This window comes from Mustela nivalis, assembly GCF_964662115.1.
Source record: "Mustela nivalis genome assembly, chromosome: 5".
NCBI lineage: Eukaryota > Metazoa > Chordata > Mammalia > Carnivora > Mustelidae > Mustela > Mustela nivalis.
The window spans coordinates 81,439,596-81,727,953 of NC_139024.1; the positions used below are offsets into that span (position 1 = coordinate 81,439,596).

General features: G+C 39.0%; 2 protein-coding genes across 6 annotated transcripts; one reads left to right on the forward strand and one right to left on the reverse strand.

Annotated features, from left to right (window-relative positions):
• Positions 1-35,618: 35,618 nt before the first annotated feature.
• On the forward strand, positions 35,619-169,763 carry ROS1 (ROS proto-oncogene 1, receptor tyrosine kinase). Of its 3 annotated transcripts, XR_014311894.1 has the most exons (45): positions 35,620-36,309; positions 43,467-43,511; positions 44,362-44,421; positions 46,179-46,205; positions 50,804-50,864; positions 58,156-58,304; positions 58,520-58,658; positions 61,830-62,031; positions 62,686-62,762; positions 64,216-64,338; positions 64,504-64,688; positions 65,622-65,719; positions 68,450-68,946; positions 70,280-70,492; positions 71,235-71,345; positions 72,364-72,542; positions 74,364-74,555; positions 78,336-78,436; positions 88,697-88,911; positions 89,427-89,587; positions 89,979-90,123; positions 93,249-93,511; positions 96,273-96,336; positions 96,878-97,080; positions 98,621-98,826; positions 99,398-99,684; positions 102,653-102,829; positions 103,960-104,162; positions 105,840-105,984; positions 106,943-107,175; positions 107,263-107,439; positions 111,475-111,643; positions 112,335-112,452; positions 115,351-115,541; positions 117,196-117,279; positions 120,465-120,600; positions 122,339-122,501; positions 124,389-124,453; positions 125,398-125,527; positions 130,681-130,778; positions 130,986-131,189; positions 132,125-132,259; positions 139,672-139,835; positions 148,228-149,713; positions 169,699-169,763. XR_014311894.1 is itself a non-coding variant. In XM_082731016.1 (44 exons), exons 1-44 carry the CDS (start codon positions 36,187-36,189, stop codon positions 148,536-148,538), a joined length of 7,029 nt encoding a protein of 2,342 aa, XP_082587142.1. In that variant the 5' UTR covers positions 35,620-36,186; the 3' UTR covers positions 148,539-152,396. The 3 variants fall into 3 exon arrangements, 2 of the variants coding, with proteins under 2 accessions (XP_082587143.1, XP_082587142.1); XM_082731016.1 differs by lacking the exon at positions 169,699-169,763 and having other exon boundaries at positions 148,228-152,396; XM_082731017.1 differs by lacking the exons at positions 46,179-46,205; positions 169,699-169,763 and having other exon boundaries at positions 35,619-36,309; positions 148,228-152,396.
• Positions 169,764-175,761: 5,998 nt separating this feature from the next.
• On the reverse strand, positions 175,762-182,402 carry VGLL2 (vestigial like family member 2; the record flags this gene model as incomplete). Of its 3 annotated transcripts, none has more annotated exons than XM_082730013.1 (4): positions 182,253-182,402; positions 179,740-180,052; positions 177,143-177,670; positions 175,762-175,840 (listed from the first exon to the last, which is right to left on the reverse strand). In XM_082730013.1, exons 1-4 carry the CDS (start codon positions 182,331-182,333, stop codon positions 175,800-175,802), a joined length of 963 nt encoding a protein of 320 aa, XP_082586139.1. In that variant the 5' UTR covers positions 182,334-182,402. The 3 variants fall into 3 exon arrangements, with proteins under 3 accessions (XP_082586139.1, XP_082586140.1, XP_082586138.1); XM_082730014.1 differs by lacking the exon at positions 175,762-175,840 and adding an exon at positions 175,943-175,986; XM_082730012.1 differs by lacking the exon at positions 175,762-175,840 and having other exon boundaries at positions 177,039-177,670.
• Positions 182,403-288,358: the final 105,956 nt, after the last annotated feature.

The following is a 288,358-nucleotide window of genomic DNA, read 5'->3' on the forward strand; positions in this document are numbered from 1 at the left end:
TGCCAGTGATAGCAGCAGCGGAGGACGCGAAATATTGCCTGATAGGTTGATGATGGTGACAATAAAAATCCAGTTCAAGTCTCTCCATTCATTCATTCATTCAAAAGTTACTAAGGTCCGGCAATGTGCCAGCCAAGCACAGTGCTAAGCCCTTGTGACACTTGCAGACGTTAAAAATAATCAGGCAAGTGTATAATGCGTACTGCGGTTGGTGACATGAGAAGTACCGGTGGAGCAGTCTGGAAGATCTAATTAGATGGCGGGGGAGGAGACCACGGGGGAGGAATCAGCCAGGAAAGGCTTTCCTTAAAAAGTGGCTTCTAAGCCGAGACTGGGAAAGTGAGTGGGACTTGGGAAAGCTAAAGGCGAGGGACAGGAGAACAACCTCGGTGTGCGACGACACCGAGGGAGGAAGAGGCCGGGGCGTCCAGAGCGCGCAGCACAGGTGGTTACATGGCAAGAAGTGGAAGCCTGTGCTCAGAGCAGGGGCCTGAACGTGGAGGGCCTAAGACGCCGCGTTAAAGGATGCTCAACTTGATCCTTGAACCAGGGAGCAGCCACAGAAGATTGGGACGAAGGATCTGATTTCCTGGGCGTGTAGAGAAGGGCTGCGGGGAGGGCAAGCTGGAAGACTGGAGAGTTACAAGGGGGGGAAGTGGCAGTGGAAATGAACTGGACAAACTAAATACATATTTTACAGACTCTGACATCTTAAAGCCGGTTGCAGTTCTCTCGCGCTCCCTCCGCTCGGCGCTCTGCAGTTTTCGTAAGTAACACGCAGCCACAGTTACAGCAGCAGGTGCGGAGAGGAGCTCTTCGGGGCGAGGACAGCAATCCTGCAGGGGTCCAGTGCCCGGGTTCACGTGCTCTTTGGATACTCGGATAGACTCTGTTTATGCCTGCGTATTCGTTTTTAGCTCTGTCTTTATTTTTTAACTATGCGTTTGTCTTTGGTGATTTGCTTTCTCAAAAGCAGCAGAGCTTAGAGGAAAGAGCTAGGGCTTTAGAAATGAGGCTGATCCAAGGCTGAATCCCAGATCAGCCACTGACTACGACTGATTCTCTCTGGGCCTCAGTTTTGTTGGGCCATCTAATACCTAATCGTCCCGACTGTCACAGAGACAAAATAAAATACATATTTAAAATTTTGGCATGTCCGAGGTACTCAATAAATAGGTTTATCATATTTGTGTTAAAGGAAATTCACACCCGTGAAAGTGTTCAATATTCTCACACAGAAAACATGAAAGATACTTTGATACATTGAATTAGTCCCTAACTCTGGCTTTCTCTGTTTCTTCTTTCTTTTCATTCCTTCCAAAAAGGTGAGTTTGGGCAGCTGCTGCTGGCCTCCAGTAGGCATGGCTCTGGAACAAGGACCAAGGAAAGACAATGAGTGTATTGTTTACTAGTGAGGAATTCACCCAGTGAGCCAGGTGGGCTCCCAGAGGTGACCTTTTCCATGTCAGGTAATACCTTCGTGGGAATGAATATATTCTACACCAAAGTCCCGAGCCACATCAGAGGCGAGATTTAGGATCTGGTAACAATGGGAAAACAAGAAGGCAAGCTATATCCTAGTGCTTTCATTATGCTATTCCTTCCTTTAAAAAATAAAAGCAAAGCATAGTGAAAAAAATATGAGAATACAACAGATTGCTAATTACATTTTTGTATATAATGATATAAATCAACCTCATTGCCTTGCTATACTCCAACAACATAGACTTTTATGGTAAGCATGTGTATCTGTTTTACTCTTTTTAAAAATAATTTTATTTATTTATTGGAGAGAGAGGCAGAGATAGTGAGAGAGAGAGAGAGAGCAGGAGCAGGGAGAAGAGGGAGAAGCAGACTCCCCATGAGCAGGGAGCCCGACAGGGTGTTAGATCCCATGACCCTGGGATCATGACCCGAGCAGAAGGCACATGCTTAACCAATTGAGCTACTGTTTTACTCCTGAGAAGATTCCATTATGAATTTTTATTTAAAAAAAATTTTTAAAAGATTTTATTTATTTATTTGAAAGAGAGAAACACAGTGAGAGAGGGAACACAAGCAGGGGGAGTGGGAGAGGGAGAAGCAGGCTTCCTGTGGAGCAGGGAGCCTGATGCAGGGCTCGATCCCAGGACCCTAGGATCATGACTTGAGCCGAAGGCAGACACTTAAAGACTGAGTCCCCAGGCACCCCCCATTATGATTTTTAAAATGATACATTATGAGATTTCAGAACATAATGTAAAGTTTGGAGATTTTGTTAAAAATTATAATTAAATGAGGTAAGACTCATTTACAGCATCTCACATACTAAGATTAAAGAACTGCTTAGCTATCATGTGAAACCTCTCTGGAAGGGCCCCTCACAGAGCAACCTCACATTTAACCTGTCTCCCCACTTGCCATCCAGTCTTTCCTTACTTTGCCTATCTTACTGCATTTTTGTTTACATTTGCTATCTCTTCTGTAAAAGTAAAGAACAGCTGGCCAGAGCTGCCTTGTTTTATATATAAAATATGTACTCTGTATTGCTTAGGTAAGACAGAACTTAAAACAGAACCGCAAGACTGGTTTTATTCTAAAGTAGTTAGAAAGCTTTAGACTGTGGTTCAGTTTGATAACCTAATCAATTTGATCCTTAGCATGCAGTAACTTTGATCTGACTATGAAGAAGACCAAATGGGATATAAATGTGAAACCCAGGGAGGCTTCTATTCCTGAATGCTCTCCTTTTCCCAGTTCAATTCAATAAACTCAAATTAATAAATATATTTTAAACATGTCTATACTGCAAAACAATGGGATGGAGACACAATGGAAAAATACAGGTACTTCTTTCCTCCATTCATAATCTAATGATAGAAACTTTAATTATATAGGTTCATAAGTACAACGATGAAAGTCCAGGGTATTATAGAATCACAACAGAAGGGTATATAACTGGATTGCAAAAGCCTGGAGGGGTTGGGAGGGATGAAGATGGGAGTTAGAAGGAAAATAATGTTTGTAAAATGAGAAGAACTTCTGAGAAAGTTCAGAAACACAGATCACACGGTGCTCTCAGGAACTGAGCCTAATTCACCAGGGTTGGAACAGTGAGCGTGAGATAGGAGTGGGAGCCTGAAGGTGCAGTGGGAGGCAAAAGCAGGATCTGAGGGCGCCCAGGGCAATGGGAAACAAGGAAAAGTGGAGGAACTTGTTCAGATTTGATTTTTGGAAGACCACACTGGCTGTGGGGTGGGGAATGGATTAGAAAGAGGCAGAAAAACCAATTAGCATTTTGTGGCAATACTCCAAGACTAAAGATGATGGCACCTGTCTCTTGTGCTCAAAGGGGCGGGGGAATCAGTGGACCAGCAGCATCAAAACACCTGCGAACTTGCTAGAAATGGAGACTCCTGTCCCCAACCCTGCTTGGACCTCTGAACAGAATCTGCATTTTAGTAAGATTTCCAAGTCAGGATAAAGCCATTGGTAGATCTGAGAGATAGAGGTTAGAAACACAAGATATAATGGAGTCTTGGCATGTAGGCGGTGAGTGAGAAGGAGGATTCAATTCTGAGTGCAGCAGCCCAAATAGTTGGTATCACCCACATTATTTCCTGTCTAACTCCCTATTGACTTCCGGTGGCTGGTGTTCATTAGGTAGCTGTGCCATCTCAGCTCTAGCATGGATTCCTGCTGTAGCTCACTGTGGCTAGATCTCACCTTCTGGTTGTCTCTTTTGCAGCCCTAGAAACTTGACTGTTGTCAATGTGCTTGAACTTGGAAATACCGCTCTGTGCTTAACTTAATCACAGAAATATCTAAACCAGCATCAATGCCCATTTATTAATACCAAGAACTATAAAATGGTGATGGGAATTTTCTTCATCCTGAGAGCAACTTTGGAAGGTAGGGACCACCCGAGGTAGTTAGACAAGCATGAAAGAAAAACAAGGCTGATTGATCCTTTTACTGGTTCTAATGTTTGAAGGCAGCAAGTAGGAGTACTGGATCCTTCCCATCCTTCACCCCTGTTAAAGTAAAAACAAAACAAAACAAAACAAATATTCTGACACTTATTTGAACAGTAAGGAAGACTTTATTTGGGAATATTGCGACAGGGGTTAAGACTACGGCAACTGGGGAGAGAGATCGGGCTTCACTCTGAATACAGCGAAGATACCTGGGGATTTCCAGTCAACAAACAGATGGAAAATTGTTAAGAGGAGACATCAAGGATAGGGGGATTCTTGCTAAGTTCACTCCACAGGATTCCTGCTAAATACAGGTCAAGACTGGCACATCAAAGGTGGAGGATGAGAAACTTGATCACATATCAAATGGTGTTCCAGTATGGTACAGGGTTCTCTCTAAACTGACTTAGCAGGCAGTAGAGAGCCCGAGGATGAGACCTCCTTGGAAAAGGAGGACCTGACTTCGGTTGGGTCAAGGAGAGAGACTTTGTCACCTGCATGTGGGTATTTCTGCCACCAGCACCAAACAACTGGACTATGCAGGCAACACCCTCCTCCAGTGGCAGAGATTATTAGTTGATAATCTCACATAAAGTGTGATTATGGTCACACTTGCCTGCTAAATTGGCCTTGCTCTAATTTCCATTTCTTCTTTAGATATGCCAATGTTTTAATCAGACCTTCTCCACATTCCCTAATTCTGCTTCCAATTCCCTATTTCTTGATATAGTGTAAGTTTCAAGGGGCAACCTTATTTTCAAGTTCTAGTTGCCTGCAATACACATGCATAGTTTTAAAAAAGTAGTCCTTGAAGAACGTTTGCATACTTCCTCGAATCAGTTCTTAAGACAGCTTTAGGACAGCTGTTTCCTAATCGTGTCCCCAGGAAACATGTTTACTCCAGTGGCAGAGATTATTAGTTGATAATCTCACATAAAGCCCACTAAGCTGTGAAGCAAAGAAATGTATTTATTTGAGCCTTGGTTCCCAACACACTTGAAATCCCATTTTTGTTTCCTATGTTGTGTGTGGTGTAGGGCACAAGGTAGGTAACTGCATAGTTTTTATTTTGTTTTTACCAAACACATTCAGTGTAGAGAGAAGAGGTATGGTGGGTCTCCTTCATCCCCAGGCTTTAAAGAACCCATCAACCCATCATTGAGGGGAGCCTGAGTGACTAAGTCAGTTAATTGTCTGCCTTCGGCTCAGGTCAGAATCGAAGAGTCCTGAAATGGAGCCAGAATCCTGCTCTGGGCTCTCTGCCCTTCCGGAGTCTGCTTCTCCCTTTCCCTCTGCTTCCCCCCTCACACCCCCCCCCCACCCCACGCTTGTGCATGCTTGCCCTCGTGCATGCTCTGTCTCTCTAGCGTGCTCTCTCTCAAATAAATAGTATCTTAAAAAAAAAAAAAAAAAGAGAGCCCATTGCTGACCAGTTGCTCATTTCCACGCTCTCTAACTTGGTGTGCAACGGAGATGGAGGCAACAGTCAAATGCAGGCACTAGAGGAGAGTTCCCAGCTTTGCTGTCATCACAGTCCCACCTGCAGCCCAGAACCTTGGGCCATTTGCCTGAGTGAGGAGGGGAGGGAGGGAAACTTGGAGGCTCCTTTCTTCCCAGCCAGAGTCCCTGTACTCTGGGAACATCCTCCTGGAGATATGCATGTCTGTAATAGCTATCATCCAGAGCCCCCAAGGTAAGGGCGGAGGGCCCTCCACTCACTTGTAACAGACACAATTATTGACTTGAGTGTTGAAATCCGACCTGGCAGCTGAGTTTCAGGCTCAGCTAACATGCTCCAGTGCCTTCCCTCCCCCCCACCCCCGGCCCCGGATCCTCCATCTGAGCCTAGAACCCAGGGGAAAGAGCTGGAGAGATTGCTTGGAGAGCAAAGAATTAACAAGGAGAGGACAACAGGCATCAGAGGGTGCCATTATAGGTGGAGGGAGCCCAGAGTACCGGGCTGCAGGATCTCCCAATACTGAGGCTGAAACTAACCTTTAGACGTTTAGGCTTTGACCCCTGAGAGCTTCAAACCAATTGGTCAGAGCTGGGAAAGCTGAGAGGAAGAGAAAGAAGAACTGACCAGTCCTTAGCACAGCCCAACCCTGCCCTCAAGTTTTATGCCCTTGTGATATTGGGATGGGGGGGGGGAGACTCTGCCCAGAGATCAAGGAGAACTGGGTCTAGTGACCTGGTAAGTCACCCTCCACCCACCCGCCTTGGCTTTAGTTTACTCCTGTCTACAAGGAGCAGGCTAGACTAGACAGTCTGTGATATTTCCTGCTTGGACATCCAGGATGCTGTCTTAATGCTAATGTGAGCTCTTGGGGAAGTGGAGGTGATCCCTTGGGATCTCTGGAAAGTATTCTTGGAAGCTGAAAACATAAAACAACTTTTAAGGAGAATTGGCCCCATGCTTCGGCATGCCCACATGACTCTCATGTACTCAGCCCCGAGGGCTGAGGGTTACAAAGAGGCATCTGCTGTGGATGGGGGGAGAGTAGAGCATCCACGAACACCTCACAGTGAGGACGGGGAGGGAAATCAGGAAGCTTGGGACAAATGAGGGCTCTCCATTCAAGAGTCCGAGCCATTTATCTCAACTTCTGCTGAGAGATTAGGTCCTGATGTTTATCTTCTTTCCTTCCCTTGCATCCCTCCACGTGATTCGACTTTATAGTTGGAAGAAAACAAAGACCATTGCAGCCCCCAGTGCACTTCAGCACGAGATGTGTTTCTCTTAGGCAACAGGGTAAGTGTTAGAGCAGGAAGACCTTCGCCCAGGTAGCTGGCCTTCCCTAAGATCCCTTCAGCCCTGTCTTCACACAACAGTTTGTAAATTCCATGCAAACTTACCAATTTGTATCCCAATAAACATCTTGAATGCAGAAACTCAGCAAAGTTTAAAATAAAAAGTCCTGACGAGGAGTAGGAAGTGGGACTACTCCTATTAGAAACTAGTACCCACTCTTCTTTTCTAAAGCCTTTTATCCTCTAACTTCACAAACTTTGTCTCAAGAGACAGTCTTCATTTAGTTAAATAGGTGAAGGGTTGAATTTCAGCTTAAGAGACAGGCTTTGCTTGTTCAAAGAGGATGTTTTCCATTTTCCATAAAAATCTGAATGTTTATGTCATATGGCTTAAAAAAAATAAATCGTGATTCCAGACCACAGGGAGATGATCATAGGTTGGAAAAAAGAGAGATAAAAATCTTGAAATTAAGAAGTTGAGTAATCTTTTCTGAGCACAGAAATTTCTAAGTAAACAGAGAGCCTTTTATGGGTTAGATTCTGAAGTCTTTATTTAGACAACAATTCTCTTAGTTAATGGAATTTTTATTTGAACAGAGAACATAGAACGAGATTGAGAGTCAGGTTAAAAGGAATCCAAAATACTCGCCACTTTGTTAGCAAACCGCCATGGAGAGTCAGGAAGTCTGGCCCTCCTCGCCCCCTCTCTACCCTCAGCCACTCTGCTGCCTCCGCAAACTTGCCAAAGCAAATCCTGAAGGATACAAGTTTGGCAGACTTTGGTAAAAATATTAGCTAAACAGTTTCTACCCTTTCTACCCTGTCCGTATTTCTCAGTCCATAGCAGGGGAGTTCTTGAAAAATAGCAACGTCAATTCAACTTTTTCTGGCCAGTGTCTTCTCTCCCTACGTGAAGGTAAACCCAGTTGGCTTTATTCCAGAGGCATATCCTGAAGACTGGAACTTACTCAGCTCTCTTCCTCATTAACAGTAGGACTTTGAATCACAGACCATTCATTAACTGATGCAGAGGAGACACTTGACAAAATTCAGCAGTTACAGGGCGTCTGGGTGGCTCAGTGGTTTGTGTCAGATGCTTGGTTTTGGCTCAGGTCATGATCCCAGCTTCATGAGATCGAGCCCTGCCTCAGGCTTCACGCTCAGCAGGGACCCTGCTTAAGAGTCTCTCCCTCTGCCCTCCTCCATACCCCACAGCGCTCTCACTTTCTCTCTAAAAAATAAAAATAAATGATTCTTGCTCTCCCTCTGCCCTCCTCCATACCCCACAGCGCTCTCACTTTCTCTCTAAAAAATAAAAATAATTGATTCTTGCTCTCCCTCTGCCCCAGTCTCTATCAAAAAAGTGAATAACTTATTTTAATTGCAGGCGCTCCTGGTGGCTAGGTTGGTTAGGCATCTGACTCTTGATTTGGCTCATGTCATGATCCCAGGGTCAGGAGGTCAGGGCCCTAAGAGGGCTCCACATTGGGCATGGGGCCCGTTTAAGATTCTCTCTCTCCCTCTCCCCCTGCTCTTCCCAACCCCCCCACCCCGCTCACTCACTCTTTCTCTAAAAAATAAAAAATTAAAAAATATTCTATCTCTCCCTCTGATCCTCCACGCTGCTCTGTCTGGCTCACTCTCTCTCAAAATTAATTAATTAAAAAAATTAGCAGTCACTCATGAAAATTACTCTGGATAATAGAAATAGAAAGTTCCTCAATTTCATAAAGAACATTTACCAAAAAAACTTCCACTAACATCGTAGTTAATGTGAAACCCTGATGCTTTCCTACTGACGCTGGGAACAAAATAAGAATGTCTGCTCTCCCTGCTCTTCTGTTTTTATTCAACAAAATGCTTAAGACTTCAGCCAATTTCATACTGCAAAAAAAAGGAAAATAAAGGGCATACAGATCAGAAAGGAAGATAAAAAACTATTCTTGTTTACAGACGATATGACTGTCTCTGTAAGAAAGTCCCAAGGAATCTACCAAAACTTCTAGAACACGTAAGTAAGATTGCAGAATACAATATAAACATACAAAATTGATTGTTTCCATATACTTGTAGTGAATATAGGTGTTAAAATTAAAAATACAATACCATTTACAGCCACTCAAAAATGAAATACATGGGGTAAATCCCTTAAAACATGTATAAGACTTGTATGCTGAAAACTACAAAACACTGGTGAAAGAAATCAAAGAGGATCTAAATAAGGGGAGAGGCCAGTTCAGCTGAACATCCACAGGCAAAAAAAAAAAAAAAAAAAAAGCCTCAATCCAAGTTTTACAGCTTAAACAAAAATTAACTCAAAACGGATCATGGTCTTAAATGTCAAACATAAAAGCTATGAAATCTTTGGAAACAATGTAAGAGAAAACCTTTGGAATCCAGGATTAGATAGAAAGTTCTTACATGTAGCAGCAAAAGCACAATCTCTAAAAGGAAAAATTGATAAAGTTGAACTACTTTAAAATGAAAACCTTTTATTCTAGAGGTTAAAAAAAAAAAAAAACTAAGAGAATGAAGAGCCATGTTACAGAGTAAAAGCAACTCTAGTAAACCACATACCTGACACAGGACTAGTATGTAGAATGAATAAAGAACTCATAATATTTAACAGTATAAAACCCAAATACTTCAGTTAGAAAATGGGAAAGACATGAAGAAACATTCACCAAAGAGAATATTTGGATAATAAAAAAGCACATGAGAAGATATTCAATATCATTAGCTATGAGGGAAATGCATGTTTAAACTATCAACTATCAGTATATACCTATCAGAACAACAAAATAAAAATGGTGACAACACCAAATATTGGTGAAGACATGGAAGGTTGAATCACTCATACATTCCTGGTGGGATTTTGAAATGGTACAGCCAGTCTGGGAAATCATTTGCAAATTTCTTTTCTTTTCTTTTCTTTTCTTTCTTTCTTTCTTTCTTTTTTTTTTTTTTTTTTTTTTTTTTTTTAGATTTTACTTATTTATTTGTCAGAGAGAGCGAGCACAAGCAGGGGGAGTAGAAGGCAGAAGGAGAAGCAGGCTCCCCATAGAGCTGAGAGCCCAACTCGGGGCTCCATCCCAGGACACTGGGATCATGACCTGAGCCAAAGGGAGACGCTTAACCTACTGAGCCACCTGGCGCCCCTTTTTGCAAGTTTCTTAATGTATTAAATAAACCACCACTATACAACTTACTGGTCATATTTCCCTCAGAAATGAAAGACTTATGACCACATAAACACCCACACGCAAAAGTTGATACTAGCTTTATTCATAATAGTCAAAAACTAGAAACAAGCCAGATGTCTTGCAGTGAGTGAACGGTTTAACAAATAGTGCAACTTCCATACCATGAAATACTGCTTGGCGAGAAAAGGGAATAGACACAGGACAACTTGGATGAATCTCCAGATTCGTGGCAGATTAAGTGGAAAAAATGCAAGCCTAAAAGGTCACACATAGTATGATTTCATTACTATAACATTCTTGAAATGACAAAATTGGAGATGTGGAGAATACATTTACATACATACATAGAGTCAATGTCAATATCTTGCTTATTATGATAGTATACTGTAATTGTACAAGTTGTTACCATTGAAAATACTGGGGAAAGAGTATACCCGATCTCTTGGTATTATTCCTTATAACCGTGTATGAATCCACCATTCTCTCAAAATAAAAAGTTAAATAAAACAAAACAAAACAAAACAAAAAACCCCTGTTAAGGTTACACCTTTTTCTGTGTCAGAAGTCCCACAATAGTTGTCTTTCTCTGCTTGACTTATTTCCCTAAGCATGATACGCTCTAGTTCCATCCATGTTGTCACAAATGGCAAGATTTCATTTCTTTTGATGATCTCCCTGATATGAGGAAGTGGTGATGCAACATGGGGGCTTAAGTGGGTAGGAGAAGAATCAATGAAACAAGATGGGATTGGGAGGGAGACAAACCATAAGTGACTCTTAATCTCACAAAACAAACTGAGGGTTGCTGGGGGGAGGGGGTTGGGAGAAGGTGGGTGGGGTTATGGACATTGGGGAGGGTATGTGCTTTGGTGAGTGCTGTGAAGTTTGTAAACCTGGCGATTCACAGACCTGTACCCCTGGGGATAAAAATATATGTTTATTAAAAAAAAAAAAAAAGAAGTCTCACAATAAGGTAGGGCCACAGTTAAAGAACATGGGGACTCCACGTCGATCTATAGACGATCATTTTGGACCATCACCCTCAAGATTTGGGTTTAGACTTGATTTTTGTTGTTGCTGTTAAAGATTTTACTTATTTATTCGACACACACACATAGAGAGAGAGAGAGCATGAGCAGTGGGGAGGAGCCAGGGGGAAAGGGAGAAGCAGACTCCCTATGGAGCAGAAAGCCTGGTGTTGTACTCGATCCCAGAACCTTGGGATCATTGTCCTGAGCTGCAGGCAGACACTTAACTGACTGAGCCACCCACGTGCCCAAGAACTTAGGCTTGCTTTAGGAGGGGCTTAATTTGTGAGTTTTTGGACAGGTGTCAACAGCCCACTTCCTCTCTTCCCATTTGCTAACCCACTGCCCAGAGTAATTTCGTTTGTAGTCGCTGTAGGATTAGGGGAATGTTTTTGTTCAGTTTATATTCTGTCATTAATAAATCTGTCTGCCCATACCTACCTCAATACTAAAACAAAACAACTTCAACTGGAAGCAAAAAGGTGCCATTTTTATATAGATAAAATATGTTATATGAATCTTCCCAACTTGGTTGTGTGGGAAATGGTACTTGTGAGTGGTTTACCCTGAACTGTCATAAGAAGACGTATGGGCTCATTTAGATGTCAGAACAAAAGTACCGTAAAGCAAAATAATTTAGGAATTTAATTGAAAAAAAATAAAGAAGAATTTCTATTTTGCAAAGGACATACTGAACAAAATTTAGAAGTAGATTAAAAATCTAAATGAAGATAATTTGCAACTCCTCAACAGGCAAGGGACCATCATTTGGCGTACATCTGCATATACAAATCATTCAGAAAATTCCAGGGAACATACAGAAAACGGGCAAAGGACATGACATACTACTTATAGGAACCCAGGTTCCTAACACATATATAAAGAGCTGTCCACACTGCCAATAATCAGAAATGTGAATTTTATTTTATTTATTTATTTTTATAGATTTTATTTATTTATTTGACAGAGAGAGATCACAAGTAGGCAGAGAGGCAGGCAGAGAGTGAGGGAGAAGCAGGCTCCCCACTGAGCAGAGACCCTGATGCAGGGCTCGATCCCAGGACCCTGAGACCATGACCTGAGCCAAAGGCAGAGGCTTAACCCACTGAGCCACCCAGACACCCCAGAAATGTGAATTTTAAATCAATGAGATACTAGCTTACACCTCCCCCCAAAAGAAAGATAAAATAAAATTTGGTGAGGATTTTTGGTAATAGGAACCGTCTTGCATTGCTGGAGAGAATGAAGATTGGCTCAGCCACACTAGGCAGTGATTTGGCAGTATGCGATGAAATCACAGCTCAGTGATGTGGTCAGGACCATAATGGGACAAGCATGAGGTTGTGGAGGAATCAGGAGGCCCATCACTTCTGGGAATAAGGAGCGAAGTGTCACGATTGCACATCTTGGAGAAATGTGTAATATTTAGAAGTAATGAACTTATGTACGTATAATAGCACAGGCAGGCCTTAAAAACATGGTAAGTAAGAAAAGTAAGTCACAGAATGGACCATGAGTATGAGTATGTGCATATATCTAAAGTTTTAAAATATATACTCCAACAACGATACTTTTCACACGGTTGCATACAAACTCAGGAAAACATATAAACTATATTCAAGTTGTTGCCTGTGGCAGGAAAGAAAACAGGGATGGTTTTCCCAAAAGGGGCTTTTTATGGACTCTTGACACTGATGAGATTCAGCCTCAGGATGAGTAGGGTTAGTTCAGCCCTCGGCACTTGTAATGACAGAAGGAAGACAAGATGAAGCAATGGAAGGCTGGTGGTACATGAAATTGAAGCTGTAAACATCAGCTCAGTGGGATGGTAAATTAAGACACACCAGAAATGCACAACTCAGCTCTTTCCTTCTTTTCTTAGAAGGGAGCCCTTATCGCACAGGTCTGCTTAGGTTCAGGGCTTTTGAGGATCAAGTGGGAAAATCTTCCTAATACTGTAGTTTCGTCAGTAGACCTGGTTGGTCTCACACTTCCAACCAACGCCTGTTGGCAATGGTTCCATTTTTCCTTTATTACTCAAATTGTTTATAGCTGGATGGGCGAGAGGGGTCCTGTTTATTGAGATCCACTCTCGGCGACTGCAGCTGTCATAGGCACACAAATAACCTAAACTGGGTTGTTTTTATTATGTGGTGACTGATTTTTCTACCATCTCACCCACCTAGATCAAGGGACAGCCTGGACTTGACACAGAGCAGAGTACTGAGTTGAGGGGTAAAGGTAAACCACTTGAGTGGAATGAACTCCTTATCAGAGTTTCCTATCAGAGTCTTTTCAGCTCAGGCTTGAGTGTAAAATTAAGTGTACAGATTAGGCAAGCTTGCTTATCAGGTTTCACTGGTTACTTTCATTTATTACTAAGTTCCTAGGGTGTGGTGTATTAGAAAAAAAAAAATGAAAAGGGAACCTGCAGGCATGCTGGGAAAAACGGACCGCAGAGGAGCCAAACCACCCTTAAAAACCTTAGTAATTGTGAAGTGTCTCATGTAGTGTGATAACTGGTCTCTAACCCCCGGGACAAAGGTAATTTCTGCTCCATATATTCTGCTCAGCTAAGTGAGAAAATGATGCAATTTTCATAGATTGTTGTTAAAAATAAAAGACATTTGAAATGGTTAACTTCGGCTATTTGAAAAATTGCTCATGTGCCACATCTAATTTCCAGTGTTTGATAAATGAGTTATGATCTGATGTTACTATTTTAAAATAATTAGTAGATTCATAAAATCTAGTTCTTATATTCTTTAAAAACGTGCACCTTATTCCTCTCTGCAGTTATCTAAGCCATAAACTCAAGTTATTATTATGGGTTCCAAGGTCTTTTCTGAAACTAGTTAAACAGGTAAGAGCTTTAAATGAAGAAGTGTTTCCAATTCAAGCCATTATTTTGAAGGCTCTGTTGCTTTATAGAATGTTGTGAATTTGCAGTATGTGTGTTGTATAGAATGTAATTGTAGACTTCGATCAGAGACACACAGTTAAATAGTAATCTGTAGTAAATTTATTATACGGGCACTTGAGTGGCTCAGTGGGTTAAGCTTCTGCCTTTGACTCAGGTCATGGTCTCAGGGCCCTGGGATCGGAGCCCCACAAGCAGGCTCTCTGCTCAGCAGGGAGCCTGCTTCCCCTCGCCACCTCCGTCCACCTCCCACCTCTCTGCCTACTTGTAATTTCTGTCAAATAAATAAAATCTTTAAAAAATTTGTATTACATAGATAACTAGGTTTGCAGAATTGCTTTCCAACTCACGATAATAATGACCTTTAATTTCTTCAGTTCCAGTTTAAGGAAACCGTGACCTTGTGAAAACTTTGGCTGGCAATAATGTTTCCACTATGGCGATAATATACAGCTTCTAGTGTCTGTGCTCTGATCTCTGCAGTCTTATATTCATTGAGATGGTTATGTCTTTACACACAATGAATGAGAAAGGATTGATATGAATATGAGTAGACATCTTTATAATATAGACTAGAAATCTTCTGGGAATAATTTATCACATAAACTCCAGAAGCCAAATATAAACAAAATTTTAGATTATTTTTTTCTGCTTAAAATGCAAGATGCAATTATTGTGAAAAGATAAAACATTTCAGAAACATAGCACAGAATGTCTTCTGTCTTCTTAATTTCTTTTTCTCACCAGATAACCATGGTTACATTTTCATGTGTCTTTCTTCAGAACTTCCAAAACTGAGCCTTGATTTTGCCACAGGAATGTTGTTATTCAAGCATAATTATTATATCACATCTATATTGACCATCCCATAGAAAAATTTCCAAATGTAGATAAAATCAGGTTTAACATGTATAAAATTGCGATCAGGACTCTGAGAAATCACTTTATGGTGTTAGATTTGACTCATTTTAGATCCCATTCCTTTGTATAGGAAGAGCTAGTTAGGCCTGTTTTTCTCAGGTTCCCACAATCTTTTATTTGCTCAACCCAGCTTTGTGCAAAAGTTGTTATATACCTAGTTAAAACTTACTTTGGACTACCTTTACATTTTTATTTTTAAAAATTCTAGGATAAAAAATAAAAATTTTAGGATAAGTTACTTTTTGACCTGTCTAATGTGTAGGGAAAATGTCAGGACAGGCACCAGTTACTTAACCTTTGATGAAAACAATAGCTGCCATGGTCAAAATAAGAAAAGTTTTGGGGATGGTTAATTCTTTTAGTCCTGGATAGATACAAATGCTTAACAGTTTGTCATGTTATACTTTTCAGTAGATTAAACAGGTAGATAATCGATCTCTATTGATTTGTAACCAAAAATCTTGACATATCAAGTGGGGACGGGCCAGTGTAAGTAGGAGAGTAATTTTCAATTCTATACTTCTAATTATCAATGCTCAGTTGAAGTAAGAAAATACTAAATAAGTGGATAAAAGTGCTCATTAAATAAATGGATAAATGGTTCTAACAAGGTTATAATATTTTCTCTTCAACAATTGAAAGGACAAATGGTTCTAAGTTCATTCATTAATTCAGTCACTCATTTGTTGTTTGGTTAGTGCACCCAACCATCCATCCATCTAGCACTTTCCCACCCACCACCTTCTCCAAAAATACTTTTTTGAATACCTTCTCTGGAGATGACATTGTGAGAGAATAGAAAGAAAAAAAAAAAAAACAAAACAAAACCAAAAACAGACCGAAAAAGCTCCATAAAACATCAACGACATTTCCAGGAAGCTAAACATCAACATTCTGTTTAAAATTCTGAGGGGATTTTTTGGGTAATGTTGTACTTAAAAAAAAAAAGAAGAAGAAGAAGAAAGAAAAAGAAAAAGAAAGAAAGAAGGAAAAGAAAAGAAAAAGGAAAAAAAAGAAGTTAAAAAATGGATTTATATGGGCCTGATGAGAATTGTCTCAGAAATTAAAATTAGAGGTAAAAATCTACATACCCACTCTGGAGGGTCTTGATTAAGCAGGTCTGGATCTGTGAGTTATTATGAGTTCTTGATCAGATCACTCTATTTATCAGTGCTGGATTCCTCATCTGTAATAGAGATATAATGAAACCTACCTCTCAAGCTTATCAGGACTATTTAGTGAGACTACACACAACAGCCTCTGCAATTCCACAGTATAATACAGTTCCAAGGTATTAGTCAGTTTTATTTTAATTTTTTAAAAGATTTTATTTATTTATTTATTTGAGAGAGTGAGCATGAGAGTAGAGAGGTCAGCAGGAGAAGCAGATTCCCTACCGGGGCAGGGACCCGATGTGGGACTCGATCCCGGGACCCCAGGATCATGACCTGAGCCGAAGGCAGTTGCTCAACCAACTGAGCCACCCAGGTGCCCTATTAGTCACTTCTAATGTAACACAATGATGTAAAAATATTTTCAGATGTATGGAACCCTTTTCTTGGTTTTCACAAACACTGTTAAGTGCTAATGGCTTTCAGTTCCAAGGTAGTCAGTCAGTTTTCATGAGTCAAGATAAGTCTGCATCTAGCTATTGTTTCTATTTGATTCAAGTGTAGGGTGGGGGGAGGTCTGGGAGTAGGGAAGGATGGGGAGAGGAGGTGCTGGGATGTAGGGTGAGAAACCAGGAGTGGGTAGTGAGAGAGGGCAGAGTGCTACCACAGTTATCTACTCTAATCTTCCCATTTTTGGAAGAGGAAGTAGTATCTAGAGGTTAAAGTGACTTGGTCAAATTCATGTAGCCTGCTGGTGGGAGGGACATATAATAATTTGACATAAGCGGGTTTGACATGGGGCCATTTTAGAATTCTAAAAGATTAATTGCTCAACTTTTATCCTTTCTTATTTTTAAATAATCTGTACAACAGACCTGGAGCTCATCCAATGGCCAAATCACCCTGGTGTCGGGATCAGTGAGGGGCTGGTGTGGGTGGGTGTCAGGTACATGTGGCCAGAACATGTGACCAGCACTAGCACATTGACCACACTCGCTTCTCCAAGAATGGCCCTCTGTCTGTGAGAACTCTTATCTCTCCAGTAGGTTACAGCTCACGTTCTACAGTTTCACTTTTTATGGTACAATACTTATTTTTATTTACTTTCAGTTAATGAAAGATTTGTCTGTTTAACAGAGGAAGCCATTCTGACTTTCACATTCTGATGAGTGCCTTAGATGACTGTAGGTTTCCTGAGAGTGCTAGCCTGCCTGCATTGGCCATCGGTAAGATCCATGACCGCAGGAGGGATATCTGAATCACAGTCGCATCTCTTTATCTCAGTCTCAGACTGTTCAGAAAACCCACAATTCAACGTCATCCTGTATACTTAAAACTACCAAACCCTCTTCAGTGTTGGTTTTGGGCAAACTTTTTGAAGCAGATTTTTTAAAAAGTATACTTACTGTCTTAAAAATTATAAAAGCAATAGATTTATAAAAATTCAAGCAACATAGAAATGAGTAAAATAGGAAAAGCCTTAGGGCAGGGCTAGAGAAGGAGAAGAGTCAGGGATGTCCATAATAAAGAATAATGTGGATACTATAAAAACAAAAACAAAACCAAACCAGAAAATAACAAGTTTGGGTGAGCATGGAGAGAAATTGGAGACCTTGTACCCCGTTGATAGAAATATAAAATGGTGGAGCCGCTATATAAAGCAGTATGGCGTTTCTTCAGAAAATTAAAAAAAAAAAAGGCAGAATTACTATATGATCCAGCAATCCTGCTGCTGAGTCTGTATCCAAAAGAATAGAAAATGGGATTTTGAAGAGATATTTGCACACCTATGTTCATGGCAACATTATTCACAATAGCCAAAAGGTGGAAGCAACCTAAGTGTCCATGGGCAGATGACTAGATAAAATGTGCATTATAGAGGCACTAGCTAACATGACGGTGGAAATCATACCACAATGTATAAATGTATCAAATCAACATGTTGTATACCTTGTTATATGTCAATTATATCCCAATTTTTAAAGATGTGGTATAATACAATGGAATATTATTCAGCCTTTAAAAAGAAGGAAATCCTATCATGTTACAATACAGACGGACCCTGAAGACATTATGCTAAGTAAAGTAGGCCATCTACTGAAAGACAAATGCTGCATGATTCCACCATATGAGTTGTCTAAAGCAGTTAAACTCTTAGAAAACAGAAAGTAGAAGAGTGGTTGCCAGGGGTCAGAACAGAAAGGAAAGGAGGAATTGTTGTTTAATGAGTACGGAGTTTCAGTCCTGCAAGAAGAAAAGATTCTAGAGATCTGTTGTAAAACAGATCACACTACTGAACTCTTCCCTTACAAGGACTGAAGACTGAAAATTTTATGTTAGTGTTTTGTTTTTTTTTAAAACCACAATAACAAGGTAAATAAGGGAAACCCGTTACCCTACAACAACAGCCAAAACCCCACTGGTTTTATTTTCATGGAGGGTCAGTGTTCTGTCTTCGTAGTTCTAGGACTGGGGCTGCAGTCCCACTGTTTAACTAGCAGGGCAGGACCTGTGTCCCTCTGTCACTCTGCCTCTTGGGGCAGAGAAGCAAGTATTTCCCAGACGAGCCGCCTTCATCCCTTGTGCGAGGAGCCCCAGGACAGCTGTGTGTACAGGGGAGTCAGGCCTGGGATCAGTGCACGTTCTGCGCCGGGTCGGTCCCTGAGTGTCCCAGCCTCAGTTTCTTCAGCTGCACGTGTGAAGAAAATCTGCTTGGCAGTGCTGGGAGGATTAGGAGACTAGCCTCGTCAGTCAAGCATTCAGTAAGTGACTGCTGTCAGGACTGGCACCTTCGGGCCATTCTAGTTTGATACCCAGGGTCTCTCTGAACACAGCACAGACTCTAATGGTCGGAACAGCGGTTGCCAGAGACAAATCTTGATGAGCTCAGAAGGCTGGCTTTGCATTCCAGAGCCATGGGCAGCCGACAACTGATCTTAAAGGGCCTTTGAGATCTGTTATAAAGGTGAGCAGCCACCCTTGTAGGAAACTTCAAAGACTCAGCTCTCAACAGCGTCATTCGTGTCAGAAGAGTGCTTGTCCTGCCTATTCTGTCAAACAGGAAGTTATTCCATAAACCTCGGCATCTATTGAGAAACTCTGGAAGAGGAAATCCCTGGCCTCTTGTACAAGAGAGAGTAATTGGGTCAGCTAAAGAGCAGCCCATTGCTTCACCTGTGTCAGGCCATATGATGTAGACAATGTATCCTTCAATATGGACAAGACTTTATTGTTCCAGGAAAGCAGCTGTCACAGTCCCAGCTCTACGTGTTATGCCTCAAAGATCCCCCGCAACCAAGCGGACTGCGGCCCTGGAGGGCACTTGTTAGTATTAAAACAGTATTAAAAACAAACAAAAATGACTCTGTTCGATTCGATTACAATTAATTGGTGGTTGTGTTTAGAAAAGTCATAGAAGGGGGTGTTTAGAGTCTCAATACAAAAGTTCTAGAACAGGATAAGTATGTAAACATATGCCATCTTCTTCTTTCTTAGGTTAGATTCTCACTGTCTTTCCATCTGAACTTCAGCAGTGCGGGATGAATGACAGAGTCAGCGTGGGCGAACAGAAGACAGACAACTAAGATTAGGACCAAAGACTCCTAGAAAGAGACAGATTCCAGCATGAAGATCCTCTAAAGACCGGCCTGCTTTATATTCCATTGACATTGTGACCTGACATCAGAAAGGAGGAGTCTGTGAATCTCTGTCACTAGACTCATATTTCGGCTGCATTTTTCTTTTTTCCTCCTTTGCTAATTTATCTTTACTCAGCTCTCCAGTCTATACTGCCTCCTTATTAACAGAAAGTGAACACTGGCCCAGCGTGCCAGTTAGAAACTGGACTACTGTTGTAGGAAAACTGTTTTTCTCAGTAATTTTGGTGTTTTCATGAAAGAGAAAGTGTCCTTTTCTTTTTTTCTTTTTAAATATTTCACTTATTTATTTGACAGAGAGAGATCACAAGTAGGCAGAAAGGCAGGCAGAGAGAGAGAAGAGGGGGGAAGTGGGCTCCCCGCTGAGCAGAGAGCCGGATGTGGGACTCGATCCCAGGACCCCGAGATCATGACCTGAGCCGAAAGGCAGAAGCTTACCCCACTGAGCCACCCAGGCACCCGAAAGTGTCTTTTTCTTTCATGCAAAAGAAACTAGCTCACACTTCTCTTTACCCTTACCTTTAATGATGTGAGCAAACAATAGAACAGTCTCCACGTTTCAAGGCTGTTGCTATTTGTAGGAAAAAGTAGACATTTTCTTCTATATTCCTTTTTTTAAAAAAATAAGATTAACATTTTTTTGAGGGGAGAGGAAGGACAGAGGGAAAGGGAGGGAGGTTCTCAAGCAGACTCCCCGTTGAGCTCAGAGCGGGAGGCGGTGCTGGATCTCTTTACCCTGAAATCCTGACTTGAGCCAAAATCAAGAGTTGGATGCTTGACTCACTGAGCCACCCCGGTGCCCCTCTATATTCCTTTTTTTAATGTGAATGCAGAAATATATATAATTTACAAATATCAGGTCTGTAAACATCGGGTTTATGCTACTGAAGCCAAGTGAAATTAAAGGTAATTGTTTTGGGGCCCATTTCCCAGATAGGTAACTGTTGACAACATTCTGAAAGGGAGTTCAGTTTTCAGTGGAAAATTGTACTAGAATCACGTTTGCTCAGTTTAAGAATGGTAACATACGTGTGTCCACACTGGGTATAGAGCATGTTAAAGTGATCTCTTCCTTTCTTTTTCTTTTTTTTTTTTTTTTGAGTAACTTATTTCTAAAAATCAAGTATTGAAACTAGCAAATGACTACCTTAAAAATAAAGAAGATTTGATATTATCTTTATAATATTCCTGTCACTCACCTGGATTTTAAAATCCTTGCTTAAGAGAAGGAAAAGGGGTAACGTTTCATTCCATGAAATGCTATAGGCATGTCTAGTATCTGAAAATGTGACCTATTCCATGTTTTTGGGTTGTTGTTGTTTTTTTCCCTTGGTGGGGAAAAAAAGGCAGAATATATTGAATTTTGTGATTTCTAAGGCTCCTAATTCTATAATTCTATCAGCTGCAATTAAAAAAAAAAAACCTAAAGAACACTTGAATCAATAGCCTTTGAACTCTTCAATTAAATTTGTATTTTTTGGCTTAAACTTGTGGTTTAGAGACATCAGTAGTTAACCATAGGAGGCCATTTGCCAGAATACAAAGCTATGGATCTCACAAGTAGCTGGCCGGGCTTATTCAGTGTCCTATAAAACCACACAGTGCCAAGCAAAGATTAGGTTTTACTAATACATACAGCCTCTTCGTCAATTCTGTTTGGGTTTATGGGTGTTACACTGCCACCCTGTGGACATGAGGCTTTTCAGTCTTTAGGGAACTATTTTAAACAACAAGAAGGGCTTATCATTTGTAACAATATACCACTCCAGTGGGGGTTGGGGATAATGGAGGAGACTGCGTGTGTGGGAGCAGATGGTATATGGGAAAAGGCTGTACCTTCTTCTTAATTTTGCTCTGAACCTAAAATGGCTCCAAAAAATAGTCTTAAAAATATCACATGCAAATAAATAAATAAATAAATAAATAAATAAAATTTAAAAAATCACATGCAAATATATATACATATATTTTTATTTATATATATTTCCTGAATTTTATATATATATATGCTTTACCCTTAAAATTAGTATTTGCGAAATTTTCAGACATTGTTCATTGTGTAGAAATTAAAAGAATAATTGTTTTCCTCTGAAATAAAACTACGTAAAGTGATCTTTACTGCATAAGCCAGTTTAAAAAATACAACTATATTTTCACCAGAAACCATAAAACTCATCTCAGGAGACAGACATTTCTAGAACTGCCTTCTGAACTAAGTCCCTGTCTAGGACGGCCAGCTGTCCTGGTTTGCCTGGAACCAACAGTTTTCACAAGACACAGGATGTTCAGCCTTAAACTGAGGAAGTTCCAGGGAGACCAGGAAGAGTGGATCACCCTAAGTATGACACACAAATTGCTGTTTTGCCTGGGGATTTTAGCCTTCTTTTTTTCTAATAATTTGTCACAGACTTCTGGGAGTTCACAATAACCTCTTGAGGGTAAAAGGAAGCCTGATAAATTAAAAGTCAATGGAGCCAATGTCTTGAGCAGCATTATTCATAATCACCCCAAAGTGGAAGCAATCCCAAGTCTGTCAACTATTGAGTGGATAAGTGAATGTGATATATTCATATGATGGAATATTATTCAGCAACAAAAAAGAATGAACTACTGACACATGCTACAAAATGGATGAACGTTGAAGACAGTATTCTAAGTGAAAAAAAAAACCCTCACAAAAAGCCACATACATAATTCTATTTATATGAAATATTCAGAACAGGTAAATCCACAGAGACAGATTAGTGGTTGCTAAAGGGTCTCTAGGGAAGGAGAATGAAGGGATAAAGAATGGGAGTTTCTTTGTTGGATGATGAAAATGTTCTCATATTGGATAGTGGTAATGATTCACATTACCACTTTTACAGAATACCCACAACTTTATAAATATACTAAAACCACTCAATGGCACACTTTAATTTTTTTTTTTAGACATATTTATTTAATAGAGAGAGAGAGAGCACGAGCACAGGGGGGAGGGGCCGAGGGAGAGAGAGACTCTGAGCAGACTTCGGCTGGCGTGGAGCCCGATGCAGGGCTCAACCTCACAACCCTGAGACCATGACCTGAGCCCAAATCAAGAAAATGGGATGCTCAAGCAACTGAGCCACCAAGGCGCTCCTCAGTCAAACTTTTTTTTTCTTTTTTTTAATTAAATAGATCCTTGCTGTCAGGCTTCTGCAGGAGACTATCAGCAAAAAGGAAGCTGAGTGGTATGGAAATACATGAAAAACCAATTTATAGGTAAAAGTTTCCATGATTGGCTCCTTTCAGGTCTATAAACTATGGAATCAGTTAACTTGTAAATGATTTAATAGAGTAAAGAAGCCATCAGTTTCAGATACAGCTTTTGCCTGTACGGAGATTTAACATCAGATACACTTGGGTTTAACTCCTGGCTCCATCACCTCCTTGCTCGAGCCTCAGTTCCTCACCTGTGAAATAGGTGAAATGGGTTTGACCACATGTTTGCTGAGTTGAGTTGTAAGGAGTAAAGAAGTGTGGGTCTCATCGAGTGATGTGGTGGGGCTCCTGAGCCAGGATTCTCATGACTGTAGTTGGTTTCCGTTCTACCTTTCCTATTGTTGTCAGCCCAGGTATGACCAAGTGCTGCGTCTTGGGGAAGGAAGGGAAAGCCTCCCCTTTCAGGACACACAGCGCTCTGTCCTTTGGTGGGGGGGTGCGGTCTGAGTAGGCTGATGAGCTCCTCAGAGCTGCCACTCATCAGAAATTTACATCAGTAGATCTGGGAGATCTGGGAGAGCTTTTCACCCCAAGCTCTGTGGGGGCTCCCGGGTGCCCAGGACTTGCAGGAGCAGCTTCTGAGGCCTGATGATGGACACGGTGTGATGTTCTCATATGACTCTTCCTCCTGAAGGTCCTGCTCCTTTCTGCTTGCACGGATTTGTTCTTCTTTCATCTTTGTTTTTTTGCGGTCTGCCGTGAGGTGTTATTTTGTGATTCATACCACTATCTCTTGCCTTATATTTAAAATGTGATTATTTCTCCAGTATGCCGAAGTTTGGGCAATTAGCAAAGGTTTGTTTACTTACTTATTTACTTATTTTTAAAGTTTTTATTCATTTATTTGACACAGAGAGAGTAGGACCGGGGGAACAGTAGGCAGAGAGAGAAGCAGAGAGAGAAGCTCCCCGCTGAGCAGGGAGACCACCTTGGGGCTCGATCCCAGGACCCGGGATCATGACCTGGGCCAAAGGCAGATGCTTCACTGACTGAGCCACCCAGATGTCTCCAACAAAGGTTTAATTTTAAGTGTTAGTACCAAGGTGTTTTGGTTGCCTTTTTTGCGCCCATTCCTATTTTCTCAGTATCATTAAATCATCTTTTTCTACCTGACTTTGCTAGACTCGGGCTTCCTAAGGTAGGAAGCCCGTGTGGCAGGGCACTGCCTATCACAGAGCTGGCCCACAGGATGTGCTCGTGAGTGATTACTTGAATACCACTGAATGTATAAGAGTGGACCTTTGGGGTGGGTGACAGACTTCTATGCAATACTTGTCGAGTCCCCTGTTACTGTCTTTTTCCATTCTTCTCAATGATTTCTTTTCTCAATATTCTTCTCATCCAAAGTATCTGAGGTGGTGAATCTCGAAAGGACTAAAACGGCTTAGAATGACCGTAACTCAGATGCCTCAGACTCAGCATCATAGTACCACTAATGTTTGTGTTGTGCTTGAATCAGAGACATTCTCTAGAGTTCTGTGTGTTAGGGAGATTTGCAAGGCATTTCTGGAGAGGAGCTATGAGAGAATCCATCATGAGTTTAAACAGTTAAATCAGACTCAGGGAGGGAAAAGTTCGAAAGAAGGGCTTCTGGCCACCATTATGTATCCTGATGCTCAGAACGGGAATCAGGGAGGGCAGTGTAAAAATCTAGATCCTGGGCTTTCCACAGGTCAGAAGGAAATCATGCAGAACTCACCTACAAGGCTCCAGGGAGCTCAAGAGATGACTATTTGAGCTCAATCTCACGGAAGGAAGAAAACTCAGATGAGTAGAAAATTGACTTAAGATCAAAGCAGCTGAGGAAACTGCTGAAGTTGTGTTTCAAACATTCCAATTTTATAATTTATTATCATTTCTAACTTTGCAAAAATCTCTGTGAAACCCGATGAAATTTTTAAGTTAGTGTAACTTAGAAGATTCTTTTAGTAACAGTTATACTAATAGCTGATCTCTCTCTCTCTGTTTCTGCCTCTTTCTTGCTATCTCTTACTCTCTCTCTCTCTCACATACACACACACACACACACATGGAGAGAGAGAGGGAGGGAGAGAGAGAAAGAGAGAGAAAGCCTGAAACTACATACATGGTTTTTAAACGTATTTTAATTTTTTATTTATTTTATTTTATTATTTTTAAACATATTTTAAAATAAATATTTATAGAACAGGTTATTGGATTGAAGCATATAAAACTGACATTTTTTTAAAAGATTTTTTATTTATTTATTTGACAGAGAGAAATCACAAGTAGATGGAGAGGCAGGCAAAGAGAGAGAGAGGGAAGCAGGCTCCCTGCTGAGCAGAGAGCCGGATGCGGGACTCGATCCCAGGACCCTGAGATCATGACCTGAGCCAAAGGCAGCGGCTTAACCCACTGAGCCACCCAGGCACCCAAAACTGACATTTTTTAAGGTCAAGATGTTGAAATATCATCCATTCCACATGGTTGAACCTATAGCCAACGTGTTCAAGGAGTCAGCAGTAGAAAAGCTCTCCTATTCTCAAGGGAGTTGTAATCTACTAGGAAGTACAGCTTTTATGCAAATAATTAAAGAGTAGTCAATCAACAAATAATTACAAGTGTGCCAACTGTAGGCAAAAACAAAACCTGCAAGGAGCCACAAGACCATGTGATGAAAATACAAAACCTGGTTTCAAGGGTGAGTGAAGTTGCGTCTGCGAAAGAAAGATGAAGGATGAGAAGGAAAAGTCAGGGGGGAAAAGGGGTGGGTCTTCCAGGCAGTAAGGACTGACGAGGGAAGGACCATCAGAAAGAGAAGAAACTGGAAAGACTTGTGGCTGATTGGAGGGCGATGTAGGAGAAGGATAGCAGAGGGAAAGAAGCTCAACAGGTAGGCTGAGGTGATCTTTGTAAACACATACATTTTAGGGATTTTAGATATTTAACTGTTAAGAGGTAAGCATTTATTTGAGTAAATATGGATTCAATCAGGCATTGCCATACCGGAAGTGGTAAGGAGCACTCTGCTAACAGGACTTAGGGGAAAGACTCCTAGAGAGAAGGTGTACAAGCAAAGCAAGGGAATTATTTGATTAAGCAGTTGCCTTCTTTGGGAGCAGCCTCGTTGGCTGTTTGTGATTGGTTGTCCTTAGGTTTTGATTTCTTAACCTTGAAGAATTTACAGGCTTAGGCTTGGGTTTGCTTACTTAGGTAACTAAAGTGTTGGAGCCACTTCCATCTGATATCCTCCTTGTTTAATTAATTTAATAATCCTAAGGGAAATTCGAAGGCACCAAAGCGGGTTAGGCAGGGGGAGCAACTGAGTTTCACACTGTGTGTTGATATAGAAGTAGTTTCAGTAGACTGTCTTGTTGACATTTCCAAGTGCTGCAATAAAATCTGAATAGGATGAAGTGTCCGAAGTCCGAACTGGGACTGCAGCTCCCAAGCCTGAAACTGTGCACCTGTCCCTCTAGACAAGAGCGTCCGCTCCTGATGAGGGCAGCACTTGTCCCGGTGACCACTGAGACAGCTCTCTTACCATAGTCCTCCCAGCTGGGTCACTTGAGATTCATTGACAGACCCTCTTATTCCTCTGAGAAACTCTGAATCTTCCATTTTTAGAGGAACAGATGGAAGTAGAGATTCAGAATGGAGATTTCATAAGGAAGACATCACAGTTCTCTTGTAATGCACTTGAAATAAATCACTTGCAGTGGATTGCTTGGCTCTTCAAAAGAATCCTGAAAAGAATTGGGCCAGGGTTTTGGAGTGAATATTTCAGTGAGAATTCTGGAAAAATTCAACTGGAAAAGCACAATAATGACTACAGGAGCTGATATGCTTTATGCAATCATACTACCTGCAATATTAGAACACACAGCCATCTTGCCTGAAGACAGTGCACTGTGGCTGGATAAGACTGCTTAATATCTGGGACAGATCTTACTAGTGAATACCAGCCCTGTGTTCCTAAGGCTTAAATAGAACCCATCCTTCCCTTGTGGCTGGAATAAACAACCAGGGAAAATATAGAGTTTTTAAGCTTGAATTTTTGACGTTAAAACTTTTCCCGTTTGATACCCGTAGTCATCACCTCTGCAAGGTATTGGTGAAGCAAAGCCTTCATTTTTATCTGTTACCATTTTATATTCTTCTTACATTTATTATAGTGTATCTATTTAGAAGGTCTTGACTAAGAATCAGACTAAAAAACTGAAAATGTCTTAAACCAAACGTGATCTCAAAGGAGTCTGGAAATAGGTGGGCCCAGTGTTCATTCAATTTTTCATTGCTTTTTATCTTAAAACATGTAATGGAGTAAAATGTTGAACGGGCAGGAATTTTAAAGCCAAAATTGGAGACACAAAGAAAATTTGAGCTCATGAAAAGATCAAAGCTCAAAACTCAAAGCCTAAGTCCAGGGACAGCCATCATCCCCATCTAACTCATTGATTCTGCTTTGCCGTGAGGGGTTCTCTCAGGGAGAAGCTTCAAAACTGCAGACAGTGCAGGGAACTCTTGTGAATGTGGTGGTCTTCATGATTAGAATAGACTAGTGAGATCTAGTCATTTCACACATGTTATAGTGATTTAATTGGATCAACTTTTCACAGTTCTCTGATAAGTTCAACTGATTTACCTAAGGACATATGTTTATTTAAATAGGAAAACCCAAGTTCAAGTTCATAAGGACAATTTTAATTTCCAAACTAAAGCTTAGTATGCTGCCCAAAACTTATTCAGTCTTAGATGGGTGTTGGTAACCCCTTTGAAAAATAGGTAGCATATTTCATATATTCTGAGAAATACCTAGTACAGTGTAAATATTTATTTAAGGAATATTATGATTACAATGGATAATAATGGACTTAAAACATTGCCATTACCCCCAAGAACTTAACTAAAATTAAGAAAATTGAGAAATGATTTGATATGGAATGCCATCTCCATAGTTCAGGGATTGTTTCTCTCCTATGTTTGATTATTATTTGTTTGTTTTTGGCAGGGGGTGGGGGCTACTTAATATTCAAATTGAGAGTGCTAAATAAAAGATATCGCTCCTAGAACCATTCTAGTTAGATATTCCAATCCAAAGGGAGGAATGGAAACAAAAAACAAAAAACAAAAAAAACCTAAAACAGCAACAACAACAACAACAACAACAAAACAAAGGGAGGAATGCTTATGGTCCACTGAAAACTCTACCTAGTTAAAGGCATTTTAATGTTAATGTTAAGGTCAAGGTCAAGGTTATGGACTTTAAGGTCAGACAAATACAGCTTTTTATCCCATTTCTACTCTGTCCTATCTGTGCAAACTCAAGAAATTTTTAAACTTTGCAGGCCTCAGTTTTCTCAACTATAAAATAGATAATGCCAATAATTATTTTATTGTGTCTTAAGAGAATAGAGTGAGTTAATTAATACGCATGAACCATTTCTCAGTGTGTAGTACATGAACACTATTCATTAAGCGTGGGTTAAGAGGACATGCCTTATGTCTGTTTTACAACAGCTATGATTGTGTCAATTCAAAATGCTCAGTGGAAAAGAGGACCCTTCTGAATTATACATGTTTTTCAAGGGAGGGAAATTAAACTGAATACATAAATATAAAATTTAAATAGCATATCTTCAAAACCCTAATTGCAGACTCTCTTTTCCTTAATGATTAGCTTTTAAACAGGAACCCTACTTTAGGTTCCCAAAGCAGTTCACCTCCCGCTTCTCAGGCAGGGAATGGCACTGCACATATGCTTGCTTGTTGTGGTGCGCCCAGTCTCTTTGCGGTCAGCTACCAACGTTCTGAGGCCGGTGGTTTGAACTAACCTCCTTCTCCAAAGCCAGTCTTTAAAATAGGAAAGTAAATACTATATAATTTTAAATTACATTGTTAAATATATTTTCACTAATACTAAATTATACTATTTAACATATTTAATACTTAAATATATCATATATTGTTGTTACAATTAGTAATTTGTAATAAATTATGTTTTAATAATAATGAAAATATTTTAAGGTTCAATAATTAAAAATTTAAACATAACAGTTTAAGAAAAACAACAATGTAAATAGATATCAATTATTCTCAATATAAAATTATATTATTATAAATCCCCATTTTTGAGGGACTTTGCAATAATTTTGCATTGTCAAATTTCTTTCTTTGTAGCAAAGGACACAATTGGACCCTTTGTCTGACATATGGGTTATAATATTTGCAAATGCAGGTCAGATGACTTAAGGAGGAACTGTAGATCCTTGCTATATGTGAAGTCATGTTTGCTAGTTCTACATCCTTTCTGAGTTTAAATAGTGTGCCTATCAGCAGAATAGCCATGAAGAACTTCAAGAAAGCACTCTGCTCTCAGCTGTAATCTTTACTTGTAAGTGATCAAAATACTCTCATTGAAAATAGGTGAAGAGATTGAGAAACATTTTTTATTATACATAGTTAAAGAAAATGTTTGTACAAATGTTTGTAATTTGTGAGCAGATAACCTCTTTTATATTAGCAAAGGCTCATTCACCATTCCAATCAAAATTACAATTTTATATCTCACTTAATAATAAATAAAATTATATAGAGTTTACATAATGCTATAGTATCTAAAATAGCAACTTGCACACTTACCCCTCAATCCCTGCAAACATGCACTTTTTTCTCTTTGGAATTTATCACCATGTAATAGGTTAGCATGTGTTTTAGCTGTGAGCATCTGCTTTGTCCACCTCCAGCCGTCATTCAAATAAGACAGGGGTTTTTATCTGTTTGGTTCATCATTGTCTTCACAGTGTCTTACAGGATCTTTGGTGAATAGTAGGTACTCAGTAACTGTTGAGTATTTGCTCAGCAAATCATTATGGCTAATTTAACTGGAACAACCTGAGTATATTAAGCCACAAGATTCTTAAACATGGAGAAATTAAGAACTTACTACTGGGGAGATATTAGAATTTTGAGATTGAATCCATTACCTGCATTTACAGATGGGATCATTGAGATAGGAGGACTACAGGACCTCCCAAGGTCACTTAGCTCACAGGTGGAGCCTGGATTGGACATCAGCATAGCTGGTATGTGTTCTAACTACTCTACTATTTCCAGAAGACAGAAAGGGTGAGGGCTTTGGCTTTAGCTACATGTGTTGGGGGAAAGAGAAGTAAAAGGTGCTGGAACCTATTACCTCATAAACCCTCCATGCACATTGAGGGTCAAGAACCATTTCCTGCTATCCCAGGAACCCCTCTTTACCATTGCAATAATTTTTGAAGCAAAGAAGTCTTAAAGATTTCTGTTCTTCTCTTTCCTGAGCGAACTCTGATGTATTCTTGGGAAGATGTTTTTAAGTCTGAAGTTGGTCTTCAAAGTTAACTGATTTTGTGCTCAGACTACCTAGTCATAAACAGAATAATACAAGTGATGTAAGTAGTGCCCCTCCGTTTATTATTTTCTCAATATCTGGAAAAAGGCCAATGTTGGAGTTTTTCTCAGGTCGCTTAGTAATTACAACTATGATCACATATTTTTTTTAAAATATGTGACTTTATTAGAAAAAGAAAGTTGTGGGATTTGGCTCTTCTGGGTCAAAGTCCCAGCCTCCCACCTCTGTTCCCTCCTCCCCTGCCCCCATCTCCATCAGTTCCCTGCTTCTGTACTCTCCATGGGTGTTTCCCCAGACCTCTGCCCACTCTCTGTCCTTGGGCAATTGCTCTTTTCTCTGTTTCAGATTTCCTGAGGGGTGAAGGGGTGGGGTAAGGTTTTGAGCCTACAGCAATTCTAGCCCCAGAGGGTGGTGGCTAGGGTGGTGACTGGTGGGGGAGTGTGGGGGGAGGCCTGCAGGGGCATTGGTGATGCCTGTGATAAGGGACTCCGGGGCCTCTGTGCCCCCACAGGAAGGAGAAACTGCAGTTAGGACAAAGGTCACAGCACTCCTGAGGGAGGAGAAGTGTGAAAATCTTCTGTTGACTCTGGCTCCTTGACATCTAGAGGCTAGGAGAAGAGAACATTTTAGGAGCCTGACTTTGCATTTGAAGAACTCTGCACTCTATTTCTAAGGTGGTTTCACTCCATGGTTGGCTTTAGGTAAAATGTCTAAGTGGTCATCCAATATCTGGTCTCAATCACTGAAAATACTGTCCAGGAAGACCCAATGTCTTTTAACCTACAGTCAGATTAAAAGTTTCAAAAATGCAAACATTTGAGAGAATTAAATAAAAAGCAATGTTTTTATTAAGAACAAGGGTTAAGGCACTGGGTGCCTAGAAGGAGTGGTGGTAAGCTAGACAGCAGGGTCAGGACAAACCTTAGGAATGTCAGCACTCTGAACACTTATGTGAGCCCTGGAGCCTGGTGGCTGGGACTGGACGTTCAGCCAGCAGTTACTGCATGGTGGGAACCAGGAGTCCAAGAGCATATTATTTATGAAGATATAAACCTAGAGATGTCTGTCTGAAGTTTATGGAACCCCAGACTCTGGGCAGAAACTCAATAAATGGGAAGCAAGTCACAAGTTTAAGGAGAAATCCAGTAAAAGTTGACTCCACGGGATCCCGATCTACAGAATGAGGGTGCCCTAAACTCTAGCCAGTGGTAGAACAGAGAGCCCAACTTGGTGACACAGGTGAGTCACTGTTGAGAGTTCACCTGGGAGAAGTTGGGGCCTTGGACACAGGGAGTCAGGGGAGCAGACAAGGGAGGGTGCTGTGAAATGCTTAGGAAGAAACCTCTGAAGACTGCGGTGGAAGTGACACACTCCTGTTGTAGTGGACAGCTCATAGGCGATATGTGAAACAGAGAAAGTGTCAAGAAACAGGTTTTCTTAAAAAAACAAACAAAAAAATAAAAAAAACCAAAACACCACTCAGAGAAAAATACTTTGGTATTTCTATCCTTTATTTTTCTGTTTTATTTTTCATAGTTGAGCCAATCTCCAAATACATAATACAGTTTTATGCATGTCTTTCTGCCTAATATTATGGTGTACATTCCCTCAAACCATTAAATACTCTTCATTGGGCTGATATTTAAAATGCTCTTCTCTCTAGATTACTTCATCGTAAGAATACAATATATAATGCATATAACATACAAAATATGTGCTCATCAACTGTGTGTGTTACTGGTAAGGCTTCTGGTCAACAGCAGGCTATTAGGAATTACGTTTTTGTAGAGTTCAAAGTTCTATGCAGATTTTTGACTGCAGCAGGCTTGGTATGCCCCAACTCTCATGCTGTTCAAGGGTCAACTCTCCTTGCGGAAGTCTAGGCTGTTTATTTATTTACTTATTTATTTAAGAGACAGTGAGTACAAGCAGGGGGAATGGCAGGCAGAGGCAGAGGGAGAAGCAGGCTTCCTGCACGGACCTGGGAGCTTGATGCTAGGACTCTGGGGTCATGACCTGAGCCAAAGGTAGACACTTAACTTACTGAGCCACCCATGCACCCTTGAGCTGATATTTAGTGATTATTCAATAGCTCATACAAAGAAAAAGCAACCACTTAAAACCTGCCTTCTAGAACTTCTGGCTTCCGAAAAAGCTGGAAGTGCCACAGGGGAAAGGCTCTGAACCACAATCGTAACAGTAACAATAATAGTCATGAAATCCCCTGGAGCCCTGGAGCCTGGTGGCTGGGACTGGACTATTTCTAAGGCGGTTTCACTCCATGGTTGGCTTTAGGTAAAATGTCTAAGTGGTCATCCAATATCTGGTCTCAATCACTGAAAATACTGTCCAGGAAGACCCAATGTCTTTTAACCTACAGTCAGATTAAAAGTTTCAAAAATGCAAACATTTGAGAGAATTAAATAAAAAGCAATGTTTTTATTAAGAACAAGGGTTAAGGAGCACTTCAAGGTAAATAAATATTTGAGAAGAGTCCAGAAAAGGACCCCAAATTATACTATGTTGTGCTTTTTATCTTTCACTATACCAAGCGGAAGGCCCGTCCTGATGGATGGATGCCGTTTCCATCTTCCAGTCTCAGGGAAAGAATGCAGAGACCAAGAATGTTGGGGCCTGGGGGAAGAATGTCCAGCAGTCTGCTTTTGCATTTCCCCAACCACCGAGGTTCCAGGCTGACATAAAATTTTAACTTAATAATAATGCAGTGAGACCAAATTGCAGATCAGAAACTGAACTGTGTGTTTTTAGCTTCCATTCCTCCAGGCTGGAACCTTGGCCCTTGAAACTCAAAAGCTAATTATTTAATATTTTCCTTGTTTGCCTACTGTAGCATCATCCCTTTCCTGAGACATAAAGATGAGAAACACTGAGGGCAAGAGATAAGAGCACATGACAGTGAGAGACAATGCCCTCTTGCCCCCTTGATACCATCAAATGTCCCACCAGAGAAATAGTTATTGCCCTGGCGATGACCAATATACATCTTTTGGCCAAGTTCAAGGTTCAGTTTATGTGCTGTGGTAGACCACGGTCAGGTTCTAGTGGGCCTGATAAGCAGTAGGAGATGACGGCGGAGATATGTGCATGAGGAAGAATTCACTTGTATGACAAATTCTTCAGGCCTTGAAGGTTGGCACGGCCCCTCTTTAGCCTGGTAGTACAAAAGGACGTTATTTGGGGCTCGTTTTGATGACTATAAAGTTTCATTTTCCTGGATTTATACTGATGGAGTACAACTGAGTCTGAGGATGTACATTCTGTATTTTCAATAACTATAATCTTAGATATATTTGATCATATCCAATCTATACTATTGCTAATGAATTGTTTTTTTTTTTTTTTTTTTTTTAAAGATTTTATTTATTTATTTGACAGAGAGAAATCACAAGTAGATGGAGAGGCAGGCAGAGAGAGAGGGAAGCAGGCTCCCTGCTGAGCAGAGAGCCCGATGTGGGACTCGATCCCAGGACCCTGAGATCATGACCTGAGCTGAAGGCAGCAGCTTAACCCACTGAGCCACCCAGGCGCCCCTTGCTAATGAATTGTAAAGCTCATTCTGATAAAGAAAGAGCAAAGAAGTTTGTTCTTAATGAAATTCCTCACAGTTCATATATTGTGGTAACTAAACTTTGAATTGTATTGTTTGAGGTCTGGTGTTATTTAATGAAATTATGGTAACTAAGATTTCTGCCTTTCAGGGGTGCCTGGTTGGCTTAGTGGGTATAGAGCATGTGACTTTTTGATCTTGGGGTTGTGAGTTCGAGCCTCATGCTGGGGTAGAGGTTACTTAAAAATATATATATATATATAATTTCTGCCTTGGGGCGCCTGGGTAGCTCAGTGGGTTAAAGCCTCTGCCTTCGGCTCAGGTCATGATCTTAGGGTCCTGGGATGGAGCCCCGTCTGGCTCTATGCTCAGCAGGGAGTCTGCTTCCCTTCCTCTCTCTCTGCCTGCCTCTCTGCCTACTTGTGATCTCTGTCTGTCAATTGAATAAATAAAATCTTAAAAAAAAAATTCTGCCTTTAGAACCATGCAAATGATGACTGCCTCTTTGGTGGCAGATTATAAATTTCCAAAGGTAGTGCAACAGTCTCTTCCATCCTACCTGTTCTTCTCAGACCTTGCTATTTTCACATCAAGAGGTGGGGCCAGTTTCCCTCTCCTTGAGTCAGGGCAGTTTTGTGACTCTGGCAACCAATAAAATGCAACAAAAGTAACTGTGATTTCTCAAACTGAGTCATTAAGGACAATGACTAAGCTTAACACTGGAACACTTCCTCCAAAGCTTGAAGCCACCATATAAGTTCTCCAATCACCTGGAGACCATCATGCTGGGAAGAAGTCCAAACAAGCCCATGTGGAGAAACCATGAGGAGGAAATGCATGAATTCATTGACCCAGTATTATATTATTGGATTGTTATGGAATTACTTATATCAAAAAATTGGAAACAACCTAACAAATATCTTAGAACACAGTGCACTTTTCATGAGTGCAACTACTTGCCAGTTAAATTCCAAAAAACAGAAACAGCACAAAATCTTGAAATTGGAAGGATATTTCTTTTTCACATTCCACCAATAAAGCTACAACAAGAAAGTGCTTAGCAGTCTATTTTGTTAGCAAAGTTATACACATTATTTGCGTCAAAAAGGCAAAAGACATTGTTAGCACAATGAAGGAGATGAATTTCATCCCGTAGGCAAGGTCGTTTATTCTCTGATTTAAATGTATATTTTGTAGAAAGATGGCCATATTCCTCTGACCGAGAAATTGGAGACTTGTCTATTATTTAACCTACAATCCTAAAAATACAGAAAATGAACAAAAATTAGGTGGACAATGGGAAAGTTTTTCATGAAACCAAGCTTTAGGGGTCAATTTTGGGGTCGGTACCATTTGTCTTTATCTTGTACACCAGTTTCGTTAACATTTGCTAGAAGATGCTCCACTCCGAAAACAAAACAAAACAAAACAAAACAAAACAAAACACAACACACAAAAAGCCCATGCCTGTATTGCTCACATGAGACCTCATGCCAATAAGGAAAGCTGAAGTTCCATTAGTATAATTTATTTAAGACCACATGGAAGTTTATTTGATACTTAAGTCACAAAAAAGGACACCAACACAAAACTATCTGGCCTGAAAGAGTTAATCCTCAGCCACCTAAAAAGTAGCTCTCCAGAATGACTCACTTCTGTACCTCGAAGATTTCAAATCCTTAACTTTATCTGGATACCAGGCTAATTGAAATTTGTACAATATTTCCTTTTCCAGACAGTTACACTTGCGCATGTCTCAGGTCTGTGGTGGCTAGTTTCAGCTCTCTGTCTCAATAGACTTGATAAGGCGGTATTTTGGTTAATATGTAGCAAAGTTCTCAAAGTACTCTAGCAAACTTCCTTGTCTGTAACGTACCCTTGGAGTATTTGTCTATTAATTTCGGCTTTGTTTGCTTTTTAATTTTGAAATATGTATTGGGTCTCAAAGGGTTCTGTTTTTCCCCTCTGCAGCATCGTTTGACTGTTTTTCGGATGGGTCTTCATTATAATGGTGCCACTTTCTGCTACAGCGGAGATGGTCAAAAACCCAGTTGCCTGCTGAGCTGAACCAAGCCCAGAGAAGTGAAGCTGTGGATGGTCCGAAGAGCTCCAGTTTCAGACGGTGCCAAGTGTCACAGGCTCGCTGAAAGGCAGTTTGCCTTTTCTACATTGTTTACTTCCCATGCGAAGCTCACTGCTAGGATCTAACCTTTAGATGCTTTCTGAGTAAAAGGAAACTCAATTATGAAATAGCTCTTACGTGACTAGTACACGGTATCTAGGATATAAAGGTCTAGAGTAAATGGTCTAAATGTTATTTTAAAAGGCAAAGATACTTTCACATGTCAGGAAAAAAAAATACCCCAAAACTCCAAGCTCCACCAGCCACTCTTTCAACAGAAACTTAAAGAGCTGATACAGTGGGATGGAGAAATGAGAAGAATGATCATCGAAAAATCGCCATCGGTGAAGTGATGAAGAACATTCACTGGCTGATTCTGAAACTTGTCAATGTTGCGACTCTTGGCGGCATATGGATTTCTCTGGTACAGTGTACAGTTTTAAACCACTGCCTAAAGTTATGTGTAACTAACCTGGTAAGTTCTGCTGCTCTAATATTTCTCTTTGTAGGAACTGGATCATGTAGAATTCAGCTTGTTAAAAATGGGTGAATGATTTTCTCATGAGACGTGGTAGCACTGCAAGAAAGATACCCCCCCACCAAAATAAGTTAGGAACATTTTAAATTACAGAAGGTAAGGGAGGGTTATTTTATTTCTTTAAGTTATCTGCTCATAGATTTCTTTTTTTCTCTGTGGGGGAGGGGGCATAGGAATTGGCTTAAAGAGGCTTACATGCAATAAATTGTGCATGTTTTTAAAATATTAATTTAAACTTGTCTATTTCCAAACCATTTGTTTGTCTTGAAGCAAGAAATAGGGTTGGCCATAGGGCCATGTCTTCTAGTTGCAGACGGCAGTAGCATTTATGGTGGGGATGGAGGGTTGTATGGGGAGGTGGATGCCCAAGGGAGCAGATGCAGATAAAACAACGTTTTATTTGAAAAGCAAGACTTGTTTTTAAGTTCCTTTACTTCTACCTGTGCATTTGTAATTTTTTTTCAATAATGAGTTTTCTGAATATCCTTCCCCTATAAAATCTTCCATATCTTTAAGTTATTGGGACATGGTTATGCTTCAAATAGCCCCTGAATCAATTGTAAAAAACAAAGAAACAAACAAACAAACAAACAACCCCAAATATTTTCTAGCCACGGAAAGATGTACACTTCTTATCTAGAGACAAAGGAAATAGCTTGACAGCTTACGAGCTATTTATAGTCCTACTTTTTCCAATAATAAAAGTACCCCTTGTTATACTAAAGTGTTGGGGGTAGAAGTCCTGGGTGGATAAAAAGGCTAATTATCTGTGTTACACTATTCTGGCTTAATTTAAACTGTAGATTAAAACACTACTTAAGCTTTCTATGGATAGTAGCATTTTTTAAAAAGTTTGGTATTTTATATAAATCACTGTTGAAGACCTTATTGCCATTAAGGTGGGATTGTATACATTAGGCTTTGACAGTCATCATCCAAACTTAAACATGGAAAAATAAGACTATAATATGTATTCTTTTTTTTTTTTTTTTTAAATTTGACAGATAGAGACCACAAGTAGGCAGAGAGGCAGGCAGAGAGAGAAGAGGGGGGGGAAGCAGGCTCCCTGCTGAGCAGAGAGCCTGATGTGGGGCTGGATCCCAGAATCCCGAGACCATGACCCAAGCCAAAGGCAGAGGCTCAACCCACTAAGCCACCCAGGTGCCCCATTTGTATTCTTTATTGAATAATTTAAAAATTTCCCCTGATTAGAAGATATATTTGCTGCAAAATATTTATAAGGTATAGAAGTAGAGAAGAAAAAGAAAAACTCATTTTCCCTTCAAAAATGTATGTAATTTTATATACAGTTGTGCATCTGTCTTTTTCACCTAACGTGACCTTGTAAGTTTTTCCTATACCCTGATATTTTTATGGAAATGGGATCTTCAGTATATTTAGAATATTCCCATCCTTTAAATGTCCACCATAATTTGTTAATTTCCCCTTACTGTCAAAGCTGGTGTTGGTTGTTTCCATTACTGTAGTCTCTGTTTTATTTTGTTTCATTTTTTAGTTATGTTTAGTTTTGTCTTATCTTTGTGTGGGCTCCTGGGTTTCAGGCAGTAGGAGCAGACAGTCTGTTCCTTTGTTGCACTGCCTTCCGCTCACCACCCACAGACACAGGCCCCGCCGATGCGGTGGCCACTGGGATAGACATGGTCTGCCAATTTGCCTAGCGCCTCTCATCAATGTTCTCCATCAGGGCCTCCCACACAGGGCCTGGAGGGACAAAAGCTAGGTGAATGCACAGTGGATATAGCCATGGATCAAGGGAAAGTATATGTAAAGTGCTCGAGTTTATGATACTGTTCACATTTTTCATGTGTGCCATTCTTTGAAGCCTGGACGTTAGCTGCGAAGGTCATCTTTTATTTCACTGGGTGGTTCTTGACTCGGAGGCATCTTTGCTTTTTAAAAAGAAACACAGAGTCTTATATAAAAGAAAGTTTAGAACTGCTGTCCAAACATACACAGATCATAGTTCTATGCTGAGCATGAACAATTTCTATCATTTGAGGGATCTGTAGGCATTAGTTGAATGTAGTAACTGACTTAATATTTTTGAGTTATATGTGCCTGTGCTGCAGAGAACAAAAAATAATGAAGGTTCTTCAGAACACTAGTATTGTAGCAGCCTTCGTGAAAAAGAAACAAATGACATCAACAGTCAAATAGTTTACGGGAATGCTTTTTGCCAGCTTTTTGTAGATTCACAGGGCACAACAGCATATTAATGGCTTTGTTTAATCATAATTTTCTGATCTTCTTTGGCAATAAAACCTTTTTTTTTGAGTAGCAAGCCCCAACAACTCAGGAACTAGAGTTGAGAAATGTTCTGTTAGAAGCATCAGTTCTATTCAATGCAAGGCATTAGAAACTAGAGTTCAGAGGTTATCCTGTTTTTAAAAAAAGAACAAGGGGCACCTGGGTCTCTCAGTGGGTTAAACCTCTGCCTTCCACTCAGGTCATGATCTCAGGGTCCCAGGCTCTCTGCTTGGCCTCTCTGCCTACTTGTGATCTCTGTCTGTCAAATAAATAAATAAAAACCTTTAAAAATAAATAAATAAATAAAATGAAAAGAAAAAAAAAAAAGAACAAGCATCAATACCTTTCTTGTATATCAATGTATAACTTTATAGCAAGATAATAGAACAGAACCAGAATCCAAAAATGCAATAAAATATCCAGGAATTAGCAGTTTTTACTGGTGTCGGGGTGGGCAGAACAGGAAGAGGGAGTACAGTGTGGGAGGGAAGCCGTGCACACAGGAAGTGTGGAATATGACAAAGACGGTGGTTCCGACCAAAGTGGGGCTGTTCGTTTACCATAAAAAATAACACCTTCCTTCAGTAGGTGAGTGAATAAGTAAATTGTGGCACATCCAGACAGTGAACTATTATTCAGAGCTGAAAAGACATGAGCTTTTGAGCCATGAGAAGACGTGGAGTGAACCTTAAAGACATACACTAAGTGAAAAAGCTGACCTGAAAAGACCCCGTACTGGATGAATCCAAACACATGACATTTTAGAAAGGCACAACGATGAAGCGATCAGTGGTTGCCAGGCGCGGGTTTGTACGTGGTGGGGAGATGCATAGGGAAAGCGCAGAGGATTGTTAGAAATGGTGAAAATACTCTGTACAAATATCACGATGGATACATGTCACTGTACATTTGTCCAAACCCACAGAATATACAACTGTGAATGAGCCCTAAGGTAAACTACAGACTTCAGGGGATTATTATTGTGTCCACGTAGATCTATCCTTGGTAAAAACTACCATTCTGGTGACTGATGTGGATAATGGGGGCGGCTATGCATGCGTGGGATCTGACAATGAAGTCTGTTTTTTTAGTATATGTACTGCTGAAGCCAGCACATGTTTTTTTTTTTTTTTTTTTTTTTTTTTATTTATTTGAGAGAGAGAGAGAAAGCAGGAGGAGGGGCAGAGGGGCAGAGGGAAAGAGAGAGAGAGAGACAGAAGGAAACTCCCCGCTGAGTGCAGAACCTAATGGAGAGCTCAGTCTCACAACCCTGAGATCATGACCTGAATCAAAACCAAGAGTCGAATGCTTAACCGACTGAGCCACCCAGGCACCCCAAAAATAAAGGTTTTTTTTTGTTTTTAAAGTTCAGGCAAATTTTAAAAAACCTAACTCCTTAACAATATTACCAGATTCACATAGATTCCAGGAGTTGTTAAAAATACTGTGATTTAGATAAAACAAACAACAGAAACAAAACAAAACAAAACGAAACAAGACTTCACCCCATAGATACGTTGGAATAAATTAGAAGTGAATATTTCTACAGTCTTGGAGTGGCAATGCCTTAAGAAGGCTGTTTCAAAAATACAGAATCCCTACAAGAAATTATGAATAATTTAACTACTTAGAAACTTAAATTATTGAACAATAAACAGAGCACAAGGAAAAGCCCCCCAAATAGGCAAAATATTACATAAGATATTTTTAAATATAAAAATATTACAAGAAATTATGGATAATTTAACTACTTAGAAACTTAAATTATTAGACAATAAACAGAGCACAAGAAAAAGCCCCCCAAATAGGAAAAATATTACATAGGAAATATATTACATAGAAATTTAACCAAACCTTATATATAAAAAAGTATTTAAATTAAGTTTAGGGGCTCCTGGATGGCTCAGTTGGTTAAGGGGCTGCCTTCACCCCCTCACTGGCTCCCTGCTCAGTGGGGAGTCTGCTTCTCCCTCTCTCTCTGATGCTCCCCTGGCTTGTGCTCTCTCGCTCTCTCTGTCAAATAAATAAATAAAATCTTAAAGACAAATAAAACAAGTTTAGAACATGAAGCCTTGCTTCACAAAATAAAAAGCAGAAATGGCTAACACCTATTGATAAGTATGCAGCCTCACAGAATTGCAGAACGACTGACTTTGCTTTCATCAAATTGGCAAAGATAAAAACATTTATAGTTGGCAAATGTGGGATAAACCAGTGCTCTCATGCTCATCAAGAAATATATCTGAAGAGATTATTGCATCACTCACCAGAGAGAAGTTTAGGAAAGTTGTTTACACCTAATATTACTAATATCCCCAGTGCCTGGTACTGTACTCTAATAGTACATTATTCACATTATTCTGTGAATCCTCACAGAACTTTATACAATAAATACTATCTTACTTATGTATCAGATGAGAATACTTCAATGTCACATGAGGCGCAGGTGTCCTATATGACTAAAATGCAAAGCATACTGCTCTGTTTCATTCCTAGGGTAGGAAGTAAAGAAATGAAAGTAGTTCCGGATGAGGGGGGTGGGGCGGGAGAGACAAACTTGTGCCAAGTGGTAGAAATGTGTTAAGAAGATTTAGGATCCAGGGCTGGGGTTGTGGGTTTCCAGTGGCTCATTGAAGGATGTGGTGCTATGGTAAACTGAGGAGGAGTCTCACTGCAAAGGGAGGACTGTGAATTTGGTGCAGATCACAGGGAGCATCGTACTTTGGTTAAGAGGACAGGTTCTGGAGACAACTCTCAGCCTTCTTTACATTTTAACTCTTGAGCCATTCACTGAATCTCCCTGGGTCTCAGCTGTACAAGAGGGTTAGTAATAATACATACCTACTAGTGCCATTGAGAGGTTGAATAAGATTTAGGGTAAAACAGCTGGTAACTTGTCGGAACGTTGGATCACTTGCTGAATGGTAGCTCTAATAATGTGGACAACAGTTGACAGCATCTTCTTCATCACCCCATAGACCTGACTCCTGAAGCTACCTTGCTCAAGGCCCTGTGGTGGCTCCCTCTTCAGCCCGTTAAATTTAGTCTTGAGAGCTGCCAATGAAAGGACTCAGGACTGTTATAATGTGACTTTATGGTCACCAAGAAACAGCTCTGTTGGCCTGCTGTTCAAAATGAAATGCAGAAACTACCCAGCAACTTCTTTTTTGTTTTTGTGAGCAACAGATTTTTGAAGGAATCTGAAAAAATTTAATTGCAAATGCCCTCTTAGACTTCATTGTATATGATTGTGGTTCAATCATATAAAGGGGAATCAATAGCTTTTTTTTTTTTTTTGAGTGAAATCATGGAAACAAAGCATTATTTTGCCCATCGCTGCAAAATTAATCTAAAAGATTCAGTTCTGACTCTCTTGAGTATTTCTTATCAAAAATCAAAACACATGAAGCATCCTCCTTTCTCTACAAATGTAATTAGGGAATGGAGGCCAGAGCAATCTTCATTCACACATCAAATGGCAGGGGAAAAAGCAACTTTGGTTCTTTGGTTCCTGTGTCTGATTACTTCCTTAATGAAACCTCAGAGTGCAACGCCATTGGAGGAGGAGAGCCTCCTCCAATGAATGGCTCTTACCTAGAAGGGGAGAGAATGCTCAGTGAACTGTGTTCAACGGATCTTCTCTTCCCTCTGAAAATCGAGGGCTATTCAGAAGCCCTCAAGAAAGGCTTCAACCACCTGGAGTGGGGTGTGCCTGGATGGCTCAGTCGGTTAAGCATCTGTCTCTTGGTTTCCGCTTGGGTCCTGATCTCAAGAATCATGATCTCATGGGTCATAGGATCCAACCCCACACCCTGCACCAGGCTTCCTGCTGGGTGGGGAGTATGCATCAAGATTCTTTCCCTCTATGCCTTTCTCTGCTTGCTTGTGCTCTCTCTCTCTCTGAAATAAATAAATAAATCTTAAAAAACAAAAATGAAACTAAACACCTCCAGGACTCCTTTGGATTTTCTATCATCTCCTGGAACATATCTTGCTTATAGTGCTGGGTCAGGTAAGGTCAGACAGCATGCTCCTGGCTGGATTAATCATCTCTTCAATTCAGTGTTTCAAATCCTGCGACTTTTCAGGGGATATTCTGAGCAGTACCAATTAGAGGTACTAGGTCTATTCACTTAGTTATCCTCTACTCATATTTCTAAGTCAGTAAGTGAGGGATGCTGACAATTAGATCTATCCATAGAACTCTATTGGCACATACGTGATCATCATAGGCCCAATATTGTCATCCTCTGTAAGCCTTTTAGTTTATCGAGGACTCTACATACGTAACAACCAGGAGAGGAAGGACGATTTATAAGATTTCCCCCCCCTTTGTTTCTATTTCTTTTAGCACAAAAAATCCTTAAAATATGAGAAAAAAACCAGAGTAATCTGATGTTTTATTATATGTGAAATTCTGAATTTATATTTTTTCACTCTTCTTAGACTGCTTAAAACAAAAACAAAAACAAAAACAAAACCTGACCATAATTCATCTTTAACACCAGAATCCTTTGACTTGATGAATTGACTAAAGTCACAGGCTTCCTTCATACAGTGTGAGAGAATATGTCCATGGTCCTTAACCACTCCTTACAGGCCCCCTGCTTGGCCTTGATAATTTCTGCAGAATTCTCAGGCATTCAATCTTATAATGTGCATTGACATTTTACCAGATTTCATGACTGATTTAATGACTTTAAAATATTGTACTTTATAGTTAGAAAACACTATTCCAGGAAGCTTTTTTTAAAAAAAAAAGCTATGGTAGTCATACTGGACACAAGATTGATAGCTGGTGTTTCTGATCTCCTTCTTCACTTCAGGACCGACAGCTTGACATTGGCACGACATACAATCTGAGTGAACCGGTGAGTAATCACTTCCACTGTCAGGAAGTTTATAGTGTTTGCATTGATAAGAATGGGACCATAGTCAGGTTTTATTACAATAAGAATAATTCCTAAGTAGAGTCTCATTTCTTTGTCCTTGATGGAGGAAGTTCAACTGAAAATAGCAAGAAGTCTAAATTACAGAATATTCAAAAATGAACCCAGGCACAGTGTGTTGAGGAAGAAGGAACACACAGGACTAAGCCAACTCCATGATTGGCTGTGTGGCTTGGGGCAAATTACTTAATATTTCTGAGACTTCGTTTTATTACCTGTTGTCTCAGAGGGTTGGATGAGATGGTCTCCAGTGTTTCTCCTAACAATTACATTTATGGTTTTATTACTGGTTTGCACCTGTATCCACTTATTCAACTAGTGTATAGTGACTCAAAATGAACACACTTCCCCAACTGTGGACTTCTTCCAGTTTTGGTATGCTGCCTTCCGGTTGAATCCCCAGTTTTGAGTTTTGCTTGTTGTGCAAGGACATGGCCAGGACCCATGATATGCTCGATGCCACGGTGTACAGGACTTTCCCTGCTGCCAGCTACCCAGGGGACAGGGTGCTCCTTGAAGATTGGGTGATCTCTGGGTTCTAGGCCTGTCCATGCCACCTCTGCTCAGCAACCCAGCTGCCTTGCAGTGAGTCACTCCAAGCCCCACTCTGCCTGGAAATAGGAGAAGTCTTCTTAGGATTGCAAAGGTTCTGATCCTTTTGAGACCACAGATTCCTAGATAGATACATTTTGTTACTATGTGGCACTAATCAGGAAGCAAGAAAAAGTCACCCTTCTCTAGTCACCATTTTCTCTTATTATGTCTCTTGCAGTGCATCCAAGGATGTCATTTCTGGAACTCTGTAGAGCAGGAAAACTGTGCTTTAAAATGTGTAAGTATTAATTATATTTCTGTTTCGGTACTAATATCACTTTCAATAGAAAAGTTGTCTAAGAGGATTCCCATTTGAATTTCCATTGGCTTTCACGGAGTTTGCATGACCCTAAAGGAAAAGTATGATAGCCTGACTAATACATAATAATGGTGAAAAATTGAGATAAATGCTATTAATGCAACTGGAGACCCGGGGAAGTGAATGCAGACTGTGGAACCCAGGAATACCCATAATTGCTCTAAACTATAATGGCCTTTTAGTAGACTGTTGTCAGGCATTTGTCAAATTCCCTACTATTGTGCTTCTCAAACGTTAAAGTTCAGTTATCTAAGGATCTTGATAAAATGCACATTCTGATTCTGAAGACTTGGGGCAGGACATGATTCTGTACTTGTAACAAGCTCCCAGGTGATGTGATGCTTGTAGTTCCTGAATGACACTTTGGCCAGCAAGGCCCTAGGTGGTATTGGGAGTTTCTCTGTAGGTAACATGGCAGCATTCTAATCCAGAGGTCACAAACCCCTTTGTTTACTCCACGCTATATAGAAAATACATCCCCAAATGCTTTATTTTTAATTTTTAATTAACCCCAGCTTTACCACTTAGTGTGTAACCGGCTAAGGAACTTCACCTCTTGGTACTTTACTTTCCCCCTCAATACATTAGGATAATAATAGAATTTCCCTCTTGTATTGTGCCGGATACACTGTCATTACTCTGATATAGTGAATAAGAATTTTGTCTTTTAAGAGTGGATTCCTTTGTTCAGGTTGTTCAGGTCTGAGGTTGAATCATGGTGATTTGGGGTAATCCTAATATTGTTTCCTATTAACAAGTGAAACTCTATTGTTGAGATTTAAATAAGGCCATTAACTTCTCCTTCCAAATGGTGCTCATAGCTTTTCTTGTATGGTCTTGTGCTCAGGTCTCTGGAACAGGGTTAGGCTTACTCTCACATTCCTGGCTATGTGCCTCATAAAATGGGAGTTACCAAAAAGTAACTCCCATTCTTTTACCTTTCTTTGGTGCCATTTTTTATGAATTCCAATGGAAATCATCCTTTGGTCTGTGTTTGCTGTCTTTTGCTCTGACCTGTGTAAGCCCATCAGAAGGGGTCTCTCTTTCTTGTTCCCACTGTCTGTTTCTCAGAACATTGTGAGAGGCAGACAGCAGGTGCTCAGACAGCACTTGCCAGGTTACTGAGTGGGAAGGACCATCTGATGCTGGCGACAGTCCAGGCAGTACAGTCGGCACCAGAGCAGCCAGTCCAGATAGGGGCAGGGACACCTTTGCTAGCCAGAGCTGTTGGTGGTTTCCATGTCAGCTTCTGTCTCCACCGGGCATCTGCCAACACCTCTTCATTTTCTTACCCCGTCCACCGCAGATCACCTCTTGGTCAACTGGGATTTTCTTGTAGACATCAAACTGCACCATTTTTCTGGAGATGCAAACAGAAGGGAAGAGGGAAAATTTAAGCCCAACATGGGCTCCACCTCACGATGCTGAGATCATGACCTGAGCCAAGTTCAGGAGTCTGTTGCTTAACCAATGGCTCCCCACAAACATAATTTTTATAACTGTTCATACAGTGGCTTGCCTGGACTGAAGGCCCAACTCTGGGTTCCTTGATTTTGATTGTTTTTATCGGTTATTTGTCAATGGTGGGGCAAGAAATTAATTTGAAAAAGTGTCATTAAAATTATTTACAACCTTAAGGATTTTAAGTAATTTCACTTTTCTTTTTTCCTGTGCAGAATGACACCTATGCCCCTGTTTGTGAGGTGAGTTGGCAAGCACAAAACGGATGTCATCAAACCCCATGTCTTTATCTCTTAGATTTAAAAAGCTATTAAAATAAGAATGAAGAAGCCGCCTAAGCCTTCATAATAAATCACAGTAGTCTATCCTTTAATATGTATAGTAAAAAAGAACACTGTATTTACAATTTTCTTCCTTCTTCAACAGACTCCTTGACAACATTTTAAAGCACAGCTTTTAAGATATTTTATTATTGTTTTTTCCCTACTATGATAATAAGTGTCTTCCTGCTGACTCTGGCTGCTCAGGTCTCTTTTCGCAGCTCCCTCGCCTTCTGCTGGCTCCTCCCCAGCACTGGATTTTCTCCTCTTTTTCAGAAAGACCTTAGGGATTTCGATTTTTTTTCCCCCACTTGATCTTCAATTGTTCCAGATTCTATGGTCTTCAGAATTAGTTTTAGGTCAACCAGAGAGGTTTATGGAGAAAATATATTATTTCTCAGTTTAAAACCCATGTTGTATTCTATTTAAATGTCCTTGGAACCAAAGGACAGAACTATTTTATTCTGTCTGGGAAAGGAATATAACTTACCATCCATTAATAAAACAAAAAAGTTTCTTTCTACTAGAGAATAAAAATAACACAAAATGTTACATCGGATCATTTTCTCAATAGTCTGTGCTTTCTCTGAGCCTGAGTGATTTTCCCCTGGGAGTAGATGGGGCCAAGGTGTGAGCGGGAGGGGGGGAGGCCAAATTCACTCCATATGTAAAAAAACAATTATAAGTCTTTCCTAATTGAGATTTTTAAAAAATCAAAAACTGCCCGAGAACTTTTATGTGGTTAAAGTAACATTGCCACCTCCCCCACCAAAACCATCCCTGGGAAGATAGTGCTAAGAAAGTCAGGGATGGTTCAAGCCTCTTGAGCCCAGAAGCAGCCTGAGATTGGATTGCTAATGCAGTAGTTTCCTGGTGATCAGCACCGCTGCCTGCTGTCTGTGGGTATATGACATAAAGCTTTTCTCTCTGTTACAACTCACATTATTATTCTGTTCTTTTCTTTGTATACTGGGCTGTTTTACACTTTAAATAAAGTAGAACTGAACAGCAATACATGCTATAGAGGTACAGAGATTGAGATAGATCTATGAAAACTAGATGTTTAAACTCAGCTACCCACACCTGTAGGAGAAAATCAACTCTTCAACCATTAATGCTTCAACCTAGGAAGCTGGGAATTTCTGCACACATTTGTTGGAGGCAATAGTGTTGGAAGAGTTAGCTTAGCAAACTATAACTTGGAAAATGATGTCAGCCAGTGAGATGGCTTATCCCTGCTAATTGAAAATGCAAATTAAATCATATTGTTCCTAAAAACCTTTCTATGGCTTTGCATTGCTGTTGAGAAATCTTATGAACTACCCTTTGCTGGGCCCCATCTTGCACCCCCTCTCCCTTGTTTTCTGCCTGCCACATGGGCTTTTCCCTCTTTAGAATATAGAGGGAACATCCCTGCCTCCTGGCTTTTGTCCTTAAGACCTTTTATGAGCCCAGATGCTTGCAGTCACTCTGGTCCTGCTCCAGAATCCTCTCTGCGTGGTTCTTCCTGAGTACCCTGAGAAGACAAATTCTCCTTCCTGCCTAGTCATGCCTTATCCTTTACCTTGCTTTATTGTCTTCATAGCAGTTCTTGTTACCTGAATGTATTTTATTTAATTTTTTTTTAACTCATTGTTTGTCTGTCTGTCTGTCTTCTTCTTCTTTTAAGATTTTATTTATTTATTTGACAGAGAGAGAGAGAACAAGAGCAGGAACACGAGCAGGAACACAAGCAGTGGGAGGGAGAGAGGGAGAAGAGGCTTCCTGCAGAGCAGGGAGCCTGATGTGGGGCTCGATCCCAGGACCCTGGGATCATAGACCTGAGCTGAAGGCAGACACTTAACAACTGATCCACCCAGGCACCCCATGTCTGTCTTCTTCTAAGAGAATGTAAATTCCATGAAGGTGGGGAACTTACCAGTCTTGCTTACTTCTAGATCCTTAAAGCCTATACCATTGCTTGGCACACACACAAAGTATGTACTCAATAAGCATTTTTTGAATGAATGAATGAATGAATGAATGAATGAATAGTTTTTAGGGAAAGGAAGCCACAATACATGTGGAGAGGCTGTACTAGGGGAATCCCAGGATGGGGGTGGGCATGTCCTTCTTGGATTACAGGAGTAAGAAAAGGCATTGCCACCATGTGTGCCTGTCTGATAAATACAGGGGTGGAGGGGTGCCTGGGTAGTTCAGTGGGTTAAAGCCTCTGCCTTCAGCTCGGGTCGTGATCCCAGAGTCCTGGGATCAAGCCCCTCATTGGGCTCTCTGCTCAGCAAGGAGCCTGCTTCCTCCTCTCTCTCTCTGCCTGCCTCTCTGCCTACTTGTGATCTCTGTCTGTCAAATAAATAAATAAAATCTTAAAAAAAAATACAAGGTGGAGCTAGAGGGATGAAAGTTGGTTTTACTACTATGGGAGAAATTGGAGTGTGGACTAGAACAGAGACAGCAGACTGACATAGCCCTTGGGAAGCATGAACTTGGCTTCTGCAATGGGAAAGGTAGCTCAGTGGCCTGGGATACACTATAAACATGCCTCGCTCAGGGGTTCTGGGCTCAGATTCTCTGATTTCCCTAAATCTGACCACCTTTAGATTCTCTCTAGGCAATTTGAGCGCTGGATAATGTCATTCTAAGCCCAATGTTAGATGAGAGAGAGGGAGAGGGAGAGAATCTAATTTATAGTGTTGCCTCCACTTGATATAACATTTAAACTTCTTAGAATACAAACTTCCAGTTTTAATATTAATAAGTTCTGGTGAATTTGTTAGCTAACTTATTAGCTAATAGCCAATAATACTGCATTCTATGCCTTAATGTTGCCAAGAAAGTAGATTTTAAATGTCCTCACACAAAAAAGCAATGGTAATTACATGATGGGATGGAGATGTTAGCTAATGCTATAGTGGTAATCATTTTGCAATATATAAATGTATCAAATCAACATGTTGTATACCTTAAACTTACACAGTTTATATGTTAATTATATCTCAATAAAACAAAAAAAAATACAAGCTTCGTAGAGTAACAAAATAGTTAAACGCCTACATAGATCCGAATTTTATTATATATTTTCCTCTGAAAAGATGCAGGAAAAATAAACCCACAATTTACTGGATAGTCAGGACTTGCAATATTTCCAAATAAACTCTATTCTATTTCCTTTCTTCTTCCTTCGTTTTACTGCTTGGAAAAAAATTCCAGTTACATCATAATTTTGTTGCCACTTGGTATATTTATTCAACAAGCATTTTATTGGAGCCTGCAAAAAGAATGTGAAAAGTATACTAAGCCCTTAAGTTAAATAATCCTGAGCCCAGACTGAGGTATTTAAATTAATCCTTAACTAAGCAAACCCGAGTTTATCAGTCTGCACTTCCCTTGAGTGAATAGGTCAAACATTGTGCAGCTAGTGTTTGCAAATTACTTGGGATGTTTAGGGCAAATGTATTGTGTCATGGTTTCCACTATCTCCATGAGAAACAACAGCATGTTGTCCTAGGTATTATAAATGCAAACTGAATGAAAGCAGGAAGATGGATCATGATTGTGTTATGGTCTTAAATTTGTGCCTTTTCTCCAAAGTTTTATCTTTCCTTTTTCCTTTCCTTCTCCTTCCTTCCTTCCCTCCTTCCTTCTTTCTAACGAATGCTAATACATCTGTTAAGAGTTGCAGGAAATTTATGTCTGGGTCGTGAAAATGTTTACTGTTTTAAGTTAAAGAAGTAAAATGCTAATCATTACTAAGTTTTTGTAGACCTTAAAATGTAACATTAGTATTAAGGTATTCATTAAGATGTTCAAATTACTATGAAATTTAGTGAGTTTTTAATTTCTGAAGGAAAGCATGAGTATATAAAATAAATAGACATCATTTTAGCTAGAGTTTCCTGTTACTAACTCACTAAACCTTTGACCAAGATGGCAAACATTTAATTGCATTATTGAGCTCAGTGCTTTCTGACATTGTGGGATGTCACTCATTAGAGGATCATGAAATCAACTTAGTGAATAAAGAGTCACAACAAACAAAATGAAAGAATAGACTAGAACAGAACATGTATGATTGCATCACAGGTGCAGGATTTCTTAATAGGATGAACTTGTTCTAAAATTAGATGTAGTGATGATTGCACAGTTCCATGAATATATTAAAAAACACTGAATCCTGTACTTTAAATGGGTGAATTTTATAGCATATGAAATATGCCTCAGTAAAAGTGTTAAAAAAAAGGGGAAAAAAGGTAAGTACTATTTCCAGATTTTTTTCTCCCAACATGTATGTGTGTACTATGTTGTTTGTTAAATGTCTTTTGGAATTTGGGACATGGTCAAAAAAGTTTGAAAGATGTTCTTCTAATCCCACTAGCAAATGGAAACTTAAAGCATTGCAGTTGAAAGAATTGATAGAGAGGTATACTTACACACCAGGCACTTGAATGTCATGATGTAGTTGAAATGTATCAACAAAAGCAGGAGGAAGGCTGGACTGACCAGGATGGTACATGTCTCTACAGCGAGAATCCTGCGAGGTCGGCTGCAGCAGTGCTGAAGGTGCATTCGAGGAAGAAGTGCTAGGTAAGCAGTCATATGCAATGATTATTCAAAATACTGGATACCACTCTAGGGACCCATGCATATGTAAGGAGACTGGGTCATCTCTTCAAATATTTAGGCTTTTACATCTCAGCATTAGAAAAAATTATAAATAATATGATATGATGTGATATGATATGATATGATTTCAAATGTGGAAGCCATTGTGATAGAAACTCAGGAAGACTCTTCTTCTAGGGGAAAATAGGGGGAACACAGCACCTGACTGAGGTTTAGAATTTGAGGTTCTACCCTCAATTCGGTAAGTGAAATCACTTCTATCCTAATGAAAGAAACGACTATGGATCGTAAGCAGATTGACGTCAGGAAATGCCACTATTTAATGAACCCAAAACACAGGAATATTTTATTTAATGTTCATTTAATTGTTCGGCTACCAGATAGTCAGTAGAGTAGCTACAACATGCATAGATCCCTACAAGGCTCCGGGAAATTCACTGAATGTATAAAAGCTACACTTCTTGCTTTTAGATTGTGAGTAAGTAGGTGTGTCCAGCTCCCTCTGTCTGATTCAGAGCAGGTTGGGTGTGTCTAAATGGCTTTGTCCTAGTGTGTTAATTCTCTAGTGGTTTCTGAAGAACCAACTCTTTGATAAGTCACAACCTCAGTGTTACTAGTTTTCTCTTCCAGAATTTCCAGGATCTAGTGTTACTAGTTTTCTCTTCCAGAATTTCCAGGATCTTGCTCCCAGTAAGAGATAGATAGCTCTTTTCAGACAGGGAAATGATTGATTATTCCATAAATTGTAGTCTTTGTTTCAAAGGCTTGCTCCTTGCTCTTGGTGGCCAGTGGAAATTGGGAGGATCTTGCCTTGCTGTCCTGATTTGCTTCTGTTCTTTAGACAGAAGAACCTTGACATTTCTGTGCAGAGATGTATTACTATGTTCCATTCTTTTCCTACTATGCAGTGAGAGTTAGATATGGATAAAATTTGTATTCTGTGGCTTCCAAACTGTATACCGAGTTACCCTAATGCATTTTATCTACCTCATAGGAAGGCATGGGGCATTTTGAACATTCAAGGGAAGCATAGGATAGTTGACATTTTCTGGACATCCTTGGAACTACCAGTTGGAGGTAGTTTATGGTATAAACAATGAAATGCACTATATTCCTTTCTATAGCATAACTTTGCAATGCTGAGTTTTCTTTTCTTTTTAAGATTTTATTTATTTGACAGAGAGAGATCGCAAGTAGGCAGAGAGGCAGGTGGTGGGGGGGGGGGGCGGAGCAGTCTCCCTGCTGAGCAGAGAACCTGATGTGGGGCTGGAGCCCAGGATCCTGAGATCATGACCTGAGCCAAAGGCAGAGGCTTAACCCACTGAGCCACCCAGGCACCTCAATGTTGAGTTTTCTGATGATTGCTGTGATAAAAAGCAAAGACCATAAAAAACTCAGTCTGGAACAGGAGATGTTGATGATGGTGCCCAGTCTGATTATAATACTGAGAAATTGTGCTGTCCCCAATAGGCACACAGATCCCATTAGTGTGTAATCATTTTTATTTAAGATTTAAATACATATATTGTCTTTCAATTTATGTGTGTTATTTCTTTCAAACATCTACTAAGTTGAAAGGACATGTATACTTGAGTTACAATACTTAATTAATGGAGCTGTTAGGTAATTCTTTTGGTCCAAGGAGTTATGAAAAAATAACTGGGAAATTAAAGATGCCAGAACTGAGAAAGTTTAGGAAAATTTGATTTCCATTCTTTTCTTACATTCCAAAGTTATACTACCAACTTAATTATATACTCTATTAGAATACAAACGAAATCAATGCTTTATTTAAAATTTCTTGACTATGGATCAATGTCTATAGACCATTAACAAATGAAATGCACCAAGTCTAAATAAAGGCAGTTATGTTTATAGACCATATCTTAAATTTGTTAGACTGAATCTTTTTGCCCATACACCTAAGATTATGTTTGTCTCTAACACATATGGTACCTGGCCCATTTATCTCTGAGTCTGCTACATTATTCTCTTTTAGATACCATCCATGTCTCTTTTCCACAGTGGAAATGGTGATAGTTAACAATATATTAAAATAAAAAGAACTATTATTAATTAGGCATTTATGAGTCAGGCACTGGTAAAAGTAACTTATAGATATTAGCTCTTTTTGAGCTCAGAGGGATAAATACTATTATTATCCCCATTTGAGAGATGAGAAAAATGAGGCAAAAAGTGTATATATTTGCTTGGGATCATATAGAAAGGGATGAACTTGAAGATGAACTAGAAAGGGAGTAATTTGATTTTAACTCTCTAATCTAATTCCAGAGCCTTTTCTAACCCATTTAGCAGTGTGTTGAAAGTAGTATACAGCTCAATTCAGCTTCTCTTTCTCACTTAGGTAATTCTTGTCCTGACGTTTTAGAACAAACCTACTTGACCTCTCATTTTCAGTACATATTGCCATGGCTTTGAAACATGTATCTCCAGTTAGCTGTGAAGTTTACATTTGTTTGTACTTACTTGTATAATTCTGGTCCTTTTTACCAAGTTCTCAGCTCACCATCCTGATTCTTTTGAATCTTCTTCCTTACTCTGCTGACAACTCTACACTGGACACCTCTTTAAAGTGTCAATCTCAAAAATAAAATAACCAGTTATCTTACTGGCAAAATGAGTTATTTGGGAATAGCAAAGGAATTGTAATTCAGGACAAGCAAACAAGGCAAACCATGGGCAAGTCTGGAGAACAAAGGGAAGCTCAGCTTTTATAGAGGAAAGGAGGAAATTGGGGATGATTGTTTCGAACAAAAGTTCACCAGAGAAGAATAAGAGTTCGAGGTTGCGACAGTTTCTCATTGTCTGTGAGAGATGGTTAGTGCATTGTTGCTGGAGCAAGTAGGGCTCTTCCTTCTTTTTCTTAAAAAAAAAAAAAAAAAAGATGAAATTCCCATGTGATAAATGTCCTCCTTGACAAAATAATTCTTACTTCCCTCTTAGTGTTAGTTCATGCTGCAACCAGGAATGTGTGTGTGTGAGAGGGCCCCCTTTAGGGCTTCTCGACTCCATTTTATACCAGTGTCCTTTATTTTTTGACAAAGGTTTCCCACAGAATAGTCTATTAAGCATCTCACACCATAAAACAGGTGGAGAATGGAACTGTGTTTTGCTTGTATAGTTATATTAGCTAAAAATGAACCATAAATAGAAGAATCAGCAAAGAAGTATTGTGCTAAGTCTCTCTGTGGGCTAGAACCTCAGATGACAATGGTTTTCTTCGTTCTGGGTCACAGAGTATTCTGGTAGTATAGACTTTAATTAGTCCGGATTAAGTATCTATAGTGATCAGAATGGTGCCAACTTTTAACCAGAAAGAGAGAGGTCATGGAAGTTTGTATTTAGCCATTTTAAACTTCTTACAAAAACTTACTGCGTTTTCTTGGCCAGAGTAGTCATTGTTGTTTTAAAAAAGAAAGCTTATCCTCTAAGGCCAGGAACAAGACGAGGATGCTTGCTTTTGTCACTTCTATTTAGCATAGTACAGGAAGTCCTAGCCAGAGCAATGAGGCAGGAAAAAGATATAAGCCATCCAAATGGAAAGGAGGAAGGAAGATTGTCCTTGTTTGCAAATAATATAATCTTACAAGTAAAAAATGCTAGGGGCACCTGGGTGGCTCAGGCCTTTGGCTCGGGTCCTGATTCCAGGGGCTCCACATCGGTCTCTCTGCTCAGCAGAGAGCCTGCTTCTCTTTCTCCCTCTGCCTGCCACTCCGCTTACTTGTGCTCTCTCTCTCTCTCTCTCTGTCAAATAAATAAATAAATAAATAAATAAATAAATAAAATTTTTTTAAAAAATGCTAAAAATAGTACAAAAAAACTGTTAGAACTAATAAATTTGGCAAAGTAGCAGTATACAAGTTTGACACATGAAAATCAGTTACATTTATGTTTGCTAATAATAAACAGTCTATAAAGGAAATTAACAAAGCAATTCCATTTACAATAGCATCAATAAACATAAAATACTTAGAAACTAACTTAACCAAGCAGGTGATAAACTTATAAAATAAAAATAATAAAACATTTCTGAAACAAATTAAAGAAGACATAAATAGACATCCCATATTCATGGATTGAAAGAAAATACAGTTAATATGTCAATGCTTAAAACAAAGCAACCTACAGATTTAATGTAATCCCTATCAAAATCCCAGTATCTTTTGCAGAAATAGATCCTTTCGAAAATTCATATAGAATCTTCAAAGACCCCCAAATCTTAAAAAGAAGAACAAAGTGGGGGCACCTGAGTGGCTCAGTCATTAAGCAGCTGCCTTTGGGTCAGATCATGATCCCAGGGTCCTGGGATCGAGCCTCACATCGGGCTCTCTGCTCAGTGAGGAGCCTGCTTCTCCCTCTCCCATTCCTTCTGTTTGTGTTTCCAGTCTTGCTGTGTCTCTCTCTGTCAAATAAATAAATAAATAAAATCTTAAAAAAGAAGAAGAAGAACAAAGCTTCCTGTTTTTAAATGTATCGCAGTAATAAAGACAAATGGACTAGAACAGAGACTAGAAATGAATCCTGTATAGATGGTCAAATGACTTCTGACAACAGTGCCAAGACTTTCAATGGGGAAAAGACAATCTTTTCAAGAAATAGTGCTGGAAAAACTGGATATCCATGTGCAAAAGAATGAAGTTGGACCTTATAGAATATCATATGAAAAAATTAACTTAGGATGGATTAATGACTTAAATGCAAGACCTAAAACTATAAAACTCCTAGAAGAAAAAATAGAGCAAAAGCTTTTCAATGTTGGATTTTTCAGTGACTTCTTGGATGTGACACCAAAGGCACAGGCAGTGAAAGACAAAATGGACTGGACTTCATGAAATTTAAAAAATATATACATCATCAGACACTACCAACAGAGCAAAAAGGCAACAATAGAATGGAAAAAATATTTGCAAATCATATATCTGATAAGGGATTAATATCCAGAATATATAGAAACTCCTAAAATTGAACAACCAAGCAAACCAAACAATCCAATTAAAAAATGGGCAAGGGGTCTGAATAGATATTTCTCCAAAGAATATATATGAATGGTCAATAAGCACATGAAATGATATTCAGCATCACTAAATGATCAGGCTAATCCAAATCCAAACTAGAACTAAATACCACCTCACACTCGTTAGACTTGCTACCCTTAAAAAAAACCCAGAAAAATAAAAGTTTAGATGAGGATGTGAAGCAGTTGGAATCCTTGCCCATCATTAGTGAGAATGTAAAATTATATAGCCTCTGTGATAAACAGCATGGCGGTTGTTCAAAAAATTAAAGACAGAATTACCATATAATCTTGCAGTTCCACCTGTATGTACATACTCAAAGTGGGATCTTGAAATGACATTTATACACTGATATACACCTCTCATTGAATTCACAATAGCTAACACATGAAAGCAATCCAAGGGTCCATTGACAGATGAATGGATAAGGAAAATTTGATGTATATATACATACAAGGGAATGTTCTTCAGCCTTAAAAAGAAAGAAAATTGACACCTGGTACCACGTGGATGAACCTTAAGGATATTATGTCAAGTGAAATCAGCCTGTCACAAAAAGACAAATATTGTTTGATGCCCCGTACATGATGTATTAGAGTAGTCAAAGTCATAGAGACAGAAAGTGGAATGGTGTTTGCCAGGGATTACAAGGAAGCAGAATGGGGAGTTAATGTTTAATGAGTAGAGTTTCAGCTTTGCAAGATGAAAAGGGTTCTGGATGTGATTGGTGGTGACCATTGCACAACAATGTAAATGTACTCAGAACCATGAACATACTTAAAAATGGTTAAGATAGTAAATTTTATGTCATGTGTATTTTACCACAATTAAAAACTGGGGAGAAAAGCAAGCTGAAGCATGGTATCAGTTACAGTTTTGGAAGATAGAAAAAGTAGAGTAAAATAACTTCATCCCAGTGGAACATACCATTCCAAATTCTTGCCTTTTGTTCATGGCCCGGAAGTAGCAACAATAAATGTGTATTGCCAGTTGTAACACTGATGTAGGAAAGACATTAAGGTTTGAAGCCAATAGCCAAGGAAGAATTCTTGAGGCATCTTTGGTGTAAAAAGGTGGTTTTGTTAAAGCACAGGGACAGGACCAATGGGTAGAAGTTGCTGAGGGGTGGTGACTTATATATTTTCAAGTGGTGAAGGGGCTCGGGATAGCATAAGTCTCTCCTGAATTTTGGAAGCAAGTTTTTCAGGACCTTGAGGAGGGTTAACTACTGTTGGGAAAAGGTCATTTAGTACTGTCCACTGAAACCTTAGTCATGAGACCCTCCAATATAGACCAGTGGGTCATATGCTTGGAGGATGAGTGCCAACATGTATCTTGGGGAGTAGAGATAAAGGAAGTTTCTAAAAGAATTTTTATACCTAAAGAAGACCTTCAGGTTCCTGGAGTCCTTAGTCCAGCTGAGACTGCCTTTTGCTCTTACCAAAGTGTCAGTATTGAGGCAGTTGAATCTCTAGAGGAATGTTACTCTGTCTCTTTCAAGGACTTGCCAATGGGCTATAAGTATTAAGGAAGTTTGAAATTTTTCTTCTGCCTTTGTTTCCCATATCAACAGTACTCATTTTAGAAGTCACAAAATATTTTATAATATAGAACAACTGAATATAGAATGATTTGAAGTAGAATTACTTGAACATGTAAAAATAATTTATTAGGGGGCATCTGGGTGGCTCATTGCATAAGCCTCTGCTTTCAGCTCAGGTCATGATCCCAGGGTCCTGGGACTGAGACTGCTTCTCTTTTTCTCACTCCTTCTGCTTATTCTCTGTCTCTTTCTCTGTTAAACAAATAAATAAAATCTTAAAAAAATAATTTATTGACAAGACAAGCAACAGCAACAGGATTGTAGTGTAAAGTTTAAAAAACGTCTTGGGATACATGTTCTGGAACAATGTATGGTTCTGATAGGTACCATCCACGCCCCTGGCACCCAGCAAGGAAGGTGTATTGTAAAAGAAAACTAATATTCCATGTTGCTTACCTGTAAAAAAATGATAGTAGTGAATTCCATGGCGAAAACAAGATGCCAGACTGTCTAGCTGATTTTTAAAAATAAACCAACTGAGTATGTGCATCATTTATTATTCCGGTAAGTTATTGTGGCAATATGTAGTTGTGACCAGAGACTCTTGAGAGCCCAACATGAAACAGACACCTTTCTCCTGACTGGGTGAATGAAGTTCTGTTTTCTCCCCCAGAAAATGCCAATTTCCCCACTGCACCCTTTGCTTCTTCCATTGGAAGCCACGGTGTGACCTTACGATGGAAACCTGCCAACATCTCTGGAGTAAAATACATCATTCAGTGGAAATACGCACAACTTCCTGGAAGCTGGACTTATACTGAGGTATGAAAAGTTGCCTATGTACATACACACAGATTTTTTTTCCCAAGTTACTAGAAGTTCCCAATTGCTACAGATTATTATAGGCATAAAGACATTCTAGAGAAGATTCAAGTATAAGATGAGTGGTTGGATTAGATGCACTCTTTTGTGGTCTTGAGCCACATGGTGCAGTGGGGATTCTATAAATGCTGATTATTAATCTTTCCCTGACATAGGCTGTGTCCAAGCTCTCATATGTGGTGGAGCCCCTGCACCCCTTCACTGAGTATGTTTTCCGAGTGGTCTGGATCTTCACAGCCCAGCTACAGCTGTATTCTCCGCCAAGTCCCAGTTATAGGACTCATCCTTACGGAGGTATGGTGTGTCTCTATCGCTCATGAAATAAGGAGATGATTCCAAAGCTTAAGTTTAGTTTGTTTCTATTTTAAATAATGAAATAAATTATTCCTTCATCCGTTGACCCATCTAGTAATTGAGTACCTAACCATGTACCCCATAGTGTTCTAGGGGCTCAGCGTGGCTCTGTGATCAGTACCACACTCCCTGGTCTTGTGAAGCTCATCTTTTGGTGGAGAAGACATGCTCTAAGCAGTTAACATAATATAATAACAAAATATAAGTACATTGTAAGTGGGAAAGTGCTGCTCTGTACAATGGTAAGAAGGGCGTTTTGAACAGGATCTGTCCATTAGGGGCTTGCAAATGGGGCACAAGGGTGACAGATGCTCAGGTCACAGTATTCAATGAGGTAGCAGAATAAGCCTCAAGAAGCCATGAACAGTTAAGGACAGTTTGATAGCAGAGAAGTAATTGTTTCACATGCTTCTGAAAAAGATAATTGCGAGAGAATGAGGCTGGGAAGCACAGGGGTACAGTAGCCATCCTGGAAGTTAGGATAATACTTGGACATTTTATCAGCCATGATATTAAAAAAAACATTGCATCTATCTTGGAGTGTTTTCTGATTTTTTTCTTTTGAAGATGTGACTTCCACACCGGGTAAAGGGGTCAAACCTAGAGCATTTGAGGGGAATGCATGTCTGGACATTGCAGGAGTGTCCTGTGGTACCCTTCCCCTCGGGGTTAGCTGACTGGGCCTGTGGGGATGGACTCCAGGCCAGGTGTTAGGTGTCCCGACTGCTCAGTTCTGGAGATGTGGCAGTGAGCACAGAGCCTCACACTGAACTAGGCTGTGGACCTACGCACAGCTAGACAGCTGAGAAGCTGGTGATGGCATTTTCCCTTTTCCCTGATTTACACTCCTTACTACTTGTCAGATTTTAGGCTGTGTGTGGCCACCTCTCCTGATTACTCCCTGACCATCCTCCAAAGCTTGGGTCAGACACTGGCTAGAACAATATTTGAAATGTTCCAGATTGGAGTGGAATATATGGATATTTCTTTGCTCAAAGCAATGCCTCATGTATTCCAATAGTGCCAGGAGATTTTCTGATGCTGGAGAGGTAATATGATCCAGGGCCCATGGCTTCAAATCAAAATAATAAGAAGGCAAATTTTGCCTTCTGGTTCTGAGCCTTTCTCCTGGATTCGCAAGCCTTCATGTCCTCCAAGTATTCCAGACCTACACTGGGTGACATTTCTGTGGATAGACCTCATTCCTCAATTCCTTCTCACTTTTCTTTCTTTCTTTTTTTTTTTTTTTTTAAAGATTTTATTTATTTATTTGACAGACAGAGATCATAAGTAGGCAGAGAGGCAGGCAGAGAGAGACGAGGAAGCAGGCTCCCCGCTGAGCAGAGAGCCCGATGCGGGGCTCCATCCCAGGACCCTGGGATCATGACCTGAGCCAAAGGCAGAGGCTTAACCCACTGAGCTGCCCAGGTGCCCCTCTTCTCACTTTTCTAGCCACGTTAAAACGTATAGTTACCTGTTTTGTGATCCATGCCTCATGGCCCTCTTCTCCTTTCGTGATGGGAAATGTATGATTTAGGTAGTATTATTACCTTTTAATTGAGGCCCTTATGAAAATAATTTCTTAACCAAGTAGAATGGTTAATAGGCAAGGAATATCTTGCCCACCCTGACTGACCTTTCGGGGAGGACTTTTGTGGGAGAGATTCGGACATTAATCACAGCTCACCTTGCGGGTGGCATACAACTTGCTCGAAGTGGAATGGATCATATCTGAGCATTGACCCTAATGAATTGGGTTTTTTAGACTTCTTGATTTCAATTAGTGAAAGATGATTCATACCTCTTGGTTCGCCAAGGTGACTGAGTGCAGGGAGCCGAGGAGTGGACACAATGATGTTTGTGTTTGCCAAAGATTGGTCTGAGAGTTAAGGAGGAATCATATTGGAGAAAGGCTGACAGAGCAATAAATGGTCTTTTTTTTTTTTTTAAGATCTTATTTATTTATTTGACACAAAGAGGGATAGTGAGACAGAGAGCACAAACTGGGGCAATGGCTGGCAGAGGGAGAGGGAGAAGCAGGCTCCCCGCTGAGCAGAGAGCCCTACCCTCTGGCTCCATCCCTGGATGCTGGGATCGCGACCTGAGCTGAAGGCAGAGCTTTTAACTAAAGACTGAGCCCCCTAGGTGCCCCTAAACAGGCGTTTTAAAAACCCACCCAATGTGAAGGCTGCACTGTCTTATTTCTGCCAACTCTCCTGAGTCAGGTGTGGCTGAGTTGGAGACTGTTTGCCAACAGTGCTCAAGGGAGGGAAGTCTACACAAGAAAGAAGTGACATCAGAGAGTGTCTTTCTACAGGAAGAGGAAATGAAAGGGTGTGGTTTCAGGGGGCTGGAGGTATGAAAATAGGTGGAGGCAGGAATGGCAGGCAGGCTGTTAGAGCTTTTGTTTTTCTTTCCGTTCTTTGCTACTTTGGTAGCTTTTTAAGTCTAGAAGTGAATGCTTAATTAATTAATACGTGTTCCTTTAATCCCTCATAAGGGAGAGGATGCTGCTCAAGCACAGTGAACCTGGATTCCTAGGGACCTTGGGAGCTGCGGGAAGGACGGGCGGTCCGGGTCCACAGAGCTGATGTCAGCAAGAGGGAGGCACACTGTTCTAATTCAGGCTTCTCTGAGCCCGTATCTTCAGCTGTGACTGGTCAGGCTTTAGCAAGCACTCCAGTGAGTGAAAAGGCCCACGATTTAGATTTACTTCCTTCAACTCCTATTAATCATTGACTCCTGTTTTGTTATAGATTCTCTTCTCCTTAGGAACTGGGTCCCGCCCCACAGTTTCAACTCACTCCGATCTCTGCAGACTTCGGATAAGTGTGTTCTAGACATTTATCCTCTTTGCATCCCTGCCCCTTTATAAATTAGATGCAAAGAAAATACGTTCAGTCGAGGCCCTTAGGAAGGTAGCCAACTGGTCTCATTTAGGGAACAGGACTTGCAGCTCCTAGCTGTAGTACCACCTTCTATCCTTTATTTTGAATATTAATAAAAATATTCAATTTACACTTCAAAAAGATAAGACTCTTTTCCCCATGCTATTTACATTTTTTTGGTTGTACAGTTTCCTGCTCACTGTGTCACCATTACCTCTTCTAGTTCCTGAGACTGCGCCTTCCATTAGAAATATTGAGAGCTCGAGTCCAGACACCGTGGAAGTCAGTTGGGCTCCACCCCAATTCCCAGGAGGACCCATTTTGGGTTACAACTTAAGGCTGATCAGCAAAAATCAACAATTAGATTCAGGGACACAGAGAACCAGTTTTCAGTTTTACTCCACTCTACCAAATACCACTTACAGGTAAGAACGAAGTAGGTCAAGGAAGACGGAGCCAACATGGCTGTGGACATGATCATTATTTAAGAAATAATGGCCCCAAAGTCATTTAAATGTATTTGGAAAACTCCCATTGACTTTGTGCCGTTGGGTTGATGTTACTGTAATTTTCCTCAAGTTTGTATGTTTGTTGGACTACAGTGTCCTAAGCAAAAACATTCTGAAGTATTTCTTTTGTATTCAGGGGGTCCTTACAAATAGCACCCATAAAGATATTACAAACACCATAAATACCATTTCTTCATTTAACCCAACAGGAAAAAAAGAAGGAGGTGAAATTCCGTTAGTGGTCTTTTTTCATTAACCATTAGGGGAATTATTTTATTATTGTTAGCTTTTCCAGCATTTACTGAGGCCTCTTTAAATTAGGGTAGGAATGGGGGTCATGCAGATAGCAGAGTTCAGTTTTTGACCCCTGTGACCCTGAGCTGTTCTCTGGGGAATGCAAACAAGGTCGTGATTGATGGTCATCTCAGGGCTGAGCCCTGGGACTGGGTAACTAGATACATGCATTGCCACATTGTTCTTTAAATAGAAATATTATTGCTCCTTCTCTTTTTATCTCATGTTCACACCATGCCATGTGAAACACATCTCTCTAAATTGTTTTTGGAATAGGTTTTCCATTGCTGCTGTAAATGAAGTTGGTGAGGGACCAGAAGCAGAATCTAGTATTTCCACTTTATCCTCAGCAGGTACAACCTGGGAGTGCCCCTTCTGTTACTCGGGAACTGGGGGTGTGGCAAGGGTGGGTTCAGATCTCAGAGTCCTGGCTCATCTGGTTGGTCCCAAGAACCCTACCTCTTCTCCCCAAATCAACACTGTCTTTTGGGACTTGGTAAGCTCCAATTTTAAATGAATCCCATTGAGTAGTTGACCAAATAGAAGTTACTGGACCCAAAGATTTTAAATGAGCATGTAGGAATTTTAGAATTTGAATGAAAAATTTAGGGATAAGAAAATGGCCTCATACAAATCCTTAGTTTCAGATGAAACACTCGTGATTATGACTTACCTTGAGTGCTTAGGGATACGTGTCATCTTTCTGCCCTCTCCCCCATTTTGTACTAGGTATCATCAATTAATACATATCAGGTACCTTTTTCTTCCATTCTCCGTTAGGTTTTTAAATGTATCTGGTCTTAATAATTTAAATTTTATTGTTTCAAATATTCAATATACCAAGTTAGCTTTTGTTATTATTTTGTAAGTACTATTTTTTTTTCACTTTGGCATATGAATGAGTGCCTGAGAGATTGAATACTTATTGTATGATGCCTGTGTGGGAAACACAAGAAAAGAAAATGCTTTCTAAGAAGCACTGGAAATATTCTGGGGACATGAGTAGGAGCCTTGAACAACACAGAAAGATTCAGGATTCTAGGAATCTGTTTTCTATTTTCACCAGAATTCCTTTGCTGAATGGACAGCCCTTTGCCCCAATCTGCACACGTCTTTGGTATTGAGTGTCTGCTATCGCCAGCCTTTGGTTTTTTGGCTGTTGCAGGACTCTAGGAAAGGAGAGGCATTTTTGTTATGCAAGAAGCATCGAGGGACGAGTTAAATATAGAGCAGGTTTAAGGCTGTTGTTCCTGCAATTATTGCATAACTTTAATTAATTGCCCTTCATGGACGCACCCTGCACCAGTCTCCAGCTGAGTGGGACGTCAAGCAGAGTTCTGCAGTCCTCAGATTTCATTGCTCTAAGGACTTTTCTCTGGCCTCAAAGGGAGAGATACTTGAAGACCAAACAGAGACAACCAATGTCTGTCTGGTGTTACGCAACAGCCCAGTCTGGTGGGGGCTGGACCACCTCCCTGGAGCAGTCATATTCTCAGGGCTGTGGATAATGAGCTGAGCTCTGGCTGGCCCAATGCGTTGAGAATGGTGATCCCTTACGTGGTGTGATTTTGTCAGCGTTTAGGGGCACATACATATAAAGCCTACTTGATTGACCTTATACAGCCCGCCCCCCATCATGGAATGATGTGATTTATGCTGCAGTTGAAATGCCCCTGGTGCCTTCAGAGAAAAATCTGACCAGCCTCTTTTGAGCATTAGTTGCCTTGCTTTGAAGGGTGGTAATGATTTTTTTGTGTGTCGATGTGCATGTGGTTGGTCTGCCTATAAATCATGTTATTGTTTTAGTTCAAGAAGAGGAACAGTGGCTCTTTTTATCCAGAAAAGCTTCTGTAAGAAAGAGATCTTTAAAACATTTAGTAGATGAAGCCCATTGCCTTCAGTCAGAGGCCATACACCATAATATTACAGGTCAGTATGATCGAAAGAAATGTTTCCTTCGTGAGAAAAAAAAAGACCCAGACTGACTTCTATTTTGGTCTCCTTATTGAAAATTAAAGAAATAAATTTTCTGTCACATAAAGTTCTTTTTGATTGTGATATTGTAACACACATGTGTTTGTATGGCTCTTCTAGGAATATCCGTTAATGGTCACCAGCAAGCCATCTATTTCTCAGAAGGGACTCTCATATGGATGAAAGGGGTTGCCAACATGTCTGATGTGTCTGACCTGAGAATATTTTACAGAGGTTCAGGATTAATTTCTTCCATCTCCGTAGATTGGCTTTATCAGAAAATGTATTTCATCATGGATGAACTGGTTAGTCTGATTTAATGTGAATAATTAGATATTGACACTCACATGCATATCTTGATGTATCTACAGGGAAACATAGTTCTTTCACTCAGTAAATACTCATTGAGTATTTACTGGGTTTTAGACATTAGGTTGGCACTGAGTCCTAGATCTGGTCTATAGGAAGGTCTGGACTTTGCCTAAGATGAGTCCTGACCTACTGTTAAATCATCTTTATTTGTAATTTTTCAAAGCCATGAGTTTATTGCATTAATGATAATTCATTTTTCATAAGAGAGTGGTGGTACCTGTGCTATCACTGGGTAAGACCACCGATCATGAGGAAAATCAGCTGTAGGCATTTTAAATTATATAATAAACAAGGGTAACTTCAGTAGTCTCAGAAAGTACCGTATTACTGAAATCTTTGAGAAGATAGTCCTGATGTGTTTCAACATTCCTTCTTTCAAAGGGACAGGATTATTACAATCACCATGACTGGAAGTCTATAAACTTGGATACAGCGTAAATCTTAAAAATAGTTGAGGAGTGTCTGGCCAGCTCAGTCGGTAGAGCTTATTACTCTTGATCTCAGGGTTTTAAGTTTGGGCCCCATTTTGGGTGTAGAAATTATTAAAAAAAAAAAAAGAAAAAAATCTTAAAAAAATTCGATTGGTTCCACAAACTAAAAAAATAGGTATTTGTATTTCATTGATATAAACAGGATGCACATCTGTTAGGATATAAGATATAAAACAGACTTTTATGAGGTTTTTTTTTTTATACTTTGAAAAGTGATCAGTGACTAGTACAATTCTAAGCACAGAACAGGTGCTCAGGAAATACATGTGCTTGGGGAGGGGATGGGAGGTGGGGGACGCATTAAAAAAGAAATACTTTTTGGCCAAACTGAATACAGACAGACACTGATCTACGGATACATGCTTGATTCTCTAGGTGTATGTCTGTGATTTAGGAAACTGCTCGAACGTTGAGGAAATTACTCCTCCCTCAATTACTGCACCTCAGAAAATTGTGGCTGATTCGTACAATGGGTAAGTGTTAGCCTTATGAGTTCTCTTCCTTGGCAAGAATCGTTGGGAAACTTGCTTGATAATGAAACATCATAGAACCAGAGAAGGCAATCTATGCATCTTATTTCAAAGATAATTAAATCTAGGCAAAGTTTGGATTTGAGAGAGAGAGGGCAGAAGCTGGGGAGAGAGGCAGAGGCAGAGGGAGAAGCAGACTCCTCCTGAGCAGGGAGCCAGACACTGGGCTTGATCCCAAGATCCTGGGATCATGACCTGAGCCAAAGGCAGCCGTTTAAGTGGCTGAGTCACCCAGGTACCCCAGTGAATTGATCTTTAAAAAAAAAAAAAAGGTTGCTCATTATTGATCTGAAATAAAATTCTCTATTCACATTTACTCATAGTTTACTGGGTACTTATTTTGTCTTACTTTGTCTTGTTACTTAAGTTTTAATGAATCACTGATTCGAGAAACACCATGTTGTAGGGTTGTAGTCCTTTGGACTCCCTGAATCTTGTTTTTCTCATTTGTAATAGTGTAGGATCCTATGAGATGGAATTTGCTGCTGGCATTAACCCCAAATGATTTGTTGTATAAATAAACTTCACCCACTAAATAAATAATAATAAATAAAATATTATCTATAATAAATGTAATAAAGGTAATAAACTTCACCCACTAAATCAGTCACTCAAAATGCATCTCAGTGAGGTCTTTGGTGGCTCTTTTTTCCATTAGATAAAATTGATTTGTGCTTAGATTTTGAACTGTGACTAGAAATGATGATAATATTAATTGGTAATTCTAAGTGTATTACTTCCAAAAATTCATTTAAGTCTTATTCAACCCTATGAGCTAGGCACTTTTATTATCTCAGTTTTATGGCTAGGAAGGCACAGGTTAGTAATTGCTCAAGACCACACAGCTCTTTTGCAATGAAGCCAGTATTTGACCTCTAGGACGTCTTCTGATCATCTCCTTATACACTAATAGAGTTTCTGTAAGATTCAGCATATAACTTTTAGCAACACTTTGTATGTAGTATCCCTAAGGAATTCCAGATGTGTGAAATCACTTATTCTCCTGGCATTAGAAGTGGTTTCCTCTATGCTGTTATTTGCACCATTGAATTGTTCACTCATTGAGTTTGTCCTTACTCTAAACCTCTTTCCTTCTTCCCCACCCTGCTTCTTCTCCTTCTCACCCCTTCCCTTTCCCTTACTCACCCACCCCAGCTCTGTGCACCTTCCCTCTCCAAAGTGGCCATGAGGGTTGAAAACCTGCCTTCTCTCTGCTTTGGTGCAAGGATTGTAATCTTCACCCTAAATCTTCTTCCTCTTGTCTACTCTGAAGTCCATCTATGTTCCCTTAATAGCTTTGAAGTTGGGAAACTAAAGCAAACAATTAAGGGCCAAGTTCTTTCTGCTTTTTGCCTGCTACAACCCTCTCTTAAGGAAAAGAACATAGCTTCACATCTCAACATAAAATTTATATTTCAGTATGTTATTTTAGCACAGGGGTGGAGCATATTGCTAAAGATTTGGAGTAGTCATGGAGGAGAACAGGGATGGGACTGAATAGGACAAGGAAAATAATTTGACAGTCATGATGAGAGGTTGTAACCCTGTCAGTTCTGGGGTTGTGAGAAGAGAGATTTACTAAGAAGAAGTATACTTTTATTTATTTATTTATTTATTTATTTGAGAGAGAGAGGGATGGGGTGAGGCAAAGGGACAGGGAGAGAGAGACTCTTAAGCAGTCTCCATGCCCCATGTGGAGCCCAATTGCGGGGCTTGATCTCATGATCCTGAGATCTTGACCTGAGCCAGAATTAAGAGTCAGACGCTTAACTGACTGAGCCACCTAGGTGCCCCAGCAGAAGTGTACTTTTGTTAATATCTGTTTCCATGATTACAAATTCTAAATTAGCTTCAACCAGATTAATAGTTTTATGTTTTTTTTTTAAATTTTATTTACAATGAAATATTTTGGTGATATTTTCTGTTTCACTATTAATAATGCACCTGCACCATTATCATGAGATTGGCTCCAAATTAGGTAGTTTTTTTTAATTCTTCCACTGGCTGCTTCAAGCACCTGGGTGGTCCATCCTAGCTGTTTTGCTGTCTTGTGGGGTATTTCTTCATGATTTGTAAAATGATAGCTCTATTGACCTACACTTAATTGTAAATATTAAATGAGGAACGTAGCCCACTATAAAATGCAAGGTAATTTTGCTAGATATTTATAGCAAAATAGTAACTGGTTTTGAAAAACGGGTTAAACGTTTTTGCTTTCTCTTATTTTATCCTTTACAATGCTTGGGGAAAATGTATAGAAAGAATTAGATTTAAGAATATGTGCATTTTGGAGAGAAGTGTTTTACAATAAAAGATATGTTTAGTCATGTCATTTTTATATACTATGCTTTCCTTTGAAAGCAGGCTTCATTAGAAAATCTTGAAGACCCTTTCTCTTCTTAAATTCTGATTCCTGGTAAGTCACTTATCTAATTGAAAGACAAAGCATTGTAAGCAAGGCTGAAATTTTCCAGTGTTCCAGCTTCTAACTTAATTGAATAGTGCATATCTTTAGTAAGTACCTTTACCCTTGTGCACCTTGGGACACCCTCGGCTTAGCGACTGGTGAGATAAACGGTTCTGATTGCATCACAGGACAAAGCAGGGGGCTGAGGTTACTCATCTGCGCTTGCATTGGATCACATCAGGTTTCTTCTTTTGATCCCATGTCAGGTATGTCTTTTATCTCCTGAAAGACGGCATTTATAGGGCAGCCCTCCCTGTGCCATCTGGTCGGGACTCAGAAGTCCTACGTATTGTGGAGAGTTGCACGTTGAAGGACTTTGCAGTGAAGCCCCAGTCCAAACGAATCATTTACTTCAATGACACCACTCGTGTCTTCATGTCGACGTTTCTGGACGGCTCCGCTTCCCACCTTGTCCTAGCTCATGTCTCCTTTGCTGATGTGAAGAGCTTTGCATGTGAAAACTACGACTTCCTTGTCACAGATGGCAAGGCTGTTTTCCAGCAGGACTCTCTCTCTTTTAATGAGTTCATCGTGGGTTGTGACCTGAGCCACATAGAAGAGTTTGGATTTGGTAACCTGGTCATCTCTGGCTCCTATGCTCAGCCACACCCCCTGCCAGGCCGCCCGCAACAGCTTTCCGTGCTCTTTGGCTCCCACCAGGCCCTGGTTCAGTGGAAGCCCCCTGCCCTCGCCATAGGAACCAGTGAGTACCCCTCCCCAGCATTGCTGGAAGGAGGAAAGTTTGAATTGCTTGACATTGTGACTCACTTTTGAGAACCTGTATGTGACTGATTATTCAGTCGTCAACCAAAAGTGCTATTTAGCTCCAGAAAAAGTGCTTATACATTTGTTCTGCGTTTATTGGTTTTACATGAGGAGGATGTCTATGTTTCTCGTGTATATTCCAACACAGTAGTTGCAACATTTATTGAATGTCTTCCAGGAGGCAGGCACTAACATTCTGGTCTGAGTGACTATGTTAGCCAGAGGGATAGAGCAGGTGGGTTCAGATCTGTATCCATCCAGACCTTGCATGAATTGGAACAACTTCCTAAAACTCTGTGAACTTGAACTTCTATCTCCAGACAGGTGGTGTGTGTGGAAGGTAGGCAGGTGGGCTTTGGAGCCGGCCTGCATGGATTTAACGGCCAATCTTGTCCTTTTTTTAGTAGAATAATCCATGGGCACATTACCTAAATGTTCCATGCGTTGGTTTTCACTCCTAGAAAATGGGAGTGTTAATTCTGTCTTTCATTGGGATTGTCACACAGATTAAATTAAGGCGCGTCAGTAGACCACTTAGCGTGGTATCTAGCATAGAGGTCGGCAAACTTTTTCTCTAAAGGAAGGACTAGATAATACATATGCTCAGCTGTATGGACCATATGGTCTCTGTCATAGCTACTCAAGTCTGTCGTTGCGTGTGTAAACAGCCCTAGATAATATGTAAATGAGGAACTGTGGCCGTTCCAGTACAATTTTATAGACAAAACAGGCACATTTGGCCTGTGGGCTGTCGTTTGCCAACTTCTGGTCCTAAAGTATTGAGCAAGCATGGGCCATTTTTGACTTGAAGACAAAGCTAATTAGGCCCGTTTGCTGTATATTTGCACTACTCTAGAGACAATTTTTGTTGTTGCTGTTTGGTTTAGTACAGTTTGGGCTTCTAGGAGGAAGATGCTGTGCAAACACTGAGAATTATATTAAAGATTCGTCATTAAACATTTGTTTATTAGGAGCATGACTACACCTGGGGGTGTTATTTGACACCCCTCTGATAATTTTATGCAATCACACATCTAGCTTTGACTCTGATTTGTTGGAAATGATGTCCCCTTCGAGGGAGCCCATAGTACAGTGTGGCTGGAGTGGAGTGTCCCAGTCATAGCATCAGACCAACCTAGTGGGGTAGCACGTTTTACTGGCCTGTTACCCCTCCACTCAAGATGAAGCTATAGATGAAGTCATTGGTAACCCTTTGTTTGCTCTTGCCTATTGCATCCTTGTGAGTATTATTGTTTAACTCTTTTGATTAGGCCCCTCTGCCTGGCAGAACTGGATTTATGAGGTGAAAGTATCAACTCAAGACTTTCCTGAAATCACTCATGTTTTCTCGAACATCAGTGGGACCACGCTTCATGTGCCCAAGCTGCAGAGTGCTACGAAATACGAGGTTTCTGTGAGAGCCAGTTCTCCCAAGGGACCAGGCCCTTGGTCAGAGCCCTCGGTGGGTACAACCCTGGTGCCAGGTAAGGACATGTTCTGGATTTAAGGAGTAATACTGACAACATAGGTTTATTCCCTGTGTCCTTAAGACTCCTAAACTCCAGTGTGGTAAAGAAACTAGAAGAAGGATGCATGGATTTCTTGATTTTGTGTTTATTATCTGGATGAGGAAGTCAAATATAGCGTTGTGTGATATTTAATTTATGTTTCTAAATTATTATCTTAACCTTTTCAAGATATTTTTAAGGAAATGATATAATTTTCTTCTTCTTTATGGCTTCCTTCTTTCTTATGGTTTAAGAAGCAATAATACCCCTTGAACTCTGAAAACCACGGGGAGAGAAGTTGAGGGGTGGTGAAATATGCCGAACTCCACCCTCTTGGCTGGAAGAACATGGAAAGAGAATTATACCATTTATACTGCTGTTGTTATCACAATGACTTCTGGGTGCTCTGTGTGGAAACATGGCAACCAGCAGCCAAAGGGAGAGGGGAAATTGTGCCATGACTGTGACATTGCTATAGAGGCAACATTGCCACACAGTTCTCTTCACATTCAATTTCAATTATTTATGTAAAAAACAGAAAATATATTTAACATGACAGATAATTCTGTTAAACAGATATAATCACTCATATCCTTCCACTGTATTTTTCGAAGTCGACAGTCTTTTATTTTATAAAGAAAATCTTAGGGTATGAGATGTGTGCCTTAAAATGTGTGTTTTCTGTGATATTTCTTTTAATTTCCTTTTCACCAAACAGCTTCCGAACCACCATTTATCATGGCTGTGAGAGAAGATGGTCTTTGGAGTAAGCCTCTGAATAGCTTTGGCCCAGGAAAATTCTTATCCTCTGATATAGGAAATGTATCAGGTAAACACCAAATCCTTGCTCACCTTGGATGTCAGGCTTTTACATATAAGACCTCCTAAGCTCTTCAGTATGTTCAAAGAACTGAGTGTTTTGGTATTAGGTCAATAATGAAAGGAAAAAACATGGACTGAACTACATAGCCAGTGATGCCATTAAGAAAATGTCAGTTCTCCCATATGGATGTTATTTATTATTTCATAAAATGTGAGGCTATTTATTGATTTATGCCCATTTCAGTATGGCTTTGATATAGTTCTCCTGTATTTGAACCTCTCAATGTTATCTCGAGGTAACAGCCTATCTGCTTTCACTAAAACAGCTTGCTTAAGTAATTTACTATGTTTGCTATAAGACTGAAGCAAGGAATGGTTGTGTGAAGTTCTGAGTGAAGTAGAAGAAATAATTTCTTGACAAAGAGGTCTACTAAGTAATAAGTGGGGAATTTTGCCTAGAAGATCTTAGGATGAAGGAAAGTCTTCATTGTGAGATGGTGACCAGTGAGCTTGCCTGCAGAGACATCTCTTTAATCATGGGGATTATTTGTTCTATTTGCTGGGCCACTCAAAGTAAAACATTTCCGACCAGTAGAGGACAGTTGTCATAGCAGAAAGAATGCTGCGTTGGAGTTGTCTTGAATCTGGGCTCCTACTCTTTTCATCTGGGAGGCCTCTGGCAGAACAGATGATCTCACTGAGTCTCCGGTTTACCAAGTCGAAAATGGGAATAATTTCTACTTCATATCTTTGTTTTTAGATTTAAGTGAGATATGTTAAGTGCCCAGAACCATGTTTGGCAAAGAGGAGGGGCTCAGTGAATATCAGTTCCTCTCTCTAGTCCTGCGGGTTGAGATTTTGAAAGAACACTATTGAAACATGGCTCACAGATTCCTGAAGTTCTAATGAGATCATGTTAGTGTGTGCTTTAACATTATATGGAGGTATATGTGTGATTTGTTGACTCACCGCGTTTATGCTGGAATGCACGAGAAATAACTGCTACCAATTCACTTTGTTTTGAGACATGGATTGGTATAACAACAGCCTCTACTACAGCGACATGAAAGGTGATGTTTACGTGTGGTTGCTGAATGGGACGGATATCTCAGAAAATTATCACATATCCAACATTGCAGGAGCAGGGACTTTAGCTTTTGACTGGCTGGGTCAGTTTCTCTACTGGGCTGGAAAAACGTATGTGGTAAGTTAAAGCTCAGCATTCTGGATGCTGTAGCACAATACTTATCCTTTAGTGACTTAAATGTCATTTTCATGATTTTTTTTTTTTCGTATTTGTATACCACCTGTGCTATTATTTATTTAATATTCATCTTACTCACTCAGATTTACTCACTTTTTAATTAAAAGGGATTATACATAAAGGAAGCTTTCAATTGCTATTTGGTACACTAGTTATGTATTTTCAATAATATCTTAAGTATATGAAAATGTTCATCTGTGGGTCCGTGTCCTGGAGGAAGGTGACACACTCCAAAGGCATGATTAAAGGAAACCCAATGAAGGGACTGGTTTCAAAGGTGTGGAGAGGGTTAAGGAAAATGAACAGAGGATAGTGAAGCATGTCCCTGGCTAGTAAGTGTGGGAAGATATAAGGGCCTTCAGGCATGTGGGGCCTGTAGGGGAAGAATCTGGTGAGGGCTGGAGCTACAGAAGCTGCTGACCTGAGAGCCAGCCACTGTCACGAGGTATGGTCTGCCAAAGAGCGACCTGGGGGTAGAAGGACCCCAATCCTTCTTTCCTTTTGCCTTCCCATCTTCTGCTGGTACTTCCATTGGCTGAATGTCCTTGGAAGCCAGAGAATGAGTCCAGCTGATGCAGGCTACAGCACTAGCTTCTGAGGACACAGAGTAGGGCAGAGTAGGTGGGAAGTGTAGCTGGATACAAAATGAAGACATCCTGCACATTGATGTAGTAGTCCACTTTGAAGAGACAGATGGTTAATGATGAGAATACTGGTCTGACCGATCAAGAAATAGGGTACTGGAATCATTTTCTAATTCATTCATTTATTCATTCAATGAAGATTTATCTATTCTCAAGGTGTTGAGAGCCATCAGGATAGGCATGGGAGGGAATACAAAGTGAATAGTAGACATGGACCTGCTTTAAAAAATTCAACCTTATGAGATACAATTCACATACAATCATAGCCACCCTTTTATTGTACAAAATAATTGTTTTTTAGTATGTTCAGTGTTGTGAAAACCATCGCTACTTGTCGTTGTTCTTTTGATGAGATCAAATACATATATAATAATAGAAGAAGTATACAAAGTGATGTTTAGAGCCAAAGCAATGTGGTATAGTCTGTAAGCGCCAATGTTATGTGGATGGAATGGAGTTGAGTGGAGTAAATTTGAGAATGCTCCCTCGAATGTCTTAATTTAAAAATAGTTTTGAAGTAGAAGAGTGGATGTAAAAACAGCTTTCAAGTATTTGCTCTGTCTCTTATAAAATTGCTTAATTCCAGGAAAAAGTACTTCTTTGAAACCAGTTAACTTGTGATAGAAATCCTTTATAATGTGAGGGTTACAAAAGCTAATATTTTGAAGATAAAAGTATACACTGTCAGACACAGTAGGTTTGCAGTAATGGCCGTAACTACTATCAGGAAAATATACTGATAGACATGAGCAAGGAGAGAGGTCATCATTTATCAGGATGTGTACATCTTTTCAAGACTCCAATCAAATGAGTTCTTATCTAGCAGTGTTTCAGTTGTCTGGTTGTATGATTAGGAAGAATAAGAATTTAAGGAAGAATTTTAACTAAAAATCAATTTGCTTCCCTTTTTTCTAGGGTCATGAAAAGAGATGAGCTCCACAAGGGTGTTCCCCATGACTAGTATGTTCCCAAGGGTTTGCACATTACCCAGCACATAGTGCTAATAAATATTTGTGATTAGATGAATGTAGCAATTTACTAATGATTGCAATAAGCTACTCAGAAATAACCATGTCATGTGAAAATTATTAACCAATCATCTAATTATGTTTTATAGATACAAAGGCAGTCTCTGTTGACAGGGAACACAGACATTGTGACTCATGTGAAGTTGCTGGTGAATGACATGGTAGTGGATTCAGTTGGAGGTTACCTTTATTGGACCACACTATACTCAGTGGAAAGCACCAGGCTAAATGGAGAAAGTTCCCTTGTACTACAGGCACAGTCTTGGATTTCTGGGAGAAAGGTGATGAAATAAAAATAGGATCTGATCACTTACTAATATTCAGTAGTGCTACTGTGTAATTAGGACAATAGTTCAGGTAGAATCTGAAAGGAAATACTGAGATGTTAGTATAACCAAAATTTCTCTAATTCTTTCATTTACTTGTCATAATGGATTAAACAAATTAAAATGCAGTATGGAGAATTTTGTAATTTGCTTTATCTTGAATGGACTGACACTTAAAAGCATTTTAATTTATGACTGTTTTTAGAGACCTCAGGAATTGTATTGAATATTTTAGAGCTTCTTGTTGGATAATAATTAGATGTTTTATTACTTTCCATCATTTTTGGGTACAGATTGCTTAGATATTTTGTTATAGTCAATCAATTTTGGGTACTGACTGCTATAAAAACTTTGGGGTTCCTAGGCAAATTATTTGACTTCTCTTAATTTGAAAAACGGGAATATTAGCAATTGTCCTACTCTTAGAGTTATCGGGGTCTTGTGGAGCAGGGAGGGAAAAAAATGGGACAAGATGGGATTGGGAGGGAGACAAACCATAAGACACTCTTAATCTCACAAGACAAACTGAGGGTTGTTGGGGGGTGAAGGGTAGGGATAGGGTGGCTGGGTTATGGACATTGGGGAGGATATGTGCTATGGTGAGTGCTGTGAAATGTGTAAGACTGATGATTCACACACCTGTACCCCTGGAGAAAATAATATATTATATGTTAATTTAAAGAAAAAGAAAAAGGAGAAAAAAAGATTAAATGAGATAATTAATGGGAGATACTGAGAATAGTTCCAGGGACACAGTAACCATTTGATAGTTAAGTCCTTATCACTGTAACTAAATCTGAAAAGTACACCTAATATAGGAATGTATCTAAATACATGTTACTTTCACTCTCTTGATCTTCAACTTATAGAAGCAATACCTATTTTCTCGAGACCCTGTAGCTATTCATCTAACTATTTGACTTTTGTGTTTCCTGATCATGTTCACTATAGGAATTTAGAAATCACAGAAAAGCATGAAAAAGAAATAAAGTGTTCATACTATTTCAACCTAGGATATTCCTTAAAATTTTTCTTATTTTTAATCTTTTTTTCCCTGCCAGTAGAGATAAAATGCACATAATATAGACATACCAGATCATTTGTAAACACATTATGAGCCACATGATTCCAATTCCAGCATACGTAGACTGTAATTCCTAGAGTATTTAGAAGACCTTATTTGCATATACAGATTATAAAACAGATATTTAAAAGAAATAAAGATTTATACACATATCCAGAGATTAGTCATTTCTGTCAAATCGTGAAAACATCCCTTAATTCTACTTTGGAGTCGCTTGAGTCTGAATACAGGAGAGTCTATTTTTTATGTATCAATAATAAGTGAGAGGACAAAGCACTTTTATTTTTGTAAAGGCATATGACAGACAATATTATCTCAGCAGTAACTTTCTGTCTATTCCTGGGACTTTGTCAGTAATCTCCCCCCACTGCTGCAATCTGGTCATTTGAGACATATTCATGCAGGAAAGTTCTAAAATGGCTCTGGGGACTTTTCTGAAAAGGAGTGAGAAATTAGATTACTCAGCATGTTTGGGGAAACACATCATTCCCTAAATCCCCACTCCAGATTCTCTCATTGGCTGGTGAGTGTTGTTGCTTGTACAAATCTATGTTCTGGGTCCATGGTTTGATGTCTTACTCCTCTGCTTCCATTAATGCTAGTGGGTTTTTGAAGGTAACACATTTACACAGAGCAAAACTCTCCATCTCACTGTCATTCATTCATACGTTACTCATAGATTTATCATGGAGTCATGAGATACTCTGCAATCAACAGATACAATGAAATAGACAATTACTTAGAGAAAGAACGGATATTTATGTGATTCAAAGGGAGAATGCGATGAGATATTCATCTAAAGTGATACCCTTTGCCACATTTGATGGTTTGGACTGACTCCTAGCGCGTAGTACATTTTACCACAGGATTAAACCTCCAGCTTTTAGTTTTGATCACAGGGATTATTCCCAAGCCATTTAATTATATTAATATTTAATTATATTATTATTAATAATTATTATTAAATATAACAGTGGCTATTATTGTTATTATTAAATATAACAACGGTTACCAATGATTAAATATAACAATGGTTATTATTAAATATAACAATGGTTACCAAAGACAAACGGAACATTCTCTGGCTTTGTTTATAATATGGGCCCAAATGACTGATGCTACGGAATGGGGTAATGACCCAACACCTGAATTTTACTTACAGCTCAAATCCTTTGTTGTATTCCAGAACAGGGAGTTGTAGAATATTCCTTTTCAAGAAATAAAAGAAACTTCCTAATTTGAAAAATTCGTGGGCATGTCATTACAAATAACCAAACAGGAGTAACCCGATTTCACTCCAACTGAAACAATAGTCAATACATTTCTTTTAGCCTGAGACAAGGACATGATACAATTCCACAAAAGCTGGGGATTGCTAGAGTAGAGTTTATTTTTTTATTTGTTTTTATCTTGTGGGAAAGTAGGCTGAGTTTCCTTGAAGACAGAAGGCTGTTGTGTATGATAGCTGGGGTTCCTTGCAGTGATGTGCCTTGGTAGCAGGCCTTGGGGAACCTGTCAGCAAGGATTTTTAGTTCTTGGATACCTTGCTGAATTCTTTTTTTTACATTTCTCCCTGGCTCATCATCTTTGTTTTTCTGCTTCAGCGTCTTGTTAAAGACATAGTCGTCAACTTTAATCCTTGATCCCTCTTCGTCCCTAGGTCTGTTCTAGAACCCGTCCATCATTCTGAGGTCAGGCGCCTGGCAATCTCAGCTTGTTTGAAAAATACTTCTAACACCAAAGAAAGAAAAAGAGTTCCCTTGGGTTGTAACTTCTATCCATGCAGTCTATTTCATACGAGAAGCAGTCTTTCCTCAGGCCTCACCGAGACAATGGAACATAAAATTAAGACAGGCACTATAACAAGAAGACGAGGGAAGTTTAGTAAGCAGTGGTTTTCAGATGTGAACTGGAAATAGAACTTCATATATATACGACTCTATTAAATTATAACACATAAAAACCCTGTGTGTATTATATTTTTTAAATGTGTCAGGATGTTTTGGTTGTAATGAACAGAAAATATAATTTAAAATGGCTTAAGACTTTGGTTCTCAAGCTTGATGACATATTAGAATTATCTGGAGAACTCGAAAACACACTGGAAATGCAGTTCTATCTCCAGAGATAATAATTTAATGGGAGGCACTCTGGGAATTGAGGGGGGTTTAAGAACTCAGCAGGTGATTCTAATGTTCATCCATGTTTGAGAACAACAGATTTAAATGAAAATGAAATTCATTGGCTTATTTGGCTGGGGTCCAAAGTTATGGCTAGCTTTAGGTAAAGTCTAACACAGTGACTCAAAATTCCTGATTCAGTAGGACCTGAAATGTGGCTGAGAATTTATGGTAAGTTTCCAAGTGATGCTGATGTTGTGGGTCCAAGAATCATACTTTGAGAACCACCAGAGCTGAATTTATAGAAGTCTCTGCATTTTGAGGGTTTTTAGGAAACCAGTGTCTATATCCAAATTGCATAGAACTAGGCATACTCATGTAATTTTTATATTCAATGAAAGGTAAAAATTACTGAGTTTATTGTTCCAAAGAGGATGTTAAAGAGAAATCTATAGTTTAATTGTGACTTATTCGTAGAGGTATCCTCCAAAGATGTATTTGATTCATTTTCTCACCTTGTTTTCTATTTAGGTAATTGCTCTAACGTTAGACCTTAGCGATGGTCTCCTGTATTGGTTGGTTCAAGACAGTCAATGTATTCACCTGTACGCAGCTGTTCTTCGGGGGCAGAGGTAAATAATCTTGAAAACAATTGGTTCAGAATGAGAACGAACTTACTTGACCTCAGTTATGTGATAATGCACAAGAATTCATTTATTCTCCCAATAAACATTATGAATTATCCACTGTTTTTGCAGGCATTGTGCTTATGGGGAAAGATAGGTTTGTAAACAAATACAGTAGACTATGGTGAATCCTATGATGGGGCAGAAACAGAGTACAGTGGAGACACTGAGAAGGATGCTTCTCAAGAGCCCAGAAATGGATGGAAGTGTTTTTTTGTCTTCTTAACGAGGCAGAGAGAGGAAGGGAAGCAGACTCCCCGCTAAGCAGAGAGCCCAATGTGGGGCTCAATCCCAGGACCCTGAGATCATGACCCCAGCCGAAAGCAGAGGCTTAACCCACTGAGCCACACAGGCACCCTTTGGCAATCTTAAATTTCACCATTCACTGTGGTATGTAGCTGTATATCATTGTGCTTTTTAATTTACAGCTGATATGACAATAACAGTTTTGACTACTTTTTAATTTGTTATTGACTATTTATATATCATCTTTTTATTAACATATAATGTATTATTTGTTTCAGGGGTAAAGGTCTGGGAATCATCAGTCATACACAATTCACAGCACTCAGCATACCATGTACTCTCCCCAATGTCTATCCCCCAGTAACCCCATTACTCCCACCTACCTCCCCCTCCAGCAACCCTCAGTTTGTTTCTTGAGATTCAGAGTCTCTTATGGTTTGTCTCCCTCTCTGGTTTCATCTTGTTTCATTTTCCCTCCCTTCCCCTATGATCCTCTGTCTTGTTTCATGATGTGGCCATTCAAATATTTTTCTCACTAATTGACTATATAGCTTTTCATTTTTGAGATGTAGGAGATATTTACGTGTTCTGTATATAAGTCCTTTGTTAAATATATGTGTTGTGAATATTTTCTCCCAGTGTTTGATTTATCTATATATTTGTTGGTAGTGTGTTTTGGTGAGCAGGAGTTTTAATTTTTACTTACTCAATTTATCAATTATTTTATGGTTTGTGTTTTCAGTGACCTTTGTGAGAAATCTTTGTCTATCCCAAGGTTGTGAAGGTTTTTTATAATGCTTTTTAAATTGTTTTAGCTTCCATATTTTGATCCATCCAAAGTTGTTTTTTAGATATGACTTTTAGATACTGGTTTTTAGATGTTTCTTTTTTATATGAATATCCGATTGTTCTCGTACTATTTGTTTTTCTTCGTTAGAAAGGGAGAGCAAGAGTAGGGGGAGGGGCAGAGGGAATGGGAGAAATTTTTTTTAAAGACTTTATTTATTTAAAAGGTTTATTTATTTGTCAGAGAGAGAGAGAGAGAGAAAGAGAGAGCGAGCAAGCATTCACACAAGCAGGGGGAGGGTCAGGCAGAGGGAGAGGAAGAAGCAGGCTCCCCTGCGGAACATGAATCCCAACCCCCCAACCACGTGACTTGATCCCAGGACCCTGGGATCATGACTTGAGCCCAAGGCAGAAAGTTAACTGACTGAGCCACCCAGGCATCCCTTAAAGACTTTATTTATCTCTTTGAGAGAGAAAAAGCACACAAGCAAGGAGGCCAGGAGGAGCAGAGGGAGAGCTAGAAACACACTTTGCTGAACAGGGAGCTCTACTCAGGGCTCTATCCCAGGACACTGAGATACCCTGAGATCATAACCTGAGCCAAGGCAGACGCTTAACCGACTGAAACATGCAGGTGCCCCAGAGAGAAAGAGAATCTTAAACAAGCTCCATGCCCAGTGTGGACCTGACACAGGGCTCTATCTCATGACCCTGAGATCATGACCTGAGCCACAATCAAGAGTCAGATGCTTAACCAACTGAGCTACCTGGGTGCCCCTTCAGTACCATTTGTTAAAAGGATTTGCCTTTCATTATTTGTTTTGGTGTCCTTGTTCAAAAGTATTTGACTGAGTATATTTGGGTCTATTTTTGGACTCTATTCTGTTCCTTTGATAATTTGTCTAGTCTCATGTGGATACTACATTTTCTTGATTTCTTGATTACTGTAAATTAAAAAGAAGACAAAATTAGTTAATATTACGTCCTTAATTTGTTTTTCTTTTTTAATATTTTTGTTTTTGCTATTCTTCATCCTTTGCCTTTCCAAACAAATTTAAAAATCATCTTACTAATTTCTAAAATAAAGCCTGTTGGAATTTTTAACAAAGATTTTATTATTTATTTATTTAGAGTGGATACAAGCAGGGGGAGAGGCAGAAGGAGAGAAAGTGAATCTTAAGCAGACTCTGGACTGAGTGCAGAGCCTGGTATGGAGCTTGATCTCAAACTCTGAAATCATGACCTAAGCCCACACCAATAGTCGGTTGCTTAACCAACTGAGCCACCCAGGTGCCTCTAGCCTGCTAGTATGTTAAATCTCTTATCAGTTTAGGGACAATGGACATCATAAAATATTGAGTCTTCCAGTCAATGAATGTGTATATATACCACATCTTCTTGATCCATTCATCTGTTGATGGACATCTAGGTTCTTTCCATAGTTTGGCTATTGTGGACATTGCTGCTATAAACATTCGGGTGCACGTGTCCCTTCGGATCACTACGTTTGTATCTTGAGGGTAAATACCCAATAGTGCAATTGCTGGGTCATAGGGCAGTTCTATTTTCAACATTTTGAGGAACCTCCATGCTGTTTTCCAGAGTGGTTGCACCAGTTTGCATTCCCACCAACAGTGTAGGAGGATTCCCCTTTCTCTGCATCCTCGCCAGCATCTGTCATTTCCTGACTTGTTGATTTTAGCCATTCTGACTGGTGTGAGGTGATATCTCATTGTGGTTTTGATTTGTATTTCCCTGATGCTGAGTGATATGGAACACTTTTTCATGTGTCTGCTGGCCATCTGGATGTCTTCTTTGCAGAAATGTCTGTTCATGTCCTCTGCCCATTTCTTGATTGGATTATTTGTTCTCTGGGTGTTGAGTTTGCTAAGTTCATTATAGATTCTGGACACTAGCCCTTTATCTGATATGTCGTTTGCAAATATCTTCTCCCATTCTGTCAGTTGTCTTTTGTTTTTGTTAACTGTTTCCTTTGCTGTGCAAAAGCTTTTGATATTGATAAAATCCTAATAGTTCATTTTTGCCCTTGCTTCCCTTGCCTTTGGCGTTGTTCCTAGGAAGATGTTGCTGCAGCTGAGGTCGAAGAGGTTGCTGCCTGTGTTCTCCTCAAGGATTTTGATGGATTCCTTTCTCACATTGAGGTCCTTCATCCATTTTGAGTCTATTTTTGTGTGTGGTGTAAGGAAATGGTCCAATTTCATTTTTTGGCATGTGGCTGTCCAATTTTCCCAACACCATTTATTGAAGAGGCTGTCTTTTTTCCATTGGACATTCTTTCCTGCTTTGTCGAAGATGAGTTGACCATAGATTTGAGGGTCTATTTCTGGGCTCTCTATTCTGTTCCATTGATCTATGTGTCTGTTTTTGTGCCAGTACCATGCTGTCTTGATGATGACAGCTTTGTAATAGAGCTTGAAGTCCAGAATTGTGATGCCACCAACTTTGGCTTTCTTTTTCAATATCCCCCCCCCTTTTTTTTTTGCATTTTGTTTATTTATTTATTTATTTTTGATTTTTTATTTTTTATAAACATTTATTTTTTATCCCCAGGGGTACAGGTCTGTGAATCACCAGGTTTACACACTTCACAGCACTCACCAAAGCACCCTTTGGCTATTCGAGATCTTTTCTGGTTCCATATAAATTTTAGAATTATTTGTTCCATTTCTTTGAAAAAGATGGATGGTACTTTGATAGGAATTGCATTAAATGTGTAGATTGCTTTAGGTAGCATAGACATTTTCACAATATTTATTCTTCCAATCCAGGAGCATGGAACATTTTTCCATTTCTTCCTCAATTTCTTTCATGAGTACTTTATAGTTTTCTGGGGGTTTTGTTTTTTTATGCAGTTTGATGATTTCTGTCTTTCAATTGGATGTTTGGTTCATTTACATTTAATATAATTATTGATATATTTGGGTTAAAGTTTTTCATCTTGATGTTTGACTTCCGTTTGTCTCATTAGTTCTTTGCTGCATCTATTTTTTTCCATTTTTGAGGGTGAATAAAATGATTTTTAGTATTGCATTTTATTTCTTCTCCTGACATTTTAATTATGTCTACTTATTTTTTTAAGTTGCTTTAGAGAATACAATATTCATTTTTTACCAAAACCTTCAATTTATCACAGTCAATATTCAAAATAATTTTATTTCATGAATTAAAAATTTTAAGACAAGGGGTCCTTGGTGGCTCAGTTCGTTGAGCATTGGACTCTTGATCTCAGCTCAGGTCTTGATCCCAGGGTTGTGAGTTCAAGCTCTGCACTGTACTCCACACTGGGCATGGAACCTAATTTAAAAAAAAAAAAAATTATGACTGGGGCGCCTGGGTGGCTCAGTAAGTTAAAGCCTCTGCCTTCCGCTCAGGTCATGATCTCAGGGTCCTAGGATAGAGCCCCACATCGGGCTCTCTGCTCAGTGGGGAGCCTGCTTCCTCCTCTCTCTCTGCCTCTCTTCCTACTTGTGATCTCTGTCTGTCAAATAAGTAAATAAAATCTTAAAAAGAAAATTATGACAATGTATTGTAATTATTATCCTTTGTGTGTTTCCTGTCATATATTTTACTTTTACCCCAGCATAAAGTCCATGTTTGTTACTATTTTTAGTTTAAACAGCCAACAGTGGGGAACCTGGGTGGCTCACTCAGTTGAATGACTTTTAATTTTGGCTCAGGTCATGAGATCGAACCCTGTGTGAGGTTCTGTGCTGGGCATGGAGTCTTTTTGAAATTCTCTCTCTGTCTGTTCTCTAACTCCCTGTCTTAAAAAAAAAAATTGATAAACAGCCAACAGTTTTTTAACTTCAAGGGAGCAGTTATAGATCTCAAATTTAAATAAAGGATGTTAAATCATTAGAGAACAGCATTTAGAGAGATAATTTAGAAATCTTTTTTTTTTCCATAGCTGAAGAAACACCCAAAGATGTACAAATTTGCATAAATAGATGGTCAGTAAAAGGTTAAAGTAAAACAAAAGATAATGCTTTGGAGCAGAGATTTTTTATGGGAATTAACCTTTTTCTTATTTCTTTTTCTTTTTTTCATTTTTTAAAAGATTTTATTCATTTATTTGACAGAGAGAGATCACAAGTAAGCAGAGAGGCAGTCAGAGAGAGAGGGGAAAGCAGGCTACCTGCTGAGCAGAGAGCCTGGATGCAGGGGCTTGCTGGGATCATGACCAGAGCCAAAGGCAGAGGTTTATCATATTGAGCCACCCAGGCGCCCCCCCTTTTTTTCATTTTTATTAGGTTTTTAATTTTAATTCCAGTATAGTTAACATATTAATGTTATATTATTTTCAGGTGTGCAATACAGTGATTCAACAATTTTATCACGGTGATAAGCATACTCTTTAATCCCTATCACCTATGTCACCCATCCCCCTACACACTTTCTGTCCGGTAACCATCAGTTTGTTCTCTACAGTTAGGAGTCTGTTCCTTGGTTTGTCTCTCTGACTTTCTCTTTTTTCCCTTTGTTCATTTGTTTTAATTCTTAAATTCTTTAATATGAGTGAGATTATATGGTATTTGTCTTTTTCTGACTGACTTATTTTGCTTAGTATTATACTTTCTAGGTCTATCCAAGTTGCAAATGGCAAGATTTAATTCTTTTTATGGCTGAATAATAGTGCATGATATATGTATATATATCCATTCATCTATTGATGGATGCTTGGACTGTTTTCATAATTTGGCTATTGTAAATAATGCTGCAGTAAACATAGGGGTGCACATATCCTTTTGAATTAGTGTTTTTCTTTTCTTTGGGTAAATACTCAGTAGTGCGATTACTGGATCTTAGAGTGGTTTTGTTTTTAATTTTTTAAGGAAACTCCATATGCTTTCCATAGTGGCTGCACTAGTTTGCATTTCCACTAACAGTGCCCGAGGGTTCCTTTTTTCCAATGTTTTTGCCAACACTTGTTGTTGCTTGTGTCTTTATTTTAGCCATTCTGATAAGTGTGAGGTGATATCTCATTGTAGTTTTGATCTGTGTGTCTCTGGTAAGTGACGTTGAGCACCTTTTCATGTGTCTGTTGGCCATATGTATGTCTTCTTTGGAGAAATGTCTGTTCATGTCTTCTGCCTATTTTTAACTAGATTATTTGTGTTTTAGGTATTGAGTTGTATCAGCTTTTTATATGTTTTGGATACTAACCCTTAATTAGGTAAATAATTAGATTATTTGCAAATATCTTCTCCCATTCAGTAGGTTGTCTTTTAGTTTTGTTGATTATTTCCTTCACTGTGCACAAGCTTTTTATTTTGATGTAGTTCCAATAATTTATTTTTGCTTTTATTTCCCTCGCCTCAGGAGCCATATCTAGAAAAATGTTGCTATGGCCAATGTCAGAGAAATTACTGCTTGTGCTCTTTTCTAGGATTTTTATTGTTTTATGTCTCACATTTAGGTCTTTAATCCATTGTGAATTTGTGTATGGTGTAAGAAAGTGGTCCAGTTTCATTCTTTTGCATGTACCTGCTCTAGGGTAGAGTTTTCTAATATTGGGTTCTTGGATCCCAGGGAGTTTGGAGGGCTTCAGGATGTGTATGAGTACTCTGAATTTGAGGATCCATACTTTTCAACAATTTTTCAGGGAGCCTAATCTTAAAAAGGCAAAGAACTCCTGCTACATGAAGACAATGACAAGACTACTTTTAGATTAAAAGATTCATTTTTTTGGTTACTGGAAAAACTCATAATCATAGAGACAATGAAAAAGGAATATACACATCTGAATATGTATACAAACATATAGTGTGTATAAGCAAATACACAACAATCTGAGTAACCAAGTTTTTCATATCTACTATGGCATACAGCTTTGGCTTTTTTCCTGCCTGTGAGCCACAGAAAACTGGTTGTCCCTTTCCTTGGAAATGTAAGGTACTGGTAATCTGATTGACAAAAGAATATAAGATAATATATTTAAAATGATAGTGTCCTGAAGGACTATGATTCATTCTGTGTCTGTACATCCTGGAGGACTGGTTAGCTGGTGTTTGATGAGAGCCCAGCTCCTCGAGCGTCCAGAGAATTGATATCATTGAACAGGTAGAGAAAATAGGTTTTTCCTTTAAAAATACATTTCCTCATCTAAAGGTTAATAATGTTTCTGTGTATGCTTTCACAATCCAGTGCAGCAGTGCTTGGCCATGGTTAGGCACTTTTGCCCTCCAAATAAGTCTTGCCTTTTTTATCATATCAGGAAATAAAAGTCGTACAGAAAGAGAGGGATTCCAGAACATCTTACAAGTAAAGAATTTTTTCTTATATATAGCCTAGATTCCTTCTTCAACATTTTAAGTTCCTTTTCTTTAGTTTAGCTCATCACTAATAAAAATATAATGTGAACCACATATGTAACTGTAAATTTCCTGGTTGACTCCTTGAAAAAAGTAAAAAGATACAGATAAATTATTAATTCATATTAGTTCTTGAATATCCAGAGTATATTTTACATATACAGCACATCTCAACTTGTACATTAAGTTTTCATAGGAAATACTTGATCTGTGTTGAGATTTTATAAAATTTACAGTTGAAAAAGTTGGTTTATATGCCCAAGTTTTTCAAATACTTACATTTATTCTAATAAATCAAACATATGATTCATAATATGAGTCAAATATTAGTTTTAAAACATAACCTAAATTAATTGAAATTAAATAACATGAAAAATTCAGTTCCTCAGTCATATTCAGTATTCAGTAGTCACATGTGGTTTGTAGCTAGTACGTTGGGCAGTCACAGCTCTGGCTTGTAGTAAAAATGAGATGAGCTGTTGGCTGTGACTCAGTATATTCTGAACTCAACAACCGTAGTGGAGCTACTCTCGAAATTGTTCTTCCCTCTTCTATGTCCGTCCATTCCTTTCAGTTTATAAAAGAATGAATCAGTTGCAAGTATAACAACATATCTGACTTGGAAGTTCAAGAAGGTGCCCCTATCAAAAGTTCAGATGTATTTAGTTATGTCAGGACTGATTACGTTACTCCAAAGGAGCCAACGCCCTTGCTGTTCCCTCTGTCTGATACGTTCCCAGCTTCAGTTCCTTTGGTTAACTGGTATTTCATCTGCATGGATCAGTTTAAATATTGTTCTTTAAGAAACACTTTTTCTGACCAGACCCTAGTAGGTATTCTTGTTCAGGAACCCACTCCACCTTTCTTCTTACAGTGCTGTTCAGCAGGGCTGTTGTTTGCTCATCTTCTACCAGACTGCCTTTTCTGCTAGCCTGTGCATGCTGTGAGGGCGGGGATTATATTTGTTTTATTTACCACTGCATTCCTGGTGACTAACACAGAACTAGGCACAGATTATTTGTTGCATGGATGAGTAAATGAATGAACCTTCAGCCTAGTAGCCTCAGCTGACCTCCAGACACAACTTCATAGTATTATGGAAGAATCTGTCTTTTTTTTTTTTTTTTTTTTTTTTTGGGAGGCTATTTGTATCTTTATTACTCACTAGGCAACCACCATGTATGTCTGGGGATCTACAGAACCCATGGGAGACATATAACATGCTCTCACAGACTTTACCTACTAAAAAGACAAGATGTACTTGAAAAGGTAATCTTTTGGAATGAGGATTACTTGTGCTGCTAAACGTTATGCCAGAAAGAGTCAAGTTCATTCATTCTTCCCTTCATGACTCCTTTATTGGGTGGTGTCTTTTTATGACTTTCCTGTTGAGCCTTGATTTAAATCCAGCTTCACTTATTGCTGAAGACCGAAGGGTTTAAAATTTCAGGTGGAAGGAAGCCCCATACTGACCTCCTGAAAGTGAAGAGGTTTTGCTACGTTGTGCTGTGAACATTGGGGGTCAAGAATTTCCTAGTTAGCTCGGGAGATTTTTACAGGAGAGGAGACATCAGCTGGATATGAGGGGCAATCTAAGCCAGTAGCAACTGAGGAGTATCCAGTCTCACCCAACGGGGAAATCTGTCCTGGGGATTATTTTGGGAATGTTGAAACAAAGAACCTGGTGAGCAAAACTAACACAAATGAGTTCACAGGATACAGGCTGTAGCAGCTCTCTGGGTGGTCCAGAGGAGGCTAGCCTCTTCAGACCACGTGCATCCCACTTGGTGAGGTTCCTTCCATTTGGAATTTGGTTTTATGTATTACACAAGGTTGCTGGAAAGTTTTAATGAGAAATAGAAATAACAAGGTATAAAATTAGACTAGTGGGTGAAAGTCCAAAAAACGAATCAGATACTGTTTTCATAACTGTGTAGGTATAAATAGAGTATCTTACTAGAAAAAGGATGATGAAAATAGTTCTTGTGAATATACTTCTTTATAAGGTTCCCAATTTCCAGTTATGGTCCCCTTAGGTAGTTTCAGTTTTGTCAGGGAGGTATTGTGAAATTTACAGATCAAAATTTGTATGTATTTTAATTTTAAACACCATACTTTAATACTTTCTAAAGAAGGGCATGTCAATGCTAAAAAGCTTTAGAAAAATCATTAAAAGAAAAAAAAGTCATTGAAAGGCTAAACATCATTGAGTTAGTTTTTATTTATTGAGTACTAGGCAACCAGAGTAATTTGAGAAATCACCAAGCAGATTTTTAAAATAAAAATTGTAAAATTCTGTCATTGAAGAAAAAAACTGTAAAATCAGTTTAACTAATAGTCTGTTAACTTGAATCCCCCAGTCTGAAAAGGAGCATTTTGAATAAGCTGAAGAGCTTAATGAGTATCACTGAAGAATAATTGTGAATAGTATAAAGTGAAGGAACAAACATGCTAGAAGATGAATGGCAAATAATGAAGGCGACTAACCAACTATAGGAAGAAGGCATGGCACAATGAGGAAAAAGCAGTCAATATTGAGGGTACTTTCAAGAAATGAAAGTATTTGTTAAAACCTGTGCATCATCTTGCCATTGCAATATCACGTCAAGAAGAAAAGTCCTAGAAAATTTGCTTTAGGTATACTTGAACAAAAATGCAAAAAAAAAATCAATTTTCTATGGAACTAAAGATAGCAATGATTATTGTTGCAAAGTATTTCCTTTTTGCTTTTGTATACACAAAACACACACTCTCACAAACACATATTCTCTCCAGTAAGGCATGTACCAAACCTTCCCCTTTACTTTAGGTACACATGCTAATTGGTGTCATGTCTTCGCAGCTCTGGGGAGACCAACATCACAGAATTTGCAGCCTGGAGTACCTCGGAAATTTCCCAGAACACACTGATGTACTATAGTGGTCGCCTCTTCTGGATCAATGGCTTTAAGATTATCACAGCTCAAGAAATAGGTCAGAGAGCCAGTGTCTCGGTTTTGGAACCAGCCCCATTTAATCAGTTCACAATTATTCAGAGTTCCCTCAAGCCTCTGCCAGGTACAAGATTTTATTCCTGCTTACCCACTCTCCTCCAAAATTTTTATTAAATAAATGTTTAGGTTGGGATTCTTTTTCTTAAGAATTATGTCTTTTTTTTTTAAAAAAGATTTGATTTATTTATTTGAGAAAAAAAACAGTGAAAGAGAGCATGAGAGGGGAGAAGGACAGAGGGAGAAGCGGACTCCCCATGGACCCGGGAGCCTTACTCAGGACTTGATCCTGGGACTTTGGGATCATGACCTGAGCCGAAGGCAGTTGCTCAACCAACCAAGCCACCTAGGTGCCCAAAAATTGTCTTAAAAAGAAAAGGCTGTAGTAGTTTCCATTGGTCAATTCACTCTTAACCAAATTTGCAGCATGTAACAGATAAAGAAAATTCTCAGGATATATTAAAGGAAAGGAAATTTCATTTTGGTACCAATTATTAGTAACTTCCATTATTTTTCCATGTTTTCTATGATGATTGAGAATCTGAAATTCTTTTCCCCTCTATTCTTTCTTTCATCCCATAGGCAACTTTTCCATTACCCCCAAGGTTATCCCAGATTCTGTTCAAGAGTCTTCATTTAGGATCGAAGGGAATGCTTCAAGTTTCCAAATCTTGTGGAATGCTCCCCCAGCAGTGGATTGGGGTGTAATTTTCTACAGTGTGGAATTCAGTTCTCTGTCTAAGGTATAGTGTGGGTTCTAGTAGCTTCCAGTTCTTAAGCAGTCTGTACCATCTGCATCAGCCCTGCCTGCGCTGATTTGTGCTTCTTCCATTTAGCCAAGCCTGTCTATTTCCTTTGTTGTTCCCATACATTTGGTTATTTTTCCTGAGAGCCCTTGTTTATAGCCAGTCTCTCACCATTTGGGGGTTAGTGGTAACAGCTGGTTTGTTAGATACATTTTAACTGGTCTGTGTGGAACCACATGGAACTGACCAACATTAGCATTTCCAAAATTGCAGGTTTTGACTTTACATTTGAACCAGAGTTTGGGGATTTTAGTTAATTAGGAATAAAGGATTTTATGATTCTCTCACTAAGAAAATAATGTGGTGTTTTTTTTTTCTTATATTTTAGTTCCTGGCTAGTGAACAACAGCTTTCACCTGTATTTACTGTGGAAGGTCTGGAGCCTTATGCCTTATTTAATCTCTCTGTTACTCCTTATACATACTGGGGAAAAGGCCCCAAAACATCTTTGTCACTTCGAGCACCAGAAACAGGTACATGGGTCAAAATCTCTTTTACAAAAGGCAGAACCTCACTTTCTATGACCTAGAATAAATAGCTACTAATTAAAAAAAAAAAAAGACCTTTTAATGACTTTGGAGATTAGAATAACACCATTAAAATAAATATGAATAATTTATTCCAAAAGCACATATCAAAGATTTCTTAGAGACTTTTTTACTTGTTTATCATAATATATCTGATGCAGAAATTTCAGGAAATTTGTGAAACACCTGATAAGGAAAATGGGCATATAACAGCAGAGACAGTTTCATGGAAGGCAGGCTTGCTGGTAGAAGTTCTCATGGATGGTAGCTTAGAGTCTTCCAAAGATGAATAACTGATTTGTCTAAATTTAATGTTTCTCTTTGGTATATATTTTAAAAAGAATACTAGTCATATCTTTATATGTGTATTGCTATAAAATATGCAAAGCACATTTATATGTATCACTCCTTTATTAAACATTTGTTGCATACCTATCATGTGTCAGAAACATCATTTTATCCTTTTGTTTGACCCTCACCCTGCTCTGAGAAAGGCAGGACAGGTATTATTATCTCATTTATGCAAATGAGAAACCAGAATCCCAGTGGCTCCCCAATGTTGCATAGCTAGTTAAGTGGCAGGGCTGGGACTTAGTCCAGACTCTTTGCTGTAGTCTGATCAAATCTCCTTTTGGTCATTTCTGCAAATGTGGTCAATGATAGTATCCTATTGATTTATTTAATATCAGCTTATTAGCAGGACCTGGCAGGCAGTGAGAGCTCAGTAAGCATAGACATCCATTCACCACTGTGTTTTTTTTTTTTTTAAGATTTTATTTATTTATTTGACAGAGATCACAAGTAGGCAGAGACAGGCAGAGAGAGAAGGGGAACAAGGTTCCCTGCCAAGCAGAGAGCCCGATGTAGGGCTCAATCCCAGGATCCCAAGACCATGACCTGAGCCGAAGGCAGAGGCCCAACCCACTGACCCACCCAGGTGCCCCACCACTGTGGTTTTTTAACTGCTAAGATTCTTTCAATGATATTTATCCATAAGTCTCATAACAGGAACATAGTGGATCCTGGGCAGGTTCTGGAGCAGTTAGCATTTGGATCCAGGTATGCTCTCTTTGAGATTGTCTTGGGATATCAGCTTTGGTCGAATTCTTCTATGGAAATGGCTTTGTCTGCATCTGTCAGGGGATGCACAGGGGGCTAGGGTCATCAACATTCTGCTGGATGTTGGGGACAACAAAATTAAAAAAAAAAAAAAGAAAAGATCTGGCCTTTGCCTTCAGGAAATTTTTTTATTTTTTATTTTTTATAAACATATATTTTTATCCCCAGGGGTACAGGTCTGTGAATCACCAGGTTTACACACTTCACAGCACTCACCAAAGCACATACCCTCCCCAATGTCCATAATCCCACCCCCTTCTCCCAAACCCCCTCCCCCCAGCAACCCTCAGTTTGTTTTGTGAGATTAAGAGTCACTTATGGTTTGTCTCCCTCCCAATCCCATCTTGTTTCATTGATTCTTCTCCTACCCACTTAAACCCCCATGTTGCATCACCACTTTCCAGGGGCACGTGCACCCGAATGTTTATAGCAGCAATGTCCACAATAGCCAAACTATGGAAAGAACCTAGATGTCCATCAACAGATGAATGGATCAAGAAGATGTGGTATATATACACAATGGAATACGATGCAGCCATCAAAAGAAATGAAATCTTGCCATTTGCGACAACATGGATGGAACTAGAGCCTTCAGGAAATTTATAGTATAGTTGGGAAATTATTCAAATTGACAAATATTTATTAAGCACTTACTGTGTGCCAGTCTTATACTAGATTTGAGGGGATTTTTTTTAAAGAGTGTGATATGTGATTTTTCTTTTTTTAAAGATTTTATTTATTTATCTGACAGACAGAGATCACAAATAAGCAGGGAGGCAGGCAGAGAGAGAGGGGGAAGCAGGCTCCCTGCTGACCAAAGAGAGCCAGATGCGGGGCTCGATCCCAGGACCCCGAGACCACGACCCAAGCTGAAGGCAGAGGCCTTAACCCACTGAGCCACCCAGGTTTTCCTAGATTTGAGGAAATTTAACAAGGAATAAGAAAAGATGCTTTCTCTGATGGAGCACGTAACACAGTTGAGATAAACACATGCTTCCAATGATAGTAGAAATGAGACCATGAAAATTGAGTTGCAATGGCACAGAGCAAATAGACAAGATGGAAAGCTTCATCTATATCAAGCTTCATCTATACCATCTCCTAAGAAGGAGAGCGCAGTGCTCATGGACTGGTATGGTCACTGAAGGCCTTTGGGGAGGAGGAATTCTAGCTAGGCTCTGCGAGATGGTGCAAGAAAATGTATCCATGTGAGCACAGTGTAAGCAGGCCTGGAGACTGCGGAATGATGTGAGTGTCGAACATTGAGAAGTGACGTGATTGGAATGGAGAGTGGAAGGGGACCTTGTAGAGGGCTCAGAAGACAGAAGACAGGCATCTTGGATGAAATGACATAGACATCAGGCAGAGGAATTTCTCTTGATTAAGAGGAAGATAAATTCACTGAAGGAATGGGAGAGACTAAATTTCTTGGTTTGATTCTAGGATTAATGGTAACCCCAAACCGTATTCTTGGGGGCTACTCCCTCCTGCCAGGGAGGATTCAAGGTGAGAGTGCCTGGATCCGTCATATACTTCATGTTACATCCTGAACTGGCTAAAGGCTGGACCGAGTTCCTGCCTTGCTTCCTGTGACTGCCATTTCCACCACCAGCTGAATCACTGTGTCAAGATGAGAGTACATATTGTATTTTATAAGGAGAATCAGCCACCCTCCAGATGAGGGTGATGAGGTGCAGATGGGAAAGATGGACCTAAGTGCTGGCAAGAGGGATTTGGGTTGAAGATAAGAAAGATTTGATGAAATATCAGGATAGGTTCGTGAAGAAATCTTTGGAATATTCTCTCCTGAAGATCTTTAAGAACAAGATAGATGCACTCCAGTGGTCTGGAATGAGAAGTACTTATTACTAAGCTTCTCCACACCCTCACCATGAATGGTAAAAAGTCAACCTTTCATTCTTGTCTACCTTATCTGTGTCTCTGCTTTGCAGTTCCGTCAGCACCACAGAACCCCAGGATATTTGTATTACCAACTGGAAAATACCATAACCTGAATGAAGTTGTGGTAGAATTTCGATGGGATAAGCCTAAGCATGAAAATGGTGTGTTAACAAGATTTGAAATTTTCTATCAAATATCCAACCAGACAGACACAAATGAAACATTCGAAGACTGGATCGCTGTCAACACAACTCCCTCGAAGATGTCTTTTCAGCTTGAAGGCATGAGTCCTGGGTACACTGTTGCCTTCCAGGTATGAATAAAAACAGGGAAATGAGGGTCTTAGGATTGATTAAAGGATTAAGTTAGGAATTTGGCCTCTCTCTCAATAATTTGGGGTCCACTATGATCATGGAAGTCAAGTGGGTAATGAGGACACAGAGGGGAGAGGGGACAGCTAGGGTAAAGGACATCTTGACAGCTTTCTGGCTTTCAGATTCAGAACAGACCATTATTTTTTCTGTGATCACTATAGGCCATGGACCACAGTAGATAACTTTTATATTCCTTATCTCATTTGATCCTCTTATGGTCTGTGAAGAAAAATCCAGGTCCCTGGGTGTATCAGTGAGTTACTAATGCTGTGTGGCTAGGAAGTGGTGTGCTATAGTCCAACTTCTAGAGTCCTTTCCAACAGACGATTCACTATTGTGGGTCCTCTGGATGTCCCAACTTGGAGCTACCCATGGAAATAAAAACTAAGGGTCTAGGTGGTTGACATCTCAAAGTTACTGTTTGGCTGCTGATAGAGGAGAAAGTGAGAGAGAATAGGAGCCAAGAATAAAAAGCTACCCCCACCTCCTTTTTGTCTTTTAACTCTCATATGAGATAGCTTTCTACTTACAGTAGATGGCTTGATGATTTTCATATCTTCATTAAATAGAAAGTTGGTGACAATGTTGTACATATTTAGAGCCATTTTCCATTACTTCTCAGGGAACATAATGCTTTGGGAAATGTTTTAGAGATCTGAGCTTCCTGAGGATCTAGTTTCTTTTTGTAAAGTCCTAATTTAATAATTATTTTGTTAACATATTAGGCCTTCATAGATAAATCAAAAAAGTTGTACGTAAAAGTTAAAGATAACACACATTCCTACTGGTTAAGATTTATGTATGTTCTGGTTGAAGAAATATCTTGGTTAAGTGTATCTGTCTGTTACATAGAGCTTCAGATCTCAGCCACCCCAAAACCATGCAAAGTAATATGCATGGGTATGCACGAGTTTCATTTAACATGGCCTTGTGCAAAAGTGAAGATGGCTTGGTATATGTATGTAGCATCATACACACACACATATAGAGAAAGTAGTGTGTATAATATGGTAAAATATATTTAATACTAGAAATATATAAAAAAATCTAATGCTTTGTTGATTGAAAGGTCACTTGAGGATCTTCCCTTTGGGTCCATCATTATGGACATCAGTTTTCTTTACAGGCTATTGTGCATATGCAAGGTTTGGAAGTGGAAGTAATTCACTACACAAGAAAAGACATGTAATAAAAACTGTTTTTAAAAAGCTTTGGTACTAGGATGCAGGGCGGCACAGCGGGAAGAAACTACAGCCCTCAGAAGACTTGGTTTTTTTGTCAGGTTTTGCATGTGTCATTGTGGATGAGTTATTTAGGTTTGACTGAGATTTTGTCTGGTTTCAGCTCTTAGTAGTTGTGAGGATTGAAAGAGATAACATATGTAAAAGTTGTTTGAGATGCACAATTTATTTTCAAATGTAAGTTTTAATTATTATTTTAATTATTTATTTATATTTATATATTTATATTTATTCTATTTATTATTATTATTTTCTTATTATTTTCCTTTTCTAAATCTCCTTTTTTAAAAGTACAGTAAATTTAGTTATTTAATGCTTCTAGTTGTTTATTTCACAGTAAGTGGAAATTTACCATAATATGCATAGTTTCATTTCTGTTAAATGTTCTACAGAAAATTTTGAAAATAGCTAAAACTTTTCTTAGAAATTCAGATCTTTTGCAGTGGAGATTTGTGCCATTACTCCATATTTTTTTTTTTTTTAAGATTTTATTTATTTGACAGAGAGAGAGAGAGAGAGACTGCAAGTAGGCAGAGGCAGCAGGCAGGGAGAGAGGGGGGCAGGCTCCCTGGGGAGGAGAGAGCCCCATGCGGGGCTCGATCCCATGACCCTGAGATCATGACCTGGGCTGAAAGCAGAAACTTAACCCACTGAGCCACCCAGGTGCCCCTACTTCATACTTTTTTAGACAAAAAGATCAACAACAATAAAAAACAAACCACCAGCATGAATGTGAGGCAATATTTACCTCTTAGTGATTTATTGCTTTATACTCAAATGGAAGTAACTATTTGAAACTATTCAGTCAGAAAAAGAAAAATGCCATACGATTTCACTCATGTGGAATTTAAGAACACAGCAGACAAACATAGGGGAAAGGGGAAGAAAAGGAGAGGGAGGCAAATCATTAGAAACTCTTAACTGTAGAGGACAGACTGAGGGTTGCTGGAGGGGAGGTGGTTGGCAATGGGCTAAATGGGTAATGGACACTAAGGAGGACAATCGTGATGAGCTCTGGGTGTTGTATGTAAGTGATGGGTCACTAAATTCTACTCCTGAAACTGATATTACACTGTACGTTAACTATCTGGAATTTATTTTATATTATTTATTTATTTCTATTTTAATTTAATTTTATTTTTTCAGTGTTCCAAGATTCATTGTTTATGCACCACACCCAATGCTCCATGCAATCTGTGCCCTCATTAGTACCCACCACCAGGCTCACCCAACCCCCCACTCCCCCTCTCCTCCAACACCCTCAGTTTGTTTCTCAGAGTCCACAGTCTCTCATGGTTTATCTCGAACTAACTGGAATTTAAATAAAAACTTGAAAAAAAGTATTCATAATCAGAATTATGAAGTGAAAACTTCAATAATCTATCAGTTTCAGAATGGAATTATTATCATTGAGGACACCATAGAATGCCATTTTCCTGGTATCTTTTTCTTTCTTTAGGTTCGAGTCTTCACATCCAAAGGACCTGGACCATTTTCTGACATAGTAAAGTCTAAAACAGCAGGTATTTATTACCAAACACCTGTGCAAAAAACAGCTAGTGTTTTAACAACATTCTTGACCCTGGGTGTGCTCAGGATATGAATACTGTCTCTGAGCTGAAGTTACAGTCAAATAATCAATTTTTATCATCTAAGAACATGTTTAAATAAGCCTAAGCATAGGGTCCCTGGGCAGTGTTGACCAAGACTGGAACAGTAGACGACCCCAGAGGAGAGACTCATGGATTTCAGAATAGTCTGCTCATGAATCAAGAGATTTTGCCAAACTGGGGTGCCTGGGTGGCTCAGTGGGTTAAGCCGCTGCCTTCAGCTCAGGTCATGACCTCAGGGTCCTGGGATAGAGTCCCACATCAGGCTCTCTGCTCAGCAGGGAGCCTGCTTCTCTCTCTCTCTCTCTCTCTCTCTGCCTGCCTCTCCATCTACTTGTGATCTCTCTCTGTCAAATAAATAAAAATAAAATCTTTAAAATAAAAGAGAGATTTTGCCAAACCAAGGATTTTTTTTCCCTATACATATTCTAAGTGTTTTATTTCTTGTTTTCAGAAATCAACCCATTTCCATACCTTATAACTCTTTTTGACAGCAAGATAGTTTTATTAGATATGGATCAAAATCAAATCATATGGACATTTTCAACAGAAGGAGACATCAGTAGCATGGGCTACACAGCTGATGACGGAATGGGGTATTATGTTCAAGGAGACTCACTTTATCTTCTGAACATGCACAACAGGTCCACTTCTGAGGTATCTCACTATGTAAACTTTTCTGGAAGGAAAGACATGGATCATTTGCATACCACACTACCCTGTAATTAAAATGGCTGGTCAGTGGTTGAGCCATTAAGATTAGAATGGTTGATAAAGACAGATTTGTCTAATTATTTAGCCACAGATAAACAGAGATTAGATTTTGGGCAAATGTCATTCAGGATTAATCTAGCAAATAGCTATTTGGTTTAAGGCACTGTGTTAGTTCCTGGGATAGAGGGGAAAAAAAATCACAGTCCTTGAACAAATTCAGTCTGGTATGAGTCTAACACTAAGAGGATAGTATTGTATAGTAATTCATGTGTGAACTTTGGGATCTGAAATTTAGAATTTAACTGGCTTCACCACTTACTAGATCTGGCCATCAGCAAGTAACTTAACGACTGATTATGTGGTATCTGGTCATATGGCTCCTGTGAAGATTAAATGAGATAATCTAGGGGAGGCCTGAGCACAATGCTGGGAATGTGGTGGCATTCACTGAATACAGCAGGCAGACAGAAGATAGCATCATACCAGGCTGAGGGAAGGATTGGTGGTATGACAGAAAATGGGTGATCAGTGCAGGTTGGAGAGGTGGTGGTATAATGGAAAGACATGTTGGGTACCAAGAAGATGATCCAGGTGAAGGTGGGAAAAGCTGAGGAGGTAGTAAGTGTAAAGACAGGGAAACAACAGAACCATACCATGTTTAGGAGGCTGTAAATGGAGTGAGCTTGGAATGGAGATGGGGGTGAGGGTGAGTGAAGGACAGGTGGGAAAGCTGGAGAAGTAGACAGGATCCTCAATATAATGGGCCTCTTCTACTGTGCTAAGGTGTCGATGCCAATCCTGAAGACCACATCAAGCCATTAAAGAAACTTAGTGGGTCATTCACATGATCAAATTATGTTAGAGAAAGACCTCTCTGCTAGTGATGTCAATAATGATTTAGAGAAGGTTATGTCTTAGACAACTAGGAGGCCATTACAGAAACCCAGACAGGAAATGGTAGGCAGGAAATGAGAGGCAGTGAGATGAGAAAGGAGAGAACAACTTTGGGACATATTTTAAATGGGATTTATTCACAATGGGCAGTCATGATAGGAGGAAGTCATGAATGCATCACATTTGTCAGAATTGCTCCTCAGGTGAGTGTTGGAAATCCATAAAAATATAGTATGCAGGAGAAAAGAAGGTTTTGGGCGTGAAGTGATGAATACTATTTCCTGGGATCATTCATATGGAGATGTTCAGTATTCAGTTTGAATCAGTAACTCAGTGAGGGCTTTTGCTATTGTTCTTGTAGCACTGGTATATGAATTATAGTTTAAGTCATGGTAGTTGAAATTAATCAAGAGAAAGAATACAATGTGGGAAGAAGACCAATGATACACAGTCCAGAACTATTGAGATTTTGGATTATAAAGAAGTGCAGTAAATAAGTAATATAGTAGATTACAGAAAAGTCCTCAAATTTGAAAACAAAAATAATGACCACTATCTCCTTGGCTGTGTGTTTCTACCTATTATTAAGATTTTCCGAGGTACACTGGTTTTTGATATCACAATTATTACAATTGACTGGATTTCAAGGCATCTCTACTTTGTGCAAAAAGCATCACAAAATGGAATGCAAATATTTGATTTTGATCTTGAACATAAGGTGAAATACCCCAGAAAGCTGAAAATTTGCAATAGAAATTCAACAATAGTCTCTTTTTCTGTGTATCCTCTTTTAAGGTATGTAAAGTGTGACTATCTGTTTCTGCTTGATGAAATAGACATTTAATGTAATATCTTTGGTTTAATGTTAGAAGTCATTGATGGGAAAATAAGATACTTAGGGTTCTTGACTAGCTGTATTAATTCATACTAAGTAATTCTACACATAAGTTATGAGCCCAGAACCACAAATTTGTAAATTTAACCCATACCGACAATTTGGCTAACCTAAAGTTATGGTAATTACCAACAGGAAACCAAAGCATTGCACATAGCACCTCAAGGTCATTTTAGTCCAAGGCTTTAGTCCAAGTCATAGCTCATGACAGTAAATTGGAAGAAAAATTCGGGTATCTTGAAATACTCCTAGTTGTAAACATAGTTATTGAGAAGTCATGGGAAAATGCTATCAACTAAATCACTTGTGGCCAATTCTATCTCAGAAGGTTATTGGACACTTGAAAATGTTCTCTCCAAATGCTATATTTGTCTCTCTGTTTGTTAGGAATGATTGATCCTCACTGGAAACTAACATTCACAATGATATGTTTTATTCATTAAGTTGGAGGGTCTTTTTCTTCCCCCATAGTCGCCTGTATTGGACAGAAGTTTCCGATTTTGGCTCTGAGCTGTTCTACTACAGTATTATCAACCAGACCTTGAATCGCATTCTTCCACCTATAGCCACAAACCATTCAAATGGAAGGGGACAGTGTTTTTGTGGTATTACTCAATTTGAGTTTAGTGGAACAATGACGATTGATACCTCTGACTTGAAGAAACCACAGATATACTTTGTCAAAGGGCAAGAGATCTGGGCCGTGGATCTGGAAGGATGTCGGTGTTGGCAAGTTGTCATGGTGCCCACTCTGCTTGGTAAGACATCCATGTGTGTACTTAGATGCTCATTTGTAATTGCGGTCCCTCCTGTTTCATTAAAAAGAATATATTCAAAAGAAAATACACGTGGTATTTGCTCTGGACAATGCCAGCTGTGTCTGCAGAATATAAGTCAAGTTGTTTCCAGGAAAATTGTATATAGATATTCACAAAATTTTCTGGATCCGTGGGTTTCTTTTGCTGTTGTTGTTGAAGTTATTATATAATTAACAGTAGAGCTACAATTTTTTTTGGCTTAACTATATAGTCTAAGCAAGCTCCCAAATGTACTACCTCATTTAATTTTCAAAGCACCTTGATGAAGTAGGTGTTAGAGTCCTCATTTTATGGATGAGGAAACTGAGGCCGAGGAAGACTAAGATACTTGTCCAGAGGACCATGATTAGTGGAGGAGCTGGGGTTTGAAGCTAGGCCTGACTATAGTATCGATGATCTTATTATCAGCACCCCACTTTACTTCTGTCGGGAGGGTCCCATTGTCTCCACCTTCAGCATGAGTTGGTCAGTACTTGACAGGTCTATTTGTTGAAATGCAGTGCATATGGAGGAAATACTTAAACGTCTGAAGGGATTTGGAGGTCTTCTAATTAGGAGCAACTGCAATAGGAAAAAAATGCACTCTAGATACACTCATATATTATTATTTTTTAAAATTTATTTATTTCAGGGAGAGAGAGAGGGAGAGAGAGAGAGAGAGAGAGAGAGAATGTGCATGAGCAGAGAGAGGAGGGGAAAATGGGGAAAGAGAGGGGGAGGGACAAGCAGACTTCTGCACTCAGCCTGGAGCCCTACTCTGGGCTGGGTTTCATGACCCTGAGATCATGACCTGAGCTGAAATCAAGAGTTGGACTCGTACCCAACCAAGCCACCCAGGCGCCCTTACTCTCATATAGTCTTAAGAGTCTACTCCTCACTGTCCAATGTAGTAACCACCAGTCATATGTGATTTAAGTTCAAATTAACTAAAATTAACTGAAATTAAAAATTTAATTCTGCAGTCACATGAGCCACATTGTAAGTGCTCAAAAACACATGGTTATTGTGTTGGGCAGCGTAGAAATAAAATATTTCTGTCATCAAAAGTGCTATCGAACATTACTGGTCTATATAGTGAAGTTTTGAAATTGCAAATGAGTGTGTGTATGTGTGTCTGCGTTATAATTGCACATATGGTTTTGGTGATATGTTACCTAAAGCCTTTGAAAAACAATTCCAACATACTTTCAATGGGTTTTGGAGATAATGTTTTGAACTTCTCTTATTAGGAGACTTACTTGTTTCTGTTCAATCTATGACAAAGACTCTTTCTTGATCAAACATTGGGTTCCTCTGAGCCCTTTTTCAACTAGACCTTGACATTGGTCTTCCATGCTTGTCATTGCTGACTCTACTTTTAGCAAGAACCCTTCTAAATCAGTTTAGAGATAATCCTCCACACCTGGTATTTGATCTAGTTCTTTACTCCCCACCCGTGATGGTCTAGGCTTGCCTTTAGCAAAAATCACAATAAGCCAGTTTAGCAAGAATTTTTCTATCCTAGCTGTCTCCTCTTAGTAATCTTCTATCCACTGATCCTCTCACTCTGCTAGTTGGATCTGCATCCGCAGCTGACCTTGTTGTATGTGAAGTTGAGCACATCTCTCTCCTCCAATATATTGTAATATTACAATAGTCTTAACTAAAGTCTTCCTTGCCATTTAAACAATTGTCAGAATAATACACATCTAATCTAATCTATCGTCTAATACACAAGAATTATTTAGTGGGCCATTATCTTATAGGTATAGAACCGGTTAGTCTTGCAGGAATCCATAATTGAAGTTTATGACCCTAAAATTAGAAAATTGGAAGGACTTTAGAGATCCTTTAGCTGGCATGATGTTAGAAGCAATCCCCTCTATGAAAACAGCCTTGTTTGAGCCCCTTCTTATAAAATAAAAAATCTATTTCTTTATAAGGAAGTTTTTAAACTTTTTGGAATAATTCTTTTTATCAGATTTCCCTGCTATATTTAGCCAAAGTTTTGTCCTCATTTTTCCCATTCACTGGTCTGAGTTCTGACCCCTAACTTTATAAAGAATCTACTGTCATAGCTCATGACAGTAAATTGGAAGAAAAATTCATGTGTCTTGAACTACTCCTCACATGATGTGGCTTCTAGATCTTTCTTTGCCCTGGTCACCCTCCTGAGGTTTCACTCCGGTTGCTTGATATATTCTTAAATGTCACCTCTGTAACAACTCCCTATACTCTCATTGTGATCTGGTTAGTGCAGGGAGCTTCTGATTGCCCCCGTCTTCTTTTATTAGAGCTAAAAGTGACCTTACATCTTTGGGTTGCCTGCCATTTGAAAAACCCATAGTCTTTTTCATGTTAACTATTATTAAGCCAGATTTCTTTCATTTGTTATTTATAGAATTGATTTTAAGCTTGAATTTAGGTTGTCACATTTATTCCTATTTCCAATTCCTATTTCAACCTATTTCCTGATTTTGTTATATTTTCAAATTTTAAGTCAGTGAGTAAACCTATTAGTGTCAGTAAGAATCGTGTATCATGTACAATTCTAATAGGCATTGTTTGATGTGGAGTCACACAAGTTAAGTTGTAAATCTTGGCTCTCAACTTTACTAACTTTGTGGCCTTGAGGAGATTATTTAACTCCTCAAAGCTTCAGTTTCCACTTCTACAGAATGAGGCTAACAATAATAGTATTTACCTTATTGACTTAGGATGGAGCTAAATTGAGAAAATATCTATAAAATCTTTAGCTTCACAACATAAAATAAAGGTGGCATTTTTTTTCCCACACTGAAATGATAGAAAGATTCAAAATTTAGTGATTACAATACAGAAAAAGTATTTCACGTACTGTGTAGAGTAGAAACATATGTTATGCATATTTTGTTCTTTGTGTTCTTTATTCTATGTTTTTCATGAGCAGGAAGAACACTTGAAAGCTTAACTGTGGATGGGGAATTTCTTTACTGGATCTCCTCAGCAAAGGACAGCACGCAGATTCACCAAGCAAAGAAAAGCAATGGGGCCATCCTCTCTCAGGTGAAGGTCCAAAGGAGTAAGCATATCTTGGCTTACAGTTCAGTTCTGCAGCCTTTTCCAGGTAATAAGATTGTACTCGTAATCAGCATGTTCTCCCAGTTTAGGGTCAGAAAAGTCTCAGACTGTCTTCTCCAGGCTGAGCACCCAAAGCCCTTTGTTATGCTCAGCATTACTCCAAATGGTTAGGATTAGTGCATGCTAAGATTGCTGTTTGCCCTGGATCATAATTTAGCTCCATGTGTATCCATGGCTCGGGCTGTGGTAGACAACTTTAGACATTGGAAACCCTTGTCTGTCATTCTCTCTGTCTTCTTTCTCTTCTCATTCCCATCATTTCCCTTCTTTTGTCCGCCCCCCACCCCGAAGGATATTTTAGACCTCCCAGTCCATCAAAAAGCACCGCATTAAATTTCAGGACTTTTTCAAAGTGAAGTGCTGTATTTATTGTAGCATTTTGTAGGTCAGCCATTTATCATGAGGACATGTGTGCTAAGATTTTTTTTATTAAGTTCCTAACTTTTTTGGTAATCTGTGACTCGTGTTTTTTTTAGTGCTGTGCCTAAAACTCTATCTCTTCCATAAACCCTGAGGGCTTTATTATGCCGTTTTGTATGATGCAATGGCTTTTAGGAATGTATGTCTGGCACTATGGCAGAACTAGCTATATAATTCACTTTTCATTTTGAGAAACTTAAAAAATTTAGTAAGTCCGTGCTACATCTGTTTGAAATTGAACACACGCATAAACCTGTACATCCTTAAAAATAAAAGCTCTAAAACTAGCATGAATTTTTGTAACTGGAATTAATTTTAAAAACATGATTAATATAATGCTGTCATACTTTTTTAAAGTAAAAAAGGGTCAATTTGATTTTGCGCCTATGTATACTATTCAGTGTACTTTAGCGCCACCTGCTGGAGATTTTGAGCAATATCAGTTACCGTGCTCCCTTTTTCTGAGGCTTTTAAGGACTTCAAAATGTATGCGGGGCGGGGGGAGAAACCCCAAAACACAAAAAACAAAAAAAAAACCTTGTCTTCTTTTCCTGAAAAACATACCCAATACTTCAGTATATCATACTTTGTCAGCTAGGTTAATTAAAGACGTTGTTATCCTTGATGTTAAATAAGTCCACTCTTCCTCTTTTATCTATGTATGTGGGTATTCTTAATCTTCTTTTATTATTTTAGATAAAGCATTACTGCGTCTAGCTTCAGATCTAGCAGAGCCGACTATACTTAACACCAGTAACACCAGCCTCACAATCAGATTACCGCCTGCCAGGACCAACCTCTCGCTCCTGGGCATCACCAACCCAACTCCAACATACCTGGTTTATTACAAAGAAGTTAACAGCAGGAAAACCAGCTCTGAGCTGAAATATAAAATGCTGGTAAGATTGGACCTGGTGGTCTTTGTCTTTTCACAAGATACCTGTTTCTGATATAAAATTCTCATTCGGGACACCTGGGGGCTCAGTGGATAAGCATCTGCCTTCAGCTCAGGTCAGGATCCCAGGTCCTAGGATCCAGCCCTGCATTGGGTTCCCTGCTGAGGAGGTGAAGCCTGCTTCTCCCTCTTTCTCTGCTGTCCCCTCTGCTTTCTCTCTCTCTCTCTCAAAGAACTAAATAAAATCTTAAAAAAAATAAAATTCTTACAGTACATCATTTTGTATATTATATTCTGAAACATGCGACTGTGCAAACTTTTACAGCTGATTCATTCATGCAGATAGTGTTCTAGTCTGGTCTGGGAATTAAGCTTCAGGGAAGGATATTAACCCTGGCCAGTGGTGGATTGCCATAGTGACAGTTTCCTGAGTGTCCTGTAAGAACAGGGTTTATTGCCCTCCCTGACTAATTATCCCCAGAAAGTGATAGAGATGTGTTTTTGTGGCCTCTGTGGCCGACTGTAGGTTGAGGGATAAGAAATGATTAGATGGAAAGAACATTACTATATACCCCTCCTCCATAGCACATATTTAATGTAAAAATGGTATGTTCTATTTTTGTCTGTTATTTCCCGTATGCTGTGAAATGCACTGTTATGTAGGGGTTATGTAGTGCAATCGTCATTGTTTTCTTAGCACCCAGCATAGTAGTGAGCTTTTAGAGGCTTTCACTAGATAGTTTTTGAATGGATGAATTAACTGGCACAATGCATCCCATCATTGGCATTGGTGTTTCAGTTGTCCTTGTGATGGAGTCATATGTGTCCAGTATTTTGCTCTGTGCTTGTTATTTAAGCAAGTCAAAAGGTGAAATTGACCATCATCTGTTGGAGGTTAAGCACTATATACTTTTTCCAAAAGGACACATGATTCTTGTTAGTTCCTTTTATTTTGTCTCTTTTGACCTTTCTTTACACTTCCCGATGTATCAGAGACAGCTTCGATCATTTCGCTGCCCCAGACTGGGCACTGGCTAGTTCTGTTACTGCTCCTGGTTGATCCCATTGTCTTCACACTGATGAATATGGGTCCGAGGCAGTGGTTCTCTAACCTGACCACACACTGGAGTTTTAAAAATCTCTGGGTCCACATTTCACTCCGACCAGTGCAATCAGAATTTCTGGGGGTAGGGAGAAAAGGCACAGATGTTTTCTTAAGACTTTCCAGATGATTCCAAAGTAAAACCAAAGTTGAGGATTGTTGGTCTAAGGAAAGTATTTTTACTTTCTGAAGCATTGCTTCTAAGTACGACGAGCTAAGCCAGCTTCATCTTTCATCATATTCACTTAGGAGTCACAACTTTACCAGACCATCTTGCTCAATGTTTGTTGCAGTGCTAGGAAATAGTATCTCCTTCTGAGAATTGCACTTCATACGTGAAATGAGCACATCACAGAACTGACCAAGAGCTGCCCAACATTTGGCATTTATTGTTGGAGGTATTAGGCAACCCAGGTCTGGGCAGATCAGAATAGTGAACATGATCGTTCCCATGATCCAATATCAAATTAACTTTTAAACATCCTTTAATTATTTTCTCCCTTCAGTTAAACAATTTCTTCTCCTTTGTATAAAAAAAATAAGAAGAGTTGGGTATTGATTTTTAAATATGAATTACAGGAATTTCAGGAGAGGATAGTCCTACTTGATGGGTTACGACCATTTTCAACGTATGTGATACAGACAGCTGTAAAGAATTATTATTCAGACCCTCTGGAACAGTTACCTCTGGGAAAAGAGATTTGGGGAAAAACTAAAAGTGGAGGTGAGTTATGGGCTTGGGATGGGTTTTTAGAGTGGCATTTCATGATATATGTGATATATATATCTCTATATATTTTTTTAATTTGGATCCTAAGTAATCTTGATTATGTGAAATTTTAAGCTTAATAAGAAAAATATATTGTTAAAAAAACCCTGATGAGCTGATCTGTGCTCTAACAACAAAAGATGACTAATATTCCTTTGGAATGGACTAATATTTCTTTGGAATGGAAAGCAATAAGAAGGTAAGATATCAGAATCAATACTTTTGACCAAGAAACACATTCTCTGGTCTCACCACAGGGTGTCACCCGTTTCCTATGTAGCCACAGGTCTCTGTATGCGTGGAGACACAGAATTCAGCCTTTATTTCTGAATTTTACCTGAGGCCACAGAAATTGAAAGTAAATAACATCATTGCCTTGGGCGCCTAGGTGGCTCAGTGGGTTGAGCCTCTGCCTTCTGCTCAGGTCATGATCTCAGAGTCCTGGGATTGAGTCCCACATTCTCTCTCTCTCCGCCTACTTGTGATCTCTCTCTGTCAAATAAATACAATCTTAAAAAACAAAAATAACATCATTGCCTGAAAGAAAATAGGATCTAGAATCTAAAGAGGTGTTCTAAGTGGTGGCGATGATTTTGAGGTGATGCCATTTCTTTCAGATGTCTCTGATGACATTCCCCCAAACAAATCTGAATGGGTTTATTCATCTTCATTGGCTGTATCATTGAGCTGGCGCCAGAGAATGAGTTAGTCCTAAAGCAAAATAAGCAAGAGCCTTTCAGGCAGTCTGTTAACTTTCTATGTTACCATGATATGAGAGACTGGCTTTCCTTTGGAACATCTGTCATTTGTTCTGCTCACGTAATATGATTATTCCACAACCAAGACCCCGTTCCTTCTTCCCTCATTCCTTGCTGATGCAACATCCCTTGTCATTTGTTGCTGTTTATTTCAGTGCCAGAGGCAGTCAGGCTCATTAACACAACGGTGCAGTCAGACACCAGCCTCACCGTATCCTGGAGAGGATCTCAGAAGCCAAATGGACCTCAAGAGTCAGTCCGCTATCAGTTGGCAATCTCACATCTGGCTCTGATTCCGGAGACTCCTCTAAGACAAAGTGAATATCCAAATGGAAGACTTGCTCTCCTTGTCACTAGACTTTCCGGTGGAAAACTGTATGTGTTAAAGGTACAGTGAGCATCTTGGGCTCTTGTATTGGTGTTCTCAAGTGTAAGGCTCTGAAAAGGTTAAGCAATTGTTCTTTTTTACAAAAAGGTTCTGGCCTGCCATGCTGAGGAAATGTGGTGTTCAGAGAGTCATCCTGTCACTGTCAAAATGTTTGACACACCAGAGAAACCTTATGCCTTGGTTCCAGAGAACACTAGTTTGCAGCTCGATTGGAAGGCTCCTGCTGATGTTAACCTCACCAGATTTTGGTTTGAACTCCAGAAGGTAAATATCACCATACACTTTTCATGAAGATCTGTGTTTTATGCTATGGGATAAATTAGAAGACCTTGCTCATATGTCTAGAGTGTTCTCTTGTATAAATCAACAATATATTTGACAATATTCACTGATTTAGGTTTACCATATACAGAAGCTATGTAGACTCATTTCTGATGGAAACGATTTCCAGAGAGATTAGTTTGCTCTTAAAAGGCTCCATGGAAAAGGGTATAAACTATGGTTTACTGGTTTTCATAATATTTCGCTTAGTTTAGATATCATCAGCGTGGCTGTCCAGCTTAAAGTCCATAGCAATTTGGTGTTTTCTATGAAAAAAAAAATAAAAGAAACAAACAAGCAAACAAACAACACCCAAAACCTTGTTTAGAAATGTTCTTTCTGTCATTTAAGGGCTGTGTAGCAACAGGAGAGAAATAAAATATTAAATGAGTTTATTCTAAACTAGTTTTATCTTGGGTGATAAACTTTAAATGGTTCTTCATCCCCAAATCTTCATGCTTTATCCAATTTAAAAATACCCACTGAATTTGAAAGCATCAATTAATCTAATTGATTCACTGCTCGGGAAAGTCTATGTTGACTTTCATATTGCCACACTTTAAATGGATTATTTTAAATAATTGCTACATTTCATTTTCAGCAGTATGTATTTTGTGTGTCCACATTTGCAAAGATTGGTTAGGAATCTTTTGTTCAGTTGTAACAAAAATGAAGCAGTATAGTCATGGCCTCGTTTTTTTAAAAAAACAAATGGAGTTGCTCCTCTGGATGTTTTAAAATTTTAGTATGTAAGATATTTTTTAAAAAAGATTTTATTTATTTATCTGACAGACAGAGATCACAAGTAGGCAGAGAGGCAGGCAGAGAGAAAGGGGGAAGCAGGCTCCCCGCTGAGTAGAGATCCTGATGCGTTTGATCCCTGGGATCATGACCTGAGCTGAAGGCAGAGGTTTAACCCACTGAGCCACCAGGTGCCCCTGTAAGATATTTTCTATGATCTTGTACCCTTTAGATAAAATCTGTGAAAACTGTGTAACAGCAGTGAATGTCAAATTGACAAAACCAATGGCCATAGTTTAGTTGGACTTTTTCCATTGAGCATGTTTACGATGATTTGTTGCCGATTTAAAAAACGGTCATGTTATAAAAATGCAATTAAATTGGAGGATCACCTTTTTTTGGACATCTGTTGAAGTAAGCTCAATGCACTTCAGTTTAAAGGCAAGGTGGGGGATGTAGTTTACATAAAGTTTTTATGTATGTCAAAGAAAGAAGATGGGGAAAAGCCTTACAGTTGGTGACCCTAAGCCCCTCCTTCTACCGATGAGAAGTCGGAGAACCAGACAAGTGCCATATGAGTCAGAAATCACAAGCCAGGCAGGGAAGAGCCCTGGGGGCTGACTCATCCTACACCAGTCCTACTTGGGTGCTTGTCCATGGAAGGAATATGAGTCACTAAGGCACCCAACCCACTCCTCAAAGTTTGGGACCAGGACCAAACTGGTCCTGGTTTTGGGACTGAGCCTGCTTGGTTCAGTCCTTGTGACTTTCATGCAGTGCTTTTTATTTCAAAACTTCCTCTGCATTTGATGAAGAATCTACCACTTAGAAAATTATGAAGCTGAGGGTGTAGGATACAGTATGACCTGGTACCAGCACTAACTGCTGAGCCCAGTGGAAGGCTGTGTTCTGAGAGGGATGATGAGTACATCTAGTCAGAAAGTTCTGTATCTTTTGAGTAACTTGAACCTACCTCATAATGATAAGACAACTAGGAGTGATCCTCTAACTCCAAACTGAAACTCTGAGGGGTGAGAGGTAAGGGTGAATGTGTATCTTTTTGATTAATAGTTTTTAAAAATAATCTTTAGGAAAGAAAACAGAAGGATAAACTTCCTGTTTTCATCTTTGTTGTTAAAATGTCCTTCTATGGAAAATGAAGGAATTAGACCACATGGCTAAATTTCTACCTAGTTCTTAAATTCCACAGTTATATATTTTTTAAATCACAACAGTGTATAGAAGAAGAACATGTTTAATTTAAGATTGAGGAGAAACAAGTAGTTTCACTTTGGTAAATTATTTGCATGAAAGCCATTAAAAGTTGAGTTTTTCTCAACTGTCCAGGAAAATTCTTACTAGAACCAAACATTTTTGAAGTTCCATTCTCTGAGACATGATAGTCTGCACCATTTCCTCCACACCCCCGCCCAAATAATTTGAAAATCCCTCTGTGGTATTGAAAATCACCCCTGCACTTGTTGGCCTCTGACAAATGGAAGGTCCTGACTCCCTTGTGATTTACTGGGGTAGCCGTGGCTCCTCTCCAAGTTGGTGGTCTGCCCAGAACATTCATTGCTGTGGTGAGGCCAGTACTCGACAGTTTTCCAGCAGAACCCTTGGTCACACATCTGACCTTCCAAGGAGCTTTGATCATTTCTGGGTGGTATGGAATGTTGGGCCATCTAGACTATTCACTTATGATAGTTTCTACAGCAGATTATTAAGGAGCCAGGACCACAAAGGGCTAAAATTTTTGAGCCAGGAATCAATATTTATCTCTGTTATTTTTTGTTTCTCTCTCTGTCTCTTTTTCCCATGGTTCAGAGTAAATATTATGGACCCAATGCATCTGTTTCTAAAGCCTGCATGTCGTAGTGGGATTGGTCCATTTATGAATTTAGCAGGCAATGGCTCAGACATCAGCATTTCTGTCTTTTTTCCCACTCCTTCCAACCACCCTTTGCCTCTTTCTTTTTGTAACAAGGTGGTCTGCTTCCTGAAGGTGCTGTAGAAATCATTCCTTATTGGATATAAACTAATATAAAGTGTCCATCCAATGAAATGATGTGACCTTGTGAGCGTGAAATGAAAAACGAGATGTAAAGTAAGGTTTATTTATGGAAACTGACCTTCTTAGGAAACTCTACTGGAGAAAATACGCTAAGAACCCTTGACAAAATGCCATATCCTCTCTGTCTTTCCGTACTCATACACTGAAAAAAAAAAAATCTCCATTTTCAAATAAGATACCAAGGGTCCAAATACACAGATTTTTAAAAAGCCATGCACAAAGCAAGTGTAAGATAGTTATAAATAGAGACCTGGTGTCTACAGTGGAATGGAAGTAAGATTTCCTAAATTTAACTTCTAACCTTGCTACTTGGTAGCCGAATGATGATGGACAGAAATTTCCTTCTTTTTGGGAACGGGGCTTTGTATGTATAACCATAAGGAATGCTGGTTAGAGGTCTGAAAGGGGATTTGGAGGAAAAAACTAAACATTTTCATTTATAAGTCACGGTGAACCTCTGGAAAGAATCAAAATATGTAAAAATATTATTAATTTGAAAATACATTATTAATTAGCAAATACACAGAATTGAAAATATCATTGCTCTGATCCATCATGGTCCCTCAGCTGTGAATTTGTGTTCTCAGCTATCCTGATTTAAGGCAGGTATCTGCCATTAGGAATAACAAAAAGATAAGCTTCGAGTCTTCCATAATGAATATATATAGTAAGAGGTTCATGTCTTACATTGGACTCATCCTAAGAACTGTCCTTCAAGTCAGTTATAGCTTGTCACAAAAGCAGAAAAACAAAACTAAAAAACCCCCCCATAAAAACATAAAATGGCTGTCAGTGGTAGAGATAATGTTTGAGATCAAACATTCCTAGAGAAGCTCTTCTTTTTAACAGAAAAATATTTGATTTAAGTTTTTAATGGCTTGCCATAGACTTGTGAATTTCTATGTTGTTTTCTTTTTTTTTTCAATATATTTCACCTTTATTTTCCAAACATATTATTCATTCTGTATTCCCCATCTTGGTGAATGCATCAACTGTGTACACATAATGTTGAAAAAGTTTTCTAGACACATCTAAATACCTCCTCTCTTCTCCTTCATCTAAATACTACAAAGTCTTATCATTTTTACCTTCTGAATTTTCTTAGATCCATTCTATCTATGTTGTTTTCTTAAAGAAACAAAAAATATTACTTCTTTTTCTAGTGGAAGGACAATGAGTTCTCCCGTGTTAATGCTTCATGCATCCAAGGCCCAGATTATGTGTGTAACATCACAGATCTACAGCCTTACACATCTTATGCTGTCCGTGTAGTGGTGGTTTACAGGACAGGAGAAAACAGCACCTCACTCCCAGAAAGCTTTAAGACAAAAGGTAAGTCCTAACAGCCTCAGTATTAAAAACAAAACAAAACAAAACAAAACAAAACAAAACTCCTGTAAGTTTCTCAATGCCTCTCTTACCACTTCTTTCACCAATCCTAGAGGTTAACCTTTTTTTTTTTAAAGGTGTAAATTACTATTTCTAGAGCTTGAATGAAGGACCTGAAAAGAACCAGGAGTCCTTACAGGCATTAACGAGGTAATACTGACCTGGTCTTGTAGAACCCTAAACTGGGCAAGATTATTTTATCTTTCAGTATCCTCTACTTTGTGTCTGGCTGTGACATTCTGCAGTGAGAATGAAATGAAAACAGTGTTACTGAGTGTTCAACATATATTTATTCACTGACTGCTATCTTCTAGATGCTAAAAATAAAAATCCAAAAGAATGTCAATTAGTGATCCCTGTAAGTGGATCCCTATAGAATCAAGGAAAAGATTCTTCCAAATTTACAGTAGTTTCTTTGCATCATTTACTTTGTGGTGAGCTAGAATCCATCTAATCCATCACTTGTAAAAGCTTCAGATACTCATTTAAAAATACACACTCATATGAGAATATTTTTGAATATTTCTTTAATGTATTTGGCTTTCCTCTTTGGAAAAGTATTTTATAGAAAGATGCAATGCAGAATATTTTATACTTCTGACTTATTAGTCAGTATTTTCTTATGTTTCCAAAGCTGGAGTCCCAAGTAAACCAGGCATTCCAAAAGTATTAGAAGGGAGCAAAGATTCAATACAGTGGGAAAAAGCCGAAGATAATGGAAGCCGGCTTGTGTACTATATCCTTGAGATCAGGTACGTCTGTTTGCCAAAGTTCTTTGTAAACTACAAAGAACTAAGCAGTTAATTATAAGGTATTATTAGATTGAAATTAACTGTATTTATGAACGTGTATTTATAAGTAAATACGAAGGATCTTTAGTTGAAGGACCTCGAGGGCACCGTTATGTTCTCTGCCTTGGCACTCCAATTACAAGGCAGATCACATCATTGTTCTTGGAAATCTGCAACTACTTGTCAGAACTTTATGGAAATAATCCAGTCATTGGCACATGCAGTTAACATTAATATCTATTCCGTTCAAGAAGCTGAGCTGATGTTCGATATGAGATGATGGTATGCGTGTGAATTTCTGATGATAATTTGTTTTAGCAAGATGAATAATGTCTAGTGAGAACTGGCAGTGAACTAGGTATTTTCAGAATGTACAAACAGTTCAAGGTCTGAAATGGTCTGACCTGTAGAGGTCCCATAGGATTCTTAGTCCATTGTGAAGATTACAGTTTGCAGTGTGCTCCCAAGAGTCTGAACATGTGCCTTTAATGAAAACCGTGCAGCCGATGAACATAAGCAACCCCAAAGCTGGCCAGTATGGGGAGCTCTGTAAATGGGAACTGGCTTAGAGGGACAGATTTCATGCCAGTTTGAGGGGAGAATTCCAAATTTCACAGACACTCCCATCACAGGTCTATGAAGCTATCTTTTAAGAAGCTCCAAGGACAAAAGTCACTTCCATAATTATAGTCCTGGCAACTTGAGCATTAGATCTATTTTTGCTTCATCTTTCTCTGGTACTCCCATAACCTTAACAAATTTTCCTGCACATGGTAGAGAATTACCTTGGCTGCATTTCTAACTGAAACCTCTTTAAAATTCCTATTACTGTTTTTACACAGAGTCAAATACATTCTAGTCTACTGAACCATCTTGGTGGTCTGTGACTATAATTATATTCACCAGCCCATCAACATCACTGTCTTGCTAGGACACTTTAAGCATGTTTCCTTCAGTGATTCCTTAAGCCCATAGTGCCATACCTTTTTTGCATTTTCTTGTTCTAAGCCTCTACTGTCAGGACAAGGATGATGGGATAATGGAATGAATTGCTAGACCTTTGGTATCTCAAAGTTCCATCTTCAGTCAGAATACTGGTATACCCAAGTTATTGCTGATGGCACAGGGGGAACGGTAGAAAAAGTGTGTGAACTTGGGAGCTGGACAGACTGTTTTAGTGTCTGAAGACTGCCATGAGAAAGTACCACCAACTGGATGGCTTATTCTCTCACAGTTCTGTAGACTAGAAGTCTGAAATCAAGTTATCAGTAGGACCATGCTCCTTCCGAAGGTTCTAGGGAAGAATCCTCCCTTGCTTTTTCTTAGCCTCCGGGGATCCAGACTTTTCCAGCAATCCTTGGTATTCCTTGTAGATGTATCACGTCAGTCTCTGGCTCTATCATCACCTGGTGTTCTCTGGGTGTATTTGTGCCTGAATTTCTCTCTTCTTAAGAAGGCACGGGTCTTGGATTTAAGCCTACTCTAATCCAGTGTGACCTCATCGTCACTTGATTACATCTAAAAATCTCTTATTTCCAAACAAGGTCACATTCACCAAGTCTGGGTAGGCATGACTTTTGGGGGGGGCATTATTCAACACAGGGCCCACACATTTAAATACTTGTTTATTCTTTTTTTGAACTAAAGTTTTCCCATCTGTAAAATGGGACGATGGCGTTTACCTCCTTAGGTTGTTGTGAAAACTCAATGAAATGAAACAAAGCGAAAAGCACCACCACTATGGTGGTTTGTAAACCAGAAGATGCTCAACCAGTGTCAGAATTCTTTCTCTCTGGTTGGTCACTGTGAAGAGCCATTTTATACATTTTTAAGGGTCTCTTTCTTTTGAATCAGAGTTGTTTGGGTTGAACAATGGAAGTGCCAATGCCTAACACAAGACTTCACAACATATACAAAAACATTGTATAAAGAGTCTTATGCAGAATGGTCCCTAGGACACTGAGCTCCTGGTAACGGTTGTGAGCAACTCTGCTGTCTTGGTCCTCTGGATGTTCCTGCCCATTCCCTGTCCTTCAAAGGCTGAGCCTTTCCATCCCTTTCAGGTGACCACTCAGTTGGTAGGAGTAGAACTAGCTCTCCTTAAACCTACTGTGGGTAGGTACCAAGTCCTAAAAATGTTGTTGTCTGAAAAGTCCCAGACTTTGAAAAGTTCTTCAGTGTCAGAGAGGAGGTAATTGGAAGGCCTCGAGCTTTCCTTCAGTTTATGATTCCATTAAAAGCCATTCCATTTACATCTTTCGAGCCCCACTCTTGTACTCTTTTTATGTTTCATATAAAGAATAATGTGGGTTGACGTGAGGTGGCATGTAGACCAATACAAATGGAAGCAATACACCTTGGAATCTCCGGTATAAGGATAATTTTGGTAGTCCAACTATTATACCTTCTTTATCAGTTTCATGTCCTGTATTTTATTTTATCCAGCTTTAGTATACATAAGCTATCGATGGCCTAAGAGACTGAGAATTAAGAAAACATTAAAAAAGAATTTCAGGTTGGGAACTATGGGCTAATTGTCCCATGTGTTTGAAATTCTGAATAAAATTTACACATTCTAATAGTGGGAAGAAACCTCTTTAGCTTTGTCTTGGCCATTGATTATTTGTTATTTTCCTGATGGGCTGAGTTGGTTGGCTCCCATGCATTACCAGAATGACTTTATGAGGTTATGCTGTGCTCTGTAGCCAAACCACATGAGAGAAATGAGATCAAGGGTAAAGTGTGCCCTAAGAGATGCTCTGGAATTCTGTCATTAAAATGATATGTGAGCATCTAGAAATAACACATATATTATCTCATATTTTTTATATTTACATTTTTGCTCTTTTTTTTTTGTAGAAAGGGCATTTCAAATGATTCACAGAAGCAGAATTTAATGTGGAAGATGGCATTTAATGGATCCTGCAGTAATATTTGCCTGTGGAAGACCAAAAACCTGAAAGGAACATTTCAGTTCAGAGTAGTAGCTGCAAATAATCTGGGATTTGGTGACTACAGTGGAATCAGTGAGAATATTGTATTAGTTGGAGGTATGTTACCATGTCTGTCTGTATACTAACTGATAGCAGAAAGGTTTAGAGATAAAGATAAGTCAATTCTTAACATTAGAAATAAATTGGATGACAGTGTATATCATCCAGACTATGGAACTATTCATTTCATCTGATGTGATCTTCCTAAAACATCAGCATCCTTATGTCATTTTTCTCCTTAGCAATGATCAGCTACTTCTTAATGCCCAGAGCCTCAAGTCCATGCTTCTGGATAGGCTTCCCAGGCTGTCCACAGTCTGGTCTGAATCCAGTCTTATGTTCCTGCTCCCCATACTCAAATATTCTACACAACTGGACTAAAATGATGCTTTCTACATCTTCCACTCTGTATCCCGTTTTAGATTATGAAAAATCATCTGTCTAATCATATAGGTTAGAAATCTCAATATTTAATTTCTCCCTCTACTTGGGCACCAAGTTGTGTTGATGTACCATCTTGATTTCGGTCTGTTGAGTGTTCCTCTTCTTATTCCCACCTTGGCTTTCCTCATTTAGGTTATCATTTCTTGCCTGTGCTCTTGGCTTAATCATACTGCTGACAGTTGATCTAGCTGAAGCACAGCTGGATTACTTAACCCCTTCTCTGAAATCCCTGAAATGGATCTCCATTAGCTGCCTTCAGTATCAAGCTCAAACTTCTGTGTGGCATTTAAGGCCCTCCATGATTTGTCCTCCAATTGCGGTTCATTGTTTCTAACATCTATCCTTATGCTATAGCCATATCAGACTGGTAAAAAGCTTTTCATGACACTAGGTCTTTAGCTTTTGTGTCCCTCCGCCTAGCATGTGGGCTCCCACCACCTGCCATTCACCCCTCAACTGGGTTTTTCTTTCTCTCACTTTCTGTCAACTGAGATTTGTGGCATCCTTCAAGGCCTGACTTAAATGAGCCCACAGCTGACGCTTAACTAATGCTCCTTAAGCAAGATGAATTATAGCATTTTACATACACACAGCCTATATTATTCTATGTAATATTTGTATCATTCTTATTTGTATTATAATTATCTGGATAAAAGTTCAGCATTTTTTTTTCTGAAGGAAACCCCAAATTGTTAATATTTTAAGTTTTGCAGACTACATCTGATATCTGTAGCTGCTGCTGCTGCTTCTTCAAATAATACTTCAAATAGTTAAAAATCATTCTTAGCTCAGGGGCAGTAGAAATCAGACTGTGGCTAGACTTGGCCCACATGCTATGGTTTGCTGAGCTCTGCCCTCCATGTTTGCTTTCTCCTCAATTGAGACTACCCAAGAGAAGGTACCACGTTTCTATGTTTAATACTCATAGAACTGAAGGTATATCAAGATATCATGGAAGAAATAATAACCCTGAATATATATGAAGTAAAAAGATTAAGCATGTTTCCTCAGCTATTTTGAAGTAAAACCTGGGTGGTTCACAATAGTGTATTGGCAAGCCAGCTCTTTGGAAAACCAAACCCAACTAAACCTTGACTTTGATTTCCTGTGGGGTTAAACACTTTTGCTGTGGGTGATTTCAAACTACCAGTGGTGTAACAACTGGCTTGCGAAAATCTGGTAGGAGCTAGTTCAGGCACATCTGGCATACCCCTGAAAATACCTAGCTTTATTCTGCAAATTAACTTTTTTTCATTTATTTTATTAGATGGTTTTTGGATACCGGAAACAAGCGTTGTACTTACTATTATAATTGGAATATTTCTGGTTGTTACAATCCCAGTGGTCTTTGGTAAGTATAATAGCTATAAAAAATACAGGTAATAACCTTGATCATATTAGTTGACATCACTTAGTGTATTTAACCTTCCACATGAAATAGATGCACAAATTTCACAGTTACCTTTGGCTCTACTTTCATAAGCACTAACTTCTGTGAATTGTTTTCAGATCTTAGAGTAACTATTTTATGAAAAATATAATCTGTATTTACACCTGAGGGTATATTTGTATAAAACTGGTATAAAACTAATTACAAAGGCACCAACTTTTAGCTTTCTTTAAACCAGTCTTTGTTTCAGATTGCCTTATAGTTGAAAATAAACAAAAGAAAAATAACTCCAGATGTTAAAAAAAAAATGTAGGGTTAATAGGAGACCAGTGAAAGTCCTTGGTTGGGATAGCTTGGGTCTCTAGGCAGGTAGACAGACTGGTTAAGAAGAAGCAGGGTTCCTCTCTTGCAGATGACCCATCTCTGGCTTTTAGGGTCTACTCTCGCTTTCAGACATCTGACTTGGTTATTTCAAATCCTTGCTCATTTATAATGTTCAGGAAAGCAGAAGTATTTGTTAGGTAGATAAAAAGGTAGCTATTTCATAATCTTCATTTTATGCTAATATGCGGTCCTAGAAGTCTTTTTTTTTTTTTTTAAGATTTATTTTAATGAGAAAATACAGTGACAACTCCAGAAATATTGGGGCCAAATATTGGGCTATAGGGTTATTTCGGTGATCATACATCCCAGTTCATTCCTGTTGTTTCAGTATAAACATTAGTAGGATTTTCAGTGCCCCAAATGTCCTGGTTTGCATTATAAGGTATTTGGTCATCCTATCACTTACTGATATTATGAGTCCCTGACATACAAAAACATTATGAAAAAGACATGATAGGTTGCCTGGGTGGCTCAGTCAGTTAAGCATTTGCCTTCAGCTAGGGTCATGATCCTGGAGTCTCAGGATTGAGTCCCCACATTGGGTTCCCCCCTCAGTGGGGAGTCTGCTTCTCCCTCTGGCCTTTCTCCCTCTCAATGTCTCTCTCTCTCTCTTTCAGATAAATAAATATAATATTGAAAGAAAGAAAGAAAGAAAGAAAGACGTGATATTTACCAGAAAAGAATGCTCAAGTACATATTTAGGAAATTGTGGTCTGTTTTTTTCATATAGAAGGGAAAGTTAGAAGGAAAAGTTTAAGGAAAAGTTACAAACATAAAGCTAAGCTCTCTTAGGATAAAGAAAGCCAGTATTTTACTAAGTAGTCTAAATCTTTATTCTTTCCCCAAATGGATCGGAGTTGTAAACTATCAGACAGCACACTGAAACTTGAATTCAGATTTCTTGTCACGGATTCCACCCAGATGATATCTGGAAGTCCTTCAGTTAACTTGGAAAGCTAAAAATTTCAGCTGACTCTGCCAGGATCTTAACCTGTGGTTCCAGGGAGTCTAAGTATCGCACAGCTGATGTTTGTGCCACTAAGCCAGCCCCTCCAGAATGACACGTATCACTGCAGTATATTTGGCAGTTGGCATATAGGCTTGACTGCATGTCTGCTTTCCTACTGGGAAGGAGAATTACACGAAGAATCTTTCATCTGACCTTTGCTTGCCTACGTGTACATCACCGTTGTTCAAACCTGTCACTCTAGTGGGTGAGCATGAATAATTTCAGACAACATGTTGTGCTTTCAAGACATCCTATGGATATCTGACTTTCTCAGGATTTAAAGGTCTTTATTCCATTTGGAACTTAACGAATTTTTTAGTACAGCTAAGCTGATTTGCTTCTTTGCCTTTAGGAGCAGTGCATGTGGTTTTACTAGTAGGAGCGGGTGAGTGCATGAGAAAAGATTGAGCTTATTAAAATAAGGAAAAACAGTTGTTTAAACATATTTGTATTGCTCTGGGGCTCTCAGCAGTGGTACTTATATATATAAAATTGAAACAATGATTTAAAAATAAACACCGACAGCCTTAGCTTTGGTGAGTGGTCACATCTAACAGGCAGTATTAGCCTCCTGCTGGGAGCAGAGGGAAGTATGAAGCTGTAACATACAATTGCTGACCTTGGCAGCTTGCCATTTAATGAGGGAGGTAAGATGTACCTGTGTGAAAAAATAAATAGTGGGATATAGAAGGCAATATGGAACATGACATGTGCCGGGCACTATGGTAGAAATGCAGACTGAGAGCTACACTTGGTCTTAGACATTGAGAACTGAGAGATCAGCAGACTGTCAGGGTCTCAGAAGGGATCACGGGGGCTGGGGGCCAGAATGGGCTTTTAAAAAAATGAAAAGCAGTAGGGACAGCTTTCAGGTTTGAAAAATTACGTTAGCAAATGTATTTAAAATCTTTCCCTGCGTGGTCCCTCAGGTGGAATTTCACTTGAATTAAATGCTAACCTGTTGGATATAAAGGCTACCATGGGATAAAATTCAAATTTTAATGATCATCTTAAAAAACATCCTTGCTGTTTTCAACTCCTGAACCAATTTCTAGTATAGACAGTTGATCCTATGACATAATTGTATTTTAATCTTCCCAAAACTGCTTATTTTTATGATGATGAAAATAGTATTTGCTCATTGTATGAAGAAGACAATATAAATCATCCATGATTTCACAACTGAGAGGACCACTACTAACATTTGGTGGGTTTCATTCTAAAAGTTTTTCTGTAGGTTTGGATATGTGTGCATGAACAACAATGGTATAAATTCTTGTACTCTGCATTTAAAAAAATGCATGCCATTATAATTGAAAGCATTCCTCAGGTCGCCTATAAGAGTAGAATGTGGACAGACCTGGACTCAGAAATAAATTTATGATTTAATTATAATGCAAATAATTATTTAATATTTATAATGCAAATTTATTTTGGTTTATGTTGACTATAAGGGTGGTTTCGAGAAATAAATTCTGATATTAAGATTCTTCAATTTGTTTATAACAGCAATAAGAAATGCATAAAGCTTTGGTTTGAGATGTGAAATAAGAAGTTACGTAGTATAAGTTATGAGTTTTTAAAAGTCTTTGGACCTGATTTAATTAGTTTTTCTATTATGGACAGAGTTTTCAAACAAATTCTGTGATTCTACCCATGGTGTTCTTATATGTAAACATTTAAAGTGTTAACATTTCCTGAAGAAAAAAAAGCAATGTTTTGTTTTGTAAACTATGTTCTCTTCTCTTTATAGTGTGGCACAGAAAATTAAAAAGTCAAAAAACTCCCAGAGAAGGGCTGACAGGTCTCATAAACGAAGACAAAGAGTTGGCTGAGCTTCGCGGTCTGGCGGCTGGAGTAGGGCTGGCTAACGCCTGCTATGCCATACAGTATGTAATCTGGGCCATCAGTATAGGGCACCTAGATGAAGAATGGGCAACTATAGAGAGAGTGCCCATGGGTCCCGTGCTGCCCATGATTGTCCTGGTCTATGCTCATTCTTCTGGCATGATTATTAATAACATCCCTTTCCATTTTCAAATGTGACCTGAGACTGTTGGCAATCTATGTGGTTATTCTATCCTAAAGAAAATAAGCAAGGGGCGGCGGCCTGGGTGGCTCAGTGGGTTAAAGCCTCTGCCCTTGTCTTGGGTCATGTTCCCAGGGTCCTGGGATCGAGCCCCACATCGGGCTCTCTGCTTCAGCGGGGAGCCTGCTTCCTCCTCTCTCTCTGCCTGCCTCTCTGCCTGCTTGTCATCTCTGTCTGTCCAATAAATAATTAAATATTAAAAAAAAAAAGAAGCAAAATTCCATCACGTTCCAGTGTTTTGTCACATAGTTATAAAGTAAATGAAACAAGGACATAAATATTGTATGGAAGAGAACATGGTAGCACGATTGGTTCACCTGGAAGCATCCAGAAGAGAAGAATCCCGGGGTGCCATGCCTGCACTGTTAAGTCCATCTGAGTCTGTTTTCAGAAGTTGTACGGTGATTGCCTACAAAAGCTTTTTAGGATAGTTGAGTTTTCAACTTACGCTGTCATCATAATATTTTTTAATTCAGTTAGCCAACTTATAATATGTCATTGGTTTTTGATGTAGTCAAAACAATTAAAGACAATATTTAATTGTCTTTCTATGCAGGACACTGTATTGTGGTTTATGTAAGACACAGTGTTATGGCCTCAGCTACAAGGAATTATGTAGTCATAGGCCTTGAAGTTTATAATCCAAGATACACAAATGGAAGATTTGAAGTAGACACAGGGGTGATCTAATTTAGTGATTCAGAGGTGACTTTTCCTTGAGGAAATACTCAGCACATTTGATATTCAAGATTCTCTTTTAAGCACTCAAAGCATTTTGAATGCAGACAATTTTTTCCCTCTCATAATATTCCAAGTGAGAGCTGGCTTCTAAAAGTTATGGAGAAAGAGTTGATTACTGTAGTCATACTAAATTTTGTTTTACACAAAAGATCATGTGTGTGAAATGGTTAAAGTGAAAGTATTTTTTTTTTAAATTTTATTTATTTATTTGAGAAAGAGAGAATGAGAGAGAAAGAGCATGAGGGAAGAGGTCAGAAGGAGAAGCAGACTCCCCGCCAAGCAGGGAGCCCGATGTGGGACCTGATCCCGGGACTCCAGGATCATGACCTGAGCCAAAGGCAGTCGCCCAACCAACTAAGCCACCCAGGCACCCCAAAGTGAAAGTTTTTAGGCTCATAAACCCAGATGTATTTGTTACTAATTTGCAATAGCTTTTTACTTAAGTTGATTACCTGAAGAAACAAATAACTTATAACTTCAACAAAACAAGCTACAATAAAAACTCTTGAGGCTATGCACACAAAGGCATGTTTCTGTCAAGATTATGGTACCTAGAGGTGACGTGATATGCTCTGTCTGTGTTTTGGAATAAGGAAGGAATATTCCTTCCTTATGGTAGAATAGGGAAGGAATAGAAACATAGGAATCCATGTCATTATATTACATTATATTACATAGAGTGGTGTTGCAAAATCAAGGGATATCTCTTTCTGTTTCATACTCTTTCTCAAACACTAACACTCAACACCAACTTGTAAACCAATATATTTTGGAACACCAAAAATATTATTTTCCAGTACTCTTCCAACCCAAGAGGAGATTGAAAGTCTTCCTGCCTTCCCTCGGGAAAGACTGACTCTGCGCCTCCTGTTGGGAAGTGGGGCCTTTGGAGAAGTCTATGAAGGGACGGCAGTAGACATCTTAGGAGCTGGAAGTGGAGAAACCAAAGTAGCAGTGAAGGTAACATGGAGCTTTTAATTCCTTGACGTGTTGGATCTTCACATTTATATAAATTTACGTGGAAAAAACTATAATAAAATATGAGCTAAAAGAGAGCTAAAGTTGGGAGTCCATGCATAACAACAGAAATGACAATGTTTCTTCCATTACTTCCATAAGCTCTCTAATATGTCGTTACCTCTAAGGTTATTAATTAACTAAGACTTGGCAGACTGTTTTTCCCTTTGAATATACTATAAGAGGACCAGGGGGGTAAAGCACATTCTCTATATCTCCGGTACGAGGGCAGAGAGTAGAGAGCTTCCTGGCCAGTTGGCGTCAGTTGCAATTACACAGCTCTGCCCTCACAGAGTGAAGTGGCCCTAGACCATATGTGAACTCAAGAGGGTGGTGATGTTCTGGTAAAACTCTGTTTATGGGAATTGAAATGTGAATTTCCTAACACATTCACGTGTTAAGAAATATCCTCTTTTCAACTTTTCCCCAACCATTTGAAAATGTAACGTGTCACTTATACCTCAGTAGAGCTGGGAAAATATAAAATTAAAACTGAGCAACTATTTTCAGAGCTCAAGCTGTACAAAGTTGCAGGCTGGCATTGGTCTCCAAGCTATAGTTTGCTGACCCCTGTGTGACACAGTTATTACCATGGTATATGTTGAATGTAGTTTCAAGGAAGTGCTGGGTAGACTCCCATATTTGTCTAAAACCTTTTCATTGAGGGATGATGAACTTTTATGTAATTGGGCAACATCCTGACCACTGCTTGTTAGGAATTTGTTGCTTTGAGAGAGGGCTTATACAACCAGAAATATTGGCAAAATCCTCTCCACTGCCAAATGGTGCAATCTAAAAGTGCTTTAAATACTCTAGCCTTACCTGGTGTAAACAAGTGTTTATTTTTCCCACATAGCTAGAGGACTGCTGGTTTTTGGTGCAGTACTGTGTTAGGTCAGAGCCAGGATATCTGAAACTCTCTTGACTTTATACACATGTGTTACCTCATGATCCCAAGATGGTTGCCAAAGATCAGGCATTGGTTCTTCATTCAGGTCAGGGAAAGGGGGAAGAATGATTTTAGATGCATATGTTCCAAAATGTGGAAGTTTTCCACAAGCTTCTCTCCCCTTCAGCAGTTTCCCCCTTATACCTCACTGACCAGAACTGACTCAGATGATCACCCCTATTTTCAAGGGAGGCTGGAGAATTACAAAACACAAGTTTCCTGATTCAGTTAGACCAAACTGTCTGGAACTAGTCCAGACTAGTCCCATTTGAACACTAGTTCTAAGGTAAGATACTTTTAAGAGACAAATATAGTGTCATTAACAAGGAAGCAGGGAGAAATAGATATTGATTAGAAAACTTTGAAAATTAAGAAACTGGCCTACACACCTACATTTTTTTTTAAAGATTTTATTTATTTATTTGACAGAGAGAGATCACAAGTAGGCAGAGAGGCAGGCAGAGAGAGAGGAAGGGAAGCAGGCCCCCTGCTGAGCAGAGAGCTCGATGCGGGACTCGATCCCAGGACCCCAAGATCATGACCTGAGCCGAAGGCAGCGACTTAACCCACTGAGCCACCCGGGCGCCCCTACACACCTACACTTTTAAAAATTTCTACATTTTTGGAGGGAATTTTGGAGGGAGGGAATAGTAGATGTTACTTGATCTTTTGTCTTTCAGGCTTTCCCACTTGAACACTAGTTCTAACACCGGCTAAGTTTTGAATGAGTTTAGAGAACACATGCACATATATTAGCCATGATCTATTTCCAGCTTTGAGGGTGAATATTACAAAACAAAACAAAGATGGTCTCCATTAACCCACTGAGCTCACAGAAATGTCTGCTATACTGATTCCTGGCTTATTTTTATGTTGTGTAGACTTTGAAGAAGGGCTCCACAGACCAAGAGAAGATTGAATTCCTAAAAGAGGCACATCTGATGAGGTATTGGGGTAGTCCTGGCTTCATTTTCCCTTAAGAAGGGTAGAAAGCTTTTATATCTGATTGGTGAATTTTTAACATTCAGAATGACCCGACATCACAGATCATGCCTCAAATTAACATGGCTTAAGTTTAAACATAGATATGCCTGTGGTGACAAGGGCTCTGTAGAAACCAGACTTCCAACAGGCAGTCCTTGGACAAAAGTTCTTCCTTTCTTTGACCTTCAACAAGCAGTGTGATGTCCGAAGCTGCTCGGCTTTGAACGTGTGTATGTTCTTCTAAACGTGTGGTAGTGGCTCAAATATCCAGAGTAAGGGAGTGAGTCCAAGTACAGGGATGTCCGTAAAAATACCCTCAGTCTTAGTAAACTTGTCTTCAAGGTTAGAGTCAGTTGCTGGTCATGAGAAGTGCTCCGAGGTGTCTTAAAGGGAGGGCCTGAGGCAGAAGCCCCTGGGGGTCTCAGCTGTGGGTTCTAATCATTAGATCAGGGCTTCCTTGGTTTGATGTCTTGAGAAAATGGTGGAAGTCAAACCTGCGTGACTGAATTGTTTCTCCAAAAGAAAGAGAATTATATTACATACTTGTGATGACTGAAAATGTAATGCTTTCAAGTATCTTCTGAAGGATAGTAGTTAAGATTACTTTCTTTACCAAAACATAAAATACTTCCTATAAACGTTTCTTCTAAAGATCACTCACCTATTCCAGCCGTAGGAGCTGGCCACTAGGGGTTGCCGTATCATCTCTCTAAGGCAAGCACATAGACCAGTTCTTGGAAAAAGAGACTTTCATTTATTAGGGAAAAACCAAACAGCCCCTGCCCCCGACCCAAACAGGAGTTTTGAAGGAAAATGGAGTTAAAGAATTGCTCTATTTCCCGAAGGTCCTGGGCCAGGGTGCCTGTTGCTGTCATGTCATCCTGCCTGTCTCTTTCCACCTTGTAGCAAATTTAACCACCCCAACATCCTGAAGCAGCTTGGAGTTTGTCTGCTCAACGAACCCCAGTACATTATCCTGGAACTGATGGAAGGAGGAGACCTTCTTACCTATTTGCGTAAAGCCCGGATGACAAAGGTAGGAAATGCGGTCCTCGTACTGGTTTTGTAATGCGCAGGCCCTGTAATTTCCCACTAAGTTTCTTTAAATTCAGTAAGCTGCAGTTTGGGTTGATGGTCGAACCTCTGAAGATTTCTGTGGAAAGAATTCTTGTATTTCCTTCTGTTGGAGTAGGACAGTTAGAATCCTGGGCTAACTTCGGGCATTTTCTGGTTATTTGAGGCTTTTTAATATTTAGTGGGAAAATAGGTACCTCACTCCCAAAATCATGTTTCCTGGAGAACAGAGATTGTGTGGCGTTGGAAAGGCACATCTTTCTCAATACTTAATCTATGTGCCTGTCTGTCCCAAACTGATACTTGCAAGACCTCATGTCTTTCCTGACTACTCTCTGTCCCTACCCAGTTGGCTTATCTGTTTGGATTTTCATAGGCCTTTCAAACTTGTGTTGGCCACAAGTTTGTGTTGGTCTTCCCTGGTCTTCTCTCCTCAGCACCCACCTGCAAAGACTGTGGAATCAGGGCCAGCTGTGACAACACCTGTGGGAACTTACCTTCTATCTCAGATGAGTAACACATGAGAGGAAACAAGACACTAATATTGAAATCTGTAGATTAAAAAAATTGCTTTTTATTTCTATCGAAGTACATGTTCTGTGACTAAAACACTGAAATAGAAAACACGGTTTATAGTGAAAGACTCTCATTCCCACATGGCATCTACACGTTTCTTCTGGTATTTACCTCTATGCTCCTGCACACTCCATGTATACTGCTGCACATGGATTTTTTCAGTCTTGGAGGAAATCTCCTGACTCCCTCCTTTAAGAGGTGAGAATTTAACTGTCTTGGACTGACCCAGGACCAAACGACACCCCACCAGCCCTACACATTGGCAAGTGTGTTTCCCCATCCTCCGACCGCTATCAAAATTTTCAGATTAATCAATAGCGCAGACTTACATTACTATGACTACTACTTACAGCTGAGTTACGCAAAAGCTGTTATTGTGTTTTCTTCCCCACTTTGGGCGAGAATAATAAACGCCTCTTTTGTTTTCCCCAGTTGCTTCTTCTTTTTTTTTTTTTTTATATATCTCAGCTCTGACAGAATTGTAGCACCTCGGTCATTGGGGTTAATTAGATCAGCTGATCCAGCACCTGACAGGTTTTTTTCTTGGACAGTCTCCTGGAGCCAATACAGGCGCTTGTCTTCTGGGCGCCCTGCAGATCTGTTATCCTTGGGGTTCCTTTCAGATTTACCCTGCTGATTTCCTTGCTGGACCATAGTTTCCTCTATTCCATGACTTTTTTGTTTGGTTGTGAATGAGAGAAGTCACAAGAAGGCATGCATGTGAGGCAAAAGTCTTCTTTTTACCCCTCTTTTTGAGAAAAATGTCCTTTTTCTTCCCTCACACTTGATGAATAAGTTGGGTGGATTCTAGGCTGAAAACCCCTTCACTTTGGTTTTCTGGCTTGTACAGTTGCCTTTAGGAAGTCTTATGCCATTCTGACTCTTGGACTTGCGATCAGTGACCTGCTTTCTGCTCCTCCTCTCCGGAAAATTTTAGGAACTTCTTATCTGTGGTACTTTTTACCGATCTGGACACTCAGTCTGGAAAATCACCCCTTTTAGTTCTGGGTATTTTTCTATATTATTTTTTGATAATAAATAAAATTCTTTGTTCTCTCGATTTCCTTGTTCTCAAAACTCTATTAGCTGGATAATGGGCTGCTTTGTTTTGTCCTTTTGTTCTGTTAGCAGTTTTCGTCTATTTTCCAACTCTGTATTTGTGCTCTCAATTATGGGAGCTTTCTGTAATTTTTAAAATAGAATTTAAGATTTTAATTTTCCACGAAATCATTCTTATGTTTTGATTGCTTCTTAAAATAATATTGGATTTTTTTCCATATGGGCAAAATCTTCTCTGATCTTTCTTAGGACAATAACTATAGTTTTTTAAAGTATTAATTTGCTTCCTGCATTGTCCTGACTCCTTTATCCTCTTTGTTCTGAGATCTGTTTGTAATGTGAGACATTTTATCAAGCACTTTGTTGATTTGTGGATGGTCTTCTTATTTAACAGTGAGTTCTAAGAGGCTGACTGGAACCACAGACACACTGTGGTAGATTCCTTTTGGTTGTCATGTGGGACCCTGCTTTTTCACTGGGGGTTCCCAAATCCCCTAAGGACAGTATCTGGGTGTCTTCGCTGGCACACCCCACTTTCCCCAGGGAGGAATCTGCTGTTGTCCTGCCTGGGCTATCAGAGCCTAAGCCTCAGTTCAGGGAGGTGAGAGGGGAGAGGGTGAAGGTCCAAGGGCTGAGTATAGGGGCTCCCACTTAATTTTCCTCTCCATTTTCAGCACAGTGTCTGAGTGTGACTGATATCTTTGAACTTGGAGTTGTTCTAATTCCGTGTGCGTGCGTGTGTGTGTGTGTGTGTGTGTGTGTGTGTGTTTTCTACAGTGGAAAGCCTCCTGCTGTGGTGGGAGGACCTGGGATCTAGTTAGCTCCTAAAATAAACTTCCAAACATTCCTCTTGCTTCCAGGCTTGCCCCTCACCCCTGCATTCAGAGATGTCTGCTACCTCCAACTGCAGAGCCTGTAGAGAGTTTTCTAGTGAAACACAGCCATATCTTGCCTCTCCCCCTGCAGACAGCCCAGCTGTCTCTCAGCTCTGCTGAAGGACCATCCCTCCATCCACTTTGCTTCCCCCAAATGTTTCATGCACTAAACTTATTTTCCTGATGTATTTGTACTTGTAAGATTATAACCATTTTCCTTCTACTGTCATCTTAATAAGGTTTGGGGAGAGAGTGGGACTAAAAATGCATGCACTTAGTCCCCATCTTTAACAAGACCATTTATCTGTAGATTGTGCTTTGTTTGTTTGGGGTCAAGAAGAGGGAGCGAAATGGAAAACATGGGCCAGCTCTTTTCAGATTATTCCTATTTAGTCAGGATTCTGATGGCTCTACTGACTGGTTCTCAAGGGTTCTTCCATGGCCTTTCCTGGGCAGGATACCTTCTGTGCCTCACTGCCCTTACTCCCACCAGTGGGTAGAATGCTGGTAGGTGCTGAGTGCCAGAATACCACAGGCTCTAAGTCCCCATTATGCTAAGTTCATTTGGAGCCAGCCTTTCCTCCACAGAGAATGCTCAGAGGCAACATTCCAGAACAGCCACACGCGTGCTTTCCCTATCCCAGGTCCAAGATGGCAGTGCTGGGTCAAATACACCAGGATCGACTCATCTAGCCCCATACACCTTGGTCCAGTCTTTTATTCTCAGGACCTCAGTTTCTGCATCTATAAAATGGGATCTTGAATTGAAAATGTTCTCAGGCTCTTCTTTCTTTTTAAGCTCTGATAGCCTAAGGTTCTATTAAGACAGAAGAAAGTAAAAAACAAAACCAAAACCAACCTATCAAAATAGTATAAATAGCTAGATACAATCAATTCATAAGTGTTTTTTGCTGCATGTTTATCATACAATAGTGAAGGATGTGGCTCTTGCTTTCAAGGACTTTGCCACACGGTAGAGAGGTAAGTCACATATAAATAACCTATCTAAGACAGAAAGTGGGAGGGCCTATTGGAGTACAGTAGAGATTATATTGTGGAAGCCAAGAGGAGAGAGCGATGATTTCCATCTCAGAAGAACTGGGAAGGCTTCATGGAAGAGGTCTTCCATTTGAGACACAATAAAAGTAGGGGAGAAAACAGTCTCTGAAACAACATCTTCCCACATGAGTCATGAAAATCCATGACCAGGATCCGACCCAGGTGGAGGCTCCGTATGTCTGGGGGGTTGGCAAGAGATGACAGGTGACAGCTCAGGGCAGGAGTATCTGGAGTCCAGGAGCCACAACATGGGGTGATGAAGTATCCTAAAATGTTGTCACAGGGGCTGTCAGGAGCAAGGGATAGTTAGACACCTAGGCAGGCAGGCAGCATTAAAATCTGTACACAGGGAACGTGATGCTAGCCGTCAGCCTGAAGTTCAGAAGAAAGATTTGATTCTAAGCAAGGAGCATCTTCAGTAGAGTGGGCTTTGCCAAAGGCAGAACAGGATTCCACTCACAGAGGAACTGAGGAACCTGTCAGGATACCAGGCAGGAGCTCAGACCTAGGCCAAGAGGCCCGTGTCTGGTGTCTGCTGGATGTGAACCGTGTTGCAAGGGGATTGGTTCCTAGGAGTAAGATCAGGTGTGGTCCAGTGGGACTATGGTGATGTTGAGTCTGAGAACATGGAAGGTCCTCCTAGTCTGGGGACAAAACATGAGCTTGTTGGGGGAGACAGAGGGAGCAGCACTTAAGAGTGCTCATCTATGAGAAATTGAGGGATTTCAAGTTTGGGAATCATTTGAGTTGCTCAGTGAAGGATGTGGATGGAAATCAGGATTAAGTTTGGAATGTGTCTAGATAGGGAAGAGAATGGCCTGAGCCAGGGTATTTGCAGAGAAATGGCAAGGGAAAGACAAGATATGAGTGTAACCTTGGGGAAGGAACTTTAAATTTTTTTCTAGATGATACCAATGAAAACTTCCACTGACTTTTTTATGTAGAAATCAGTGCAGCTGGCATAGGTTCAACTATATAGGCATGCTGGCTCTCTGGAGGCGAGGAGTCATCTGTGACCTTGAAATAGAGTGCTGCTAACCATTTAGGTGGGGGCTCATCTGAGGAACAAGGCCATGGCCTGGCATTACAGTGTGACACTGGGCCAATAATTAACCTAACTAGTACTGATTAAATTATCATTCTTATATCTTCGGATGGAGCTACTATTTATTGTGGGCCTGTTGTATGTATATAATCTTATCTCAGATTCTATATGACCAGTCTTATTATTCCCATTTCACAGATGAGAAAGTTGTTTAGTGAATTAAGCAACATGAGCAAGTTCACACAGCTCATAAGTAGCAGAACTAGGCTTCAAATCTTGGTCTATCTGTACTGACACTCTGAGATCTTTCCAATAAAGATCCTATATTGACTCTACTAAAAAAATCTTACTTATGTATATTTCAGTAGAAAGTAGTAAATCTAGCTCTTTCCTTCCTTGTTTGAATTCTTGTAACCCAAACTAAAAATACCTTTAAAACATCACATGTATGTTTTGTACAAACTGGAAAACTACTTGTAACTTTTCTTTCATTTCTTACAGTTTCATGGTCCTTTACTCACCTTGGTTGACCTTGTAGATCTGTGTGTAGATATTTCAAAAGGTTGTGTCTACTTGGAGCAGATGCATTTCATTCACAGGTATGGTGATATTCTAGATATAAGGTTCTTAACGGACGTTGAAACAATAATCAACATCTGGGTAGAACATACAGGATAAACATTTCATGACTTCAAAATAGCAAAAATTTTTGTAAAAATTCTCTCTTCTCTAAAGACCTGCTGGGGTTCCTTGTCTGAGCTCTGAAACTTTGTTATTAGTATTATTAAATAAAGCTTTTGCCATAGGGATCTGGCAGCTCGGAATTGCCTTGTGTCTGTGAAAGACTACACCAATCCATCACGGGTAGTGAAGATTGGGGACTTTGGACTCGCAAGGGACATCTATAAAAATGATTACTATAGAAAGACAGGGGAAGGCCTACTCCCAGTTCGGTGGATGGCTCCAGAAAGTTTGATGGATGGAATCTTCACTACTCAGTCTGACGTATGGTGAGTTTAACGGTACACAGAGGAATTCAGGCAGACCCATTCAATGTCAGAGCCAGAAGGGAAATGAAAGGCCATCTAAACTTGTAGTACTATTCCTGGGTCTCAGTATTTTCCTCCCTTACCCTTATCAGTTTTGATCCATTATCTTAATCATAAATGTGAAATCGATACATTTACTTCAAGGATTCTATCACTGTCCAAAAGCGTAGTGCTGTGACTAATAGGAATTCATAAATGTGACTCAGTGTCCAAGTATGTGTCCAGATGCCTACTCTTCTGGGATGTGGGATCATTAATTTATAGGTAAGAGTTTAAATTATGGATCTCAAAAACAGTATGACATTGAAGAGGTTTGGGCTTCTCTTTATTACAAGAATTGGGCACTCATGTTGGCTCGTGAATCCCAAATTTTGATTAGATCTACTCAATAACTTTTAAGCTGGACTGGACCCAGTCAAAATTGGTGATGAGAGAAAATTGGACTGCAGTGTTGCCAGTTCACATTCAAGCCTTTCCTCTCCATGTTTACTAACGTTCAAACTCATGGGGAGAAAATGTGAAATGCTTTCTTACTTACCCCTACATTAGTCTGCACATCGATGCTATGAAAGCCTCAAGTAATAGAGGTCTGCAGCACAGTTTCAGCTGGGGAGGAGGAACAAAGTGTGTGTATATGTGTGTGTGTGTGTGTGTGTGTGTGTGTGTATCCCCTAAAACTTCCTATCACCTTTGAAGTGTTGCTAGGAGGCAGTTGCTTTTTCTACTTTTTCTTGACGTCAACTTACTTTTAAGTCTCCCATTTGCCTTTTATGGGGCCAATAATGCCAATCATAAAGCAGACCCCAGTAGCCCCAGGAATAATTACATTGGACAAACTACTCTAAACATGATGTTTGTAATAAGTATAATTAAATTAAACTCTTTAACATCCTTAGGTCTTTTGGAATTCTGATTTGGGAGATTTTAACTCTTGGTCACCAGCCTTATCCAACTCATTCCAACCTTGATGTTTTAAACTATGTGCAAACAGGAGGGAGACTGGAGCCACCAAGAAATTGTCCTGATGATTTGTAAGTTAATAATGCTAATATAAGCACCTAAAGACCCAAAACATTTGCCAATGCAGTCTTATGCCTCACTGGCATGGTGTTTTAAAACAAAAACTTGAATTGATATATTTGTGTTGTCTACGTAAAATGTAAGTTGATTATAATATTTAATTTACTAAATACACGATGGTGTCTTTTATATATGCATGATAGTTCACTTCAGAAACAAAATTTAGAAGAGTAGAATATATTTATACTCTTGATAGGTGAACTCTGATGAAGAAATACACACGTATTCATCTTATTTTGGAAGATCTAATTTAGCTAATATCTTGATTTGCATATTAGGAGATTCTATTAAATAGGAATATATTGTTTAAACGTTAGATTGCCTCTGTTGATACAGCTGATACTGGGACATAGTACTATTAAAAATTACACGGGTTGCGATCTATTTATGAACTTAACACAAAGTGACTAAGAATTAGTGACTCTATTAAACCAAACCTGGTGACTATTGAAGTCTAATAAATTCATGATTCTCAAAAGAGTAAGTGATTTTGATCTAACTGTAAAGAAAAATAAGCCTAGTTATTTTGCTGAGTATAATCTACCTTCTTGTGAAAAACTTCAGCAGATATAACAAGTCTTGAAAGTTTTCCTAAGGAATGTTTGACCCAAAAAGTTTCGAAAGGAACAAATACTGAACAAGTATAGAGGCTTCTGTTATGTGTACAATACCAAGCCATATAGTGTATGGAAAACATGGGTGTTCAACCCAGAAGCCCAGCTCTTCAGCATCTCAGAATGTGTTTTGAAAGAAAAGAAATGCACCCGGAACAGTTGGATAACAAGCCCACATGTAATAAAGTGATAAACTGTGTGGTACAGACAACTGCAAAAGGAATTAGCAGTATGCGGATACGCACGAGGTTGTACTGCCTTGACCATGCTGTGTTATTTTAGAGGATTATTCTGACCAGAGCCAAAGGATGATTAAGAACTGGGCATCTTGGTTGGATGTTCTACCGGTGAACATTTTTGTATTATTTAAATCTTGCAGCTAGAAGACGAAGAAGGAAAAAAACATTTGAATCACTGCTTGTTTCTGATTGAGTTTTTACAGACTCTGGGACATTTATAGGGAGATCAGATGTACCCATACCCAATCACGTTTGGTGACCATGCTTAAAAAGGATTCACAGCCCTTTTGGGAGAGATGGAAAAATTCTGGAAATGGGAAGTCAGAAATTAGACAGAATTTGAAAACCTTTGGTCAAGGTTTGAGGAAAAACCTCAGCATACCTAAGCATGAAATATGTTTTTATTGGCTAGCAAACTAATCACTTCTATGTATCTCTTATGTATCTATAAAATGCTCAGAAGAAATTTTCCCTGAGTTTCAATGGTACCAAATTTTTGTTATCCTGTTAGCATTTTATCTGGCCTCTTCACCCCCGCCCCAGGGGGTACCATATACCTCATGGCAAGTACACAGTTTTTTGTTTTTTTTTGGATAGGCACTTTAGGAATCAATCATTGAATTAGACATTTTGATGAATGTGTTCATCTATTTTGGAGAGGATAACTGGGAGGTTGTGGAGCAGAAAAATATAGGTATGTTGAACTTTGCTCTACCAAGGTGTAGCCAAATATGCAACTGGAAAGAGGAGGAACAAGCATTGCTAGAAAAGTACTAGAAAAACATTTCTGTTTATAGGCAGAAAGAGATGCTCTATGTAACATTTGTATTCTATATTTATATAACATAAATTTCTGTAACTTCTATAACTATATAACTTCATATTCTATATAACTTTATGTTGAATAATTCATTGGCTGAATACATTATTGCCCTAATTTTATAAAATTATAGTTCACTTAAAGCCCAAATTTTCCACTGGTGGCTTTGAAGTTGATGTGAACATGTCATTAAAAAGTAAGCCGTGTTCCGTCCCCCCCGAGCGTTGCACCCTGTCAGAGCCCCCGGAAAGGTTAAGGATCCATTGCCATCCAGGAAAACACGTGTGCTAGGAAATGGAGCTCTCAGCCATGCCATTCAATCTGGCCACGGCCTTAAGTTGTCATGATAAAGATTAACTACTCTCCTTAGAGTACAGAGGGAACTGATTTTTATTTGAAGCAGTTCTCAGAGATCACAGGCCCGGCTTAGAGGGTTGAAAGTCTGCACTGAGCCCCATAGCACCTTCTATTCACTGCCTAAATGCTCAGCACCTGGGTGCACTCTGGGTCAGGTGAGCACAGAGACGGCTATGCTGTGCTCAACTATTAATGGAATGCAGGAGTTCAGAGCATTCCTGCCCTTCTTTCCATAGCCTGGGATGTACGCTGGAAAGCCGGGTCCTCAGTATTCTCTTCAACTCTCGTTTTGCACAACATCCATGCCACTCTTGAGAAGAAACAGGATCAAAGGGCAATCTACTTCAAGTGAGAGCTCTTTGGGGTTCTCTGACAGAGGTATCACAGTGGTAACGAAAACTACTGGAGAGAATCTCGAATGTAGGAGGCGACAATGGGAGGGTATGAAGGTTCACCATCTTTTCTTTACCTCTTTAAAAATATGTACACCTAGATGCTAATTGTCTCTTTGGGATTGGCTGTAACAAATAAGGGAGTTCTGGAAAATCTGTATTTTATGTGCTTTGTTTTAATGCCTATAGAAACTCATCCCCTTCATACTGAATGATGCTGTGAAATTTTCATCTGTTAAATTTCAATTGCTTTATGAGTTCAAGGGCTATAATACTCACAGAGACCAATAATGAACATGGCTAATGAGTCTCATGCTATCTTAAAAAAACACTGAGGCAAAGAAGAGTAAAGGGTTGGCATGGTGAATGGAGGAATCTGAACCTGAACACTTAGCCAAGTGAAATATTTCAAGTATGAGTGAGTATTTTGTAGAGCTAGAAAAACCAGCCTAGGGAAATTTTAAAAAAGCAAATGACCTGTAAGTTTATTTAGAATACTATGTTCAAATACTTGTAACTCTAATGTAGTATACGCATGATATTGAATTGTGACAAGCGCAGGATTGTAAGGGAGGACCCGATGCCAAAGATATAGTTGTTATTATTAATTTATCTGAAAGCTATGAGAAATGCATGTTTCAGGAATTGTTAAACTAATAAATGCCTTTTCACTCCATTGCCACCTCAATGCTGTTTAAGGGTGAAAGTTACACTCCCAATTTTTAAATGACTGTTGCTTTCTAGAGCTCCTTTTTCTTAATCTAGGGCAATTCCCTCCTCATTTGCTCCTGGATGGTAGGAGAGAACAATTTTATTTACTATCAGGTCATGTATTTTTGCCAGCTGAAATTAAGAATAATGATTGAACTCAATGTAATTGAAAGCCCCTTAAACAAAAGACAATAGGAATATCTGTTGAAATAAGTTACACGGATGAAACAAGAGGCTGGAATTTTGGAGGGTCATGTGAGTGAGTGAGAAACAGACTAAGTGGCAACTATAAGAATGGCTTCTTCCTTCTTCCACCCTCCTTCCTTTTCCTCTTCTTCCTTCTCGCTCTTTTCTTTTCTCTCCTTCTGAATAATCTCTGTTAAGTATCTTGAGACGTTTATAGAAATGAAACAGGTTAGTGGGGCCTGGGTGGTTCAGTCTGTTAAGCGGCTGCCTTCAGCTCAGATCATAGTTCCCGAGTCCTGAGATCCAGCCCTGCCTTGGTCTCCTTGCTCAGTGGGGAACCTGCTTCTCCTACTTCCTCTCCCTTTGCCTGCTCTTCCCCCTGGGTGTACTCTCTCTCTCTCTCTCTTAAATAAATAAATAAATAAATAAATAAATAAATAAAATCTTTAAAAAAGTAATGAAGTAGGTTGTAAACAAATTTAAAAGACCTTCATCATTAGCATACAGCAAGTCTTGAGAGATTCTATTTACTTTTTGGCAGTATCTTTGAATTGCAACTGTATTTTCAGAAAGGATATGATTTCTGTGGTGAAGTATACTTTCTCCTCGCATCTCTTAGGACAATCCTTAGGTGAATCACCAAGATTCTGCTTTAACTATTGGTTTAAATTGCATGATCAAATATAAATTATGATATTTTATTTCAGAGTCTAATCCTCCTTCATTCAATTCTTTGTGTCATCCCTGTTTTTAAATGAGAGGTACAAAGAAATATGTAAAAGATAGGTTCACAGCCTTGAGTCTCATTTTTAAGAAATAGAGCCAAGTTGGGCACTCTATATCAAGAATGTAAATTCCTGGGGCACCTGGGTGGCTCAGTGGGTTAAAGCCTCTGCCTTCGGCTCAGGTCATGATCTCAGGGTCCTGGGATCGAGCCCTGCATCGGGCTCTCTGCTCAATCGGGAGCCTGCTTCCACCTCTCTCTCTCTGCCTGCCTCTCTGCCTATTTCTGATTTTTGCCTGTCAAATAAATAAATAAAATCTTTTAAAAAATTAAAAAAAAGAATGTAAATTTCTTGTAATGTATCTGAGGTCAGATGAATACTGGAAACTAGACCAATATTAGGTTTCCCCATAATACTCTGATACTGAGTACCAACTCTGACCTGAAGTGCTTGCCAAGAAACGAAGCAGATGGAAATGGACTTTTCATTCCATACTCTAATGGAATGGAGGTTTTCTGTTATAATTTCTAACATAGATACTAGCTATTCCAAATACAATACTTATAATGATTTCTTGGTCATTGTCACCCAGGGATTGAATATACATATACCCTACCACTGCTGCCATTACCTGAGTCCTTCACCTTGTCTTCTTTAATAACTTCTTTGCTTCTAACTTGCTCTTCTATGGTCCATTCATTCTCCACATATATCAGCTGGAGGAATTCTGTAAAAATGTGAAGATCATGCCTTCTTACAAAACATTCAACAGCTTTGAATCATAGTGCCGTAAAATCCAACTCCTAGCCTGGCCAAGGAGACCTGCGTGATCTTACCTTCCTCTTCTGATCTCCTCTTTTACATTCTCCCCTTCAAGGATGGCTCTTTGACCACACTGGCTTTTTTTCAGTTTCTGAAATGAGACAGCTCTTTCCAAATTTAGGAATTTATCTGTGCTTTCCCCTCTCCTAGTATGTTCCCAGCATCCTATCCCCACCTGGTTCCCATGTATAACATCTTATTTTCCTACAAAGTTCCTTGGCTTAAAGGTCACTTCTTCAGGGTACACTTCTGAAAGCAACATACTGAGAATATTCCGTCTCTATTAGAGCTCACATTGGTTTTCTTTAGTACTTTTTTTTTAAAGAACTTATAATTTGTAACTGCATATTAATCTCTTGATATGGTAATACTAATATTTTTAAAGACTGACTTATTTATTTTTAGAAAGAGTGAGGATCAGTGAGCCAGGGATGGAGAAGAAAAAGGGCAAGGCAAAGGGAAAGAGTCCTGCAGACTCCACAGTGGGCACAAAGCCCAAATGGAACTCCATCTCATGACCCTGAGATCATGACCTAAGCCAAAACCAAGAAGCGGATGCTTAAAAGAAGTCACCACCTGTAGTACCAATATTTTTAAATACTTCCCAACTTATGCTTCTTCATCAGTTTTCTCTCCCTGTCCCCAATCTGCCCTCTAGCTCCAGGAAGTAAAAAACAAAAACAAAAACAAAAGAAAACAAAGTAAAATAAAAAACCCAAAAAAGACAAACAACCAAACAGATACTTTGACCTTTTTAGTAAATCAGTAGACTCAAAAGCCAGATTTGGAAGAGGGAGAGGTTATCTAGAATCCTTTAGCTCCTTGTTAGTATGTTAAGTGCCAGGTTTGAGTAACTAAAACCTATAATTCTGTGTAGGGATAATCTAATTAAAAAGAGGGAGCAGTAGAAACCCCATTCCTTCTAAGCCCTGGGGAAGTGTAGGAAGAAGAGACCTTGACAGATAGAGGTAGGAGGGTGATGATGTTGCATATCTGGGTTCTGAAAAACCTCCTGTAGTCTTCAGTTAGGCCAAGTGTGGGCAACTGCCCACCTCTCCCAATTTGGGAGGATGGCAAGTTGATCCTTGAGCAGGGGACCCCTCCCCCATATTGACATGGAGACCCAGAGTCAGGAATAAGGTAGAAGGGCATGTCCAGACAGAGAATGTCAAGCTTGTACTCACAAGCTTACTTTGCTTCCCACGCAGTGTGAACATTTTGCTGAAAGCTAGATATTTGACCAAGGAACATCTTGTAGCCACACAACAGAAACAGGAAGGGATCCCCCTGGGCCTTGTGGGCACATACAGGATGTGATGCAGCCTCAGAGAAGGTTATGGCTAGAGAAAGGAAAGGGGGGAGCACTTTAGTGGGACCTGGGGGCAAAGGAAAGGTAAAGAAACCATGGGCTGCTTGCTGGCGGAATGGACCAGATCAGTCACTCCTCACTGAGTGCCTCATCATCCTCCTCTGATATTAGCAAAGATCTGGAGGGCACAGTGGGGTCCAAAGTGTTCTTTGCTGTACCATTATAAGTTCCATAAGATTTTCATCCAAAAGATATGCATCCACCATTTTGTAGAAGAGAACAGAGAGAGTAGGAATAACCTACAAACAGAGATTGAGTTATTAAGCAGAAAAGACTGAGCATTACTTAAAAAGATTATTTAAAATATTGAATTGTACCAGGTTTTAAACTGTATTGTACTTAATGATTTTTTTTTTCTTTTGGGTGGGGGCTCTAAGAAAGACCTAATTAGTAGCAGACAGTATAAAAGAGCTATATTTTTTCCTGTTCATAGAAGTGTTAGTAGGGTAAATTTTTGTCGCCTTCTTACATTTACTATATATATCTCCCTGTGAGGACAGGAGCCACACTGCCACATTGTGAGCTGTTGATATACTGCTGGTATATAATAAGTGTCCAATAAATCTTTGCTGAATGGATGAACACAGTTAAGAGTGCTACACAGACATTTCTTAGACAACTGCTAAGGAAAAAATAATGTTTAACAAGCCAGCTATTACTGTCTGAGGAAACTGAGTCTCTTAATTCATCTGACAGTATAAGGACAGTATAATGATACTCTGGGTTCTGACACTTAAGATCTATGTGGTTTGGAGTAATCTTAGATTTTGCTTGACATGTATGAATGTAAAGTCTTTCTAGTTTTCAGTATTTTTTATAGCTATTAGTTCCCTTATGTGTTGAGTAATAATTTTCCAAGCCTTCTATTTATTTATTTATTTGGAATAATAACTGTTACAAATAATAGCTTTTCCAAAGTAATAGCTTTTCAAAAGAAAGGTGTAATATAACAAAGTAAGTCATATTGCAAGGCACTATTAAACTAGAAACCAAAGATTTTGTTCTGTTTTATTTATATTAATTATGGGAAACTAGAGATAAGTCAAATGTGTTGCCTTCTAAAATGACCTTCCATGGACTATCAGTCCTGGTTGCCTAATGATCTCCAATCACCATTTATGTATCCAGGTGGAATTTGTTGACCCAGTGCTGGGCTCAAGAACCTGACCAAAGACCTGCTTTCCACAAAATCCAAGACCAGCTTCAGTTATTCAGAAATGTTTCCTTAAGTAGTATTTCTCAATGCAGAGAAGAAGCAGACCACAGTGGAGTCATAAATGAAGGCTTTGAAGGTAAGTTTGATTCTTTTTCAGAATTTTCTGGTTTTTCTCTCCAGTGTGAATCGAAGAGGTTAAAAATGGGATATACATAGAAGACATTTTATGGTAAATCAGAAGAATAATATATTGGCACCATCTTCATAATAATGAAGTATTCATTGTCCTCTTTGGAAATTATTTTGAGTTATACACTAAATTAAAAAAGAAGATTTAACATCTGAGATAGTAAGGAGGAGAATTAATGTGTTAGACTGTTTTCGTGAGATCTGTTCTCCTTTCCCCCCACCCCTCATACTAGTTTCAACCTCAAGTGCAGAGCTGAGTTAATTATAGACGGTTAGTTGGTGGTACATTATGATCACTGGTCTATGCGGGGCTTCTCCCTTGTTTGTTTGTTTAGTCCCTTTATCTCCATGTTCTTCTCCTGTTCTATTTCCTTGCTCCTCTGACCGGGCAACCATTCTAATGCCTTTAATGTGTATCTTTTTATCTGTATGTTTTGCTGCAAAATGTGTATTGTTTTGGACACACAGATGCTGCTACATTTGTGAAGCTTCTTTTCTTTCTCACTGAGCACTGTTTTTAAGAGCTGTCTGTGTTGCAATGTATATATCTAATCACGTGTCTTACTGCTGAGTAATTTTGCCATGATTTTTGGAGTGGCTCACGCCTTGTTAAGGTCTAGTCTGAGACCACAACTTCAGTAATTTGGTAAATAAGGCAATAATCTTCTAGAAGCTTTCTACTATGACGGGCAGACTAATGGTTCTGAGTTCAATGAAAAGTACAAAATGAAATTAAAACCCAGTAGTCACTTAATTCATTTCCAAAGTCAGATTTATAATACATTGGCCTACTTGGCTGTAGAAAAATGAATTCTAAAATGATCCAGGTCTAGCTGCTCTAGCACTCCGTCTGGCTATTATAAGTTCCCAAGGGTCCTTTGTGAATACAGACGCTTTTGCTTAGAAGGGAAGCTGGCAAGATAGACCACAAGTCAGAGTCTCTCCGACGTCAGTGACTGATGGTGAGGCTGCCGGCCGTTGCGGAGTGCAGAGTGAGACCTTTGCCTGGAGCAATGCTCTTGACTAACAGCGGGGAAGAGCACACAGCACAGGATGAACACCTGTTTGTCTTGCAAGCTGTATATCTGAATATGAATTGGGGGTAACCTAGACTCCATGACATGCATGGAAAGAACATGGATCATTTGGCTTCTTGAAATGAGCAGTAAGTGACAGACTGGAGAGGGCTGTACTTGTCTTGAGCAGGCCTCGGCACCCTCATCAGATAAGCCTTGGTAATTGTCCCACACTGGCTCCACCTGCCCGCCTGTTGCAGAACTTCTGAGTGCCGAGTGCCAGGCTGAGCCCTGAGGAGTGCCAACTGGGGCAGCGGCCCCATCATTTTGGAGGGTTCTGTGCATATCCGTGCCTGTGTGAAGATCACACAGGAAAAGGAAAAGCAGACCAGAAGCCATTCTAGATACTATTGAGTCCTTCTCATTTTCTAAGTATTTACTTAATGTATTTCTCTAAATGGAATTTTGATTAAAGTTTTAAACAATTATTTCAACAGTTATTGATTAGTCGCAAGGCATAGTGTGAAGCATCTAAATGTAAAGTGTTCTATTAGGCTGTTTTAAGAAAAAAAAAAGAGGAGGCAAGAGTATTTTTTTTTTGAGCAATTAGAGTCAGTTTCTTTAATTTTGTATATAAAATTTAATTGTGAGCACTTTTATTGGCTGTCCTTGTCACAGGACTGCATCTCTGTCCCTGTTATTCTGTTGAAACCACTTGAATCTGTTCCTCTTGGCCTGGTTCTTATTTGTGATACCCTCACATAGGGAAACTTGAGAGAAACCACAATCTGGGGTTGTTTACCAATACATAAAAGGAAATCTTTTGTTCCTAAAATAGATAAATGGCAGTAACTGGGTAGAGCCCATGATGTAGACACGTGAATGGCAAGCAGAGTGTAGCCTTGCTTGCCTGGTGTTGAAAGCATGTTTTTCTTACTAAATCACTGCTCCTACCTATGTAAGCAGCACTTAATAACTGAGAAGACCCTGATTCAAATTTGTGACCGTCCCTTTTGCAGACCTTATAAAATTAAGCTCAGTTATTATCTTTTTTAAAACCTTTAAAAAGAGTTTCTATGTTATTTGACATCAGTCATAAAAATGACTCCTGATTTCTTTCCAGTTTTCTTTCAAACTTTCCCAGTAATTAATCTAAGTAACTGCTCTTGTTTTGTTATTTTATAACAGTATCTACATTTTAAAGATCTTTGTTATGTTTGTGTTTATGGCTAAAAACATATAAGATTATCTAAACAGAATAAAAGGCAAAAGTCTCCTACTTCCTCTCGGTCCTTGCTCTCCAGTGCTAGCCATAGTTAGCAACTTGGTTATATACTTTTAGATATTTAATATGCATTTACAACCATTTACAAAAATATTCATTCATGTATTTTGTATACATATTGGCTGGTTTCAGAGATAGAGTTGATGTAATCTAGAGGACCGAGTGGGAAGTAGATTCTCTGCTCAGTTCTATGCTATCTTTTTTCTGATAAGCAAGCTGATGTATAAGGGTTTGGGGAGCAGATGATTTTATGCTTCATCTTCTTCAGGGGGTAGGAGGCATTTTCACTTGCCATGTACTGTGGAAGTCCAGAGGAAGGATGCCAAATCCATATCATATGTCAGAGAGCCAATTTCCTGGGGAGAGGTAATTTCCAAGCTCAGTTTTGCAGGGAGGTGAGGAAAACAATATTTCAGGACAGAGGCACAGTATGTAGAAAGGCAGGATATAATAAAGAATGGGGTGTATATGGACCCGCATGTAGTTTATCACACGTGAGGGTGGGAGATGGCAAGGCAGGGAATTGGATGGAGAATAGTCATACAGAAAAATTCAGGTTAAAAAAAATGAAAATTGATGAAAGTTGAATTAATGAATGGTAACAGGTATAGAGAGGAAGGAATGAAGCCCAGAGGTAGATGTAGGATTTGATATCTAACTGAGTGACAGAGAGAGGAGACAATGTTGAATCTTAGTGATTTGTGAAACCAGGTGAAAGTGTTGCTCTTCCCAGAGATGGGGGGCATCGGAGGAAGAACAGCTTTGCACAGGTTTGATTTGAGCAGGCTATGGGCAAAGTGGAGAAGCCTAATATTCAGTTGGAAGGTCTGTCCTCTAAATATAGGGAGTTGAAGTCAAGGGTGTAGATGAGGTCCGTCAATTAGAGTGTACAGAATAAAAAGAGTGCATGGTGGATGGGACCTAGAGAACAGTCAAGATGTTAGGAACTGGCAGAGAAAGATGGCGGCACAGAGAGGAGAAGTCAGAAAGGGACAGGAAGGTCCTCAGAGAGTATTGTCAAATCCAAAGGAGAGAGGCTTGTGAAGGAAGGAGTGGTCAAATGCTGCTGAGGTAAAGAGCTTCAGGGGGATGCAAGGATCTTACAGTTGATGCGTATTGCATTTTAAAATCTGTCTCTTTGCTCATGGAGTCCTTTACTTCTAATGTGTTCAGACACCTTATAAAAATCACAGAGGCTGTCATAAGGAGTTTAAGAGAGCCCGAGAGTTGACCTTTACCGTAGCCCTGACCAGAAGTCTCTATGAACCCTTAAGAAAACTTTTTACTGCGTTGCATTACCTAGTTCATCTGTGAGGCTGAGATAAGTAACAAACAAATGCTCACATTAAATATAGAGAATAAAACCCTTAAAAAAAAAGATTTTATTTATTTGACAGACAGAGATCATGAGTAGGCAGACAGGCAGGCAGAGAGAGAGGAATGGAAGCAGCCTCCCTGCTGAGCAGAGAGCCCAATTTGGGGCTCGATCCCAGGACCCTGGGATCATGACCTGAGCTAAAGGCAGAGGTCTTTAACCCACTGGGCCACCCAGGCGTGCTGAGAATAAAACCTTTTTTGTGAATGGCTTTTATTTATTTTTCTTATCTTTTTAAAATTAAAATTCAATTAGCCAACAAATAGTACATCATTAGTTTCAGATACCCAGTGCTCATCACATCACATGCCCTCCTTAATGCCCATCAACAGTTACCCCATTCCCCCACTCACCTCCCCTCCAGCCACCATCAGTTTGTGTCCCATAGTAGGGTCTCTCATGGTTTGTCTTCCTCTCTGATGGCTTCCCATTCAGTTTTCCCTCCCTTCGCCTATGATTCTCTGCGCTGTTTCTTACATTCCACATATGAGTGAAACCATATGACAAATGTCTCTTACTGATTGACTTATTTCATTCAACATAATACTCTCCAGTCCAGCTAATCTTATTGTAGCCCCTTTTATGTGCCATTCGCTGTGCTATGTGGATTAACTCATTAAATACTGACCATAGCCCTATGACACGAGTATTTTTATATCACCATTTTACAGATGAGAAGACTGAGATTTAGCAATTTGCCAGTGGCCATACTGCTGAGGCAGGGATGCAATATGGCTTCTGTCCCAGTATGCCTGGAACATGGCTTCTGCTCTCAGCCTTCACAGAAACATGGCTGTTGTAAGGAAAATACCCACACACTTTCCCCAATTTGTTGTTAATAGTGTGCTCTACAGCTAGGGATAGTGAAAGAACTTATTACTTCTGGCTTGCTAGAAAAGATACCCTGACCTGTCCTGGTCATTTAGGTGCCAAGTTTTTGGCAGACTGAATTAAAATTCTAAATAATAGTCAAAAAATAGCGAAGCAGACAAACATGCAGAATAAGATGCAGATAGTTTAACAGAGAATATAATCAAACTCTGATAATTTAGAGAGCAACAAGCAATTCTGGGCCATGACAGAAACTCAATTTTAGTGAAAGAGAAATTCTCATTCTGTTATTTATAGTGAATGTAAATCCTGAAGGTAAGGAATGGAAAAAGATAGGGAAGTCACTAAAAAACTTGATTGTTGAGATGTGACTGGACAAAAAGGGCAGAGAGAAGAAACAGACTGGCAGGCAGAATTGGCATATTTGCAAAGGATAGAAATCATAAAACAGTCCCTTCAAGGGAAGCCTAAACTTAATTACTTTTTTAATAAGTGAGAATGTGTTTAATAATAGTTTACTGCTCTGCAGGCTGGTGGGTGTATTTAGCAAAGCAGTGAGATGTCTGTCTTGACTGTTATTACTGGAGATACATAAGAAGGTAAAAAAGTCATTGGAAAGACTTTTTTTGAAAGAAAAAAAAAACAGGAGATGGTGGGCATTAGGATTACAGGGAGCAATAATACCATGCTTATCTTATGGTCCTACTGACCTAATGGGGTAGAGAGGGGATAGAGAGAGATTAGTAACATATCTGGGCATCTAGTAAAAATATCCCAGTGACTTCATCCCAACATTTTTGTAAACATCACCTCATCAGTCCCAGAGAGTTCTACAGGAAACAAATCTAAATGCTCCTCTGCTGTTCTAAACATAGCCAGTCAGCCGGCATATGTCTCGTCTGTAAATACCCTGTCTTGCTTGGAAGTCTTCATTTTAATATTTCCCTCTTAAAGAAAGGGTTGCTGAGCACATGGTAGCTTTGTTCAGGATCTCTGCCTTAAGGTCTGACCTGCAGGCTTTCTTGTCAGTTTTAAACAAAAATAAACAAACAAAACACCCTCCTTCCCACTGTCTCTTTTAAGTTCTTTATGCAATAAGGAGATGTACTAATTGCTGAAATCTTGCCAAGGTCAAGTTACTAAATATTGCTCCAAGTACTCTAAACCAATGAAGTAGGTAGCTAATGATTTTCCTTTGACGTACGGTGCCAGAGTTAATAAAAAGAATTTATCTGTCTTGTGTAAAAGGTTTTTTCCAAAAAACTCAACAAGAGGAAAAAAATTAAATTCACATATGGGTAGAACTTTTCTAAGTATGTTATTTAATGATTAAAGGTATGAAAGTGAAGCTGCTGATAATAAGAGTAGCCACACCTTTATTGTAGATTTAAGTTTTGACATTTTCTCAACTTTCCTTTAGCCTAATTTCTTTAAGCCTTTTCAGAAACATCCTAATTTCCTCAATAATCTGGGCCCCTGGACTATTTCAAGTCAAATATCTTATTTCTTCCTAGCACCTTTTGATGTTGTTGATTGCTGTCATCATATACAGAAAACTGTTCTTATGGGTGTTTCAATAGCTCTTAGTCCATGTTGACTATAATCCTAACAGTAGGACACTTCCAAAGATATTCAGCACTTCGGCATTAACTAAGGTTGGCATCTGATTTCTGTGGGGTAGATATTTTATAACACTACGTGACTATCCATGTGGTTTGCAGTGGACTTTCATGATGTTTGAATGATAAAGAGGAACACGAAATGATGACCAAGAGGCTGAGTCTGTCGCTCCACCATCTTGTCCTTCCACAGTGTGGGAAGGTCAGCAACAAATGCGCACCTCGTAAGACAGAGCAAGGCCAGTGGTTCACAGGCTCTTACAATAAAATAAGCTTTGAAGTTCAGGCATATCATTAAATTCCACTGACAAAAAATAGTTACAGTGGTGTATCCCTCAGTCCTTTGAAATTGTTTCTTTTCCCCATATTTCCATTTAAATTTGTTACAAAGAAACCCAACCTGGGTGTACATCAAAACTAAGGGCAGAAGGTTGGCAGCACAGCCAACCTCACCTTTCTTAGTGACACACATTTGGATGCTTCCTGTTGGAAGAATGATGGAGACAAAGGAAGGGCTGCCCTGTGTTGACTGAAATTTTTCTGATTTGTGAAATAATCATTTTGAAAGAGCAGTAATTCCCAAGTAAACCACTAAACAGTAATATTTCTAATCATAAATTTTTCATCCAGGTAATAACACTCAGCAATTGGAAAACAGTGATCACCAAGAAAAAATCCCCATAATATACATTTATATATTTATGCTTATATTGTGCATTTGTCCCTTTTGATTACCTAGAATTTTGTGAAATGTTTCAGAAGCTCTGCTATTAGGTTTCAGCAAGAATTCTTCTACTTTTCTACGTAAAAAGGTCAGTCTTTAAATAGAGAAAGACAAAATAATGTGAGCTTAATTGTGAAGAAGGCTGGTTACCCTCTGGCTGCCCATTTTTCTGCTGTCACTCTGGCCCCAAGCATGAGTGTCCAGAGTCTATGCCTTTCAAGGACTTCTGTAGGGCACACTGCCCACCTACTTGGCTCCTCACAGAGCACAGCAGCTCTGCCCTCCCATTGGGGAGGGTGAATATGGGGACATGGTCTAGGTTTAATTATAGCTATGTGACCTTGGGCAAATTACTTAACCCCTCTGTGCCTCAGTTTCCCCAAAGGTTAAATGGGGATAATACTAGCATCTACTTAATAGAGGAATGAGTTAATGTATGTATATAGGTTAGAACAGTACCTGGCACATAGTGCATTCTCCATGTTAACAACACTAATAACCCCTGTTATTATATTTCATGTCATTTTCATTCTCCCTCAACTCAATTTTGTCATCAAAACTTGCCAGGCCTATCCATTCCCTATCGGCCTTATGAGGTCATAAGCATGCTACTTTAGTTATTTGCTAAGTAGTACTAATGCGACGTGACCCAGGGAGATAGACAGCTGAGGGGGACCAGCCACACCAGTTCACATTCAGTGTGCTCCTGCCTTGGGGTCCTTGTTCTCACTGTTCTCTTTTCCCTGAATGTTTTTCCTCAGATATCCATGTGTTGAATTTTCTCACTTAGCTCAGGTCTCTACTTGCAATTTGCCTCATTAGAAAGGACTTTGCTGACATTTCCTCTGAAGTAGCAACCCCCTTCCACCCGCACCATTATTTTCTTGCCCCCTTTTGCTGCCACTCATTGCCACGCAACACACATTTAGTTGGCTGCTAGTTTATTGTCTGTCTCCGCTCATTAGAATGTAAACTCCAAAGAAGAACAACTTTTCTTTGTTCATTGTTGTATCATCAATACTTGGAACCCAGCTGGGATGTGTTAAGCTCCAAGGAATATCTTAATAGATGATTAAATGAATCAAAAAGGATATATCTTTCAAGGTGGATGTTTTAGCTGGTGGGACTAAAAGGTAAGCACTTTAGACAAAAGGGGCCATTGTAAACCACTTAATTCCTATCCCTAAGGCTGTGACCTGTTCAGTTATGGCAGAAAAATCGTCTCTGCTCTCTCCCACATTTTATATATTCCTTTATTACATACAGCACACATTGTCTTCCATAGTAGTGTTTTTCTTCCCTACTAGACTACAGTAGCCTCAAAGACAAGGAGTATATCTTGTTTATCTTTGTATTCCCTGGTGGTCCTCATAAATGTTTGCTGGACTACTGTATATGGTTGGTGGTGTTATAATTCTTATATAGCCTGTATATTAGAGATACAGAAAGTCAAATAGATACCAGTGTAACTTTTATATTTTTTTCACAGATGAAGATGGCGGTGCAATCTGTTTGAATTCAGGTGATGTGATGTCAATAGCCTTAATGGAAACGAAGAACCAAGAAGGGTTAAACTATATGGTACTTGCTACAGGATGTAGCCAAGGTGAAGAAAATTCTGAGGGTCCTCTAGGCTCTGAGGAATCTGAATCTTGTGGTCTGAGGAAAGAAGAGAAGGAACCACATGCGGACAAAGCTCTCTGCCAAGAAAAACAAGTGGCTTACTGCCCTCCTGGCAAGCCTGAAGGCCTGAACTATGCTCGTCTCACTCACAGTGGATATAGAGCTGGGTCTGATTAATAGCTCTGTTTGGGAAATGCAGAGTTGTGATAAACCCTCCCATTAAGCAGTTACTGAAAGAAAAGTCTAGTAGGTTGATAGATGTGATGGTAGTCTATGATCCAAATTAACACTGGAAAGTTCCTGAATTCCTGAATTCTTGGTTTGAAGAGCCATTTGATTTCAGTTGTGACAATCCCCATAACAACTGCTTAACCTTCAGCAGAATTCCCAAGTAAACCTCTAAACGTTTGGAAAGCTGAGGAAGATCCGACTCTGGAAGGGAAACTGCCCAACCCCCACCCAGGCTTCTTAGTCCATTGCCCACCCTTCAGTCTGGGCTGTGCCAGAAGCATCTTGGTTAGATGGTGAGAGACAAAATAGCTATGTACAGAAGGAACCAGCACTTAGGACATGGAAATCATTTGGAATGCTATTACTGCAATAAAATACTGTCTTTAATGACGACCCTAAAGTATTTTGTATTTTGGAGGCTTGGAAGAGCAGCTACAATCGTACTGAAAATAGGGCCATGAAGAGAGCTCTACGTCCTAAAGTTTAGCATTCCACAAACTTTGGGTTATGGGAAAATCGCTCTGTGACTTGTGTGCTGCAATGGAAATTAGCTAATATAAAGGTCATTTTCATTTGCCTTATCTGTCTTATACATGAAGTACTTAAGATTACATTTAGTACCAACTCTCCTTAAAACTAAATATAGAAGATGATATGATGCTAATTTAAGCTCTCTGATGTTTAGCACCTACATGAAATAATAGATATCTAAATGGGATCTATTAAAAATTTTCTTCGAAGAAACCCTCTGATATAAAGCCAATGATGTTTTTGTAGTCACTCATTTAAACCTGATTGCCTCAGTTGCTCTAAGAGCAAGGCTAATGAAAGCATTCTGTATGTTATCAGTCGCAGTAGACAGGATGTTTGCTAGGTATAGAAAATACCTTGATTATACAGTTATCTAAAAACTACTCCTGGAAGAGGATCACGTATCCATTGGTACCAGGGATAATTTGGTTCACTTTTTAACTTGCTTATTACCTGAGAGGTTGCATTGATGGTTGGCTGCCTTGTGAGGGACCCAGGCAAATCCAATGTGTGAGCTCTGTGCGGGATAGCCCCCAAGGAAAGGTTCAGGACCTGTGGCCTCTGCTACATCTGTGATTCCACGGAACGAGGTGAGATATTTTCTCTCTGATCTTCTGAGGTTCTAATGGGCATTTATCATTCTTTTTGATAGCCCAGTGTATGACGTCCCTTGCCATGCTGGGGAATTCCTCCACCTTTATCTCCTGGGTGGGAGCTACATTCCATTTGCTTCCCCCAAGACCTCTTGCAGCAAGAAGGCAGGCATGTGACCCCCACCACTCAGACCAGTTACCACAGGCTTCTAATGACTAGGACAGTCCTGAAATTCTGAAGGTCCTTGAAATTATGGAGAGCATATGCTCCCTGTGTCAAACCCACTTTTATCCTCAGAATGGCCTTCAGGAATGTATCTAATGGCTACCTAAAATTTCTTAGGGTGGATATGCTATGGTTTACTGCTCCCTTGTAGATGCACCTATTCATTCATTCGCTCATTCAGTAAATATTTTTTGAGTGCTTGCCATATAGCAAGCATTGTTACAGGCACTAGGAATGGAGTAATAAAGTCTCTTCCTTGATGGAGGTTACATTCTAGCATTCCAGGTGGGGGAAAAGACATAATAAACAAGCAAAAATATATACGATAATACACTAAAATTATCTTATACTACGATGGAGTGGAACTTATTCCAGAGATAAAAGGATGTTTCAATATCCACAAATCAGTGAATGTGATACACAACATTAACAAAATGGAGGATAAAAATCACATAAGGATATGAATAGATGCACAAAAAGTATCTGACAAAAGTCAACATCCATCATGGTAAAAACTCACAACAGAGTGAGTATAGAGGGAATGTACCTCAACATAATAAAGGTCACTTATAACCAGCCTACAGTTAACACTATACTCAGTGGTGGAAAACCAAAAGCTTTTCCTCTAAGATCATGAACAAGACAAGAATGTCCATTCTTACCACTTCTGTTGAACATAGTGTTGGATGTCTTAGCCAGAGCAATCAGACAAACAACAACAACAACAACAACAACAACACCTAAATTGGAAAGGAATGAGTAAAACTGTCACTGTTTGCAGATGACATGATATTATATATATAGAAAACACTAAACACTCCATCAAAATACTGTTAGAACAAATAAACTAATTCTACAATGTTGCAGGATACAAAAATCAATACATAAAAATCTGTTGTGTTTTTTTTACATTAATAGCAAACTACTAGAGAAATTAAGTAAATCTCATTTATAATTGCTCAAGGAGAGTAAGATAACTAGGTGTAAATTCAGCTAAGGAGGTGAAAGACCTATATATTTAAAACTACAAGGCATTAATGAAACTGAAGAAGACACAAATAAATGAAAAGATATTCTGTACTTATGGATTTAAATAATTAATATTGTTAAAATATCCATAGTGCCTGAAACAATATATAGATTCAAAGCAATCCCTATCAAAATTTTAAAGGTATTTTTCACAGAAATGGAATAAACAATTCTAAAATTTGTATGAAACCACAGAACCCCAAATAGCCAAAGAGATCTTGAAAAAGACAAATCTGGAAGCATCATGCTTCTTGATTTCAAACTATATTACAAAACTACAGTAATTAAAACAGTATGGTATTGACATAAAAACATGTAGATCAACAGAACAGAACAGAGAGCCACACATATATGGTTGATTAACTGATGACTAAGAAGCCGGGGACATACAATACAGAAAGGACAGTATCTTCAATAATTGGTTCTGGGAAAATTGGACAGTTACATGGAAAAGAATGGAACTGGACATCAACTACCTTTAGTCATATATAAAAATAAGCAAAGGTGGAGTAGAGACTTGAATAGAAGGCTTGAAACCATAAAGTTCCTAAAAGAAAATATAGGCAGTAAGCTTATTGACGTAAGTTTCATTGATAAATTTTTTTTAATATGATGCCAAAACAGAAGCAACAAAAGCAAAAATAAGCAAATGGAACTACATGAAACTACACAACAAAGGAAACCAACGAAATGAAAAGACAACATACTGAATGGGAGAAAATAATTGTAAATCATATATCTGATAAAGGGCTAATATCTAAAATATACAAAGAACACATACAACTTAATAACTAGAAAAAAACGGATTTAAAAAAAAAAAAAAGGGCAGAAGTGGGGCACCAAGGTGCCTCAGTCAAAGCATCCAGCTCTTGATTTTAGTTCAAGTCATAATCCCAGAGTTGTGAGATCAAGCCCTGCCTCGGGCTCTACTCAGCCGGCAGTGTACTTGGGATTTTCTCTCCCTCCCCTTACTCATTCATTCATTCTCTCTCTCTCTCGAATACATAAATAAATTTTTTAAAAATAGGGCAGATGAATTTGCAAAAACATGTTTGAAGTTGGAGGGAATAATACTAAGCAAAATAAGTCAGTCAGAGAAAGACAAATACCACTTGATTTCACTTACACGTGGAATTTAAGAAACAAAACAAGTAAGCAAAGGGGGAAAAAGCAAGAGAGAGAGAAAGAGAGACAAATCAAGAAACAGACTCTTAATTATATAGAGAACAAACTAACTGATGGTTACCAGCGGGGAGGAGCAGGCAGGGGGATGGGTGGACTAGGTGCTGGGGATTGAGGAGAGCATTTGTTGTGATGAGAACCTGGGCTATGTATGGAATTGTTGAATCACTGTATTATACACCTGAAACTAATATAACACTGTATGTTAACTCACTGAAATTAAAATAAAAACTTTTTTTAAAAGGGGCAGAAGATCAGAATAGACTTTTTTTTTTTCAAAGACATATACAGATTGAGGGAGTCCTGTGAGCATGAACCCCACTGTTGCAGAACTTCCCAGCAGACAAAGGGCTTCCAAGAACTGTTATGAACTAGGAGATGTTATGCAGGATGTTATAGCCGACCACAGATTGACCACCAGGACGTGTTGTACGTGCTACAAGCAACCAGGCAGTGTTAGCATTGCATCTGCAGCAGACCGCAGATTAACCACAAGCGCCTTTGGTGTAGTGACTGAACTGACATATAAGCAGCACTGGCCCTCTGCTTGTCAGAGTGTGCTCTTGGGACACTCCCGCTCAGATCATCCTCCCGGTTGATGCACCCAAAAGGCGTGCTCCAGGGAGGGGATCGGTCACCTTCTCTGTCGATGCACCCAAACGGTGAGCTCCAGAGAAGGGGGATCGAGCGGGAGTGCCCTGGGACCTCTCCCTAGCCCACGAGGCTAGAGTTGTCTGTCTTGTATTAGCTATTGTGTGGTACGTGCTAATAAACAGCTTTCGCTTTCAGTTATTGTGTGTCACCCGTTTGCTTCCACCATCGGACTAGCTCTGTGAGCGGCAGAGAGCTCCCAGTTGGCGAGCCAGCCAGGAGAACACAGACGAAGTAGAGTGAGCCATCCTTCCAGCCTCTAAAGCCTCAATGGTGAGTACTCCCCGAGATCTTGAAACAGACATCTGAGACTGTCCCAAGAGGGGATAGAAAAAAAAACAGCAATGGGGGCTGGATTAAGTAAGAGTGATGAGAAGCGGTTGCAACTGGTCTTCAAGGCGATGTTGAGAGTAAGGAAATGTTTGGGGAGTAAAGAGACAGTTACCAGGGGTAACTGTGTCTGGGCCTTGAAGACAGCCATTGAGGCAACTAGGACGCCGGTTAAGGAGGTGACAGAGGAATCATTAGAGGACCTGATTCAAAGATGGGTAGAAGCAAAAGGAAATAAACCAGACGGGTTATACAAGGTCTGCTTGGAAACTTTATGTTGCATTTGGTGTCTTCTTAACAAATTTAAGATAAGAGAGTTGTCAGAGGGACTTGTGCAATACAAGGTTTGTCATCCAAGCTTTGGAGATGAGGATGTCAAAAATCCCCCAAAGCAGGATGATCAAAAGGTCCAGGCTGCATATCCAGTAGGTCTTAGGCACGGCCAACAAGAATATGAACAATTTAATCCCAGATTCTATAGCAGTTGGATAGGCAAGGTACAGGAGTCAGGACTTCTTGCTCAGGCAACTCTCCAATATTTTGGGATCACCATGGCAAGTAGTACTTCACCAGAGATGAATGGGCTCTTAGACATAGTCCCAGGGGCCTCGGGGCAAAAGGAACTTTTGCTCACCAAACTGAATGAGAGGCTAAAAGAATATGAGAGGATGCATCCACCACCAGGCCCTGGTGCAGCAGGACCTCACCACCTGACGGTGGCAGAAATTAGAGGTCTAAACATGACAAATGAAGAAGCTGGCAGACCAGAATGGAATGTGGCTAAAAGCCTACATAGAAACATGATTTTTGAAGCCTTTCAGGATGCCATCAGAGTCTCTAGAGGGGCTCCTACAGCCACATCCATCAGACAGGGCCCAAAAGAACCTTATCCGGATTTCATAGATAGATTACTCGGCCAAATAGATCAAGAAATAACAGATCAGGAAATCAAGGCATACCTAAAACAGCAGCTAAGTATCAATAATGCAAATGAGGACTGCAAGGCAGCCATGAGAAATCTAAGACCAGAAGATCCCCTAGAGGACAAAATGTATGCCTGTAGGGAGATTGGGTCAAATAAACACAAAATGGCTCTCCTAGCTGAAGCCCTGCAGGCGGGGCTGCAACAAGGAAGGAGGGGAAATGGAGAAAAATGTTTTAATTGTGGCAAACCTGGTCACGTAGCAAGGCAATGTCGGGCGCCCAAGCAACAACAAAAAATGACTTTCTTTCAATGTGGAAAACCAGGCCACATGCAGAAGAAGTGCAAACAGGGAAACGGGCAGCACCCCCAGGGGATGTCCCCTGGGAAAGTAATGCAGGCCAGCGAATCTGCCCATCAGGAGGGGGGTACCAACAAACTATATCCCTCCCTGTCCTTAGCCTAAGTAGTAGGCCTATGACCCCAGTGTATGTTAATGAAAAGGAGATTCATATGCTGATAGACACTGGGGCCAATACATCAATTATCAGCAACAAGGAAGCAAGAAAATTGGATCTAGGACCATGCTTAGAGGTGGTCAACATAGTTGGAGTAGGGGGTCTCCAAAGATTTCAAAAATATGGTCCCATAAATATTCAAGTAGGAGAAAAAAGGATTTCTTCAAAAATCTTGGCAGGAGAAGTCCCCCTGAATCTCTTAGGAAGAGATATTTTAAAGAAATTAGGGATAAAATTAATATGTGCTAATCTATCAGATAAGATTAGGCCCTACAAGGTACAACTTAAAGACCCTACTAAGGGACCCCAAATAAAGCAATGGCCCCTTAGCAAGGATAAGTTAGAGGGAATTACAGAAATCATAGAGAAGTTATTAAAGGAAGGGAAAATAGAAGCAGCAGCATGGGATAACCCTTGGAATACACCCATATTTTGCATAAAAAAGAAGTCAGGAAAATACAGACTGTTAATAGATTTCAGGGAGCTTAATAAGATGACTTTAAAGGGACAAGATATACAATTGGGAATTCCCTTCCCTGCAGGGTTGCCAAAAAAGAAAAATATAACTGTTTTAGATATAGCAGATGCCTACTTTACTATCCCATTGGATCCTGATTTTAGGCCTTACACGGCATTCACCCTACCTTCCTTGAACAATCAAGGACCAGCCAGAAGGTTCCAATGGTGCTGTCTCCCACAAGGCTGGAGTCACTGCCCTGCTATATAGCAAGGTACCCTCAGAGATATTCTCTTGCCCTGGAGAGAACAACATCCTGAGATATTATTATACCAATACATGGATGATTTACTAATAGGATCAGATTTAAGCAAAAAGGAGCATCAAAAGGTAGTGCAAAATCTTAGAGACATGCTATTTCAATGGGGGTTTAAAACCCCAGAGGAGAAACTACAGGAAACTCCCCCATATAAGTGGATGGGGTATGAATTAGAACCTAGAACCTGGAAATTGCACAAATGGGAACTGGAAATCCCAGAAAAGCCAACTTTAAACCAACTGCAAAGAATATTAGGAAAGATCAATTGGGCTAGCTCCATGATACCAGGATTGAAGATAAAAAACTTATGTAAGTTAATGAGAGGCAATATGCAATTAGACTCCCATAGGGAATGGACAACAGAAGCTTTGGAGGAAGTAAAATATGCCCAACAAAAAATAACAGAAAATCAGGGATATCATTACTACGTACCAGAAAAGGAGGTTTATTACAAGATTGTAAAGGATTCTCAAGAAATAAATTATGGAATATATCAGGAAGAGCAAAAGAAAAAACCAATGCTATGGGTTGGAAGACAATCATTAAAGAGGGATATTGGAAAATCTATCTTAGATAAATTGGCCATAGCTATTCCAAATATTTGCACAGAATGCAAAATCAGATTAGGGGTAGAACCCATTATTCTACTCCCCATGGAAAAAAAGGACCTTAGAACATTGGTACAGCCAACAAAATTATCTTCGCTGGTTTCCTCATGTCAAACTAATAAATGCAAATTTAATGTTTAAGGAAGTCCTAGCAAACCAAAGTGATGATCCTTTAGAGGGTGTGGAAGTCTTCTATACAGATGGAGGGAGAAAGGAACAGCAAACAAAGGCAGGATATGTTACACCCACAGGAAAAAGTAGAATAGAACATATAGCAGGATTGAATCAGCAAGCAGAAAAATATGCAATAAAAATGGCCTTTCAAGATTCAGGTCCGCAAGTTAACATCATCACAGATAGCAAGTACTGCTTCTCCATTTTAAGAGCTAGACCAGACCCAGAAACCATAGAAGATAGTTTATGGAAAGAGATAATTGCATTAGCTATGAAAAAGGACAATTGGTATATAGGATGGGTACCAGGACATAAGGGGGTATCTGGAAACACAGAAGCAGACCAATTAGTATCTATTGTTGTGGAGGGAGAAAATATTAAGGACAAAAGACCAGAAGATGTAGGCTATGATCTATGTACCCCCAAAGATTTATTTCTATTACCTAGGGAGATTGTAAAACTAAACATAGAAACAAAAATAGAGATCCCAAGAGGATACTGGGGTTGGATAACCCAAAAACCATCCCTAGGCTCAAAAGGTCTACAAATCCAGGGAGGAATTATTGACCAGGAGTTTAGAGATGATATTCAAGTTCTTGTGCTAAATGGAGGAAGGAAGGAAGGAAATCTCGTTACAATCAGGACAGAAAATAGCACAGTTAATCATCCTTCCTTTATTTCATGAGCCTCTTAAGCAAGGCACAGTAGACAAAAACACAAAAAGAGGACAACAAGGGTTTGGCAGCACAAGGGTTTTTCAACTGGGTAGACAACCTGAATAAAATAAAGGAAGAACATGAGAAATGGCATAATAATTGGAAGGATTTAAAATTAAAATATAGTCTTCCTACCACAGTGGCAAAAGAAATAATTAAACAATGCCCAAACTGCATTAAAGGGGCAAACCCAATAAGAGGCATCAACCCTGTAGCCTCCCAACTATGGCAGATAGACTATACTCATATGGGAGAAAAGATAATCTTTACTGCTTGTCACAGCTCCTCCGGATACTTGCATGCAGTTATCCTGTCCTCAGAATCAGGAAAAGCCACTACTATAGCCATATTAAATTTATACAAACTATGGAATGTAAACTGGATTCACTCAGATAATGGGCCAAATTTTACATCCAGACAGGTGGAGGGAATATGTCAATACTTAAACATAAAACACACATATGGCATTCCATGGAATCCTCAAAGTCAGGCCATAATAGAAAATAAGCATAAGGAATTAAAAAGACTGACTAATCAGTTCAGAGGGTAAACAGAGACATTACAAGCCGCGTTGGATCTAGCACTAATAGTGCTTAATAACAAAAGGGTAAAATAGGGGATGTCACACCTTGGGAACTAATGATATATCAGATGAATACAGATAACCAAGAACAAATAAATATCTACAAAACTCAAAATAACAAAAAATTCTGTTATTACAGACTTCAGCAAGGAAAGCAAAAGGGGAATTGGCAAGGTCCTGCCTGTATCCTTTGGAAAGGAGAAGGTGCTATAGTAATATAAACACCTGATGGGCCAATCCTCATCCCTAATAAAAACTTTAAGGAGGTACCTAACCCAGAGGACTAGGCCACAAAACCTATGGATAACAACCTTTAGTAGCACCCAAAAAACCAATGTCATTAGAATCACAAGCTGTAAAAGAGGAACCCAAAAATTTCACATTAGACAGGAATTAGGCTTCCTCGAAAGAAGAAGTCAAGAAGACATGAGGAAACTATTTAGGTTAAATTTAGGCATGCAAAATATAGAAAATGAAGCTATCTGGTACAACAAATATAAAGTAGTGATAGGAACCAAGGTTAATTTGGAAGAATGTGAAGGAAAATGGGATAGGCCAGGCGCGTTTGGCCTGTTATGCAGGTTAGCATCCTGTGGGAAGCACACCTCAAATTGGTGGAGACTCCTCTTAACAGGACAAAAACCCCCAAGATGCTATGAATGTGCTTTGCTAGCAGTAACTCATGCTTGTGCATAAAGTGCGCTTTCCACTGCCAGCTTTGCTTTCTTCAGAAATATTTTTGTGTCTAACGAACTTTGCAGTATTGCATTGCTAACCTTTCTAGTACTCTTACCAACCAAACCATGATCTCAGAACCGATCTTTGGACCTAATGGAACACTTTATGGGAGCATGTCTGGCGTTGACAAATGTAACTACACATATTATTGGATACCAAGAAATATGTCTGTCAACTGCTCCAGAACCATCTGGAAACAAAGGGTATCAACACAAGGCACATTTGGGGGTTTTCCCCTATCATATTTCAGCTATAAGGAAAAAAGGTATGGGCAATTGAAATGCAATTACACTGGTGACCCTTGGAGGCCAGATGGAGCAGTATTAAATCTATGGAAGGTCAATACCAGCCGCCTTCAAGAAAACCCTGTCAGGTGGTTCCTATTTCCTTGCCACTCAAGGAACTTTAGCGTCATCATACAATGTCCTTGCATTGATAGCAAAAAAGAAAGTTCTCCCTGTGGTAACACAAATGACACCTCAGTAGATTGGAATAACTGTACAATAGCAAAGAATATTCCCTTCTGGGATGGAGGAGCCGGAGGGTTAATAGCTAATTGGAGCAGAACATCCCTCAAAAGCATGACAGGGAACTGGACATGCTATAATGCCTGGAAAGGGTTCTATAACAGCAGCTGTAATAATTCTAGTGATGGAGGTGAATGCTCATGCCAAAATAATACCATTATAAATTTTATAGATCCATACTCTAACCTTATGCATCAGTTAAAAGACTACTCCATAGTCAAACAACCTTCAATAGGAGTGTTCAGGGAAAGTGAATTCCCAATGTGGGGGACCAAAAGGTTGATTGGCAGGAGGTAAAGAGCTGTACAGGTACCATTGCTTCTGTTCTCCTTGCTGATGAGTGGAATCGGAGCCGCATCAGGGATAACTGGAGTGCTCCAATCTTCAGGGCTGGTAGGAGTCTTGAAGGAGAACAGAAACTCCTGAGAGGCATCCTTGAAACCCAGGGATTGCTATTGCACAGACAGGAGGCCCTGGAGGCAGGCCTGATGGAACTGGAGGCAAGAGTAGACAGAATCGATTGGATCCTGGGAACAGCCCAATTAATGAATTTGGCCGGATGTGGGAGTTTTACCCCAGTATGTCTGACCCACCTTGTTTGGAATTCCACATATAACATTATTACCATGAAGAATAGGACCATGAGCAACTGGTTAAATCAAAGCAGGACATTTAAGGAGTTAATACTGCAGCAACTGGCTGAGAGTGGCGCCTCGTTCCAATCATTAGAGGTACAACTCAAAAATTTGTGGGAGTCAAATTGGCTAACTACCATATGGAATAAGTTCAAGGATCTGTGGAGATCATGGGGTGTTCTAGCACTTATAGTACTGCTCTTACTTCTTTTCGGGCCATGCCTCTTTCAATGCGTTCAAACTATGCTTTATAAGTTGTAGGTTATTCTCTTATATATGAACAGGACCAAATCCTTCCTGCCCTGTCTGTGGCGGACCAGATAATGATGGCAGACATCCTCTGGGAGGCGGACAGGGAGGTCGGCGACGATTCCTCACTCGGGCAAAGCGTCGAGCCAGAGAAGGACTGGAAGCCCAATTTGCGCAGCTCCACTTGGTGGCTGAATGTTTGAGATAAGATACAGAACATCAGGAACGTACTGCCCCAAAGCAGGTAGGATGATTAGCTGTGCTATTTTCTGTCCTGATTGTAACGAGATTTCCTTCCTTCCTTCCTCCATTTAGCACAAGAACTTGAATATCATCTCTAAACTCCTGGTCAATAATTCCTCCCTGGATTTGTAGACCTTTTGAGCCTAGGGATGGTTTTTGGGTTATCCAACCCCAGTATCCTCTTGGGATCTCTATTTTTGTTTCTATGTTTAGTTTTACAATCTCCCTAGGTAATAGAAATAAATCTTTGGGGGTACATAGATCATAGCCTACATCTTCTGGTCTTTTGTCCTTAATATTTTCTCCCTCCACAACAATAGATACTAATTGGTCTGCTTCTGTGTTTCCAGATACCCCCTTATGTCCTGGTACCCATCCTATATACCAATTGTCCTTTTTCATAGCTAATGCAATTATCTCTTTCCATAAACTATCTTCTATGGTTTCTGGGTCTGGTCTAGCTCTTAAAATGGAGAAGCAGTACTTGCTATCTGTGATGATGTTAACTTGCGGACCTGAATCTTGAAAGGCCATTTTTATTGCATATTTTTCTGCTTGCTGATTCAATCCTGCTATATGTTCTATTCTACTTTTTCCTGTGGGTGTAACATATCCTGCCTTTGTTTGCTGTTCCTTTCTCCCTCCATCTGTATAGAAGACTTCCACACCCTCTAAAGGATCATCACTTTGGTTTGCTAGGACTTCCTTAAACATTAAATTTGCATTTATTAGTTTGACATGAGGAAACCAGCGAAGATAATTTTGTTGGCTGTACCAATGTTCTAAGGTCCTTTTTTTCCATGGGGAGTAGAATAATGGGTTCTACCCCTAATCTGATTTTGCATTCTGTGCAAATATTTGGAATAGCTATGGCCAATTTATCTAAGATAGATTTTCCAATATCCCTCTTTAATGATTGTCTTCCAACCCATAGCATTGGTTTTTTCTTTTGCTCTTCCTGATATATTCCATAATTTATTTCTTGAGAATCCTTTACAATCTTGTAATAAACCTCCTTTTCTGGTACGTAGTAATGATATCCCTGATTTTCTGTTATTTTTTGTTGGGCATATTTTACTTCCTCCAAAGCTTCTGTTGTCCATTCCCTATGGGAGTCTAATTGCATATTGCCTCTCATTAACTTACATAAGTTTTTTATCTTCAATCCTGGTATCATGGAGCTAGCCCAATTGATCTTTCCTAATATTCTTTGCAGTTGGTTTAAAGTTGGCTTTTCTGGGATTTCCAGTTCCCATTTGTGCAATTTCCAGGTTCTAGGTTCTAATTCATACCCCATCCACTTATATGGGGGAGTTTCCTGTAGTTTCTCCTCTGGGGTTTTAAACCCCCATTGAAATAGCATGTCTCTAAGATTTTGCACTACCTTTTGATGCTCCTTTTTGCTTAAATCTGATCCTATTAGTAAATCATCCATGTATTGGTATAATAATATCTCAGGATGTTGTTCTCTCCAGGGCAAGAGAATATCTCTGAGGGTACCTTGCTATATAGCAGGGCAGTGACTCCAGCCTTGTGGGAGACAGCACCATTGGAACCTTCTGGCTGGTCCTTGATTGTTCAAGGAAGGTAGGGTGAATGCCGTGTAAGGCCTAAAATCAGGATCCAATGGGATAGTAAAGTAGGCATCTGCTATATCTAAAACAGTTATATTTTTCTTTTTTGGCAACCCTGCAGGGAAGGGAATTCCCAATTGTATATCTTGTCCCTTTAAAGTCATCTTATTAAGCTCCCTGAAATCTATTAACAGTCTGTATTTTCCTGACTTCTTTTTTATGCAAAATATGGGTGTATTCCAAGGGTTATCCCATGCTGCTGCTTCTATTTTCCCTTCCTTTAATAACTTCTCTATGATTTCTGTAATTCCCTCTAACTTATCCTTGCTAAGGGGCCATTGCTTTATTTGGGGTCCCTTAGTAGGGTCTTTAAGTTGTACCTTGTAGGGCCTAATCTTATCTGATAGATTAGCACATATTAATTTTATCCCTAATTTCTTTAAAATATCTCTTCCTAAGAGATTCAGGGGGACTTCTCCTGCCAAGATTTTTGAAGAAATCCTTTTTTCTCCTACTTGAATATTTATGGGACCATATTTTTGAAATCTTTGGAGACCCCCTACTCCAACTATGTTGACCACCTCTAAGCATGGTCCTAGATCCAATTTTCTTGCTTCCTTGTTGCTGATAATTGATGTATTGGCCCCAGTGTCTATCAGCATATGAATCTCCTTTTCATTAACATACACTGGGGTCATAGGCCTACTACTTAGGCTAAGGACAGGGAGGGATATAGTTTGTTGGTACCCCCCTCCTGATGGGCAGATTCGCTGGCCTGCATTACTTTCCCAGGGGACATCCCCTGGGGGTGCTGCCCGTTTCCCTGTTTGCACTTCTTCTGCATGTGGCCTGGTTTTCCACATTGAAAGAAAGTCATTTTTTGTTGTTGCTTGGGCGCCCGACATTGCCTTGCTACGTGACCAGGTTTGCCACAATTAAAACATTTTTCTCCATTTCCCCTCCTTCCTTGTTGCAGCCCCGCCTGCAGGGCTTCAGCTAGGAGAGCCATTTTGTGTTTATTTGACCCAATCTCCCTACAGGCATACATTTTGTCCTCTAGAGGGTCTTCTGGTCTTAGATTTCTCATGGCTGCCTTGCAGTCCTCATTTGCATTATTGATACTTAGCTGCTGTTTTAGGTATGCCTTGATTTCCTGATCTGTTATTTCTTGATCTACTTGGCCGAGTAATCTATCTATGAAATCCGGATAAGGTTCTTTTGGGCCCTGTCTGATGGATGTGGCTGTAGGAGCCCCTTTATAGACTCTGATGGCATCCTGAAAGGCTTCAAGAACCATGTTTCTATATAGGTTTTTAGCCACATTCCATTCTGGTCTGCCAGCTTCTTCATTTGTCATGTTTAGACCTCTAATTTCTGCCACCGTCAGGTGGTGAGGTCCTGCTGCACCAGGGCCTGGTGGTGGATGCATCCTCTCATATTCTTTTAGCCTCTCATTCAGTTTGGTGAGCAAAAGTTCCTTTTGCCCCGAGGCCCCTGGGACTATGTCTAAGAGCCCATTCATCTCTGGTGAAGTACTACTTGCCATGGTGATCCCAAAATATTGGAGAGTTGCCTGAGCAAGAAGTCCTGACTCCTGTACCTTGCCTATCCAACTGCTATAGAATCTGGGATTAAATTGTTCATATTCTTGTTGGCCGTGCCTAAGACCTACTGGATATGCAGCCTGGACCTTTTGATCATCCTGCTTTGGGGGATTTTTGACATCCTCATCTCCAAAGCTTGGATGACAAACCTTGTATTGCACAAGTCCCTCTGACAACTCTCTTATCTTAAATTTGTTAAGAAGACACCAAATGCAACATAAAGTTTCCAAGCAGACCTTGTATAACCCGTCTGGTTTATTTCCTTTTGCTTCTACCCATCTTTGAATCAGGTCCTCTAATGATTCCTCTGTCACCTCCTTAACCGGCGTCCTGGTTGCCTCAATGGCTGTCTTCAAGGCCCAGACACAGTTACCCCTGGTAACTGTCTCTTTACTCCCCAAACATTTCCTTACTCTCAACATCGCCTTGAAGACCAGTTGCAACCGCTACTCATCACTCTTACTTAATCTAGTCCCCATGGCTGTTTTTTTTTTCTATCCCCTCTTGGGATAGTCTCAGATGTCTGTTTCAAGATCTCGGGGAGTACTCACCATTGAGGCTTTAGAGGCTGGAAGGATGGCTCACTCTACTTCGTCTGTGTTCTCCTGGCTGGCTCGCCTACTGGGAGCTCTCTGCCGCTCACAGAGCTAGTCCGATGGTGGAAGCAAACGGGTGACACACAATAACTGAAAGCGAAAGCTGTTTATTAGCACATACCACACAATAGCTAATACAAGACAGACAACTCTAGCCTCGTGGGCTAGGGAGAGGTCCCAGGGCACTCCCGCTCGATCCCCCTTCTCTGGAGCACACCGTTTGGGTGCATTGACGGAGAAGGTTACCGATCCCCTCCCTGGAGCACGCCTTTTGGGTGTATCAACAGGGAGGATGATCTGAGCGGGAGTGTCCCAAGAGCACACTCTGACAAGCAGAGGGCCAGTGCTGCTTATATGTCAGTTCAGTCACTATGCCAAAGGCGCTTGTGGTTAATCTGCGTTCTGCTGCAGATGCAATGCTAACACTGCCTGGTTGCTTGTAGCAAGTACAACACGTCCTGGTGGTCAATCTGTGGTCGGCTATAACATCCTACATAAGATCTCCTAGTTTCTAACAGTTGGAAGCCTTTTGTCTGCTGGGAAGTTCTGCAACAGTGGGGTTCATGCTCACAGGACTCCCTCTGTACCCCTGGGAGCTCCGTGAGTGGCAGAGAGCTCCCACAGATGGCCAAAAGGTACATGAATAGATGGAAAATCATTACTCATCAGGGTAATGAAACGCAAAACCACAATGAGAATTCACTTCACACCGGTTAGAATGGCCATTATCAAAAGACAAGAGCTAACAAGTGTTGGCAAAGATGTGGAGGAAAAAGAACACTTGTGCACTGTTAATAGGAATATGAATTATTACAATTCCTATGAAAAAAGGCATGAAGGTTCCACCAAAAATTAAAAATAGAACTACCATATGATCTAGCAATTTCTTTTGTGGGTATTTATCAAAAGAAAAAAATGTTTGAAAAGGTATATGCACCCCTTTGTTCAGTGGAGCCTTATTTACAATAGCGAAGATATAAAAAGGACCTGAATGTCCATCAATGGATCAATGGATAAAAAATTTGTAGTATGTATATCCAATGGGCTATTTATTCAGCCATAAAAAGAATGAAATTTTGCTATTTGTGACACCATGGATTGACTTCAAGGGCATTATGCTAAGTGAAATAAGTCAGACAGAAAAAGACAAATATTGTATGGCCTCTCTCATATGTGAACTCTTTAAAAAAAGAATAATAGATAGAGAAAAAGAGATTGAGAGAGAAAAATTCCAGACTTATAGATACGGAGAACAGATTGGTGTTTGCCCTTTGCAAGAGGTAGGGTTGGGGAAACAGGAGAGATAGTGAACTATTCTTTTTTATGGGAGAGGCTTAAAGAAATTGAATAATATTTTTAAACAAAAACATAATTTTTCAAAAGAAAAAAGGAAATGAGGAACAAAAGGAAGCAAGTTTAGCAGTAAGCATTTTTTTAAGGAAAAAAATTTTTTTAAGGAAAAGAAAAATCTAAGAGAAAAGAAAAAATCTAAGAGACGATAAAATGGGGAATAAGTTTGATTTGAACAGAGATCTTGTACCATATTGAGGAGGATCAAAATGCAAATTAAAAATATAACATTGCATTTCAAAAGAATATTTCCTTGCAGATATTGTAGCTGACTGTATAGTCTACTTTTCCCCTTTCTCTGAATGGCAAAGCAACAGAGAGGAATAGAATGAAGAAGCAGAAAATAACTGGGAGTGAAAAAAAGAGAAGTCACAGCAGGAAACCTACTCTCAGGGTCAATTATTATTATTCAATCAATTACTTGATTTACTTAAAAATACCCTTTAAAAACATCTTTTTCTGTATTCAGTATATTCTTTTTGGGGTTTCATATTTGTCAATATTCTGATGCAGAGAACAGATTCCACTCTAGACAATTTGAATAAAAGAATTTATTATAGTCTGTCAGATAGCTTTCCAGAATTACTGAGATAGCTGATTAGAAATCTGAGGGTGAAATTCCAGAATCTGTTTTCAAGTCTATACTGTAGAACCAGGCTGCCAAAGGAGCTGCTTCTCCTGCCATGATCTTGTCAAATCAGGAGACTTCCCTTGTTATGTATATAAATATAGGGCTGCCTCAGTCAGAGCTGGTAAATTAGCTATAGTTACTGGAACAGCACCACTGTGCTCCAATCAGAAACCTCATGTGCAAAATTAGGAAGCTTCAGGGTCCCACATGATGCCACCTTTTCTAGTAGATAGAAGCCATTTCTGCCAAATCAACAAGCCTCAGAGATAGAGTTTGGCTGCAGAACTATACCACCTTTGGTATAATACCTATTGATAAAATACATGCCCATCATCCCATTTATCTCAGTTCAAATTTCAAGTCTCATGTGTTTGTGTCTGATATAGAACCTGAGTCAAACTTGGATCACCAGCTGAACATGAATTGGGGAAATGTTTGTTTTAGCTTTCTGCTCTCCACAGGAAAGGGAAGTCTAGACAGAAGAAAATCAGAATAGATGTTCTTTTTTTTCTTTTTTTTTAAAGATTTTTTTTTTTTTTATTCATTTGTCAGAGAGAGAGAGAGCGCGAGAGCGAGCACAGGCAGACAGAGTGGAAGGCAGAGTCAGAGGGAGAAGCAGGCTCCCTGCAGAGCAAGGAGCCCGATGTGGGACTCGATTCCAGGACGCCGGGATCATGACCTGAGCCGAAGGCAGCTGCTTAACCAACTGAGCCACCCAGGCGTCCCCAGAATAGATGTTCTGAGCCAAACCTCCATAGCTGCAGTAGACCGCATTTTAACTTTTCCACATTTGTCTTTGAAAAGTTCATTTTTTTTGTCATTATGCAGAGAATTACATATTTGGTCCATCTTTGAGCATAGTCCCCAAATCTAGAACATTCCTCCTGTAAACAAGAACTTAAAAAATATCTAGTCAATATATCTAAGTGACAAACATATATATGATGTGTCAGAGGATGCTGAGTATTAATAGAAATAAGAATCAGGGGATGAGGTATAGCTAGAGACAGAGAGAGAGAGAGTGAGGACCGTTGTTATTTTATGTTCAATTGCCAGGGAAGGTCAGACCAATAAAGAGATATTTAGTGAAGACCTGAAATGAATTTTAAAAAGTAGTCATATGAATTTGTGGTAGAAGGAAAAGAAAGTTCAAAAGCCCTCTCTGAGATGGAAGTATACCTAGTCTGTGAAAGGAAGAGCACACGGTCAGGAGAAAATTGAAAGAGGGGAGAGTGGTAGTGGCAGTTACATCATATGGGCCATTGTAGGCTCTTAGGAGGATGATGGGAAAACACCAGAGTTTTGAACAAACAAGAGATATGATGTGACTTGGGTTTTGAAAGGATCATTCCAGCTTTGTGGAGAGGAGCCTGAGAGTAGAGTGGGCCTAAGGGAGAAGCAAGAACATCAACTAGATGTTATTACAATCAACCAGACAAGAGATGATGGTGGGTTGGCAGTGAAAGTGGTGAAACAGTGGTGGAAGTGATAAAAGTGGTTGATTCTGAGGTTTTTTGGGAGATTTTGCTGACAAATTAAGTATGGGGTGTGAGAGAAGAAAGATTAAGATTTTAACCTGAGCAGTGGGAAGAATGGAAGTTATCACTTACTCAGATGCCGAAGACAGGACAGATGATTCATGCTGAGAGGCAGGGTGGCAATGAAAGTTTCAGTTTGGGATATTAGGGTTTTTTTTAAAAGATTTTATTTATTTATTTGAGAGAGATGTAAAGGAAGCACAAGCAGGAGGAAGAGCAGAGGGAGAAGCTGACTCCCCAGGGAGCAAGGAGCCTGATGTGAGACTTGATCCCAGGACCCTGGGATCATGACCTGAGCCAAAGGCAGACACTTAACTGGCTGAGCCACCCAGGCATCCTTAGGATATTAGTTTTCGGATGGTTGTTAGATATCTTTGGGGAGACGCTAAGTGTGCATTTGGAGAGGGAGGAAGGACCAGTCTTCAGGCTGAAGGGTTTTCCATATGGATAGAAGGCTGAGACTACCCATGAGATGGGCTCAGCTCAACCAGGTCTGCCTATAAATAACAGAGAACATCTAAGCAGAGTCACTCCGTGTTTAGATATTAGGGAGCTAAGGAAACACTAGCAAAGACTGAGAAGGAGGGCTCAGAAAAGCAGTATGAAGACCAAGAGAGTAGAAACCTGGAAACCACGTGAACAAGATGTTTGAAGAAGGATGGAATTATGAACTGTGTCAAATATGATTGACAGGCAAGGTAGCCATATACACCACTTTGCCTAGGATTGTCCCAGTTTATGCCTTTGTCCTGGATTACTACCAGTGCCCCTTTCACACTTAAAACTGATCTTGTTCAGACTATAAATTATATGGTCCCCTGTGGTGGACACAGAGGTGTGCTGTTCAGATCATCTTTCTAGAGCACCTGCTGTGGGGAGCATGGCTAATTGACATCTCCAGCTGCTGTATTTTCAGATCTACTATGACATTTATGCCAGGTTATGCTTCCCTTGGGCCATTTCCTTCCAATGACTGAATGCAAAGAGGTACTAGAAATGGGCCATACCTACCCGAGTGGATATTATTGGCTGCTAACAGGCCATTTTGACTTGGAGGCTCCCTTTTGGTCTAGCTGAGACTTTCCCAGAATTGCACTGTAATCTGAGGCTCTTCCCCCTCAATCGTCCCTTCTCTCCCTAACAGGTGTCAGGCCAAGTGTAAACATCTGAAATTGCTGCCCTCCTCCTTCCCCTCCCCTAACCATTTCAAAACAAAGTCAACCATAACATTAAAACCCAGGGGTTTTATAACAATGGTTAGTGCCATCATTAAAGAGCTAAACATTGTAGGGTTCATGACTTCAATCATATCTCCATTTAATTCACCAGAACTCCTTTAGAAACTGCATGGATCCCAGAGAATGACTTGCATACCATGAGTTAAACCGAATAGAACTGTAATTCAGTTGCTCTGCCAGATGTAGTATCTTTACTAGAACATATTGGTAAGGCTGCCAGTACACAGTATGTGTCTTGGCATCTGCTTATCAGAGGATCTTAATGGAGGTATCCCCCAACTGATGAGACAGATACAAGGAATACTGAGAACTGATCCTTGGGCTTAGACATACAGAGATAACCAATGGCCGTGACAAGTGTGTGTGTAGTGGAAGCTAAATTAGGGAGGATAAAAGGAAAATGGATACATAAATGGAGAGAGCAAGAAGATGACTCCTGTAATGCATTTTGTCATTTAAAAGAAACAGAAGCAACTGGAAGGAGAGAGGTCAAGAGAGTTTGTTTTTGTTTTTTGTTTTTAAAGGCAGGAATATTGCAGGCTGTTTTATATTAGTGGGAATGACCCAGCAGAGTGGGCAAACTGATGATGCAGGAAGAGAGGCCAATTGTTGAAGTGATGTCTTGAGCACAAGGAGTGGGATACAAGTGCAGAAAAATGATATTTGACACTCACTGCCTCCCACTAAAAGTGGAGAACCCCTCCCCACTCCTTTTAATAAGACAATTTACCAAAGCATGCTTCCAGAGAGTTTTTCTTTTAACTTTTAACCCAAACCTCAGCTCAACTTATATTTTTAAATTGGTTTGCACATAATAAAATATAAAACACTAATGCAGTATTTTATCTGTGTTTTTCACAATAATTGGTGAAAAACCTCCTCAATGTATTTGGTATCCAGTTAAAGGGCTAAAGAATATTATATATCAGTGGTGAATGAGGCTTAGCTAGAGTTAGATTTTTTTTTTAATTATTCAGTCTTATTTATAATAACACCATTCCCTGGACATCAAATAAACAGACATCTCAAACACCAATGCTAGATGAAGGTATCAGTATTATCAAGTTTTTATTATTATTATTATTATTATTAACTACATAGTTTGGAACGGTTAAGTATAAAATTGTGACTAATTTTCCTTCTCACCATTTCCAATGAATACACCTTCATTGCGGTTTTCCCTCAGGATATAAATCTGACATTTCCTGAGACTCTTTTTTTACTCTTTTAAAAAAGTGCAAGCAAAAAAAAAAAATATTTTTAGGAATCTTTGAATAAGAACGAGTATCATAAGCTATATTCCCTGTGTTTCTTACCAAAAGTCTGTTAATGTCTTTCTATCAGTTTCTGCGTATGGAAGAGAAATTGTCGGAAGTAAAAACAGGATTTCACACTTCACCAAGCAAGGTGGGATAACACTAATAATACAGAACTTTTCAGCAGTGCCTCCAAAGATATCAGAAACTTCCATTAAAAAAGCAGGTACAATATTAAAAAATGTCATATGATACTAGATGAAAAAGTATCCGTTATTTTCTGGGATGCATTACATATTGGGTAAAATGTGGCAGATGAAGAAAAAGAAATAAGATTGTACCTAGTGAAAATAAACAGCAACAACAACAAAATATGTATTTTTGTTTTCCATCTCATTTCTTGATAGTGCTGTTATTGGCACAGGGCCAGTTATAGAGTTGCCAAAAATAAGGGCAAGCCTGTAGCAGTGAGAATTAGCCAGAAAAGAAACGAACTTATGACATCCCCATCAAATAGAATCGTTGTTTTGAGCCATTGTGTGTGTAGAATTTTAAGATACGTGATTTGCTTCTCCTGAGTGAGAACTATTTTTATTCGAAGTATGCTAAAGAAATTTCCAAATTATGAGAGTATTTTACTAGTTGTAAATACAAATGAGACCAAAGCATAAATGTTGGGTAAAAATTTCTGCCTAGTAACTTGGTCATCAGAGTCATGCAAATATTGATTAAGAATCAAAATATTTTAACTCTTTAGTTTTGTTCCCCAAAAGTTGGGTTTACCTTTAACTGAAATTTTCTAGCATGTATTAATTACATAATGCATGTGTAATAATTACAGTGTTGATAGGAAATGGAACAGAAAAGGATAGTTTGAACAAAGCCACGTCAGCCATTTGACACAGTGGAAGATAAGTAGAATCAGAGTCCTAGGAGTTTAGAAGAACAAAACAAAGGAATAAGAAATATGCTGCTGTTGCTTTTCTAGGGGGAAATAAATGAATTCCAGTAAGGCAGTGGGAATTTGGACATCTTGTCTTTGTTCTAAAGGAGATTGGTACCGTAAGAGTACGTCAAAAAACTCAGAGAGATAATATAACTTGAGGTAGACATGACAGTATTGAGGAGACTTTTGGTTTTTTCTCTCATTGAGTTAAACTTGTTTTTTTAAAGTGAAAATTTCCAAATAAAGGGTAACGTTTTACCAAAGCAATAATTATTCTAGTAAATTCGATATATTTATTTCTGTAAACAGAATGTTTCTCAAAAACAGTAATTCTTTAGTAAAAATATTCTGCTCTTTCCCCTCAAAGAGAATCCGTCTCTCTTCTTAAAGTGAGCTTGGGTTAGCAGAACCGCCTCTGGCGACTCTGCCAGAGTCCATGCTGCCTGAACTCCATGTTTCTGCTGGAGTACAGGTCAAGGCTGCAAACAACTGGGAGCTGTTCCTGAAGGCTGCTTTGCCTTTTTAGGGTAAGAGGGTCTCTCTGTGTTTAGGATAACATGATTGACAGCTCCACTCCAGCTCCAATTAGCACCCTATAATTTATTAGCTTCTGCTTTCAGATTATGCGTTAACTTCACAAATATTTCAACCACGGAACCAGCAGCTATCAAGTGTCTCTTTCCTGATCCAGCCCTCTGGGGCTGGAGTGAAATACAAGGAAAGAGCGGTACAGTTGGTCTGTCAAGTGAGAATAATCATTTGTGTCTGTGCCTGTCTGGGGGTACCATGTCTCTGATTTCCCTTTAGGCTTGCATCAAAGATAGAGATAGAGAGAGGGAGAGAAAGAGATCTATAGATGGATTCTATTGTGAGGTACCATATTTATATTATTAGAGTTTCATTTATTCATGAAAGATGAGGGAAAGCTGGTGTTGAGAAATGTGAAATTTATGTTTGCTTAACCCCATTGCTTGTGTAAATGTCAAAACTTCAGTTATGTACATGCAGCAAATCTAATAATGATACTGTCTTCAGGACATTTATTCCTTCACTCCAAATTTTAGGGTTATGTAATAGATAATGAATAATAATAAATCCTAAAAACCTTGCCAGGAATGTGGACTATATGGAATGTGGACTTTAATAAGTATGATCAAAATGTAAATTATTTGCAAGCATCTTGTCAACAGAATGTTAAGAAAATTTTATAAAGGAATCCTATTTTTTTGGTTTCATTTAATTTTAAAGTCTTTTCAGATATCTTTCAATTTTCTTTTCATGCTTTGACATTGTAGGAATTACATTGAAAATGCAACTTATAGACATAACATTTATATGAAAAGCAGTTTGTCTAAGTCTTTTTTTAAAATCTCCTCCAACCCCAAAGTGATTAGTCCCTTAGTATTAAAAAAAAAAAATCCTATTTATTTTGATAAAAAGGGTATGGGTGACTCCACCTAAACCTAGGTTTTATGATTCTGAGCAAATTGGAGGTTAAAATGATCTTAAGAGTTGTTTCCTCTGATAAAAAGGGCACAGAAGGAGCAGTACTTACACAGAAAGAGTGGCAAGAGAAGCTTCCCTTCGGGGGATCCAACTCCTAACCTTTACCACCTCTGCCTTCCTTCCCATCCAGGCTCAAATCAATCTTAAATCATTACTAGAATTTGCCACACATTGAAATAGAACTTCAAAGGGGAAATGAGACAGGATGGCAAGTCCTTTTAAACTAAAGGAGTAGAACAGATAGAGTTCCCTGAAGTTGGGTGACTGAGTTCTCAGCCAGAAGGCAATCGGCAGAAGGATTACTTGGTGGCGGAGAGCTGTCTCTCCCCTTTTCATCACCTCTCCCTCAGCTGAGGCCAAGCACACAGGGAACACTACATGAGGAGGCCACCAGTGCCAGTGGGGATGAGTAGAGGAGAAGCTTATCTTTCTCTCAGGCCCACCAAACAGATAGAACACATGTGAAAACGTCATGTTGGTCTTTCCTTGTGTCATCTTTCATTCTTTTGAACGTCCTTTTATCAACGACCAGGGCCTTCTTTAATCTGCACCATTTCATGCGTATTACAAGATGGACATAGGAATTTGTATTTTGCATGAATTTGGGGGGGGGTGCTAAAGCATGTCTGTTAGGATTTTTAATTCACCCAAGTTCTCTCCAATGCTTTTATGACACAGACAGAATCATTACACCTTGGACATCAAGGACATCTGGCGTTTCTACTCAGGGAATGTCTAACATGGAGAGAAATGCTGTCATCCGAGTGTCCCGTGTGCCAGGCCGCTGAATCTCGGCTCAGCAGTCTGGATGGTCTGGTTAGGACTGCCCCAAAGGCCAGTTCCAGTGAATGAGTCTCCTCACCTGCAACCTGATATTCAGGTCAGATGCAGCTCAGGGGAGAGGCTTCGGGAGTCAGGATCTTGTGGCTGGGCAAATGCTCCCTGTGCGTTCTGAGCAGAGATCCTGAGAGTGCTAACACTGTGGAGCACGGGCACAGTGTCTCCCAGTGGGGACTGTCTGGAGACATTGTCCTGCAAATAACACATCACGTGCTTTCTTCTTCAATGGCATACTCAGCGTCAAATTCTCCAAAGCAAGCTGGGACTTAATGCATTTTATTTATGCTTGTATATACTGGTGATCTGTGCCAATGGAACATGGATTAAAAAAATCCACTGAGAAGTCCAGAGTTAATTTTAGTTATTGCTTCAGTGTCCAAACCTCAGGCTAACTCTTACACCACTCGGTCGGTTGGGTGTGAAGAGCTTCAGGGCAGTGAAGTCTGCTAAATACTGAAATGAATTAATAAGAGAAGCAGTAATAATTCCCTCCTGGAGAAGAATGGAAATGTGCATCTGACTAAATGGTCTATAGATAGTATCATTTGATGAAGAGGTGTGAAAATGTCCTATGATAGTTCCTTGGAGACCGGGGATTCCGTAAGGTCTATGGTATGTCAGCCTTTGCTGCCCTGCCTCTTTCCCGGTCCTTGGTCCTTCTTCATCTACTGTGGAGGAGAAAGTAAACCCGAAATTGAGCCTCCCAAGATGAATCAGAAGAGGTCAAGTAGCCTGTATGGTGGGTAACAGCGCAGTCTCTGCACGAGGGTGGCCTGGGTTGGCGTTCTGGCTCTGCCACTCAGTGGCTGTGGACTAGGCAAATTATTTCTCCCCTGAGAGCCTCGGTTATCTCATGGGTAAGAAGGGGATTGTTATAGTAAATACACATGGAATTGCTGTGAGACTTAAGTGAGTTAACCTGCATACGAAGCCCTCAGACCAGTCCCCGAGAAACAATTAACATCAGTTATTACGAGTGCTGTCACATCTGATGCAGCAAAATCATCGGGTATCTTCAATAGAAGCAAGACCAGAAACAGGTTCTCATAATAGTCATAATCTACTACACACCTCCCTAGATGATAGAACGAGGGGATGGCGACCTCCACTGAGCCATGCTCCAAGTAAGGTCTCTTACCGTCTCTGACTCTTAAGACTATTATCCAAGAAAAACTGTATTTGTTTCTCATGTTATAATGAAGGTCAAGATTTGAACTAATATTTTTATGCTTTAACAGTCTAGAAGGGCAATTTGAACATGACACAAAATATTTCTTTCAGGCATTTCAATGAATGAATACAATTTTGGCATCAAGAGAAAATTAAGAGAGCAGACCCCTAATTTCCTAAATCTCAATCTCTCTCTCTCTCCTCTTTCTTTTTTCTTGCCTCATAGTAAGTTCGTTTTCTTAGCCTACCATGTTAAACTGTAATATAACGAATACTTCAAAAATGCTTTTTAACTGACTTCTGTCTTAAGAGTCTAGAATGGAAGAAGCAACAGTAATTCTCTTCCGGAGAAAAATAAATGTGACAGGTAAGCTCGGGACTTCTGTGGGCCACAATTTTCTCATTTGTGAAACAGAGATGGGATACCTAACTTCTCATTCCCAGGGTTGATGTCAAGTGGAAAAGGGTTAATGGCTTTCACAGAATAGCAAACACTTTGGAAAAACAAGAAGCAGTATATACATAAAGTAGTATTAGTTACTGACATCAGATTGTACTACTATAAATTATTTTATTCTACTCAAGAAAGACTAAGACATTTATTTTCTTTTCATGAAATAACGACAGCGACCCTGTAGTAAAGAGACATCTTTACTGTTCATTTCTTCTTCCTCATCACCTTCAGCTTTGCCCACGCACAGACGCCTTCCCCTGTGCCAAAACAAAAGTGACCAAATGGTAACCACAGAGACTGAGAGGAATATATGAGGTATTAGAGACTCTGTGGACATTTCTTTCCCTTATGTTGATTTTTGGTTCTTCTTCATGGAGACAGTTTGGGTTTCTTGCTGCTTCTCTGGCTCCCACCCACCCCCATCCAGAGGAGGATGAAAGGAGAGATGGAATTTGTAGGAGAGAAGGCAGAGAAAGGTTTCTTCTTTCATCGTAAAATGTTCCCCATAAAAAATATGATACACACACACACACACACAAAATAGATCCAGTGCAATTGCAATTGTTGTGCCAAACACTGGGAAGTGCCACCTTGGTCTATGTATTTCTGGAGTTTTCAACAGTTGTCCTACAACAGCTGCATTTCAGTAAGACTTGGGCAGATGGCTCCAGATAAGCCACTTGCCACTCACATTTAGGCTGAGGCTTCCATGTTCACAGTCCAAAGGAAAAGAGTGTGTCTTTTTGTGTCTGGAGTGGGTGTTGCAGAGAGAGAGTGGGCACAAAGGGAGCTGGAGGCCTTGAGGTGAGGAAGAAGGGATTGGCCTCTTTTACTTCTCTACCACAGTCTTCAATGCAAATACAAATACATTTTAAATGTGAGGATACAGACATCAGGAGAGTGATGGTCACACTACTTAATGACATAATTCACATCAGCATAGAAAATATTCACACCAGAGAGTCTCTTTTTTTCTCCTCTTTCCAAGAAAACTTAAGACAACATATCACCTAAGTGAGTTCACCACAGGTATTTCCAGTGATTTGCCCCAAAGTCATTAAATATGAGTCAGAGTCTTTGGATCTGCTCTTTCCGCAGAAGGAATCGAGTTAGACAAAGTTTCTGAAGATGCATGTTTTGGTTGTCCCAACACGTGGAGTGTCTGAAGTCTCTGCCTTCCCCCACATCCTCATCCATGAAGTAAGAGGCCCAGATGCTGAACCTCCGTGGCTGGTCAGAAGGGAAAGGGAAGGGGAAACCCGGGGCCATCAGATCAGCTCAGGAGGGATGTGCCACAGAGGGAATAACGACGAGCTGCAAACCAAGATCAGAAGCCATTACAAACCCGCTCGATTTCAGCTCTGAGCATCAGCAATTGGCACTAGGCAGAGACCTACAGGGAACAAGGTGGGCAGTCTAAAACCAGTGCAGATCCTTGCTTTTGTCCTGACGCTGGAAACCTGAAAATAGAGAGAAAACAAAAGAAAGAGAGAGAAAGAGGGAGAGGAGAAATAGAGAGGGACGGAGAAGGGGTTGGGGGCAGGAAGGCACAGGTATTTAAGGAAAGAGAAAGACAAACACCACTGTTTTATTGTGAATGTCACAGAATTCACTTAAAGGGCATGAATGAAAGTAAAAGCCAAGCCAACAGAAATGTCAAATCTTCACCTGAAGAAAGGGCGCATGGGCAAGACTACAAGCTAATGATTATGTTTATAGTATAAACCATTTTTTGGTTATGCCCTAAAAATAAAGGAAGCAGAAGAATGTACTTTTCAATTTCAACTCGTTAAGCCAGAAACTCAATATAGTCACTGAAACCATGTTCTCTTTAATTTTTACATTTTAAGAGACCTATTTAACTTGGTAATTAGTTTGATATCAGAAGCACATTTTTCTTTCCTTAAAATTGTCACTAGGACACAATGCCTTTCCACCCCCCAAGCTGGAAAAGATTTTGAACTACACTTCTAGCTCTAGGTACTCTAGATCAGCGCTGTCCAATAAAACCACAATGGGAGCCGCAGGCATAATTCTAAAATTTCTAGCAGCCACATTGGAGAAAAAGTAAAAAGAACCAGGTGAGAATTCATCTTAGTAATATATTTTATTTAACCCAATATGTTAATATGCAATGTGTCGAAAGTATTCCAACATGCAGTCAACATAAATATTAGTGAGATGAATTGTACATTTTTTCCTTGTACAGTTTTGAAATTCAGTGTGTATTATGCGTGTACAGCACATCCCAATTCTTCCTAGCCGCATTTGAAGTGCTCAGCAGGTTCGTGTGGCTAGCGCTTACAGAATTGAACAGCGCAGAGCTAGAACCGTTTTAACTGCTTGTTTGTTTGCTTGCTTGCTTATTTAAATTTGTGGGAAAAAATCATCTATTGTATCTACTAGCCAGGTTAGGGCAGTGTCTTTCTTTCTCTTTCTGCCCACACCGACGACAGTGGGTCATCTGCCTGCCGAAGCGCAACCCTGACATGCAGACCTTTGGGCCCAAATGTCACTGGGGTCTCCAAGGAGAACTAAGGGGGATCCGGGGCTCAGCCCAGGGTCGGACACAGGGCAGGAGGGGTCCGGGGAGACCAAGCTCCCTTTCCCGCTTACCTGAGTCCACGCTGAGTCCCAGACCCTGGGCCACGTCCCCCGCGGGGCTGGCGAAAGGTCCTCCGGGCGCGGCCCACGCGGCGCCGGTCGGCTCGCCCTTGGCGGAGAGCTCGCAGGGCGGGCTGCCGGGCGCCGGCGCCGGGGCGGGCGCGAGGCGGGCCGGGCGCCCTGAGGCTGCGGGCATCAGCAGCGGCCCGTAGCGCGGGTCGAAGTGAGGTGCGTAGACCTCGTGCACCGCGGCGGGCCGCGGGTAGGCGGCAGCCTGGGCGCCGAGAGCGCTGCCCAGCGCGTACGGGTGGTGCGGGTGCGGGTGCGCGTGGTGTGGATGCGCGTGGTGCCAGGGCTCGGCCGCACCCTGGTGCAGATGACTGTGCAGCGCGGCCGGTGAGTAGGGGTCTGCGGCGGCGAACGGCAGCTCCGAGTGCGCGGCGGCCAGCGGGTTGCCCAGCGGCGCGGGCACCGGTGCCTGATACGCGCTGTTCCAGAAGGAGGCGGGGAAGCTGCGCTGGCTCATCGGGAAGGAGCCGTCTGCAGGCCGGCGAGGCGGAGGGGAGGAAAGGAAGAGAGGAGCGCGTCACCGCGGAGGAGATGGAAACGCCAACCCCGCACCGCGGGAAAGCTGAACGCTCCGGGCCGGCGACCGGCGGGAAAGCCGCGGCGGGGAGAGGACCTGTAGCCCGGCCTCGGGGGCGGCGCCTTTCTGGGGGTGCCGCAGCCTGCGAATACGAGGTTGAGGCACCGCAAAATAGGGGAAACCCTTTGGGAAGGAGGACCGCTTCCTCGGAGTTTGCAGACGCGTCTCCAGTGCGGAAACCCCAGGACAGATTGGGAGAGGAAGAAAGGAGAGACACTCCTTCCAGTTCCAGTTTTGGGGCGCAGGGAGCTTCCTCCGACTCCAGGTTGTTCGGCCCGGCGGCCTCGGAGTAGACGCGGCCTCCCTGTCCCAGCCCGCATCCTCTTCCCAAGCTAAAGATACCTCTTCCCACTCTTGGTCAGCCGCCTAGCGATTTCACTGCCTGCTCTCGCGTTTCAGCCTCCCCTGCTCCAGAAAATGTGCCCCTCCAAGGCCTCTGATAGACTGGAAGTCCATCGACATATTTCAAAGTCTTGCTATTATTAGCCTCCTTTCTAGAAACCTTTCAAATATTTTTTTCCAAGAACTCAAGCGAAAGAATAAACTGGACATATTAAAGGAGCAGTTGTATTATTTGCAGAGGGACACAAAGGGAAGATCTTTAAAGTTTTAATTAGTAATATTTGTGTGGAAGCCAGGAATAATAATAATAATATAATAATAACAATTCTTATGGCCAGTTATCACTGCTGACCCCTAGCCCTGGGAAGCATTTTAAAAGAACAACAGCATTTAGATCAAATTTATTGTGTTTAGTGGAAAGGGAGGGAAAGAAAGATATATAATGCCTGGGGTCTTGATCCAGGACCTCCTATAGGGAAGGCATCTGTCCCGCATACTAGAGAATTAAAAATGTGTTGAAAATGCATTCTAAGTAGCAAACAGTCTTCCTGTTAAAAATATTTGGGCAACTGGAGAATAAAAAGAATGTTCTGTATTCCAAACTAATGATCTGGGATCTTGTTTAGGCACAAACTGTCAGACACTCTTAAGAGAAAAAGGGAGGGTGAGGGTTGTCATCCCCCCCCCACCCGCCCCAATGTAATATTTGTTTTCTTTTTACAAAATCCTCATTTCTCATCTTAGTACAACACATCAAAAATTAAGTTTAGTGAGAAAGCTTACCCCAAAATAGTTACCCCCACCCTTGCCCTGGGACTAAAAGGAGATTGAGATTTCAGAATAGAAGGGAGATTTAGTTGACTTGACCAATAAATCATTGTCCCGGGCTAGATAAAGCAGTGCTTTGAGAGAAGGGTAGAACAATAAAGAGGGGGTGTGTTTGGGGAAAACCCTTAGAGATGTTTTGGCTGTACCTAAATTTTTATTTCTTTGGTACTTTACTTGCTTACTGAAAGACATTTTCTGCATCAAGTTTTGCTAAGCAGCTGAAGCCTGGCAAAAAGCATACATACATACATTTTAAGAGACATTCATCAGCAGGTTTTGCTTCCAGTGGAATCTAGGACTTTTTCCTCTAGGCAAATTTTCAGGAACTGCTAAGCACCCTGGAGGTTGTTGTAGGTGAAGACCTTCCTTGTGGCTTGGGACAATGCTGGAAGCTTCACATTCCCACAGCACTTTTACATACATTTTTCTATTTGCCAGACAGCCATCTCCAGGTACAGTTAAGAGGGTGATATTATTCTAATTTTGAAGACCGGTAAATAGAGTGACCTCAAAAGGGTTAAAAGACTTGCCCAAGGTCATATTGCTAGGATATGCAGGGCCCGGGAAAACGCAGGTCTCTCAGTTCCAAGGCTAGTGGTTTTTGTAGGTCACTGCTCTGCTCTGCCTCTTCAAAGGAGAGATTTTTCCCCTCTTCCTTCCTTTTACCTACCCTCTCCACAAGCCCTGTCCTCACCTCCTCTCTGACACCTAGTATTCTTTTGGCTGCCATTCCTAGGTGGGCCCAGGCCTAGAGGGCTCTGTATCTGCCCTTAGAAGTGGGCCTTTCACTCACCCCGCCAGGGCCCGGAGCTCCTGGGTGCTTTGCTGCTTGTACAGCTCGGGGAATAGCTGCTAGGCTGGCTCAGGGCCCTACTGAAGTGCTCGTCCACCACAGAGCTGATGTCCCCCTGGAAATAGGTGAAGAGGACGCAGCGGGAGTTGATGTACTCGGCCTCAGGTGGGCGCTCTTTCTCTGGGCTGCCTTCTTCCTCTTTGATACTGGCTGGAGTTTGGCTGGAAAAGGAGGAGCTGCCACTGCCCGTGCTGTTGCTGGGGCTGGCGGTGCACTCTTGGGCTTCCTGCATTTTGGAGTAATAGGCTAGTTTCTGCTCCAAGAGAGAAAGAACAGAGAGGTCAATTTCAAAAGAGATGGCAAATTGGGTTCCCTCTTCACTCCCTCAGATCCCTAAGGTATCCAGGGGGAAAACTGGCATCCAGGCTCTAAGCCCTGTGCTCCTTGAGCGGCCAACTGCCCTTCTTGGTGTCTCCATCTCCCCAGACTTGCAGCCAGGCCACAGGGAAAGCTCTCTGAAGATGTTAGGGGGAAAGTTCCAGAAGATGCCAGGATAGGAGCAGAGTTTAACCACAGAGCCAGGCTTGGGGCAGATATATTTTTAAAATCAGGCTCCAGGGATAAAGGGCACCCAAGTCCAGTTAGGGCCTGACTGTCCCCTGCCTAAGATTCCAGGGCAGATGCACACGATGCAGGATTTAAGCATTGTCCTGAGAGAGCACGAAAATGCCAAAATCCACTCCATTGCAGACAGAAATGTTAAGGAAGAACTGCTACAGAGGTCAGAGATAGTTCCATTTAGGAAAGAATCTAGTGGGGTAAAAATGTGGCGTAACATTCTGATATGGATCATGTGAATAAACGCAAGCTGATATTTCTCTGGTCGCCCATAAACTGTCCACTTAAAAGTCTATCTCAGTTTTTAAAGAACTCTTCTTTTGAATAAGAAGAAAACCAGAGGACTATGAGCATTTCGACCCTCACCATCTCTAGGCACATTGAGGAAATAACAAGGAACGAAGAAGATCTTGGCTGTAAGGATTGGTAAATTGTGGACGTCTTGTAGTAATTTTAAAAACCAAATGTAGCTGCTGAAATATTTTCTTAGAAATGAGCAATAGACTGAATGCCGGGTTAAGACATTTATGCGGGCAGAGGTGGTCTTGAAGCAGGCTGATCACACAAAAATGAGCAGAGAACTGAATGGCATAGGTTGGGTTGGTCCAGGGTCGGGGAGGAGAAAGGACCAAACAGAAAACCAACCCATCTCTCCTCCTTGCAATAGTGCCAGCCTGGGAAGGAGCCATCTCAGACGCTGAAATCAAAAGACTGGAGTTACTTAGTGGTAAGTATCGCCACTTCACCACATTCCCCGCTTGGCTTATAATGAGGGACTCTGTTGATTCCCTAAATTAACATCGTGAGACTAAACAAAGTCCTAGATGAAAAGTTTAAAGGGGGCAGGGGCGTAAAAAGAAAAGGCAAAAAGCAAAATCTACACGTGCCATCATTAATGCATCAGGAAGTTTTCGAATGGACATTCTGAATTCGCAGTCAAATTTGGCAAAAACTTGGACGGGTCGGGGGAGGGTGGGATGTATTTCAGTCTCTCTTGAACAGGAGGAGTCCAGGCCCTCACTTTGGAACCTGCTTCCGACTCCTAAATCTCCCTGGGTGTGTGATCTTATTCTCTTATTGGACTACGGTCTTCCGTTTCGACAATATCGGCTGAGACGCAGAAAGAAAAACGGATCTACCAGATTCAGCCCGGAGAAGAGAGGAATTGAAATAATCGAAACTTCAAGAGTTTGTTGAGACGGGGTAAGGGGTCTTCTTGGTGGACGACAGGAGAGCCTGATGCAGCCACGCAGGCTCTAGAAAGGCGAAATACTATCTCCGACGCTCGCACCCGCCAGGTCAATTGCACCCCAATAGTAGTCCCCAGAACTTTGCAGATCAAAGATTATAAAACCCACGCTTTCACGCAGTTCTCTTTGTAACGAATTCTCTGTTTCCGGAATTAATTGGCCTGATCTTTTGAGAACTGAAACGGAAAAATGTTACTCCTTAGATAAACTTGCAGGGGTGAGAACGCAGGCCTTTGTACTTTAGACAGAAAGACAGAGACCGGCCTTTGCTTTTGTTCTCGTCACTCTCACCTTTGAGACCAAAGTTTGGTTTTCCCTGCGCGAGCTTTGCTCTCATCTCCCCTCGCGCGCACCGAAGAATCTGTGGAGTTCGACAGATCGCTCGCGCGATCCTCGTGTGATCGTTCCCCGGAAGCACCGGGCACGCATTAGCAGGGTTTAGCTGCTTTCCCGAGAGAGCAAGTGGACAAGCTCAACCTATCGCGTGGCAGCGCCGGCGATCCCCGCATCCCCGGGGTTCCCGCCGCTAGTAGGACGCCCCGGACCAGTGCGGAGGTGCCCTGGACCCCGGGGTGCAGGCGGTGCTCCAGGAAGCAGGGGCGCACCATCCGTCTCCAAGGTCCCGGCCCCGGGAGAGACACTTACCTGGTGGTAGGGGGTGTAGGCGGCTGCAAAGTAAGGCTGGGGAGGACCGTAGACTTGGTACATAACATCCAGACAGCTCATGGCTCCCCGCTGCGAAGACGGGTAAGTGTTTTTTCATCAACTCTGGGTCGGTGGAGCGCAGTGATGCTGCATGGGCGGCGCTTGGACCCGAGCTCCCGAGTCATCGGCGGCGGAGCGGTGGCCAGCGCGCTCAGCGGCTCGGGATCCCACTCGCAGGCTCCCCTCCCACCCCGGCAATTTCAACCCAGACCGCGCTCCGGGATGGAAGCGCCCGGGCTCCCGCTAGTGGGCATTTAAACCCCACGCTGGACTGGCGTGCTGACGCCACTCCGGGCCGCAGAGGGGGCGGGGACCGGGGGGCCAATGGGGAGCCAGGGACTGGGCCGGAGGGGCTACCGACGTGTTTCCCCCGGCTGCCCCACTGCGAGCTGGTAGCCAAGCGTGCGGTGAACTGCTCAACTCAGAGCCTGAGCCCTGAGGCTTCGCACCAAGAGAAGCAGGCTTCCCAGGCTAAAGCTGGACAGGGAAGCAAACCAACAGAGACAGAAAAGGCAGAGAGGGAGGGAAGAGTGCAGGAGGGGGGAAAGTGGGGGTTCTCGCACTTGGGGAGAGAAAGAAGTTTGATGCGTGGTGGCAAAGGTCTCGTGGGAGAGCCCCGGCCTCAGACTGGAGGGTTGAGAGTGTGTGAGTCCGGGAGTGGCCAGGTGGGGCAGATTATCTGCTCTCGGCTTCTAGTGAGGGCCGGGAGGAACGCCGCGCTCCCCAGGAATCCCCTAGGTTATCCGTGTCACCTCAGTCAGGAAGTCGAGGGAGTCGGGAGACTCCGGCGGGGCGCGTAGGAGCTTCCTCTGCGGGGAAATGGCAAAGGCTGAAGCCGGTAATGACCGCCCTGATACGCCTCCTCCGACCCAGCCCGCCCACCGCCGCCCTCCACACCTCAATTCCGCTCTCTGCGGTCGGACCCTCCTGCCTCTTTAGCGTTCGATCCTGACACTTTCTCTTGGCAGTCCTCCACCCAAACTTACTCCATCAGCGCTTTTCGCTCCTTGCCTCCGGCGGCTCCCGGTGAGAGCTGCTTTCGAGGAGTCCAGGAGGCCCTACCCAATCCCTTGCAGCCACGGGTCTCCTCCGCCTGAAGTCCTTTTAAGTTACGGCAACTTTTTGGGACAAGGACTTACTGACTGAAAGAGGAGTCATTGGGGGAATGCAGGAAGTCAGAGAGGGCTTTTGCTGCCTCTTCAAACAGTAAAACGGAAGCTGCGATTTTGTGTTTTATTTTAGACGGTTGAAAGGTTGAGTTTCAATTGTGAAACATACATCGCTGTTCTCTTTCCTGCCGAGAGCTCTCCTGGCTCGAAAGGGCTTCCCGCGACGCTCTTCATCCTTCCCGAAGCACTCCCCACTCCCAACACAGCCCCTGGGGAGCAGGGTTTCACAGTGGAGTCCTGCGTCCCGCAAGTTTAGGGATGGATGGAGACAACACTGTCGCTGTGACTGGATCACGGGGTGGAAAGGGCATTACAGAAGTAGTGGTGGGCCTCACTTGAGAGGGCTGCGGAGGCAGAACTGGGGAACACTGAGAACCCAGAACCAAGGACAAGGCAGCGTGCATCACGAACTCCAGTTATTACCCAGTTTAAAAACAACAAAAATTCTGACATCGATTCCCAGGTTGTAAAACTGCCAACAAATGAACCCTTAAAGATATATCTGTCTTCAAAACGTGAATATTTATGACAAATTGTTTCCAGGTTGAGGTTTTGGTTTTGCCAGAGTAATAAATGCGTAAAGGCTCCAAGTGTCAGTTCGGTTTATGAATGGTGCGGTGTCCCGAGCGACCGAAGAGTTTAAGTACAATGTCGACTTTAAAGGAAGTTAAAATAAATGAAAACAAAACAAAGACACCACTCAGTTCAGTTTTATGCAAGCCTTTTTAGGGTCCATATTGCCTCCTGCTGAGCTGGGCCGGCTCCTAGAGCCTTTGGCGATCTAGGTTCACGAGTGGAGCAGAACACCCTTCCCGCCCCCAACCCAACCCTCACGCCCAGGGTGTTTCAGAGGAGTCGCCTTTGTTTTCTCTGGAGGCTAAAGAGCGAACCTTCATCCAAAGAGCCACAATGTGCCCTCCTGGAGACGGGAAGTGGTCGTGTAGGTCCGAGTCTTCCTCGCTGCCTTAGGCGCGCGGGAGCTGCGGAGGGCCGCTCCGCCCTGCCCGGCACCTGGTTCAGGCTCCGCGGGCCCGCGCTCTCGGAGTCAATCTGAGCGGAGCGGAGGTGCCCACGCAGCCGCCGCGCCCAAGACAGATGATGGCCAGTTGGCGCTACTACGGAGGGTCACACTCTCCCCTTCTGCACAGGTCCTCTGTCTATCTGTGAATACAAAATTTCTACTTTGGCTTCCTCCAGCTAGAGCATCTCCGGGGGGACTGAGCGTCCTTCGCCGCACCGCACTCCTTTCCGCGCTACCCAGGCTCCGCGTCATGGTAGGCTGCCCGCAGTACCGCGTGGTTAAATCGCTGGGACCTGAGCGCCTGATCGCGCCCCTAGAGAGGGCTGAGCATCTCCATTCTTGTCCTGGCTCACCTTCCAGGGGGTACCTCCTATCCCCTGTACCCATCACTTGATATTTTAACTTGACTTTGACCATGGGACCAGGGGAACTTTGGTTTTCCCACAAATTCAGGAGAAAATAACGACAACCTCTTCGCATCCAGCGAGGTTCAGCAAGATGGTAGCTATGTTTGAAGAGGATTACAGGAGCGGTGACATCCCATGTTTCCAACAAAGACAATGAAGCGAATGTTATGCAAGTTGCCTAAGGCTGCTTTCTTTTCAAATTTCTCAATCACCCGTACTTGAACCAGTTTTTGAAAACCTTGCTCAAGCTAAGTAAGGGTACTAGCTGTTCAGGAGTTTAAAGAAACACAGGGAATTTGGGCCAGTAAACATGGATTTGAATTTATTGAGGAAAACAGTTGCTTCCCCCGAAATCCAAGGTAGGAAAGAAAAATGAAGAGTCAGAAGCTTTACAGTACGCCCACTGATTGGAGCAAGGTCAGTCTTTTTCTTGTACCTGGAAAGCTGTCCTTTACACAAAGGTGGTATGTCTCTATCAAACGAGATTGTGTCTTGGTTACATGCTGAAGTAGGAAAGTAAAACAACTAAATTTAATCCCCTCTGCTCCCTCTACTCTCGCAGACCTTCAAACCACCAGGACATGAAATCATCAAAGAAGTGACAAACCACCAGGACTTGAACTCAACGAAGTTGGGAGATTTTGATTCAGAGCCTTGGAAATGTACTACGGAAAACTGGGGAGGAAATTCTCTTCCTTCCTTCCTTCCTTCCTCTCTCTCTCTTTCCTCCAGTTATTTTAGAAGAGACTACACACAGACAGTTACATGTCCCTGAGTTTGGCTTTTTGGGGTCCAACATTGAGAGCAACTTGTCAGCTGCTGTATCAACATTTTCAGAAAGGTCCACTATTACCATGACAGCTATCTAATTGCCTTTTAACCTCCTAAATGGGCAGAGGGAATATCTTCTAGAAATGAATATTCTTTTAGAGATGACTTCCACTTTATGATAGCTTCATGGCAGTTTGTTGAGCATTTGCCAAATGAAAGTAGTTAATTGCACCATTTTAGGGTTCAATTCTTTCCCCCTCCTAGTGTGCAATTCTAACAATATCTAGAACTGTGAAAATAAAAGCTGCCTTTACTCTTGAAGTTAACAAGTGAAGTTAATTGCTTTTGAATGATTACATGTTTCAAGATATCACAATGAAATACTTTATTTTGTCTTCAGGAGGATTGTCTATCATTTTCCTTAGCTAATTGACTTCAGTACCTTCAGAATTTTTCCATCCACCTGTGTCATTTTATTCTGAAAACTGTAAAGAAGCAACTTTAAAGGAAGGATGTCATAATAGAACAAATTTGGAGAACTGACCTGCAGCCATCCCAGGCCCTCTCTCATCCATGATTTATTTGGATCATTGACTGTTGGCATTTTATGTTGCCTTATGCTGCCAACCAAAGGAGATGAACACAGTGGTAATCTCATAGGCTTTTGTTTAACCCCTAAACCCATCCCGGCCTGTTTTACAGAGCAGAGACGTGTTTGGAATTTGAGAGCAGCTGACAAGATTTTTTTTTTGACAATATTAGTTGAAAAGATGTCTGTGCACATCCAGGTTTTGGGGCCACAGTATATTATTTAACATAATACACTGGTAAATAATAGGGAATCTGAATGGTGATTTTATTAAAAAAAGAAAAAGAAAGAAAGAGACATTTCTGGGCTAAAGCTCACTAAAAGGCTAAGTAGAGGAATTCAAGTTGAACTTAGTGAAAAACGAAGACAAAGAGAATTCAACTCTTTTCTTTCCATTTTTTTTAGAGCCTGATGTGGGATCCATCCCACATCAAGTACAATCATGACCTGAGCTGAAAGGCAGACACTTAACCTACGTGTCCCAAATTCAAATTCAATTATTTTCATACAAACTTAGAATAGTTCTTAATGTTTTTAAGTAAAAACCTCCATGGTCTCTCCTAATGAATAGAGGAGACTACTTTGTAATTATTGACATACATTTAATTACTGTAATTAAACATTTCCTCTTCACATTTTAAAGACTATTTTCTTGTTACATACAAATCAACTTCACCTTAGGTGAAATCACAACTTTCTGAATTTAGTTTTCTCTTAAGTTCTTATTGATGTCAATGGCCAGTTCTAAGATTGAAAAATATATTTAATACCACATCCATCTTTTAGAAGTAAGTTCTTTTTAATGAGTCTCTAGGAAATGCTTAGTATAAAGATATCATTATACAAATTCATATGATTCATACCTTTCAAAATGATAACGTACAAATGGCAAGAAGAGAGAGATTTGGAATAGCGGTGTGTGAAATATTTTGGCTTGCTATGTTTTTACAAGAGAAAAGAAGGAAATTTACATTCTCTGATTGTCTGACCGGAACACAAAGAGTTAAGTCATAGAGCACATATCAATTACATTATTAATGGGGAGAAGTTTTCATCTTTACTTGGCTGCAAAAGTCACTCTAATTGTCTTTAACTTCTGATAATAGTGAAAAAATCATTTTTTAACGACACACAGTCCGGTGATGACCTAGAAGCTAACATAACTGTGAAACTTCTTTTGTGAGATACAGGGACATAGAGGAATTTGCAGATTCAGAAGGTAGAAGTAGACTGAAGGATTTAAACTGGTGACTTAGATATTTGACAGTATTGGTGTTGATCCATTCCCAAACTTCTGTTTATAAACTTCATTTCAGCAGGATGCTAAGGGGATTAAAAGGACACCACAGCAATAACAGACAGAAGGTGAGGATATCCATTTGAGTGTGACGTCTTGTCACATGTTTCAAGAGGTCTTGAAACAGCTTCCTAGAAATTCTCTCATAGGGAGTTTCTCTTGGCATGTGTGGAAGAATTTTAGCACAGACTGCTAGACTGGCATTGACTGTCTTAATTTCATTGGTTGTTGTGACTGATTTTTAAGCAGATTTCATGATGACATAAATAAATTAGGTTTAGCTATGCCTCAAGTACAATACATAGTATGAAGTTTGCTGGCATACCAGGACACTTAACAGCTTCCAAAGCTCACTCTATTTTTAATTTTTGTTCTTAACTTTATACTCTAAATCCTCTACATTATATTTTAAAGTGATAGTCCAGTTGTTAACTATGAAATTTAAATGTTTAGCAGCTGATATTATTTTTTCCATATTTCTTTACAAGATGTATGAATTGATCAATTTGTAAAATAATCTAACCTCTAACATTATGTAAGAATTTTTAAAAAGTTTTTAGAAGTTGAAATATTGAATTTTTAGAATAGTACATCATCTTATATGTCTCAGGCAGAATATTGTTACACAGAGAATCAAAGTAGAAATTTGGCAGTTGTCCAGATAATTTGGAATGAAAACCAGCTAAATATGACCATGTAATAAATCAAAGTGAAAAATTCAGGTCTCAGAGTGGGCCTTCACCAGGGCAACTCCTTCCCATATTAGTAAACTAATGCTCATACCCCTAAGCATAGCTAATTCTTTCTCCAAATGTATGTATACTCAGAATCTGGTTGTGACCTTAGTAATATCTTTGATTTTGTAAATATTTTAAGACAGCGATTCTGAAATGGTTAAAAATGAACACATATTTTTACCCTGTGACTTCTTTTTCTCTGTAGGTACTGAGTGGCAAAATAAATTTGAACTCCTAATATACATCAATGTATATAGTTTTGGCCCTGGGTATTTGAGGGAGTGGGTATTGCAAGGAACTGCCTATAATTATTTTTAGTAATGGTTGTGTTAAAACAGCCTTTCAGTAAGGCAGTGTAATGATTCCATTGCAGCTAGAAAAATAGGTTGTATCCGTACATTTAAAATAAAGTATTAAATTAAGGCACCATACCAACAAGTTGAAGAGAAACAAAGATCCTCTTTTTTTTACCCCTGGTAGTAGGCTTGAAAGCTAGACAGAGTTATTTCATCAGAAGGGAAATCCCAAGAGTAGGTGTCTAAAAGAAGATATTTCAAAGTGCACGTTGTCAAATAGTTATCTAGCTAAGTAGCTGGAGAAACTGGAGGGAACCTTCAGCTCTCCAAAGAGGAGGGGAAAGGTGGAAGGCCAGGCTGCTGATTGCCACCTTTGTAACACATGAGGTGGCATTCTTAATTCCTGGGTGCCTCAAGCTTTAAAGGTCACATACTTTGGGAACTCAGCCTACCGACCACATTTCCTGGGGCATTGCCCTGCCATCTCTGTGAAAGCAGTACAGCCTAATCCTGATGACATTTTCTTAGTTACTTTCTTAAGAATGGAGAAGGCTGATGAGTAGCATGGAAGGAGTGATGGGCTGGATATCAGGACATAGCGTTCTGACCGACAGTGTGAAGTGCTGTCACTGCCTCAGCCCGTAGTTTGTTCATTTATACAGGAAAGAAACTGGACTAGACAATCTCTACTTAAGCATACTGATGGCTCCAAACTCTGTAATCAGAACAAATTCCCATTTGATTTGAAAATAGTGCACAATACTTATACGCATTTCTGAAACAGGTGTTATTTCCAACCTAAGATCCTTCTTGAAAAGTTGCACATTATAAACTTTACTTGAAAATGAACACTTTTGAGTTCCCAAACTCTTGCCGAATAGAAGCCTAATCTTAATGGTTGGACAGAATTAGCCAGAGATCCTTTAGAATTTCAGGGAAATGTAATATAAAAGGAAGCTGTGTCTTTCGAGTATTGAGGGCATGAATTTGAGATGTCTCGTATGTAGGACTGGAAGCAAAGCCGCCCTTCTGTGTGCTTTCTGTGGGTCCCAGTGCATGTGTGTACATCCAATGTCTGCTCCTTGGGAAAGTTCTCTGAACCTTCATTAGACCAAGAACCATTTTTTAATTTGTAAGGTTGGGGTTTTGAAATTAGTACTTTTTCCTTTTATTTCATATTGCATAATTGCTGAATATTTCAATGTGCAGTAATATGTGGCTTATTTATTAAAGGAAATAAGCTTAATAGAATTATTAGTCATAACATCTTGTTTAGTGATGAGTACTGCAAATTCTCCTGCCCTTCAGGACAGGTGAATACTTAAATAGATTTATAGAAGAAAATGAACAATTTCCCACACTATGTTAGGAATCTTAGCATTGATAAGAATTTTAATGCTGTGTTTATTCTTAGAAATGTTTGAAAATCACTTCCTGCAGAGATGACACTGAGTTTATCATTAGACTCAGCTCTTTTGTTTCACACCCATAGAAATAATTGACAGATATAGAAAGAGATAGCTAGAAAACATGACTGAGCTCCAAAATAGGATAAACATTCTAAGGCAAAAAATAAAACAGAAACCCAACCATGATCAGGATTGATTGCCATGGGATTATTGGGCTCTGGACTGGAATCCGGCATTCAGGTTCTAGGCTCCCATGGGGAAATGGGATGAAAAGTTCTGAGCTGGACCCATAACCTAAAACCACAGTTTGTTCTGGAACTCTTATGCCCACAAAGGAGCCCGAAAAAAATGACTTTGACTTGTTGCTCCGGCTGTATCTTCATTAAAGCTCTCATCCTGGCTTGGCAGGTAAATAGCTTCATGAGCTCAAACTGGGCTAGATGGCCTTCTGACTCCTTGCCTGGATTTGCATCATCTTTGCTATTCCAGTGGAGCAAGAACTCTGAAATATACACATAAGAACAGGATGTGGACTAAGATGCGTACAGTGATGGTGGGAAGGGCAGAGGGAGGCAACTGGAAAGTGTTGGGGAGGGCAAGGGAGTAAATGCTTATATACTAAAATACATTATTATTATTTAGTCAAAATTTATGTGACAAATCAAATATATATACATATATATGGCATATGTGTGTATACATAGTATATATATGTACATAATATAGTATATGTGCATATGTGTATATATAGTGTGTGTGTATATATGTGTGTGTGTATGAAAATATGTGTGTGTGTGTGTGTATATATATGTTATATACTCATATATATATATCTCAACTTCCAACAAATTAAGGGTTTCTCAGCAAGAAAAAAATGGGAGGATGATATTGGGTAGACAACTAAAAATATTTTGTATGAAATAAAAAGATATTTATAAATTATATCATTTCATTCAAAAGACAACATATTATATTGTTCTACAGAATCTAAAGACAAACTTTACCTAATTTTCTGTTTCACAGAGTGTTTGAGAGAATAGTAAATGTCTTGATAATGAAGTTGGACTAAGGAACAACTAAAGAATAAAGTCATTGAGTAGTAGCATTTGGAAACACTGATGCAAAAATTCTGAAGAGAACGCTAGCATTTTGGTCCCAGCAGCATGTAGAAAGATACATGGGGATTGGGTAGGAGGGTCTTATCCTAGGAATTCAAGTGCAGAAAATCTATTAACTGGGACGTATCACATTAACAGATAAAAGGGTGAAGATGAAGGAGGAGGAGGCGGATGAGGAGAAGAAGGAGGATGAGGAGATGGAGAAGGAGAACCCACACAATTATCTCAATGGACATAGAAAACTGAACAGTGCGATTTAGCCCTCATTCATTATAAAAATTAAAATAGATGGGAACTTCCTTTTTTTTTTTTTTTTTTTTTTTTTTTTAAAGATTTATTTATTTATTTATTTGACAGAGAGAAATTACAAGTACACTGAGAGGCAGGCAGAGAGAGAGAGAGAAGGAAGCAGGCTCCCTGCTGAGCAGAGAGCCCGATGTGGGACTCGATCCCAGGACCTTGAGATCATGACCTGAGCCGAAGGCAGCGGCTTAACCCACTGAGCCACCCAGGCGCCCAGATGGGAACTTCCTTAATTTGATTAAAAGTAATCATCTAAAATATACTGCATAAATTATGCATAATAGATAAATTTTAGAAGCTTTTCCACTAAAGATTAGAATAAGATAAGGATGCCTGCTATCATTACTTCTAGTCATTATATTGGTCATGCCAGCCAATCTAATAAGATAAGGGGGAAAAAACAGCATGAGAATCAGAAATAAAATGAAGTGTGTAAACCTGGTGATTCACAGACCTGTACCCCTGGGGATAAAAATATATGTTTATAAAAAATAAAAAGTTAAAAAAAAAAAAAGAGACCAAATATTCCTATTTGTAAATAGCATGATTGTATACTTAAACACTTTGAGATATTTAGTCTTATTAAAAATGGTAACCAGAACAACAAAAGTCACCAATATGATACCTTTTACAACCACCCGTTTTGGAAAAAATATATATATATAAAACCTGACAATACCAAATCTTGCCAATGGTCTAGAACAAAGGAAATTTTCTAATTCTTTTGATGGGAACGTATATTAATATGGTCAGTTTTTAAAGAACTTTGATAATATGTAGTATATCTTAAAGATTAATATGTACTTCAATCCAGTACATTTCATAGGGAATTTCATTGATATAAGCACACAGAAATATTAAAGGAAGTTTCTCTGAAACATTTATAGGCATATTTTGGAGATATTGTGGGCTCAGTTCAGGCCACCACAATAAAGTGAGTTTTACAATAAAGTGAGTGAGATGAGGGCACCTGGCTGGCTCAGTCATTAAGTGTCTGCCTTCAGCTCAGGTCATGATCCCAGAGATCTGGGATCGAGCCCCGCACTGGACTCCCTTCTCAGTGGGAGCCTGCTTCTCCCTTTCCCACTCCCCCTGCTGTGTTCCTGTTGTCAATATCTCTCTTTCTCTGTCAAATAAATAAATAAAATCTTTTTAAAAAGGTGAGTGAAATGAGTTTTTGGTTTCCCAGTGCATATAAAATGTACGTACCTGAATTAAAAATACTTTATTGTTAAAAAATGCGAACCATCATCTGAGCCTCCAGTGAATTGTAGTCTTTTTGCTGGTGGAGGGGCTTGCCTTTTTTTTTTTAAAATTAACATATAATGTATTATTTCTTCAGGGGTACAGTTCTGTGAATCATCAGTCTTACACAATTCACAGACCTAACCATAGCACATACCCTCCCAAATGTCCATAACCCAGCCACCCTATCCTTCCTCCCCCCCCATCAACCCTCAGTTTGTTTCATGAGATTAAGAGCCTCTTATCATTTGTCTCCCTTCCCACTCCCATCTTGTTTCATTTTTCTCTCTCCCTACCCCCATGACTCCCCACCCTGCCTATCAAATTCCTCATATCAGAGATATCATATGATAATTGTCTTTCTCTGATTGACTTATTTCACTCAGCATAATACCCTCTAGTTCCATCCGTGTCATTGCAAATGGCAAGACTCATTTCTTTTGATGGCTGCATAGTATTCCATTGTATATATATACCACCTCTTCTTTATCCATTCATCTGTTGATGGACATCTAGGTTCTTTCCATAGTTTGGCTATTGTGGACATTGCTGCTATAAACATTGGGATGCACATGCCCTTCCGGATCACTACATTTGTATCTTTAGGGTAAATATCCAGAAGTGCAATTGCCGGGTTGTAGGGTAGCTCTATTTTCAACTTTTTGAGGAACCTCCATGCTGTTTTCCACAGTGGTTGCCCCAGCTTGCATTTCCACCAACAGTGTAGTAGGGTTCCCCTTTCTCTGCATCCTCATCAACACCTGTTATTTCCTGACTCGTTAATTTTAGCAATTCTGACTCGTGTGATTTTGATTTGTATTTCTCTGATGCCAAGTGATGTTGAGAACTTTTTCATGTGTCTGTTGGCCATTTGGATGTCTTCTTTACAGAAATGTCTGTTCATGTCTTTTTCTCATTTCTTGATTGGATTATTTTTTCTTTGGATGTTGAGTTTGGTAAGTTCTTTATAGTTGTTGGATACTAGCTTTTTATCTGATATGTCATTTGCAAATATCTTCTCCCATTCTGTCCGTTGTCTTTGGTTTTGTTGACTATTTCCTTTGCTGTGTAAAAGCTCTTGATCTTGATGAAGTTCCAAGAGTTCATTTTTGCCTTGCTTCCCTTGCCTTTGGTGATGTTTCTAGACAGAAGTTTCTATGGCTAAGGTCAAGAGGTTGCTGCCTGTGTTCTCCTCAGGGATTTTGATGGATTCCTGTCTCACAGTGAGGCCTTTTATTCGTTTTGAGTCTATTTTTGTATGTGGTGTAAGGAAATGGTTTCATTCTTCTGCATGTGACTGTCTAATTTTCCCAACACCATTTGTTGAAGAGACTATCTTTTCTCTGTTGGATATTCTTTACTGCTTTGTCGAAGATTAGTTGACCATAGAGTTGAGGCCATTTATGGGCTCTCTGTTCTGGTCTATGTGTCTGTTTTTGTGTCAGTACCATACTGTCTTGATGATTACAGCTTTATAATAGAGCTTGAAATCTGAGATTGTGATGCCACCAACTTCTTTTTCAACATTCCTCTGGCTATTTGGGGTCTTTTCTGGTTCCATATAAATTTTAGGATTATTTGTTCCATTTCTTTGAAAAAAAAATTGATAGTATTTTGATAGGGATTGCATTAAATGTGTAGATTGCTTTAAGTAGCATAGACATTTTCATAATATTTGTTTTTCCAATCCATGAGCATGGAACATTTTTCCATTTCTTTGTGTCCTCCGCAATTTCTTTCATGAGTACTTTATAGTTTTCTGAGTACAGATTCTTTGCCTCTTATTTAGGATTATTCCTAGGTATCTTATGGTTTTGGGTGCAATTGTAAATGGGATCGACTCCTTGATTTCTCTTTCTTCTGTCTTGCTGTTGGTGTATAGAAACACAACTGATTTCTGTGCACTGATTTTATATCCTAACACATTACTGAATTCCTGTGTGAGTTCTAGCAGTTTTGGAGTGGAGTCTTTTAAGTTTTCCGCATAAAGTATCAAATCATCTGCAAAGAGTGAGAGTTTGACTCTTCTTTGCTGATTCATATGCCTTTTATTTCTTATTATTGTCTGATTGCTGAGGCTAGAACTTCTAGTACTATGTTGAATGACAGTGATGATAGTGGACATCCCTTCCATGTTACTGATGTTAGGGGAAAAGTTCTCAGTTTTTCCCCATTGAGAATGATATTTCCTGTGGGTTTTTCATAGATGGCTTTGATGATATTGAGGTATGTACTCTCTATCCCAACGCTTTGAAGAGTTTTGATGGAGAAAGATGCAGTACTTTGTCAAATGCATTTTCAGCATGTATTGAGAGTATTATTTAGTTCTTTTTCTTTCTTTTATTCATGTATTATATCACATTGATTGATTGTGAATGTTGAACCAAACTTTGCAGCTCAGGAACATGCCACTTGGTTGTGACAAATAATCTTTCTAATATACTGTTGGATCCTATTGGCTAGTATTTTGTTGAGAATTTTTGCACCTGTGTTCATCAAGGATATTGCTCTGTAATTCTCCTTTTTGATGGGGCCTTTGTCTGGTGTCGGGATCAGGTAATGCTGGCCTCATAAAATGAGTTTGGAAGTTTTCCTTCCATTTCTATTTTTTGAAACAGTTTCAGGAGAATAGGTATTACTTCTTCTTTAAATGTTTGGTAGAATTCCCCTGGGAAGCCGTCTGGCCCTGGACTCTTGTTTGTTGGGAGATTTTTGATGACTGTTTCAATCTCCTTACTGGCTATGGGTCTATTCAGGTTTTCTATTTCTTCCTGGTTCAGTTGTGGTAGTCTCTGGAAATGCATCCATTTCTTCCAGATTGTCAAATTTTCTGGCATATAGTTGCTCACAATATGTTCTTATAATTGTTTGTATTTCTTTGGTGTTGGTTATGATCTTTCCTCTTTCATTCATGATTTTATTAATTTGGGTACTTTCTCTTTTCTTTTTAAGAAGTCCTGGCCAGGGGTTTATCAATCTTATTAATTCTTTCAAATAGCCAGCTCCTAGTTTCATTGATTTGTTTTACTGTTCTTTTGGTTTCTATTTCATGATTTCCATTCTGATCTTTATTATTTCCTCTTTTCATGGTAGCTTTAGGGTTTCTTTGCTGTTCTTTCTCCAGCTCCTTTAGGTGTACGGTTAGGTCATATATTTGATACCTTTCTTGTTTCTTGAGAAAGGCTTATATTGCTATATACTTTCCTCCCAGGACCACCTTTGCTGTGTCCCAAAGATTTTGAAGAGTTAATGTTTTCGTTTTCATTTGTTTCTGTGAATTTTTAAAATTCTTCTTATTTTCCTTGTTGACCCATTCATTCTTTAGAAGGATGCTCTTTAGCTTCTGTGTGTTTGAGTTCTTTTAACTTTCTTGTTCTGATTGAGTTCGAGTTTCAAAGCATTGTGGTCTGAGAATATGCAGGGAATGAGCTCAATCATTTGGTATTGGTTGAGACCTGATTTGTGATCCAGGATGTGGTCTAGTCTGGAGAATGTTCCATGTGCAGTAGAGAAGAATGTGTATTCTGTTGCTTTGAGGTGGCATGTTCTGAATATATCTGTGATGTCCATCTTCTCCAGTGTGTCATTTAATGCCTTTATTTTCTTGTTTATTTTTTGTTTAGATGATCTGTCCATTTCAGTGAGGAGGGTGTAAAAGTCCCCTACTATTACTGTATTACTGTTGATGTGTTTCTTTGATTTTGTTATTTGTTGGTTTATATAATTGGCTGCTCCCATGTTAGGGGCATAGATATTTAAATTTTTAGATCTTCTTGTTGGACAGACATTTTAAGTATGATATAGTGTCCTTCCTAATCTCTTATTAGAGTCTTTGGCTTAAAATGTAATTTATCTGATATAAGGATAGCCACCCAGCTTTCTTTAGATGTCCATTAGCATGGTAAATGGTTTCCCACCCCCTCCCTTTAAATATGGTGGTATCTTTGGGTTAAAATGAGTTTCTTGTTGACAGCATATCAGTAGGTCTTTTTTTTTTTTTCCCATTCTGATACTCTGTGTCTTCTGATTGGGGCATTTAGCCCATTTACTTTCAGGGTAACTATTGAAAGATATGAATTTAGTGCCACTGTATTGTCTGTAAGTTGACTGTTACTGTATAATGTCTCTGTTCCTTTCTGGTCTATTACGTTTAGGCTGTCACTTTGCTCAGAGGACCCCTTTCAATATTTCCTGTAGAGCTGGTTTGGTGTTTGCAAACTCTTTTAATTTTTGTTTGTCCTGGAAGCTTTTTATCTCTCCTTCTATTTTCAGTGACAGTCTAGCTGGATATAGTATTCTTGACTGCATATTTTTCTCATTTAGTTCTCTGAATATATCATGCCAGTCCTTTCAGGCATGCCAGTTCTCTGTGGATAGATATACTGCCAATCTAATATTTCTAAAATTGCATGTTATGGACCTCTTATCCTGAGCTGCTTTCAGGATTTTCTCTTTATCACTGAGAGTTGTAAGTTTTGCTATTAGGTGATGGGGTGTAGACCTTTTCTTATTGATTTTAAGGAGAGTTCTCTGTGTTTCCTGGATTTTGATATTTGTTCCTTTTGCCAAATTAGAGAAATTTTCTACTATACTTTGCTCTGTTATATCTCCTGCCCCCCCCTCTTCTGGGATCCCAATTATTCTAATATTGTTTCAGCTTATGGTATCACTTATCTCTTGCATTCTCCCTTCATGGTCCAGTAGTTGTTTTTCTCTCTTTTGCTCAACTTCTTTATTCTCCATCAGTTGGTCTTCTATATCACTAATTCTCTCTTCTATCTCACTTATCACAGCAGAAAGAGCCTCCAATTTTTATTGCATCTCATTAATAGCTCTTTTGATTTCAACTTGTCTAGATTTTAGTTCTTTTATTTCTCCAGAAAGGGATTTTATTTATCGAGAAAGGGATTCTCTAATCTCTTCCATACTTTTTTGAGCTCAGCTAACACCTTGATAATCATTATTCTGAACTGTAGTTCTGGCATATTACTAATGTCTATATTGATTAATCCCTAGCCACTGGTACTGTCTCTTGTTCTTTTTTTGTGGTGAGTTTTTCTGCCTTGTCATTTTATCCAGATAAGAATAGATCAATGGGAGGACAAAATACTAAAAGGATAGCAATGGCCCCATAAAAATATACATTAATCAAATCAGAGGAGACCTGAAACTGGGGGTAGAAGAAAGGGGGAAATATTTATATACATATATATGTATATGTATACATATGTATATATGTATATGTATACACACACACACACACACATATATATGTGGTGACTCTGATCTAGTCACCAGTCTAATATATGTATGTGTATGTATATATATACATACACATACATATATTAGACTGGTGACTAGATCAGAGTCACACATTTGATTTGGGGTATATTTATATACATATATATGTATATGTATACATATGTATATATGTATATGTATACACACACACACACACACACACACACATATATATGTGGTGACTCTGATATACATACACATACATATATTAGACTGGTGACTAGATCAGAGTCACACATTTGATTTGGGGTATATTTTGGTCTGTTAGAAGAAACTACTTCCCACAATTTTAAAGAAAGAAAAACTTATATATATACAAAAATAAGGGTAAACATCATGAAAGGATGGAAAATGACCTTAAGGATGAAAATTTTAAAAGATTCTAAAAAAGGAATTAATAGGATAAGAAGTTGGTTGAAACAAAAAGAAAAAAAATGATCAAAGAATGTGATTCGGCTGGGGACTAGAACAAAGACATGTGCTAGATTCAGGGTGTATTTTTACCTATTAGAAAAAATTGTATCCCAAAATTTTAAAGTAAAAATAACTATATGTATACAAAAAACATGGTTAAATAAAACAAAGGGTTAAAATATGACTCTAACAATGAAAATTTAAAAAGATTTTTTAAAAAAAAGTATTGGTAAGATAAAATAGTTAAAAAATGTTAATTGGAAAGAGAAAAAATTTTAAAAAATAGAATAAGAAAAAAATAAAATTAAAAAAAATTAACTTTGAAAGACTAGAGGATCATGGGAAAAAAGCTGTGCATTCTATGTGTTGCTTTCCCCTAGCTCTGGAGTTCCACAGTTCTCATTGATTGGTGAACTTGGTCTTGGCTGAATGTTCTTACTGATCTTCTGGGGGAGGAGCCTGTTGCAGTTATTTTCAAATGTCTTTGCCCGAGGCAGAATTGCACCACCCTCGCCAGGGGTCAGCCTATGTAATCTGCTGGGTTTGCTCTTGGTAGCTTTTGTTTCCTGAACACTTTCCACAGAGCTTTAGAGGACAGGAATGAAGATGGTGGCCTCCAATCTCCAGCCTAGAGGAGCCAAGAGCTCAGACCCCCCCTCCTCAGTGCACCCTCAGAGAAAAACAGTCAATCCCTCCCTTCTCCCTAGTCTCTGGCTGCACTCTGAGCTCACCTGGCCTGTGACTTAGTGTTTTTATCTCTGGTGCATGGCCCCATTTGGAGTCTCCAAACCCAGAGGATTCCTGCAGTGCTCCCATGCCACTCCCTCTGGGAGAGGAATGTGAGTCTTCCTGGATCTGCTGCTTGTGGTGCCTCTGCTCAAAGAGCAGTGACCTGACTGTGCCTTGGATCATGGTTTAAGGTAATCTCAAGCTGAAAGTCCACTTCTTGGCTCCATCTCTACAACTGGCTTCTCCACTCTGATACCTGGGAGCTTTGTCACATTCAGACACCCCTGGTCTTTTTGTGTCCCTGCGAGTCCTGAGACCACACTGTCCCTGTGAGGGGTCCACCTTGCTGTTTAGCCTCTGGAGCAACATCCCTCAGTGTAGTAGACTTCTAAAAGTTCTGATTTTGTGCTTCATTGTTCTCTCACTTCCTGGGAGCTGGGCCCTACCCCCGTAGTCTATCGTCCTGTCACTTCAGATTCACTTCTCTGCACATTCTACCTTCCAGAAAGTGGTTGATTTTCTGTTCCTAGAATTGCTGCTCTTCTTTTCTTCTATCTTCTGTTGAGTTTGTAGGTGTTTAAAATAGTTTGATCACTATCTAGCTGAACTCCTGGGATCTGATGATATTTCAATCTCCTGCTCCTCCACCATCTTGGTCCTGTCCCGGAATCACAACATTTGTGATCACAGGAATCACAGCAATGTGATTCCAGGCAACGTGATTCCTGTCTTGGAATCACAAACATAAGATTAATGGCATCTTAGAATAATTAATCCTTTCTAGAGGGTGTTCAATTTATTCAATTATCAGAGAAATCACTATTAATGTCAGCTGTAACCTTTTGAAATTCAATTCTTAAATAATAAGACTTGCAATTTACAATTATTCTTTGATCCATGGGCTGCAAAATGGATGTTATATTAGCAGCACAAAACAACCTAATCTCACCATACATCTCCATCAGAGCTCTTGGACTACCAGATGCATTGTCAATCAGCAGTAATATTTTGAAAGGAATCTTTCTGTTTTGGGCAATAGGTCTCAAAAGTGGGCTTAAAATATTCAGTAAACTTTGTTATAAACAGATGTGCTATTATCCAGGCTATTCCATTCATAGAGTACACGCAGAATAGATTTAGTATATTTCTTAAGGGCCTTAAGATTTTCAGATAGGTAAGTAAGCACTGCCTTCAACTTCAAGTGTCCAGCTGGATTAACCCTTAACAAGAGAGGCAGCCTGTCCTTTGAAGCTTTGAATCCAGACATTGACTTCTCCAGCTATGAAAATTTCCAGATGACACCTTCTTTCAGTAGAGAGCTGTTTTGTCTACATTGGAAATCTGTTGTTTAGTGCAGCCAGCTTTCATTAATGATCTCGGTTAGGCCTTCTGGAGAACTTGCAGCTCCTACAGCAGCTCTTCCTGCTTCACCTTGTATAATAGTGTTATGGAGATGGCTTCTCTCCTTAAATCTCAGGAACCAAGCTCTGCTAAGTTCAAATTTTTCTTCTGCAGATTCCTCACCTCTCTCAGCCTTCATAGAATTAGAGTTAAGGTCTTGCTCTGGATTAAGCTGTGGCTTAAGGGAATATGGTGGCTGTTTGATCTTTTATCCAGGTCACTAAAATTTTCTTCACATCAGCAATAAGGTTGTTTGGCTTTCTTGTCATTCATGTGTTCACTGGGGTAGCACTCTTCATTTCCTTCAAGAACTTCTCCTTTGGACTTGCAGGGTGCCTAACAGTTTGATACAAGGGTTCTAGGTTTTGGCCTGTCTTGGCTTTTGACATTCTGTCCTTTCTAAATTTAATCATTTCTAGCTTTTGATTGAGCTTGAGAGATGTGTGACTCTTCCTTTAATTTGAACACTCAGGGGACATTGTAGGGCTAGTAAATGGCCTAATTTCAGTATTGTTTTGTCCCAGGGTATAGGGAGGCCCAAGGAGAGGGAGAAAGACAGGAACAAACAGCTGGCAGAGTGATCAGAACATATATAACATTTATTAAGCTCACCATTTTACATAAATGTGGTTTGTGCTGTCCCCAAAATGATTACAATAGTCACATCAAAGATCATGGATCACAGATCACTATAACAAATATAATAATAATGAAAAAATTTAAATATTGTGAGAATTACCCAAATATAACACAAGACTTGAAGTGAACAAATGCTGCCTGAAAAATGGTGCCTATAGACTTGCTTGATGTAGGATTGCCACAGATCTTCAATTTGCAAAATATGCAGTGTTTGTGAAGCACAGTAAGTGAAGCTCAATAAAACAGGTATGACTGTATTTTGAAACAGCAGAAATGAAACAAAATATAATAAACAAGAAGAAACCCCCAAAGTAAAATAAAAACCAAACAAACAGAAGTGAAAAGAATAAATGAATTGTGATACAGTAATACAATGAAATATCCTATAGCAGATAAAACAGATGACTTATAACTATAGGTATCAACATGGTTCAATCTAACAGTATTATCAACAAACTGTTGCCAAAATTGGGTGATATTTTTTCTATAGAGCTTAAAGACCTGTGAAACAATGCTGTCTATTTTTAGAGTTTCATATATAGGTGCTAATAACATGAAAATGGCAAAAGAGATATGTGTCAATTTGGGGATAAGGCTACCACTGGGATCTGGGAATGAAGAGAGTACACAGGGGATTTCTATGATTTAAAAGAATCTGAGACAAATACATGAAATTTGCTAGGGCTGAGGAGTAAGTACAAGAGTGTTTTATTATGGTTTTTCTCTTTCTCTGTCCTTTGGAATATTTTACAACAAAAAGTATATGAAAAAAATATTGCATATCTTTAGAGGCAAGTTTTGGGTACTTTCTTAAGATGAAGTAGTATTTTTCTCTAAGTATTGATTAAGGTTTGGAAATGCATCTTTTTGAGAGATGGATGGAAGGCATGTTTCCCTTGGAGTTTCTCAAAACAAACTCTATCACTTCAAGCTATACCTGCATATACACATTATTTAGGAAGCAAAAGAAACAGGTGAATTTTCCAGTTAACCAGCTGATTAATTTGGACCTCTATTTTGTTTGCATAAAGAACTTCTAGGTCAATGAACTCAAATAAGAAAAACTTTTATAACTCAAACAACAGCAAAAATGTCTTTTGGACTTCTAAATGTTAAGGGTTCCAGATTAATTTAGATGTTACTTATATAGCATTTTAATAATTGCATTAATAATAGGTAACATTTTTTCATATTTCATTGGCACTTTACATGCATTTTACTCAGTCTTTCTAAACAGCCCTGTTATTATCTTCATTTTATGTGTTAGGCAACTGATGTTTAGGAGTTCAGTAACCCTTCTGAGGTCACAGAGCCAAAAAATGGGAGAGTCTGTACTCACACATGTATGTTACTAGTTCTCTGACCTTTTCTTTAAAAATGGGTAAGCAGAGTTTCTCAGAGTCACAAGAAGGATTTACCATAGATCTAGGTTTTTGTCTAGGGAATTACTACATAAATGGTCAATTAAGGCCTTAGTGGTTGTATAATGTTCCTATTTTACTTAGCAGGGCTTAAGAATTAAACATCTCCTAATATTTTATATCTTGGTAAACACAGACCTGTACAAATAACTTGAAGGTACTAACTAGATTTTTTTATTATCCTCTTTAAATTTAAGTTTGATTAGCCCACATATAGTACATCATTGGGTTTTGGTGTAGTATTCAATGATTCATCAGTTGCATGTAACACCCAGTGCTAATAGGTTTATTCCAGCAGCATTCTTTGCATTTGTTTCTTTCTTATGTGTAAAGTATGCCCTCATTAGAGTCTGACAATAAGAAACTTGAAATTTAGAAACTGCTTCAACTACATGAAGTTAGAGGCTACTGGCCACTTCTCCTAGGTTTATTTTGAACCACATATCCTTATATTTTATAAACAATACTATGGGTCAGAGTCCCATGAGATAAGTATACAATTCATAACCTAAATCCTGAGACACTGAAATGAAGAACTGCTTATAAAATTTAGAGCTTTAACAGAATAAGGAAAGCATCTGATTTTAATGCATTTCTTTACCCATTTCCCTCAGTTTTACCATTTGTGATGGGGTTAAACAATATATTGTTTAGTTTTGTCCATCCATGAACTTCATGTACATTGATTCATAGAATGTATTCTTACATGACCTGCTTTTCCCCTCAAATTTATGATTTTGCTATTCATGCATATTGAAACTTAAGGCTGTAGTCCATTCATTTTTTGCTGTCTACATTGCTGTGTAATAGTGTGGGACAGGAAATAAAATGATAGTTTATTCCTTCTATTGTGAAGGGACATTTGAGTTGCTTATAATTATTTTTGACATTGAAAATGCAGTTATGAACTTGTTTTTTTGGTGTATTAAATGGACAAGGTTACACTCTCTACAGTATATACTTGGAATGAAATTGATAGTCATGGGGTTTATGCGTGTTCAACCTTACCAAGGAATGCCACAATGTTTTTCTAATTGATTGTATCATTTATACTCCCACTAACAGGGGATGAGAAAGTTCCCACCTCTAAACATTCTTGCCAGCAGATGGTCTTATTGTTCTGAAATTGGCCAATGTGTTATGTATGTGTTGGAAATTTATATTCATTTTCATTTTCCTGATCACTGTTGACAATGAGCTATTAATGTTTACTCTTCTGTGAAATGTTTGTAATGTATTTTTCACTTTTTTTCTAGTTGGTTGCTTATCTTCTTACAGATTGACAGGTTTCACGTACATATTGATTACTAATCCTTTGTTATAGATGATTTAAGTATCTTTTCCCATTTGTGACTTGTATTTCTGCTCCTCTATAGTTTCTTTTAATGAATAGAAACTCTTAATTTTAATGTCAAAACATTGTCATTTTTTTTTTCCTTTTGGGTTTTGTTGTGTTTTGCTTACTGAATTCTTTTCTTTCCCAAGATTATAACAATATTGTTCTATGTTATCTACTTAATGTTTTGAATTTTTCTTTTCACATTTATTGTCTAATTCCAGAAATTGATTTTTAATGGTTTGTAGTAGAGTGTGAGGTAAGGAATCTTTTTTTTTTTAAGATTTTATTTATGGGGTGCCTGGGTGGCTCAGTGGGTTGAAGCCTCTGCCTTCGGCTCAGGTCATGATCCCAGGGCCCTGGAATTGAGCCCCACATCGGGCTTTCTGCTCTGTGGGAGCCTGCTTCCTCTTCCCTCTCTCTGCCTGCCTCTCTCCTACTTGTGATCTCCGTCTGTCAAAAAAAAAAAAAAAAAAAAAAGATTGTATTTATGTATTTGACATAGAAAGAGTGAAAGAGAGTAAGCACAAGCTGCAGTTGGGGGGCAGAGAGGGAGGGAGAGAAGCAGATTCCCTGCTGAGCAGGGAGCTCAATGTGAGGCTCAATCCCAGCACCCTGGATCATGACCTGAGCCAAAGGCAGACACTTAATTGACTGAGTCCCCTGAGCACTGCTGTGAAGTAGGGATTCTAATTTATATTTTTCTATGTGGATAATCTATTGTCTCAGCAGTATTTATTGAATGGTCTGTTCTTTCCTTATCTACCTGATATCTGATGAGAATCAAGTTTTTATATGTGTATGATTTTATTTCTGGTATTTCTCTTTCATTAAATTATTTCTTCCTTTGAAAATACCATAGTATCTTAACAAGTATGCTTTATAATAAGTCTCTTTATATAGTAAGGCGTCCTTGCATGATTTTCTTTATATTTAGAATAGCTGGCTATTTTTGGTTTTTGAATTACCATTTAAATTTTTTTTTTTTAATGTTTTTTTTATTTATTTATTTATTTTTTTTTAATTTATTTTTTATTTTCAGCATAACAGTATTCATTATTTTTCACCACACCCAGTGCTCCATGCAATTCGTGCCCTTTATAATACCCACCACCTAGTACCCCAAACTCCCACCCCCCACCCCTTCAAAATCCTCAGATTGTTTTTCAGAGTCCATAGTCTCTCATGGTTCACCTCCCCTTCCAATTTCCCCCAACTCCCTTCTCCTCTCTAACTCCCCATGTCCTCCATGCTATTTGTTATGCTCCACAAATAAGTGAAACCATATGATAATTGACTCTCTCTGCTTGACTTATTTCACTCAGCATAATAATCTCTTCCAGTCCCGTCCATGCTGCTACAAAAGTTGGGTATTTGTCCTTTCTTTCTTTCTTTTTTTTTTTTTATAAACATATATTTTTATCCCCAGGGGTACAGGTCTGTGAATCACCAGGTTTACACACTTCACAGCACTCACCAAAGCACATACCCCCTTCTCCCAAACCCCCTCCCCCCAGCAACCCTCAGTTTGTTTTGTGAGATTAAAAGTCACTTATGGTTTGTCTCCCTCCCAATCCCATCTTGTTTCATTTATTCTTCTCCTACCCACTTAAGCCTCCATGTTGCATCACCACTTCCTCATATCAGGGAGATCATATGATAGTTGTCTTTCTCTGCTTGACTTATTTCGCTAAGCATGATACGCTCTAGTTCCATCCATGTTGTCGCAAATGGCAAGATTTCATTTCTTTTGATGGCTGCATAGTATTCCATTGTGTATATATACCACATCTTCTTGATCCATTCATCTGTGGATGGACATCTAGGTTCTTTCCATAGTTTGGCTATTGTGGACATTGCTGCTATAAACATTCGGGTGCATGTGCCCCTTTGGATCACTACATTTGTATCTTTAGGGTAAATACCCAATAGTGCAATTGCTGGGTCATAGGGCAGTTCTATTTTCAACATTCTGAGGAACCTCCATGCTGTTTTCCAGAGTGGCTGCACCAGCTTGCATTCCCACCAACAGTGTAGGAGGGTTCCCCTTTCTCCACATCCTCGCCAGCATCTGTCATTTCCTGACTTGTTGATTTTAGCCATTCTGACTGGTGTGAGGTGATATCTCATTGTGGTTTTGATTTGTATTTCCCTGATGCCGAGTGATATGGAGCACTTTTTCATGTGCCTGTTGGCCATCTGGATGTCTTCTTTGCAGAAATGTCTGTTCATGTCCTCTGCCCATTTCTTGATTGGATTATTTGTTCTTTGGGTGTTGAGTTTGCTAAGTTCTTTATAGATTCTGGACACTAGTCCTTTATCTGATATGTCGTTTGCAAATATCTTCTCCCATTCTGTCAGTTGTCTTTTGATTTTGTTAACTGTTTCCTTTGCTGTGCAAAAGCTTTTGATCTTGAGGAAATCCCAATAGTTCATTTTTTCCCTTGCTTCCCTTGCCTTTTGCGTTGTTCCTAGGAAGATGTTGCTGCGGCAGAGGTCGAAGAGGTTGCTGCCTGTGTTCTCCTCAAGGATTTTGATGGATTCCTTTCGCACATTGAGGTCCTTCATCCATTTTGAGTCTATTTTTGTGTGTGGTGTAAGGAAATGGTCCAATTTCATTTTTCTGCATGTGGCTGTCCAATTTTCCCAGCACCATTTATTGAAGAGGCTGTCTTTTTTCCATTGGACATTCTTTCCTGCTTTGTCGAAGATGAGTTGACCATAGAGTTGAGGGTCTATTTCTGGGTTCTCTATTCTGTTCCATTGATCTATGTGTCTGTTTTTGTGCCAGTACCATGCTGTCTAGATGATGACAGCTTTGTAATAGAGCTTGAAGTCCGGAATTGTGATGCCACCAACGTTGGCTTTTTTTTTCAATATCCCTTTGGCTATTCGAGGTCTTTTCTGGTTCCATATAAATTTTAACATTATTTGTTCCATTTCTTTGAAAAAGATGGATGGTACTTTGATAGGAATTGCATTAAATGTGTAGATTGCTTTAGGTAGCATAGACATTTTCACAATATTTATTCTTCCAATCCAGGAGCATGGAACATTTTTCCATTTCTTTGTGTCTTCCTCAATTTCTTTCATGAGTACTTTATAGTTTTCTGAGTATAGATTCTGTGTCTCTTTGGTTAGGTTTATTCCTAGGTATCTTATGGTTTTGGATGCAATTGTAAATGGGATTGACTCCTTAATATCTCTTTCTTCTGTCTTGCTGTTGGTGTAGAGAAATGCAACTGATTTCTGTGCATTGATTTTATATCCTGACACTTTACTGAATTCCTGTATAAGTTCTAGCAGTTTTGGAGTGGAGTCTCTTGGGTTTTCCACATATAGTATCATATCATCTGCGAAGAGTGATAATTTGACTTCTTCTTTGCCGATTTGGATGCCTTTAATTTCCTTTTGTTGTCTGATTGCTGAGGCTAGGACCTCTAGTACTATGTTGAATAGCAGTGGTGATAATGGACATCCCTGCCGTGTTCCTGACCTTAGTGGAAAAGCTTTCAGTTTTTCTCCATTGAGAATGATATTTGCGGTGGGTTTTTCATAGATGGCTTTGATGATATTGAGGTATGTGCCCTCTATCCCTACACTTTGAAGAGTTTTGATCAGGAAGGGATGCTGTACTTTGTCAAATGCTTTTTCAGCATCTATTGAAAGTATCATATGGTTCTTGTTCTTTCTTTTATTGATGTGTTGTATCACATTGACTGATTTGCGGATGTTGAACCAACCTTGCAGCCCTGGAATAAATCCCACTTGGTCGTGGTGAATAATCTTTTTAATGTACTGTTGAATCCTATTGGCTAGTATTTTGTTGAGTATTTTCGCATCTGTGTTCATCAAGGATATCGGTCTATAGCTCTCTTTTTTGGTGGGATCCTTGTCTGGTTTTGGGATCAAGGTGATGCTGGCCTCATAAAATGAGTTTGGAAGTTTTCCTTCCATTTCTATTTTTTGGAACAGTTTCAGGAGAATAGGAATTAGTTCTTCTTTAAATGTTTGGTAGAATTCCCCCGGGAAGCCGTCTGGCCCTGGGCTTTTGTTTGTTTGGAGATTTTTAATGACTGTTTCAATCTCCTTACTGGTTATGGGTCTGTTCAGGCTTTCTATTTCTTCCTGGGTCAGTTGTGGTAGTTTATATGTTTCTAGGAATGCATCCATTTCTTCCAGATTGTCAAATTTATTGGCGTAGAGTTGCTCATAGTATGTTCTTATAATAGTTTGTATTTCTTTGGTGTTAGTTGTGATCTCTCCTCTTTCATTCATGATTTTATTTATTTGGGTCCTTTCTCTTTTCTTTTTGATAAGTCGGGCCAGGGGTTTATCAATTTTATTAATTCTTTCAAAGAACCAGCTCCTACTTTCGTTGATTTTTTCTATTGTTTTTTTGGTTTCTATTTCATTGATTTCTGCTCTGATCTTTATGATTTCTCTTCTCCTGCTGGGCTTAGGGTTTCTTTCTTGTTCTTTCTCCAGCTCCTTTAGGTGTAGGGTTAGGTTGTGTACCTGAGACCTTTCTTGTTTCTTGAGAAAGGCTTGTACCGCTATATATTTTCCTCTCAGGACTGCCTTTATTGTGTCCCACAGATTTTGAACCGTTGTATTTTCATTATTATTTGTTTCCATGATTTTTTTCAATTCTTCTTTAATTTCCCGGTTGACCCATTCATTCTTTAGAAGGATACTGTTTAGTCTCCATGTATTTGGGTTCTTTCCAAACTTCCTTTTGTGGTTGAGTTCTAGCTTTAGAGCATTGTGGTCTGAAAATATGCAGGGAATGATCCCAATCTTTTGATACCAGTTGAGTCCTGATTTAGGACCGAGGATGTGATCTATTCTAGAGAATGTTCCATGTGCACTAGAGAAGAATGTGTATTCTGTTGCTTTGGGATGAAATGTTCTGAATATATCTGTGATGTCCAAAGGGTCTGTCCAACAAGAAGATTTAACAATTTTAAATATCTATGCCCCCAACGTGGGAGCAGCCAACTATATAAACCAATTAATAACAAAATCAAAGAAACACATCAACAACAATACAATAATAGTAGGGGACTTTAACACTCCCCTCACTGAAATGGACAGGTCATCCAAGCAAAAGATCAGCAAGGAAATAAAGGCCTTAAACGACCATTTAAATTTTTTAATTAGCTTGCTAGAGTCCTTGAAAAATCTTCTAGATCTATTTTAGGGTAGCCTTTTGCTATAGGTCTTTCTGTGAAAGAACATGAAATAGCTCTCTATTCATTTAGGTCTTTGAAAATATAGGTTTTTCAAGATACATTCCTAGGTGCTTTGCAGTTCCTAATGCTCTTGTTAGTGGTATTTTAAAAATTACATTTTCTGATTATTTTTGGTAGTGAAGAGAGTACAATTGCATGTTGATTGCTTTTATATCTAAATTTGCTTATCAATACCAATAATTTATTTATAGATTGTTTTTTGTATATTCTATATAAACAGTAAAATCAGCTGTAAACTATGGCAGTTTTTCTTCTCACACTGAGGTCATTAAGATGACCAGACAAATTTTCTTCTTAATCTGTAAATGTGATGAGTTACATTAATTGATTTCCTAATATTAACTCACAATGGTTGTGCTGTCTCATCTTTCTCATACTTTTTTGGATTTGGTTGCTAATATCTTGTTTAGGATTTTCATTTATGTTCATGAGTAAAATTATAATTATTGTTTTTCTGTCTTGTATTATATTTAGCTGATTCTGTTACCAGGACTATGCTAGTCCCATATAAAATCTGTAGGTTCTTTTTTTTTTTTAAAGATTTTATTTATTTATTTGTCAGAAAGAGAGAGAGAGAGTGAGCACAGGCAGACAGAGTGGCAGAGGGAGAAGCAGACTCCCCATGGAGCAAGGAGCCGGATGCGGGACTCAATCCCAGGACTCTGGGATCCTGACCTGAGCCAAAGGCAGCTGCTTAACCAACTGAGCCACCCAGGCATCCTAGTACGTTCTTTTTTTATATCCTAACAAATATTCCTTTGAGACGTCAATACCAAAGCAGCCAAACCTATACCTAAAGTCACTTAGAAAGACATTGCCTATGTAAAGACATTGCATATGTCTGTTTAAAGGAAATTGAAATCTTTTCATCTTTAAAAAATTTAAGTTTGGGCAATTATAGCAGTAAAGAAAGTAAATGTATGGGTTAGATCTAGTGTTGCTTATCTTTTTCCTTTTTTTTTTTTTTTAATCTGGATTCTTATTTATGACGGAACTAATTCACATATGAGCTATAGGGCAATTCACATTTGTATAAAGAATTTAACCAAAGTCAGATAAAGGGAAAATAGGAAGATATTAATTGCATATGGTGTCTAGTAAAAGTTATTTACAGGGGAAAAATGAGATAGTAATTCGCCATCTCTTAACTGGTCAGTCATCTTGGAAAGTATCCAGCAATTTGAGGAAAAAAAGAAAAAGCCTGCTTATTAAAATTCAGGGATTTCTTTCCTGGGGAGGGTGAGTAGATTTGAAAGTTCTTTGGGAAAGAGGCTTGGGAAAATAATTGCCTCTCAACTCTTATGATCCTCAGCTGCTGGAAAAGGAAGGAAATCCACTTTACTATAGGTAATCAAATACATTTTCCTCTGAAAGTCTGAAATTTTCTCTGAAAATTTCAGAAGACATATTGTCTTCTTCAGGAGCAAGTGTTCTTTGTTTAATTATAGCATGGTTGGGGCCCACAGTTGTTAAATTGGGTCACCATACCAATTTATCCCAATGGATTATTATGGCAACAAATTCCAGACACATTTCCCATAAAAATTTTATTATAAAAGTTCAGCTCCTTTACAACTGCCAGAAGATTAGGTTACTGTTTGTAGTAACTGCTCATTTATGTTCTTCAGTCTCATAACAAGGACTTCCAAAATGTTTTACTTAACACATTCCATTTCTACACCAACAAGATAGTCTTCAAGTGAGATGCCTTTCTATTCTGGGTTATCTCTGAGACATAAGTGTACTTCAGAATTTAGATAGAGGGACACCTGAGTGGCTTAGTCGGTTAAGCATCTGCCTTTGGCTCAGATCATGATCTTGAGGTCCTGGGATCGAGTCCTACATGGGGATCCCTGCTCAGTCTACTTCTCCCTTTGCTTGCTCCCCGCCCCACCCCACTTATGTTTTCTCTCTCTCTCTCACAAATAAATAAATAAAATCTTTTTTAAAAGTTTACATGTAGTGGAATAAACAAGTGAACTGTCCAGAGTGATCTAACTTGCATTTGCATTTCCCTTCTGTCTGCTGAGGTTTGTCAAGAGAGTCTGAAAATAACTATTTACACTTACTCTTAACTTCCAACTTGTAGTTAGGATCTAAGTTTCACAGGCAGTGAATAGTGTCTCCAAAATCGAAGATGCTGTAAGTTGGAGAAAAATTACTAACCAAGCTGCAGCATTGCAAGTATGTGTTTTGGTGAGTGCAAGATTGAACATATTTTCTTTCTTTCTCTAAATCTTTGAGCATATTAAAACAAAATTTTAAATTAAGGTATAATTTGCATACAGAAAAGTTTACCTTGATGTATAGTTATATACATTTTTGTGAATGCATACAAGAATATAAACCTCACCACGGTCAAAATAAAGAACAGTTTTTTCATGTAAAAAGTCCTCTCACACTTCTTTGTAGTCACCTACCTCCAGACTCCCTCCTACTTCCTACTTCCAGACTCCTCCTACTTTCAGACTTTGGCACCCAATGATATCTTTTCTGTCCCTGTGGTTTTGCTCATTCCAAAATAGCATATAAATGGAATCATGCAGTTTGTAGCCTTTCTTTGTGTAGCTTCTTTGTTAGCTTCATACATACAAGTTATTATATGAGTTAATAGTTTCTTCCTGACAGGTGATTTCCCAGGCACACAGTGGGTCTCCTTTACGCCCGAGTTATGAGCTGCCCTCAGATATGGTGCTGAGTCTTACTCTTCCTGTTTTTCTTTGGTTCTTCACTTAGTTTAATAGTTTCCATATTGTGCTACACTTGAGACTGCCTTTTCAAACCTTTCCATATGTTCTCAAATTCACTAACCTTCTTTTCATGGAAGCATGACTGTATCTCAGAACTCAAGTTGAGAAAATATATTCTGTGGTATGAACATCTGATCAATGTGTATGCTTCCTTCTTGCTTTTAGACTCCGTAAGAGGGGGACCATGTCTCCTTTGGCTGGCCACTATTACTCCAGGACTTAACACAATACAGAGCCCACAGTATCAATATGTATTATTGATACATATCAATATGTATTATTGGCATCTGTTAATACTTGCCCTGCTACTCTAAGTAGATGATTTTCCCTTTATGAGTTTCTGGGAAAATTGAGTTAGTCTCTTCCACATCACAAAATTACTCATTTATCTATCATCTATATCTATCTCATCATCATCATCATCATCTATCTATCCATCCTCTACCAATCTACCATCTATCTGTCATCTATCATTGATGTATCATCTATTTTTCAGAGGACGAAATGCCTATCATTCCCTCTGTAACTAATCCCTTCTCTCATTTGCTCCTTTCCCATTCTCACTCTGTCCCTCACTTCTTTAGCACCTTTTTAAAAAAAATCATCTCAATCTCCCCCCACCCTAATTATGGCTTGCCTTCACCCTTGAAGTGTATAATATTTCATCAACCAGGAGTCATCACTCCCACTATGATCGTCCTTGCATTCTATGGGTGGGAACATAGGTACAGAGGTAAGTTGGAGTCCTCACTCCCACTATGATCGTCCTTGCATTCTATGGGTGGGAACATAGGTACAGAGGTGCAAGGAGTGCACAACATTGGGTGATCTGAGAAGCAGTATCTGAAGGATAAATAGGAGAAAAAAAAATCTGGAGAGGTTATTGATGTGATCCCTCTGAGTCTAAAACAGCAGCAAGAAAGGAAAGAGCGAAACCTAAGGCTTAGCCCTTCTTTGGGTAAAGTTGTGTCTGTTCTCAACATTTGTGGGGGCCAGGGCTAGAGCATGAATGGAAGCCCACATACAACTTGTCTGAACATTTAAGAGTTAAAAATGGAAGCTGACAAAAAAGCTCTCATCTGACCTTGAAAATATACTTTATGACAGATAGAAAATATGTGAAGCCATATATTTATATGGTTTAAATTAGGCAAAAAATAATTGACAACTGGATATAACTATTATTGTACATGTTTATTCCCCTGCATTTATTTTGGTGTTCTGTTGATGAGTTGGTAATGTTCGCATATGTAACAACATAGCAAAATATGACAAAACATATACTTTTCTTGCTTTCGCTCAGCAAAATTCCCAATTATGTTGTTATCATGAAGATTTTGACATAATTTATTTTCTGTTAACAATCATGTCAAACTAAACAGATTTCCTAATGTTATTATAGTTCTCTGATAGCTTTTATTAATTTTGATTTGGAGAAAAATTGCTTTACCAAGGTAGTATCTACTGGAATTGTCAATAAGATTATTAAAAGAAAAATTAGCTTTGAAAATTAACCATGAATTTTGTAAATGAACTTCAGACATTATTATGGGTTAGCATATGAGAAATTATTGTTTATAGAAAATATTAAGAGATTTTAATTTCATATAAATCACTATCATTTATATCATAATTATCTGTCACCTTTGAAAGCAATATCAAGGTCAAGCATCATATTTATTAAGTTATTTTCTTTCAAAAATTTTAATATTGATACATTCCAAAGGAAAAGAAAAACAATATATTGATCAACTATAACCTGGCCTACAATGGCCCGAAAATAGTATAAATGGAAATTCTTTTCAAAATTATTTATATGTGAATCATCAGCTTTAAAGTTGTGAGAACTTTTTATTCATGTTTTAATTTCCATATAATTTTTTGGAATGTTACTTTTGTAACATATTACATACACACACACACATACACATATATATATATTTAATTATCCTTGAATATTTTTAAAGGTTTCATGTATTTATTTGAGAGAGACAGAGAGCACTCTCTGAGAATCTTCTGTGATTTGGCCTCTCAGTCTGCATCTTATATCTTGGCTAAATGAAGTTTAATTGCTTTGACAACATTTAGTCAGGATTCCTGTCATGTGTCCATGAGTAGTTCTAGACACATTTGGTGTGTTTCATCAAGATGTTCTCTTTTGAGTGGATCAGAATATGTTGTTTATAATTGTCAAATTGTTCCACAAAAGTCATTACTATCTGTATAGTTGAGGCCATGTCTCTATGGAAGAAATTCAAAGTATGCATTATAACTTGGCAGAAAGAGTCTTTTCTGGTTTTCAGCTAAAATTGTGGCCTGTACACCTTTTTCTTCACTAACATTAGTATCATTATCTTAGGCTTCTCTTCTCCAACTTTTTAAAATTAATGTCTAAAATTCAAAGTTATTGTTCATTCTTCCCCTAGTCAAAACCTTTACAAAAAAAGAAAATTTTATTATTTACATTAGGTATAAAACCCAGGAAACACCAATTAATTATGGTAGTCTTGTTTTCTTCTTTAATAGTTCAATAATATATAAAATCAATGTTAATTTTTCAATGTGGCTTTGTTTTTGGTACAAGGTAGATAAAATCAGTAACACTTTCTTTTTCAAATTTTATCTATAACTTTTTTTTCATTTTATTACTCATTAAATTAATCCCACTTTGAAATCTTCACACTAGACAGTGATTCATTGCTTTATTACTTTCACCTATCTTAAATGTTTAGGCATTTTAGCACCAAATTTTGGAATCCTTTCTATTTAACCTAGAAAATCTCCACTGATTTTTGTATATACCATACTGATAGATCTAGCATTTGGCTAAATCATGTTCACATGATATTTTTCTTTTAGTAACAATATAATAATCTACATTGACATTCACTTTCTTTGTTGAATGATGGTTGGTTGTGAAACACATAGCTGCAATAGCAAGATACATTGTATTTGGACTTTGTTATTCCTCTGCCTAGAACAAGCCTGCAGTCTTCCATGCCATAGCTTCCTTCCTCACTTAATTCAAGCCCTTGGGCAAAGAGGTTCTTCCCAAACACCAGATCCATCATTTTTGTCCATTTATTCCACTTCATTTTTCATTTTAAAAAAAGTTTTATTTATTTATCTGAGAGAAAGAGAGAGAGAGAACAGGTATGTGAGCTCCTAGAAGGAGGGGCAGAGGTAGAAAAATCTGAAGTGGACTCCCTGCTGAGGGCAGAGTCCCATGCAGGGCTTGAGGTGGGGCTCGATCCTAGGGCCCATGACGTCAGGATCTGAGCCAAAAGCAAGAGTTGGACACTCAACCAACTGAGCCACCCAGGCACCCCTCACTTTTCTTTACAATACTCTTGACTACCTGCTTATCATGCTTCTCCTCCATTAGAACATAAGCCCCAGGAGGACAGGGATCCTGCCTGTTTTGTTTACCACTGTATTTCTAGTATCTAGAAGAGTTACCGGCCTACAGTGGGAAATTAAAATATCTGTTGAATGAATGTATTATCTATTCTGAGACGACTTCTTTTAGCTCATCAGTAAATTTCTTTGACCCAATGCCGAAGGCCCTTTACTATTTCCTGTTTTCCTTATTCCTCTATAACAATTTTATTCAAAGAATGGTCCTGACACCAGCAACGTCAGCAGAATCTCGTAACTTGTTGGAGATGCAAATTCTCAGACCTATTGAATCAAAAGCTCTGGGGGTATGACTTGGTGGTCTGTTTTCGTAAGCCTTCTAGGTGATTCAGATGCATGATAAAGTTTGAGAACCAGTGCTGTATGAAATATAGGAGTTGGTATTGTGAATTACTTTTTAAATTTTACAGTCCCACTGTGATTTGTATTAAAGGCACATTTAATGATAGAATGCCTTTTCTTCTTTTTTTTAGGATGGGCAATTTGGATGACATTGATCACATTTTACTGTAGAACTTCTACTTAATTTTATTCAAAAATCAAACATGAAGACAACCTTTGATTATAGTTCAAGGAATAGATTAAAATTATTGCTTCTGCCTGCTCCTTGATAAGAAAGTAAATGATATAATTGGTTCAGCACATTTTATAGTTTATTTGTGCTTGTAGGAGGTGATGGTCTGCTTCAGGTCTGTGGTTTTTAATTTTTCCCTACTTTTTCCTATTCCTCCCTTCTTTATTTCAGCTCCTACAACTTGAGAGGAAAATGGATTTGAGGGTAGAAGAAAAAGTCTGTCCTGTGAGCAAGTTAGAAAAAAGATCAGAGCTTTCATTGCTTTTCTAGTAGAGAGTATAATTAGGATCTTAGTAGGATTTCCGTTTTTATACACTCTTAATGGTCTCATCCCATTTCCCTACTCTTTATGACAGCTATCTAAAAAAGATCAAGAATTGTTATTCATCTTTGTTAACTGATATTCTTTGTGGATTGTCTTTGTGGGGTATCATGCACTCTAGGGTTAATGAATCAAAGTTTGTTAAGAGTTACTCCGAGGGCTTGTGAAAGTCTGTCCAACCAAGCTTCAGTGTCTCGTCCAAATCTCTTAATTAGTGTGGAAAGTCAAAACAGCAAACAGATTGTCCTCAAAATAATGAGACGCTGGTTGATCATGCTGTTTCACTTTATTTCATTAAAACTAGCAACAGAAATTTTTTCTTACATATTTTTTGAAGGGTCAGGGAAAAAATTTTTATTGTCATATATTTTGTTTCAATGAAAAGAGGTAGAGGACAAAGAAAAGAACATTTAAAATGAGGGATCCTGAAGAAGAGAAACGGAAACATCATCTATTGGAAGTTGGCAGTAGTTTGAAGACACTCTTTCTGCTGTGTATGCTCTGCCGTATCTAATGTTTTTCTGCATGTATTCTACTCTTAAATGTTAGAGGTTGTATTCTACAGGCTGGTAAAGTGAATCATATTGTTTTTAAAATATATGTAAAAAATATATGTGCATGCACATGAGCATGCAGAACTCTACCTTTCAGATTTTAATATAAATCAACTGAATTACTTTATCAGTTGCTTTGTCCCCTTTTTAGTTCCTAAGGATTTGAGCAAATGATGCCGAATCTCAAATAAGAGGTGATGTTCTTCATCAAAGTACCGAAACTATTTAATGACTCCATTTCAGGAGTCATTGATCCGGAGATAAGAACATTACAAAGTTATTACATGGGCGTGCACATACACCCACACACACGCTGGTGACATAGGTGTGGCTTCTTCTATGGAAATGACATCATGACAGAAACACACCCCAGACAAACTTCTAGGTGCTATGTAGTTCGCCTTGCCCCTGTTTCTGGATCACAGCTGACTGGCGTTACTTGAGTTGCAGACAGGGCCCATGTAACGTGAGCCACAAGTGTGGGAAGGGCCCTGGACTCGGAAGCACAACATCTGAGGTCGAGTTCCATCTTGGCCTCTTCTCAGCTCTGTTACCTGGGACTGCTCACACCTTTTTTGATCTTTTTGGTTTTCATCTCTAAAGTGAGCATGATACGACACACTTTCCTTATTTCTTAGGGTTTCAGGTGATGTCATCAATGTGAAAAATCTTTGTAAATGCTGTGCATGGCTCAGAAGGGAGGTATTACCACTAATAATAGCCATAAGGCTTTGAGAAACAGGACATGAAAATAGTGATGAAAAGAAACCACAGAAGACACACATTGACCCATGGCTCCTCACTGAACTTCCTGAATTAGTCTCGAAACGAGGAGGAAATGTTGAATCTCTTCTGGGGGCTGCCACAGTGCTTTCTCTTTCTGAAGTTTGTCCTATCACTCTCCCAAATACTATAGTGTACAAGCATGCTGAAACCTTGAACTCCCCCAGCAAAGGATGGGGAAAGCGGCTGCATGCTGGAAAATGCAGGGCATCTGGAAAGAGTGCCCAGACGCTGTAATGCGGCCCAGTGACCAACTGGCTGACTGTATCCGGTTCTCTCATTCTTTTATTCCCTCCAGGCATCCTTGGTTTCTTTTCCAGCCCTGAGTAGTAATGACTTCTTCATCTGGCACAACCACTGGAGAGGGAGAACGACAGCCTTCCCAGGCCGCAGGGACCATTCCCTGTTTCTATTGGCCAGAAGGGATGATGGACGAGCAGCAGATGCTGCTGTCGGCCTCGCTCTGCACTAGGCCTGTGGAGATTATTGATACTCAATAGACGCCAGTCAGCTGTTCAGTGGAAGTGCCCTGGGGTCAATATGGGTCTCAAAGTCAGAATACTGGTAGAAGGCAGTAGCTCCTCAGCCCTAGGCAAGAAATGTTAGTATCCAGACAGTCATTACCTCAACACTTGAGGTTAAGTATACACCCCCAAAATCTGCAGTCTCAGAAAAGCAGCTGGGTAAAATTCACTGAGCTCTTTGTTCTAGGGTCCCTGAGAGGTCCTAGGACCGTGGATGTTGCCTGTTTCTTGTCCCACTTCCTCCTGATCACATTACTCTACTTCTAGATTTAGTGACTGTGAGTTCCTAAGACACACCTGGCAAGTATTACACACCGGTTTGGGAAATACTATCTATAGGTTGGTACCAGCCTTGCTCCAGAATGCTTGGTCAAGCCCTTTCGATTTGCCTACTTTTTTCTCAGGAACTAAGGCTGGGCTACTAATTGCCAGTTTGCTCACAAATGTTTGTAGTCGGGGGGAATGGGGGTAGGGCTGGATACCATTTTTTTTTTCTATGAACCAGACCTCTTAGAATCAGTTCACGTGTAAGGACACAACATGTTGGCCGTCTCCGTGGGTTCTTTCATGGACAGCTGAGCAGTCTCTGATGCATTTCAATCAGTGATGTCCGCAGGCTGAAGGTGGAACCTGGACCCACCAGAGGCCGCAGCTGCTTCTGTCCATCACTCTCCTGGCCAATAGGAAAAGGCAGGACCTGCTTGCGGGCAGGGTAGGCTGATGGCTGCCAGACAAATGAAGAAATCATTGCTTAGGCTTGCAAGAGAAACTAGGCAATGCCATGATTGAGCATATGAATATGACAGGGCTCCTTCGATGGGTCAAACCCTTGTCACGTTCAGAAATATTGCATCTGTTTACAGTGTGCCATTGCACAGGAATTCCTTATTATTCATTTGCATGGTTTAGGGCAGGGTGTTATTTTGGGAAAAATGACATAGACTCACACAGCTGCCTAAATATATCCTTAATGTTAAGGATTTGCGACAGGAAACAAATTGTTACAAAATGCACCTGACTTGTAAAAAGAGTATCGGATTAATTTACCCTTTAATGGATTATAATTCTGCTAAAAATTGGATTTTTTAAAAAATGACACAGAAATAAACTATTTTTTTTCTAACTGTGACCTCTCTGAAATGTGCAAGTGAATAGAAAAACGCAATGCTGTGAATTTTGCAGCTTGTCTTTTTCTCCTAGTCTTCCTAGAGATTTGACAAATAGAACCTCATAAATATGTGAAAGGGGGTGCCTGGCTGGCTCACTCAGTCGAACATCCAGCTCTTCCTTTCAGCTCAGGTCTGATCTCAGGGTCCTGGGATCTGGCACGAGGCAGGGGCTGGGCTCCATATTCAGCAGGGAGTCTGCATCCCCTACCCCTCTACTTCTGCCTCTCTCCCTGCTTTTACATTCTCTCTCTCTCATACACACATAAATAAATCTTTTAAAAATTGTATAAAAAAAGTTTGATGTAAATTAAATGTTAATATAATATTTAACTTATAAACTGCAAACATTTAAAAATCAGTAATGCTTGCTCTTTCAAGGGTGTGGTCAAATGGTGGGAATAAATTGGCAAACTTTTTTTTTGAAGATTTTATTTATTTATTTGACAGACAGAGATCACAAGTAGGCAGAGAGGCAGGCAGAGAGAAAGGGGGAAGCAGGCTTCCTGCTGAGCAGAGAGCCTGATGTGGGGCATGATCCCAGGATGCTGAGATCATGACCTGAGCCGAAGGCAGAGGCATAAACCTCTGAGCCACCCAGGTGCCCCAAATTGGCAAACTTTTATAAAGGATACTTTAGCAGTAAGTATCAAAATCCGTAAAAATATTTTGGACTCCCCTACCCATGGGTAGTGATGAGTAGCAACACTATTAATCCCCAGAATAAAAGCAGAAGACTGTTCTCTACATGGGAAAATTTAGGGTTTTAAGTGGCAATTAGTGCTCCAGAGTAAACCTGCAGTTGTTTTGACATTTGTAATGAAGGCACCTAGAATGCTCATGTGGATCCCTCCAGATCACCTAAAGAGAAACCTGCCAGTTAATATCACCACTGGCTTGTGGTTAATGCTCCCAATTAGGAGAAAGACAAGCTGTCTTGGGAAATAGACATAAAAGAGCAGCAGACACCCATGTGAATCAACACAATCTTTTTTTTTTTTTTTTTTTTTTTAAATAAAGTAAATCCTACTCCCAGTGTGGGGCTGGAACTCACAACTCCCAAGAGCAAGAGTATTAAGCTCTATTAACTAATACAGCCAGGTGCTGCCATGGTATTTCATTCTTAAACAACCAAGAAGCACTATATTTTGAGGAAAACCAGTGATACCAAAGGGAAAAAAAAAGATAAAACCAAAAACGGACCATTAGGGCCACCGAACTTAAAAGAAACAGTTAATTTAAGGAACAGCAAGAATATTCTTAAAAATTTTAGCTAGCATTCTGTGAGAAAGTAAAATACATACTGCAACATAAAACAATAGTGGTCTACTATGAAAAAGGAGTAATTGGAGAACATAAAGATAGTAGACTCTGTTTGTGTACTTCCCAGATTTCTTCTACTAGAACAGAAACATTTATTCCCCAAACTTTTAGTATATTGTTGACAGCCAATAGCTCTTAGATGAGTTCTCTGAGCTTCACTACAGGTGAAGAGAGTCAGTTATCCAAAATCACAATGAGGTCCTCCATGCTAGTCAATAAGTGTTGGTACAGGTGAAGAGAGTCAGTTGTCCAAAATCACAATGGGGTCCTCTATGCTAGTCAATAAGTGTTGGCTTGGTACTGAAATCTTATTTTAGGGTCTGCATTCTCAGTCACTGGGGAGAAAATTTTGAGGCAAAGATTTGCATTTAGGAAATTACTGCAGAGGGCTCATAGGGCCAGTGCCTGTAGGGGAGTGAAGGGAAGAATGCAGGATTAAACAGAGGGAAAATGTAGAATGATGAAGTTGTTAATAAAGACCTCAGTGAATCCTAGAGAGAGCTCTGGAGCTAGGATGGACATTCAAAATTATTCAGGAGGGATGAAACTGAGTCTTATATACTGTTTATTGACCACCTGGATGTAGGCTGCCACTGAAGCTGTAAGATCTGCATTGGTGGGAGGGTCACCAGCATCAAGGAGAATCTCAGTTATAGCTGTTCTTTGTAGGCCAAGATGAATGGTGGGAGATGTGATATTAGAACTCTACTTACTGAAGGTGATGGAAATGATAGGATACCAAAATAATAGAGGTCAGAGATGCAAAGTGGGTGCTAGTCATGCAAAGACCACCAAGTTCAAACTGGCAGCCAAAGAATGCTGACCTAAGAGAACTATGAAGATGGTTCACAGAGCACAGTGTTCCTAGGAGCAAGATGTTTGGGCAGCCACCAAGGATACTGCTCAATTTATATGATAAAAGTAAATCAAAGATAGATGATCAAGTAGGAGAAGGAACTGGGCCAATTAAAAATTATAACCCTTTGTCCAGTTGCTAGCCATAAGCTAGTTTTCAGGCCTGGAATCCATTAGGGTGAAGGAGCAGTCAGGTCTCTAGGAGGAAAGAGTACAACATTATAGCATATGGTTCCTCAGCTCTTCCTCAAAGGAATCTATGGCTATTGAGTCATGTAATCAGACAACAGGGAAAGGAAAATAAGTTCATTTTCCAAGAATTGTTGGACAGGGGTTCCTAAGTGCTATTGATGCCAGGGGCCAGAAGCATTGTGATGGATACTCTGTTAGAGTGGAGGTCAGATATAAACTCCTGTCCCATGATGTAAAATTGGAATGTATTTACAATTTGAAATTGTTCCTTGGCATGTGGGATATGAGTATCATATTGAAACAGAACAAAAATAAACCTCTGGTCAAGGGAGTAAATTAAAATGAATATTCAGTCTAGGGGGAATGGCAGAGATTATTGCCTTCCTTAAAGACCTGATGGATCACCGGTCTGGTTTCCACAAAAATCAGGTGCTTTCTGGAAGATAACAGTAAATTTCATCAATTAATGGCCTTGATTACAGCAGCTATATCAGGAGTAATATCTGTGCCCACTGCAGATAAACAGCCTTAGGTACATGTATGTGGTCACTGATCTGATGACTGTGATCTTTTCTGTCCCTATCAGGGAGATAAGGAGGGGGAGGAGAAAGATGGCAGAGGAGTAGGAGACCTAAATTTCATCTGGTCCCAGGAATTCAACAAGATAGTTCTCAAACCATTCTGAACATCTACAAACTCAGCAGGAGATTGAAGAAAAGAATAGCAGCAATTCTATGAACAGAATAGCAACCACTTTCTGGAAGGTAGGACATGCAGATAAGTGAATCAGGGGTGATATATGGGATGATAGACTGTGAGGGGGAAGGATCTTCTGTCACCCCACTCCCGGCAAATGACAGAGCAGTGGAGCACAAAATCAGAACTTTTAGAAGCCTGTTCCACTGAAAGACATCCCTCCAGTGGCCAAGAGTGTGTGTGTGTGTAGCCTTCACTGGGACACTGATCTCAGGACCTTCAGGGTCACAACAAGACAGAGGATGCCTGAGTGCAGCAGGGCTCCCAGGTATTGGAGTGGGGAAGCCAGCTGCAAAGACAAAGCCAAGGAGGGGACTCTCAGCTCAGGGTTGCCATAAACCTTGATCCCCAGCTTAGTTGGGCCATTGTTCTTCAGGCAGGGACCCCACAAGTTGCAGATATGGGGACACCCTCCCCTTCTTCACTGGGAGGAGTGGTGCAGAAGCATGGTGCAGGATTCTGTTGGATTGGGAGAGTCCAAACAGGGCCATGCACCAGAGATAGAAATGTTTGGTCACAGGCTGGGTGAGCACGGATTGTGGCCAGAGAGCAGGGAGGAGAGAGCAGTAGACTGCTTTTCTCTGAGGGCGCACTGAAGAGTGGGGCCCTGAGCTCTCGGCTCGTATGGGGCCAGAGATTGGGAGGCAGCCATTTTCATTCCGGTCCTCCAAAGCTATATGGAAAGTGTTCAGGGAATAAAAGCCCCTGAGATCAAAACCAAGCAGATTGCTGAGCCTGGCCCCGGGCAAGGGCAGTAAAATTCTGCCTCAGGCAAAGACATTTGAGAATCGCTGCAATAGGCCCCTCCCCCAGAAGATCAGCAAGAATATCCAGCCAAGATCAAGTTTACCAATCAATGAGAACTGCAAAGCTCCAAAGCTAGCACATAGATTCATGTCTTTTCCCCATGATTCTTTAGTCTTTTGCATTAAGTTCTTCAGTCTTTTGCATTAGGTTGCATTCTTAAAATATTCTTTATTTTTTCTTTTTCTTCCTTTTTTTAAAAAAATTTTCCTCTTTCTTATTTGAAGCAACATCTTATCTTGTCAATACCTTTAAAAAAATCTTTGGTAATTTTCATTTTTACAGTCATATTCTATCTCTTTATTGTATTTAACTTTATATATATATATATATATGTATATTTCTTTCTTTAAAATTTTGGGATACAGTTTTTTCTAATAGACTAAAATATACCCTAAATCTAGTGAATGGCTTTGTTCTACTCTTCTGCCTGATCACATTCTGTCCCCACTCCTTTTTAAATTTTTTTGTTCTTTCTTTTTTCAACCAATTTCTTATCTTACCAATTTTTTTAATATCTTTTTAAATTTTCATCTTTAAGTCATATTCCATCCCTTTATCATATTTACCCTTACTTTTGTATATATATATAAGTTTTTCTTTCTTTAAAAGTTTGTGAGGCAGTTTCTCCTAACAGACCAAAATACACCAAAATCTGGTGTATGGCTCTGTTCTATTCGTCAACCTAATCATATTCTTTTTTTTTTTTTTCCTTTCTTTTGTCCCCATTTGTGGGTCTCTTTTGATTTGTCTAGTGTATATTTTTCTGGGGTTATTGTTACATTAGCATTCTGTTCTCTCATTCATCTGTTCCTCTCTGGACAAAATGACAAAACAGAAAAACTCAACTAAAAAAAAAAAAAAAAAAGGAACAAGGAAGTACCAACGAGGAAGTACCAGCACCTAATCAATATAGACATTAGTAAGATGTCAGAACTAGAGTTCAGAATAATGATTATAAAGATACGAGTTGGGCTTGAAAAAAACATAGAAGATACTAGAGAATCCCTTTCTGGAGAAATAAAGGAACTATAATCTAACAAAGTTGAAATAAAAAAGGGTATTAAAGAGATACAATAAAAAATGGAGGCTCTTACTGCTAGGATAAGTGAGGAAGAAGAGTGAATTAGTGATATAGAAGACCAAATGATGGAGAATAAAGAAGGTGAGCAAAAGAGAAAAACAACTAATGGACTATGAGGAGAGAATTTGAAAGATAAGTGATACCATAAGATGAACAATATTAGAATAATTAAGATCCCAGAAGAAGAAGAGAGAGAGAGGCAGAAGGTATATTGGAGCAAATTACAGTGGAGAATCTCCCTAATTTGGGGAAGGAAACAGGCATCAAAATCCAGGAAACACAGAGAACCCCCCTCATAATCAGTAAATGTTGGTCAACATCCCATCATCTACTAGTAAAACTTACAAGTCTCAGAGATGAAGAGAAAATCCTGAAAGCAGGTCAGGATAAGAGATCTGTAACCTACAATAGTAGAAATATTAGATGGGCAGCAGACCTATCTACAGAGACTTGGCAGGCCAGAAAGGACTGGCATGATATATTCAGAGCACTAAATGAGAAAAATATGCAGTCAAGAATACTATATGCAGGTAGGCTATCACTGAAAATAGAAGGAGAGATAAAAAGCTTCCAGGACAAACAAAAAATAAAAGAATTTGCAAATAGCAAAGCAGCTCTACAGGAAATATTGAAAGGGGGCCTCTAAGCAAAGAGAGAGCCCAAAAGTAAAATAGACCAGAAAAGAACAGAGACAATATACAGTAACAGTCACATCACAGGCAATACAATGGCACTAAATTCATACCTTTCAATAGTTACCCTGAATATAAATGGGCTAAATGCCCCAATCAGAAGACACAGAGTATCAGAATAGATAACAAAATAAAACAAAACAAAACAAAACAACAAGACCCACTAATATGCTGTCTGCAAGGAACTCATTTTAAACCTAAAAACACATCCATATTTAAAGTGAGGAGGTGGAAAACAATTTACCATGCTAATGCACATCAAAAGAAAGCTGGGTGGCTATCCTTATATCAGACATATTAGATTTTAAGCCAAAGACTCTAATAGAGATGAAAAAGGACACTATATCATACTTAAAGTGTCTGTCCAACAAGAAGATCTAACAATTTTAAATATCTATCCCCCTAACAAGGGATCAGCCAATTATATCAACCAATTAATTATAAAATCAAAGAAACACATCAACATTAATAGAATAACAGTAGGGGACTTTAATACCCCCTTCACTGAAATGGACAGATCATCTAAGCAAAAGATCAACAAGAAAATAAAGGCATTAAATGACACACTGGACCCGATGGACATCACAGATCTATTCAGAACATGCCATCCCAAAGCAACAGAATACACATTCTTCTGAATGCACATGGAACATTCTCCAGAATAGATCACATCCTGGGTCAAAATCAGGTCTCAACAGGGACCAAAAAATTGGGTTCATTCTCTGCATATTCTCACACAATGCTCTGAAACTAGAACTCAATCACAAGAAAGTTGGAAAGAACTCAAACACCTGAAAGTGAAAGAGCATCCTACTAAAGAATGAATGGGTCAACCAGGAAATTAAAGAAGAATTTAAAAAATTCACAGAAACAAATGAAAATGAAAACACAACTATTCAAAACCTTAGGGATGCAGCAAATGTGGTATTGAGAGGAAAGTGAATAGTAATACAAGACTTTCTCAAGAAACAAGAAAGGTCTCAAATATATGACCTAACTGTACATCTAAAGGAGCTGGAGGAAGAACAGCAAAGTAACCCTAAAGCCACCAGGTGAAGAAGAAATAGTAAAGATCAGAGCAGAAATCAATGAAATAGAAACCAAAAGAGCAGTAGAACAAATCAATGAAACTAGGAGATGGTTCTTTGAAAGAATTAATAAGGTTGATAAACCCCTGGCCAGACTTCTCAAAAAGAAGAAAGAAAGGACCCAACTTAATAAAATCATGAATGAGAGAGGAGAGATCACAACCAACACCAAAGAAATACAAAAAAATTATAAGAATGTAGGATGAGCAACTATATGCTAGCAAATTTGACAATCTGGTAGAAATGGATGCATTCCTGGCAACAAATAAACTACCAAAACTGAACCAGGAAGAAATAGAAGACCTGAACAGACCCCAAACCAGTAAGGAAATTGAAACAGTAATAAAAAATCTCCCAGCAAACAAGAGCTGAGGACCAGAAGGCTTCCCAGGGGAATTCTACCAGACATTTAAAGAAGAATTAAAACCTAGTCTTCTGAAACTGTTTAAAAAAATAGAAATGGAAGGGAAACTTCCAAACTCCCCAAACTGACAAAGACTCCACCAAAAAGAATTACAGCCCAATATCCCTGATGAACTTGGATGCAAAAATTTTCACCAAAATATTTGCCAATAGGGTCCAACAGTACATTAAAAGGATTATTTACCATGACCAAGTGGGATTTATTCCTGGGCTACAAGTTTGGTTCAAGATCTACAAAACAATCTGGTATACTACATTAATAAAAGAAAGAACAGGAACTATATGATACTCTCAATAGAGAAATAGAAAAAAACATTTGACAAAACACAGGATCCTTTCTTGATTAAAACTCTTGACAGTGTAGTGATAGAGAGTACATACCTTACTATCACAAAAGCTATCTATGAAAAACCCACCACAAATATCATTCTCAATGGGGAAAAACTGAGATCTTTTCCCCTAAGATCAGGAACATGGCAGGATGTCCACTATCACCACTGCTGCTCAACATAGTACTAGAAGTCCTAGCCTCAGCAGTCAGACAAGAAAAAGAAATAAAGGGCATTTGAATCTGCAAAGAAGTCAAACTCTCACTCTTTGCAGATGCTGTGATACTTTATGTGGAAAACCCAAAAGACCCCACTCCAAAACTTCTAGGACTCATGTAGGAATTCAGTTTGGGCAAAAGAAGACATGAACAGATATTTCTTCAAAAAGGACATCCAAATGACCAACAGATACATGAAAAAGTGCTCAACATCACTTGGCATCAGGGAAATACAAATCAAAACCACAGTGAGATACCACCTCACACTGGTCAGAATGGCTAAAATTAACGAATCAGGAAATGACAGGTGTTGGTGAGGATGCAGAGAAAGGGGAGCCCTCCTGCCCTGTTGGTGAGAGCAAGCTGGTGCAGCCACTCTGGAAAAGTATGGAGGTTCCTCAAGGTTGAAAATAGAGCTACGCTACACCCAGCAATCACACTACTGAGTATTTACCCTGATGATACAAATGTAGTGATCTGAAGGGGCATGTGCACCTGGATGTTTATAACAACAATGTCCACAATAGCCAAACTATGGAAAGAATCTAGATGTCCGTCAACACATGAGTAGATAGAGAAGATGTGGTATATATAAACAATGGAATATTATGCAGCCATCAAAACCCCCAAAATCTTGCCATTTGCACTGCCATGGATGGAACTAGAGGGTATTATGCTAAGCAAAATATGTCAGTCAGAGAGGGACAATTATCATGATCTCACCAATTTAGGGAATTGAGAAATAAGACAGAGGATCATAGGGGAAGGATGGGGAAACTGAAAATAAGATGTAACCAGAGAGGGAGACAAATCATAAGAGACTCGGTCTCAGGAAACAAGCTGAGGGTTGCTGGAGTGGAGGGAGTGGAGGGGAGTGGGATGGATTGGGTGGCAAGCTGTTGGACGCTGGGGCGGCTATGTGCTATAGTGAATGCTACGAATTGTGTGAGACTGAAGAATCACAGACCTGTACCCATGAAACAAATAATACATTATATGTGTATCACATATATGTTAATATAACATATATGCTATATGCTATATATGACATGAGTAACATATGACACATAATAGGTCATATATTGTGATATATGACATATGGCATATATAACATATATACAACATATATAACATATATAGGACATATATAACATATACACTATATTAACATTATATGTTAATTTGAAAAGAAGGATAAGGAAGGCCAATAGTACATATTTATAGTTTAGCCCCAGGCTATGTTAATTCTCTGCTTTCTGTTATAATATAGTCTGAGGGGATCTGAGCCATCTACAACCCCCCCCCCCAGAAAATTACATGGTTCACTGCATTAATAATAATAGTTTAATCAGACCAGATCAGTAAGAAGCAGCAAATACAACTGTGCACCAGAGGGTGAGCAGTGATAAACCCTATGAAGATACATGGGCCTGTTACCTAATTGAAGTTTTTAGGAGTCCAGTATGGGGCTTGCTGGGGCAACCTCTCCAGAACAGAGAAAAAAACGTTGCATTTTGTACCTCTTACCACTAAGGAGGAAGGATATTGTCTTGAATGCTTTTAAGGTTCTGGAGATAGCAAGTTCCATACTGTGAATACTGTTCTAATTGCATATTGATAGCACAAAAAACTGCTAAATTCAAGTGGGGGCCTAAACAGAAAAGGACTTTTAGCAGGTTCAGGCCATATTGTAAGCAGCTCTGCCTCTTGCGCCATACAACCTGGCAGACTCTATTAGATGTATCTGTAGTCGGAAAATATACCATACACAGTTCATTGCAAATGTCAACAGAAAAATCATAACACAGACACATAACTTGTTGGCATCTTTCTAAAATCACTTCTGATATGCTACTGGGAAACATGGAACACCTCACCATTAAATTATCTATCATGAATTGCATTGTGCCAACTACACCAAATTATAAGGTGAGGAATGCCTAACAGAATTCATGATAAAATAGAAGTACCTCTGGGATTGGGCATGAGCAGGGCTAGAAAGCACACAGGAGCCACATAATTAGATGGCTCTGAGCTCCATGTCATCCTTCACTGTGGAAGAAAAGAGAGAAAAGGGAAGAGGAAGTAAAAAAAAAATGGAAAGAAAAATTCCTTGGAGGATGCAAATCTTTAGATTGAAAATATTCCACTGAATACTCGGCTGGATGGATAGAAAAAACGATTTACCTTTAGACACATCATTATTCAATTTAGAACATTGAAAAGAAAGGGATCATAGAAGCTTTAAAAATAAAAAGAGGTTATCAAAGCAGAATCTGAATCAGACCAACATCCGTTGCTTTCTTTTGTCAAGCTGGATAGATAGAAGAAATGAAAATCCCTTCGCTTGTAATATTTTGTATGATTCTTCTCTAAGCAACACAGATTTATGGAGATATAAGTGACATGTCCTTCTTTATGGGTCCATCCACACTCTTGTTTTTACTTCAATACTTACAAACTCTTACTGCTTATTTTCCTCCCAATTTTTAGAATCATTTTATAAATAAAACACTTAAAAGTTTAGTATAGTTGCAGGTTGGAAAACAAATATTAGAAACATAGACTGGTTGTAAAACTATTAATATAGTAGGTGTAAAACTACTAAAATAACTTTCAGAGGTTGGGACATGGAGGTGGGGGAAATGTGGAGACAATGATAGGGGTATGAATTTGCTTATCTGACAGATTCTGGTGGGAAGATATATTCTCTTAGATTAATGAAACAAGAAACAGAATTTAAGTGGTAAGTTACAAAGGACAATTGCAATAATATTTGTAGCAAAAGCGGGGAGGGAAAGAGGTGAGATGAAACATGATGAGAAAAACCCCATACCTATGTGTGGAATATGTATATTATTATTATGAATGGAATTATGTCCTCCTCTCCAAATTCATATGTTGAAGCCCTAACCCCCAGGGTGACTGTATTTGGAGATAGGGCCTTCAGGAAAGTATTTATGGCCTAAATGAGGCCATAAGGGTGGGGCCCTCAGCCAATAGAAATAGTGTTCTTAGAGAAAGAGAAAAGGGTGCCAGAAGATCTACAGAGATCTTTCCATGCACACAGAAAAGAGGCCATATGAGGACACAGCCAGAAGGCAGCTGTCTCTAAGCCAGTACGAGAAGTCTCACCAAAAGTCAAACCTGATTGTACTTTTATCTTGGACGTAGCCTCCAGAAGTGGGAGAAATCTTTATTATTTAAGCCACCCCAGCTGCAGTTTTAAATTTTATTTTTACTTTATTTTATTTTTATTTTAATTAATTAATTAGTTAATTAATTCTGTCTGTTTTTGTCATGGCAGCCCTAGCAGACTAATACAATTTTTTTTTGGCATTTTATTATTTTTATTTATTTATTTTGCCTTGTCTTTTTTTACAGAGTTAAAAAAAGACCAATACAATTACTTTATAAATACATATTATCAAGTACATACTGTCATTAACTTCATTAAATTTTAAGTAAACTACTAAAATATGTCTGAGATAACAGGTGTTTTTGTCTGAAAAGTCAGTGGAATACATTGAAAATGCTTTGTTGAATGCTTTGTGAAAGGCAAGTCACTACAAATACTAGTGTTGCAATAGAGATGGGAAGGAAATATTAAAAGACTGGAAGAAAATGAAAAGCAATCTACACTGAATCTGCAAACATTTGCTTGGTAAGTGGTTTTAACTCTTCACCCTGCTTTAAAGAAATGAAGACTAGAAATCATAGACAAGGCATTCAAGTTGTGATTGATATAAGACAGACCACATAACATTCAAATTGGCTGCTTTGCCTCTAAAAGAAAACAAGACCTTGGGTGTGCATTGGTGGTCTGTACGTGTCATTTATAATTCTGCATGTTAACTGACTTTGCAATTAAATGATCAACTACTTGTCCAAAAGCTTCTACTTTACTGAAAATTATAGTGCTAATCACCAAAATAACAACAAAAAGAAGATTGTGGGGGAGGAGGGAGAGAAGGGAGGAGGAAGGTTTGACCACCACTTCCAGGGAATAGGACTTGGGAGGAGAGTGTGGATGTCCTTTATTTTCCATTTAATACCACTCTGTACTGTTCGGACTTTCATCTACTACTTGCAGAAATTATTCTTATATAGCCAAAACACTAATAAAATCTCTGAAGTCTTTGATTCCATGTAATTCCATTGTCTTCGAAGTTAAAGAAGACCTTGGCATACAGCTCTTTGCATTTGAATCCTGACTCCTCTGTTTTCTTCTTGTGTGAGTTTGGACAGTTTACTTAACTTCTGTATGCCACTCATCACTGGAAAACAGTGGTAATAATAGAACTTACCTCAGAGAAATTTGTGAAAATTAAATGAGATAATACACATATAAGACATTTAGCTCAGGGTCACCCAGAGAATAAGAAACTGGCAAATGGTAGCTGTTATTATTAGATGAAAATAGACATAAAGCATATATGAAAATAACATAATGCACAGCTAAATTTATATACAAAATATTTACTATGGTATTATTTTTATAAAAACCTGAAACAACTCAAATGTCTGGCAATAGGAAAAGACTTAAATCAGTTGTCAGTCAGCTGTTTAAAAGATCCTTTTTCAGGGCGCCTGGGTGGCTCAGTGGGTTAAGCCTCTGCCTTCGGCTCAGGTCATGATCTCAGGGTCCTGGGATGGAGCCCTGCATCCGGGCTCTCTGCTCAGCAGGGAGGTTGCTTCCCCCGCCCAACCCCTCACCACCCCTGCCTGCCTCTCTGCCTACTTGTGATTTATCTCTATCTATCAAATAAATAAAATCTTAAAAAAAATATATCTTTTTTCTAAGAATATTCACTGATGTGAGAAAATGGTGATTATATAAAATCTAAAATGAAAAAAGTCACAGAACTATCTCCAGCTATAAATATGTAGATATAGCTATAGCTGCATTCAGTCCACATATATGTCATGTATATGTAGTCTCACACACACACACACACACACACACACACACACACATATATATGTTTGGAAGAAAATGTCATAAAAATTTCAATATGTATGAAAATAATCTTCTAGACATTCCACAAGGGTTGGTGAGAAATGAAGAGTTAGTAGTAGTGAACAGATAATGTGGCTTAGGGGTTGGCTATTTCCCACAATGCCAGTCTGCCTTTCAAAAGATCAAGCAGTTATTTTTGACTCAACCTGGTCTTTTTGTTTGTTTGTTTTTAATATTTATGTATTTACTTGAGAGAAATAGTATGAGCTGGGAAGGGAGAGGGAGAAAGAATATCAAGCGGACTCTTCAATGAGCAGGGAGCCCTACTCTGGGCTCGATTCCAGGACCCTGAGATCATGATCTGAGCAGAAACCGAGATTGGGACTCTTAACCGACCGCCCCCTGTATTTGGTCCTTCTGATCCTTCTCTGTGGTCCACTCTCCTCCCTGCATAGGACACACACATGTCTTTCAGTGCTGTCCTCTGCTTCCAGCCCACACCTGCCAGCCCTCCTTAATCTCCTGCCTTCCAGCACCCTGCACATCCAGCACTCCGCGCATTCCACTGGGTCAGGACTCAGCTCCCAGGGCTCTTTCATCATTGGAAGAGCAGGCGGTTTTTGCTAAGCAGAATATTTAGGGCACAACTGTAGCCAACTTTTCAACTCAAGCTGATTCACAGTATTTCTCAGTTTTGCCTAGATTATCAGTGGGGGAAACAAAGATTTCCCAGTTTACTACAAACACAGCTTGGTGACCTGTTATGAAAATGATAGTTATGTTCTGTGACTACTTTTACTCAAACCCCAGGGTGCAACCATTTATTCGGTTTATATTATTTGCAGCATAGTGATGAATTCAGCAGGGAGTGAAATCACAAAAGAAATACATGGCTAGGTTTGGGGGATTTGTGTAGAAATGTGGATTGACTGCTAATGGTTATTGGGTTTCTTTTTTGAGCTGATGAAAATGTTCTAAAATTGATTGTGTGATAGATGTATAATTGTAAGTATACTAAAAACCGTTGAGCTGTGTAGTTAAATTGGCAAATTGTGGGTGTCTGGGTGGCTCAGTCAGTGTGGTGTCTGCCTCTTGGCTGGGGTCATGATCTCAGTCCTGGGATTGAGTCCGGCTGGGCTCTCTGCTCAGCAGGGAGTCTGCTTCTCCCTCTCACTCTCCGCTGTGCTCTCCTCTCTCCAGTAAATAAATAAAATCTAAATTGGTAAATTATATAGTATGTAAATTATGTCACAACAAAGCTATTATAAAAGATAGAAATAGATGGCACGAAGCCTGTTTTAGATAATAAGACCACATATTTTGATTGGGACACATCCATGCTTATGTGCTAGCTTTTTGTTCTACTTAATCAAGTGACTGGAAGTAAATTGTGTATGCCTGTACAACTTTCTTTTTTAAAGATTTATTTATTTATTTGAGAGAGAGAGGGCATTCCAGCAGGAGGGACAGAGGGAGAGAGAGAGACATAATCTCAAGCAAACTCCAAACTGAGCTTGGTGCCTGACTCGGGGCTTATCTCAAGACCCCGAGATTTTGACTGGAGACAAAACCAAGACAAAACTGACTGCATTGCCCAGGCACCCCTTCTTGTACAACTTCTGACCTCTGATGCATGAAGGTCACTTGAAAATAAATAGAACTAGAATCAAATTCTGGCTCAACTTTATACTTGTACTGTGATATGTGGTCAATTACTTCCCTTCTCTGAGTCTCCATTTCCTCTTCTGTATAAGGGAGATAATTACATGAGGACATGTGTAAAGGGGCTTCTCAGTGTATGCTACAAGGTTGTTGCTCAGCAAATGCGAATGTCCTTCCCTCACCAATAAATGTCTATTACTATATGCACTTGAATGTATAGCTGAACTTCATTTTGATCTTGGAAAATGACTAATCTGGTCAATATTCATTTCTTAAGGAATAATATCAAAGGAATGGTACAATAAGAAATAGAATGATCATTTGAATAATTTATAAAATAATTTCTGTTCTAAAACAATTTCTGACTTACTCAAACTGATAGTAACTATACCACATCTTCTTGATCCATTACTAAATGTCATAAGTTGTGGAGAGCTGACCCAAGCCCTGGTGAAACAACTCAGTGGGTCTCATACTCTTGGGGTTAATGTACATGAATAAATACAATATATTCCAACATCATCAGTTTCCAAGACTTTAGTGGTTAAATGGATGGGAAATATCAAGCATGGTGTCTTTGTCATAGTAAACATTCAGTACATTTTTTTGTTGATGGATGAATGTATAGCGACTTTCAGAATGAGGCTGTGACTCTGTTTCCCCGTGTGCAGGCTGGGGATATTCATTATGCAAGAGCTGTCAACTGCTCTGTAATAGGTAATAGAAGAGCTCTTTAAAGATCCTTCTCTTGTGGCTGACAGACTGTTGACATTTATTAGATGATGCCTGGGTGTTAATCACCTCACCCATTTACATCCTTATCTCTTTCATTTCTCCCAGCCATGTTCCCTCCTTCCCACGGGCTGTTCCTGACCTGAATGAGGGTAATGTTTCCAAAGCTTGGAAAATACACACATTTTCCATGGTCTTGTGGGCAAATTTGCAATTATTGGAGCTTGATGGGGCTAGGTAGGGTACAAGCAGGGTAGAAAAAGAAAAGGAAAAACCTAATCTAACCAAACTTGAGCTCTACTCAAGCTCCCCAGCTGAGTAGGAAACCTAGCATGAGGTTCGATCCCAGGATCCTGGGATCATGAACTGAGCCAAAGAAGTAGTAAGAAAAGGAAAGGAGTATTTCTATTCTATTCTATTGTATTATATAATATTATATTATATTAGAATGCCAGGTACTTATTATGCATGAATGCCAGGCACTATACACACATGACTTGGAAGAAATCTATCACGAAGTCTGGTTGGTCCTCTTAATTTCATAGGATATTTTGAAATATGCATGAATAACATGGGTAGCTGGAGGACTTTGGAAGGTCAAAGACGGAGAGGGGAGATTTTTAACAGAATCTCTGACCCTTTCCTCTCCCTGAAGCTTTGCATAGATATGTCCCGACATTCTGGGGCATTCTCCTTGAGCTCAGAAAAGGTGTGTTTTCCAGTGAGGGGAGGGTGGGCTTGATGCTGGTTTTGCCGTACTTGCTGTATGACCTTAAGTAACTAGGCCCCAATGGGTTCAGCTGCCTCAGGTGTAAAATCAGGTTAATGAGCATCTTAGAGTGTTATTAGAGGATTAGAAATAATGTTTGCAAAGTGCCAAACACATATTTACTACTCAAAACACTGGTTGTTCCTTACATCTGTTACCACTCCTAAATCCAGTCTCTTAAAACTACTTGCTTAGATTATATAAATGTTTTAGTTGATTTGCTGGTCTTTTTATCTGATTAAACACCAGAGTGATCTTTCTGAAATACAAATTTAATGTTCCTTTCCCAAGTGAAAATCTTTAGTGCCTAAATCTTTTTTCTTAAAACATTAAAGTACTTTTCCTTAAAGCATTAAAAGAGATTTAAAACTTATCCCCACGATTTTATTTTATTATATGTTATTTTTAAAAAGATTTTATTTATTTATTTGACAGAGAGAGAGAGAGAGAGAGAGAGAGCGCACAAGCAGGTGGAGTGGCAGGCAGAGGAAGAGGCAGGCAGAAGGAGAGGGAGAAGCAGGCTCCCCAGCTGAGTAGGAAACCTAGCATGAGGTTCAATCCCAGGATCCTGGGATCATGAACTGAGCCAAAGACAGATGTTTAACTGATTGAATCACTCAGGTGTCCTGTGTACCCACTATTTTAAAAGACTTTCATTTCTGCTTTGAGTTCTTCATCCGTTAGGCAGGTTTCCTGGACAAGTGGCTCCTATGAAGTCATCCCCAGCCCTGCTCTCAAAAGGGACCCCACCCTTGGTTTAATGCTCTATTATGGACTTGAAATTCTTCATGATTTTATCTTTGAACTTAAGGTTTCTAAGTGAGGTCACGTGTAGCAATAGAGTGAAGGTGTGAGCAGTGAGGTGGCAGCTTGCAGGTGCATAGGCTCAGATCCACTGCAGTGAATGGCTGAGCAGTTGGCATGGCCTCTGGCACTCATGTATCTGGGACAGTCTGGGATGCCCTGAGTCCCCAAGGGGGCCTTCAGGATTAGAGAGCCTGGACCCAGATTTCAGTGACAAAGAATGCAAAAGTCTAGACAGAGTAGTGGCAGCAGTGGTAGCTTTGGGACAAAATGGGGACTTTACATGCGGTCAGTGCCTGGGGGGTGGGCTTCCTATTCATCCCTTAAGTGCATCCCTGTGCATCTGCTAAAATACGAACTCTCTAGCCTGAGTGCAGGCTCAGGAACTCTGGAGCTGGGGCAGTAAACTTTGTCAGTAAATTATTACAAAGTCAAACAGATATTGCATTAAAGCATATCAAGAGTTTATTAGAATTGTTCAAAGATATTTGAATTTCTGGTTTTGAAAACTGCTGAAACATTGCAAAGCAAATACCTACAGCATTAGCAATACAAGTTTGATTTAAAGACAATCTCATTTGATGGAAGAAAATACTATTTTCAAATAACACTTCACATGAACCATTAAAAAGAAGTCAAATTTGAATAAAATTTTCCTTATAGTTAAAGACACTTGTTCATATTGAATGATTCTTTTAATGTATTGTTAGATTCGATTTGCCAGTATTTTGGTGAGAATTTTTGCATTCATATTCATCAGGGATATAGGCCTGTAATTCTCCTTTCTAGTGGGGTCTTTGTCTGGTTTTGGAATTAATGTAATGCTAGCCTCACAGGAGTTTGAAAGTTTTCCTTCCATTTCTATTTTTTGGAAAAATTTAAGAAGAATAAGTATTAGCTATTCTTTAAATGTTTGGTAGAGGGGCACCTGGGTGGCTCAGCAGGTTAAAGTCTCTGCCTTCGGCTTGGGTCATGATCCCAGGGTCCTGGGATTGAGCCCCACATCGGGCTCTCTGCTCCGCAGGGAGTCTGCTTCCTCCTCTCTCTCTCTGCCTGCCTCTCTGCCTTCTTGTGATTTCTGTCTGTCAAGTAAATAAATAAAATCTTAAAAAAAAAATAAATGTCTGGTAGAACTCCCCTGGGAAGCCATCTGGCCCTAGATGTTTATTTGGGAGATGTTTGATTACTGATTCAATTTCTTTGCTGGTTGTCTGTTCAAATTTTCTATTTTTTCCTCTTTCAGTTTTAGCAGTTTGTATGTTTCTAGGAATTTGTCCATTTCTTTCAGATTGACTAGTTTGTTAGCATATGATTTTTCATAATATTCTCTTATGATTGTTTACATTTCTGTGGTGTTGGTCGTGATTTCTCCTCTTTCGTTCAAGAATTTATTTGAGTCCTTTCTCTTTTCTTTTTAATAAGTCTTGCTAAGGATTTATCAATTTTCCTAATTCTTTCAAAGAACCAGCTCTTAATTTTGTTGAACTATTATACTCTTTTGTCTGTTTCTAATCACAGGGATGTATCTGGATGAGGAAATCCTCTTCAGTTTCTGGGACTCACCTTGTTCTCTCCTGCTTGTGGGTCTTTACTCCTGGCATCCCTTCCATTTTTGATGCTGTATTCTTCTCTCCCCCCATCTCCCACCTCCCAGCCTCACCCCCATGCTCCTTGTAGGATATAAAATAAAAATACAAAAATCTTTCTCATTTCTATGCACCAATAATGAAGCAGCAGAAAAAGAAATCAAGGAATTGATCTCATTTGAAATTTCACTCAAAACCTTTAGATCCCTAGGAATAAACCTACCAAGAGATAAAAGATTTGTACTTTGAAAACTATAGAACACTTATGAAGGAAATTGAAGAGGACACAAAGAAATGGGGGAAAAAAGCATTCCATGCTCTTTGGTTGGAAGAACAAACATTGTTAAAATATATATACTACCCAAAGAAATCTGCACATTTAATGCAATCCCTACCAAAATACCACCAACATTTTTCACAGAGGTAGAACAAACAATCCTAAAATTTGTATGGAATCAGAAGACCCTGAATAACCAAAGCAATCCTAAAAAAGAAAAGCAAAACTGGAGGTATCATGATTCTGGACTTCAAGCTATTTTACAAAGCCAGTATGGTACTGGTATAAAAAAAGACACACAGATCAATGGGACAGAATAGAAAATGCAGAAATGGACCCCCAACTATATCATCAATTCTTCTTCCACAAAGCAGGAAAGAATATCCAATGGAAAAGAAAGTCTCTTCAACAAATGGTGTTGGGAAGACAGGACAGCAACATGCAGAATAATAAAAAAGACCATTTTCTTACACCATACACAAAAATAAATTCAAAATGAATGAAAGACATAAATGTGAGACAGAAGCCATCAAAATTCTAGAGAAGAACACAGGCAGCAACCTTTTTGAGCTCAGCCTCAGCAACTTCTTATTAGACACTTCATTAGAGGCAAGAGAAACAAAAGCAAAACTGAATGATTGGGATTTCATCCAGATGAAAAGCTTCTGCACAGCAAAGGAAACAAGCACCAAAACTAAAAGCCTACAGAGTAGAAGATATTTGCAAATGACATGTCTGATAAAGGGTTGATAGGAAAAATCTATGAGGAATTTACCAAGCTCAACACCCCCAAAACAATCCAGTTAAGAAATGGGCAGAATACATAAATAAACACTTTGCCAAAGAAAACATTCAGATGGCTCAAAGACACATGAAATTGTGCTTAACATGACTCATCATCAAAGAAATACAAATCAAAACCGTGATGAGATTCCACCTCACACCTGGCAGAGTGGCCAAAACTAATAACACATGAAACAACAGGTGTTGGCAAGGATTCAGAAAAAGGGGAACTCTCTTGCACCATTGGTTGGAATGCAAACTGGTGTAGCCACTCTGGAGAATAGTATGGGGGTTCATCAAAAAGTTAAAAATAGAACTATTCTACAATCCAGCAATTGCAGCACTAACTACTGGGTACTTACACAAAGGATACAAAAATACAGGTTTTTATAACAGCATTATAGACAATAGTCAGACTATGGAGAGAGCCCAAAAGTCCATCAACCAATGAATGGATAAAGAAGATGTCATATATATATATATATATATATATATATATATATATATATAATGGAATATTACAGGACCCCAAGATCATGACCTGAGCTGAAAGCAGACGCTCAACCAGCTGAGCCACCCAGCCTCCCCAGAAGGAATGCTTTTTGACCAAGAATTATAGGATTACTGTTCTTACCTTCCAGTCTCCATATAAGCTTTTAGGATTTATCTCTACATCAAAAATAATGATAGTCAAAAAAAAGTAATGATAGTCAAATATTTAACAAAGTATTTAATGTAACACATAGATTTTTCCTTATCAGTGAAGTTTGGATCATTAGATATGTCCCTGGATCCTCTCCATCTACCAGCTCATTAGATAATTAGTGATGTTTTTGGTCTAATTGTATGGTTCACTAAATCCTTTAGCTTGTATCACAGAAGATCATTTCTGATTATGGGATAGATGAGGATGACAGGTCTGCAGTGAGATATGGTGTCCTTGCCTTCAGTGTCTAGTTCACAATGGAAAACGGGTAAGAAGGAAGGATCATGGCAAATCCATTTTTACCAGCACAGGAAAAACACTTCTTAAAGTCCATGCCCTTTGCTTACAAAGAGAACCCAAGCCTGTTTTTCTAAATCCAATGTGAAGGCCATATCTCTTTGGGTGAGACACAGTTAACATGCCTTAAGAGTTCCCTACAGTAAAATGTCCAGAACTTTAATTGCACCTTAAAATATGGTAGTTGGTTGTACTATGCATCAATTCCTTGATTTTAGCAACTAATAACTTAAAAATATTCTTCTAAAAATATACTAAGGTTTTTATGCTAAATGAAGTCAAGTCCTTCTCTGTCTTTTCTGATCCTTGAAACTGCTTTGTTCTTTTTTTTTTTCTTCTTTAAGATTTTATTTACAAGAGAGAGAGAGAGAGAGAGAGAGAAAGGGGAGAAGGTCAAATGGAAAAGCAGATTCCCCACAGATCTATGGCAGGACTTGATCCTAGGACTCCAGGACCATGACCTGAGCCAAAGGCAGTGGTTTAACCAACAAACCACCCAGGTGCCTGAAACAGTTTTGTTCTTATATATTTTTTCTTAAGTCTTCTAAGGAATTAGAAATTTTTTAAAAAACCCAAATTTATAAATATGCTATTTCTGCTTTCACTCCATAGATGACTTAACATAGAGCAAATTTTCTATGAAAGAGTACAAATGCTCAGAAATGAACATACAGCCAAACTGAGATACCCTAAAAATACAAGTTATGTTTATAAGCTTATAAATAATTTCCTTTGTCAATATGCATCAACTACCTCTTATAGTCAAGAGAAGGAAAGGGAGATGCAAATATGAGGGTTCATACTTGATACACACACCAAAAAATCTACATGAAGGAGAGTAAATGAAAGAGGAAGAATAAAAAGTTTATTTCCTACAGTAAAAAATGTACTATGTGTTATATCTGAAGATGTCTAAGGACTTTAAAGATGTATACTGTGAAATTTTAGAAGTCACTGATGAAATTGTCCACCAAGATAAACCATATTAAAATACTTTTTTCAACCATTCCAGAAATCTTAGTCCAAGTTGGCATGTCAAGGCTGGTAGGTCATGCACTTTTGACTGTAGATCAGATTGCTGAAAGACACATCTTCCTCATTAGTTTCAGGTGACAGCTCTGCTCACTGTACAGGAGAGATTCACTCATAGAGAAAGAGAGAGAGAGAGAGAGAGAGAGAGAGAGAGAGGAAGATTTAGCACTGCATTTTCACAGGGCAAGAAATTCCACCCTAGTTCCAATGTGTGTTGGCCTAATGCCTGGGATCTTGTTAAACACATGACAATCACTCTTCTGCCTATTTCTGGCCCAGATTTGGAGCTTCATGGCTCCCTTCCCCTTCTATTAGATACTTGTCAAGTGAGAGAGAATCCTGTAACTCTCAGACTGCAAACACATTTCTCTCATGATGCAAAAGACTTCCAAACTTTGACATCTTTGAAATCATGAAACTACATTAATCCGGAAGATATGGCCAGATCTAGTCACTCTTGCTTTTCACCATTCATGTCAATAGGGTTTTGCTCCTTCTTAAATTTTCTTCCAGCTAAACAAGTATTTACAACATTCACGACAGAACTGGGGCACTGTGGTGATAACAGAGAAGCCAGAATGCAGTCAGGTTAGTTGGTCTATTTTGGTTCAGATTTTGTATGATAGAAACAGACTGCTAAAATGCATGTGACTAACAATGAATCCATTGATAGAGCCAATCCTTCTTAAAATGTCATCTCTCCTTTGATGGAGACAAGTATGTCTTGTCACAATTTGGCTACCTAATTTTAGCTCCAACTAGGGTTTGCTTAGCCACAAAGCGAACTGTTTTAAGATTAGCTTTGAAGATAGTCTTCCCCAATAGTTTATAAGCTCTATGAAGTAAGTTCCTCTTTATCTCTATTTCCTTTCCAGGTTCCTCTTCTGCTTCCCGTTTGGATCACTTGGTGTGGTGTCCTGGGTGTTTTCTCTTGTAATTCTACATACTTTCCTTGGATGAACCCATCTTTTTCCATGGTTAAATTAACTTCTATATGACTGCAAGTCCTTCTATTTATCATTAGTTCACCCACTTGTCCAACATTCCATTAGAAGTCTCTCAGTGTCTCACTTGCACCTCATAATGGCCATCTTCCCATTTCTTCTCTCCCAGAGTTCCTTAGCCCTAGGAATTGTATTACCATCTAGCAAGTCACCTAAGCCCCTATGTCAAGATAGAGTTTTTGTCATATTAGTTTCTTGTCACTTTTAGTCCTTGTATCTAGGGAGGAAGAGAGCTAGCAGAATAACACCAAAGTTATAATCTGAAGCAAGGAGGGGAAGGAAGAGATATGCCTGTGATGTGAGTGCAGTACTCTGAGAAATAACGGGATCCAAGATGGCTCCTTCAGGATGGAGCCAGAACTGCTTCTGACAAAGGGGAATTGGAATCTCACTGGCCTTAGCCACAAGAATCAAATGTAAGCTGGATCTTGAACTGTCAGAATAGAAAGAGAAAGGAAAGAGGTGCTGGGCATCTATCTGAGGCTAATTTTGATTTGAAAGAGAAAAAAAATGTTTTTCACCCTGCTCTGGACTTCAATCAGATGACTAACTCAGTAAGGCAGTAAGGCTAGTTTCTTTTTGGTAATGGACTAAGCCTGCTTGACTTCCCAAATACCAGGGAACATGTCAGAGCAGGGTTATATCAGAATTGTCTGGGTCACTGTTGATCCTTCCTTCTTCCTCATTTCAGCATCCAGTTGGCTACTAAAATCTAAAAATTCTTTCTCTCAAAGATTTTTGAAACAGTCCAACTCTTCACAATACACATTAACAATCTCTTAGTAAAAGGCAGAATGGGCTCCCATGTAACTCCCTGTTGCTCCCTGTAACAACCCGTTAACTGGCTTCACTTCCTTTAGCTTTGAACTTATCCTCTGCAGGACAGCCACCACCACCTCTGATCAGGCCATTCCCCTACTTGAAATTCTTTTGTAGCTTCCTGCTACCCTCTAAATCAAGTACATTCTGACCTCCTTTAAGTTTGCCAAAAGTGCTCTGCCTCTCCTCAGAGACTTTCAATATTTTCCCTTTTTTATCCCAGAAGGCAATTCCCTGTTTTTACTTCACCAACTGCAACTCATCTCTCCAGTATATTCCTGTAACCACTTTGAAAGACTTTCCTAATACCTCCCATTTCCTGCCCCATTTTAGATTAGATGGTGTTGTTTCTATAGCAACTTGTACTCAATTATTCCCCCATACATTGTACCCATACTTAGTTTTAAATCAATTTTTAAGGTAGTCTTCCCCACTTGCTTATAATCTCTGTGAAGTCAGGGTTCATGGTATCTTGCTCCCTAAGCACAATTCTTGACTTAAAATAAAAATGAACACATATTCTACTAAATCCAAGGGCGATCTCATGAGTTACTGTCAAGAAAATGTAGACCATATTAAGATGAGCTTTGACATTACCTTGTAATGACTTTTAACATAATAATTAAAATAATCTTATCAAAGGACCAAATAAGGTGTTAACTTCTACTAATCTTACATATTTGATGTCACCCTGAACTAAAGTATTCATATATTCAGACTCTCTAGGGTGCACCTGCATATGCCAGGTTCTGTACTAGGTACTGGGGAACAGAAGTGGACTAAATAAGATTTTTCAAGTAACTATTATTTGTGCTTTCATAGGACTTCCATCTTAGTTAGGGTAGACAGATAATAAACTAATAAATATAAATGAGAAAATTTTATTAAATAAGTGCAATGAATAAAACACAATAGGGCACCAGAGTAGAGAAGGGGGGAGTTACAGTATTATTAACTGAGAAGATAGTATTGGAGTTGGGATCTGAAAGACAAGAAGATGTTAGGGAAGATCAGGCAGAGGCAAGAGCAAGGCCTCTTCCCAAAGAGGAAGGTACTATTTTTAAATCTCCGTTTATAGATGAGGAAACAGAGACTTAGAGAATGTTAAGTAATTTGTTCAAGATCATGTAGTTAACAAATGTCACAGCCAGACTAGAGAGCCTTTGATTTCACCACCAGCCTGTGCTACTGCCACTGGCTTTGGCACTTCCATATCCTTATGACCAGGGTCCTTGGATGGCCTTTGGCTGCTCTCTGTCACACTGAAGTGTCCTGTGACATAAAATTGCCTCTGATTTCCTACCATGTCTCCTCTGTCCTTGGAGCTCCCATTCCTTTATTATGCTGGAGCTCAGCTAGGAATCTTAGAGAAAAACAATCTGATTAATTGAATTCTTACAAAGTTGTGAGCGAAAGCTCTCACTAAAAAAATGTTTTATTTTAAAGGGGGAATTTTATTCAGGATGTGTCCATGGTTTTAGAATTTTCCCAGAGATCTTCTGTTATCAGTTGTCTCATTTAAAACTCCCTCTCTGCAGTAAATTTATATCCATTATTTAGCTCAGGGAAATGATGCTCAAAGAAACTAATATTGGTAATCCCAATAAGCATCTTATTAGTGGAAATTCAATTGGGCAGAATGAAGATAATATCATCTTCAGTGCAGGGAAGTGGATTTTAGGAATATGGTCTATTCTGCCTGTACATATACCAGTTCTGTTAGTGCAATCATGTTTTCTACACTTCCTTGTCAGTATGTGCTTTTTCCTGTGTTCAGGACTATTTCTTCACTAATCCCCACATGCTCTGCATTGACTCTTCCCTGATGCTGTTGCCCATGCTGCTTCTCCATCACAGGAACTTCTTAGCTAACTTTACCACATTCTTAAAACCAGGTTTTTCCACAAGGCCCTGCTCAAACACAATGCTGCTATGAGCCTTCCCAACCATGCCTAATAAATTAGAGTCCACCACATTAGTCAGGGCCCATGGCAAACTGGTTAGCAAATTATTTTCAATATACTCTTTCCTCCTAATTTTTTTTTTTTTTTTTGCTATTTCTACCCCATCCTCCTTTTCTATCAAGCTCTTCACTTTGAGTCGATAGCACACTGACCAGCACTTGGTCACATGGCATTAAATTATTTTCTTGTTTCATATGTTCTTGGTTTACTTGCCCAGTTCAGCTATAGGTTACGGTACTTTGCCTTATACTTAGTTCACTAGCTTTTTTTTTTTTTTTTTTTAAATTTTTTATAAACATATATTTTTATCCCCAGGGGTACAGGTCTGTGAATCACCAGGTTTACACACTTCACAGCACTCACCAAAGCACATACCCTCCCCAATGTCCATAATCCCACCCCCTTCTCCCCAACCCCCTCCCCCCAGCAACCCTCAGTTTGTTTTGTGAGATTAAGAGTCACTTATGGTTTGTCTCCCTCCCAATCCCATCTTGTTTCATTTATTCTTCTCCTACCCACTTAAGCCCCCATGTTGCATCACCACTTCCTCATATCAGGGAGATCATATAATAGTTGTCTTTCTCTGCTTGACTTATTTCGCTAAGCATGATACGCTCTAGTTCCATCCATGTTGTTGCAAATGGCAAGATTTCATTTCTTTTGATGGCTGCATAGTATTCCATTGTGTATATATACCACATCTTCTTGATCCATTCATCTGTTGATGGACATCTAGGTTCTTTCCATAGTTTGGCTATTGTGGACATTGCTGCTATAAACATTCGGGTGCATGTGCCCCTTTGGATCACTACATTTGTATCTTTAGGGTAAATACCCAATAGTGCAATTGCTGGGTCATAGGACAGTTCTATTTTCAACATTTTGAGGAACCTCCATGCTGTTTTCCAGAGTGGCTGCACCAGCTTGCATTCCCACCAACAGTGGAGGAGGGTTCCCCTTTCTCCGCATCCTCGCCAGCATCTGTCATTTCCTGACTTGTTTATTTTAGCCATTCTGACTGGTGTGAGGTGATATCTCATTGTGGTTTTGATTTGTATTTCCCTGATGCCGAGTGATATGGAGCACTTTTTCATGTGTCTGTTGGCCATCTGGATGTCTTCTTTGCAGAAATGTCTGTTCATGTCCTCTGCCCATTTCTTGATTGGATTATTTGTTCTCTGGGTGTTGAGTTTGCTAAGTTCTTTATAGATTCTGGACACTATTCCTTTATCTGATATGTCGTTTGCAAATATCTTCTCCCATTCTGTCAGTTGTCTTTTGATTTTGTTAACTGTTTCCTTTGCTGTGCAAAAGCTTTTGATCTTGATGAAATCCCAATAGTTCATTTTTTCCCTTGCTTCCCTTGCCTTTTCCATTGTTCCTAGGAAGATGTTGCTGCGGCAGAGGTCGAAGAGGTTGCTGCCCGTGTTCTCCTCAAGGATTTTGATGGATTCCTTTCGCACATTGAGGTCCTTCATCCATTTTGAGTCTATTTTTGTGTGTGGTGTAAGGAAATGGTCCAATTTCATTTTTCTGCATGTGGCTGTCCAATTTTCCCAGCACCATTTATTGAAGAGGCTGTCTTTTTTCCATTGGACATTCATATGGAACCAGAAAAGACCTCGAATAGCCAAAGGGATATTGAAAAAGAAAGCCAACGTTGGTGGCATCACAATTCTGGACTTCAAGCTCTATTACAAAGCTGTCATCATCAAGACAGCATGGTACTGGCACAAAAACAGACACATAGATCAATGGAACAGAATAGAGAACCCAGAAATAGACCCTCAACTCTATGGTCAACTAATCTTCGACAAATCAGGACTCCTTTACATCCTTTTTTCTTTTTTTTAAAGATTTTATTTATTTATTACACACACACACAGAAAGAGAGAGAGAGAGAGAGAGCAAGCACAAGCAAAAGAATGGCAGAGGCAGAGGGAGAAGGAGACTCCCTGCTGAGCAGGAACCCCCCCCCCCCCACATGGGGCTTCATCCCAGGGCCCCAGATCATGACTTGAACTGAAGACAGACACTTAGCCAATTGAACCATTCAAGCACCCCAACCCCTTTATATTCTTACATGCTGTTAAGAACCTAATGATTCTGGTCACCAATTCCAATGTGTGGAGCGGGGTTTCTCAGCACCACCAAGTAATTCTCTGACACCAGTTGGGTGTCTTACAATCCAACTTAATTGACACTACATGGAGATGGCATCAGATCACACAGGTTGAGTTCAGTCCTACAAGACTCCCTTCCCTTCAGATGCCAATTTCAAGTTATCACCTGTGCCTCTGATTGACTGGCTATATGTTGGACATTCAATTAATTTGCTGGCATGGGCTCAAAGAACACAGGAAAACATTTTATTTACTAGATTACTGGTTTATTATAAAAGGATATAGCTCAGGAACAGCCAGATGGAAGAGAAGCATACAAATTATAGGGAAAGGACGTGGAGCTTCCATGTTCTCTCTCAGCACCCACTCTTCCTAAATCTCCTTGTGTTCACCAGGCAAGAAGCTCTACAAACCCTGTCCTTTTGGGTTCTAATGGAAGATTCATAACACGAGTCATTAAATCATTGGCCATTGGTGATTGAACTCAACTTCCAGCCTCTCTCTTCTTTTCAGAGATCAGGGGTAGGACTGAAATTTCCAACTCTCTGGTCATGATTGGTTTCCCCATCCTTAGGTGAGGTCCAAAATTCGCCTCATTAATATAACAAAAGACATCTTTATCACTCTCATCACTTATGAAACTACAAGGGTTTTAGAAGCTCTTTGCCAAAAATGAAGACAAAGAGCAAAAATACATATTTCTTCATAATTCACGGTATCATGAACCCTAAAGACATTTGTTTATGTAGTTATATCTGTTGATATTTATCATGTTAGAAATGAAAACTGATAAGTAACACTCATTTATTAATTTACTAAAAAATAAATCCACTACATGTTAACATAAAGAACATATTTTTATAAAACATAACTGTATTTTCCAAAACACAATGATTTCAGTGAGAAGAGTGCATTATTCTATAGTTTCTCAAGTCCCTTTAATATCTGGCTTATAAAAAGACAGCCAGATTCTCATAGCTGCTTCTGCTTTCATCTGTTGCAATATCATGTGTTTATACTCTCCAGAAAACTCCACTGTTTGCTTTTACAAGAGTAAGAGTAAAAAAGGCAAATAATATCTTAGTAATAGTAGGAAAATAGTTTTAACTTAATGGTCTCTCCCTAAATGGTTTGAAAGCTCTAGAGTTCTCTGAAGCACATTTTGAGAACTACTTCCTTATACTTATTTCTCCCAGAGTACTAGCAGCAAAGTAAATATTCAATAGATACTTATATAGTTATTGAAATTGAAATGTGGTTTAATTTTTTTTCTGGTTGCAATGTTGTTTATTTGTTATCCTTGCACATAAAAATATACAGAATTCCATCAGTTTTCAGCCAATTCAGAATTACAATGGTTTACTTTGTGAAGGAATGCAGTATCAGTGTGTGGAGGGTGGGGAGAATACAGAACACATATGCTGCACTGTCTCACAAGGACACGGCAGTGCACACTTGGGTAGGAGAAAGTTGGGACTGCAGGAATTTCAGGAACCTGAGATAGTGCAGAGGAGTTGATGTGGAGCTATGCTTGGCTTATTAAGACAAGAGGTACTTAGTCCATGTGATTTTAATGCTCTAGAGGATGAAGTTGGAGTTGATGACATCTCATGGGTCATGAAAAATCCACTTGTCAGGCTGGGACGAAACCTTGTAGATTGTAATTTCTACTCTAATAACTCATCAACCTCACTTGATAGGACTTGTTATTAAGGTATCTTTATAGTTTGTGTGGCAAAGAGTGTAGGTTTAGTAAAAACCAGATGGAGATAGATGCCAAAAAATTGGGCATACCTCAGCCCAAGGTCATCTTTGCAGAGGAGCTTACCAATCTGATTTGGCAATGACAGAGAATCACATAACCAAAGGGCCATGTTGATTTTGACACTGTGAGCTGTGCCTCTGGAGGAAGCTTCTCAGCAAGGGCTTCTTATAATATCCAGGTGCAAGACTTGCTAACTGAATAAGGTGCTTGGAGGGAACTTTCTCTAAATTTCTATTAGCAGTAATGAAAAGTTCCATAAGTAAAACAGTATGATATTGGCATTAAAAATAGACATGTAGATCAACAGAAGTGAATAGAGAGCCCAGAAATACACCCACACATATATGTTGATTAATATATGGTAAGGAAAGAAAGAATATACAGTGGGGAAAAGACAGTTTCTTCAAAAATGGTGTTGGGAAACTGGAGCAATATGAATGCTCCAGAGCAATATGAATTTTCCTGTTTTTCTAAGTAGCACAATTTAAAAATACTTGTTGTGGAAATGTTCACCTTTTCTCTACCAAAAGTAGGGAGAACACTATAATAAATACTATATACCCATTATTCACTATTATTATGGGCTGAATTGTATCCCCCAGAATTCATATGTTGAAGACTTAACACACCAGGATTTCAGAATGTTACTGTATTTTGAGATAGGGGTTTTAAAGATGATTTTGTTAAAATGGGGTCATTAGAGTGGACCCTACTCCAAGCTCCTTGCTGTACTTGTAAGAATAAGGAATTTGGACACCAGAAGAGACACACAGAGGAAATGTGCAGACACAGAGGAAAGACCACATGAAGACATAGCATTAAGGTGGTCATCTGCAAGCCAAGGAGATCTGGGCTTCTAGGCTCCAAAGAGTAAGAGAATAAATTTCCATGGTTGATGCCACCAGTCCACGGTATTTATTATGGCAGCCTTAGCAAACTAATACACTCACATCGAACAGTTATGAATACTTTGCCAATCTGGTGTCATCTACCCCATACCTACATATATTTTTTTTTTATTCTGGAGTATTTTTAAAGCAAATCTCAGGCCACTTTGTCATTTCACCTATAACTACTTCGTTTTACAACTCTATTAAGAACTTTTTACACGTTTAAAAGCTACATCACACCTAACAAAATTAACGACAATCCCCTAATGCCTCTAATAGCCAGCCCATGTTTAAAATTTCCCTACTTGTCTCAAAGACTTACTTTTACAATTGGTGTATCTTTTTAAAGTTAGACCAAAGAAGGTCTTAATTTTGTTATTTTTCCACACCCTGACCAACACTGGATGTAGGTTTAATACATTCCAAACAAAAGGAAAAGTTATATTTTTATTTACTATTGTAATTTCCCCAATTCCTAATGAGCTTAAACATATTGTCATATGGTTATTTGCCCTTTACTACTCTATTGTGAATTGCCTAACCATTTTCTTTGCTCATTTTCATGTTTGCTTCATCTTATATTTTTGTGGGAGCCCTGTATAATCAGAGAATTTTTTTTATTTCTGTCACACTGTATTTTCTCTTAACTGCCTTTTGTTTTTATAACTTTTTAATTTTCATTTTCTTTCAATTTTTCTCTATACCTATTTCTCTATGATTTGCTGCTATATTAAACGGTCATCTAAAACACTTCGTTCTGAGAATTGTTTTCTCAACAGCTAAAATTAAGCATACCAATTAGTAAACTTCTTTCCCAGATTGGAGTTTAGTCTAATTTCAAGCCTGAATTTTAAGAAGACATTTCGCAAGTGATATAGGCAAAGTTTCATCTTTTATAGTACACACACAGAAAAATTTAATTCTGAATCCAAGTTTCTACATTTTGCTTCCTCCAAAATCACAAAGACCTTCCCCCTGACCCCCAGAAAAAGTAGCTCAGTTATTATGAGCAGCATTGGAGATGATAAAATTCCATAATAGGTAAAGACAATTCCAAACAGGTTATTGAATTCTCCCTAAAATGTAATGTTAGTTTTCTAGGAATATTCACAATGACCTCATGCTCCTGTATCAGAATAACATTTCAAGGAGATTATTTTAAATGTATCTTTGAAATCTTACCTCATGAAACCTAGATCTCTAAAAACCAAACTTGAGTACTCTCTAGCATCAGTGCAAGCAGAAGGAAAATAGCATGACAATTCTGATGCATATTTGTAGAATAATCTTTTTATGCATATTATTTCTAGTGAGGATAGAACAGCTGCAGGAAAGAGAGGAGGAGAGAAGGGGGAGAGACAGAGAGAGAGGGAGAGTACTGGGAAATAGAGAGAATCTTGTGGATCTTGCTGTAAAAAGGAAAATCATCTCAAAGTAAGGTACAGGAGAGTTTGTGTTTTTGTCCTTTCTTAGGCTTTCAGGAACAACCTATTAGCATCTCTTTCTACTTACTCAGATAACTCTTCCATTGTTTACCAGCCCCAATATATGTGATCAAGAGTTATGCCCACATGACATAGGATTTCAAGGCAAAATGTAGCCCAAGTAAACAGAGAAGTTTCCTCAAGTAAGGCAATGTCTCTCTAACTTTTCATCTAACTTTAGCTTATCTACAAATTCTTCTGTTTCTCTTTCTCCACAGATATTGTGTCATAAGCCTGAATCCTTGAAGTTACTCTCTTAAAGTGTGTCATACACCCCATGTCCAAGTATGGTCACTATGAGAGAGCTGTCACTGAGAGCCCTTGTGGAAAATTAATGGCTGACTACAGAGGGCAAAATGATAGGACAGATGGCTCTGTCACCACCGCCAGCCCAGGAGGCTGAAAGAAACCCAGTGTCTGGGCAAATAACGCTGTGTTTCATGCACTTGCTCCTTTGTTAATCCAATCTCCCTGTCAGCAGCTGTCCTTCATTGTTTGGTTTGGGAGGGAATGTTGTTTCATTTTTTTACAGACATTTTCTATATTTCAATTTATTAATGACTCAAAGAACACATTTCAGGATTCCTTGAGACCCCAAACCAGGAAAGAGTCTTCTCTGTCATTTCTTTAAAAAACAACAGTGAAAATTCTATTTTGCATAATCTAAGAAAATATTGGTCTTCATCCTGCTACTGGATTTAAATTCATTCAAAAATTTCTGCAACAATCAGCTAAGGATACTTAATATCCTAAGGTTACAGTCCGCTAATACCAACCCATAAGTTTGATTAATGTAATGAAGGAAGGCAAATGGTCAATACGGAAAAGTCAGTCACATCTGAATAACTGGGTGATTCATAAATTTTGCACTTTTCAACAGTGTCTTGGAGCCAATTAAATGTCCCTTATTTTCCAATTACCCCCTGTTCAAAAAAATCGTTTTCCTCTCACTCCATTTTGGCCTGCCTTCGCCTTCAATATCATTTACCTTTCATCAAGACACTTCAGGTGTAAACAGCTGATTTCAGAAAAGCAGAGCAATTTGGCTTCTCAATATCAAGGCCACATCTGAATATGGCTGCACATGCATACACAGTCACCCCAATATCAAAATCCTGCACCACAGGGGCATGTGGGTAGCTCAGTTGGTAAGTATCTGATTCTTGCTTTCAGCTCAGGTCATGATCTCAGTCATAGGATTGAGCCCCGCATCTGGCTTTCTGCTCAGTGAAGTCAGCTTAACATTCTCTCTCCCTCTGCTCTTTGCTCTCTGCCCCTGCTTCTACTCTCTCTTTCTCTCAAACAAGTAAATAAATAAAATCTTTTTAAAAATCCTGTATCATGGTGGTACATTTGTTACAATTAATGAACTTACATCGATATGTCATTATCACCCAAAGTCCCTAGTTTACATTACATTCTATGGGTTTTGGCTAATGTATAACACATATCTACCATTATAGTGTCATACAGAGTAGTTTTTAGTACCTTAAATATCTCTGTGCTTCTCCTATTCATCCTTCCCTCCCCATCAACCCCAGACAACCACTGAATGTCTTATAGTTGGAATCCTACAGTGTGTAGCCTTTTCAGATTGGGTTCTTCTACTTTATAATATGCAATTTAAATTTCCTCCATGTTTTTTCTTGGTAAGATAGTTAATTTCTTTTTAGTGCTGAATAATATTCCTTTGTCTGGAAGTACCACAGTTTATCCATTCACCTAATGAAGGACATCTTGGTTTCTTCCAAGTTTTATAAGTTATAAATAGCACTGCTATAAACTGCTTTATGAAAAGCACTGCTATAAGAAAACTGCTATAAATGTGCAGATTTCTTTGTGGAAATAAATTATCAACTCCTTTGGGTAAATACCAACAAGTGCAATTGCTGGATCATATGGTGACCATATGTTTAGTTTGTAAGAAACTGCCAACTTCCTTCCAAAGTGGCTGTATCATGTTGCATTTCCATCATGATTGAGGGTTTCTGTTGCTCCAAATTGTCAGCATTCAGTGTTGTCAGTGTTTGGGATTTTGGCCATTCTAATAGGTATGTAGTACCATCTCATTGTTTTGTTTTGCATTTCTCTAGGGACATAAGTTGTAGAGCATCTTTTTGTGTTCTTATTTGTCATCTGTGTGGCTTGAATTGTGTGGTGTCTGAGTGTACTGTCCATTTTTTAAAAAGATTTAATTTATTTATTTGACAGAGAGAGATCACAAGTAGGCCGAGATGCAGGCAGAGAGAGAGGGAAGGGGAAGCAGGCTCCCTGTGGAGCAGAAAGCCCAATGCGGGATTTGATCCCAGGATTCTGGGATCATGACCTGAGCTGAAGACAGAGGCTTAACCCACTGTGCCACCCAGGTGCCCCTATTGTCCATTTTTTAGTTGGATTGTTCATTCCCTTATTGTTGAGTTTTATTTTTGCTTCTCTCTTTAGTGTTTTGGATCTTATTGTCTCTAATTTTAGATTTTATTTTCAATCTTCTGATAATTACTGTTAGTATTTTAATACATATTTAAAAAATTGATGTCTAATATTTACCTGTATCTACATTTTTTCTATAAACAAATAAAATATATTAGCATAGCTTTATTTATCTATCTACATCACCATTCTTGTCTCACACCTTGCAGGCATTTATTTTTAGATTCAGCTTGTGGATCATTTTATTAAACAGTATTTATCAAACATTATTTAGACTTGATTTTATGATTGATTTATGTCTTTGTTCACTAGAGTTTCTTCTCTGGAGTTTTTCCAAGAAAATGTTTGCGATGAATAAAAATTCCCAATTCTTGTATATTGATATGATTTTTGCCTTTGCACTTGATGCTAGTTTTGCTGGGTATAGAATTATAGTTTAAATTGATTTTCCCTTGGATCTTCAAAATATTACTCTATTGTCTTCTAATATCCATTATTGCTTGAATTTAGATGTCCCATACCAACTGGAATCTTTTTCTTTTTAAGTATTTTTTCCTTTCTTTCTGGAAACAGAATGTTCTCTTTATCTTTGGTATTTTGAAATTTCACAATGGTAAGTTTAGTTATAAATCCTTATTATTTATTATTTATTTATTTTTCATGGCTGGTATTAAGGGAAACTTTCAAACTGAAGTACTTTTCTATAGTTTTTGGAAATTTTCTTTGAGAAATTCTGTATTTTCTTTCTTTTCTTTATGAAACATCTACCAATGCAGGTATAGACAGTAGAACTTCTGGATCTATCTTTGAAACTTTTAATTTTTTTCTATTTTTATACCCCTTTATATTTTGCATAATATTCTGGAATAATTACCCAATTTGATGGGTCTGACCAATTTTATGGTCGCATTATTGATTTACTTTTAATTTGTGATTGTTTTGCTAGTTAACTCATGTGTTTAAAGTTTTAAAAGACAAAAATCAAATTTTCATTTCCAAAGTCTTTAGTAGTTTCTTTCTCAGGGTGTCCTGTTCTTTCAAGCCTCTGAGAATGCCAATAATACTTACCTCAAATTATTTTTGTTTGTCCTGCTTTGTAAAAAGTATATTTATTATAATATCTTTCCCTTAGATTATTATACCTTTCTGTTTTTTTCAAATACTTGGTGTTTTTTGCTTGTGTACTCAGCTTTGATAATTCTCATTCATATATTCATAGAACTTCATTCCTTGTAAATATATATGTGTGTATATATATATATAATTTATGGGGGTCAGTAGATGGAATATCAGATGTTTATATCTTCCCTGAGTGAGGGTTTCTTGTTCTTCTGAGTATAACTGCTAGTTGGAGCTTCCACCCTACCTGTTGGAGCTGAGTTCCTATACCTATAAATATTTACTCCTATACTACTTTGACCTTAAAAACAGTAAAAATAGGGTGCCTGGGTGGCTTAGTCAGTTAACCTGCTTTGAGCTCAGGTTATGATTCCAGGGTCTTGGGTTGAACCCCCATGTGGAGCCTCTTCCTTTGTCTGCCACTCCCCCAGCTTGTGCTCTCTCTCTCTCTGTTAAGTAAATAAAATCTTTTAAAAAAGCCAAAAACCAAAAAAACTGTAAAAATAAATTTTAAAGAATTAAAAATATTAAGTAAATTTTAAAGCATTAAAATGGAATGTCAGTGTTTGATTGCAATGACTCATTTCTTACTGTCAGTATCTAGCCAATACACCTTTAAGTTTATACTTCCAAAAAGTAATCAAAGTGTGATTACCTCTTAGAAAACAGTGTGAAAATTGGGAATAGTCATCTGCTAGCAAAATCCTTAGGGAGAATTATGTATTTCCTTATATATATGTATTTATTTACATTGTATATTATATATATTATTGTATATATGTCTATATAAAACAAAATATGAATATTTGCATATGCAGAAAAAGAAGTAGGTTTTTCAGCTATATTAATATTCTTATTTCTTATTAGGGAAAGTTTTCACTAACTCAAGTTTTATTCATCAAGACAGGAACTAAAACTACTGTATTATTTGTACAAGCACTTCTCTGAAAGGTCAACTCACTCAAGGATTCCTAATAGTAAGGTATTCAGAGAAAATTTTGAAAGCATGATTTGGGGAAGGATGTGATGAGACTTTTACAGATGGAACCATAATTATCTTTTCTCCCCCAAATCAGTAATATATGTGTAATCACTTCTATATAACTTATGTGATGGCAATTTTAAGCTAAGACAGTCAGGAACAAATATAAACTCTCAGTCATAGCCTCTATAGGTTTCCCTTAATATAATTTATTCTGTTTAATTTGAAGAAGATCTGAAATATGATGCTAGTGATATGCTTAACTGATAACTACTATGTCAGGGATGAAAAAAGTCATTTTACAGTTAGAGGACTTGGGGCTCAGACTGAAATATCCTTCTTACCAAAAACCACATACAATCAATTAAAAAATGTCATCAGAAAAGAAACTTGGATTCTATATGAATAGTTTTGTTACTCTCTGCACTGGATTGGTTGACTCATTCCTTTTTTCATTTAACCACAATCCACTCAACTGACTATCTGACATTTAATGCTAAAATACCCACTAACAACAACACAGTTCTACACTTGTATGGTGGCTATCACAATGTAAGTGGCTATCAATTCCCTGAATAAGTTTTAAAAAAAATATTTACTAGAATTTAAAGCTTTGCTTCAGTATGCCTTAAAATGAATCATGTTAAACAGTGCTTTCACAGAACTTTCCTTTTAAAGAGTAATGCTAAGTGAAACAGTTAAATAGGGACTTTTCAGACCCTTTATTGAACTAATACTCATTTGTTAATACCCTAGTGGGGATAGTATGCCAAATTTCTCAAATTTATTTCATCAATAAGTAGTTTTTTCTCCCCCGAGGGAGGGAAATGTGCATTAATGTGCCCCACAGAATATACTTGACTTTCATGGTTTATTTTAAAATTACTTTCTTCTTGTTTCCATCTTGTGTAACATGCTTTGTTTTCTCCTCTTCGTTACTTCAGTGATAGACTGTAAGGAGAATCAAGAACTTTCTTGTTAGTTTGTTTCTGCAAATATGCTGTTCTCTAATTTACCAAATAAGTACAACTTATCTATGGGGATCCCAGTGTAGACATTGTTATGAAGGTAACCAATCTCTAATTAAAAAGACTCCTTGCTTTTTTCTCTGGTGGCCACATGAGGGAGCTAAAAAGAATCAAAGATTTCTTTTTTTTCTTTTAATAGGGAATTTTATACACTTTTAAATAGCCATCAATTTGAATAATTTAATGGTAGTTTCTACTATTTACAAATTTATTTACAAAACTCCTATTAATGTAATGGAGAAACAAAACAAAACAAACCATCCACAGTGCATCAACTCTACTTTGCCACAAAAATTCAGGAGTTGTGTGTGTGTGTGTGTGTATAATTCTCTTATCACCAGTGGACCAGAGGGTATAAACTTTCAGAAGTAAGTCTGTATATTTATTTATCTGAGAATTGTTAAGAGTGTGTGTGTGTGTGTGTGTGTGTGTGTGTGTTTCTGTGTATTTATTTATTTATTTATTTATTTTCAGGAATGATCATATAATTAGCTTTTTTGATTCTAATTTCTAATATATGGACCACAACATTACCAGGATCCTTGAATGTACAAGTATACCTTTTCCAAACACTCTTCCCTGTTTCCTCTTCATAAACCAAAAATAAACAGAATCTTGGATCACATCTTCCATAATAGTTTTTAACACATATGTATACCTTCCTAAGATATATTCTAAAACTTTTTCTTGTTATTGAACTTTATAAGATTGTTCACAATTAGTCTACTAAGCCATTTTTTTCCTCATATAACATTGTTTCCACTGAAGCTGTTCATGGAACTGTAGTTCACTTCACTGCTATGTAATGTTCCTTTTTGGTGGGGGAGCTGTGTCACAAATTATTCATCCATTTAGTTTATGTATAGTTGGATTTTCTTTCTGTTTTTGTTCTTACATAGCATTTTCATATGGTGTCTCATGGATAAATTCAAAGGAGTTTCTTTAGGATAGTCCAAATTAATTAATTAATTAATTAATTAATTAATTTCTTTTTTTCTTTCTTTCCTTCTTTCTTTCTTTTTTAAAGATTTTATTTATTTATTTATCAGAGAAAGAGAGACAGAGAGAATAAGCAGGGAGAGAGGCAGGCAGAGGGAGAAACAGGCTCCCAGCTGATCAAGTAGGTTGATCTCAGGACCCCAAGATCATAACCCCAGCTGAAGGCAGACACTTAGCTGACTGAGTCACCCAGGCATCCCAGGATAGTCCAAATTTCTTGGACTAGAGTGTGCACATGTTTGTATTAAAAAAGATAGTCCCAATTTTATTTCAAAGTTTGCACCAAGAATGAATAACTACATAGCAATTGCAGTACTAGGTATTTACCCAAAGGACACAAACATAGTGACTTGAAGGGGCATCTCTTCCCTAGTGTTTGTAGCAGCAATGTCCACAAAAATAGCCAAAATATGGAAGAAGCTCAGATATCCATCAAAAGATTAATGGATAAAGAAGATATGGTATTTCTATGATACATATTTATATATGGTATATATTTGTATATAGTATATATTTATGTGGTGTATATGAGGTATATAGTATATATATACTATAGAGATATATACCATATATGGTATGTATTATATATTGCATATATACTATAATATTACCCAGCTATCAAAAAGAATGAAATCTTGACATTTTCAACAGTGTAGGTGGAACTAAAGAATATTATGTTAGGCAAAACAAGTCAGTCGAAGACAAATACCATATGATTTCATTCATATGTGGAATTTAAGAAACAAAACAGATGAACAGAGGGGGAAGGGAAGGAAAAATAACAATAAATAAAAAATAAAATAAAATAAGATGAAAATTGAAAGGAAGGCAAACCATAAGAAATGCTGAACTCTAGCAAACAAACTGAGGATTTCTAGAGGGGAGGTAGGTGGGGAAGGGATAATTGGGTGATGAGCATTAAGAAGGGCACTTGATGTAATGAGCACCTGGTGTTATATATGCAATTGATGAATCTCCAAACTCTACCCCTGAAACTAATAACAAATAAATAAATAGATAAACAAGCAAAGGAATACATAATCCTATTGCTCTATACCCTTACCAACACTTGTTTTTTTTTCACAATTTTTAATTTTTAGCAATTGAATGGGTTTATTTTTTATTTTTTATAAACATATATTTTTATCCCCAGGGGTACAGGTCTGTGAATCACCAGGTTTACACACTTCACAGCACTCACCAAAGCACATACCCTCCCCAATGTCCATAATCCCACCCCCTTCTCCCAACCCCCCTTCCCCCAGCAACCCTCAGTTTGTTTTGTGAGATTAAGAGTCACTTATGGTTTGTCTCCCTCCCAATCCCATCTTGTTTCATTTATTCTTCTCCTACCCACTTAAGCCCCCATGTTGCATCACCACTTCCTCATATCAGGGAGATCATATGATAGTTGTCTTTCTCTGCTTGACTTATTTCGCTAAGCATGATACGCTCTAGTTCCATCCATGTTGTCGCAAATGGCAAGATTTCATTTCTTTTGATGGCTGCATAGTATTCCATTGTGTATATTTACCACATCTTCTTGATCCATTCATCTGTTGATGGACATCTAGGTTCTTTGAATGGGTTTTAAATCTTAAATTATTTAGGTGTTACATACATTTCCTTAATTTCTATTGAGATTGAAAATATTTATATGCTTATTGGGCATTTGTATTTTGTGTGTATGTGTGAAATGCCAGTTTATGACCTTTGCCTATTTTTCTTTTTTTAAAGATTTTATTTATTTATTTAATAGACAGAGATCACAAGTAGGCAGTGAGGCAGGCAGTGAGAGGGGAAGGGAAGCAGGTCCCTGCTGAGCAGAGAGCCCGATTCGGGACTCAATCTCAGAACCCTGGGATCATGACCGGAGTCGAAGGCAGAAGCTTTAACCCACTGAGCCACCCAGGTGCCACCTAGGTGCCCCCCATTTTTCCTTTAGAGTGCTTATGTTCTTATGATTGAATTTCAAAGGCAGGTTTTATATTCTAGGTATGAATTTGTATTGGTCATATGTATATCTTGCCTTCTCATTTTTTATGGGGTATTTTGATAAAAGGATCTGAATTTTAATTTTTAATTGATCAGTTTTTCTTGATGGTTTGTACTTTTGATGCCATGTTGAAAAATCATTCCTTATATGGAGCTCATTAAGATAAGATATTCTTCTATATATTCTGAATGTTTAATTATTTTGACTTTCACTTTTGTTATTAATTATTTTTTGAATCTGGAATTGATTTTTTTTAAAGATTTTATTTATTTTATTTGACAGACAAAGATTACAAGTAGGCAGAGAGGCAGGCAGAGAGAGTGGGGAGGAAGCAGGCTGCCCGCTGAGCAAAGAGCCTGATGCGGGGCTCTATCCCAGGACCCTGGGATCATGACCTGAGCTGAAGGCAGAGGCTTTAACCCACTGAGCCATCCAGGCGCCCCTGGAATTGATTTTTGTTAGAAGATGAGGAAGGGATCCCTTTGATTCTTGTATTGTTAATTTTTAATAGCCTCACTTGTTTGATAGCCTATTCTTTTTAATAACCAGCTCCCTTTGTTACATTCTCTTATTAATTCAGATAATTTCTTGTTTTTTTGGAATTTCCTGTATTGTTAATCTGCATATTATGATATTTCTGTTTCTTCTTTTCCAATAATATTACTTTTTTGTTCTTTCTATATTCACATATGTCACATATTATCTATGGTTCCATATTAAATACAAACAGTAATGTCAATATTCTTGTCTCATTCCTTATTTTAATAACAATGTTTTGAATATTTCATCATTAAAATAATTTGGTTTTTCGAGGTTAACTCTTCACCAGGCTAAAGTATTTCCTTTCTCTTCCTGTCTGGTTAAAATTTGTACCAAGAGTGGATACTGAATTTTTTGATATCTATTTAATGTATCTATTGAGATGATTATAGGTTTTCCTCCTTTACTCAACCAATTAATATAATAAATTACATCAGTACCTTGCTGGATTTGGCATACTAATATTTGCATTCATGTTTATGAATAACCTGGGAAAGTATTTTTTTTCTTGTGCTTTCCTTGTGTGTTTTTTGTTTTGTTTTTGTTTTTTGATACCATGTTATGCTAGTCACTTGGAATAAATAGGAGTAGATTTTCTCCTCTTCTGTTTTCTAGAAGAAGTTGAATAAGGTTGAAATGGTTAATTCCTTGAAAATTTTGATAAAACTTGACTGTAAGTTACCTAAACATCTGATAGAATCTGATGTTTTTTTGTAGAATAGCTTTCAAGTATGATAAAATTTCCTTAATAAGACTTTCTTTTAAAGGCTATAGAGAATAACTATTTCTTTTGGAGTCGATTTTGATTTTAAAATAGAAATTCAATCATTTTATCTTAGTTTTCAAATTTATAAGAATGAATTTGTGGTAGTTTATCTTTTAATCTGTACATTTCTACTGTTTCAGTGGCAGTGTCTTGTTTTCTAACTTGTATTTTTGATATAATAATTTTGATTTCTCTCTCTCAATCAAGCTTGCCATCAATTTGTCAATTTTATTAGTCTTTTCAAACTTTGGCTTTATTTGTCATCTTGTATTTTTGTTTCCTGTCTTCAAAATAAAGTTTTACTTTATCAAATTTTCTGAGCACACAACTTAAAGAATAAAATAGTTTAAAATTTTAATTTTTACAAAATGGCAATGACCTGCCTCCATTTTTTCATTTCCTCCTTCCCAGATGCAATTACTTCCATTTCCTTTAGTTGATTATTTTGATATGCAGATATTCCAAATGACATTTTTACTGCTGCTTCCTAACTTTTCAGTTTTAATCATTGATTTTTGAACTCTGTGTCAGGTTAAAACTCTTCTTTCCTATCACTACGTATCTTCCTTCATAGCAAAAATCAGAATCACAGTTTTATATCTCTTCATACAATCCTTTTATTAATACTTGTTTTCCCTATTAGAAGCCTCATGCGGTCACCACACTTGCTTCCTTTTAGTTTCCATAGATTTTCCCAATGTCTTCAAATAAGGTGGACACTCAATTATTTCTTGAGTGAATGAATAAATGAATGACATAAATGTGGAAAGAAGAACTATAAAGAATCAAAAGAGATGGGCTTCTTTGGGGGATAACTTGAAGAGGGTGAGGCAAATCTTTATCAGTTACACCAGTTCATCTGTGGCCAGACCTAAGAACGTGAATATCTGCTTTGTGCAAGCCAGTGTTGGTCCTTTCTCCATGTTGTTTTTATTTCCTTTTTGTTTGTCTTAGGGTCATAATAAAGACAATTAGAAAATGTTCTGTTTCTACTGAACTAAAGATAAAGAACTGTGGAGTTGAATTTCAGCCCATAGGCATGGATGATGGTGGTGGTGAGGATTTGTCCTGGAAGACTGGGTTACCAAGTGCCAGGGAAGCAAATAAGTAGAGAAGCATAGTGTATGCATTATGCTAAAACATACATGTTTTTAATTTTGCTTTGTTGTTGTGTTTTTCTTTTAATGTACTCATCGAAATTTGTAGTAATATAAATTTTCAACAGGCACACAGTATTAAACAGAAAAGTATAATGGACCCTTTCTCTGCATAAAAATGTTCACTTTTCCAGTCTTGTTTTATTTATTCTCATTGCATTATTTAAAGTTCTATGGAGAAGCAGAACTAACAGGAGATTATAAATTTTATTTCTATTTTTTTATAAATACATTTATTTATTATTTATTATGTAATAGATTTATTATAAGGAATTGGCTCATGTGATTATGGAGGCTGAGAACTCCCAGATCTGCAGTATGCAAAGTGGAGACCTAGAAAAGTTGGTATAGTTCTAGTCCAAGTACAAAGGCCTAAGAACCAGGAGAACTGATGGTATGTTAGCAGGCCTAAGACCCAAGAAGATTGATGTTTCAGAGTCCAAAGGTAGGAAAAAAGTGATTTTTTAAAAAATATAATGATTTTATTTATTTATTTGACAGAGAGACACAGCCAGAGAGGGAACACAAGATGGGAGAGTGGAACAGGGAGAAGCAGGCTTCCCACCAAGCAGGGAGCCGAATGAGGGGATCAATCCCTCTGGGATCATGACCTGAGCCAAACGCAGATGCTTAATGACTGAGCCACCCAGATGACCCCAAAAAGTGATTTTTGAGGTCAGGTAGTTAGGCAGGAGGAATTCCCTCTAGCTCAGCCTTTTTGTTCTATTCAGGTCTTCAGCTGATTGGATGAAGCCTACCCATACATTAGGAAGGACAATCTGCTTTACTCAGTCTGCTGACTCAAATGTTAATATCCAAAAATACCTAGTCAGGCTGCTGACTCAAATGTTATATCCGAAAACATCTAGGAAAACATTTGACTAAATGTGTGGGCTCTCCATGGCCCAGTCAAGTTGACACATACAATTAACCTTCACATTTACCCATTTTTTTTTTTTAGATTTATTTATTTATTTATTTATTTGAACAGACAGAGATCACAAGTAGGCAGAGAGGCAGGCAGAGAGAGAGAAGGAAGCATGCTCCCCACTGAGCAGAGAGCCCGGTGTGGGGCTCGACCCCAGGACCCTGAGATCATGACCTGAGCTGAAGGCAGAGGCTTTAACCCACTGAGCCACCCAGGCGCCCCACATTTACCCATTTTTAAAAAATTAAATATATTTTTTAGCAAATCTTAGACAGTATGTTGTTTCACATGTAAATGCTTCAATATTTACAGTTACACCTTAAGAATCTTTGTAAAAATAAACTTTGGTTTTTAGAACAGTTTTAGATTTACAGAAAAAAAATACAACATAATACATACAGTCTTTATGTACCTCCACCCAGTTTCTCCTACTATTAATATCTTAGACTAATATGGTACATTTGGTTTTTTTTTTTAATTTTTTTTTGAATTTTTTATTTTTTACATTTGTTTTAATTCATGAACTAGTATTGATACATTACAGTGGACCAAGGTTCATAATTTATTTAGATCTTCTTAGTTTTTACCTAATCTTAGTTTTTACCTAATATCCTTTTTTGGTTCCAGAATCCCATCCAAGATACTATGCTACATTAGTTGTTATGTCTCTTAACACTTCTCTTACTTGCAATAATTTCTCAGTATTCTCTTGTTTCGTGAACTTGACACTCTTGAGGAATACTGGCCAGGTCATGTGTAGGATGCCCCTATATTGGAATTTGTTTGATGTTTTTCTCATGCTTATACTGGAGTTCTAAGTTGTTGGGTGGAAGACCATAGTAAAGTAACATTCTCATCACATAACGAGTATATGTACTACCAACATGACATATCACTGTTCATGTTGACCTTGAAAGCCTGGCTGAGACAGAGTTTGCCAGGTTTCTCTATTGTGAGGTTACCCTTTTTTTCTCTTTCCCATACTATCATCCTTAGAAGAAAGCCACTATGTGAAATCCACACTTAAAAGTGGGGTGTTATGCTCCCCTACTTGAGTGAAGAGATTCTACATATATTATTTGGAATTCTTCTTCTTGGAAGGTGTTTCTCTTTTTGTTTATTAGTTTATTTGTTTCAGTATGGACTCATGGATATTTATTTCACAGTTTTGGCTATTATACAATCCTACTTTTTTTTCCCCTCAAAATTTTTTCATCTTTGGTCCTTTGGAGCTTGACTACTTAGAGCTCTTTTAAGTTGCCTCTGGCATCTGTCTAGCATACCTTCATCAAGGTAGGATTTATAATTTTGTAATTAAGTTTTAAAATTTCTGAGTACTTCCTTACCTTCTAGTACCATAAGCTTCTCCATTCTTATCCTGTATATTTTATGCCCAGTCTTAGCCTCAGTCATTTCCCCAAGAAGCCTTGTTTTCTTTTACTGGAAAATGGATCTAGGCACTAGGTGTGCTCACTGCTAGCCATTGTCATTACTTCTAGGCGTTTTCATCTTACAGAGCAAAGAAATATATGAGTGTATGCAAACCCATGCATATATGTGTTTCTATAAATATTTGTATATGTAACCATCTGTATCTATATTAAATTAAGTATGAGTTTGGACTAATGTCTCCAGTTTAATCCACTATAAAATGGAACATTCTGGCATCCTACCCTTGATTATCTGTAAATTAGCAGTCCAAGACTAAGAAATCTGGCTCTTACCACTTGCCACATTATTTAATTCTAGTATACATGCACAGTAGTATCAAAGTTGTTCATTTGTAGCTTCATGGGAAACCACTTTATCAACTAGAGTATAATACTTTCATGCTATTCCTTTCACCTTTAATTTCACAGATTCCACTCACTTCATTTATTTTTATTTTTAATTTTTAAAAAGTTTTTATTTATATTCTGGTTAGTTAACATACAGTGTAGTATTAGTTTCAGGTAATTCAACACTTCCATTCATCACCCAGTGCTCATCACAACTCATTTCTAATGCTACAGAGGCAGCACCTCTCCTCCCAGCCCCCTAACTTCCGTGAGGTTGTTTCATACATTTGGAATAGATTGATTTGTCACATTATGCATTCTGTTGTGATGCCTCTCCATCTTATAAATAATTTCTAAAAGCTGCATATATTAAGATTTACTCTTTGTGCTATAAAGTTCTGTGAGTTTTGACAATTACAGTATCATACGGAATAGTTTCACTGCCTGATAATCACCTGTGTTTCTCATAGTCAAACCTGACCTCCCTACCACCAAACCTCTGGCAACCACTAATGTTTTCACTTTTGCCCTTTTCAGAGTTTCATATAGTTGGAGCCATACTGTATGTATCCTTTCCAATGCTTTCTTTAATTTATCAACATGCATTAAGGTTTATGTATGTCTTTTTGTTTGATAGCTAATGTCTTTTTAACACTGAATAACGTTCTATTATATGCATGTAACATCGATTGTTTATCCATTCACCCACTGAAGGACAGTTGGTTGTCTACAGTTTGGGGAAATTATGAATAAAGCTATTGTAAACATTTGTGTGCAGGATTTTGTGAGGAGCTACACTTTCAAATTAAGTGGGGAAATATCCGGGAATATAACCACTGGATTGCATAGTAAGACTATGTTTATCTTTGTAAAATTACCAAACTGCTTTCCAGAATAGCTGTACTATAATTTTGCATTCACAATAGCACTGAATAAGAGTTCTCGTTGCTTTCTATCTTGCTAGCTTTTGGTAGTGTCAGGTTTTTTTTAAGCCATTTTAATAGGTGTGTAGTGGTATCTCAATATTGTCTTAAAATAATTTTAAAATGGTGAACCAAATTAAATAACCATGTGTATTGGCTGATTAGCTGATGATGGAGTTCATGAATGCTTGTTTTTAAAATGACTTGACTGAATTTTAAAAAATATCCTACTTATATTATTTTGAATATCTATGCATGTTTAATGAAATATAAACATTCATGACAATTATAGTATAGAAAAGAACATCATTCTTCTACATAAATATATTTAGATTATTATAAAGTGCACAACTATCACAAAAATTGATTTTTAATGTTGTTTTTAAGATTTTATTTATTTATTTATTTGAGAGAGAGAGAGAGACAGAGTGAGAGAGGAGGTCATAGGGAGAAACAGACTTCCCATGGAGATGAGAGCCTGATACGGGACTTGATCCCAGGATTCCGGGATCATGACCTGAGCTAAAGGCAGTTGCTTTGCCAGCTGAGCCCCACAGAGACCAGATTTTTAATTTTATTTTATGGTATGCTGATAGTTTATTTAAGAGAGACTTAAATTGTTATTTTTCATTTTTATATGGAAAAAGTTTAATTTCTTTTCAAAGATCAAACTCATGAGGGAGGGAGCCAACGAATTTTTATATTCTCCCAAAAAAGAAAATCTTGTGGAAGTGAAATGGCCCAATAATTAGGGAATAGAAGAATGTAGATGAATAGAAGAGCCTATACCACATTACTTATTAAATGTTTTCTGGATGATGAATAGACTCATTAATTCAATTCAGCAAATATTTTTTTGAGTTACTTCTGTGTAGTAAACAGCTGGGAACACAACAGTGAATAAAACAGACAAGATTCCGGCTCTTAGGGAGCCTCTGTGCTAGTAAACGAAGTTGGATGATGAATGACTGAGTAAGTACTATAACATTCCTCTATGGTCATGTCACATACTCTTGCGGTCTTAGATTATTTGAATGAGATATTTGAAATTTCATTTCACCAGATGCTACTAGTGCTTCGACTGCTTATTTCTGTTTCTTTATAGATTGATTTTGTCCTAGAAATCCCCATGCTTTGTCCTGTGTGTGGCTGCTATCTGTGCAGTAACATCCAGACCGCTTATTACATCCATTCACTGGGGAAATGGGAAACATGTTTTTGGATGAGTGAATGATTTTTCACTTCTGTCAGAGAGATCAAATTATCAGCAGGGTTGCTAATCTGCCTATCTGCAAAAATAGCCAGAAATATGCACAAATGTAAACATAAAAGGAGACGCTCATAATTTGCATAGCTCTCATGTTTGTTCATCCGTCACCCTAAATGCCTGGAAGCTGTTAGGCTGGACACAAATGTGCTCTATCGTGAGGAATTGTCATTTTATCTTCCAATGAGACACTTTATTATCACCATTATTTGATTAAACATTTTCAACACTCTCTGAGTAAACCGGTCATGCCATCTATTTCTACCTTGGGCTTCTGTTTATGGTCTGAGTGTGCCAAACATCCAGACTAAATGAAAATATACCCTCCAGGAACCACGCATGGCATCTCTCATAACAAGCTGCAGCACCTCTCTGAAGCACGGCTGCTATGCTGTGGGGAATCCAGGGAATCTTTAGCTTAACTCGCTGTGCCTTGGAGCCTCTAGGAGGAATGGAAAGTGAGTGGTGCTGGGGGAGCCATGTGTGCAGATGATTGTCATACTTACATCTCTCATTCTGAGGCAAAAGAAGCGGTGTCAAGGAACAGGTTTTGTATCCCTTGGATAATTGGATTTGTGGGAGTAATCTGGGCAATATGAGTCCCAGCCAGACCTCTGAGGCTGCCCCAATACTGAGCTTCTGTGGTTTTGTGGATCAGGGGAGGGTGCTGGGTCCCAGTGGCTTGTGCCATACTCATTTTACATTCTCTATCAAATCCAAATAAAAAGAGGAGTGATCCCTGTTTGCCTCTCCATTTCAAAGATAGCTCTAAAGAAAAGCCTGGGAAGGACAGTGGTGGTGGGGGAAGGGAAAGAGCTTGGCTAAATGGAAAGTGTTGAGATGATTCAAAGAGCTCGTGCTGACAGAGCAGGGGTGGCTTGACCTTCTCTGGGGGCCACTAGGCAGCCTCCTACTGGTGGTTATTTTTGGTGCTGGAAAGCCTGCCTGCCCCAAAATATCTCTCCCTGCCATCTTGCCAGGCTCTGTAATTCCCACCACAAGAACCATCCTCCAGTTAAAAGCACTGCGTCTCTAGAAGGCCCAGGCTACAGTGCAGCCACCCATAGGCAATGCCACCACACATTTAACCTGTAACCGCCCATAAACCCGGAATCTGATTGCAGAGTACAGCTACCAGCTGTTGGTAACCCAATACTGCCTTGCTAAGAGAAGCTTTTTGACAGCCTCTTCACATAAGTGGGGGAGATGGGCACTGCAAAGCTCTGGATCAGGAGTGTAACGGCTTCCATGGGAGCAGCCAAATCGCTGCAGTAATGGCGTCTCTACTCCTTCCTAACAGGGCATGGGCAGGTGAGGCTGGATACGAAGAAGAATGTGGAATTGCAAATGGTATCAAGGGAGTGCACATTAGTTCATGTATGATGGATCTAACGTGGAATCGGGGAATGCTTGGATCACACTCTTCACCAGGACTTATCTTTCAGAGGAGAAGGCAACTGTCTAGCTTGATTTGATGCCTCCCAGTATCCTGTCACTGGTCAGTCAGGATATCTGAAGGTTTCACCATAACTACTTCTTTAGGTTTAAGTGGCAAACATGTTCTCAGGGAAGGATAACCGGGCATTTTTCAGAATCGAGAGCATTCATGAGAATTAGACCTTCTTATCTGATAGTGTAAGGGAAAGCATGGAAGCTTGGTATGCTGCAGCTGTGCGTGAGAAAAAACATTCTTCTCTCAGGGCTGGAACTACTGTGCATACCCACAGCTTGTTCTGGGGAGTGAGTCAGCCTCCTACTAAGTGTGGTTACAGGGTCACATGCTTTCTTCATAAAGCTAAGTTCTTAGGATGGTATTTGTGATTAGCTTTCTTTTCTCCTAGCCTTGCCTTTATTCTTTCTTGGTCTGGATTTCTCTCTTTGCATTCCCTGTGGGGAGTGGAAAGTTAAGGCACATAACCCTCTCTGGTTTCCTCTCTTTCTTTTGGAGGCTGATTGCACGGCTCAGAGCCCAGCTGGACAGAAGAGTGCCATTACAGATGCAGGCAGCCGTCCCTTCCTGAGAACAGGTGTCTGGAAGATGCCTGTACTTGTGCTTCATAAGACAACCATCGGCCGTGTGGCAATTTAAGAGCAGACTCCCTGAAACTTTTTCTGTTAGTGGATCTGCCCCAAAGGCAGCAGCTATGGGTCACCAACAGAGAAGGAGTAGAGGGCGGCCTCCCCCAGTATGACAATGAGTAACCTATAAAAAAGCCAAGAAAGGAGACTACGCAATCTAAAGTCAGTGAATATCTGGAAGATTGAGTAGGACTAGATACGAAAACAAGTCAGATGACATGGGTTCAAAGCTCAGTAGCTGTGCCAACTTCAAGTTACTTAATGTCTTTGATCCTGAATTTTCTTTTACAAATGATGGATTAATAAAAGTATTTGTTTCCCAAGGTATGACTGAAAACAGATTAACCATCAGCACAGTGATTCTGGCTTATAATAGGCATTTTAAGAGGTTAATTATCATGATCGTTACTAAAAGCATTTTCGGTAAGGAATAGAGTTTGAATGAGAAGTAAGGAAGTAGAAATCTAGGTGGGAAGAGAAAGAGAGTTACATACAGTGTTAACTTTTGGCTTAGGTGGGGTTGAATTAAGTATTTTTTTAGGATGAAAGAAACACAAACATGAGTGTGGATTCAAAGAGAAGTTAAAGACATGCTATTCAAGAAAAAAAAAAGGAGTAATTTACAAATCAAATTGTTGAAGGACTTAGAAGGTAGACGAGATATCAAGAGCAAATTATCATTGGAAAGGAAGAGAAATACCTCTTACTCTGAAAGAAAGAGAAGCTCTATAAGAATGGATATACATTTCACTAGTTCAGAAGTGGTAGAAACAGAGGACAAAACAGGGAATTTGAAGATTCATAACTAATGGATTCTGAGAAGGCTCAGAATGGAGAATATTGATAGTGACCACAGGATCATGGCCATTGGAAGAATAATAAAGCCTGGAAAATTCACATATCTATAAGCCAATGCTGTTCATGATCCACTGCCCCCTGCCTATCCAAAACCAGTTTGTTCTCAGTCTGAGACAACAGAAGGAGCTTGAATGTAAATCAATTTTTTAGTATCACTAAGGGCACCAGTTAGTTCAGCCAATTCTTTTTTTCTTTAGCAAGACTTTCTCAAGGATGATGGAAACAGTATGTTCTTTTATATTCTTATGCAAGCTCCTAGTCTTGTCTCAGAATGGTAACATAGTTAGCACACTTAGTCAGCACACTACTAAGTAGACTGGCTACCTAGAATTGCAGTGGTCTAAACCAGAGTTTGGGAGGGGGGGTTATTGCTTGTTGTTGCAGCTGAGACTGCCTAGCCAGTTGTCATGGTCTGAATGGTTGGATCCTCTCTTAGTTCATACTTTGAAATTTGAACCACCAAAGATGGTGGGATTAGGAAGTGAGGTGGTTGGGAAGTTCTTAGGCCATGAAGGTAGAGTCCTCTTGAGTGCAGTTAGTGTCTTAAAGAAAGCTTCAGAGAGATCACTAGCCCCTTCCATTATGGAAGACACTGCAAGAGGGCGCCAGGTATGAACCAGGAATAGAGCTTTTAGCATAACACAACTATGCTGGTGCTTTGATTCTGGACTTCCCAACCTCCAGGACTGTGATAAATATATTTCTGTTCTATAAAAGCCACCCAATCTGTGGCATTTTGTTATAGCAGCCCTAACAGACAAGGTACCAATACAGCAGGTTTGAGGAAATAAGAAGAAATGGAAGGATAACTAGTTGTAGTCAGAGAGGGAACTTTCAGAATTCCAAGTGTCAGAGGACTTGTGGAGTGCTCTTTGTGTCATAGGTTTAGGGAGGTACAAAGGTGGCTGTCAGAGAGAAAGCCCATGAATGGGGTGTGATGGCTTTAGGATTCCAACTGGAAATTTGGTTTAACATTCTGTTCTTTTCCAAATATTCTCTTTTCAGATCTGGAGAAACAGTTGTCTATGTCCATTAGAGGTTTTGGAGTTAAAATTGCCTTGATTTATATCTCATTTATGTCATGTCCTGTTGTTTTCCTTGGGCAGGAAACTGTTGAAACTCAGTTTCCTCATCTGTGAATATGTGCATTACAGTGTGTCTGGTATCGTTCATGATGAACTGAGATAAGAAGTGTAAAGCAAACTGTACATTGCTGAGCCCATATTGAACACCCAAAGAAAATTACTTTCTCTTATTTCTTAGTGTCTACTGCTACAGTCAGAGTGGAAGCCCTCCTGATTTTGCTACATGAACCTTCTCTACTAGAACTTTCAGCAATGCTAGAGATACTCTATAATCTACTCAATATGGTAGCCACTAGCTTTGCATGGTTAAATGAAAACTGGAAATGTTGGCTAGTACAACTGAGGAAATAATTGTTTAATTTTGTGTAATTTTAATTAATTTAAAATTTAATTCAAGTAGTCACATGTGGCTAGTGGCTACCATGTTGGACAACACAAGCTATTGGCATTTCTGTTCCAGCTATTCCAATCTTTTTCCAGTCCATCTTCCACATTACTGTCTGAGTTAGCTTCTGGAAGTATGAGTCTCGTCATTTGATTCATCTAAAATATCTAAAATAAAATAAATATTTAATTTATTTATTTGTCAGAGAGAGAGAGAGAGAGAGAGCGCGCACAACCAGGGGGAGTGGGAGGCAGAGGGAGAAGAAGGCTCCTCACTGAGCAAGGAGCCCCAATACTGGACTTGATCCCAGGACCCTGTATCATTACCTGAGCTGAAGTCAGACACTTAACTAACTGATCCACCCATGGGTCCCATCATCTAAAATATCTTTAATAGTTCTGTTTTTTACCAAACAAAGTGAGGTATGGTGTGAGCAAGGGAGAAAGAAGCCAAGAGAAGAAAAGTACATAGAATTAACATGTGCTTTAAATATCTATACTTAGATACATTATTAGGGTTCTCCAGAGAAACAGAAAAGGAGATCTAATATAGATGGTATAGATATAGATACAGATTTAGAGAGAGGAAGAGAGAGAGAGAGATTGATTGATTGATTTTAGAGAATTAGTTCATATGATTGTGGAGGGTATTGAGTCCAAAAATTGAAGTGAAGTCTAGCAAGCTGGAAACCCAGGGGAGAGTTGATCTTGTGGTCCAGAGGTCATCTGCTTGCAGAATTCCCTCTTCTGGGTAGGTTAATCTTTCTATTAATACCTTCAGCTGATTAGATAAGGCCCACCCACATTACCGGGGATAATCTAATTTATTCAAAGTCTACTGATTTGTCAATCTTACATAAAACGAAACAAAATGAATCCTCACAGCAACCTTCAGAATAATGCCTGACCAAATATCTGAGTATTTGGCTTAGCTAAGTTGACACAAAACCATTATACCTATTAATACCTATGTTTAGATGTTTATCACCAATTCTTCCTGTCAAAGAAGAAACAAATAGGGCTTTCCATTGAGAGGATGGCCATTTTTCTGCTTTGTCATAGGGTGAGCATTATAAAGCCTTCTTGTACCTTCAGATCCTCTACTCCTGGCTCTTTGACAATCTCTAATGACCACACCCAACTCTTTGAACCTTTCCTTGTTTATGAAGGCACAACACTTGGCCTTGCTGTCTTCATGGTTTTGCTGATGTGGATTTTTATCTGGCTGATTCTGAGAATGACCCCTGGCACCGCACCTGCAAAGTCTTGGGCAGCAACATGAGCAGCTTTAGTCTCTCCTGTGCTAGATCTGGTCTGATTAAAGGCATGGACCTGGAAATGAAAAGCTTTATATCTTGTTATCAGTTCATTGAGGCACATTGTCTCTGCCCAAGTCAGTAGATGTGACAGTGTTACAGCTTGAGACCAATATGATTTATTGGTGAAATTAAATTCTATACTTCCAGAATGATGTCAGTACTTCCTGGGTCTTAAAAAAATTAATAAATAATAACCAAGACAAACAGCAACTGTCAGCTTAACTGCTTAATCCATAAGTTGTCCAGGCCAGTTGCTCTCTAGATGTCAGGAGAGCAGTGTACTGCCCACTCTGCTCTGGTGAACATAGAGAGAAACCTCTCTTGAATATTTCCAGTATAGTCAAGACATTAAATATGCTGTCAAAACACTTTTGGAAAAGATTGTGATTTGCATTTCTGAGTGTCTTTCAGTAACATGGTTATTATTAAAGCAAGTTTTCTTTCCCATAGAATGTGACAGAGTTTTTATTTTTATTTATTTATTTTTGAAGATTTTATTTATTTATTTGAGAGAGAGAGCAAGGAAGTAAGAGAGAGAGCATGAGCAGTGTGGGGAAAGAGGCAGCGACAGAGGGAGAAGCAGATTTCCTGCTGAGCAGTGAGTGTGACTTGGGGCTCTATCCCAGGACTCTGGGATCATGACCTGAGCCAAAAATAGATGTTTAACTGACTGAGCCACTCCAGGGCCCCAGAATGCGACAAAATTTTTAGACAAAGAGATAAATATTTGAAGTACAATTTATTATTGTTATTATTATTATCAATATTAAGTTGACAAATTTGTCTATATAGCAATATGATGATAATGTGTTACCAGTGTGAAGATTAATAAATTAGTGTGAACATTTCTATACTTTGTAAAATCATTTCTATCATTCTACTTTACATTCTACTTTAGGAAAAAGTTATAGAAGTGTTCCCCATATTGATTGTCGTGATAGTTTCATGGATGCAAACACTGTCAAAACACATTAAGTGTTTGCTTTAATTTGTACACTGTATTAGATTTAAACTGTACCTCAATTATAAAAAGAGAATTGGGGCTCTTACATTCTACTTTAGGAAAACTTAGCTGGGGGAAAGAACCATTATGCAATCAAATAAAACGCTATTAATGTAATGGCAACATTCATCTCAAAACAATGACATTAGAGGAAAGACTCGAATAGTCCATTTTGCGGACATCACAATTCACCTGCCTGATAAGTGGAATTAATGGGGCAAGACGGGATTCTGAAATCTGAGCTTCCATTGTCTCCAGAAAACTTAGTTTTTACTCAAGATAATAAGATGGGACCTAAACATGTAAGCTTTCATGTAAATTTGTCATTTTGTACTCTTAGAGTGTGACCCTCTTGGCCTCATTTTTTGTTCGTTTGTTTTAAATTGAAATTGAGCAGCCTGTTGAGATCAAGGGCCTTTTGGGAGTCCTAGAAGATTGGGGTAAATGGACTTTAACCTGATATAGGTATCACTGTTGAGACGTAATCTCAATAATATAGAATAATTTTGTAAAAAGTGTCCAGTTGCAATTTGGAAAGGACCTTGTGTTAAATTAGTATTGCCCATACATGATCTTGCTTCTGACTGAGCAGCTGAATATCTACCAGGGATCTGACTGCCAGTTACCCAGATCTCCAAAGGCATCTGGGACACACATAGATGTTTCAGTCCCTTAGTGTTTCGGCTGAAATGTTTTCAGCCTTCTAGCCATGTCAAACAGGTGCGTTGATCCCTAGAAATGAGAATTATGACCAAATGATTTAACTCACCAGTTCCGTATGATGCAGAGAAAGCCCATTCTTTAGGAATCTGATGGGAAGAGAGTCAATGGGAGAGTGCTGAAGTGAGGTAGAAGTTGGAGCCAGAGTAAATGGACCAAAATATTGGATTGGATTGGGATGTGTATTTGTTTAAAGAAATCTGTTTTGTTCCAGGAGGTCTGGACCCAGATATTCTCACTGAACTGTTGCTATAGGGAAATAAATTTCTTAGGTTATGTTATGAATGTTCTTGGAAAGAAAACTATTTCTTAGAGTTGTTATGTTGTTGAACAGGATGGCCTTTGTGTGTGCTGTTTAGAGCTTGTTCTAGGCTTGATTTTGGGGAATCTCCAATATGAGATGGTATTCGAATTAAAATTTAAAACTAGAAGTTCAGCATTTCAGGAAAGAAATAAGGAGAATATAGACTATACATGCCTGTAAAACTAGAGATAGTGAGGCTGTACATTATACATGAACTCTCTGTATATGTATGTATATCACTGAGCACCAGTTTACATTGTATGGAGTTACTGTTCTAGAATCTGGGGGTAAGTATATAGACTTTCTCAAGTTGCCTCTGTTGGGCTACTTCAAATATAGGCACAAATTAGAGGAACTTAGGATAAATTCTTCTTTATTTACTTACATATTAAATTACCTATAGCTAAAACTTAAACTCCTTTATTTGAAAGGCAGCCCCAATTCTCTTTTTATAATTGAGGTACAGTTTAAATCTAATACAGTGTACAAATTAAAGCAAACACTTAATGTGTTTTGACAGTGTTTGCATCCATGAAACTATCACGACAATCAATATGGGGAACACTTCTATAACCACCAAGAGATTCCTTAGGATTCTTTGCAATCCCTCCCTCAGCCACCAGCCCCAGGCAATCACTGATCAGATTCTGTCACTGTGTATTAGTTTGCATTTTCTAGGGTTTATAGAGTCATATGTACATACAGAGTCATATGTACTTTTTTGGGTCCAGCTTTTTTCACTTCATCATGATTTTGAGATTCTTCAAATATTGTTTGTGTCAATTTTTTTTAATTGTTAGGTAAGAATTTCATTATATAGATACATCACATCTTTTTACTTAGTAACATGGTGGGCATTTCTCCCCCAGTGATGTGGGTTAAATTGTGATCTTTAAAAAGATATGTTCAAATCCAAACCTCTAGCATTTTAAAATATTTGGAAGTAAGGTTTTTGTAGATGTAAAATTAGTTAAATTGAGGTCCTACTACATTATCATGAGCCCTAAATCTATTCACTGGTGCCCTTAAAAGAAGAGGACAGACACACAGAGACTCAAAGGGAAGAAGACATGTGATAACAGTGGCAAAGATTACAGTGACATAGCTATTATCCAAGGGAGCACCAAGGACTGCCCAGCAACCCCTGGAAGCTCTAGAGAGTCAGGGAACAGATTCTCCTTTAGTGCATCCAAAGGGAACCAACTGGGACATCTTGATTTCAGACTTCTGGCCTCCTGAACTATGAAAACATTCTGTTGTTGAAGCCACCAGTTGGTAGTAATTTGTTACAGCAGCTCCAGGAAACTAATACAACCAGTTTTTGGCTATTTAAATAAGGGGGTTATCAGTGTTCACATATCTTTGTGCAGACATACATTCTTATCTTTTGGGGATAAATATCTGGGAGTGGAATAGCTGGGGTATATTTAACTTTTAAAAAAATTGCCAAATAGCTTTCCAAAGTGATTGTACCATTTTTGATTCCCACCAGGATGATATAAAAATTCAAATTGCCTCATTTCTTTGCTGAAATGTAATAGTGTCAGTATTTTAAATTTTAGTCATTTTAATATGCATGTGGTGGTAACTTATTTTAATTTTAATTTGCATTTCCCTAAAGTCTGTTAACCTTTTGCATATCCTCTTTTCTTTACTCAAAATTGTTAGGAGTTTTGTCTTATTATTCTGGATAAAAGTTCTCCTGATTATCTATCTATCTATCTATCTATCTATCTATCATCTGTCTGTCTATCTATATATCTATCTATCTATTATCTATTTGAAAGAATTTTATTCAAAGTAACACACACACACATCCATATATTTCAAATATCTTCTCTCACCTGATGGCTTGTCTTCTTATTTTGTGATGGCGTCTTTTGAAGAGAAAAAACTGTAATGTTTTGTAAAGTCTAGCATGTAGACTATTCCTATCTTTAGTAGCCTTTCTGAGAAAACATGAAGTTCCTTTGTGCCCCCATAAATACTTTTCATCACACTACTACTGTGCTTTAGAATGCATAATATTTTTTATTTCAGTGTTATATCACATTATTTATTATTTTAAGCCTATTTTAAGTTAAATTCAAATAACTCAGTCAAAGTGGCAAATGAACTGACTCATTTGGCAAATCCATCACTAAACTCACATGTACCTTGCATTCTCCTACTGATAGGAGTTGTCCTGCAAGTGCTGGCATTCATTCATTGACTCATACACATCCATTCACTGCTTATATGTACCCACACTGCATCCCCAATCCCTGCCTGGTGAAGGAGAGAGGAAAGCAGAAATAGGGAAGATGGGTAAGGAGTAGTGAGTAGTGAAGGACTTTTTGCCCAAGCCACATCCCTAGTGAAAGTCAGTTGTAATTTTAATATAAATATGTCTTCCCTTGTCAGGACAAAGTACTTTCCACTTAAAGAATCTTCTTTTGACTATAATGGTTGTTATTATAGATTATTAAAAATATGCAGCAGAGAAAACATTTTTTTTTAAACCGAGCTTTGTGTTTGTTGGTGTGAGAATAGAGGGAAGGTTTAATTTCAAACTATGAGAGAATAGAAAATATTTGATCATTTCTACAAGAATGATCAAATCTAAAATGACCATAAAGCTAAATTAAGGAGGTATGATATAACCATATTCATCCAGAATTGGTTATTTAAGTTTGTATCTCAAGTAAGAAAATTTTCAAAAATTATTATTCTAGCTTTGTTTCAATATTATGCAGCTCTTTTCTCTTTCATTCCCAAAGACCCTGGCACCCCTCGAACCTGGATTAAGGGACTGAGTGACCAAATGGGAAGAGGTGTGAAAGAATTTATATTTTGCAGCCATATAAGACAGCAAATGTGGTAGAGCTGGGAGTTAGGAAAATTGCTGTCTTACGGAATTCCAGAAGGATTTAGTCAATTTGATTTTGTATTTGACTCCCAGTAATGGGAGAAATTCCAAACCCACTGCTTTTTGTGGATCAAATGTATTGTTTTTTTGGCCACCCAGCTGGGTGGCTGGAACTCGGCAGGAGTGAGAAATTGTCTTGCAGAGACTTTTGAGAGCCTGGAGGAGGGTTGAGTGCTCCCACTGGAGCTTGAGTTATAAAGGCACTGCAAAGAAATGTTAGAGGAGAGCAAAGACACCTGCTCTGACGTTCTCTGCAAGAATGTCATGCTCCGAGTAAGAGGATGCCTTATGTGACTTGGGATTTGAAAGGTTCTAAGTAACTGAAAGGGAAATGAAATGGGGAACAAGGAGTCAACTTGTGCCTCAGCAACACCGTAACTCACAATCTACAAATGCAACAGCAGCACCCAAGGAAAAGTTTGTGGATCCTTGATTGCTAGTCTTTCATGGCACCCACTCTCATGTATCTATCGATTCTATCCATTCATTCAACAAATATTCACTGAAAACACACCATGTTGCCAGGTGCTATCTTAGGCACCAGGGTTGCAGCTGTGAACCAAACAAAATGCCTCCTTGTGAGGAGCTAACATTCTAGGTAGGGAAGACGAACTGTAAACCAGACAACCAACCAACCAATCAATCAATTAACCAACCAACAAATATTCTATGACAAGTAGTGATACATACTAGGGAGAAAAAAATAATACAGTGTTAAAGGAATAGAGAGGCAGTTTTGGAGTAATACATTTTGGAATGTAAACACGTTTTTCTGTTCACAATGTATTAAGGCAAACCAAGATGCATAAGACAGGTACATTCCTTTGATGTACTATTTATAGAACGATATCTATGAATATTGTGTTTTCACTTGTATTTCCTTGATCAGTCATCATGTCATTTCTACATCAGAGCAGAACAGGTATGTTGCTTCTGGAACACTGAGTTCTCAGAGAGGTTCGTGATTTGCTGAATGATATGCAGTTGGTTAAAAGCAGACTTTATAGTTAAATAATATCTTATACCATGTTTGTACCACACTATGTTTTTTTTTTTTTTTTTGGTTCACTCAGCAAATATTTATTTAGTGCCTAGAACGTGTTGGGTCTGGGTATGGCTTTAATATTAATGACCAGGTAAGAATAGTGTTTACTATCCCAGAGTCATGAAGCTTAGAGTGTAGTAGGGGAGACAGATATTAAACAAATTATTACAGATGAGGTAAATGTTGGGAAAAAGAAAGGTTTTATGTAAGGGGACCTAACTTTGGTCTAAAAAATGTAAAAGAATGAGTCATCTACAATCTAAATATGGTTGAGCAAATACAATGTAACACCTCTGCATTAAAAAAATTCCTAAAATGAGTTTGGAAGTTTTCCTTCCATTTCTATTTTTTGGAACAGTTTCAGGAGAATAGGAATTAGTTCTTCTTTAAATGTTTGGTAGAATTCCCCCGGGAAGCCGTCTGGCCCTGGGCTTTTGTTTATTTGGAGATTTTTAATGACTGTTTCAATCTCCTTACTGGTTATGGGTCTGTTCAGGCTTTCTATTTCTTCCTGGTTCAGTTGTGGTAGTTTATATGTTTCTAGGAATGCATCCATTTCTTCCAGATTGTCAAATTTATTGCCGTAGAGTTGCTCATAGTATGTTCTGATAACTGTTTGTATTTCTTTGGTGTTAGTTGTGATCTCTCCTCTTTCATTCATGATTTTATTTATTTGGGTCCTTTCTCTTTTCTTTTTGATAAGTCGGGCCAGGGGTTTATCAATTTTATTAATTCTTTCAAAGAACCAGCTCCTACTTTCGTTGATTTGTTCTATTGTTTTTTTGGTTTCTATTTCATTGATTTCTGCTCTGATCTTTATGATTTCTCTTCTCCTGCTAGGCTTAGGGTTTCTTTCTTGTTCTTTTTCCAGCTCCTTTAGGTGTAGGGTTAGATTGTGTACCTGAGACCTTTCTTGTTTCTTGAGAAAGGCTTGTACCGCTATATATTTTCCTCTTAGGACTGCCTTTGTTGTGTCCCACAGATTTTGAACCGTTGTATTTTCATTATCATTTGTTTCCATGATCTTCACCTTGATCCCAAAACCAGGCAAGGATCCCACCAAAAAAGAGAGCTATAGACCAATATCCTTGATGAACACAGATGCGAAAATACTCAACAAAATACTAGCCAATAGGATTCAACAGTACATTAAAAAGATTATTCACCACGACCAAGTGGGATTTATTCCAGGGCTGCAAGGTTGGTTCAACATCCGCAAATCAGTCAATGTGATACAACACATCAATAAAAGTAAGAACAAGAACCATATGATACTCTCAATAGATGCTGAAAAAGCATTTGACAAAGTACAACATCCCTTCCTGATCAAAACTCTTCAAAGTGTAGGGATAGAGGGCACATACCTCAATATCATCAAAGCCATCTATGAAAAACCCACCGCAAATATCATTCTCAATGGAGAAAAACTGAAAGCTTTTCCGCTAAGGTCAGGAACACGGCAGGGATGTCCATTATCACCACTGCTATTCAACATAGTACTAGAGGTCCTAGCCTCAGCAATCAGACAACAAAAGGAAATTAAAGGCATCCAAATCGGCAAAGAAGAAGTCAAATTATCACTCTTCGCAGATGATATGATACTATATGTGGAAAACCCAAAAGACTCCACTCCAAAACTGCTAGAACTTATACAGGAATTCAGTAAAGTGTCAGGATATAAAATCAATGCACAGAAATCAGTTGCATTTCTCTACACCAACAGCAAGACAGAAGAAAGGGAAATTAAGGAGTCAATCCCATTTACAATTGCACCCAAAACCATAAGATACCTAGGAATAAACCTAACCAAAGAGACACAGAATCTATACTCAGAAAACTATAAAGTACTCATGAAAGAAATTGAGGAAGACACAAAGAAATGGAAAAATGTTCCATGCTCCTGGATTGGAAGAATAAATATTGTGAAAATGTCTATGTTACCTAAAGCAATCTACACATTTAATGCAATTCCTATCAAAGTACCATCCATCTTTTTCAAAGAAATGGAACAAATAATTCTAAAATTTATATGGAACCAGAAAAGACCTCGAATAGCTAAAGGGATATTGAAAAAGAAAGCCAACGTTGGTGGCATCACAATCCCGGACTTCAAGCTTTATTACAAAGCTGTCATCATCAAGACAGCATGGTACTGGCACAAAAACAGACCCATAGATCAATGGAACAGAATAGAGAGCCCAGAAATAGACCCTCAACTCTATGGTCAACTAATCTTCGACAAAGCAGGAAAGAATGTCCAATGGAAAAAAGACAGCCTCTTCAATAAATGGTGCTGGGAAAATTGGACAGCCACATGCAGAAAAATGAAATTGGACCATTTCCTTACACCACACACAAAAATAGACTCAAAATGGATGAAGGACCTCAATGTGCGAAAGGAATCCATCAAAATCCTTGAGGAGAACACAGGCAGCAACCTCTTCGACCTCAGCCGCAGCAACATCTTCCTAGGAACAACGCAAAAGGCAAGGGAAGCAAGGGCAAAAATGAACTATTGGGATTTCATCAAGATCAAAAGCTTTTGCACAGCGAAGGAAACAGTTAACAAAATCAAAAGACAACTGACAGAATGGGAGAAGATATTTGCAAACGACATATCAGATAAAGGACTAGTGTCCAGAATCTATAAAGAACTTAGCAAACTCAACACCCAAAGAACAAATAATCCAATCAAGAAATGGGCAGAGGACATGAACAGACATTTCTGCAAAGAAGACATCCAGATGGCCAACAGACACATGAAAAAGTGCTCCATATCACTCGGCATCAGGGAAATACAAATCAAAACCACAATGAGATATCACCTCACACCAGTCCGAATGGCTAAAATCAACAAGTCAGGAAATGACAGATGCTGGCGAGGATGCGGAGAAAGGGGAACCCTCCTACACTGTTGGTGGGAATGCAAGCTGGTGCAACCTCTCTGGAAAACAGCATGGAGGTTCCTCAAAATGTTGAAAATAGAACTGTCCTATGACCCAGCAATTGCACTATTGGGTATTTACCCTAAAGATACAAACGTAGTGATCCAAAGGGGCACGTGTACTCGAATGTTTATAGCAGCAATGTCCACAATAGCCAAACTATGGAAAGAACCTAGATGTCCATCAACAGATGAATGGATCAAGAAGATGTGGTATATATACACAATGGAATACTATGCAGCCATCAAAAGAAATGAAATCTTGCCATTTGCGACAACATGGATGGAACTAGAGCGTATCATGCTTAGCGAAATAAGTCAAGCGGAGAAAGACAACTATCATATGATCTCCCTGATATGAGGAAGTGGTGATGCAACATGGGGGCTTAAGTGGGTACGAGAAGAATAAATGAAAGAAGATGGGATTGGGAGGGAGACAAACCATAAGTGACTCTTAATCTCACAAAACAAACTGAGGGTTGCTGGGGGGAGGGGGTTTGGGAGAAGGGGGTGGTATTATGGACATTGGGGAGGGTATGTGTTTTGGTGAGTGCTGTGAAGTGTGTAAACCTGGTGATTCACAGACCTGTACCCCTGGGGATAAAAATATATGTTTATAAAAAATAAAAAATTATATTAAAAAAAATTCCTAAATACAGCCTATTTCAAGTTAATTGGTCAATCAGACTTGTAATTTTTTAAAAATGTTTTATTTATTTATTTATTTGATCATAAGTAGAGAGGTAGGCGGAGAGAGGGGAGGAAGCAGGCTCCCTGCTGAGCAGAAAGCCCGATGCGGGGCTCGATCCCAGGACTCTGGGATCATGACCTGAGCTGAAGGCAGAGGCTTTAACCCGATGAACTACCCAGGCACCCCCAGACTTGTAATTTATGGGTGCACCATTTTAAAGATAGAACTTCTGTTCTCCTGTATTTGTGTATGTACACAGTTCTTCCTTAGCCAGGTGTTTTCTGTTTGTTTGTTTGTTTTTGTTTGTTTGTTTGTTTGTTTGTTTTTCAGCATAACAGTATTCATTGTTTTTTCACCACACCCCGTGCTCCATGCAATCTGTGCCCTCTATAATACCCACCACCTGGGACCCCAACCTCCTACCCCCCTGCCACTTCAAACCCCTCAGATTGTTTTTCAGAGTCCATAGCCAGGTTTTATGTTGGTGTATGCCGAGGAAAGGACCACTTTTAGCATCAACTTTTTTTAGTCATATTTGTGATAATTACCCATCGTACACCATTCTAAAATGATGAAGGAAAGTTCTATTCATATTTTATCATTATACTGTTTTATGCAAAATTTTAAGGACCTGAAATATACCCATTAGAGAGGCAAGGACGAGCTAGACAGGGCCGTTACCCATGAGATAATGCAGAAAGAGGACTGCGAATGCTACACAACCTAGGAGAGACCTTTCCAGTATGGCCCAAGCCAACATAAACAGAAAGGTAGTCAGAGTTTCTCCAAAAGCAAAGGGTTATAGGTGGAAGACAACATTGTGCTGAAATGTGAAAGAAGTAATAGTAATAAAAATAGAAAAACAAGTAGTGAATTGGAGCCAGAATACCAAGAGTAGGACAAAACACCATTCACGACAGAGTTCACCCACAGAGAACAAGCATGTTTCTATATTGTAGGCCACACATGGCAAATTATGGCAGTTCAAAACAGTCATTCTTTTAAGATAAAAAAGTTTAGGCTTTTCTAAATCTTAAGATAAAAAAGGTTTAGACTATTTTATAATTTTGTCTCATATCCCAGGTGGGCCCATTAACATGTACTCTGGGCAATTTTGATGTGATATCAAATAATAATGGTTGACTTCAGTGAAGCCCTTTATTATGAGCTAGTCACTGAACTAAGTCACAGTGGGTCACCTGGGTGGCTCAGCTGGTTAAGCATCTGTCTTCAGCTCAGGTCTTGATCTCAGGTCCTGAGATCCAGCCCCACATCAGGCTCCCTGCTCAGTGGGGAGTCTGCTTCTTCCTTTCCCTCTGCCTGTCTCCCCAGCTTGTGCTCTCTCTCTCTCTTTGAAATAAGTAAATAAAAATATTTTTTAAAAAATGTGCTCAAAAACTACATGTGGTCTGTCTGACAGGTAGAAGATGAAAATAATTTTTAAACTGAGCTTACAGTCACAAAAAGTCTTTCTGTGCTGAAAGATTACTCAGAAGTTCTAGAAGACTATGTGTGGGTAATATATAAATATAAACAAATATTTATTGAGCACTTGCATGCTTAGATCTATTGCAGGTGCTGGAGATGGAGGACTGAACAAGATTGTCAAGTTCCCCGTGGTCATTGAGCTGAGGTAACAGAGGGGCTGGAGGTAAACAAATAAACTAATAACTCTCCTACAGTTCTGACAGCAGCCAGTATTTTAAAGACAACAAAGTAAGAGGATGTGGTGGGAGCATGACAACACAGTGTAGGGAATAGGCTATCAGGGAAAGTCTCACAGCAGTGATATAAGAGATATGATTGGAAAGAATTAGCCATGGCAAGATCTGGGGGACTAGCATTCCAGAGGAAGGGCAGATCAGCTCACTCTTCCACAATTACCACTCCATTACCTCTTTCCCACAGGCTCATGAAGAAGATTTACCCTTCCTCCTCTCAGCTGAGTCACTTGGGACTTTTCTCTCTTCTTGTTACCTCCCTATTGTGTCCTTTGAGGCCCAATGAAGAGAAAGTTTCACGAAGATAGTTTGTGCTACTTTCTTGAGTTTAGTTGAGAGTTAGTATTGAAAGGAGATGAATGAAAACTCCTTTACTAATCCTGCTTTACTCTTTTGTATATCAAATAATAATGGTTGACTTCAGTAAAGCCCTTTACTATGAGCTAGTCACTGAACTAAGCTCTATTCATGCACTATCTATGAGGTAGACACCATTATTATTATTATTATTATTATTATTATTATTATTATGTTAGTTTCAGGTTTTTATTTAAATTTGTTAGCATAGAGAGTTTTATTAGTTTCAGGTATAGAATTTAGTGATTCACCACTTATATACAACGCCCACCGGTCAACATAAGTACCCTTCTTAATACCCATCACCCACTTAACACATCCTCTTGCCCACCTCCTCTCCAGCAACCCTTATTACCTCCCTCTTTACATATTAAAATGGAGGCACTGAACAGCTAATTAAGTTGCTCAGGTTATACAGCTGGTAAGAGTGGGAGGTAGTAGGCAAGAGGATTTGAACTCTTAACTCTTGTGCTATTACAAATGAGTAAAAGCCAAGCTATAAACATTAAGTAAAGTTTTGATAGTGACCATAGATGTTTATATAGAAGCAGATCCCAACTAATCTGTGCTCAATTAGGACTGAACATATACTAAGTTTTCATGGGCATATCTGGAGAACATTCATTGAGACACTGAGCTGACAATGGGAGAAGTCACCCAAAGGGAAGAAAGTTTCAAGAAACAACTGTATGGGATAGAGACAGTGATCAGCTTTGGGAGGACATGTAACCCCAAGCAGCTTCATGGCGTTCCTCTGAGTGTTCTCTAGCCCTCCGGCCTAATCCTGTACTTTCTTGCATGAATTATGAGGTAGTAGTGAGGATGCTGGGGAAGGGGAAAAGATCCAGGGTGGCAAAAAAAGAGTGTAAGAACACTGGAATATCTGTAGGAAGTATAGGTTGCAACAGGTACATTGGCATCAGTGGAATTAGGGAAGGAGAATGACATTTGATGCCAGGAAGAATATTCAAACACTGATAATGGTAATGTGTGGGGAGACTTCTCTTGGCTTATCCAATCCAAATTCTCAGCTCATCTCCAATCCCACCCATGAGGCTGAGAGATGGGATAAACAGCCTTCTCTTTTATATCATAAACTTTGATGTATCAAATGATGTATCAAACTTTGAATGAGGTATTGCTATATTACACATAATTATTATAAATGAGCATCTTAGTGAAATTTCACAAAGTAGATATCACATGGAGCTCAAGAGGCACAACTTAAATGCATCCCAGGAGTTCCCTGCATCTTCTTCCACTTCACCATCTTGTCTTTTTTTTTTTTAAGATTTATTTATTTATTTAAGAAAAAGAGAGAGAGAAAGAGGGAAAGCACATTCATTGAGACACTGAGCTGACAATGGGAGAAGTCACCCAAAGGGAAGAAAGTTTCAAGAAACAACTGTATGGGATAGAGACAGTGATCAGCTTTGGGAGGACATGTAACCCTATATATCTATATATAGATCTTCTGCTATATATATATATCTATTCTGCAGAATAGATATATATATTCTCCAGCAGATTCCATGCTAAGCATGGATCCCAAAACAGGGCTCAATCTCTGGACCCTCAAGAACACAACCTAAACCAAAATCCAAGAGTCAGACCCTTAATCAACTGTACCACCCAGGTGCCCCTCACCATATTGACTTCTAATAGTATATGTTAGGGGAATATATTGTATTTTTTGTATTGTTAACAAGTTGGTTCAAAAACCAATGAAACTCTTCAACTCTGATCCTTTTAACCTGGTTTCTCTAGGTGATAAAATAATTTTTGGTGATTTTAATGAAGGAAACACTTCCAAAAATTGAATTTCAAAATGTTCTTTTGGTATCATGAATTTCTTTCCCAATGCAATTGCTTTCTCCTTCATCTCCCTCATGAGATACTCATCCCTAAGTTTCTGACTAAGGAGGTCTGGGGTGGGGCTCAGAATTTGTATTTCTAACAAATTCCGAGGTACTACTGGTGCACCTTGAGAACTTTGAGAACGGCTGCTTGAAAGTAAGGCCTAATGTGCAAAAGATGAATAGGTTTGCAAGACTCCAGGTTGGAAGCCAAGGTTTATTTTAGTAAGGAGTCACTTTGCCTTTTCTGGGTGAGGAATATGGAGGACTGCCCATGCCAAAGGTAGCCACATTTGGCAGGTTTTTTTTAGATGCTTAAAGTGTCTATGAAGAGTGTCACAATCACACATCTCTTTGAGACTACAGTCATATCACATCCACACATCTTAGGAAAATGTTTAGAGGGTATCTCTTATTGACTGTATCTTAGGCATCTATGTGAATTGTTATCCTGTTCTTTCTTACACACACACATATACATCCTTTTAGTTTCCTCCTCTTTATTATAAGTTTCATTAGGAATCATGATGTTTATGCTTGAATTTTAAAAACCATATTGCCATAACCATCTACTACTCTAGGAGTTTTATTGTTTAACTCTTCTAAGTACATCATTTGCATGATGGTGCTGATTGCTTAAATATTGCAGGGTCCCATATTTGTTTACTGTACATTGACACAGAGGATACAAGTTGTAGATCAAGGATTAGAAGGTGAAGACATCTGAAATGTGACACCAATACTGATAAAAGAGTTATGTAATGTTAATAAGATTGTCTGTGTACCACATTTAGTATTTGGATTCACTCAGAGCTAGGATCAGCCTCATCTATCCTAACTGCCAGCTAAATGACCTGCTGTCCAGAAGATTCTATCTCTCAAATGTTATGCAAAGTTGACTCACTGAAAATGAACCATGAGCAATTAGAACTCAATCTAACTTAGTTAGAAAACCAAGCTCTTTCTAAATGATGTTATTATATAGAAAAGAGTGTGCATGGGACCACAATCTCTGCTGTAAATGTTCTGCCAGGCATAATGAGAAGTGTTACACTGGCTATGAAATCCTACAATTGCCTGCAGCTGTTTCTTCTGTTCTCACCTTGCATTACAGAATGGCCACTGAGAACAAAATGCTAAGTATCTGATGTTCTGGAAGTTTTGACATCTTCTGGGATCTTATGCTAGATTAAATTATTGGCCTCAATTCTTCACCCTTCCTCGTGTTCATAAACCTTTGCCAACTTTCAGAGTCCTCTAACTATGAGAGGACTGTCTCTGTCTGTATTTTGACTTTGGGTTTAGCATATGACTAGTTTGGGCCAATAGAATAAGGCAGAGGTGATAGTGTGCCAGTTCTGAACTTAGGCCTCAGGAGAGCTGGTATTTTTTTTTTTTTTTTTTTTTTTTTTGCCTGTCCTCTTGTACTTGCCATCACCATGAAAAGAACCTGTCTCTGTTAGCCTAGCATGAGAATAAGAGACACATGGACAGAGTTGCCCTTGCCAAGTTGTATCAGCCAAATCCAGTTTACAGCAGTTTACAGCAGGGCCACCATTCAATCCTCAGATCATGGGCAAGCTGAGCCTACTTCACTTGATTCCCCAGGTGACCAGTAGATGTACGAGCACATCTAGGGGCTGTCAGCAGAGACAACCAGGTGAGCCAATCCTAGATTTGCTAATCTCTGGCCAACCCAGAGATGCATAAGCTATAATAGATGATTACTGTTCTAAGCCATTGAGTCTTAGGATGGTTTGTTATGCAGCTATAGCCAACTGATACATTCATTTATTTATGCCAAAGAAAGCACCAAAATATAAGAAATGGAAATGATTATATGGAGAACTGAAAGCAATATGTCATACATTTCTGCATAAAAGATATTTCAGTAATAAAAGGAAGGGTATTTCAAAATGAATAAAATATTTAAAGTCCACTTTCAAATATACAAGGATGAATCAAAGGCAAAATAAGTTAGACATATTATTGAACAAATACATATAGAACAAATGCATAGTATATGATAAAGGGAATGCTGTCTGAAGGAGTCTGAAAAATCTTCAGGCTTCTCATTCTAAGCTAATTTTTGGACAGAAAGATCATTTAAAGGACCTAGAAGGCAAGAATGTTGAAAATGTTACTTAAAAATAGTAGTTCATATATTCAGCCCAATGAATGTTAATTTTTAGGCATTAGATATTCATAAAATTGTCATGATTGAAGATAATTTGTTCAAATAAAATAAAACTTAAATCCATGGCAGTTAAACCAAGTTGTATGGGTCTCTGGTAAGAGATTTTTATACAACATAAATCACTGGAAATGTGTGAGCTTTTTTTTCCCCCAATACGAATAACACGGAGAGAAGTATGAACCAATAGAAACAATGACAAAAATAGTTTATGTTTGTTTAATATCTTCCTCATTCTCACTATAATTGAGCATATGTTTTTACAACAATATTGTTGAGGTCATTTATTCTTATTT

Bases quoted from the DNA above. Each gene is read 5' to 3' on its own strand.
- ROS1 (XM_082731016.1), top strand. From the start codon at position 36,187: ATGAAGAACATTCACTGGCTGATTCTGAAACTTGTCAATGTTGCGACT. The intron at 93,512-96,272 runs GTATGAATAAAA...TTCTTTCTTTAG, and splicing joins GGTACACTGTTGCCTTCCAG to GTTCGAGTCTTCACATCCAA. The intron at 102,830-103,959 runs GTAATAAGATTG...TTATTATTTTAG, and splicing joins AGTTCTGCAGCCTTTTCCAG to ATAAAGCATTACTGCGTCTA.